The sequence below is a fragment of the Salvelinus fontinalis genome, chromosome 24 (genome assembly GCF_029448725.1).
Source record: "Salvelinus fontinalis isolate EN_2023a chromosome 24, ASM2944872v1, whole genome shotgun sequence".
Classification (NCBI taxonomy): domain Eukaryota; kingdom Metazoa; phylum Chordata; class Actinopteri; order Salmoniformes; family Salmonidae; genus Salvelinus; species Salvelinus fontinalis.
Genome location: NC_074688.1, coordinates 24,703,888 through 24,924,784, shown reverse-complemented (window position 1 = coordinate 24,924,784; position 220,897 = coordinate 24,703,888). Strand labels below are relative to the sequence as shown.

At 44.2% G+C, this 220,897-nt stretch overlaps 4 protein-coding genes and 1 long non-coding RNA gene across 17 annotated transcripts; 3 read left to right on the top strand and 2 right to left on the bottom strand.

Annotated features, from left to right (window-relative positions):
• The first annotated feature begins 60,722 nt into the window (after nt 1-60,722).
• On the top strand, nt 60,723-74,285 carry LOC129822211 (uncharacterized). The gene is made up of 4 exons (XR_008754464.1): nt 60,723-60,748; nt 60,903-60,949; nt 69,517-72,657; nt 72,946-74,285. It is a non-coding gene; the product is annotated as an uncharacterized LOC129822211 (long non-coding RNA).
• Nucleotides 74,286-97,583: 23,298 nt separating this feature from the next.
• On the top strand, nt 97,584-109,850 carry tada2a (transcriptional adaptor 2A). Its single transcript, XM_055880296.1, has 15 exons — nt 97,584-97,715; nt 98,672-98,778; nt 98,897-98,956; nt 99,096-99,187; nt 100,985-101,142; nt 101,683-101,771; nt 102,098-102,170; nt 102,300-102,363; nt 104,240-104,283; nt 106,836-106,946; nt 107,494-107,565; nt 107,827-107,959; nt 108,390-108,433; nt 108,806-108,885; nt 109,225-109,850. Exons 1-15 carry the CDS (start codon nt 97,691-97,693, stop codon nt 109,408-109,410), a joined length of 1,338 nt encoding a protein of 445 aa, XP_055736271.1. The 5' UTR covers nt 97,584-97,690; the 3' UTR covers nt 109,411-109,850.
• Nucleotides 109,851-122,595: 12,745 nt separating this feature from the next.
• On the top strand, nt 122,596-133,583 carry LOC129822209 (dual specificity protein phosphatase 14-like). The gene is made up of 2 exons (XM_055880295.1): nt 122,596-123,160; nt 131,423-133,583. Exon 2 carries the CDS (start codon nt 131,545-131,547, stop codon nt 132,175-132,177), a length of 633 nt encoding a protein of 210 aa, XP_055736270.1. The 5' UTR covers nt 122,596-123,160; nt 131,423-131,544; the 3' UTR covers nt 132,178-133,583.
• A 5,122-nt stretch (nt 133,584-138,705) lies between these two features.
• LOC129822207 (synergin gamma-like) lies at nt 138,706-186,296 on the bottom strand. 8 transcript variants are annotated; one of them, XM_055880287.1, is made up of 24 exons: nt 186,227-186,296; nt 171,798-171,838; nt 170,789-170,925; nt 169,862-169,989; nt 169,610-169,715; nt 169,332-169,446; nt 168,417-168,683; nt 167,011-167,289; nt 164,629-164,709; nt 164,285-164,481; nt 163,039-163,293; nt 162,703-162,830; nt 161,607-161,722; nt 161,273-161,338; nt 159,177-160,175; nt 151,153-151,725; nt 149,754-149,920; nt 149,475-149,528; nt 149,271-149,367; nt 147,859-148,007; nt 145,574-145,684; nt 145,236-145,274; nt 141,321-141,353; nt 138,706-140,015 (listed from the first exon to the last, which is right to left on the bottom strand). In XM_055880287.1, exons 1-24 carry the CDS (start codon nt 186,259-186,261, stop codon nt 139,884-139,886), a joined length of 4,305 nt encoding a protein of 1,434 aa, XP_055736262.1. In that variant the 5' UTR covers nt 186,262-186,296; the 3' UTR covers nt 138,706-139,883. The 8 variants fall into 8 exon arrangements, with proteins under 8 accessions (XP_055736262.1, XP_055736263.1, XP_055736264.1 ...); XM_055880288.1 differs by having other exon boundaries at nt 164,629-164,706; XM_055880289.1 differs by lacking the exon at nt 145,236-145,274.
• An 11,309-nt stretch (nt 186,297-197,605) lies between these two features.
• On the bottom strand, nt 197,606-220,193 carry LOC129822206 (hepatocyte nuclear factor 1-beta-A-like). Of its 6 annotated transcripts, none has more exons than XM_055880284.1 (10): nt 219,577-220,193; nt 216,383-216,582; nt 215,760-216,030; nt 215,149-215,384; nt 208,730-208,881; nt 205,886-206,012; nt 205,398-205,580; nt 205,041-205,159; nt 201,811-201,855; nt 197,606-199,901 (listed from the first exon to the last, which is right to left on the bottom strand). In XM_055880284.1, the coding sequence occupies exons 1-10, from the start codon at nt 219,939-219,941 to the stop codon at nt 199,881-199,883; spliced, it is 1,719 nt and encodes a 572-aa protein (XP_055736259.1). In that variant the 5' UTR covers nt 219,942-220,193; the 3' UTR covers nt 197,606-199,880. The 6 variants fall into 6 exon arrangements, with proteins under 6 accessions (XP_055736259.1, XP_055736256.1, XP_055736255.1 ...); XM_055880281.1 differs by having other exon boundaries at nt 215,137-215,384; nt 219,577-220,192; XM_055880280.1 differs by having other exon boundaries at nt 205,380-205,580; nt 219,577-220,192.
• Nucleotides 220,194-220,897: the final 704 nt, after the last annotated feature.

Genomic DNA, 220,897 nt, shown 5'->3' with positions numbered 1-220,897 from the left:
CTACAGCTGCATCATGATCCATCCTACTACAGCTGCATCATGATCCATCCTACTACAGCTGCATCATGTTCCATCCTACTACAGCTGCATCATGATCCGTGCTGCTTCAGCTGCATCATGATCCATCCTTCTACAGCTGCATCATGATCCATGCTGCTACAGCTGCATCAAGATCCATCCTTCTACAGCTGCATCATGATCCATGCTGCTACAGCTGCATCATGATCCATCCTACTACAGCTGCATCATGATCCATCCTACTACAGCTGCATCATGATCCATCCTACTACAGCTGCATCATGATCCATGCTACTACAGCTGCATCATGATCCATCCTACTACAGCTGCCTCATGATCCATGCTACTACAGCTGCATCATGATCCATCCTTCTCCAGCTGCATCATGATCCATCCTACTACAGCTGCATCATTATCCATCCTACTACAGCTGCATCATGATCCATGCTACTACAGCTGCATCATGATCCATCCTTCTACAGCTGCATCATGATCCATCCTACTACAGCTGCATCATGATCCATGCTACTACAGCTGCATCATGATCCATCCTACTACAGCTGCATCATGATCCATCCTACTACAGCTGCATCATAATCCATCCTACTACAGCTGCCTCATGATCCATCCTACTACAGCTGCATCATGATCCATCCTACTACAGCTGCATCAAGATCCATCCTACTACAGCTGCATCATGTTTTATTCACACCATAAACAATGAACAGTTACATACAGTACAGTACATTCTCTGCACATGCAAGAGAGTCCGTACCCCCCAGATATACAGTGGGGCAAAAAAGTATTTAGTCACCCACCAATTGTGCAAGTTCTCCCACTTAAAAAGATGAGAGAGGCCTGTAATTTTCATCATAGGTACACTTCAACTATGACAGACAAAATGAGAAAATAAATACAGAAAATCACATTGTAGAATTTTTTATGAATTTATTTGCAAATTATGGTGGAAAATAAGTATTTGGTCACCTACAAACAAGCAAGATTTCTGGCTCTCACAGACCTGTAACTTCTTCTTTAAGAGGCTCCTCTGTCCTCCACTCGTTACCTGTATTAATGGCACCTGTTTGAACTTGTTATCAGTATAAAAGACACCTGTCCACAACCTCAAACAGTCACACTCCAAACTCCACTATGGCCAAGACCAAAGAGCTGTCAAAGGACACCAGAAACAAAATTTTAGACCTGCACCAGGCTGGGAAGACTTAATCTGCAATAGGTAAGCAGCTTGGTTTGAAGAAATCAACTGTGGGAGCAATTATTAGGAAATGGAAGACATACAAGACCACTGATAATCTCCCTCGATCTGGGGCTCCACGCAAGATCTCCCCCCGTGGGGTCAAAATGATCACAAGAACGGTGAGCAAAAATCCCAGAACCACACGGGGGGACCTAGTGAATGACCTGCAGAGAGCTGGGACCCAAGTAACAAAGCCTACCATCAGTAACACACTACGCCGCCAGGGTCTCAAATCCTGCCGTGCCAGACGTGTCCCCCTGCTTAAGCCAGTACATGTCCAGGCCCGTCTGAAGTTTGCTAGAGAGCATTTGGATGATCCAGGGGAAGATTGGGAGAATGTCAGATGGTCAGATGAAACCAAAATAGAACTTTTTGGTAAAAACTCAACTCGTCGTGTTTGGAGGACAAAGAATGCTGAGTTGCATCCAAAGAACACCATACCCACTGTGATGCATGGGGGTGGAAACATCATGCTTTGGGGCTGTTTTTCTGCAAACGGACCAGGACGACTGATCCGTGTAAAGGACAGAATGAATGGGGCCATGTATCGTGAGATTTTGAGTGAAAACCTCCTTCCATCAGCAAGGGCATTGAAGATGAAACGTGGCTGGGTCTTTCAGCATGACAATGATCCCAAACACACCGCCCGGGCAACGAAGGAGTGGCTTCGTAAGAAGCATTTCAAGGTCCTGGAGTGGCCTAGCCAGTCTCCAGATCTCAACCCCATAGAAAATATTTGGAGGGAGTTGAAAGTCCGTGTTGCCCAAAACATCACTGCTCTAGAGGAGATCTGCATGGAGGAATGGGCCAAAATACCAGCAACAGTGTGTGAAAACCTTGTGAAGACTTACAGAAAACTTTTGACCTCTGTCATTGCCAACAAAGGGTATATAACAAAGTATTGAGATGAACATTTGTTATTGACCAAATACTTATTTTCCACCATAATTTGCAAATAAATTCATTAAAAATCCTACAATGTGATTTTCTGGAGAAAAAAAATTCTCATTTTGTCTGTCATAGTTGAAGTGTACCTATGATGAAAATTACAGGCCTCTCTCATCTTTTTAAGTGGGAAAACTTGTACAATTGGTGACTGACTAAATACTTTTTTGCCCCACTGTACATGATTGTTTGACAGGGAGATGGGAGAAGAAGTGGAGGGTGGGGATGATGTTTACACAGTACTGTACAAGCAGCATCATAACATAACATGACTGAGTAATGTTGTGTCTATTCCCCACTCGACTGCACACATCAATTCACAGTTGTCTGAAAGTGATATGCCCCCACTGTGTCCCTGTTCTGTTCACTCTACTAAGAAAGGCAGAAATGGCAATGAATATTGTTTGTTTCAATAGGCTGCCATTGAAACTAGCATTAGCCATTAACACTAAACTAACACTCTGTAATATACCTGGGTTGGTTGATGGAGATTTATTTGTGCATCCCAATTGGCGCCCTATTCCCTATGGAGTGCACTACTTTTGACCAGGGCCCTTATGGCTCTGGTCAAAAGTAGTGCACTGTATAGGGAATATGATACCATTTGGGATGCACCCATAGGCTGTGAGAATCCTATGGTTTTGAGGTCATGAGTAACGACAGTAACAATATTCTCCAGTCTGTACACAGTACTGTACTGTCTATCTATTTATATATATGGTCTGCTACAGCATGACTGCATGGGATGCCCTTGAAATGCTTCTCATCCTGCATTAGCTCTTGTGTCTGTAATCTGCGTGTTTGGGTTTAACCATTGTCACTCTAGAATCCACAACACCAGTGTTGTGCCTGCTGTGTAGGATAAATCTCTTTGGGTGGAAGTCAGTCGTTTTACAGTCAGTTAATCTAGACTCTGGGCTTTAGCCTTTAAGTGAATGCTCTGTAGTTCTGACCAGGGCTGGCTATAGCCTTTTGGGGGCCCACCACTTCGCAAAAAAAACATTATAGTGGCCCTCTTGACAGTGGAAAGAAAAGTACATGTTTAAAAGTTCATTTCCTGCAATTCTACACATTTTGCCATGGGTCGTAGTTAAAATGTTTCAGTTTTAAAGCAAGTTTCCTGAAATTCTGCACATTTTGCAATGGGGTGAAGAAGAAACTTTTATAACAAATTTCATGCAATTCTACTGATTTTGCAATGGGGCAGCAAGAACAAATGTGCAGTTTTACAGTTGATTTCCTGTGAATTTATCCATTTTGCCATGGGGTGGATAGACATTTTTCATGCAATTCTACACATTTTGTAAGGACTTATGACATGTTAATATGATATCTGAGTGAGAATGACTAGCAAGATCAATGGTGGCCCTCTGGAGGTCAGGGCCCCTGGACACATGCCCTGCGTGTCGGTATTCGGCCATGATTAATACAAGTTTAGATAGCTGGCTAGACTAACTACCAATCTAAAAAATGGCTAATTGAGTGACTGTCAGCGACTGACATAACAAGAGAAAACTGCTGATGCACAACCACATTTCAAAATTGCATCTTATGTATTCTACTATTCATTCTCTCAATAGTAAGTTGAGTGCCTGACTGAGTTCTCCCCCAATTGTTTTTTTTTTGGGGGGGGGGCCTTAAGTGACCACTTATGCCTGGAACTGCCCCTGTTCTGACCTCACAACCCATAATCTGGCATTATGGGGAAGGCAGAGCAGCATGAGGACACAGAGAACAAAGACACACAGCAGATATTTTACAACTCAAGATAAGCAGCAGCTAGCAGTAGCATGATATTGATGCATAGTGTTCACTCCAGACAAGATAGAACTATGTCCCATATGGCACCCTATATCCTACATAGTGTACTACATTTGACCAGGGCCCATAGTGCTCTGGTCAAAAGTAGTGCGCTACATAGGGAAATGTGATGCCATTTGGGATGCAACTTTGAGATGCTCTAAAGCCTCTATTGTAGCTGTCTGTAATGTGCAAAAATGTAAATTAAGAGCGGGAAGCATAAAGATAGCACACATAGAACAGATCTACCACTTTTTAGACTTGCTTTCAATAAAAATGACAGATCTATAACTCACATTTCTATGTGAATTCGGTCTCTCTCTCTCTCTCTCTCTCTCTCTCTCTCTCTCTCTCTCTCTCTCTCTCTCTCTCTCTCTCTCTCTCTCTCTCTCTCTCTCTCTCTCTCTCTCTCTCTCTCTCTCTCTCTCTCTCTCTCTCTCTCTCTCTCTCTCTCTCTCTCTCTCTCTCTGCACACAAACACTCACTGACACCACAAAGCCTGTTCTATGCTAATTACCAGTGTTTTCATCCTCTTTGAGTTTATTACACTCCTGCTGTCAAGAGGAGGTTAATCCTATTACAGCCACTTTCATCATAACCATAACATCTACAGTAGATTTCCCTGTCTCTCCACACTGCACCTAAACACACACACACCCACACATTTGTTTTACTATACTTGTGGGGACCAAACAATTGATTCCCATTCAAAATCCTATTTTCCTTAACCTAACTCTAACTCTAACCTTAACCGCAAATCCCTAACCCTAAAACTAAACCTAAACCCTAACCTTTACCCTAATTCTAACCCTAATTGTAACCTTAACCCTAAATCCTAAGCCTAAATAAGCTTTTTTCCTTGTAGAGACTGGTGAAATGTCCCAACTTGTCCAACTTTATTCACTATCCTTGTGAGGACTTCTGGTCCCCACAAGGATAGTGAAACCAAACCACACACACAACCGTCTGTGTGAAGTATTAGAGAGGAGCTATCTGTAACTAACCTATGACACTAATATGATATGATATCATAGTACAGTATACGTCTGGGACTCTCCGCCTACAGTCGGTAATCAAGCCAGCCAGTGGTGTGACATGTTCAGTATGCCACCAGTGGAACTGAGAGCTATCCAACCTGTTCTCCCACCCTGCCTGCCTCAATTACACTTTCAATTTCAACTGTCCCAAATGTTATAGTTGTTCTCCTGCAATGATAGGAAGAAGAGGTCAATCTCCGCGGGCACTTGAAATAGTTTCACATTTCTGTCAGTGATTACAAAAGGAACATTTGATTTTCATTTTGAAAAAAGGGAGGAAACCAGAAATACAGAGAAAATAGAAAATCTTGAGCAGATGGTCAGAGGAAGATTATCCACTGAACATGGCCTGCCTGGCTCTGAGCCCCTAATGGGAATACTGTCATTTAGAGCAGGGATGGGCAAACTTTGATGGGGGTGGGGGCCACAAAAAATCTGAACTAACAGTTTACGTACCCACATCCGCACTATTCTAACTTGCAACAGTATGCTGTGATCCCGACAGAGTTTTTTTTCCCAAGGGCCTTCAAAAAGGGAGCCAGTTGCCCATCCCTGATTTAGAGTAATCAGTAGAGGAACAGGCAATACTATGTTGATATACAATAGATGAACAGCCCACTTCACCATTGCCAATAATGAAGAGATGGCACAGTGCATGTTATGTCTGTTTGTCTGTGTGTGTGTTTGGAACCATGTGTGGGATGTATGTGTGGGCGTATGTGTTGGAGTGCTTAGACTGTTGTGTGTGTGTACGTGTGGGAGCGTGTGTATGGTAAGGGAGGTGGTATATCAGAAAAGAGTGATTTGATGTTTTGATCTATTGAAACATGCAGCACCACCCATACTTGCCTTAAACAGTTTTCCTATATCTGTGCTGAGGCTAAAATGTCACAGCTTCCCCCGTGAGCATCTGCTACAGGCACTGAACCCACCCAGGCCTGTATGAATCTGCCTCACATCTCACACTATCCCACAGTATCAGTCAGAAGCCGAAAACAAAGTAATCAAAAGAATAATAGTGTGGATTATGTATAATGTAGTTTTCCGGCGGATGACATATAAAAAGATCCATCTTAACTGTAAATATACAGTCATACAATGTGGGGAAGAAAAAAAGCTTAGGGGGGTGGGCTCTGCCATAGTTTTCATAAAAGGGTTCATTCAATGGTAAATACTGTATACTGCCCACTCTGCCACATAACCTGCCCTCCAGGGTCGCTGTGCTATATGAATCCGTCTCCTGCTCCCTCCACTGCCAGCTCTTCCTTCAGGGGGAAAGTCAGGTGGGTTTACCTGAGGAATGACCAGTTTTGGTTGGCCGGTGGGTGTTGATTTTGACCATCTGAAAGAGGGAGTGGACTGACTGACTGTGTGAGAAAAGAACACATCAGCTGGGAAAAGGAGGACTGGAGTGAGTGGTTGCCAGGGTGAGCATACTCTGTTCCACTAAACTGGCCTCTGATAGCTTGGTATTGATCAGCATTTTTCAGTTTTGCTTCTATAAATGTCTCGCTGTCTCTCCCAAAAACGGTTAAAGAGGATGCAATGACAGACTTTGATTTCCTTCTTGTGGTGAGAAACTCTAGAGAGAGTTTATTGTACGTAGCTTACTTCTGGGTGCAATCGCCAGTAGCTGTACTGTAGCACTGTTCAAATGCTCTATGCTACTCAACCATGTCACATTCTCATTACAGCGCGATGCTAGCTGACATTAGTAGAGAGAACATCAAAGCCAACCAACACCAAAGGGATCTCTTTCTCTCTCTCTCTCTGATAATGATCCTCGGTACACACATGACAACACCCAAATACATTACACTATCTCTCATGTAATTGACCTGCTGATAATGAGCAGTTGTATTTTAATGAATATATCGGCTAACGACCCTAATCTTAGTTTTTTGGGGGGCATTTTTTATGATTATGCAGATAAGACAGAACAGGTAGAAGGCAGAACACACACGGATCCCCTACAAAATCAAACCTACACCAACCCCCCCCCATGCTCTAACTGATACCCACCCCAAAACCAGACTTAAAATAAGCTTGATATACAATAACAACCCTAATCTAACACGAGGTGGCAGTGCATCCTGATTTGTGCATCTCAAATAGCCAGACGTTAATTGTCAGCTGCGCATGAGTAATTGAATTGAGCGGGCACACTTAAACAATGGGCTTTAATTGCATTACTCTGTTAGGCCATGACAACAATGGGTAGGCTGAAACCTGCCCCCTCAGAAGTGCTAATTGAATATGTAAATCAGTAATATTTGGCCTTAACGAGGGGGGAGAATGAATGTCCTGTAGTCAGACTACTCTGATCCATGTAAAGCAGGATTGGGAAGCTTTCTTTTCACTGGCATTTAGTGTGAGACTGAGGCTGAGCCCCATCCAGTTCCAGCTATCATCTGTGGGGACTTGATCTGATTGCCACATACATCGCCACATGTTCAAAGAGCATGATGATATTATGGGCTCCATTTTGAATAATTTTGTGTACTAATCCAAACTTCCCAGGTTTTACTGGCTCACATGTCTGAGTAATGTGTTACGCTGGGTGGAGAGAGTGAGAGAGTGGAGGACCATGGGTAGTAAGAGGTCACAGCTCTCCATAAATTCCCCATAGGAGTTCAACCTCTCTCTCTTCCTTCTCCCTCATTTTTCCCATTCTCCTTCTCCTTTCAGCGCTGCTTGGAGCCAGCACCACATACACATACACACACGTCACATGACCCACAAGTCACTGATGCTACATGGAGGTGACATTGACTGGTTGGGTTACCATCCAAAACATTATTACGTCCCAAATGGTACCCTGTTCCTTATGTAGTGCACTACTTTTGTAGGGAATATAGGAATATACAGTATATGGAATATGTTGCCATTTGGGACACCGCCATTGATTCTCAGTTTTAATATTCACCACTTTATTCATCATGCATGAAAACAGCAGTCTGGAACTGCTGTTTTTGGTCACACAAGGAGGAGCCATTTTCATTTGGCTTGAAAGGGCAATAAAGCACTGACTTACTCACTTGCTTCACCTAAACATACACTGAATGTACCCCTAAAAGCTTCTCTGATGAAAATGAACCTCAGCTAAGCAAGCCGATATAAACATTAAGAGAAGTACTATTCCTAGATCTTTTAGGCCAGTCCCACATGCATGTAAATTGTTCACAGCTTTTATAAACCACTCGTGTTCCACATATGGGTCTGGATCTGTTCTAGATTAAGATGCAGCCTCGTGTCTCTGGTGTAGTAGATACAGGATCTGCATCCCAAATGGCACCCTACTCCCTATAGTGTACTACCTTTGGCCAGAGCCTATAGGGAATATGGTGTGGGAGAGTCTTTGGCTTGTGGGATCCACCACCATTGTCTTGGTGGACTGCCTGTGTCACGCCCTGACTTTAGAGATCCCTGTTTATTCTCTATATTTTGGTTAGGTCAGGGTGTGACTAGGGTGGGTACTCTAGTTTTTGTATATCTATGTTTTCTTTTTCTTTGTTGGCCTAGTATGGTTCCCAATCAGAGGCAGCTGTCTATCGTTGTCTCTAATTGGGGATCATACTTAGGCAGCCCTTTTTCCCACCTTCAGTTGTGGGATCTTGTCTCTGTTTGGTTGCATGTATTTTGCACGACGAAGCTTTTCGTTCGTTGTGGTGTTTATTGTTTTTTTTCGCTGGTTCACATTTAAATAAAGTATGATGAAATCACGCTGCGCCTTGGTCTACCCTTAACGACGAACGTTACAGCCTGACTGAATCCTCCCTCCTTTCCACAGAGCTGTGATTACTGCTAATTCGCTGTACAGAAATAATACATGGTGAAGATCACTCTGTAATTAGCCCTGTGGAAAGATGGATGGAATTTTCCCTTTTCAAGAGAATACATTGGAAGTTGATAGTGCTTTTTATGGCACTTGCAGCTCTAGGCTTTCAGACACCTCCCGTAATCCTCAACGCCGTTTGGAAACTAAACATATTTGTCAGTTGAAATGTTAGTGTCCATGTCAGTCTGTGCCTTTGTTTATCAGCATTTAATTTGGAAGGCCATTAGAAACTAAAGAGAAGGGAAGATTGCATTCTGTGCTACGAAACAACAAAACTGCCATAGAGATGCGTCTCTGTGTCTCTGTGTCCCAGAAGCCTCTACAGAAACACAAATATACACCACTATATAGGAGTGCACTATATAGGAAATAGGTGTCATTTGGGAAGCAACCCCTGTGTTTATGGGTACAGGGTAGCGTAGTAGGTGCTAGAGGCTGGATCAGACAAGGCTGTGGGAGGACAGATGGGGGAGGGGGGGATGGATACGGGGACAGGGCGGTTAAGCAGCGGCTAGCGGTTCTCAGGGCTGATGGGCCACCAGGGAGCCCTCCATCACTAACATGGCTCCCCATCCTGTTGTGCCTCAGCTCTCCCTCCCTCCCTCCCTCCCTCCCTCCCTCCCTCCCTCCCTCAGTGTCTGTGTGTGTCAGGTTTCAAGCACATGGAGTGCATTATCTGTGTGCCGCTAACAGTGCGTCCACTACACACACACTCACCGTGCCCTCTCTGAGCCCTGAGCCCGGGCCTCCCAGCGCCTGGTCTGACGACCCCCTGGGTGTGAGGATGTCCCTCTCTGTTTTCTCTACAAACACAGTGTAGATTTAAGACTTGTTGTTGCAGGACATGGCAGGTTTACTACCGCTCAAACCCGTGTTGTAAAAATCAATTAACCGGTTAATAAGGAATGTTACTGGAATGTGGAGACACTCGTTAATAATGGTCAACTGTTGCATTTGGAGTAAACATCTCTAATTGAGTACAGTTGTGATGGATATTTTCATAAAATACTCTGACCCTGAGGTCAGTTCATTTGGCTAACCAAATGTCAAAAGACAAACAAAACCACAGCTGTGGACAAAAGGGATGAGCTCAAAACTCCTCGTTGGATTCGCTTGTCAGTTTTATGTCATAACAGGGAAATCCCTTCTGATTCCTGTCGCATATCAGCCATGTTCATCTCACTGTATCAACAGGGACTGAAGCACCACTCCCTCTCCTTGGCTCCTTCCCAAGGAGCCCTGTGGGCCCTGGTCAAATGTAGTGCACTATATAGGGAATAGGGTGCCATTTGGGACGAATGCCTTGACTCTAATGTAATTGAATAACTCTTCAATGTCCTCCCCCTTTTCCTGAAGAAGCTGCCGTCGCCACACTCAGTAAGCCAAGGGAGGAGAGCAAAGCACTGTAACATGTGGTCCACTCCTCAATTACTCTGTACATTAGTCATATATTGATTTAGGATTTTATTAGTGGAGGGAAAAATACGAAGGTGTATCCATTTATCAAGTTGGATTGTTCCCAACATTCTCACTCTTTAGCTAATGACTTCACTGTCCTTCGTTGTATACGCTCAACTTGATTCACACATTACATCTGCATAGACTCACACTTCATCAGCAGGAGAACAGTTAAACATTAAACAATGTTAAACTTAACAGGGAAAATCAGGGACTTTTCTGCTCTTGTCAGCCACCCTGAACTTGATGGACACCTATTATCTCACATCATTACATCAGTGACCCTCTTCCTCTGTATTCAAATTGCTTGGCATGAACCTCAGGTCCCTCACTATTCTTGGCTCTGGTCAAAAGTAGTGTACTATATTGGGAATATGGCTGGCTGACTGGCTTGTACCTGTAGCTGAAAAAGCAGAAAGGTGCCCTTCCACTTTAGCAGGGCATTATGAAGTGGTTGAGAAAGGAATATGAGAGCTCAGTCAGCTTACACAGGAGGTAACACCTGTTCCCCTGGTCTACAGCACTGAGAGAGGAGAGGGGTGGAGGGATGTGTGACTGTGAGAGAGAGGCCATTGTGTTCCAACCCAAAGCCTGCAGTGTAACGCTAGGTGTCCAATTTTATGCTGTAATCAGTGTGCAGCTGAACACAACCCGTCGCTGCCTTGAGAGTTAAACGAAGGGAGGAAGCGGTCTTATGAATGCTGTAAGGGGTTTTACTCCAGTAATGTGTAAAAAGCACCATGAAGCCATCTTGTCATTAACAGAAGGGAGAGGAGGGTAGAATTCATAAGTGTAAGAAGGGGGACTAGACCTCGGCAAGTGACAAAGTACTGCAATTATATCAGCATCCTGCACATGTCCGACTGTGTCACGATCGTCGTAACTTTGAATAGAGGACCAAGGCGCAGCGTGATAGAAAGACATCTTCTTCATCTTCATCCCCCCCCCAAAGGTGCGGACTCCGGCCGCAAAACCTGACACAGAAGGGAGGGGTCCGGGTGGGCCTTCCTACGGCGGCGGCTCGGGTGCGGGACGTGGCCCCCACTCCACCATAGTTAATACCCGCTTTGGTGGCTCTGGCAGATCCTGGCTGATTGGCGGCTCTGGTAGATCCTGGCTGGCTGGCGGCTCTGGCAGATCCTGGCTGGCTGGCGGCTCTGGCAGATCCTGGCTGGCTGGCGGCTCTGGCAGATCCTGGCTGGCTGGCGGCTCTGGCTGGTCATGGCTGGCTGACGGCTCTGGCTGGTCATGGCTGGCTGACGGCTCTGGCTGTTCATGGCTGGCGGACGGCTCTGGCTGATCCTGTCTGGCGGACGGATCTGGCTGATCCTGTCTGGCGGACGGCTCTGGCTGATCCTGTCTGGCGGACGGCTCTGGCTGCTCCTGTCTGGCGGACGGCTCTGGCTGCTCCTGTCTGGCGGACGGCTCTGGCTGATCCTGTCTGGCGGACGGCTCTGGCTGCTCCTGCCTGGCGGACGGCTCTGGCTGCTCCTGTCTGGCGGACGGCTCTGGCTGCTCCTGTCTGGCGGACGGCTCTGACTGCTCCTGTCTGGCGGACGGCTCTGACTGCTCCTGTCTGGCGGACGGCTCTGGCTGCTCCTGTCTGGCGGACGGCTCTGGCTGCTCCTGACTGGCGGACGGCTCTGGCTGCTCCTGACTGGCGGATGGCTCTAGCGGCTCGGGACAGGCGGGCAGCTCTGACGGCTCGGGACAGGCGGGCAGCTCTGACGGCTCGGGACAGACGGGCAGCTCTGACGGCTCGGGACAGACGGGCAGCTCTGACGGCTCGGGACAGACGGGCAGCTCTGACGGCTCGGGACAGACGGGCAGCTCTGACGTCTCGGGACAGACGGGCAGCTCTGACGGCTCGGGACAGACGGGCAGCTCTGACGGCTCGGGACAGACGGGCAGCTCTGACGGCTCGGGACAGACGGCAGCTCTGACGGCTCGGGACATACGGGCAGCTCTGACGCCTCGGGACAGACGGGCAGCTCTGACGGCTCGGGACAGACGGGCAGCTCTGACGGCTCTGGGCAGACGGATAGCGCAGGCGGCTCTGGACAGACGGGCAGTGCAGGCGGCACTGGGCAGACGGCAGACTCTGGCCGGCTGATGCGCACAGTAGGCCTGGTGCGTGGTACCGGAACTGGAGGTACCGGGCTAAGGACACGCACCTCAAGGCTAGTGCGGGGAGCAGCAACAGGACGCACAGGACTCTGGAGACGCACAGGAGGCTTGGTGCGTGGTGCCGGAACTGGTGGTACCGGGCTGGAGACACGCACCATAGGGCGAGTGCGTGGAGGAGGAACAGGGCTCTGGAGACACACTGGAAGCCTGGTGCGTGGTATTGGCACTGGTGGTACTGGGCTGGGACGGGGAGGTGGCGCCGGATATACCGGATCATGCACGTGTACTGGCTCCCTTGAGCACTGAGCCTGCCCAACCTTACCTGGTTGTATGCTCCCCGTAGCCCGACCAGTACGGAGAGGTGGAATAACCCGCACTGGGCTGTGTAGGCAAACCGGGGACACCATGCGTAAGGCTGGTGCCATGTATGCCGGCCCGAGGAGACGCACTGGAGACCAGACGCGTTGAGCCGGCTTCATGGCACCTGGCTCAATACTCAATCTAGCCCTGCCAGTGCGGGGAGGTGGAATAACCCGCACCGGGCTATGCACACGTACAGGAGACACCGTGCGCTCTACCGCATAACACGGTGTCTGCCCGTAGTCTCGCTCTCCACGGTAATATCGGGAAGTTGGCGCAGGTCTCCTACCTGACTTCGCCACACTACCCTTTAGCCCCCCCCCCCCCCCCCCCCCAATAATTTTTGGGGCTTGACTTACAGGCTTCCTACCGTGTCGTCATGCTGCCTCCATTCGCCGGTATCCCTCCGCACATTGCTCCATCGAATCCCAGGCGGGCTCCGGCACTCTCCTTGGGTCGATCGCCCACCTGTCGATCTCCTCCCAGGTAGTATAGCCCAGATCCTTCTCCTGCTTCCGTGCTAGCTCCTCAAAATGCCGCCTCTCTGCTTTTGCTGCCTCCAGTTCAGCTTTGGGGCGGCAATATTCTCCTGGTTCTTCGCTGTCCAGAATTTCCTCCCAATTCCTGTAATCCTGCGTTTGCTGCTGCTGCCTTGAATCACGCTGCTTGGTCCTGTTCAGGTGGGTAATTCTGTCACGATCGTCGTAACTTTGAATAGAGGACCAAGGCGCAGCATGATAGAAAGACATCTTCTTTTATTATGAAGACGAACAAACAAACAAAAACAACAAACAGACGACCTGTCACACCCTGACCTAACCAAAATATTACAGAAAACAAAGTTAACTAAGGCCAGGGCGTGACAGACTGTTCCTGTTTAGCTGCCTGCCTGGCTGTAATCATTGTCATGGTAGAGGAAGACAGTGTGGTGATCTGATCTCACCTGAGAGGCAAACTGATCAGACTTCTCCTATTCTGCACCCTGGAGCGGAGAGCTGTGTCTCTGACACATTTCTTCCGCCTGCCTAGACAGATCCCTGTCTCTCTCTCCGTCTCCTGCCTGCCTCTCTCCTCTCCTCCGCATCTCCGCTGTAAATGCATAATCATAGAGTGGCTTATGCAGAGCCCGCTCAAAATAGATAATGATGTGTAATTTCTGTCGTGATGGGCACCTCAGCAACAATGTACATAATGATGCCAGTGCCTACGGGGGAACGTGGGTGAGGCTGGCTGACTGGCTATCTTCATGCATGTTCTTTTCCGTAAAGCTGCCTTTTTAGCTCTTCCCTTCTCCTAATAACGTCTCCTCCTATGTCACAGTGAAGGGCTGTAGGTGTGGAGGAGGACAGAGCTAATAAGGTTGGCGTGGGACATCGGGACTTGAATGACGCAGACAATGTTATCTTTAGTCTGACACGCAGTGCTGTGGGTGAGGTCACCATATATTCTCTCTCTCCTCATTTTCTAACACTTTCTTCTGCAACAATGAGTCTGTGTATGACTTTTGCTTGCCATGTGAGATATGGGGACTTACATTTGTTTTTCATTTCTTGGATTGATGATTAAGAAGTGCTGCAAGCATACATCATGAGGTTTGTTTTGTCAAGTGCTGAAAAAGTTCCAGTATTTTTCCAGGACAGAAACAAACTACCATGTTGCTTTCATACCAATTGTAACTGTGTTGTTTATGGGCCAATAATAGTTACTTAATCCAAAGTTAGTAATACCAGGGTGTGCTATAACGTTGGTATCATCTTACAGCTAGTAAAACATAGTAGATTTTTAGGACCTCAAAGTGACAGTTAATGCCCACCACCCCATAACTATGGAGTGGAGAGACATGAGGGTCAGTGCAGGGCAGCAACCATCGAATTAAATCACCCTGCATATTTTTGGGAGGCAGTTGTTGTTAAATTTGATAGCTTTTCTTGGGTTAGTTGAACACAAGTTATAACAGACAAATCAAAGGGGATTAATCTAGCTATTATGCTTCCTGCACTATGCTTTTTCAGATACCTCATAGTATATATTTTAAAGGTCCCATGGTTTCATTGTATTTCGCACTCAGATATTCATATTCACAAAGCCAACTTGACAAGCAGTATTGTCTGAAAACTGTGCTATTTCAGCAATCAATATACAACCAGCAATACATTTCTATGCATTTCAATAGAAAAGGTTGGTGTCAGTAGAGAGAGATTGAGAGAAAGAGGAAGGGAACATGTTATGTACCGCTCTATTAACAGCTGCAGTCCCTGAGCCCTTTTCAATATAGCTACAGCTTTTCCTACTACCAAACCCACAGCTGAATTCAGTTGCATTTTTATTGATTTACAAAAGGCTGGATAAACTGTCAGGGAGGATCGTTATTATTGTGGAAGCTTCAATTACTCTGGGAGGAAATGCAATACCTTGACCTTTCATTTCTCACTGCCACCTCCCGTATGTTTCTCTCTCATGTCAACTTCCTGCTCGGTCTCTTTTCACACAGAGATAATCTATGTTCTCACTGTAATCACGATACAGGTAGCCTAGTGGTTAAGAGCTTTGGGCCAGTAACCGGGCCGACTAGGTGAAAAATCTGTCGGCGTGCTCCTGTAAGTCGCTTTAGATAAGACCGTCTGCTAAATGACTAAAATGTAAATACACCAGTCTCTCAGACATGGGCGCTCCATGATGATGAGACAAAGTTCTGAAGAATTTGAGAACGAGAGAGAAAGAGACAGACAGGGAGAGAGAAGAGAGAGAGAGAGTGGCTGGCTGAGGAAATAGACTTGTGTGGTCAAACAAAGAGAATGAGAATCCTCGAACGAGGTTAGAGAGAGGGAACATCGAGAGAAGTGCCCACATGTGCTCACTTACTGCTGGGTGATCGACTCAGTGAGGCAGTGAGAGATTGGACAATAATGGTGTAACGACCTTGAGTGGGCATAAATCTGAGGCAGCGAGGCCTCCTGCAGACAGCTGAGGATGAAGGAGCTGGGGTGGGGAGGTTGTGACCTGTCTTTATGAACCTGCTGGTGACAACTGGAATAAAGATGAATGAAGGCTACAGGAGGTGGTACCGTCCTCTGCCCCTCCCCCTATCCATCCTCTCCTCTGTCAGCGGCCCTACTACTCCCCTCACACAGATATTAAAGGAAAGGTACTACTCCCCCACACAGACACAATAGGAAAGGTACTACTCCCCCCACACAGATACAATAGGAAAGGTACTACTCAACCCACACAGATATAATAGGAAAGGTACTACTCCCCCCACACAGATACAATAGGAAAGGTACTACTCCCCCCACACAGATATAATAGGAAAGGTACTACTCCCCCCACACAGATACAATAGGAAAGGTATTACTCCCCCCACACAGATATAATAGGAATGTATTACTCCCCCCACACAGATATAATAGGAAAGGTACTACTCCACCCACACAGATATAATAGGAAAGGTACTACTCTCCCCACACAGATATAATAGGAAAGGTATTACTCCCCCCACACAGATATAATAGGAAATGTATTACTCCCCCACACAGATATAATAGGAAAGGTACTACTCCCCCCACACAGATATAATAGGAAAGGTATTACTCCCCCCCCCCCCCCCCCACACACAGATATTAAAGGAAATGTACTACTCCCCCCACACAGATACAATAGGACAGTTGATACTCCTCCCACACAAATACAATAGGACAGGTACTACTCCCCCCACACAGATACAATAGGACATGTGATACTATGCCCACACAAATACAATAGGACAAGGACTACTCCACCACACAGTAACAGTACAATCGAAGAGATATCAACAAGGCCTTCACTAGTTTTACAACAAACCAGGCAACCATCTATCATGGCAACCCAATCTAGACATGCTCTCAATGATTTCCAAATGTCACACACTCAAACCACTTGTAACACCAACAACCAGCAACCTCCACCCAGGAGGATCTTCTCGTGGTAAAACTCATGGATGATCTCTCTCTGTGTCTTAGCCCCACTGGACAAAAACAGCAAACAGCAAACTGGGACAGAGCGGAAGCGTTGTGAAAACAGGGCCTCTCTCTCACCACCCACAAAGCTTGCACAGTAAACAAGCATCCATGTTTGAACTGCAGGAGCCAGAGAGGAGAGGAGGAGCTTGTCTGCGTAGTAGACAAGTGCACTATGAGCCCTAGTCAAACGTAGTGCACTATAAAAGGAAAAGGGTGCCATTTGGGATGCATCCCACGTCTGTAACGTGAGCTCCCTATACAGCCCTGCAGCCTGTTAGCAGATTGAGTTCAGCCTGCAGATGGACACAGTGCTCCGTCAACACAGACCGCTTTCCTCCCACCAGGCAGACAGGCAGGGAGTGCCCTAACCTTTCACCCCAACAGGACGCCTCCATCCTGGGATGCTCTCCTGCCCCCAACCCCCTCTCCCCCTTCCTCCCCCTGCTGCTACCACACTGCTGTTTGGACAACATGAGGAACACCGGGAGAACGGCCATCTGTCTTCAAAATGTCCAGATCACACAGGAAATACCTAATGTCTTCATCAGCCGTCAGCTCGTCACAAGTTGCAGAACCCCCGCCCACCCACAGAACCTGCCTGGCTGGACACAATATTGATTATTCTGAGAGCTTCACGACATCTGTTAGATGTTGAATTAAATGTATGTATTGGCAGAGCGATGGGCTTGCATCCCAAATGGCACCAGAGGTCAAAAGTAGTGCACTATATAGGGAATATGGTGTCATTTGGGATGCAAAAATGGTCGCAGGGGTGAGTTAACCCCCTCTGCCCTGGCATGTTGATGAATAAATCCAAGTGGATGATGTCTAATGGGTCCCTGTAATCCTCAGGTGAAATGTTGAACATTGTCATTGTGAGGATGGGATGGGGCAGGCAGATAATGACATTGTGAGGATGGGATGGGGCAGGCAGATAATGACATTGTGAGGATGGGATGGGGCAGGCAGATAATGACATTGTGAGGATAGGATGGGGCAGGCAGATAATGCCACTGTGAGTCATAATCTAATCCCCACCTGTAATGAATGCACTGGGATCTCAGTAATCCAGGCTTTGCTGTGCAAAAGCAGGTTCATACACGCAAATTATGGGAAAACTACTGAACAGGCTTCCAATAAAGGACAAAACACACCGTGCCAATAAAGGACTAAGCAGCGTGCCATGTTAGAGATCACCTGCTGGGTGTCAACGAACAGTGGCCATTCAACATGTAGAATCGTCGGGAAATTAACAGAAAATGATGGCCGATGTTCTAGTCAGAGACGAAGGGACGGCCACCAGCAGCTTTTAACTGTTTGTTGAAACAGTGTGTTTGGTCTTTAAGCCCTCAATCTGACCCATATAGTCATTGTCGAACAGGTCCCACAGCACTCTTTGAATGATTTACAGTCTAAATGAATGATCAGTGATTCATGGACTGGCTATGCCATGGGAGAGAGTACTTTGATCATCTCTCTGTCGGTATTAGAGGGACTCTGGGATGACCGACTGCCTCACTGAATGGGGCATCACTTCACATGCACTTGGGAAAAGTGCTGAGTTCATGGAATAAAACCAGCCACAAACAGGAGAGACATTTTACTGTTAAGTTGCCGAAAGCAAGCTTTCACAAAACATCATGCAATAGTGGTAAACTACAATGTTTAACAAACTGCCTCATAAATATGGGAGGCCATGGCATCAGCATTTTTTTCTCCAAAATGATTTTGCTATACTAAAGTCATCAGCCAGCAGTGTTTGTTAATCATTTAAAGGTCCATGTTTTGTACAAGAAGGAGACAGCTTCCAATTGAACTGATACACAGATGCAGGCAGGCATAAAAGCACCGGTGAGGGTTGTCATTTCCTCATGAATAAAACACGGGTTCCATCAAATCAAATCAAATTTTATTTGTCACATACACATGGTTAGCAGATGTTAATGCGAGTGTAGCGAAATGCTTGTGCTTCTAGTTCCGACCATGCAGTAATATCTCACAAGTAATCTAACCTAACAATTCCACAACAACTACCATATACACACAAGTGTAAAGGAATGAATAAGAATATGTACATAAAAATATATGAATGAGTGATGGCCGAACGGCATAGGCAAGATGCAGTAGATGGTATAGAGTACAGTATATACATATGAGATGAGTAATGTAGGGTATGTAAACATTATATAAAGTGGCATTGTTTAAAGTGGCTAGTGATACACTTATTACATACATTTTTCCATTATTAAGTGGCTAGAGTTGAGTCAGTATGTTGGGAGCAGCCACTCAATGTTAGTGGTGGCTGTTAAACAGTCTGATGGCCTTGAGATAGAAGCTGTTTTTCAGTCTCTCTGTCCCCGCTTTGATGCACCTGTACGGACCTCGCCTTCTGGATGATAGCGGGGTGAACAGGCAGTGGCTCAGGTGGTTGTTGTCCTTGATGATCTTTTTGGCCTACCTGTGACATCGGGTGGTGTAGGTGTCTTGGAGGGTAGGTAGTTTGTCCCCGGTGATGCGTTGTGCAGACCTCACTACCCTCTGGAGAGCCTTACGGTTATGGGCGGAGCAGTTGCCGTACCAGGCGGTGATACATTCCGACAGGATGCTCTCGATTGTGCATCTGTAAAAGTTTGAGTGTTTTTGGTGACAAGCCGAATTTCTTCAGCCTCCTGCGCCTTCTTCACCACGCTGTCTGTGTGGGTGGACCATTTCAGTTTGTCCGTGATGTGTACGCCGAGGAACTTAAAACTTTCCACCTTCTCCACTACTGTCCCGTCGATGTGGACAGGGGGCTGCTCCCTCTGCTGTTTCCTGAAGTCCACGATCATCTCCTTTGTTTTGTTGACGATGAATATGAGGTTATATTCCTGACACTACACTCCGAGGGCCCTCACCTCCTCCCTGTAAGCCGTCTCGTCGTTGTTGGTAATCAAGCCTACCACTGTAGTGTCGTCTGCAAACTTGATGATTGAGTTGGAGGCCTGCATGGCACACAGTCATGGGTGAACAGGGAGTACAGGAGAGGGCTGAGAACGCACATTTGTGGGGCCCCAGTGTTGAGGATCAGCAGGGTGGAGATGTTGTTACCTACCCTCACCACCTGGGGGAGGCCCGTCAGGAAGTCCATGACCCAGTTGCACAGGGCGAGGTCGAGACCCAGGGTCTCAAGCTTAATGACGAGTTTGGAGGGTACTATGGTGTTAAATGCTGAGCTGTAGTCAATGAACAGCATTCTTACATAGGTATTCCTCTTGTCTAGATGGGTTAGGGCAGTGTGCAGGGTGATTGCGATTGCGTCGTCTGTGGACCTATTGGGGCGGTAAGCAAATTGGAGTGGTTCTAGGGTGTCAGGTAGGGTGGAGGTGATATGGTCCTTGACTAGTCTCTCAAAGCACTTCATGATGACGGAAGTGAGTGCTACGGGGCGGTAGTCGTTTAGCTCAGTTACCTTAGCTTTTTTGGGAACAGGAACAATGGTGGCCCTCTTGAAGCATGTGGGAACAGCAGAATGGGATAAGGGTTGATTGAATATGTCCGTAAACACACCAGCCAGCTGGTCTGCGCATGCGCTGAGGACGTGGCCGGGGATGCCGTCTGGGCCTGCAGCCATGCGAGGGTTAACATGTTTAAATGTTTTACTCACGTTGGCTGCAGGAGAGCCCGCAGGTTTTGGTAGCGGGCCATGTCAGTGGCACTGTATTGTACTCAAAGCGAGCAAAGAAGTTGTTTAGTTTGTCTGGGAGCAAGACATCGTGGTCCGCGACTGGGCTGTTTTTTCTTTTGTAGTCCGTGATTGACTGTAGACCCTGCCACATACCTCTTGTGTCTGAGCCGTTGAATTGCGACACTACTTTGTCTCTGTACTGACGCTTAGCTTGTTTGATTACACTGTTTGATTACACTGATACACTGTTTGTATTCGGTCAAGTTTCCGGTCACCTTGCCCTGATTAAAAGCAGTGGTTCGTGCTTTCAGTTTTGCACAAATGCTGCCATCAATCCACGGTTTCTGGTTGGGGAATGTTTTAATAGATGCTGTGGGTACAACATACCGATGCACTTGATAATAAACTCGCTTACCGAATCAGCGTATTCATCAATGTTGTTGTTCGACGCTATGCGGAACATATCCCAGTCCACATGATCGAAGTAATCTTGAAGCGTGGAATCCGAATGGTCGGACCAGCGTTGAACAGACCTGAGCACGGGTGCTTCCTGTTTTAGTTTCTGTCTATAGGCTGGGAGCAACAAAATGGAGTCGTGGTCAGCTTTTCCAAAAGGAGGGCGGGGGAGGGCTTTGTATGGGTTGCAGAAGTTAGAATAACAATGATCCAGGGTTTTGCCAGCCCGGGGTGCGCAATTGATATGCTGGGAAAATTTAGGGAGCCTTGTTTTCAGATTAGCCTTGTTAAAATCTCCAGCTACAATAAATGCAGCCTCAGGATATGTAATTTCCAGTTTACATAGAGTCAAATGAAGTTCTTTCAGGGCCGTCGATGTGTCTGCTTGGGGGGGAATATATACGTCTGTGATTATGATCGAAGAGAATTCTCTTGGTAGATAATGCGGTCGGCATTTGATTGTGAGGAATTCTAAGTCAGGTGATCAAAATGACTTGAGTTCCTGTATGTTGTTATGATCACACCACGTCTCGTTAATCATATGGCATACACTCCGCCCTTCTTCTTACCAGAGAGATGCTTGTTTCTGTCGGCGCGATGCGTGAAGAAACCAGGTTGCTGTACCGACTCCGATAGCCTGTCTCGAGTGAGCCATGTTTCCGTGAAACAAAGAACGTAACAGTCTCTGATGTCTCTCTGGAAGGCAACCCTTGCTCGGATTTCGTCTACCTTGTTGTCAAGAGACTGGACATTGGCGAGTAGTATGCTCGGGAGCGGTGCGCGATGTGCCCGTCTACGGAGCCTGACCAGAAGACCGCTCCGTCTGCCCCTTCTGCGGCGCCGTTGTTTTGGGTCACCGGCTGGGATCTGATCCATTGTCCTGGGTGACGGACCAAACAGAGGATCCGCTTCGGGAAAGTCGTATTCCTGGTCGTAATGTTGGTGACTTGATGTTGCTCTTATATCCAATAGTTCCTCTCGACTGTATGTAATAAAACCTAAAATTTCCTGGGGTAACAATGTAAGAAATAACACATAAAAAACAAAATACTGCATAGTTTCCTAGGAACGCGAAGCGAGGCGGCCATCTCTGTCGGCGCCGGAAGCCAGATATGCCCACAGAGAGGGTTACTTCATTATCCAACAGCATGGAACATTTAGTAGATAACAGTACTTACTGGACTGTGTGTGTGCATGCACATGCACTGTAGTAGCCCACACAGAGTTAGCATTAGTACACTTACCTCACCACACTGAAACAACAGTCTCGCAAAGTACATTATTATAACCAGGGGTCAGGGTTATGGTAAGGGTTGAGTTGAACGTAAGGCTAGGGTTAGGTTTAGGCCAAGACTAGGGTTAGGGTTAGTACTTTTATTTTACATTCTATCCAGCAGATGTCGGATATTAATTTGACCAGTATTGTTGTGGCAAAAATGATCCTGCCGCAATAGGATTTTAACATTTAGTCCAAAGTGTTGCTTGATTGGTGGTTAGGCTATTAGTTTGATTGAAGTAGGCTACATGAAAAGTGCAATACTGTTATTATAACCATGTGTTAGTGAAGGATTTTCAGTTCATTTATGTAAATCACGAAGCCGATCAGCATTTCCTGCGGCACAGGAATATTCTCTGCAACAAATGAGTGATTGAATTAAGATCGTACATCTGTACTCCTCTTTGGACTCGTAAGATGCTGGGGTTGCTCTCTTTGACCCAAGGTGCAGGAGCCAGGCCCTGGGTATCCCCGGCTCAATTTCACCACTGTTTATAACCCTCAGTAATGGCACAGACAACCCTGGCTCCTTTAAAACACTGGGCTTAACAAGCAACCTCAGCACTTCCTCCAAAATTGTTAACATACAGTATCAGCATTTTTTCACCACACGTCTTTCTTTCCTCCCCATTCTTTCCTCTGCTCTGAGAGTGGGTTGTGCCAGAGTTTACAACGAGCGACGCTGCTTGTGGTCTTGGCAGGCCCGCCAGGGCTTCCTGATGCCCAGGGAGGTCTGACAGGATGCTTAACAGGGGAGGTCAAACGATCACAGAGGGGCTGAGAATGAGGAACGAGATGAACCAGTGTCCTCGGTCTGCAGAGGTCTTTCATCAGGGAGGTAATATGTAACTGTCACCACCAGAGAACCAGGAAGTATAAGCTGCATCCAAAATGGCACCATATTCCCTATATAGCCAATGACTGGAACGAACTGCAAAAATCACTGAAGCTGGAGACTCATATCTCCCTCACTAGCTTTAAGTACCGCTGTCAGAGCAGCTCACAGATCACTGCACCTGTACATAGCCTATCTGTAAATAGCCCATCCAACTACCTCATCCACATACTGTTATCTATTTTATTTATTTTTGCTCCTTTGCACCCCAGTATCTCTACTATTACACTCATCTTCTGCACATCTATCACTCCAGTGTTTTATTGCTATATTGTAATTATTTCGCCACTATGGCCTATTTATTGCCTTACCTCTGTTATCCTACCTCATTTGCACACACTGTATATATACTTTTTCTATTGTATTATTGACTGTATGTTTGTTTATTCCATGTGTAACTCTGTGTTGTTGTTTGTGTTGCACTGCTTTGCTTTATCTTGGCCAGGTCGCAGTTGTAAATGAGAACTTGTTCTCAACTAACCTACCTGGTTAAATAAAGGTGAAAAAATAGCCTATAGGCCTCTGGTCAAAAGTAGTGCACTATGTACTGTAGGGAATAAGGTGCCCGTTGCAAGACATAGTGATCAAGTCAGGGTGTGAGGAGCCAAGCAGGGTATCATCAGAAAGAGCTGAGTATTCTGTTTGGGTGTTTTCCTTTGTAGTCTGTCCTTGTGGATTCTGTTTTTGTTGGGCAATATGGTAACTAATTACTACAACACCACATTTACATTGGAAAGCAACAGAGTATTTGAAGGTGCTGCTAGGTCTAGCTCTCTCTACGTGTCTAGTATCTGGCATGTACTGTATATGACCAATCCAACCGCTTCGGAGTATCAGCAGCTATAAGGTACAGTGGCTTGCGAAAGCATTCACCCCCCCAAATAACACAAAAAAACGGAAAACTTGAGCATGCATAACTATTCACCCCCCCAACGTCAATACTTTGTAGAGCCACCTTTCGCAGCAATTACAGCTGCAAGTCTCTTGGGGTATGTCTCTATAGACTTGGCACATCTAGCCACTGGGATTTTGGCCCATTCTTCAAGGCAAAACTGCTCCAGCTCCTTCAAGTTGGAAGGGTTCCGCTGGTGTACAGCAATCTTTAAGTCATACTACAGAATCTCAATTGGATTGAGGTCTGGGATTTGACTAGGCCATTCCAAGACAGTTAAATGTTTCCCCTTAGACCACTCAAGTGTTGCTTCATCAGTATGCTTAGGGTCATTGTCCTGCTGGAAGTTGAACCTCCGTCCTAGTCTCAATTCTTTGGAAGACTGAAGAATTTTCCTGTATTTAGCGCCATCCATCATTCCTTCAATTCCGACCAGTTTCCCAGTCCCTGCCGATGAAAAACATCCCCACAGCATGATGCTGCCACAACCATGCTTCACAGTGGGGATGGTATTCTTGGGGTGATGAGAGGTGTTGGGTTTGTGCCAGACATAGTGTTTTCCTTGATGGCCATAAAGCTAAATTTTAGTCTTATCTGACCAGAGTAGCTTCTTCCATATGTTTTGGGAGTCTCCCACATGCCTTTTGGCGAACTCCAAACGTGTTTGCTTATTCTTTTCGTTAAGCAATGGCTTTTTTCTGGCCACTCTTCCGTAAAGCCCAGGTCTGTGGAGTGTACAGCTTAAAGTGGTCCTATGGACAGATACTCCAATCTCCGCTGTGGAGCTTTGCAGCTCCTTCAGGGTTATCTTTGGTCTCTTTGTTGCCTCTCTGATTAATTCCCTCCTTGCCTGGTCCGTGAGTTTTGTTGGGCGGCCCTCTCTTGGCAGGTTTGTTGTGGTGCCATATTCTTTCCATTTTTTAATAATGGATTTAATGGTGCTCTGTGGGATGTTCAAAGTTTATGATATTTTTTAGAACTCAACCCTGATCTGTACTTCTCCACAACTTTGTCCCTGACCTGTTTGGAGAGCTCCTTGGTCTTCATGGTGCCGCTTGCTTGGTGGTGCCCCTTGCTTAGTGGTGTTGCAGACTCTGGGACCTTTCAGAACAGGTGTATATATACTGAGATCATGAGACACTTAGATTGCACACAGGTGGACTTTATTTAACTAATTATGTGACTTCTGAAAGTAATTGGTTGCACCAGATATAATTTAGGGGATTCATTGCAAAGGGGGTGAACACATATGCACGCACCACTTTCAGTTTTACATTTTTTTGAATTTTTTGAAACAAGTTCTTTTTAAATTTCCCTTCACCAATTTGGACTATTTAGATTGCACACAGATGGACTATATTTAACTAATTATGTGACTTCTGAAGGTAATTGCACACAGGTGGACTTTATTTAAATAATTATGTTCATTACATGAAATCCAAATAAAAATACATTTAAATTACAGGTTGTAATGCAACAAAATAGGAAAAACGCATGAATACATTAATACTTTTGCAAGGCACTGTATAGAGACAGGGGCACAACACTATGTCATCATGTGACATCTCTGTTTTGCTTGTCCATTGAAAAAATGGACACTGTACGTGGTGCTGTAGGGTGGCGTTGGTCGCTGGGCAGGCTGCCTCAGGAAGCATTTGGAGGAGAATATCTGCATCCCAAATGGCACCCTATTCCCTATATATTGTACTATTTTCAACCAGGGCCCTACGTAGTGTACTACTTTGACCAGGGCCCATAGGGCTTTGGTCAAAAGTAGTGCACTATATAGGGAATAAGGTGACATTTTGGACACAGCCTACTGTATGTGTCTGGAAAAGGCGTCTCTCGCTGCCAGATAACAGCATGGCTAATGAGCTCATAATAAACTCAGCCTGAGCCCATGCCAGCAGCCTTGGCAGGAGGAATTACTCAGTCAGAGTTTACAGTGTGTCCAGCGTCAGCCCTGCTACTGCTCCCCAAACAGACTGCTCAATTAAAACACAACAACTCTCTAACTGTAAACCTACATTCCGGGTGCATTCTGGTTGGTGTTCAAGAGGCCTAGTGGTTATTGTTCAAACCAAGGGCGCCTCGCCAGCTCGATGAGATAGTGTTGGGGTGTTAGACTTCACATACTGTATACTCACTTACTACAGTCTGTAAACCCCTCTGTGTGTGTGTGTGTGTGTGTGTGTGTGTGTGTGTGTGTGTGTGTGTGTGTGTGTGTGTGTGTGTGTGTGTGTGTGTGTGTGTGTGTGTGTGTGTGTGTGTGTGTGTGTGTGTGTGTGTGTGTGTGTAAGAAACAGAAAGCAATAGCCTCCTGGATGTGCGTGTGCCTCGCTGTGTGTCCCACTGTGTATTGAGTGAGATAAGAATGTTGTCCAGAACCTTGCCCCAACCAGGGGGACATGCAGGCAGGAAGTGTGTAAACTAATCTGAGACAGTGAGAACAGGAGTGAGTGATGGATTACAGGTTGTCTGTGATGGAAAGAGAGTGTTTGCTTCCCAAACCAAATTAAATCAAATTGTATTGGTCACATACACATATTTAGCAGATGTTATTGGCGGGGTAGCAAAATGTTTGTGTTCCTAGCTCCAACAGTGCAGTAATATCTAACAATTCACAACAATACACACATACTGTATCTAAAAGTAAAAGAATGAATTAAGAAATATACAGTGCCAGTCAAAAGTCTCATTTCAAACGTAGTAAATTGTTGGTTATCTGCACAAACCCAGCCTAAAGTATGACTCATCCATACACCAATTGGCTTAATAATTTATTTACTAACTAACTAAATAATCACAGAAATGCATAAACAAACAAACAGTAGATATTGGTTACTAACAATGATGGCTTGGTGGACAAAGGAAAGGGGGTGTAGACCGATAAAGGAGCGGGAAAGACAAAATGGCTTCACTACACAGTGGATAATAATATTCATTGAAATGCTAATCCTTTGCACATGAACGCTCGCTCATTCGGGAATAATTGCACATTTGTGGCCTGCTGGAGGTCATTTTGCAGGGCGCTGGCAGTGCACCTCCTTGCACAAAGGCGGAGGTAGCGGTCCTGCTGCTGGGTTGTTGCCCTCCTACGGCCTCCTCCACGTCTCCTGATGTACTGGCCTGTCTCCTGGTAGTGCCTCCATGCTCTTTACACTACGCTGACAGACACAGCAAACCTTTTTGTCACAGCTCGCATTGATGTGCCATCCTGGATGAACTGCACTACCTGAGCCACTTGCTACCACTAGAGTGAGAGCACGCTACCACTAGAGTGGTAGCTACCACTAGAGTGAGAGCACCGCCAGCATTCAAAAGTGACCAAAACATCAGCCAGGAAGCATAGGAACTGAGAAGTGGTCTGTGGTCACCACCTGCAGAATCACTCCTTTTTTGGGGGTGTCTTGCTAATTGCCTATAATTTCCACCTTTTGTCTATTCCATTTGCACAACAGCATGTGAAATGTATTGTCAATCAGTGTTGCTTCCTAATTGGACAGTTTGATTTCACAGAAGTGTGATTGACTTGGAGTTACATTGTGTTGTTTAAGTGTTCCCTTTATTTTTTTGAGCAGTGTATTTACACCTATATGTTGTTGTTGTCTTCTCTGTTGGAGTCGTTGGTCCGTCTGCTGGAGAGTCAGTTCATCAAAGAGTGGTTGTAGGTCTATCGGCAGCTCCTGATAGTGTCTGTTGTTTTGGATACGTCAGGCATCCATTGTTCTTAGAATATATGTTTCGGCGGTTGTCGGTATTCGCATCCCAGGTTTACATAATTTCTAGCTGCAGACTAGTTATTAGTATCTAAGATTTGCTTTTATTCTGTAGGGATCGATAGTCTCAGAGTTTTACCATAGTAGTTAATGTGTCACGTGATGTGGTTTTCTAGTCTTGGTACTCGACTATTTGCAATCACAGCTCACACTGTGGGTTTGCTTAAACTTGGTACTCAAACCTGTGCCACCTCAGCTTACACTGAGGTATGCGTGGTCTGAAGAGGATTTCCCCAGAAGGGGGTTTTATTTGTAAAAATAGAAAAGGCGGTTCCAGATCATGTCTGTGCTCATGGGGGTGTGGCCGGTGACTAGTTAAACTTTACAGGGAATACAATTCTCTCAAAATTAAAGGTTAACATTTACATTTTACATTTAAGTCATTTAGCAGACGCTCTTATCCAGAGCGACTTACAAATTGGTGCATTCACCTAATGGTTAACATCACATTACATAATTTCACAAATAGTTTAATCTATACTCATTCATTTTATACAAGAATTAGATGCAAACCCCATCATTGAGAAATGTACACATTCAGAGATATAGTTATGTGTGTTCCTGTCATTCATGAGGTCACAAAATGAAACACACTCAACATAACTGTCCCTTAAATGTCCACGGACCTTTCCCGCACTCTCAAGGTGGACATATTGTTAAAAACTCCCCTTTTGGGGATTTAGGAGTTTGGCCAAGGGAAATCCCTTGTTCACTCTGTGGTCTCTGTCTCTACATGAAAAGGGGGAGAGAGTCTCCGCCAGGAATTTATGACCTGAGATAACAGAACCTGGAGAGAGTGAGAGAGGGTGAAGCCACGATCTACACCCAGAAAGGGCCACGTCATGACAGTAGCCACCCTTTGCCTTGGTGACAGCTTTGCACACTCTTGGTATTCTCTCAACCAGCTCCACCTGGAAGGCTTTTCAAACAGTCTTGAAGGAGTTCCTGAGCACTTGTTGGCTGTTTTTCCTTCACTCTGCGGTCCAACTCATCCCAAACCATCTCAATTGGTTTGAGGTTGGGCGATTGTGGAGGCCAGGTCATCTAATTCAGCACTCCATCACTCTCCTTCTTGGTCAAATAGCCCTTACACAGCCTGGAGGTGTGTGGGTCATTGTCCTGTTGAAAAACAAATGATAGTCCCACTAAGCCCAAACCAGATGGGATGGCATATCTTTGCAGAATGCTGTGGTAGCCATGCTGGTTAAGTGTGCCTTGAATTCTAAATAAATCACTGACAGTGTTACCAGCAAAGCCCCCCCACATCATCACACCTCCCCCTCCATGCTTCACGGTGGGAACCACACATGCAGAGATCATTCATTCACCTACTCTGCGTCTTATAAAGACACCGCGACTGGAACCAAAAATCTCACATTTGGACTCATCAGACCAAAGGACAGATTTCCACCGGTCTAATGTCCATTGCTAGTGTTTCTTGGCCCAAGCATGTCTCTTCTTCTTATTGGTGTCCTTTAGTAGTGGTTTCTTTGCAGCAATTCGACCATGAAGGCCTGATTCACGCAGTCTCCTCTGAACAATTGATGTTGAGATGTCTGTGAATAATTTATTTGGGATGCAATTTCTGACGCTGGCAACTCCAATAAACTTATCCTCTGCAGCAGAGGTAATTCTGCGTCTTCCTTTCCTGTGGCGGTCCTCATGAGAGCCAGTTTCATCATAGCGCTTGATGATTTTTGCGCCAGGACTTGAACAAACTTTCAAAGTTCTTGACATTTTCAGGATTGACTGACCTTCATGTCTTAAAGTAATGATGGACTGTCATTTATCTTTGCTTAAAATGGAGTCGTGATCTGATTTGCCGAAGGGAGGCGGGGGAGGGCCTGGTAGGCATCCTGGAAGGGGGAGTAACAGTGGTCAAATGTTTTTCCAACGCGAGTACTCCAGTCAATGTGTTGATAGAACTTCGGGAGCGTTTTCCTCAAATTTGCTTGATTAAAATCCCCAGCTACAATAAACACGGCCTCAGGATATGTGATTTCCAGTTTACATAGAGTCAAGTCCAGGTGTAGTTCCTTGAGGGCCGTCGTGGTATCAACTTGAGTGGGAATATACACGGCTGTGACTATAACCGAATAGATATATCTTGGGAGGTAATATGGTTGGCATTTGATTGTGAGGTATTCTAGGTTGGGTGAACAAAAGGACTTGAGCTTCTGTATGTTCTCACAATCACACCATGAGTAGTTAATCATGAAACATACACCACCGCCTTTCTCTGCAGACAGAGTTCTTTAATCCTGTCTGCACGAATAAAGCCCAGGTCAAAAGTAGTATACAGTATAGGGAATAGGGTGCATTTTGGGACAAGACTGGGTCTCTATGAGGCAGTTGACTGAAACTGCCTGCTAGGTCTCCTGTCCTGTCCTGTCAGCAGCAGGTGCAGTGTCTTTAGATAAATGTGGCAGCCAGCAGTGGCACCTGTCTCTGTTGAGCAGCACAAGTAGCCATGACCTAGGCATCAGACCACCATGGTCTGGGAAACTGTTACTGCCCTGACCACAGGCAGGTTTCACTGAGTTAGGATGACCTGTTTGAACCAATGAACCACATCACACCAAGGCCAGTCAAACTCTCTGAAGCTGTCTCTCAAAACAACAACTCCATTAACCCTTTACACTCGTGGGAATCAGCCTATTAGATGGGGCTAAATTGAAATGTTTCTTAGAGAAGATATATGAAAAGCATATGCATAAGCATGGTAGCAATTGAAAGGGAACAGTTTGGAGATAATGCGGCACTTAGTAGACCAAAGGTGAGTAGACAACAGTTCACCTGACACAAGACTGAAACCAAACATTACACTGTTGATTTTGTGTGTTTTACATTTACTGTACTTTTTGCTACATTTGTTGATAGCGAAATCTGAAAATACTTTGGATACATTCAGTAACATGATAATACTATTCCTGAAAAATGTGGGATAGGTGCAACATAAGACAAAAAAATGACAAAGGTGAGAGGTCTAACTGGCGTCTCCAAGTGGCCATACACCTCTCCAAAGTGTGCACACATCCTAAGCAATTTTAATGCACCTTTATGACTCAAAGATTTTTCAACTATAAGGTACTTTCTTGAGCTTTCTTAGCTGTGCCGTTGAGGAACTAAAGCAAGCAAACTTGTAGTTATTTCATTTGGAAGACAACTCTGCTTCCCCACAATCACACAATTACTGTTGTTGCTTACGCAATCCAAAAATTGTCCATTATAAATCACAATCTGGGTCAGGTGGGTATAATTTGAAAGCTTGTTCTATTGCCAAAATGACTAGCTAAATTATACAATACAATCTTACAGTGTTAGGCTTTCACAAGGAAATTCAGAGAAACAGAAACGTTGACGATGTATATGACGTGAATCTTTTTATTTGGAAATGTGAATTGCACATTTGGACTCACAGGTGTTTGGCTTGCTTATATGATATCAAAGCAGTATTTATTATAATCATCAGCATCTAATCTTTCAAAATAAATTGAGTTAATTTACAGCATCTCACTCACTCAGACAAAAAAATGTGCACACGCTGCCCAATTACCGGGAGCGATTGGGGCAACTTCTTGTTGCGTGCGGTGCACAAATTCAGAATGGCTGTCAGTCAAAACCCATACAGCGCTGTTAAGCGCAGAAACAGAGCTCTGACATCATATATAGCACATTATTGTAAAGCCACTGCATTCCAATGTAGGCGCTTATAAATTCCCAAATCTGCCATTTTCAATCTGTATACCGGTACGAGTGTAAAGGGCTACAGATAGGTTGAGCTTGTTGACTAGAATAATGCCTATAGACATGCAGTACAGACAGATCAATGTTTTTTTCAGCAAAGTAAAGATTTCAATAGATTTTTTTTATTTTTTATTTTTTTGTAACCCCTTTTCTCCCCAATTTTCGTGGTATCCAATCGCTAGTAATTACTATCTTGTCTCATCGCTACAACTCCCGTACGGGCTCGGGAGAGACGAAGGTCGAAAGCCATGCGTCCTCCTAGGCACAACCCAAACAAGCCGCACTGCTTCTTTAACACAGCGTGCCTCCAACCCGGAAGCCAGCTGCACCAATGTGTCGGAGGAAACACCGTGCACCTGGCCCCCTTGGTTAGCGCGCACTGCGCCCAGCCCGCCACAGGAGTCGCTGGAGCGCGATGAGACAAGGGAATCCCTACCCGCCAAACCCTCCCTAACCCGGACGACGCTAGCCCAATTGTGCGTCGCCCCACGGACCTCCCGGTCGCGGCCGGCTGACAGAGCCTGGGGGCGAACCCAGAGACTCTGGTGGCGCAGTTAGCACTGCGATGCAGTGCCCTAGACCACTGCGCCACCCGGGAGGCCCCAGATTTCAATAGATTTAAGATTAAATATATGTCAATATTGTAACTGTTCTCATCCTCTTCGTCTGAGGAGTAGCAAGGATCGGACCAATACGCAGCGTGGTAAGTGTCCATTTTAATTTATTAAAACTGAACACTGAAAATACAAAATAACAAAGTGAATAATACCGAAAACCGAAACAGTCCTGAAATGTGAAACAAACACTACAACACACAATGAAAAACAGGCTACCTAAATTTGGCTCCCAATCAGAGACAACGACTGACACCTGACTCTGATTGAGAACCATACTAGGCCCAACACATAGAAATCTACGAACAGAACCAAACATAGAACAACAACATAGAATGCCCACCCCAACTCACGCCCTGACCAAACTAAAATAAAGACATAAAAAAGGAACTAAGGTCAGAACGTGACAAATATAAGGAGCACAGAACATTCTGGAGTAATTTGGTGGATGAAAATTAAAAGTCTTTGACTAATTCAAAGTAAAAGAGCTTCAAGCTATTGAACTCCAAACTTTTATTTTGGAGACAATTATTTCCTTGACAATTCAGAATATCAATATGCCAAATTATTCCTGGCAAAAAAACAAAGGGAAATCTTGCACATTTCATTTGGAAAATGTTTTGTAATTACAAATGTCTCAGAGATCATTCCAAGCCACACATTGTTTGGTGACTCTCCAAACTAGTTAAAAAAGCCAGATGAACTGACTGCGCCAATGTGGCCACAGCAACTCTTCTTCCTGTCTTGCCCCATCCACAGTGCATAAATGCTGGGAGACCATGTGCCTGATTGAGTGGGGGATGCAGTATATACCTTGTCTGCTCTGTATCCCAATTACACCCTATTCCCTATATAGTACACTACTTAGGGAATAGGGTGCAATTCAATTAACACTGACAAGAGAGATTCCACACAGGAAGTGAGTGATGGATTACAGGTTATTCCACACTCATAGAGGTCTGTTTCCGTGTCAAGAAGATCCTGGCCAAACATAGCCTCATGGACAATCGATTCCTCAATGTCGAAAAGGGCTTATTACAACAAAGAACACACTGAAATACAGATTGTAAGCTTCAGGCTGTAGTCTTAAAAGTGGTGTTGAAAAATATTGTTCCATTTCATATGCTCCATTTTGAAGTTTTATGTGTTTCTTGCTGGTATAATATTAGAGTATATGGTCCAAGCAGCAAAACATAAACTCTTCTATGATAGTTTAACAATTGTTTCTAAGACCTGCTGTAGGGACATAGAACACAGGAACAATGCTTTGAATAGGAAATATCAAGAATCATCACATTGAATACTAATAACGAAGAAAAAGTTTATATAACCCCAGAGAATTTGCATTAACAATTTAGCCATAATCCTCTCAGTATACATTAAAACCTGCTCATTAAATGTGTCATACAAGGTCTAAATGTGACAATACAGGCAGTATTCTAAGTTGACACTTGACATTAACCATCCAGTTGGCAAATAAGCCATCTGACCACCCTGCTGGGTTTTGGTTAAAAAGGAAAATACAATTTGCATGTTCAGAAGATGTATACCAATTTTGTGCGAAGTTGCCCCCCTCCAACTGCAGACAATGGATTGTTCATAATTAATTTGGGAGTTAATTAAATATGGTTTGGGCTAGTCTGGGAGGGAAGAAGGGAGAGGGACGATGGGTGGAAGTGGCATGGTGCCTGTCGCTAGCTGTGCTATGCTGTGCTTTCTGCCTGTCTGGCAGCAAGTGGGGGGTCTTAATGAGCTCTCTGCTTCAGAGAGATAACCCTGTTACAATTACCTCAATTAACAAGTCATTCCATACCTGCTGATGGGACTGATACACCAGTGACTGAGCTGGCTGGCTGGCTGGCTGACTGGCTGGTTGACTGGCTGAGCTGACAGCTGATTGGCTGGCTTTCTGACTGGCTGGCGGATTGGCCATTAGTTTCACTAATCAAATCAAATCACATTTTATTGGTCACAAACATACATTATTTAGCAGATGTTATTGCGGGTGTAGCAAAATGCTTGTGTTCCTACCATATATACATATGAGATGAGTAAAGATGTATGTAAAGATTATTTAAGTGACTAGTGTTCCATTATTAAAGTGGCCAGTGATTCCACGTCTATGTGTATAGGGCAGCAGCCTCTAAGGTGCAGGGTTGAGTAGCCGGGTGGTAGCCATCTATGAGTACTGTACCTCCTTCATGCAAGAATATCTCGCAATAAATTACACACACATTTCCAACACTGCAGACAATGCAGATCTCTGTTTTCCTCAGTCTTTCAACAGCATTAACACACATCTATGATGTCCCACATTAACAGTATTACCACAGCTGTAACACCAGTAGGATTTCAGTTGATGGAAGCATTGATTCACCATGTTGTGTTCGGTAATCTGATGTTGAAAATACACAATCAGTTTCATGAAGCCATCTGCTGGATTAGAGTGCACAACAACTGTCTTTTCAACCATTGCAATTGTTAATGACACACTGCCAAAAGAAACTATGGTTTGATAAAATGATTATCTGTATATAGACACAGTAGACAATGACACAGTAGACAAGGCTGTTTCACAACCCCACAGCTGTGTGTGCGTATGCGTGTGTGTGAGTTCATGGTGTGAACTGTCCATTAACTGTACTGATATACTCCTCAGGCTGTGTTCTAACATGCCTTTATGTGTATGTGGCTGGGGCTCTTAACCATCATAGTTTACAAAAAGAAAGCCTGCCACAGCGCGGTCACCAACGCCACCCTACCGGATGAGCTAAACAACTTTTTCTCACGATTCGAGCACAATGACCCTGAGCTGCCGAAGAGAGCCCCCGATGACAGGGTGGGCTACACACTCAGTCGCCACTGAGGACGTACAGTACCAGTCAAAAGTTTGGACACACCTACTCATTCAAGGGTTTTGCTTTATTTTTTACTATTTTATACATTATAGAATAGTAGTGAAGAGATCAAAACTGTGAAATAACACATATGGAATCATGTAGTAACCAAAAAAGTGTTAAATAAATCAAAATATATTTTGTATTTTATATTCTTCAAAGTAGCCACCCTTTGCCTTGATGACAGCTTTGCACACTCTTGGAATTCTCTCAACCATCTTCATGAGGAATGCTTTTCCAACAGTTTTGAAGTAGTTCCCACATATGCTGAGCACTTTTCCTTCACTCTGCAGTCCAACTAATCCCAAACCATCTCAATTGGGTTGAGGTCGGGTGATTTGTATTTGTATTTATTATGGATCCCCATTAGCTGCTGCCAAAGCAGATTTCACAACACACTTTGTGCCTTCAAGCCCCTACTCCACAACTACCACATATCTATATTACTAAATCCATGTGTATGTATAGTGCATATGTTATCGTATGTGTGTGTGTGTGTGTACGTGTGCGTGTGCGTGTGCGTGTGCGTGTGCGTGTGAGTGTGTCTGTGCCAATGTTTGTGTTGCTTCACAGTCCCCGAAGTTCCATAATGTGTTTTTTTATCTGTTTTTTAAATCTAATTTTACTGCTTGCGTCAGTTACTTGATGTAGAATAGAGTTCCATGTAGTCATGGCTCTATGTAGTACTGTGTGCCTCCCATAGTCTGTTCTGGACTTAGGGGACTGTGAAGAGAGCTCTTGTGGCATGTCTTGTGGGGTATGCATGGGCGTCCGAGCTGTGTGCCAATAATTTAGACAGACAGCTCGGTGCATTCAACATGTCAATACCTCTCATAAATAAAAGTAGTGATGAAGTTAATCTCTCCTCCAATTTGAGCCAGGAGAGATTGACATGCATTTTATTAATGTTACCTCTCTTTGTACATCCAAGGGCCAGCCATGCTGCCCTGTTCTGAAACAATTGCAATTTCTTTTTTTGTGGCACCTGACCACGCGACTGAACAGTAGTCAAGGTGCGACAAAACTAGGGCTTGTAGGACCTGCCTTATTGATAATGTTGTTAAGAAGACAGAGCACAAACAATTGGCTTTTCTTTAAAAAACAAGGACATTTCTAAGTGACCCCAAACTTTTGAACAGTAGTGTATGTGATCAACAGAGAAGTATATTTTCTGGTTGATTTAAATATTGACTGGCTATCATCAAGCTGCCCACTCAAGAAAAAACTTCAAACTGTAACGAGTCAACCTACCAGGGTAATTACAAACAGCACAGGAATTAAATCATCAACATGTATGGATCACATCTTTACTAATGCTGCAGAAATTTGTTTGAAAGCAGTATCCAGATCCATCGGATGTAGTAATCATAATATAGTAGCCATATCTCGGAAAGCCAAAGTTTTGTATAAGACGCCCCTCAGTCCTGAGACCGCCCCTCAGTCCTGAGTTACCCCTCAGTCCGGAGCTGCCCCTCAGTCCGGAGCTGCCCCTCAGTCCGGAGCTGCCCCTCAGTCCGGAACTGCCCCTCAGTCCAGAGGCGTCCCTCAGTCCTGAGTCCTGTGAGCCCATTTATTGGGGTTCCCAGGCCAAGGTCGGCGGCGAGGATCGCCGCTTGTAAGAGGCCACGGGGGTGGTTAAGGAGGCGGACAAAAACTGTGGTTAAGTGGGGTCCACGTCCCGCGCCAGAGCCGCCACCGCGGACAGACGCCCACCCAGACCCTCCCCTATAGGTTCAGGTTTTGCGGCCGGAGTCCGCACCTTTCGGGGGGGGGGGGGACTGTCACGTTCTGACCTTTATTTCCTTTGTTTTGTCTTTATTTATTATGGTCAGGGCGTGAGTTGGGGTGGGCAGCCTGTGTGTTTTTCTATGTTGGGGTTTTGAGTTCGGCCTGGTATGGTTCTCAATCAGAGGCAGCTGTCAATCGTTGTCCCTATTTGAAAATCATACTTAGGTAGCCTGGGTTTCACTTTTGGTTTGTGGGTGTTTGTTTCCGTGTGAGTGTTTGTTGCCACACGGTCCTGTTTCGGTTTCGTTCGTTTCACGTTTATTATATATTGTATCGTGTATTTTATTTTTATTTATTTTATTTTTTGGGGGGGGGGGGTGGATCAGCTTAATATTGCGGAAAGAATGTTGCTTCCAATGTAATTGTCTGCATCATTTCCAATCCCCCATATTTTTGGGGGTAAATATATATATCCATTCACGTATGCATACATATACACATATATACATACACATACCTACATAGACATACATACTTTTTTTAAAGAGTACACCTTTATTATTATTCCCCGCAAACCCTACCACCGATCCCCCAATTGGAGTAAACTGATAAACATTTCTGTTTTTACCTTCAATTTATACATCTTATACACATTTTACAGACACAGTCTACTTTATAATAGTTCTCTCTTGTTTGTTCTTAGTCCTTCCTCTATTTCTGTTGTCCATCCAGTTTGATTTCCACTTGTAACTGTGCTATTTCACAATAGCTCCGCACCTATACACATTTCACAGATCCCGTATGCCCTACATTGTTTATCTTGTTATTAGTCCCACCCTTCAGCTCCACTCAACCTTTCCCATCTATCTTCCAACATCATCCATTTCGGATTTTTATTTGCCATCTATTTTTCAACTGTGCTGTGATGCTTCACAAAAGATTTGAATCTTCCTATTCTCATAGCTTCCACGGATTGTAAATTAAAAATAAACATTTTTGCTAAAATAATTATTATATTATTGATTGATTGACTATGGCTTTTCAAATCCCCCAGTATTGCTATCTGTAGCGTTAGTTCTACGCAAATGTTGCAATTCTTCAACCATTCCTGGACCTGTGACCAAAAACGAGCTACATGGGGACAATACCAAAATAAATGGTCTAATGACTCTGCCTCCTCACAGCAGAATCTACAGAGCTGGGAAGATTGTATCCCCCATATATATAACATTCTATTAGTTGCAAGAATTTTGTACAATAATTTAAATTGAAAAATTCGAAGTTTTGAATCTGGCGTTGTTTTGCGTATCAATTCATAAACCATGTGCCATGGAATGGGTACATCGAAAATCTCTTCCCAACTATTTTGCAATTTATATGGCACAGCTGTAAGTTTTTTGGTCCTTAAATGAAATTGGTATATGTTTTTATTTATCACACTTTTCTTTAACCATTTATGTTCTTTAATATAAGGCCGACATACAAGTTCCTTACTTTTATCCCCTTCCACCTGCCTCTTCCATTTTTGTGGTAATGCTGCAATTAATTGGTTGTAATTTTGGGTAGAGCAGACATTTCCATATGTCTGTGTTAGCTGCATGTGTGACATTACTCCACCAGTCCTATTTATGATATCATTCACAAAAATTATACCTTTTTTAAACATTTCTTCGATAAATACAGTTTTTTTTATCAATTACACTGCTCAAAAAAATAAAGGGAACACTTAAACAACACAATGTAACTCCAAGTCAATTACAATTCTGTGAAATCAAACTGTCCACTTAGGAAGCAACACTGATTGACAATAAATTTCACATGCTGTTGTGCAAATGGAATAGACAACAGGTGGAAATTATAGGCAATTAGCAAGACACCCCCAAAAAAGGAGTGATTCTGCAGGTGGTGAACACAGACCACTTCTCAGTTCCTATGCTTCCTGGCTGATGTTTTGGTCACTTTTGAATGCTGGCGGTGCTCTCACTCTAGTGGTAGCATGAGACGGAGTCTACAACCGACACAAGTGGCTCAGGTAGTGCAGTTCATCCAGGATGGCACATCAATGCGAGCTGTGGCAAGAAGGTTTGCTGTGTCTGTCAGCGTAGTGTCCAGAGCATGGAGGCGCTACCAGGAGATAGGCCAGTACATCAGGAGACGTGGAGGAGGCCGTAGGAGGGCAACAACCCAGCAGCAGGACCGCTACCTCCGCCTTTGTGGAAGGAGGTGCACTGCCAGAGCCCTGCAAAATGACCTCCAGCAGGCCACAAATGTGCATGTGTCAGCATATGGTCTCACAAGGGGTCAGAGGATCTCATCTCGGTACCTATTGGCAGTCAGGCTACCTCTGGCGAGCACATGGAGGGCTGTGCGGCCCCACAAAGAAATGCCACCCCACACCATGACTGACCCATCGCCAAACCGGTCATGCTGGAGGATGTTGCAGGCAGCAGAACGTTCTCCACGGCGTCTCCAGACTCTGTCACATGTGCTCATGTGCTCAGTGTGAACCTGCTTTCATCTGTGAAGAGCACAGGGCGCCAGTGGCGAATTTGCCAATCTTGGTGTTCTCTGGCAAATGCCAAACGTCCTGCACGGTGTTGGGCTGTAAGCACAACCCCCACCTATGGACGTCGGGCCCTCATACCACCGTCATGGAGTCTGTTTCTGACCATTTGAGCAGACACATGCACATTTGTGGCCTGCTGGAGGTCATTTTGCAGGGCGCTGGCAGTGCACCTCCTTGCACAAAGGCGGAGGTAGCGGTCCTGCTGCTGGGTTGTTGCCCTCCTACGGCCTCCTCCACGTCTCCTGATGTACTGGCCTATCTCCTGGTAGCGCCTCCATGCTCTGGACACTACACTGACAGACACAGCAAACCTTCTTGCCACAGCTCGCATTGATGTGCCATCCTGGATGAACTGCACTACCTGAGCCACTTGTGTGGGTTGTAGACTCCGTCTCATGCTACCACTAGAGTGAGAGCACCGCCAGCATTCAAAAGTGACCAAAACATCAGCCAGGAAGCATAGGAACTGAGAAGTGGTCTGTGATCACCACCTGCAGAATCACTCCTTTTTTGGGGGTGTCTTGCTAATTGCCTATAATTTCCACCTTTTGTCTATTCCATTTGCACAACAGCATGTGAAATTTATTGTCAATCAGTGTTGCTTCCTAAGTGGACAGTTTGATTTCACAGAAGTGTGATTGACTTGGAGTTACATTGTGTTGTTTAAGTGTTCCCTTTATTTTTTTGAGCAGTGTACTATATTTGAATTTAACCACAAGATTTGTTGTACTATTTGTTCCGTCCTTTCAGGTGGATTAAACTGAAATTGCAACCAACTTTCTAAGGCTTGTTTAAAAAATAAAGATATTTTGGAGATTATTTCCTTTTCAAGCAACCGAAAGTAAGCAGGTGTAATCTGAATAAAGGGAAAAAGGCACTTCTTGAACATAGGATGAGACATTCGTACCAATCTACTAGAGAACCAGTTTGGATTTAAGTATAACTTTTGTATGACTGATGCCTTTAGTGAGAGGTCTAATGCTTTAATATTTAATAATTTCTGCCCTCCGAATTCATATTCGTTATATAAATAGGCCCTTTTAATTTTATCTGGCTTGCCGTTCCAAATAAAATTGAATATTTTTTGTTCATATAATTTAAAAAGCAGGTCACTAGGTGTAGGCAAAACCATAAGCAAATAGGTAAACTGTGATATGATTAATGAGTTAATCAGGGTGATTTTCCCACAAATAGACAGGTATTTTCCTTTCCATGGTAGCAAGATCTTATCTATTTTTGCTAACTTTCTATAAAAATTTATTGGAGTGAGATCATTTCTTTCTTTTGGGATTTGTATACCGAGTATGTCCACATCATCGTCAGACCATTTAATTGGTAAACTACATGGCAATGTAAAATGTGTATTTTTTAGTGATCCAATACGTAATATGGTACATTTATCATAATTTGGTTTTAATCCAGAGAGGATAGCAAATGTATCTAGATCCTCTAAGAGGCCGTGGAGAGATTCTAGTTGTGGTTTTAAAAGAAAACATGAATCATCAGCGTACAATGACACCTTAGTTTTTAGGCCCTGGATTTCTAATCCCTTAATATTAATGTTTGATCTAATTTTAACAGCTAACATTTCGATGGCAATAATAAATAGATATGCCGATAGTGGACAACCTTGTTTTACTCCTCTAGATAGTTTAAAACTTTCTGAGATGTAGCCATTATTTACTATTTTACACCTAGGGTTACTATACATAATTTTTACCCATTTTATAAGAGATTCCCCAAAATTGAAATATTCTAGGCATTTATATATAAACTCCAGTCGTACTTTATCAAAAGCCTTTTCAAAATCAGCTATGAAAACCAGGCCTGGTGTCCCCGATATTTCATAGTGTTCTATTGTTTCCAGTACTTGCCTTATATTGTCTCCAATGTATCGTCCATGTAAAAAACCTGTCTGATTAGGATGAATAATATCTGACAAAACTTTTTTTATTCTATGCGCCAAGCATTTTGCTAGGATTTTTGCATCACAACACTGAAGTGTAAGAGGTCTCCAATTTTTTAAATGGACTGGATCTTTATATATACCACTTGGGTCCTGTTTCAGTAATAATGATATCACACCTTCTTGTTGCGTGTCTGATAATCTATCATTTATATAGGAGTGGTTAAAACAAGCTAATAATGGTCCTTTGAGTATATCAAAAAAATGTTTGTATACTTCCACTGGTATGCCATCCAGTCCTGGAGTTTTCCCATCCTTAAAGGCCCCAATTGCATCAAGTAGTTCCTCCTCTGTAATTAGGCCTTCACATGAGTCTTTCTGTACAGATGTTAATTTTACATTTTTATTAGGGAAAAAATCCATACAATTAGTTTCAGTTAGTGGAGATGGAGGAGCCTGAAACGAAAATATATTCTTAAAGTACTTTACTTCCTCTTTCAAAATATCATTTGGTGAATCATGCGTGACTCCATCATTTGTAACAAGTTTTAATACGTTTTTTTTGGTAGCATTTCTATATTGAAGATTGAAAAATAATTTGGTGCATTTTTCCCCATATTCCATCCAGTTCGCTTTATTTTTGTAATATATTACACTGGATCTTTCTTGAATAAGTTCCTCCATTTCTTTTTGTTTTTCCTCTAACTTATTCTGTGCCTCTATGGTACCGTTTTTATTGTTATCTAACTGTACTGTTAGTCCTTCAATTTCCTTTGTTAATATGGACTCTTTTGATCGAAATTGCTTTTGTTTTATAGATGAGTACTGAATTGCATGGCCTCTAAAGGCACACTTAAAAGTGTCCCATACAATATGGGGATCTGCTGTACCTATGTTATGTCTAAAAAAGTCAGTTATAAATTCTTCTGTCCTAGTTCTAAACAATTTATCATCTAGTAGGCTTTGATTAAATTTCCAATATCCTCGCCCACGTGGAAATTCTGTAAGAGTAATATATATGCCAATTATGTGATGGTCCGACCGCATTCTGTCCCCTATCAAACACTTTTTAACTTTTGGTGCCAGAGCGAATGATATAAGAAAGTAGTCAAGGCGACTAGCTTGATTAAGCCTCCGCCATGTATATCTCACTAGGTCAGGGTATTTAAGTCTCCATATATCCACTAATTCCAATATATCCATGACATTCCTGATTTCCTTAAGTGCCTGAGGGTGATAGTTTGTAGTGTGATTTCCTTTCCGGTCCATAGAGGTATTTAAGACCGTATTAAAATCTCCCACTATAATAATAGAGTCTAGTGTTGCTTGTAGAGTTGATACATTCTTATATATATTGTCAAAGAAGCTTGGATCATCATTATTTGGACCGTATAGGTTAATAAGCCATATATGTTTATTGTCCAATAACATATTTAAAATAATCCATCTACCTTGAGGATCTGTTTGGACAAGTTGCACATTTGGATCAAAGTTATTATTAATTAAAACCATCACCCCTTTTGAATTTCTTTGCCCATGGGAGAAATATATTTTGCCCCCCCAGTTTTTTTATTGTATCGTGTATTGTTGTAGTGTTCAGTTTATGTCTTAAGATAAACATTATGGACACTTACCACGCTGCATATTGGTCCTCCGATCCTTCTCGCTTCTCCTCGTCAGAAGAGGAGGACGACAGCCGTTACACAGTGTGGCAGAGGTAAAAAAAAAACTTATTGTTGTCTATCAACAATGACAAGCCACCGGGGTCTGACAATCTGGATATAACATTTCTCTGGATAATAGCAGACGATATTGCCACTCCTATTTGTCACATCTTCAATTTAAGCCTACTAGAAAGTGTGTTCCCTTAGTCCTGGAGGGAAGCAAAAGTCATTCCGCAACACAAGAATAGTAAAGCCCCCTTTACTGGCTCAAATAGCCGACCAATCAGCCTGTTACCAACCCTTAATAAACTTCTGGGAAAAATTGTGTTTGACCAGATACAATGCTATTTCACAAAAAACAAATTGACAACAGACTTTCAGCACGCTTATAGGGAAGGACACTCAACAAGCACAGCACTTACATAGATGACTGATGATTGGCTGAGAGAAATTGATGATCAAATCAAATCAAATTGTATTTGTCACGTGCCAAATACAACAGTGTAACGCTCGTCGTTGGAATGAGAAGAGGAGGACCAATGCGCAGCGTGGTAAGTATCCATTTTAATAAGAATACTTGAACAATGAACAAAAACAATAAACTGACAAACGACGAGACAGTTCCGTGTGGTGAAACACAGACACAGAAAATAACCACCCAACAAAACACAAAGGAAAATAGGCTACCTAAATATGGCTCCCAATCAGAGACAACGACTGACACCTGCCTCTGATTGGGAACCATACTAGGCCAAACACAGAAATAGACAACCTAGACATACAACATAGAATGCCCACCCACGTCACACCCTGACCAAACAAAACATACAAACATACAAAGCAATCTATGGTCAGGGCGTGACAAACAGGTGTAGACCTTACAGTGAAATTCTTACTTACAAGCCCTTAACCAACAATGCACTTTTAGGAAAAATACCATTTAAAAAATAGATAATAATAAAAGTAACAAATAACTAAAGAGCAGCAGTAAAATAACAATAGTGAGGCTATATACAGGGGGTACCTGAGTCAATGTGCAGGGGCATCGGTTAGTCGAGTTTATTGAGGAAATATGTACATGCATAAATAATAACAGAGAGTAGCAGCAGCGTAAAAGAGGGGGGGATGCAAATAGTCTGGGTAACCATTTGATTAGATGTTCAGGAGTCTTATAGGTTGGTGGTAGAAGCTATTGAGAAGCCTCTTGGACCTAAACTTGGCGCTCCGGTACCACTTGCCGTGTGGTAGCAGAGAGAACGGTCTTGACTAGGGTGGCTGGAGTATTTGACCATTTTTAGGGCTTTTCTCTGACACCGCCTGGTATAAAGTTCCTGGATAGCAGGAAGATTGGCTCCAGTGATGTACTGGGCCGTATGCATTACCCTCTGTAGTGCCTTGCGGTCAGAAGCCAAGCAGTTGCCATACCAGGCAGTGATGCAACCAGTCAGGATGCTCTCGGTGGTGCAGCTGTAGAACCTTCTGAGGATCTGAGGACCCATGCCAAATCTGTTCAGTCTCTTGAGGGGGTACAGGTTTTGTTGTGCCCTCATCACGACTGCTTTGGTGTGTTTGGACCATGTTAGTTTGTTGGTGATGTGGACGCCAAGGAACTTCAAGCTCTCAACCTGCTCCACTACAGCCCGGTCGATGAGAATGGGGCCTTGCTAGGTCCTCCTTTTCCTGTAGTCCACAATCATCTCCTTTGTCTTGATCATGTTGAGGTAGAGGTTGTTGTCCTTGCACCACACGGTCAGGTCTCTGACCTTCTCCCTATCGGCTGTCTTGTCGTTGTCGATGATCAGGCCTACCACTGTTGTGTCAGTGGCAAACTTAATGATGGTGTTGGAGTCGTGCCTGGCCGTGCAGTCATGAGTGAACAGGGAGTACAGGAGGGGACTGAGCACGCACCCCTGAGGGGCCCCCGTGTTGAGGATCAGTGTGGCGGATGTGTTGTTACCTACCCTTATCACCTGGGGGGCGGCCCGTCAGGAAGTCCAGGATCCAGTTGCAGAGTGAGGTGTTTAGTCTCAGGGTCCTTAGCTTAGAGGTGAGCTTTGAGGGCACTATGGTGTAGAACGCTGAGCTGTAGTCAATGAATAGCATTCTCACATAGGTGTTCCTTTTGTCCAGGTGTGAAAGGGCAGTGTTGAGTGCAATAGAGATTGCATCATCTGTGGATCTGTTGGGGCGGTATGCAAATTGGAGTGGGTCAAGGGTTTCTGGGATAATGGTGTTGATGTGAGCCATGACCAGCCTTTCAAAGCACTTCATGGCTACTGCCTTGGCAGCAGCTAATGGGGATCCATAATAAATCCAAACACAAATACAGCGACTCTTCAACCTCAGGATGCTCCCCCCTATGGTTATTCACCCCCACTCCATCGACAGTCTTTACCATGCCTCCACCCCAATGGACATGTATTTATTAATTACTGATACAGTTGTTATGTTGTGCATAGTGCTATTTCTATTGTTGTTGTTTTTATCACCATTTTCATTATTTTATTTCATTTAGTCCTGCATGTTGGAGCTCGGAGCCTAAGATTTTCACTGTACCCTGCAATCACACATGCAACCCTGTACATGTGACTATTTAACACCCTGAATCTCTCTCTCTCTCTCTCTCGGCTGGCAGACACAGCTGTGGTGGCTCTAAAATAGTGGTCCCACTCACTGCCGACACATTAACACCACTTGCGACCCTTCACACCTTACCGATTCCATTTCACTGGCAGAGGAAAAACATAAGTATTGCACTATATAGTGCATAGGGCACCATTTTGGATTTTCATGCATGCATGAGCTGTGCTCCAGCTCAAATGATGTGGTTGGAGTCTGGACCATACCAGAGTAATGCGTATCAGACATTTATGTCACCCTATATTATTCCAGTTCATTATAAAATAATGAAACATTCTAGAATCAAGGAAGCAGCAGGAAAATAGTTTCTTAAGGCTATGCCAGTTTATTACCAATACAGTCCACAGAATAAGAAAAACTTCACACTAAGCCTGAGAGTCGTCTCATAGGCTGGAAATACCATTACAGTAAGTGACATAACAGTTGCTTTAACATGTCACTGTCCTATGGGCAAACACACCAACGGTCACACACATCTATAGGGCAGGTCGAACACACAAGGCTGTAACACATAACAGGGTACATACATCTGCATGCCTCTCCTGACTCCCTGTAATCAGCATCCTGACTACTAGAGATAAGGCCTGGCTGGTACTCCAGTCTGGGAGGCAGTGAGTGACAGGTTCCTGTGTCTGTCTGTCTCTGGCTGCTCCCTGCTATTGGACTGGAGTGGAGACAAGCCTGGCAGAGATGGAGGAGAGCACTATTACTCACACAATTTGTAATACAATATTGTTACTAGACTAATTAAAATGTTACTACACAAGTATACGAGCAACAATGTAACGTGAAGGAGGCAAAGTCATATTTGAGTGCACAGCCTAAGATTAATCTTGTGCTATAGGTACAGTTTACACATAAATCATTTATTTTGTATTTTTTGATTGTTTTCAACCCCTTTTTTCTCCCCAATTTCGTGATATCCAATTACGATCTTGTCTCATCGCTGCAACTCACCAACGGGCTCGGGAGAGGCGAAGGTCGAGTCATGTGTCCTCCAAAACATGACCCGCCAAACCGCACTTGTTAACACCCGCCCGCTTAACCCGGAAGCCAGCTGCACCAGTGTGTCGGACGAAACACTGTTCAACTGCCGACCGGATCGCTAGAGTGTGAATAGCCAAGTAAAGCCCCCCCGGCCAAACTCTCCCCTAACCCAGATGACGCTGGGCCAATTGTGCACCGCCCTATGGGACTCCCGGTCACTGCCGGTTGTGACACAGCCTGGGATCGAACCCGGTCTGTAGTGACGCCTCTAGCACTGCGAAGCAATGCCTTAGACCGCTGCGCCACTCGGGAGGCCCCACATAATTCATTTCTAACTGCGTTTGGAATATTTGCCCCAAGCACTATTTTTGTCAAAGTTAGGAAGCCCCTCTCCTCTCTTTCCTATACTATACAATACATTTGAACTGAGTCAGCTCATGTGTTAGTTCTGTATTGCATAAGGTATGTGAAAAAGCCCAGGCCATTGAAACGTGCAGTGATCTGGCCCAAAAAGGTGCACTTTATTGGGAATAGGGTTCCATTTAGGACTCAGCCAGGGCCTGGATGTTCTGCAGCCATGCAGTGTTCCATCTTTATGGGCCGTCAAACACAATCACACTGGAACATGTGTTTCTGATCTGCTCATGTTCAAGGCTGCAGCCAGTTAAAGCCCCTATACACAATTATTATTCTCTCCACTGTGTGCCACGGCAATCACAACCACATGCCTATCTCTGTCTGTCTCAACCCAAACGCCTCAACCAACCCCCATCAGTCCCTGCCTGCTCTGTTTACGATCCTGTCCCAAAGGAATTCTGTTCATACACTCAATGCCTTCATATTCATTACATTCTAAAGCAGTTATGGGCCTGCCTTGTTCATTGTCATATTAGATTTTATTGGGTTTATGTTTATGTATAAATTGTTCTGGTTATAAAGAATTCGTAGTCTTGCTGTGAGATTTTGTTACTAGCACTCGCTGCAGTTAATATACACTGCTCAGAAAAATAAAGGGAACACTTAAACAACACAATGTAACTCCAAGTCAATCACACTTCTGTGAAATCAAACTGTCCACTTAGGAAGCAACACTGATTGACAATACATTTCACATGCTGTTGTGCAAATGGAATAGACAACAGGTGGAAATTATAAGCAATTAGCAAGACACCCCCAATAAAGGAGTGGTTCTGCAGATGGTGACCACAGACCACTTCTCAGTTCCTATGCTTCCTGGCTGATATTTTGGTCACTTTTGAATGCTGGCGGTGCTCTCACTCTAGTGGTAGCATGAGACGGAGTCTACAACCCACACAAGTGGCTCAGGTAAAGCAGCTCATCCAGGATGGCACATCAATGCGAGCTGTGGCAAGAAGGTTTGCTGTGTCTGTCAGCGTAGTGTCCAGAGCATGGAGGCGCTACCAGGAGACAGGCCAGTACATCAGGAGACGTGGAGGAGGCCCAGCAGCAGGACCGCTACCTCCGCCTTTGTGCAAGGAGGAGCAGGAGGAGCACTGCCAGAGCCCTGCAAAATGACCTCCAGCAGGCCACAAATGTGCATGTGTCTGCTCAAACGGTCAGACACAGACTCCATGAGGGTGGTATGAGGGCCCGACATCCACAGGTGGGGGTTGTGCTTACAGCCCAACACCGTGCAGGACGTTTGGCATTTGCCAGAGAACACCAAGATTGGCAAATTCGCCACTGGCGCCCTGTGCTCTTCACAGATGAAAGCAGGTTCACACTGAGCACATGTGACAGACGTGACAGAGTCTGGAAACGCCGTGGAGAACGTTCTGCTGCCTGCAACATCCTCCAGCATGACCGGTTTGGCGGTGGGTCAGTCATGGTGTGGGGTGGCATTTCTTTGGGGGGCCGCACAGCCCTCCATGTGCTCGCCAGAGGTAGCCTGACTGCCATTAGGTACCGAGATGAGATCCTCAGACCCCTTGTGAGACCATATGCTGGTGCGGTTGGCCCTGGGTTCCTCCTAATGCAAGACAATGCTAGACCTCATGTGGCTGGAGTGTGTCAGCAGTTCCTGCAAGAGGATGGCATTGATGCTATGGATTGGCCCGCCCGTTGCCCAGACCTGAATCCCTTTTGAGCACATCTGGGACATCATGTCTCGCTCCATCCACCAACACCACGTTGCACCACAGACTGTCCAGGTGTTGGCGGATGCTTTAGTCCAGGTCTGGGAGGAGATCCCTCAGGAGACCATCCGCCACCTCATCAGGAGCATGCCCAGGCGTTGTAGGGAGGTCATACAGGCACGTGGAGGCCACACACACTACTGAGCCTCATTTTGACTTGTTTTAAGGACATTACATCAAAGTTGGATCAGCCTGTAGTGTGGTTTTCCACTTTAATTTTGAGTGTGACTCCAAATCCAGACCTCCATGGGTTGATAAATTTGATTTCCATTGATAATCTTTGTGTGATTTTGTTGTCAGCACATTCAACTATGTAAAGAAAAAAGTATTTAATAAGAATATTTCATTCATTCAGATCTAGGATGTGTTATTTTAGTGTTCCCTTTATTTTTTTGAGCAGTGTATATAGAGAGAGCTGTTATGTGATCTGCTATCCAATAGCTTTTACAGTGTTCATCTGTCAGATTGTGTTTTCCCGCCTTTTCTCCCTAAGGAGAATGAAGGGGAATAATTTGTTGCGGTTGGATGTGTCGATATTTTACGCTTTCAGATATGGAGTGTGAGACTGGGCATGTTGAATCTAAATCTGTTCAGGCTTCGTGAACTCCTCACGCAGCAAACATGACTCTCTTTCTCTTCCGCTCATCTGTTTATCCCCATATCGCCTCTTCCTCTCTCACAGATGCTCTGATTTTATCAGCACTAGTTCAGTATACACACTTCTCTCTCTGTCATTCTGTTCAAATCTCTATACAATATCTCCATGCAATTAACTTGTCAATCTTCAGCAATGTTGATCATAAACCACTGATAGTGCTGGTTTATCCCACCTCAGCAGTTCCCCGTTATCTGCTTGAATCTGTGAAGTCACCCCGGTCCCCTCTCTCTCCCTGTCTGGACTGAGGCGTCTGAGTCAGCGCGATGTCGGCTGTAATGCTCTGCCAGCGCTTGGATCAGCGCTTGGATTGAGGTGCTCTAATTTAGTGCTGGGCTCATTGACCACTGCTAACAGTCTGTTATTATCACTCTTTGTACTCCAGTGAACAGTCAGTTGGGGAATGCTCCCCTATCACCCCCCACCACACTACCTCCACCCTGGCAGCTGCCTAATCTCCTCCACTTTCCCAGGGTGCCCTCTACACACCTACACTGAGCCCACTGTTGCCACACACAACATGGAGAGTACTGCTGAGTGATTAGTGATTAGTGCATTTTGAGGTTGGTTCAGTTTCGGTTTGATTATTTAAAAATAATCACGTTTTTTAAAAAATATGTATATTTTTTACATTAAATGAACTATGCATTATGTGGGTTGAATGCTGTAACAACACAGAATGAAAACAATTAACAAAAGTCTCATTATCGTAGTGACTGCCTATTACTGCTCATCACTTATTACTGCAACATTTATACACATTACTTTACTTTGATAAAAATATGTGTTTCATTTGATGACTTTATTATTTCATTCCAAGTCATCATCTCATCTCTGTAGAGCTGCTGCCTATGCTGTCTGACAAAATCACTATTTTAGTAGTTCTTCAAAGTAAACAAGGCATACTTTTATGACTGCTGGATTCCAACTATCAATCATTTGGATCATGTATTTTCAGGCATGTGAAGCAACTGCTTTCTATCCCTCTCTGATTGAGCTGTCTCCCTTCTCTGTCTCTGTGTCTGCTCCGCACAGACCGTACAAGTTTAAGCAGGTGTGCAATGGATTATGGTCATTGTAGTTAATTACCATGTTTTCTGCACTAAACTACGTAGAATATTGAGGGAGAATATAACTCCCTTACAACATCGCACAGTTCAAGCTTGGCCTTATTTATCTTTACAGAAACTGCACATCGAGCTCAGAAAAATGTAAAATTAATGGAATTCAAATGATTGAACCAACTTTGGTCTGTTAGTTGTTTAAAAACTAAAAATAACAGACATTTTGGTTAATCGCTCAGCAGTAATGGAGAGTGCTGTGCCTGTGCTCCCTTGCTAGTGTTGCACATTTCTACTGTGTGGTAGAAAGTGATAGGGTGGACAGGTCATGACCCCTAACTGGTGGCCTATGGGAAGATGGGAGAGAGATTGGTCCTGCCCTTGTCAGCCTCACACTATGTGTGAGAGTCTGTCTGTGTACCAAATGCCACCCCATTCCCTTCATAGTGCAATACTTTTGACCAGAGTCTATATAGGAAATAGGGCTCTGTGTGCACTGTGCTGAGTGCCACCTCTAATCTGTGGTTACATTCCAGCTCTGACCCTGAGCTTTCATTGGTCACTTCTACTCCTCAACACTCTATATACTCACTTCAGAAGAGCATGTGGCAACTAAGAATATGTTCTCTCTCGTGACAGGTTGCATTCCGGGGAAGAGGGAAGACCTGGGTGATGACATGACTGACATTTTTCTCTGCTTGTTGCCTAAAGTCATCATTGTTGTTTTTTGCAAGGTTAGCCATATTTTCGAATGAGGACATTTAATCAAGCATGGGATACATTGTCACATTCCACTACAGCCATAACTTCAGGCAGGGCACAAAGTTATCTCTGCTCAGTGCAACAGTTTATTCCTTAGCTTATTCCATTCACCCATGCTGCCAAACATACCCTCGTAAAACTGACTATCCTACCAATCCTTGACTTCGGCGATTTAATTTACAAAATAGCCTCCAACACTCTACTCAGCAAACTGGATGCAGTCTATCACAGTGCAATCCGTTTTGTCACCAAAGCCCCATATACTACCCACCACTACGACCTGTATGCTCTCGTTGGCTGGCCCTCACTACATATTCGTCGCCAAACACACTGGCTACAGGTAATCTATAAGTCTTTGCTAGGTAAAGCCCAGCCTTATCTCAGCTCACTGGTCACCATAGCAACACCCACCCGTAGCACGCGCTCCAGCAGGTATATTTCACTGGTCATCCCCAAAGCCAACACTTCCTTTGGCCGCCTGTCCTTCCAGTTCTCTGCTGCCAATGACTGGAAAGAATTGCAAAAATCACTAAAACTGGAATCTTATATCTCCCTCTCTAACTTTAAGCATCAGCTGTCAGAGCAGCTTACCGATCACTGTACCTGTACACAGCCAATCTGTAAATAGCACACCCAACTACCTCATCCCCATATTATTACTTACCCTCAGTATCTCTACTTGCACATCATCATCTGCACATCTATCACTCCAGTGTTGATGCTAAATTGTAATTATTTAGCCTCTATGGCCTATTTATTGCCTTACCTCCCTACTCTTCTACATTTGCACACACTGTACATACATTTTTCTATTGTGTTATTGACTGTATGTTTGTTTATGTGTAACTCTGTGTTGTTGTTTTTGTCGCACTGCTTTGCTTTATCTTGGCCAGGCCGTGGTTGTAAATGAGAACTTGTTCTCAACTGGCCTACCTGGTTAAATAAAGGTTCACCAAAAAAATCACAACTCTTACATTGCCCCAAGTGACCATTTGCTGTTATTCCTATACAATCTGTCAGACCCCACCCTAGATAATACATCACCATTCTTCCCTCAGATTAGTGTTAGGGGGATATTGTATTAGAGAGTGCGCTGAGACCCGGGATGTGTATTCCCTTTATAGTGCACTATTTTTGACCAGGGCCCTGGTCAAGACTAATGCACTATAAAGACAATAGAATGCTATTTGGGACACAACCCCAGAGAGGGTCAATGGACTGGTGGGACCAGTCTGTCTGTGGGAGAACAGGAGTGTGGGAGTGATCAGGCCCTCCTCTACTGATGTGCTCTGACAGTGTTGTGGCAGAGCCGCTCTGCCGTGAGAGGTAGAGAGAAAACAACAGGGCCACTCACATTGGGTACTCTCTTTGTCTCTACGGCTGCAGTTGTAGCTTAACCTCCGTGGGGTGGACTGTGTATGTTTGTGTGTGTTGTGCACAAACGAAAGGAACGCATTTCTTCTTTCCAGAAACACACATTATCCACCAGTCCCTTCTAGACTCTCTTCACATTTGTCTCACTCCTCTCTCTCTGTGTTTCATTTAACCCAATGGCTCCTCAAAAACTATGGCTCATTGGATGCAGCCCCAGGGCAGCCCCTTGGCATTCCAGTCTGCTGGGCAGAGGCCCGACACGTGTTTTCTCAGAGCTTATGTGTGTGTGGAGGTGATCACCGTGTGGGAAACGTACACATTCCACACTCACTTGTTGACCTTCCTGAACTCTCACTGGACCGACTCACGCAGAATCTTCAGGGCTACCTTGGCCGCGGGGAGAGGATGTCCATCCAGCACTCAGGATTCAACATACGCTAGAGAGAACCCCCCCCCCCCCCCCCCCCCCCCCCCACACACACACATACTGTAGGGAAAATAAACATACAACACATCTGTGTGGGAGACCATAGGTTTAGTTGGCTCGCTGTGGATATACCGTCCCCATATAACAATGCCTGCAGTAACGTTACACTGTCTGTGTGCGTAGGAGGTTGACAGAGGACAGATCCCTAATGATATTAACATTGCACTGTAGTAGTTGTGCCTCAGGGAACTTCAGCCCCAATCTTTTATATCGTAAATGAATTAAAGGGCATGGCATTAAGGGGGCTTCAAACACCCTACCAGGCTTTGTTCAGGGGGTAATTAGTGACATCAAGTGACATATGTCATTAACTCAAGTGCTCATTAGACTATTAAGCACAGCTCACTTCCTCAGCAGCAGGAAATACCCTATGTCAGAATACCAGGATATTGACGGGAAGTTGAGCTGAAAGCAAACAAGTAAAACAGGAAGGTGGACTCCAGTAGAGACTCTCACTATTTTCAGACCTAAACATCAGGGTTGTATTCACAAAGAATCACAGAGGAGTGCTGGTCTAGGCTCAGTTTAGTTTTTTAGATCATAATAAATATGGTTATGGGGAACTGATCTTCTATCAGCACTCCTAATCTGAGATAAGTTAGTATGTATGAACTTATCAAAATATGAAATGCTAGTGCCACCCTGAGACCCTGTGTATTGTGTGACTGAGAGGTGCTCCTACATGTGATGGTCAGCTCCCTGCCATGCCCAGGGTCACTGTTGGAATGTCAGCCTCTTTACCTGCCGTTTTGACCACGTTTCTTTCGCAACATAAGACTTCTCTGACAGCTGAGATAACATGTGATTAACATGGTATGTGTCCGAAATGGCACCCTATTCCCTTTATAGTGCATTACTTTTAACCAGGGTCCATGGTCAAAAGTAGTGCACTGTATAGGGTGCCATTTGGGAAGCATACATGGCCTTTAGGATAAACTCTCCTCTTAATAAAGCACATGGTGGGTCAACGCATCAGTTCAAAGAGGTCTGTTGATGTTCAACCTTTGCATTTGTTTTTTCTTTATCACATACTGGGCCAAATGTAGGGCTTTCATTAAAACAACTAGCTAAAGGAAAACAGTGAGATTCATGCTGATTAACAAAGGGGTGTTTCACACACAGTCATTCAAGACTAATATTAAATCCCATAAGAAATCTTTGTGGCTCTGGAGCCCATCCATCAGATTGGCCTGGGGTCATGACATGCACATTACCGTCTCCTCCATCCGGCACCTCCCCCAGCCCCGAACAATCACCACCAGAGAGTAATGCAGAATCCCTATTCATCTTCATTCCCCCCAAGCCATGTCTGACGTCATACTATTACCCATGTTATTATGCTGCTGTTTGTTAATGAAATATTGACTCCTGTTCTTTAAATGTTAGATATTTGTTGTGATGTTTGATGTATTTTGATGGATGGCCTGCTTTATTACCATCATGTATCTTTCTGGAACTTTTGATCGTCTTTAACATGTGAATGATGTATTAGGAGTCAGATACAGTATCTATATGTGTTTTCACAATGAACACAAGCTGTATGTCTCAGGTGAAACTGATAAAAATGCATGGAAACAAAAGTGGAAATGAACACCCTTGGACACTGTTGCTGGTTGGTCATGAGGCATGAGGTAAAGTAGATTTTCTGAGATTTTGAGAGGTTGAGAGGTAGAAAGGTAGAGAGAGGTAGAGAGAGGTTGAGAGAGGTTGAGAGGTAGAGAGAGGTAGAGAGAGGTTGAGAGATAGAGAGAGGTAGAGAGAGATTGAGAGGTAGAGAGGTAGAGAGAGGTTGAGAGGTAGAGAGGTAGAGAGAGGTAGAGAGAGGTTGAGAGGTAGAGAGGTAGAGAGAGACAGAGACATACTGAACCCTCTCCTGCCTGCATACATGCAGCTAGTTAAGCAGCAGCTGTGTTAATTAGAGCGAATGGGCAGGTATCTTAATTAATCAGAGGTGAAAGCAGCCTTTACAGAGGGATTACACATTTACTGCCAACATATCATTAGCTTAATCCTAAATTAAAGAAATGAAGACAAAAAGGGTTTTGGAGATAACCTTACTGTTTCATCCATTAAACACAGGATACAGCATGTTGTGTTTGTAAACACAGGGACGATGGATCCATCTGTATGGCCACAGTGGGATGATCATTTTGATCCCCTCCACACTAATCAAAGTGTATAGGGGAAACTCAACATCCACTGAACACTATGACCTCCAATAGAGCTGGCCATTAGGTCACATTTCAGAAGAGGCTAGTGGGAGGAGCGATAGGAGGACAGGCTCATTGTAATGGCTGGAATGGAATTAATGGAACAGAGTCAAACATGTGGTTTCCATATGTTTGATACCATTCCATTGATTCCATTACAGCCATTACAATGAGCCCTATCCTCCTATTGCTCCTCCCACCAGCCTCCTCTGATGCATTTGCTTCTCATGGCTTATTATGAGTCTGGATTAGAGGGTAGGTAGGCTTTTCTAGGCACTATCAACCACTCCTCTTAGGATTGGTCCCAGGCTCTAATGTCTGTTAAACTGGTCTGATCTGATTGGTAGATGCCGTACTGATCAGAGACCCAAATATTGTTCGAGCTACAGTCTGATAGAATAGTTTGTATGTTTAAGATAATGACAAAAGTATTCCACCCTGCAACTATATAATTGTATGAAATGTGTTAAGAGTCATAATTCAATAATGTGTGTGACTAGGCCATTGTGTTACTATTTCGCAATATGAGCTGGGTATAGTTGAGACATTCAAGGCCAACTGAACTGTTAGAAATGGCTTGCAGAAGATAATGAGAAACTATGTGTTAGTATTGTGGAAAAATACACCCCACCTAAAGAGAGGTGGAGTTTCTACTGATGTGAGTTCATTTGTGTGTGTGTGTGCGTGCGTGTGTGTGTGTGTGTGTGTGTGTGTGTGTGTGTGTGTGTGTGTGTGTGTGTGTGTGTGTGTGTGTGTGTGTGTGTGTGTGTGTGTGTGTGTGTGTGTGTGTGTGTGTGTGTGTGTGTGTGTGTGTATATATATATATATATATATATATATATATAAAGACTGGCTCTGCATTTGAGGGCCAGAGTACTCTCTGAATAAAATATTGATCTATTGTAGAATCTGAGAGTTTGTCTAATTCTGTCACGTTCTGACCTTTATTTCCTTTGTTTTGTCTTTAGTTAGTTGGTCAGGGCGTGAGTTGGGGTGGGCAGTCTATGTTCTGTGTTTCTATGTTTAGGTTTGTCATTTGGCCTGATATGGAACTCAATCAGAGGCAGGTGTTTTGCATTGTCTCTGATTGGGAACCATATTTAGGTAGCCTGTTTTGTGTTGGGTTTTGTGGGTGATTGTTCCTGTTCGTGTGTTCCTGGTTTCTCTGTGTTTCCCTAGTTTCGGGACTGTAGCTTCGTTGGTTTTCGTTCTGTTTATTGTTTTTGTTCGTAATTGAAAAAGTATTCTAATAAATATGGATACATACCACGCTGCGCTTTGGTCCCCCTCTCCTTCCACCGACGAAAGGCGTTACAAATTCTCTATTAACCGGAGATTTACGACCTCTGGGGAAATAGAGAAAGCTTGAGTGATAGTTGAGTTCAACCATTGGGATAAAAATTGTAGACCACTGTGCCACTCTCTGCCTGGCTGGTGCATTAATGCAGTGGTGAGGTTGTAACGCCATGCCATGCTCATCATCATTACGGGACTGTATTGCTGTGAGGGACTGTAAAAGCAGAAAAGCATAATGGACCAGACATGATCAAAGAGAGGAGAGATAATGAGATCATTGTTAGTGCTATCCGGCTTCCTTGGGACGTCCCTACCCTAAACCCTACCCTAATCTTAACCATAACTCTTACCTTAACCATTTGAAATGTCAACTTCAATGGAGTGGGGATGTCCAAAGGTACCGGATAGCAAGGACCATGAGATCATGGCAATGGGAAAGACTATTAATGATTGAACACATCATCCCTCTCTCTCAGCTGAATTGATACAAAACATTACCATTCATACAGAAATTGTTCCAGGTACTTAACAAATCCAGTATTCAGTGCAGTGCTGTACACACTTCAAATATGGTTTCAGGACACTTGGTTTTGATCTTCTAATTGTTTAGTTTTTTCAGCTGCCCTAATGCAGCTCCATATCTAATCTCTCATTTGGTGGGTAATGACGAGGACATGACCCAGGTGTCTTTTGCTGCCATCCCATCCATGTCCTAAAGCTTCAGCTCCAATTCAAAAGTGTATGCACCCATCCATTTCATTTTAGCCCACTTTACTTTTTCAAATGACTTCTTCTTGTTACAGGACATCTCCATGTGAGCGATGCTTTAAATGTGCACTTTTCTCTGAGGAGAGGCTTGGGCATGTGGCAGATGCCCTCCTTTCTTCATGGGGCCCTCATTTAAATCATAGCAGCTGGGGAGTGCAGGGGTGAGGGGAGACAGTAGGGAGGGATGGGGAGTGAAGGAGGGGAATGTGGAGTGATGGGGGGTGGAGGAGAGGAATGGGGAGTGGGGGGCATCTGTTTGGCTAGTGCATAATCTGGCACACTTCTATACACTGGAACCCCAAGGCTCTGCATCCTTTGATCCACAAAGGGGCCTGCAGGCTGGGGCAGGGGTGTGCCTGGTCTGTCCGGCCTTTCCCCAGGGCTCGGAGGCAGGGAGTGGGAGCCACAGGGTAAGGGCGGGGGGCCATGGATGGAGAGATGGCAAGTTGTCTGCCCACAGACAGTGATGCTGCCGCGGGGGGTGTACAGAAGCACACGCGTCAGTCTGTGTGATGCTCCCTTTATTCCCTTTGTTAGCCCACGCTGCACTCTCTAGATGTGATTTTATATGCCACCACACATGGTAACCCTGGCATGAGTAACGGAGAACTGCAGTGGCAATTTCATTTATTTTCTGAATAGGTTGACGCATGGTGAGTGCGTGCTCTCCTGAGGCAGACAGTAGGCTAGACTACATGTCAGGTTCCTGCAGCTTGTCTTTGTTGTTTGTCCGTTGTATCAGCATTTAAACAGGCCTAGAATGATTCAGGCATCTCACAAATAGTTGTATGAGTTCCAGTGCGCAGGAGCAATACTTCATGATCACAGAGAAAAACCATTGTAAACAATTGAGTAACAACATGCCACTTTTTAATTTAAGAATGCTCTCTAAAAGGTATTTAGTCTGTCACTGAATGATAAATTGATCATGTGTTCTGAGAGGGTCATTCAACACACTGAGGTCTATCAGAAAGTGGGTATCCCAGTGAAATTGAAAGTGCAATTGTCCTTTTTATTGTGCTCAATCTGTTGGGAGCCTTTTCTTGGTGATGGTATAGGATGGCTCTCAGCACTCCCGTCCTGTTGCAGCTGGTAAGACGCTGAAGCGGTCTTGCCCCCCAGATTTGCATTTTTTTGTACCAGAGGGTCTGTTAAAGTGGTAGAGGGGCTCAGGGACCCACTTGTCAGTGTGGGTCCCCTTGGTCTCAGTGCTGCCTCAGGGGGAAAGAAAAGGAACCTCTCATCCTTGAGGGGCCTTTGTTTTGCCTTGACGGCTACACTGCACTCATCGTAATGGGATTATGGCTCCTACTGGAGTAGATTTTATATATATATATATATATATATATATATATATATATATATATATATATAAAAGAGAGAGAGAAGAGAGACAGAAGAGAGGAGACGAGAGAGAGAGAAGTGAACCTTGAGAGAAGTGCCCCCATGTGTGAGAGGGAGGGAGAGAGAGAGAGTTGTAGTTCACCGGTCTCTGACTGGTGAGATAACTTGTGCACCATCAGAAAATGACTGGTGCAGGATCATCACCTTGTGGTAAGAAAGAGAATGGCCCGAAAGAACGTCAGGGACAACCAGGCTCGGTGGTCTCCCATTCCTATTATTTACATTCTTTGTTCATGAAAACTAAAAGACACCAAGTTTCCCACTGCTTTTCCATTATGATCAAGCGGAATGCCATGGTTTGACAAGGCAGTGTAGCTTGTGGACAATGCTCTCAATCAGTCTAAATTATACATTTAAGCCAGCCTTCTGACCATAAGTAAGAGTTACTGTATAAACAAGCCCATACATTCTGCAGTGAGCAATCTAATTACGTAACCACGTCCATGGTAAGTATCTGCTCCTGTTCTTAAGTATCTATTCTTGGACACTCCTCGGGATTCAGAGTATGAAAGGGAAGTCTTGTAAATCTTTTGATCAACAGGCTCATGATCTCAAGCTTTGTTTAACCGGAGAAAAGGAACATGAACAACATTTGGATAGATAATAATGATGTTTAACTGAGTCAGTGTGAACTGAAAGGGCATCCATGCAATAACTAGTGGAGTTTTACTCAAGGGCACTATCCTACGGTAAGGAAACTGTGGTTACATACCATCTTCATTTTCAGCATTTGTAACACTTTATTTGGATAGTCTCAAGTAGATGATTTGTAGACGTTCAGTAGATGTTCAATAACTGTCAACAACATTTCTACTAACTACCCACTAATCCTAGCCCTAACCCTAACCTTCACCCTTAGCCTAACCAATTGTGACCTCAGCATTTCTTGAATAATTAATTCAACCGAACACTTATCTTATGGCCAAATTCAAAACAGGTAAATTTTATTTATAAATATACACTTTTCAGCTTTAGAAACAAATTACAAATTAGTATGGAGTTCAGACTACAGTAGTGGCATTGATGACGTAGGTCACAGTGACACTTTCATAGTGACACCCTTTTGCATCCGCCAAAAAACAATGGCGCATGAGAGTGTTCTTGAAGAAATGGTAAAGTTTTGACTTTGAAGTATTATGCTTATTTTGGTCACTAAATTAATGAAAAATTAGGCAGAATAGGTTAACCTACTAGATTGTACATTATTGGAACACAGGTGTACATTATGGTGCCTCTAGAGCTCATCCTCTCAAACCTAAATCTACCGTAATGGCGGAAAAACATAGTTGAATAAACCACTAATAAGCAGCTTGATAATAACATGACTATGTTTAGTATAGTGCACTGCAAACATTAGTTTAGTCATTACAATCAATAATGACTAAAATATACTAGGCATATTTGTTTTTAGAAGGATGTCTTAAGGACAACAACAGCAAAAGTAGGAAGTGGTGCCGAACGTGAATTATTTTAATTTGCCCAGTGTGACTATAATATAACAGTTGAAAAACACTGTGAGTGGTGAAATATGCTGTGAAACCAACCGCTTCAGACTCCAGAATGATACTATGATGTTATTGGTCAGTTGTATTACTACCTTTTTGTTAGATTGGAAGCATAGCTATTTACTCCTTCGATCTTTCTTTTAAAAAACACCAGGTATTGTCTATATATAATTATGGATACATTGTGGCATATTACAGGACCCTACCCAGTGTGTGAACAATGCAGAGGCCTATTCATATGTAGTAGTTTATGAAACTGACACCTACCATTACTCACGAGATGCACTGGTATGTTTGTTTTACTTTGATTTATCATATACTTACTGAAAGAAGCTCGTAAAATACTTTCTTTGAATGACCGTAATGTCAGGACACTAACTAAATATTTAACTAAAGATGGTTATTTTTTATAGGTTTCATTGCAATGTGAGGATGACCAATTTGGTTTCAATGCGGTCGTGGTTACAGAAGAGGTGTCTTTTCCTTTATGGAGATGTACTCCATTTCTAAGCCATAACAGGTGAGTTGTCTGTACATTATATTTTAATTACCAGATAACTAAAAGATGTATGAGGTTTGTTCAACTTGGAGGGAAACAGCGATGAGCAGGTAGGACTATGTTTTCCTGCTTTTATAAGCACTTTGAAATGAAAGGTAATTATTTTATTTTTTAGACCAAACAACCTTGCAGAAGCAGACAGAGGTCTGTCTGGAAGTAATGGTGAGTTTACCAATTTTTATCAGGAAACAGTTATGTAGCATATATCAAACCAATATTTGGCAAGACATGGATTCTTATAAAGCACATTTCTTCACCTGGAACTGCATTATGAATTCATGATAAAAATTACTATGATATTCCTCTAATCTAATTCATGATACAAATTACTATGATATTCCTCTAATCTAATTCATAGGTACACTACTGACGATGTGCTCCCCAAATTTCACCAGTCTCACTGTTCATGAACTCTTGGAAGTGCTTGCACAAAGGATAGTAACATCTCATCCTGTGTTCTTGGAATCTGAATATCTGGACTAGTCCAGTGACTGCTGAGAAAGATCAGCTGACAACAGGGGAAAGTCCTTGTGGCGGCACGGAGAGACGGCTGACAGGAGGGAATAGACCCCACTGGGGCAGTCATGGGGTAGCTTCCCATTTCTGTAGTTTCCCATACTTCGCAGTATGTTGGAAACACCCGCTTTTAGCTACAGAAAGTCAACATACGAGAATACCCCTAGAGTCTGCGAGAGCGGGGGCGGAAGATGACTCATCGGCTGACAACATGGTAACGACTGGACCGGAAACGACTACGAGTAATGAGAGCACAGCACAAGAGATCACCACAGCAACTGTCACAAGTTCCGCTGCAACAGCAGGCCACAAACAGATGCAGGTATGTGTCTGTGGTTGGAGGAAAGTTACATCACACCATGGGTTGAGGATCCACCAGGGGAAGAAGGGGTGTCTGGGTAAAGAGAGACAGAGGCCTCGCATTGATCACTTTCTGCGAAAGCGATCAAATCAGTCGAATGAAGCACAGCAACTGGACGCAAACCATAGTTTGCAGTGCATCAGTACCACTGTCATGGAGGACATAAACTCAAGCACCGAAGTAACAACTGAGGTGGAACCAACAACAGGAGTGGAACTCACCCAGCCTCCCAGACCTGCAGTCGAGAGGAGACTACCAGGGCACAGACCGTATGTGAAGTGGCCTGGCGCCAGTGACAAGAAGTTGTGGGAAGCAGTGAATACTGACCTTACCTTGACCCTCGAGAAACTTCGAGGCACAGTGGAGAAGAAGTTGGAGAGGATGGGGGACATCATCTATGAGTACGGGGCAGAAAGCTTTGGAGTGCAAGAGGCAAAAGGCGGGACAAAGGTTCCAACCCCACCAGTTTCCAGGAGGCAACAAGAAATCAAGCGCCTCGTTCAAGAAAGGAGACAGCTTAAGAAACAGTGGAAGAAGGCCTCGGAAGTGGAAAAGGAGGGCATAGAGGCACTTCAGGCTGACATTAAAACCCGGTTGGCATCCCTCCGTAGAGCAGAGAACCTACGGAAACGCAGAAGGAAGAAAGAACAAACTAGAACTCGATTCTATAAAGATCCCTTCAAGTTCCTTAAAAGTCTCTTCACGAAGGAAAAAAGTGGAGCTCTAAAAACAACAAAGAAAGACCTAGAGGAGCACCTGATAACAACAAACTTTGACTCAAAGCGACATGAACATCTGGCCATCCCATCAGATATCCCACCCATTGAACCCCCGGAACATCATATTGAGACCAGCCCTCCGACATGGAAAGAGGTGGAAAACACAGTTCGACGGGCAAGAACAGCATCAGCCCCGGGGCCAAATGGAGTCCCGTACAAAGTGTATAAGAACGCACCAGACGTCCTGAGGGTCCTCTGGAGGCTTATGAGAACAGCTTGGCAGAAGAAGATAATACCCAAAGTGTGGCGTAGGGCAGGCGGGGTCCTGATCCCTAAGGAGAAGGATGCAGTGAACATCAGCCAATTCCGCCCAATCTCCTTACTGAATGTCGAGGGTAAAATCTTCTTTAGGGTCATTGCCCAGAGGATGTCCGAGTACCTGCAAAGGAATGCGTACGTCGATACATCTGTACAGAAGGCAGGAATATCAGGGTTCTCTGGCTGCTTGGAACACTCCAGCATGATCTGGCACCAGATCCAAATGGCCAAGGTGGAGAAAAGGGACCTCCACGTAGTCTTCCTCGACCTCGCCAATGCATTTGGCTCTGTGCCCCATGAACTCCTGTGGTCTGCCTTCAGATTTTTCCACATACCGGACACCATCACAACGCTGGTGAAGTCGTACTTCAAGGATCTGCAGTTCTGCTTCACCACCTCAGAGTTCACCACCTCATGGCAGTGCCTGAATGTAGGTATAATGGCGGGATGTACCATTTCTCCGTTGGCATTCATAATGGCAATGGAGGTTATCATCAGATCCTCAAAATGGGTTGCTGGTGGACAGCGAGTCGACTCTGGTTTCCGCCTCCCTCCACTCAGAGCCTACATGGACGACATTACAACATTGACCACCACTGTCCCATGCACCAGGAGACTGCTCAGAAAACTCGAGGAGAACATCAGCTGGGCCCGTATGAAGATTAAACCATCCAAGTCACGCAGCATCTCGATTGTGAAGGGAGTACTCTCTGACCTGAAATTCTTCATCGGAGATGACCAAATCCCAACAGTGTCTGAGCAGCCGGTAAAAAGCCTTGGAAGGTGGTATGATGCAAGCCTGAAGGACAAAGACCAGGTGCAACAGCTGCGCAAAGACATCAGTAGTAGCCTACAGTCCATCGACAACACCCAGCTACCTGGAAAGTTAAAGGCCTGGTGTCTGCAGTTTGGTCTCCTACCCCGGGTGTTGTGGCCCCTAGCAGTGTATGAGGTTCCAATCTCAACAGTGGAGAAGATGGAAAGAGGAGTCACAGGCTACTTAAAGAAGTGGCTCGGAGTTCCACGATGCCTTACCACCATAGGCCTCTATGGAGATGGTGTCCTCAAGCTGCCCCTCACCAGTCTAACAGAGGAATTCAAGTGTGCAAAAACCAGGCTCCAGATGACACTGAATGAATCTCGAGACCCAGTGGTGAGCAACAACGCGCCGACCTTGGCAACTGGGCGCAAATGGAGGCCAGGAAAAGCAGTCCAGGAGGCAACAGCAGCCCTCAGACATGCTGACATTGTGGGTCATGTTCAGCAAGGGAGAGGAGGCCTTGGGCTAACTAGCCGTGCTGCTTGGAGTAAGGCCACTGCACCAGAGCGGCGGAAGATGGTAGTGCAGGAAGTACGCCATCAGGAGGAGGCTGCAAGGTGGGCCAAGGCAGTCTCTCTTGCCAAACAGGGACAGTGGACTCGATGGGACAGTGTGGAGAAGAGGAAGATCAGCTGGAAGGATCTGTGGGCCATGGAAGCGAGGCGGTTGAGCTTTTCCATCAGAGCAACATATGACGTCCTTCCAACACCAGTTAATCTTCACCAATGGTATGGTGAAGATCCGGACTGTGCCCTCTGTTCCATGCCAGCCAACCTCAGGCACATTCTCACAGGGTGTAAAACAAGCCTCACCCAAGGACGCTACACTTGGCGTCACAACCAAGTCCTTAAAAACCTTGCGTCCGCCCTGGAGGACAAGCGAGCTGCCACCAACTCCCTACCACCCCCAGCAGCATCACACCCCTTACGGACGACCTTTGTCCGCGAAGGGGCTAAACCACCGAAGAGCGGCTCTACACCATTAGAGCGAGACCAGCTGCGCTTGGCCCGCGACTGGAAAATGCTAGCTGACATTGGCCGGCAACTTGTGTTTCCTCCGGAGATCGCAACCACCACCCTAAGACCTGACATGGTGCTCTGGTCCCATTCGCTCAAGAAGGTCTTCATCATTGAGCTCACAGTACCCTGGGAGGACTCAGTAGATGAGGCTTATGAGCGGAAACATCTGCGCTATGCCAATCTAGCTGCCGAAGCACGGCATCATGGCTGGAACACAGAAGTCCGACCAGTGGAGGTGGGCTGCAGAGGTTTTGTGGCGACATCTACAACCAGACTGCTTAGAGACCTGGGAATTAAGGGCCAGAGCCAGCGTTCGGCAACCAAAGCTGTATCAGAGGCGGCAGAAGGCAGCAGTCAATGGCTCTGGATGAAGAGGAAAGACCCCAGCTGGGCCCCGAAGTGAGAGGGCCAGGAGGTATGCGGTCAACAATGCTTGACTCAGGGAGGAAGACGCCCCTGCCATGCATAGTCCCATGGGATGTTGGCTATCAACAACAACGCAACTCCTATGACTAATTGGGAATGGGACGCAAGCGTAGGATTGATCACCCTGTCGCTGGCCGCCTTTGGGGAGGGTGTATAGTGTGAAAGGCCGAAACACCCTAGGAACCAAAGGTACACTACTGACGATGTGCTCCCCAAATTTCACCAGTCTCACTGTTCATGAACTCTTGGAAGTGCTTGCACAAAGGATAGTAACATCTCATCCTGTGTTCTTGGAATCTGAATATCTGGACTAGTCCAGTGACTGCTGAGAAAGATCAGCTGACAACAGGGGAAAGTCCTTGTGGCGGCACGGAGAGACGGCTGACAGGAGGGAATAGACCCCACTGGGGCAGTCATGGGGTAGCTTCCCATTTCTGTAGTTTCCCATACTTCGCAGTATGTTGGAAACACCCGCTTTTAGCTACAGAAAGTCAACATACGAGAATACCCCTAGAGTCTGCGAGAGCGGGGGCGGAAGATGACTCATCGGCTGACAACATGGTAACGACTGGACCGGAAACGACTACGAGTAATGAGAGCACAGCACAAGAGATCACCACAGCAACTGTCACAAGTTCCGCTGCAACAGCAGGCCACAAACAGATGCAGGTATGTGTCTGTGGTTGGAGGAAAGTTACATCACACCATGGGTTGAGGATCCACCAGGGGAAGAAGGGGTGTCTGGGTAAAGAGAGACAGAGGCCTCGCATTGATCACTTTCTGCGAAAGCGATCAAATCAGTCGAATGAAGCACAGCAACTGGACGCAAACCATAGTTTGCAGTGCATCAGTACCACTGTCATGGAGGACATAAACTCAAGCACCGAAGTAACAACTGAGGTGGAACCAACAACAGGAGTGGAACTCACCCAGCCTCCCAGACCTGCAGTCGAGAGGAGACTACCAGGGCACAGACCGTATGTGAAGTGGCCTGGCGCCAGTGACAAGAAGTTGTGGGAAGCAGTGAATACTGACCTTACCTTGACCCTCGAGAAACTTCGAGGCACAGTGGAGAAGAAGTTGGAGAGGATGGGGGACATCATCTATGAGTACGGGGCAGAAAGCTTTGGAGTGCAAGAGGCAAAAGGCGGGACAAAGGTTCCAACCCCACCAGTTTCCAGGAGGCAACAAGAAATCAAGCGCCTCGTTCAAGAAAGGAGACAGCTTAAGAAACAGTGGAAGAAGGCCTCGGAAGTGGAAAAGGAGGGCATAGAGGCACTTCAGGCTGACATTAAAACCCGGTTGGCATCCCTCCATAGAGCAGAGAACCTACGGAAACGCAGAAGGAAGAAAGAACAAACTAGAACTCGATTCTATAAAGATCCCTTCAAGTTCCTTAAAAGTCTCTTCACGAAGGAAAAAAGTGGAGCTCTAAAAACAACAAAGAAAGACCTAGAGGAGCACCTGATAACAACAAACTTTGACTCAAAGCGACATGAACATCTGGCCATCCCATCAGATATCCCACCCATTGAACCCCCGGAACATCATATTGAGACCAGCCCTCCGACATGGAAAGAGGTGGAAAACACAGTTCGACGGGCAAGAACAGCATCAGCCCCGGGGCCAAATGGAGTCCCGTACAAAGTGTATAAGAACGCACCAGACGTCCTGAGGGTCCTCTGGAGGCTTATGAGAACAGCTTGGCAGAAGAAGATAATACCCAAAGTGTGGCGTAGGGCAGGCGGGGTCCTGATCCCTAAGGAGAAGGATGCAGTGAACATCAGCCAATTCCGCCCAATCTCCTTACTGAATGTCGAGGGTAAAATCTTCTTTAGGGTCATTGCCCAGAGGATGTCCGAGTACCTGCAAAGGAATGCGTACGTCGATACATCTGTACAGAAGGCAGGAATATCAGGGTTCTCTGGCTGCTTGGAACACTCCAGCATGATCTGGCACCAGATCCAAATGGCCAAGGTGGAGAAAAGGGACCTCCACGTAGTCTTCCTCGACCTCGCCAATGCATTTGGCTCTGTGCCCCATGAACTCCTGTGGTCTGCCTTCAGATTTTTCCACATACCGGACACCATCACAACGCTGGTGAAGTCGTACTTCAAGGATCTGCAGTTCTGCTTCACCACCTCAGAGTTCACCACCTCATGGCAGTGCCTGAATGTAGGTATAATGGCGGGATGTACCATTTCTCCGTTGGCATTCATAATGGCAATGGAGGTTATCATCAGATCCTCAAAATGGGTTGCTGGTGGACAGCGAGTCGACTCTGGTTTCCGCCTCCCTCCACTCAGAGCCTACATGGACGACATTACAACATTGACCACCACTGTCCCATGCACCAGGAGACTGCTCAGAAAACTCGAGGAGAACATCAGCTGGGCCCGTATGAAGATTAAACCATCCAAGTCACGCAGCATCTCGATTGTGAAGGGAGTACTCTCTGACCTGAAATTCTTCATCGGAGATGACCAAATCCCAACAGTGTCTGAGCAGCCGGTAAAAAGCCTTGGAAGGTGGTATGATGCAAGCCTGAAGGACAAAGACCAGGTGCAACAGCTGCGCAAAGACATCAGTAGTAGCCTACAGTCCATCGACAACACCCAGCTACCTGGAAAGTTAAAGGCCTGGTGTCTGCAGTTTGGTCTCCTACCCCGGGTGTTGTGGCCCCTAGCAGTGTATGAGGTTCCAATCTCAACAGTGGAGAAGATGGAAAGAGGAGTCACAGGCTACTTAAAGAAGTGGCTCGGAGTTCCACGATGCCTTACCACCATAGGCCTCTATGGAGATGGTGTCCTCAAGCTGCCCCTCACCAGTCTAACAGAGGAATTCAAGTGTGCAAAAACCAGGCTCCAGATGACACTGAATGAATCTCGAGACCCAGTGGTGAGCAACAACGCGCCGACCTTGGCAACTGGGCGCAAATGGAGGCCAGGAAAAGCAGTCCAGGAGGCAACAGCAGCCCTCAGACATGCTGACATTGTGGGTCATGTTCAGCAAGGGAGAGGAGGCCTTGGGCTAACTAGCCGTGCTGCTTGGAGTAAGGCCACTGCACCAGAGCGGCGGAAGATGGTAGTGCAGGAAGTACGCCATCAGGAGGAGGCTGCAAGGTGGGCCAAGGCAGTCTCTCTTGCCAAACAGGGACAGTGGACTCGATGGGACAGTGTGGAGAAGAGGAAGATCAGCTGGAAGGATCTGTGGGCCATGGAAGCGAGGCGGTTGAGCTTTTCCATCAGAGCAACATATGACGTCCTTCCAACACCAGTTAATCTTCACCAATGGTATGGTGAAGATCCGGACTGTGCCCTCTGTTCCATGCCAGCCAACCTCAGGCACATTCTCACAGGGTGTAAAACAAGCCTCACCCAAGGACGCTACACTTGGCGTCACAACCAAGTCCTTAAAAACCTTGCGTCCGCCCTGGAGGACAAGCGAGCTGCCACCAACTCCCTACCACCCCCAGCAGCATCACACCCCTTACGGACGACCTTTGTCCGCGAAGGGGCTAAACCACCGAAGAGCGGCTCTACACCATTAGAGCGAGACCAGCTGCGCTTGGCCCGCGACTGGAAAATGCTAGCTGACATTGGCCGGCAACTTGTGTTTCCTCCGGAGATCGCAACCACCACCCTAAGACCTGACATGGTGCTCTGGTCCCATTCGCTCAAGAAGGTCTTCATCATTGAGCTCACAGTACCCTGGGAGGACTCAGTAGATGAGGCTTATGAGCGGAAACATCTGCGCTATGCCAATCTAGCTGCCGAAGCACGGCATCATGGCTGGAACACAGAAGTCCGACCAGTGGAGGTGGGCTGCAGAGGTTTTGTGGCGACATCTACAACCAGACTGCTTAGAGACCTGGGAATTAAGGGCCAGAGCCAGCGTTCGGCAACCAAAGCTGTATCAGAGGCGGCAGAAGGCAGCAGTCAATGGCTCTGGATGAAGAGGAAAGACCCCAGCTGGGCCCCGAAGTGAGAGGGCCAGGAGGTATGCGGTCAACAATGCTTGACTCAGGGAGGAAGACGCCCCTGCCATGCATAGTCCCATGGGATGTTGGCTATCAACAACAACGCAACTCCTATGACTAATTGGGAATGGGACGCAAGCGTAGGATTGATCACCCTGTCGCTGGCCGCCTTTGGGGAGGGTGTATAGTGTGAAAGGCCGAAACACCCTAGGAACCAAAGGTACACTACTGACGATGTGCTCCCCAAATTTCACCAGTCTCACTGTTCATGAACTCTTGGAAGTGCTTGCACAAAGGATAGTAACATCTCATCCTGTGTTCTTGGAATCTATGATACAAATTACTATGATATTCCTCTAATCTAATTCATGATACAAATTACTATGATATTCCTCTAATCTAATTCATGATACAAATTACCATGATATTCCTCTAATCTAATTCATGATACAAATTACTATGATATTCCTCTAATCTAATTCATGATACAAATTACTATGATATTCCTCTAATTTAATTCATGAGAAGGTTTCTGCTTGATCATTGAGATTTGATCTTCCCTCATATTCAGGAGAAATGTTGGATCTGGTGGCAGTAAATGAACAATCTTTTCCAAACTTCACTCCAAGACGATCTGACCATGTGCATCTAACTCATATATATCCTAGTGTGAACAACTACCTCACTCAAGGTATGGGGCATGGGAACTTCAATAAGCACATACAGTACAGCCACAAGAATAGCTGTGTACTTAACAATCTTTGTCAGAATTATGTGACGCAATATACAGTACCAGTCAAGTTTGGACACACCTACTCATTCAACGGTTTTTCTTTATTTTACTATGTTCTACACTGTAGAATAGTAGTGAAGACATCAAAACTATGAATAACACATGGAATCATGTAGTAACCAAAAAAGAGTTAAACATATCAAAATATATTTGAGATTTGAGGTTCTTCAAAGCAGCCACCCTTTGCCATGATGACAGCTTTACACACTCTTGGCATTCTCTCAACCGGCATTTTTTATTTATTTAATTGAACCTTTATTTTACTAGGCAAGTCAGTTAAGAACAAATTCTTATATACAATGACGGCCTACGAAAGGGAAAAACGCCTCCTGTGGGGACGGGTGCTGGGATTAAAAATAAAAAATAAATAAAATATAAATATAGGACAAAACACACATAATGACAAGAGAGACAACACAACACTACATAAATAGGGACCTAAGACAACAACATAGCAAGGCAGCAACACATGAGAACACAGCATGGTAGCAACACAACATGGTAGCAGCACAAAACATGGTACAAACATTATTGGGCACAGACAACAGCACAAGGGAAAGAAGGTAGAGACAACAATACATCACACAAAGCAGCCACAACTGTCAGTAAGCGTGTCTATGATTGAGTCTTTGAATGAAGAGATTGAGATAAAACTGTCCAGTTTGAGTGTAGGTTGCTGGTAGTCACCTGGTTCATGAGGTAGTCACCTGGAATTAATTTCAATTAACAGGTGTGTCTTGTTAAAAGTTAATTTGTGGAATTTCTTTCCTTCTTAATGCATTTGAGACAATCAGTTGTGTTGTGACAAGGTAGGGGTGGTATACAGAAGATAGCCCTATTTGGTAAAAGACCAAATCCATATTATGGCAAGAACAGTTCAAATAAGCAAAGAGAAACAACAGTCCATCATTACTTTAAGACATGAAGGTCAGTCAAACTCGAAAATTTCAACAACTTTAAAAGTTCCTTAGAGTGGAGTCACAAAAACCATCAATAGCTATGATGAAACTGGCTCTCATGAGGACCGCCACAAGAAAGGAAGACCCAGAGATAGTTCTGCTGCAGAGGATAAGTTCATTAGAGTTACCAGCCTCAGAAATTGCAGCCAAAATATATGCTTCACAGAGTTCAAGTGACAGACACATCTCAACATCAACAGTTCAGAGGAGACTGCGTGAATCAGGCCTTCGTGGTCGAATTGCCGCAAAGAAACCACTACTAAAGGACACCAATAAGAAGAACAGACTTGCTTGGGCCAAGAAGCACGAGCAATGGACATCAGACCGGTGGAAATGGAAATCTGTCCTTTGGTCTGATGAGTCCAAATTTGAGATTTTTGGTTCCAACCGCCGTGTCTTTGTGAGACGCAGAGTAGGTGAACGGATGATCTCCGCATGTGTGGTTCCCACTGAGAAGCAAGGAGGAGGGGGTGTTATGGTGTGAGGGTGCTTTGCTGGTGACACTGTATGATTTATTTAGAATTCAAGGCATACCTAACCAGCATGGCTACCACAGCATTTTGCAGCAATACGTCCTCCCATCTGGTTTGGGCTTAGTGGGACTATCATTTGTTTTTCAACAGGACAATGGCCCAACACACCTCCAGGCTGTGTAAGGGCTATTCGACCAAGAAGGAGAGTGATGGAGTGCTGCATCAGATGACCTGGCCTCCACAATCAACTGACCTCAACCCAATTGAGATGGTTTGGGATGAGTTGGACCGCAGAGTCAGCCAACAAGTGCTCAGCATATGTGGGAACTCCTTCAAGACTGTTGGAAAACCATTACAGGAGAAGCTGGTTGAGAGAATGCCAAGAGTGTGCAAAGCTGACATCAAAGGCAAAGGGTGGCTACTTTGAAGAATCTCAAATATAAAACGTATTGATTTGTTTATAACCCTTTTTTGGTTAGTACATGATTCCATATGCGACAAACACCATCCAGTCAGCGGCAGTTCTGTGGGCAAAAACAGCTTGTTAATGAGAGAGGTCAAAGGAGACTGGCAAGACTCGTATTAAGCTAACAGGCGGGCCACAAACAGACAAATAACGGAGTAGTACAACAGTGGTAAGCAGAATGGCATCTCAGAACACACAACTTGTTGATCCTTGTCACGGATGGGCTATTGCAGCAGACGACCACACCGGGATTCACTCCTATCAGCTAAAAACAAGAAGAAGCAGCTCCAGTGGACAAGCGATCACCAACGCTGGACAATAGAGGAGTGGGAAAACATCGCCTGGTCCAACGAATCTCGGTTCCTGTTGCGTCATGCTGATGACAGTCCGGATTTGGCATAAGCAGCATGAGTCCATGGACCCATCCTGCCTGGTACAGGCTGGTGGTGGTGGTGTACTGGTGTGGGGAATGTTTTCCTGCACACGTTAGGGCCTTTGATACCAATTGAGCAACAACGTTTCCAACATCTTGTATAATCCATGCCCCGAAGAATTCAGGCTGTTTTGGAGGCAAAGGGGGTCTGACCCGGTACTAGATGGGTGTACCTAATAAACTGAGTGTATTTAGCTATGCTTTTCATCTTCAGGTGTTGGAGCTGCCCAGACTGCAGTACAAATAACTAAAGCAGACGTATGTCATGGTAAATGTGGAGCATTTGATCAAGCATGATCGACCAAAAAAAATGTGTTTTTTTGCCCAATGTCTGCACTATTTCCTGTGCATTCTTCTTAAATGTAGTTAACAGAGTTTATATGAGAAGATATTATGCTGTACCAGACTTGTGTTTGATCATCAAGCTTTTCATCTCCCCTCCAGAAATACTGGATCTGGTGGCAGTAGAAGAACAATCTTTTCCAAACTTCACTCCAAGACCTTCTCACCATGTGCATCTACCTCATACACATCCTACTGTGAACAACAATCTCACTCAAGGTCAAGGGCATGGCTCACTACAACAAGGTACATACAGCCACAACAATATCTATGCCCTAAATAAACTATCATTGAACTATAATTGTTACTACGAATGACGCCTGAAATATCTAAACATATAGTAAACCAAATAACTTAATCATTTGTGCTGTTATACAATCCAATACACAGAAGCCAAATGGTCCACTGAGCAATCAGTCCAAATTATGTCAAGCAATATATGTAGTTAAACTCTGCATTTTCATTAGTTTTGACGGTGTCCAGAGAACAAATAACTAAAGCCAACCTGCTATGTCTGGTTGCATGTCTTGGTAGATATGGAGCCCTCTTGACTGATCGAACGTTGGTATGAAGAACCGAACACGGTGGACGATAACAAACAGGATCGAGAAGAATACTGAGTTAAAGTGGCGTGATGTTGTCGGAGCAACAGCATAACTGAACATCACAGACAGCAAAATTATGTTCATCAGCAAAGGGGGTCATGAAGTGGTGGTTGTCACACAACAGCGTGCTAAGTGCTGATGTCACGCAAGACATCACGTTAAACGTTTGACCATAACATACACATACTGTAACCTTCCTATTTGTTTTGCTTCCTGCTCCTGTGTTGTTTGTATTGTACAGTTTGTAACGTTCCTGTAAATAATTATTAAAACCTATTTTAAGTTAATTAAGAACAAAAATGTGAATGTTTTGTCCCTCTGGTTCCTAGGGATAGCTGTCAGTAGATCTGTAAAGTAATTTGATCATTTTACTCACCACCCCTAATAACTCTTGCCAAACATGATGTTTATTCATAAGTAAGCAGTTAACAGCATATACAGTTGAAGTCGGAAGTTTACATACACTTGAGACATATACATTTAAACTAAATTTTTCACAATTCCTGGCATATAATCCTAGTAACAATTCCTTGTCTTAGGTCAGTTAGGATCACCACTTCATTTTAAGAATGTGAAATGTCAGAATAATAGTAGAGAGAATTATTTATTTCAGCTTTTATTTCTTTCATCACATTCCCAGTGGGTCAGAAGTTTACATACACTCAATTAGTATTTGGTAGCATTGCCTTTAAATTGTTTAACTTGGGTCAAACGTTTCGGGTAGCCTTCCACAAACTTCCCACAATAAGTTAAGTGAATTTTGGCCCATTCCTCCTGACAGAGCTGGTGTAACTGAGTCAGGTTTGTAGGCCTCCTTGCTCGCACACACTTTTTCAGTTCTGCCCACAAATTATCTATAGGGTTGAGGTCAGGGCTTTGTGATGGCCACTCCAATACCTTAACTTTGTTGTCCTTAAGCCATTTTGCCACAACTTTTGAAGTATGCTAGGGGTCAGTGCTTTTTCCTTGCTAAGCGGCCTTTCAGGTTATGTCGATATAGGACTCGTTTTACTGTGGATATAGATACTTTTGTACCTGTTTCCTCCAGCATCTTTACAAGGTCCTTTGCTGGTGTTCTGGGATTGATTTGCACTTTTCACACCAAAGTACGTTCATCTCTAGGAGACAGAACGCGTCTCCTTCCTGAGCGGTATGGCGGCTGCGTGGCCCCATGGTCTTTATACTTAGTAATGCGTACTATTGTTTGTACAGATGAACGTGGTACCTTCAGGCGTTTGGAAATTGCTCCCATGGAAGAACCAGACTTGTCTACCATTTTTTTCGGATGTCTTGGATGATTTCTTTTGATTTTCCCATGATGTCAATGTAAAGGTTGTCAATGTCGTTCTCCTCCTCAGACGAGCACATATGTGGGAACTCCTTCAAGACTGTTGGAAAACCATTACAGGAGAAGCTGGTTGAGAGAATGCCAAGAGTGTGCAAAGCTGACATCAAAGGCAAAGGGTGGCTACTTTGAAGAATCTCAAATATAAAACGTATTGATTTGTTTATAACCCTTTTTTGGTTAGTACATGATTCCATATGCGACAAACACCATCCAGTCAGCGGCAGTTCTGTGGGCAAAAACAGCTTGTTAATGAGAGAGGTCAAAGGAGACTGGCAAGACTCGTATTAAGCTAACAGGCGGGCCACAAACAGACAAATAACGGAGTAGTACAACAGTGGTAAGCAGAATGGCATCTCAGAACACACAACTTGTTGATCCTTGTCACGGATGGGCTATTGCAGCAGACGACCACACCGGGATTCACTCCTATCAGCTAAAAACAAGAAGAAGCAGCTCCAGTGGACAAGCGATCACCAACGCTGGACAATAGAGGAGTGGGAAAACATCGCCTGGTCCAACGAATCTCGGTTCCTGTTGCGTCATGCTGATGACAGTCCGGATTTGGCATAAGCAGCATGAGTCCATGGACCCATCCTGCCTGGTACAGGCTGGTGGTGGTGGTGTACTGGTGTGGGGAATGTTTTCCTGCACACGTTAGGGCCTTTGATACCAATTGAGCAACAACGTTTCCAACATCTTGTATAATCCATGCCCCGAAGAATTCAGGCTGTTTTGGAGGCAAAGGGGGTCTGACCCGGTACTAGATGGGTGTACCTAATAAACTGAGTGTATTTAGCTATGCTTTTCATCTTCAGGTGTTGGAGCTGCCCAGACTGCAGTACAAATAACTAAAGCAGACGTATGTCATGGTAAATGTGGAGCATTTGATCAAGCATGATCGACCAAAAAAAATGTGTTTTTTTGCCCAATGTCTGCACTATTTCCTGTGCATTCTTCTTAAATGTAGTTAACAGAGTTTATATGAGAAGATATTATGCTGTACCAGACTTGTGTTTGATCATCAAGCTTTTCATCTCCCCTCCAGAAATACTGGATCTGGTGGCAGTAGAAGAACAATCTTTTCCAAACTTCACTCCAAGACCTTCTCACCATGTGCATCTACCTCATACACATCCTACTGTGAACAACAATCTCACTCAAGGTCAAGGGCATGGCTCACTACAACAAGGTACATACAGCCACAACAATATCTATGCCCTAAATAAACTATCATTGAACTATAATTGTTACTACGAATGACGCCTGAAATATCTAAACATATAGTAAACCAAATAACTTAATCATTTGTGCTGTTATACAATCCAATACACAGAAGCCAAATGGTCCACTGAGCAATCAGTCCAAATTATGTCAAGCAATATATGTAGTTAAACTCTGCATTTTCATTAGTTTTGACGGTGTCCAGAGAACAAATAACTAAAGCCAACCTGCTATGTCTGGTTGCATGTCTTGGTAGATATGGAGCCCTCTTGACTGATCGAACGTTGGTATGAAGAACCGAACACGGTGGACGATAACAAACAGGATCGAGAAGAATACTGAGTTAAAGTGGCGTGATGTTGTCGGAGCAACAGCATAACTGAACATCACAGACAGCAAAATTATGTTCATCAGCAAAGGGGGTCATGAAGTGGTGGTTGTCACACAACAGCGTGCTAAGTGCTGATGTCACGCAAGACATCACGTTAAACGTTTGACCATAACATACACATACTGTAACCTTCCTATTTGTTTTGCTTCCTGCTCCTGTGTTGTTTGTATTGTACAGTTTGTAACGTTCCTGTAAATAATTATTAAAACCTATTTTAAGTTAATTAAGAACAAAAATGTGAATGTTTTGTCCCTCTGGTTCCTAGGGATAGCTGTCAGTAGATCTGTAAAGTAATTTGATCATTTTACTCACCACCCCTAATAACTCTTGCCAAACATGATGTTTATTCATAAGTAAGCAGTTAACAGCATATACAGTTGAAGTCGGAAGTTTACATACACTTGAGACATATACATTTAAACTAAATTTTTCACAATTCCTGGCATATAATCCTAGTAACAATTCCTTGTCTTAGGTCAGTTAGGATCACCACTTCATTTTAAGAATGTGAAATGTCAGAATAATAGTAGAGAGAATTATTTATTTCAGCTTTTATTTCTTTCATCACATTCCCAGTGGGTCAGAAGTTTACATACACTCAATTAGTATTTGGTAGCATTGCCTTTAAATTGTTTAACTTGGGTCAAACGTTTCGGGTAGCCTTCCACAAACTTCCCACAATAAGTTAAGTGAATTTTGGCCCATTCCTCCTGACAGAGCTGGTGTAACTGAGTCAGGTTTGTAGGCCTCCTTGCTCGCACACACTTTTTCAGTTCTGCCCACAAATTATCTATAGGGTTGAGGTCAGGGCTTTGTGATGGCCACTCCAATACCTTAACTTTGTTGTCCTTAAGCCATTTTGCCACAACTTTTGAAGTATGCTAGGGGTCAGTGCTTTTTCCTTGCTAAGCGGCCTTTCAGGTTATGTCGATATAGGACTCGTTTTACTGTGGATATAGATACTTTTGTACCTGTTTCCTCCAGCATCTTTACAAGGTCCTTTGCTGGTGTTCTGGGATTGATTTGCACTTTTCACACCAAAGTACGTTCATCTCTAGGAGACAGAACGCGTCTCCTTCCTGAGCGGTATGGCGGCTGCGTGGCCCCATGGTCTTTATACTTAGTAATGCGTACTATTGTTTGTACAGATGAACGTGGTACCTTCAGGCGTTTGGAAATTGCTCCCATGGAAGAACCAGACTTGTCTACCATTTTTTTCGGATGTCTTGGATGATTTCTTTTGATTTTCCCATGATGTCAATGTAAAGGTTGTCAATGTCGTTCTCCTCCTCAGACGAGGAGGAGCATGGATCGGACCAAGATGCGGAGTAGGAGGTATTCATGATTTTAATGGCAAACCAACAAACACTACAAATTAACAAAACCACAAACGTGACTAACCTGCAACAGTCCTGTGTGGCCCAAACGCTAACACAGGAAACAAACACCCACAAAACACCAGTGAAACCCTGGCTGCCTTAGTATGACTCTCAATCAGAGACAAACGATACACACCTGTCTCTAATTGAGAATCATACCAGGCCGAACACAAAACCCCACATAGAAATAGAAAACAGACTGCCCACCCAAAACTCATGCCCTGACCAAACTAAAACAAATACATAACAAAGGAAAACAGGTCAGGAACGTGACAGAACCCCCCCCTTAAGGTGCGAACTCCGAGCGCACCAGCACAAAGTCTAGGGGAGGGTCTGGGTGGGCGTCTGTCCACGGTGGCGGCTCTGGCGCTGGGCGAGGTCCCCACCCCACCATAGTCACTCCCCGCTTCCGTATCCCCCTCCCAATGACCACCCTCCAACTAAACCCACCTAAATGAAGGGGCAGCATCGGGATAAGGGGCAGCACCGGGATAAGGGACGGCAGCTCCGGGCTGAGGGACTCTGGCAGGTCCTGGCTGAGGGACTCTGGCAGGTCCTGGCTGAGGGACTCTGGCAGGTCCTGGCTGAGGGACTCTGGCAGGTCCTGGCTGAGGGACTCTGGCAGGTCCTGGCTGAGGGGCTCTGGCAGGTCCTGGCTGAGGGGCTCTGGCAGGTCCTGGCTGAGGGGCTCTGGCAGGTCCTGGCTGAGGGGCTCTGGCTGGTCCTGGCTGGACGGCTCTGGCTGGTCCTGGCTGGACGGCTCTGGCTGGTCCTGGCTGGACGGCTCTGGCTGGTCCTGGCTGGACGGCTCTGGCTGGTCCTGGCTGGACGGCTCTGGCTGGTCCTGGCTGGACGGCCCTGAAGGCTCGGGACAGACGGGCAGCGCTGGGCAGGCAGACAGTTCAGACCACGCTGGGCAGGCAGGCAGTTCAGACAGCGCTGGGAAGGCAGACAGTTCGGGCAGCGCTGAGCAGGCAAGCAGCGCAGGCGGCGTTGGGCAGACGGCCGACTCTGACCTGCTGAGGCGCACAGTAGGCCTGGTGCGTGGTGCCGGAACTGGAGGTACCGGGCTGAGGGCACGCACCTCAGGGCGAGTGCGGGGAGGAGGAACAGGGCTCTGGTGATGCACTGGAAGCCTGGTGCGTGGTGTAGGCACTGGTGGTACTGGGCTGGGGCGGGAAGGTGGCGCCGGATATACCGGACCGTGAAGGAGGACACGCGCTCTTGAGCACCGAGCCTCTCCAACCTTACCAGGTTGAATGGTCCCCGTAGCCCTGCCAGTGCGGCGAGGTGGAATAGCCCGCACTGGGCTATGCAGGCGAACCGGGGACACCACCTGTAAGGCTGGTGCCATGTACGCCGGCCCGAGGAGACGTACTGGAGGCCAGATACGTTGGGCCGGCTTCATGACATCCGGCTCCATGCCCAACCTAGCCCTCCCAGTGCGGCAAGGTGGAATAGCCCGCACTGGGCTAAGCACGCGTACTGGGGACACCGTGCGCTTTACCGCATAACACGGTGTCTGACCAGTACGACGCCCTCTCACTCCACGGTAAGCCCGGGGAGTTGGCTCAGGTAACCAACCCGGCTTCGCCACACTCCCCTTTAGCCTCCCCCCAAGAAATTTTTGGGTGAGCCTCTCGGGCTTCCAGCCTCTCTTACGTGCTGCCTCCTCATACCAGCGCTCCTGGGCTGTGGCTGCCTCCTTCTCCTCCCGAGAGCGGCGATTCTCTCCCACCTTAGCCCAGGGTCCTTCTCCGTTAAATATTTGTTCCCATGTCCATTCCTCTTCTCTCCATTGCTTTTGTTCTTGCCGTTCTTCTCCAATCCGCTTGGTCCTGGTTTGGTGGGTGTTTCTGTAAAGGTTGTCAATGTCGTTCTCCTCCTCAGACGAGGAGGAGCATGGATCGGACCAAGATGCGGAGTAGGAGGTATTCATGATTTTAATGGCAAACCAACAAACACTACAAATTAACAAAACCACAAACGTGACTAACCTGCAACAGTCCTCTGTGGCCCAAACGCTAACACAGGAAACAAACACCCACAAAACACCAGTGAAACCCTGGCTGCCTTAGTATGACTCTCAATCAGAGACAAACGATACACACCTGTCTCTAATTGAGAATCATACCAGGCCGAACACAAAACCCCACATAGAAATAGAAAACATAGACTGCCCACCCAAAACTCACGCCCTGACCAAACTAAAACAAATACATAACAAAGGAAAACAGGTCAGGAACGTGACAGTCAAGCAAAGAGGCACTGAGTTGGAAGGTAGGCCTTGAAATACATCCACAGGTACACCTCCAGTTGACTCAAATTATATCAATTAGCCTATCAGAAGCTTCTAAAGCCATGACTTGGAATTTTCCAAGCTGTTTAAAGGCCCAGTCAACTTGGTGAATGTAAACTTCTGACCCACTGGAATTGTGATTCAGTGAATTATAAGTGAAATAATCTGTTTGTAAACAATTGTTGGAAAAATGATTGTGCACAAAGTAGATGTCCTAACCGATTTGCCAAAACTGTATTTTGTTAACAAGAAATTTGTGGAGTGGTTGAAAAATGAGTTTTAATGACTCCAACCTAAGTGTATGTAAACTTCCGACTTCAACTGTAGCTATTCTGGGTACCAGTCTGTTTAGCTATCATTCCACTCTTTGCAACTAACATATGGCATATGACACTGAATACAAGAAGTAGAATGTATTATACGTCAGACGATTGTGAAATCACAGACTCAGGCATAATGCAATGTCAGTGTGGGCCTAGAGTACAGCTTCAGTTGGAAAGGAGGGGAGCCTCTCACGCTAAACCTGGGTCTTTATTTAGCTTTTGAGTGAGTTTGAGCGTGAGCATGTTCGTTAGACCACCACTGTGCTGTACATTTTCTCATTTGACTTCAAGAGTGGCGAGAACAAGAATGGTCACATAAGGCTTGACAAGTAGTTTACCGCCAAGGTTGGAGTTGGAGTTAGTTATGTATGTTAATTAACTTAATATGAATAGTTTCCCATGGCTTCATATTGACATTATAACAAATACATGGAGTCTTACAAACCTCATCAAGTCAAATTAAACAATTAATGATGATCAGCAAAATGTTAATGGTTCCACAGTTCTGCTCTGCTCCCACAATCATAGTCTATACAACCCAGTTTCTTTAAATTAACAAAGTATGCCTAAAACCTGTGTTTCTCAATAATGATGACCATGGTGTTTTACTTCTGAACAAGTTTCATTTCCTCTTGTAAAATAACTAGCTACAGATTTAACTGAATCATGACACGAATGGGAACTAAGCAGCATCGCACAGATGTTATAAAACCAGAACATATTTTTGAAAATAGTTTATTAGTGCAGTATTACTTATGCAGGCCTTTGAACATCCTGTAAGTGCCTTCCGGGTTTTTAATTATCGATCTTTGAAGGAGGACACTAAAACAAGCTTTAGTTGGAAGAATACTTTTTCAAAAGCTCCGTGACAGCATATTAAGCCTTTATTTGACTTCGGAATTGGACAATGAACAACATTTGGCACAGTAAGTAACTTATACAAGGATTCATGTCAATGAGACTAAGTTTTCAGACGGTAACAACCCCACGGTAAGGAAACTGATTTATTGCATGGTTTCAATCAGTTTCAATCGTTTTCATCTTAAATATTCAAAATACTGAAATGGCTTCCAAAAATATACAGTTTATTCTATAGTTACTAAATACTAATACAAAGAGTTAAGATTAAGTAAATGAGGCACAGTGGCGCCAAACAGTCACAGTACTAACATAGGTTGGTGGGCGGTACCTTTCGAAATCCACAACGACTGCAAACATGGCGATAAAACATTTTCATGCCGAAAAGGTAGTGTTTCGTGTTTAAAACTCTAAAAATATTTATTTCTCTATACATATAGAAATGAAGAATGTTGATCTACATTAAACATAGGCTATGTGCATACATGCATGTAGATTTTTGGCAAGATAGAGGTCAACAACGTATTGTGTGTGCTATGCTACTCAACAAGTGCAATATAATTACGTAACTGTATAGAATTTTTGCTATAATTTCATAAGATATTTGGTCATTTTGCACAATAGTGTAGACGGGAGGTTTGACAAAATGTTAGACTATAGGGATCATTCGTACCTCAGGGCATGGCACAGGAAACAGCCTCGGAGACTACAGTCAAAGTCAGTTTTGGCGAGGGTAGCACATGCAGACCTACTACAATATCCATTGAGTTCCAAATGAGTAAACTACAACAATTTAACTATATGATAAAGAAAATTAACTTCTTCACTTTATTATGTTTCATTCAGTACAGTGGTTATTAACGTTACGAATGCATTTTGTGATGTTGCAGACCCAGAGTAAGGCTCAGTGTGAGGACAATCCAGGCGTCGGCCCATCTGAGGTTGAGAATTGTGATGATTGGCATCCTCACCAACCTCTAACGGTATTGGTTTCAACTACTAAACTACTGAACTGTCCAACTGCTTATCACTGAAATTCAAATGTTACAATAACAAATTAATTGAATGTGTAAATCAATAGGCTTATATTTTCTGTATCATCAAATAGCTGGCTATGACTATTTTTCTAGATCTCACAACAATGTGAAGAAAACCCCTTTGCTTTCAATACAGAGGTGTATTATGAAAATCGGTACTTTCCCCGGAGGAGGTGTACTCCATTTAACATCCCAGACATGTGAGTTGTCTGTGTATTTTTTTAATGACTGGAATGAACCAAAAATGTCTAAATTAATTAATGTTTTATACCTAGGTCTACTTTTTTTCTTTTTAGAATTCAGAACAACCATATGGAGTCAACCATGCTTGAAAACAGCAGTGAGTAAACCTAGTGGAATTAAAATAGCCTACTAGAAAGTATTCTGTCTACTTGTATGTCTTAAAAATATTTTGATTTCAAAATCTTACCAATTGCCTGTGTGAACATTGTATGATATCATATTACATACTGTTATCACTTTACCTTTAATTTCTTCTAATCTACTCACAACAGCAGTGGTCCCATTTCAGACTGGGGTGGCTGCTGTGAATATACCTCCTCATCTAGGCTTCATCGCAATAGGACCATCTCCAGACTGTGTCCAGGCAGCTCTACCACATACCGAAGGCTCTTCCTCACAGCATTCACCTCAACACCAGCTACTTTGATGATGGTAGGGTTTCACTATAGTGAGGGGCACAAACGCACACAGATCAGCAACATTACTGAACACAAGAATCCCCAAGTGTGTATTCACAGCTACCGCTAAATGAAATGATACCACTCAGAAAGCACACCATCATGTTACGACAGACCTATCATAGATCTAAAATTGAGATAAAACTGTGGTGGTGTTTACTATACGCATGGAGTCACTCTCAGTCAGACATAAACAGCTGTCATGTCATACCCCGTTCTGTCCTGTTGCTGCAGCAGTCAAAACACATCAGGGATAAAGAGCTCCATTATCCCTGGAAGAAGAGATGAAGTGAAGGAAAAGGCTGCTTTTTACTGTATTTTCTGCTAATAATATGTATAAAACTGTCACACCCTGATCTGTTTCATCTGTCTTTGTGATTGTCTCCATCCCCTCCAGGTGTTGCCCATCTTCCCCGTGTATTTATACCTGTGTTCTCTGTCTGTTGCCAGTTCGTCTTGTTTGTCAAGCCTGCCAGCGTTTTTCGTCTCATCTACTGCTTCTCAGTCTCTCTTTTTCTCGCCCTCCTGGTTTTGACCCTTGTCTGTCCCATCTCCGAGCCCGCCTGCCTGACCACTCTGCCTGCCCCCGACCCAGAGCCTGCCTGCCGTCCTGTACCTTTCCTCCACTACTCTGGTTATCGAACCCTGCCTGCCTTGACCTGTCGTTTGCCTGCCCTGTGGCTGTAATAAACATTGTTACTTCGACCGTCTGTATCTGCGTCTTACCTTGGTTCCTGATAAAAACACCAAGAGTGCTTTGGTGGTGGGTCATTCCTACATTGCGGTGCCTTTTGGACCACATGCATTTTGTGAAAAAAAGTATATATTTTTCATTTGTTTTGAATTTGATCAGAAAAAAACATGTTTGACTTTCAGAAAAAGCTCAGGCACTTAAATCCTAATAAATATGTGAATGTTGTTCACACATGGACCATGGAATATTTCCACCCTGTTAGGGACAAACACATAACTGTCTGAAAGTGCTAACAATGCATGTATATACATAGATTTAGATGTTCTAAGACATCAAATGTCCCTTACTTTATTACTTTATTACTTTAATTTACTTCAAATAATTATATATTTAAAAAAAAATGTATTTAACTAGCAACTAAATCAATGATTATTGAGAGAAACGTGTGTTATTTTCAGAAACCAGCGCTTCATATGCACCACATTTTTCCTAATAAGAGTTTATAACAACAGAATTTGGTCAACATTTTTGCATTTGTAATTGATCCCTTCTATCTCTACAAGTTACCACAGAGATATACATAACAGTTGATGGAATTGTTCAATTATGATTTTAAAACACTGACCTAACAGGGTGGAATGAAGCATAACAGGGTGGAAAGCAATAACAGGGTGTAACTAACACCAGTAATGAACAAAATATTTAAACAATTAAAGATATTTTATGAACTTTGAAATCTGTGAAATGGTAAAAAAATATATATAATAATATATATAATAATAATTTACTTTACTCCCTTGTCTTTTAAAAACATTGTCAACCTAAGTTTGTTAAACAACAGAAAAACAGATTATTAAAACACGAGTATTGCATTAGAACAACATAGCAAGTTGTAAAACAATTGGATTGGATTTGAAAATCATTGTTAGTTCAAGTTTAATAACACTAATCAGGCATTTTATGATAAGCAGCCCTACTCATTTTGCTCTTAATAATTCTGGGCTCACGGTTCACGCTTAATAAAATGGTTATTCAAAAAGTTTATAAAATATGTTATACATATAAGGATACATGAACCTTTAATAAGTAGGAGCTTCTAGAGTTGATATTGGAGCCTCAGCAGCTTCAGCAGCTTCTAGAGTTGATATTGGAGACTCAATAGCTTCTAAAGTTGCTTATTTTAAGTCAAAGCAGGGACAGGCCATGACCCCTCATCTCTTTTGGCAGGAACAGGCTATGTCTCTGTACTTAATGTGACCTGGCAACACACTTATCACTTGATGCATCTTCATTGTGCCTTTCACTGCAGTTTTTGGATGACAAAAGCACACGGCTGTAAAAGCTGCTAGCCATGAATTGGAGATTCTCGTGGGTTTTACATTGGCACGTCTCACGGTCAGCTTCCGTTGGTGCCACAACCCAAAATGGCCTAAAGGGATAGGCGGAAATCCCAGGGGGGACGGGGGGGACACGACCCCCCCATCTTGGGAAAAAGATGATTTGTCCCCCCCAATATATCACTGTAAACATAACTATGTAATTTCAATAATATTAATAATACGCAATGAAAGCACTTGTGCTGATTATAGACACTTAATAGCGCATTTAAATTTCAAAAGATTGCGACCCCCTCCCGCCCTTTGCCTCACAATGGTTTGATCCACTGCCAGTTCTTTAGCTGGCAAGGTAAAAAAGGGTTCGTATCTACTGTCCGAAAGGGACATGTACGTAACTGACGTGAGGTTAATTCAGTCAATCCATAGCAGGTCCATAGCAATGTTATTTATTTATTTTTATGTTGGCAGGGTTCACACACTAGTTGAATTTGCAGAGCTAGCGCGCAAACTAAAGCAAACATTAACTATCAAGCTAGCTAGTACCTATTCCATTTATGTGGCGTCGTCAAAGATGGAATCTTTGCTATCGTCAGTTTATTCCAAGATCAGCATGCAGCTGTAGTGCTTCGACGTCCCTGTGATAAGGTTAGCAATAAACTGAAGTCCAAACTGAACAGAACAGAACTACACTCTCTTCTACCATTGTCTTAAATATATATAATGGTCTCGTTGCAAAAGATAAATTGTCGCTAGTGAACTTTTTTTATTTTATTTTATTTCACCTTTATTTAACCAGGCAGCAAAGATTATAGCAAACACACAGAAACGGAATTGGTGCTCGCTAGCTTTACAAATTCAGCTATTGTTGGAAGCCAGCCAATATGAAACAAACTATTTAAATTACAAAAGGTTGCAGCATGTGTTGTGTAAATGTGTGTGTGTGCAGCTAGGCCAGCCAGCCAGCCAGGTAGAAAAATGGCAGAAAAAAGTAAGAAGACGGACATCAGAGTATTTGTCAGTACACCAAAACGCATAGTAAGAACTCTAGTATCCTAATATCTCAAAGACTAGTTGATAAAATGTTCATAAGAAAGAAGTAAAATGCTAATGGAAATGTTTCACAATGATGTCATTAGGCAGAGCAGGCAACAGATGGCACACAGACAGCAGAGCTGGGGACAGATATGCAGGGGCAGACAGGGAGTCTCAGGTAAGTTTGTTGAGTCTTTGTTTGGCAACATTATGAAAGGTTCTCAATTTTTTTGACTTGTAAAATAGGGACATAATTGGAAAATGCCATGGATACCCCCACTCTCAACTTAAACTGGTGACTAAACTAAGATTTGTTTACGGCAATGGTATTGCTGTTGTGATTAATTGTGTAGTTTTGGGTACCGGTAGTTAGGAGTACGGCAAACACCTTATTTATTTTCTAGGAGACAGACTGAGTCAGTTAGGGTGGTGAAAGGGAAAGAGCCAGGGAGAGAGACTTCAGAGGACAGTGTCACAGCCACGGCAGGACCAAGTGTCACCCTTGTTGCCAGCAGCACCAGTATAGGGGACAGTGGCACAGCATTGTCCAGTTACCACAGTGATGGCACAAAACCATATCAGCCACACCCACAATTTATAGAACCGCAAACTCTTGCCAACAGAGTGTTGACGTTTCAAGAGAGATGGTTTCGCGATTTCCCCTGGCTACATTATAATCCATCAATAAAAGGAGTGTTGTGTTTTCACTGTAGCCAAGGGTTTTCAAGCCAGACATATTTTGGCCAAAGAGCTGATGCTGCCTTCGTTAGTGCAGGATTTAGGAACTGGAGAAAAGGCATTGAAAAATTCACAGCACATCAAAATTGACAAACCCACCGCCACTTTGTAATTCTAACAGCACACCAGCTAAATCCAATCAGTGTCCAGTTATGTCCAGCGCGTGGGGTAAACAGCAGGATGACGCAAGGCATTGCTTGATGAAAATTGTTAGTTCGGTGCGGCATGTAGTAAGACAGGGACAAGCCTTTAGAGGCCACACGGATGACAGTGGGAATCTATACCAGATTTTGAAACTTAGGGCAGAAGAGGATGATCCCATTTTACTGAAGTGGTTAACAGAGCGTACCACAATGTACACAGGCCCCAAAGCACAGAATGAAATTCTGAACATCATGGCCAATAGTCATTCGAGGCATTGCAGCTGAGATTAGGTCTCTTCCGATTGTACAATTTTCATTAATTGTTGATGGTACTCAAGATGTCTCTGGTGCTGAACAGGAGAGTGTCTGTCTGCGTTATGTTGACCATGACCTTGTCCCTCACAAGGAGTTTATTGGGCTATACAGGGTGTCGGAGACAACAGGCGAGGGCATTGCGAAAGTGCCAACTGATCTGTTGTTGAGGAAACCCTCAAACATATGCTCGGTTCTTTTGTTCAGTAGTGTGTATAGCAGTGGTTCTCAACCTTTTTGGGGTACTGGAACCCCTGCATATTTTGAGGCAAGGCAGGCAAGGTTTTGAGCGGTCCTCAGGGACCTCCACCCCTTTTATATTATATGTAAACTTACTGGAAACCTTGTGGTACTGACTACATTCATTACACTTTTTTTATTTCACGGACCCCTTGCAATTAGTCCATGGACCCCTATTTGAGAACCCATGGTGTAATTGATAGTTGTTCTTTTGTTTAGTAGTTTTTAGTACACTTACAAATGATTTATTTCATGTTATTTTATTTAAAATTGCATACTTTGTGCGACATACTTGTCCATAGCTGCTGTTTGAAGAGTTGAGACACTGACTGAAGGATATTTTGGTTGATTTATTTGGGTTTTTCATTGAAGTAGTTATTTTGCTTTTAGAACTGTACTTATTTTAAGCTTTTTGTTCTTGCAAAGATATTGTAGACTCAGGCCAGGTGGACATATTTAATGACTATATAAATGTATCAGAAAAAGTCAAATTAAAAGGTCAATTCAATACGGAGACCAACTTTGTGATGGTTCTCAATGGAGATTCTTTTAGATGTGATCACACCATGTTCATTGTATTTATGAAAACTACACCCATACAGTGTACAGTACCATTGTCACCTACTGACCTTTCTTGATATTGCTGGTTGTAAGTACGAATACCTGCATACATACTGGACTGGTAAGGAGCACTGCTATAACTATTATTAGTAGTAGAATTATAATGATTTAAACATTTGAACAAGTTGGGAAAACCCTTCAGTTAACTACTGTACCTATCAATTATCCAGTTGTAGGAATTATGGTTCCTCAATATACATTTAACAACGTATGCTATGTGTTACAGCACTACTTTTGGTGTCCCCCTCAGGAATTGCTCTTGAGAAAATGTAATGTAATTGTCCCCTCCAAGGTTGATCTCAGATTTTCGCCCCTGCCTAAAGGTGTAGAGGAAAGAGTAGGAGATCGAGTCTTGACTTTCTGATAGGAACTTCCTGTGTAGATTTTTCATTGTCTGTCAGCATCCTTTTTTTGCATCTTTTTTTTGTTTCGCGTAACAGTTTGTTTCCTCCCTGTAGTCATGCGACTCACATCATCCCTTCTTGGATTCAGCAGTTGCCCAGATTCTCTTCGTCCACACAAAGGTACAAATATATCCATCCAATCCTGCCCTCTCCTTTGAAAAACCTAGAGTAGTCTGGGCGAGCCTTTGCATTCGGTACTACTTCACTATGTTCCCAATAGTTACTCTTGCAATCATCTGCCTCTCCTTTTCTTTTCGGGTGTTGCGATATTTAGTTCTAATATTTTCAACCAATGATGAGTGCAACAGAAGGGTTCTTCTAATGGTTGGATGGACAGGAGGATGTTTCAGCATGGCATTCACTTTTCAACGAGAAGATTTGGAATTACCATTAATGCGTTGGAATCGCTTGTATTTTTCCTTTCTCCAACGTGGCTTTAAGTTTATTGATCTCTTTCGTCAGCCTTTTATTTCTATTGTTGGTCTTTCTTTGACCTTGATGTTACATGTAAGGGATTAAAAAAAAACGTTAACTGTAATCCGGTACATTACCAGCAAAAATATTGCAATCAGATTACAGATACTTTTGAAAAACTAGACTAGATTACTTTTAAATTCCGAAAGGTTTGCAAAAACAATCTTGACACTTCTCTGTTTTCTCATTGACATTCAAATCAGCATTGAAAAAAGGCGCACGTTTAAATTGGTTCCACCTGAGCAAGTCTGACCACAAATCAGAGAACTCTATGATGACACTCCAAATATGGTTGATGGATCGCGGGAGAATAGCAAGAATGGGCTTTTGTAGGCTACAGTCCAAGCAATGTCTTCCAATGGTATGACTGCTGTCGGCATCCAAAGATTATCCAACTTGAACAAAAGCTTGGAGATAAGGATGACAACAGTGTAGTCTACGGCGATACGGATATCACTTATTATTGATATCTACATAGCGCATTGGTGTGAATCACACTGCTGCTCTCTCATTTAGCTATTTGCGCATTACGGATTGTGGTTGTTGTGGATGGCTGTTCACAAATCTGAATGTGTATTTGAACCCAATAATGGTTGAATTCAAGAAGTTTAAGCTGCCTATAAATCATTGTTTTTGAAACCAGTTGACAGTCAGTGAAAATGCGCGCTTGCAACAGCTGAACAGTACGGATCCCATCCAATGGAATAAAAGTGGGGCTTTTTTTGCCCAAACCATAGTCCTAACGGACACATGTTCAAACTCGCACACTTTAGATAGACTTAAAAGGGGGCAATCTGTGGTTGCTACATCCATTTTTTGGATGTATAAATGATATATGCACTACCTGTCAAAAGTTTTGGAACACCTACTCATTCAAGGGTTTTTCTTTATCTTTAATATTTTCTACGTTTTATAATAATAGTGAAGACATAACTATAAAATAACACATATGGAATCATGTAGTACCAAAAAAGTGTTGAACAAATATATTTAATATTTGAGATTCTTCAAAGTAGCCCCCCTTTGCCTTGATGTCAATGATAGTCCCACTAAGCCCAAACCAGATGGCATATCTTTGCAGAATGCTGTGGTAGCCATGCTGGTTAAGTGTGCCTTGAATTCTAAATAAATCACTGATAGTGTCACCATTAAAGCACCCCCACACCATAACACCTCCTCCTCCATGCTTTACGGTGGGAAATACACATGCGGAGACCATCCGTTCACCCACACTGCGTCTTACAAAGACACGTCTTACAAAGACCAAAAATCTCCAATTTGGACTTCAGACGAAAGGACAAATTTCCACCATTCTAATGTCCATTGCTCATGTTTCTTGGCCCAAGCAAGTCTCTTCTTCTTATTGGTGTCCTTTAGTAGTGGTTTCTTTGCAGCAATTCGACCATGACGGCCTGATTGACACAATCTCCTCTGAACAGTTGATGTTGAGATGTGTCTGTCACTTGAACTCTGTGAAGCATTTATTTTGGTTGCAATTTCTGAGGTTGGTAATTCTAATGAACTTATCCTCTGCAGCAGAGGTAACTCTGGGTCTTCCATTCCTGTGGCGGTCCTCATGAGAGCCAGTTTCATCATAGCGCTTGATGGTTTCTGCAACTGCACTTGAAGAAACTTTCAAAGGTCTTGAAATGTTCCGTATTGACTGACCTTCATGTCTTAAAGTAATGATGTACTGTTGTTTCTCTTTGCTTATTTGAACTGTTCTTGCCATAATATGGGCTTGGTCTTTTACCAAATAAGGCTATCTTCTGTATACCCCCCTTCTTGTAACAACACAACTGATTGGCTCGAACGAATTAAGAAGGAAAGAAATTCCACAAATTAACTTTTAACAAGACACACCTGTTAATTGAAATGCATTCCAGGTGACTACATCATGAAGCTGGTTGAGAGAATGCCAAGACTGTGCAAAGCTGTCATCAAGGCAAAAAGATGGCTATTTGAAGAATCTCAAATATAAAATATATTGTTTAACACCTGTCATGCCCTGACCATAGTTTGCTTTGTATGTTTTATGTTTTGTTTGGTCAGGGTGTGATCTGAGTGGGCATTCTATGTTGTTTGTCTGGTTTGTCTATTTCTATGTGTTTGGCCTGATATGGTTCTCAATCAGAGACAGGTGTTTTGCGTTGTCTCTGATTGGGAACCATATTTAGGTAGCCTGTTGTGGGTTATTGTCTATGTTGTGTTGCATGTTTGCACAGTGTTTATATAGCGGTCACGTTCGTCTTATTCGTTTTGTTGTTTTTGTTTAAGTGTTCTTCGTTAAACTTAGAAGAATGTATTCAAACCACGCTGCGCTTTGGTCCGCTTCTTACGACGATCGTGACAACACCTTTTTGGTTTCTACATGATTCCATATGAGTTATTTCATAGTTTTGATCACTTCACTTTCTACAATGTAGAAAACAGTAAAAATATAGAAAAACCTTTGAATGGGTAGGTGTTCTAAAACTTTTGTTCTAAAACTATGTATACACACGGTAGTGTATATATATATATTATATATATATATATATATATATATATATAATATATATATATATATATATTATATATATAGCAAAAAAAGAAACGTCCTCACTGTCAACTGCGTTTATTTTCAGCAAACTTAACATTTGTAAATAGTTACATTTACATTTTAGTCATTTAGCAGACAGTCTTATCCAGAGCGACTTACAGTAGAGTGCATACATTTTATTACATTTTTTTTACATACATTTTACATACTGAGACAAGGATATCCCTACCGGCCAAACCCTCCCTAACCCGGACGACGCTATGCCAATTGTGCGTCGCCCCACGGACCTCCCGGTTGCGGCCGGCTGCGACAGAGCCTGGGCGCGAACCCAGAGACTCTGGTTGCGCAGCTAGCACTGCGATGCAGTGCCTTAGACCACTGCTCCACCCGGGAGGTAGTTGTATGAACATAACAAAATTCAACAACTGAGACACAAACTGAACAAGTTCCACAGACATGTGACTAACAGAAATTGAATAATGTGTCCCTGAACAAAGGGGGGTGTCAAAATCAAAAGTAACAGTTAGTATCTGGTGTGGCCACCAGCTGCAGTAAGTTACTGCAGTGCATCTCCACCTCATGGACTGCACCAGGTTTGCCAGTTCACGCTGTGAGATGTTACCCCACTCTTCCACCAAGGCACCTGCAAGTTCCCGGACATTTCTGGGGGGAATGGCCCTAGCCCTCACCCTCCGATCCAACAGGTCCCAGACGTGCTCAATGGGATTGAGATCCAGGCTCTTTGCTGACAATGGCAGAACACTGACATTCCTGTCTTGCAGGAAATCACGCACAGAACGAGCAGTACGGCTGGTGGCATTGTCATGCTGGAGGGTCATGTCAGGATAAGCCTGCAGGAAGGGTACCACATGAGGGAGGAGGATGTCTTCCCTGTAACACACAGTGTTGAGATTGCCTGCAATGACAAGCTCAGTCCGATGATGCTGTGACACACTGCCCCAGACCATGACGGACCCTCCACCTCCAAATTGATCTCGCTCCAGAGTACAGGCCTTGGTGTAATGCTCATTTCTTCGACGATAAACGCGAATCCGACCATCACCCCTGGTGAGACAAAACCGCAACTTGTCAGTGAAGAGCACTTTTTGCCAGTCCTGTCTGGTCCAGCGACGGTGGGTTTGTGCCCATAGGCAACGTTGTTGCCGGTGATGTCTGGTGAGGACCTGCCTTACAACAGGCCTACAAGCCCTCAGTCCAGCCTCTCTCAGCCTATTGTGAACAGTCTGAGCACTGATGGAGGGATTGTGCGTTCCTGGTATAACTCGGGCAGTTGTTGTTGACATCCTGTATCTGTCCCGCAGGTGTGATGTTCGGATGTACAGATCCTGTGCAGGTGTTGTTACACGTGGTCTGCCACTGCGAGGACGATCAGCTGTCCATCCTGTCTCCCTGTAGCACTGTCTTAGGCATCTCACAGTACAGACATTGTAATTTTTTGCCCTGGCCACATCTGCAGTCCTCATGCTTCCTTGCAGCATGCCTAAGGCACGTTGACGCAGATGAGCAGGGACCCTGGGCATTTTTCTTTTGGTGTTTTTCAGAGTCAGTAGAAAGGCCTCTTTAGTGTCCTAAGTTTTCATAACTGTGACCTTAATTGCCTACCATCTGTAAGCTGTTAGTGCCTTAACGACCGTTCCACATGTGCATGTTCATTAATTGTTTATGGTTCATTGAACAAGCATGGAAACAGTGTTTAAACCCTTTACAATGAAGATCTGTGAAGTTATTTAGATTTTTACGAATTATCTTTGAAAGACAGGGTCCTGGAAAAGGGACATTTCATTTTTTGCTGAGTTTATATACACTACCGTTTGGGGCCACTTAGAAATGTCCTTGTTTTTGAAAAAAAAGCACATTTTTTGTCCATTAAAATAACATCAAATTGATCAGAAATACAGTGTAGACATTGTTAATGTTGTAAATGACTATTGTAGCTGGAAACGGCAGATGTTTTATGGAATATCTACATAGGCGTACAGAGGCCCATTATCAGCAACCATCACTCCTGTGTTCTAATGGCAAGTTGTGTTAGCTAATTCATGTTTATCATTTTAAAAAGGCTAATTGATCATTAGAAAACCCTTTTGCAATTATGTTACCACAGCTGAAAACTAATGTTCTGATTAAAGAAGCTGAAAAGCAGAACAACAGTTAAAGAAGCAATAAAACTGGCCTTCTTTAGACTAATTGAGTATCTGGATCATCAGCATTTGTGTGTTTGATTACAGGCTCAAAATGGCCAGAAACAAAGAACTTTGTCCCTGAAACTCATCAGTCTATTCTTGTTCTGAGAAATGAAGGCTATTCCATGTGAGAAATTACCAAGAAACTGAAGATCTCGTACACTGTGTACTACTCCCTTCACAGAACAGCGCAAACTGGCTCTAACCAGAATAGAAAGAGGAGTGGGAGGCCCCGGTGCTCAACTGAGCAAGAGGACAAGTACATTAGAGTGTCTAGTTAGAGAAACAGATGCCTCACAAGTCCTCAACTGGCAGCTTCATTAAATAGTACCCGCAAAACACCAGTCTCAACAGTGAAGAGGCAACTACGGGATGCTGGCCTTCTAAACAGACTTGCAAAGAAAATGTCATATCTCTGACTCAGATATATATATATATATATATATATATATATATATAGATATATAGATATATAGATATATAGATATATAGATATATATATATAGATATATATATATATATATATTGCAATTATGGATATATATAGATATATATATATCTATATATATAGATATATATCTCTAGATATATATATATATATATACCATCTATATATATATCTATATATTATATAATATTATATATATATATATATATATATCTATATATCTATATATCTATATATATATCTATATGGTTTTGGTCTCTATATATATATATATAGATATAGATAGATATATATATAGATATATATCTATATATCTATATATATATCTATATGGTTTTGGTCTCTATATATATATATATAGATATAGATAGATATATATATATAGATATATATATATAGATATATATATATATATAGATATATAGATATATATATATATCTATATATATATCTATATATATCTATATATATATATCTATATATATATATATATATCTATATATATATCTCTATATATATCTATATATATCTATATATATATATATATATATGCCTAGTCATTGTAATGTAATTGGAAACAAATATGTATCTAAATATGCTGTACATAAAATAGAAATGTATCATGTAAATGGTGATATATATATATCATCACACACACAAAGGAGGCTGCTGAGGGGAGGGAGGCTCACAATAATGGCTGAAATAGAGTGAAAGGAATGGTATCAACCACATGTAAAACATGTTTGATGTGTTCGATGCCATTCCATTATTTCGTTCTAGCCATTACTATGAGCCCGTCCTCCCCAATTAAGGTGCCATCAGCTGCCTGTGATACACACATATTGTTGCTAATTACATTACACATTATACATTACAATTAAATGTGATATATACAATTACATATCACATTTAAGTCAATGTAAATGGACCTAGTGTAATTAGAAACAAATATGTATCTAACTATACTGTACATAATATAAATGCATTATGTAAATGAAAATACATATTTACATAAGTAATTCCTTTTCTATCTTTTCTGACAAAATGTCCACCCTGTTAGGTGCCTACAGTGCATTTGGAAAGTATCCCGACCCCTTGACTTTTTCCACATTTTGTTAGGTTACAGCCTTATTCTAAAATTGATTAAATCGTTTTTTTCCCTCAATCTACACACAATACCCCATAATGACAAAGCAAAAACAGATGTTTTAGAAATGTTTGCAAATGTATTTGCAAATGCAAAGATATGACATTTACATTAGTATTCAGACTCCGTACTTTTTTGAAGCACCTTTGGCAGTGATTGCAGCCTCGAGTCTTCCTGGGTATGATGCTACAAGCTTGGCACACCTGTACTTGGGGAGTTTCTCCCATTCTCCTCTGCAGATTCTCTCAAGCTGTCATGTTGGATGGTGAGCATCGCTACACAGCTATTTCCGGGTCTCTCCAGAAATGTTCAATCGGGTTCAAGTCTGGGCTCTGGCTGGGCCACTCAAGGACATTCAGAGACTTGTCCCAAAGCCACTCCTTCGTTGTTGTGACTGTGTGCTTAGGGTCGTTGTCCTGTTGGAAGGGCAACCTTCACCCCAGTCTGAGGTCCTGAGCACTCAAGAGCAGGTTTTCAGCAAGGATCCCTCTGAACTTTGCTCCGTTAATCTTTCCCTCGATCCTGACTAGTTTCCCAGTACCTGCCGCTGAAAAAAATCAAATAAAATCAAATGCTATTGGTCACATACACATGGTTAGCAGATGTTATTGCGAGTGCAGCGAAATGTTTGTGCTTCTAGTGCAGCAATATCTAACAATTCCACAACAAATACCTAATGGAATAAGGAATGGAATAAGAATATATAAATATGGATAGCAATAACAGAGCGGCATAGGCTAAGACGCAATAGATGGTATAGAATACAGTATATACATATGAGATGAGTAATACAAGATATGTAAACATTATTAAAGTGGCATTATTAAAATGACTAGTGTTCCATTTATTAAAGTGGCCAATGATTTCAAGTCTGTATGTAGGCAGCAGCCTCTTTGTGCTAGTGATGGCTGTTTAATAGTCCGATTGCCTTGAGGTAGAAGCTGTTTTTCAGCTCTCGGTCCCAGCTTTAATGAACCTATACTGACCTCGCCTTCTGGATGGTAGTGGGGTGAACAGGCAGTGGCTAGGGTGGTTGTTGTCCTTGAGGATCTTTTTGACCTTCCCGTGACATCGGGTGCTGTAGGTGTCCTGGAGGGAAGGTAGTTTGCCCCCGGTGATGTGTTGTGCAGACCACACCAGCCTCGGTTGTGGGTGGTGCAGTACCAGGCAGTGATACAACCCGACAGGATGCTCTCAATTGTGTATCGGTTAAAGTTTGTGAGGTTTTTAGGTGACAAGCCAAATTTCTTCAGCCTAGGTTGAAGAGGCGCTATTGCGCCTTCTTCACCACACTGTCTGTATGGGTAGACCATTTCAGTTTGTCAGTGATGTGTACGCCGAGGGACTTAAAACTTTCCACCTTCTCCACTGCTGTCCCGTCGATGTGGATAGGGGGCTGCTCCCTCTGCTGTTTCCTGTAGTCCACAATCATCTCCTTTGTTTTGTTGACGTTGAATGAGAGGTTATTTTCCTGACACCACACTCCGAAAGCCCTCACTTCCTCCCTGTAGGCTGTCTCGTCATTGTTGGTAATCAAGCTTACTACTGTTGTGTCGTCTGCAAAACATCCCCACAGCATGATGCTGCCACCACACTTCACCGTAGGGATGGTGCCAGGTTTCCTCCAGACATGACGCTTGGCATTCAGGCCAAAGAGAGAATTGTAACTTTTATGTCAAACATATTTTGCCTAGTTAAATAAAGGTCAAATTCAAAAAATATATATTTTGAAATTCAAAAAATGTATAACATGTTCATCTAATGTAGCCTAACAGGGTGGAAATTTAAGAGTGAGACATACTGACTAACATCATGAAACATTAAAATATAGATTAAAACCGGGTGTTGATACTTACTTAGGTATGCACTGTTGTTTTTTCGCCCCAAAAATAATTGACACTTCCTGAATGTGATATCATTGTGGGAAGGGGCTGTTTTTTAAAGGACTATTACTGCAAAATAACAGGGTGGAAAGTGAAATCAGGGACACACAGGAAAAAAACTATAAATACAATAATAATGAGAGAAAAACATATTGGTGACAGATATTTTAAGTAGGACTATAAAATAATGAATAAATATTTGGAATATTTTATTATTTAATTGCTTATATTTATCGTTGATGAATTAGCAACCGGGGACATGTCAAAAACGCCAACATCCACTGAAAACAAAATGGTCAAAATGCATAAAATTCCCTTTGAGATCCATATCTTTGTATTTTTATTTCAAAGGACATGTAACTTAATTTTACACGAAATAAGATGTATTATTTCCTGGCGACAGAAAATGCACAGCATAACACTAATGACCCTGGTAGTCCCACTGGTTGCAGATACATGAGTTAGCCTTCAAAATGTTTTTATTTTGAGCATGAACGGTGCAGCATTTGCGCGAATGCTGTGCATTGATCTAGCCATATTATCCCCTCGGTCATACCGACAGTGTTTGCGTATTGGTACATCAAAAGTAACGTTACATCAACTTGCAGCGCGTTCGGATTTATCGAACAAATGCATAAAATTGTATGCGTAGACGGCTTTACAGAAATGGTAGCAGAAGATGAATGTTGAAGTTTTGTTGCACACATCTCAAAATGTACCATTTTTTTTTTTTTGTACCAAAGCGTACCATTTTTCTCAAAACAGTGTAGGTGTGTTCCATGTGTAGAATCAACAAAGTTGCGCCAACGCTGCGTTTTCAGACACGCTTAGTCTAACGCGAAGCAATACACATTGGCAACAAACAACAAATCAAGGCTTCAGCTGTTTGGTTGATCTTATGGACCACTTGGCATCTTTTGGAAGTAAGTGTTGACTAAAATGCACAGTTAAAAACAGCGTACAAACACGGCTTAAATAGTTTGCACGAAATATCGGTATCCATCTAACTAGCTTATTGCTCAGCTCGTCGTGCTACATAGCTAGCTAACGTTAGCTAGGTAGAAGGCAACGCAGCTCAGCTAGCGAGATTTCTAACAATTAGCTTAGAGTTAGCCATTTAGCTAGCTTAACTATATGTATCATTTTCTTTCATGTAGCTGATCCATTCAACCAGCTAACTAATCCATCACTTAATTGTCTCCTAGTTTTCGACTTGAAGTACCTAGCTAGCTACATTATCTAGCTAACGTTAACTGTGTTATTAGCTACTGCTAAATGTATGATGCTGGCTTTAAATCTGAACAATAACACACTTTAACAGAGGATTTACAGTATCTAAAGTCTGTACGTATTCTTACCAGTACAACTGGCAAGTTTTGCTACATAACGCTGACTTATTTTCAGATGACCCTTTTTTAAAATTATTATTCATAGGACATGCATTTAATTCTAATCAGGAGAACAAGATATACATAATTCAGAAAATCTGAGCATTAAGCCAACACATTTCTCTCAGTAGAACATCGTCCTTGCAGCGATCACATCTTCCGTTCAGGTTGCAGTATAAATACAAACGAGGAATATCCCAGGTCTCCTTCCGGACAGCCGGCCACCAACGACACACACTTATTATATGGAATCCAAGCGCCTAAATACAATCCTTATGTGCCTCGATGAGATCTGTCCAACTTTCTTCACCCTTCTCAATGATGCAAACATCTCTGACTTTCTTCGTCTCAGGGCACACACAACAGAGTTTGTGGTTTCTTCCCTGTGCCCTCGATGGCCCGACGCTGGCAGCATACACTGAGGACATTATTCAGGTTACCTAGCTAGTTGTTACCCTTCATGCGCGTGGATGCCGATTTATGTCTTTCAGATGACCCTTCTGACAAGCCCCCATGTCGAGGTTGCTCATCTAACCTGGTGGAACCCTATATAAAATGTGCAGAGTGTGGACCCTCACCTTTCCTTCTCTGTCTCCAGGTGAGGGGCGCACATTGCTTCCTCGGGCATGCGCATAAAACTGTTGATACATTTTGCCTAGCCTGATAACTTTGCATCACTACTGACACTTGAATTGTTTTATCCAAATATGTTTCAGTGTTTTACCAGAGGGTTTGAGTTCAAGAAACATGAGAGTAATCACAAGTATGAAATCATGGTAAGACATTGGTAATTGTGCTGTCCATTCTGATTAACATATATAATACTGACTCTTCAGTTATCCATTATTTACCAAAAGTATGCTTCTGGCAAACTATTGTGATCATGCTCAATACCATGCCTCCTCCCTCACACAGACATCAGACTTCCCTGTGCTAGAACCTAGCTGGACAGCACAGGAGGAGATGGCCCTTCTGGAAGCAGTCATGGACTGTGGCTTTGGGAACTGGTAAGTAAACACACACACTCTCTGACTCTCTTGCTCAAGTGTCATATACAGTTGAATTCGGAAGTTTACATACACCTTAGCCAAATACATTTAAACTCAGTTTGTAACAATTCCTGACACTTAATCCTAGTAAAAATTCCCTGTCTTAGGTCAGTTAGGATCACGAGAGAGAATGATTTATTTGAGCTTTTATTTCTTTCATCACATTCCCAGTGGGTCAGAAATGTACATGCACTCAATTAGTATTTGGTAGCATTGCCTTTAAATTGTTTAACTTGGGTCAAATGTTTCGGGTAGCCTTCCACAAGCTTCCCACAATAAATTGCGTGAATCTTGGCCCATTCCTCCTGACAGAGCTGGTGTAACCAATTCAGGTTTGTAGGCCTCCTTGCTCGCACACGCTTTTTCAGTTCTGCCCACAAATTTACTATGGGATTGAGGTCAGGGATTTGTGATGGCTACTCCAAAACCTTGACTTTATTGTCCTTATGCCATATTGCCACAACTTTGGAAGTATGCTTGGGGTCATTGTTCATTTGGAAGGCCCATTTGCGACCAAGCTTTAACTTCCTGACTGATGTCTTGAGATGTTGCTTCAATATATCCGCATAATTTTCCTGCCTCATGATGCCATCTATTTTGTGAAGTGCACCAGTCCCTCCTGCAGCAAAGCACCCCCACAACATGATGCTGCCACCCCCATGCTTCACGGTTGGGATGGTGTTCTTTGGCTTGCAAGCGGCCCCCTTTTTCCTCCAAACATAACGATGGTCATAATGGCCAAACAGTTCTATTTTTGTTTCATCAGACCAGAGGAGGACATTTCTCCAAAAAGTATGATCTTTGTCCCCATGTGCAGTTCCAAACCGTAGTCTGGCTTTTTTATGGCGGTTTTGGAGCAGTGTTTTCTTCCTTGCTGAGCGGCCTTTCAGGTTATGTCGATATAGGACTCTTTTTACTGTGGATATAGATACTTTTGTACCTGTTTCCTCCAGCATCTTCACAAGGTCCTTTGCTGGTGTTCTGGGATTGATTTGCACTTTTCGCATTAAAGTACGTTCCTCTCTAGGAGACAGAACGCGTCTCCTTCCTGAGCGGCATGAAGGCTGCGTGGTTCCATGGTGTTTATACTTGCGTACTATTGTTTGTACAGATGAACGTGGTACTTTCAAGGGTTTGGAAATTGCTCCAAAGGATGAACCAGACTTGTGGAGGTCTACAATTGTTTTTCTGGAGTCTTGGCTGTTTTCTGTTGATTTTCCCATAATGTCAAGCAAAGAGGCACTGAGTTTGAAGGTAGGCCTTGAAATACATCCCCAGGTACACATCCAATTGACTCAAATTATGTCATTTAGCCTATCAGAAGCTTCTAAAGCCATGACATAATTTTCTGGAATTTTCCAAGCTGTTTAAAGGCACAGTCAACTTAGTGTATGTAAACTTCTGACCCACTGGAATTGTGATAAAGTGAATTATAAGTGAAATAATCTGTCTGTGAACAATTGTTGGAAAAATTTCTTCATGCACAAAGTAGATGTCCTAACCGACTTGCCAAAACTATAGTTTGTTAACAAGACATTTGTGGAGTGGTTAAAAAAGGAGTTTTAATGACTCCAGTCTAAGTGTATGTAAACGTCCTACTTCAACTGTATTACAAACTTGCAGACTAGGTGCCATTTGCAGTCTGTGATTTGTTTCGTAGCATCCCTCACTTGTACTGTCTGCCAATATCAATATAAACATGTTCAAGTTGATAACAAAAACATAACTGTCACGTTCCTGTTTGACTCTGCACAGGCAGGATGTGGCGTATCAGATGCGCACCAAAAACAAGGAGGAGTGTGAGGCCCACTACATGAAGAACTTCATCAACAATCCCCTGTTCTCCTCCACCCTGCTCAACCTCAGACAGATAGAGGAGGCCCGTACTGCAGACACAGCCATTCCCTTCAAACGTCAGTATACACACAACACACCTACTCCTCTGGATTTCTCCCTTCATAGTAATAACGAGAGTTTGTTTGTCACACATGTTATAGTATAATTATGAAGCCATACAACAAATACAATTTAGGATAGGCTTTTGTGTATGACCTCAACTAACCTGTACCCCTGCACATTGACTCGGTACTGGTACCCCTTGTATATAGCCTCATTATTGTTATTTTGTGAAACTTTTAATTTTTTCACTTTAGTTTATTTAGTAAATATTTTCTTAACTCTATTTCTTGAAATGCATTGTTGGTTAAGGCCATGTAAGTAAGCGTTTCACGGTAAGGTCTACCTACACCTGTTGTATTCAGCACACATTTGATTTGATATCCAGCTGATAAAGGCAGGGAGGAATACATGGCTTTTTTCATTTATTATCTGATATGCAACTACATTGTTCTTCATTTATGCTTTCTTTCTTACACAGTAATAACTTGATTACTGTACTGTCATGAGGGCCTTTTCAGATCACTAGGTAAAAATACTGTTGGTTTTCCTCCCAGCCACTGACGACCCCCCCAGGCCCACGTTTGACTCCCTGTTGTCTCGAGACATGGCTGGATACATGCCTGCCAGAGCAGACTTCATGGAGGTGAGAGGAACTAGGGTCTTAAAGCGTCCATGGCTTTAGTAGTTCCAATCTCACGAGCCGTAGTCGGACATAGACATTCCATTTTTCTGTTCTGCATGTTCAAAGAACATATCCCCATGTCGTAATGAGTATGTTCTCATACTCCTGGCATATTATGATTGGAATCAAAGGAAGTACTTAAAGATCACCAAGACAGAACCCTTGCCACACATGCATGAATGAAGATATTAGTTCTCCTAATGGCCGCCTCACTGCAGTCTTATTGAACTCTGACTCATCTCCTTGTACCTCTGTGATTGTCTCCTGCTATTTGTCATCCTGTCTAGGAATTTGACAACTATGCTGAGTGGGATCTGAAAGACATTGATTTTGTGGATGATGACTCAGACATACTACATGGTGAGTTGAAAGGGCTATCATTGTATTTGAATTGAGAGAAAAGTCCAACCCCGCTTATGTTTATTGTACATGTACTGTTTTTTAATATCATCACTTCCTTGTCTGACATATTTGTCTGGTTCTTTCTAGCGCTGAAGATTGCTGTTGTTGACATATACCATTCAAGGTTAAAGGAGAGAGGAAGAAGAAAGAAGTAAGTTGAAATGTTTTGCATTTAACTATAAAGATGTAATGGACTTATTCAGCTCAAAATGCTTAGAAGCTTTGCCCTTCATCATATGCCTGTAATACTCTGCAAATGTTGCCACGATAACGTTTGAATTGCTTTCCAAAATCAGAAATGTGATACCTACACAAGTAACATAACACTCTACACTAGCCTGTTAAGATAAACACTGGTTCAGAATCACTGGTTGCTTTTAATGCTGAAAGGCTTAAACATTACACAACTCAAATTTTAGTATTGTTTGACCTGGCCACCTTTTTAGATGAATTTGAGATGTTCATGGATTGTCACATTCCGTCCACTGCCCCGTTCAGTGTGTGTCAGTACTGGTCTTGGCCACGGTGGTCAGTCCATTCATGTGGGAATACATCCATCATTAAATCAGACTTAACGAGTTGCTGCTCCCCTAACACTGTGGAATGGCATGTTAGCTGGCCAGAGCTCCCAGGACCATGCATGTATGTTTGTGTCCCAAATGACATCCTATTCCCTACATAGTGCATTACTTTTGGTGGGCCCTGGTCAAAAGTAGTGCACTATATAGGGAATAGGGTGCCATTTGGGATGCAAACACTGCTAGCCTCCCCACTGCCCCTCAAGCCTTCCACCCCCAGCTGGTGACATTTTTATTTTATTTAACCTTTATTTAACTAGGCAAGTCAGTTAATAACAAATTCTTATTTACAATGACAGCCTACCCCAGCTAAACCCTAACCTGGACGACGCTGGGCCAATTGGGCGCTGCCCTATGGAACTCAATCACAGCTGGTTGAATTGAATCAGGGTCTGTAGTGACGCCTCTAGCACTGAGATGCAATGCAAAGATGCAAACACGGAACCCAAACCGGCTGCGCGCGTGCACTATCGTGCATACATTTATTTTGCCCCCCACACGCAATCGCGACATGCAGGTTAAAATATCAGAACAAACTCTGAACCAATGACATTAATTTGGGGACAGGTAGAAAATAATTAAACATGTATGGCAATTTAGCTAGTTAGCTTGCACTTGCTAGCTAATTTGTCCTATTTAGCTAGCTTGCTGTTGCTAGCTAATTTGTCCTGGGATATAAACATTGAGTTCTTATTTTAACTGAAATGCACAAGGTCCTCTACTCCAACAATTAATCCACACATAAAACAGCCAACCGAATCGTTTCTAGTCATCTCTCCTCCTTCCAGGCTTTTTCATCTTTGAACTTATATGGTGATTGGCATCTACACATTCATAGTATTACCACGACAACCTGCAAAACATTAAGTCTTTCAATCACCCACGTGGGTATAACCAATAACCAAGAAGATGGCACGTGGGTACCTGCTTCTATAAACCAATGAGGAGATGGGAGAGGCAGGACTTGCAGCGCAATCTGCGTCAGAAATAGGAATGACTTCTATTTTAGCCCTTGGCAACGCAGACGCTCGTTGGCGCGCGCAATAATTGAATAATATGGATTTCTACATTTATTTTGCGACGCTCGCATACGCGACCGGTCTGGTCAGCATGTTAGACCGCTGCGCCACTTGGGAGTGGTCTAATGGCAAAGGTCCAAGGCAGTGACCTGCAGGCCACAGAGTTCAGACGCAGTAGGCCTCACTGTCAGGTCCTGTTTAACATCACAGGAAGGCTACTTGTTGCAAAGCTGTTCTATATCACAATCACAACTTCAAGATATGTGGTTCAGGTTCAACAGCTATATGGTACCATCACTCATTCAATTAATGTCAGTCTAAACCCACTGCTGTTTTCACTCACTCTACCAGCCTGAGAGTTGGCTGGTATTTACCAATGGACGGTGTCCATATTTTTGGCTTTGGTGTCTTAATGTTGTGTGTCTTCCAGGATAATCCGGGACCATGGACTGATCAATCTGCGGAAGTTCCAGAGTAAGTTTTCTCCTAACAGATTAGAGCTGGGTTGCAGAACCACCAGGAGACCAGGCATTAATATAACACCCAGACTGAATATGCATTATGTATCCATGGTTGCAATAATGATCAACAGTAACCTGTGACCCCGGAGGCACTGCCAGTGCTCTTATTTAAGATGGATGCTGAGACCAGTGCGACGTGTGCCAGAGTGCCACAGCATAATTATTGCTCCACTATGAATAGATGCCTATGAAATGAACACTGCAGGTCTAATGACCAACTGCATTGGAGCTTTATGAGCTCTTATTGATCCCCTCTCCATGGGCAGCGTTTCATCTAGCTTGGTAATATAATCAATGTTCATGTCCCACTTTTTATTCATGGGAGATGGGAAGGCAAGAGACTCCCTGAATAGATGTATCCAATCAGTCCTCTTTTTCCTTTACTGCCCAGTGCAGTGCTATCTCCAGGTCATGCCCTGGGAAATTGGCTGTAGTTTTATGGGTGGAAGAGGACACCCTTATGTTTTATTTATTATTTACCAGCATCCAGTCACTACCGCCCACCACCTCCCCCTCTCTCCTCTTATCTCTAGTCTTTCAAGACAAGAGAACCCAGAGTTGCCGTGGAGCTGCAGCCTGGTTGTCATGGAGACTGTCAAAGTGTGTGTGTGTCACGGTAATAGAAGCCGTTTCCAAGCCTGGGTGACTCAGTGTCGTGCCTGGTCTGATCATGCTGTTGCTCCAGGCAGTTTGACCAACAGTCTCACTCCCCTTATAGACATCAGTAACTCAGGACCACCAGCCCATTCCTGTTATGGAGTGTTTCAAATCTTTGACTTCGCTCAGCAGGACATTGACTCTACTTGTGTGTGTGTGTTGCTGCTATCTACACGTTCCTATCACTGTACGGCCTCCAAATGCTCAGCTGCCAATGAGGAACTCAGCTGCCAGCTTGAAGACAGACACATATGTGCGGGCCACCAGCCTTGAGCTGCTGTCATACTACTACCCCACATTCACTGTTTGCAACGCCACCAGAGTCCACTCAATATATACCATAGGTATACAGGTAGATTCTTACGGCACAAAGTATGAAGTGTCTTTGACTAAATGAGTAATATACTGCCGTTTGGGACACAAACACTGTAGCAATGATTTGAAAGGAGAGCAGCAGCAGCCCTTGATGGGGGGTGAGTAGGGTGGTATGGGGTGACCTGCCCATCGGGGGAGCTTTTACATCGGCCATGGCAGGGTATCTCATTGATGCAAGGGGGTCAGTCAATGTGCGATGTCTGGACATTTCCTCCTCTGGTGTTCCTCAAAAGCCTCTAATCTAACAATATTGAATGTGATACAGATCTCCAATACAGATCACTGCTGTCATATTCTCTACAACATGGCTGCCAGCCCCTCTTCCTGGAGATCTACCAAGTTTACAGTCCAACTCTAATTTACCAACTGATTCTAGTTATTAACTGCTCACCAAGACCTTAACTGGCTGAGTCAGGTATGTAGGGTTGGACTGAACCTACAGGATGTTAGATCTCCAGGAAGAGGGTTCGACTGAACCTACAGGACGGTAGATCTCCAGGAAGAGGGTTCGACTGAACCTACAGGACGGTAGATCTCCAGGAAGAGGTTTAAACTGAACCTACAGGACGGTAGATCTCCAGGAAGAGGGTTCGACTGAACCTACAGGACGGTAGATCTCCAGGAAGATGGTTCGACTGAACCTACAGGACGGTAGATCTCCAGGAAGAGGGTTCGACTGAACCTACAGGACGGTAGATCTCCAGGAAGAGGGTTCGACTGAACCTACAGGACGGTAGATCTCCAGGAAGAGGTTTAAACTGAACCTACAGGACGGTAGATCTCCAGGAAGAGGGTTCGACTGAACCTACAGGACGGTAGATCTCCAGGAAGATGGTTCGACTGAACCTACAGGACGGTAGATCTCCAGGAAGAGGGTTCGACTGAACCTACAGGACGGTAGATCTCCAGGAAGAGGGTTCGACTGAACCTACAGGACGGTAGATCTCCAGGAAGAGGGTTCGACTGAACCTACAGGACGGTAGATCTCCAGGAAGAGGTTTAAACTGAACCTACAGGACGGTAGATCTCCAGGAAGAGGGTTCGACTGAACCTACAGGACGGTAGATCTCCAGGAAGATGGTTCGACTGAACCTACAGGACGGTAGATCTCCAGGAAGAGGGTTCGACTGAACCTACAGGACAGTAGATCTCCAGGAAGAAGGTTAGACTGAACCTACAGGACGGTAGATCTCCAGGAAGAGGGTTCGACTGAACCTACAGGACGGTAGATCTCCAGGAAGAGGTTTAAACTGAACCTACAGGACGGTAGATCTCCAGGAACAGGGTTAGCCTGAAGCTACAGGACAGTACATCTCCAGGAAGAGGGTTGGACTGAACCTACAGGACGGTAGATCTCCAGGGAGAGGGTTAGCCTGAAGCTACAGGACGGTAGATCTCCAGGAAGAGGGTTGGGCAGCCCTGCTCTACAATAACAGCTACATATCACATGACCATTGTGTTTTTGTCTTCCAGTTCTAGAGCGTCGCTACCCTAAGGAGGTACAGGATCTGTATGATGCTATGAGACGTTTTGCCAGGGTGGTGGGCCCCATCGAACACGACAAGTTCATAGAGAGTCATGCATGTGAGTTTAACATTATGATATTGTACATGCACACACAGTAGACATTTTGATGTTAACACCAATAGAATTGTTTCTTCCAACCCCTCCACCTCCGGTCTACACAGAGAGCAGTCGCACATGCAGTGTTCCCCTGTGTTTAATATTGTGGGTAACACTAAGGTCAACGGCGTGGTAATGAGCCTGTCAGATTATCTCCTGTCCGTACGCAGCATGACTGGATGTGTGAACTCCCTTTGAGTGAGAGGCGTGTGTCTGTGCATTTCTGTTTGTATCTGGGGATGAGACATCTCGTTCTGATTAAAGTGCTGGGGCTTCAGAATAGCATGGCGCTACTCCATTGTTGTGTCAGAGAGAACAGCTGTAGAGCCTGCCTGGGCTACAACTCTGGTCTGATCAGCTCTGATGTTGGGAAGCACAGATCTGAGGGGTAAAGAGTTTCTCACTCTCTGCCTTTCTGTTCGTCCGCCTGTCTGTCTGTCCACCTGTCTGCAGTAGAGACCGGTGAGTGTGGACAGGCCTCATTGACCTCGTCCTCCTTGTCTTTCAGTGGAGTTTGAGCTGAGGAGAGAGATCGGCAGGCTACAGGAGTACAGGAGAGCAGGCATCCAGTCTTTCTGCAGTGAGTCCAGTCTACCCATCTAACCCCATCACCCCTACTGCCAGATAGTCCCCCTCAGATGTTGTATCCCAAATGGCACCCTATTCCCTATTTATTGCACTACTTTTGACCAGGGCCCATACAGCTCTAAAAACTAGGACAATTTGTAGGAAAATTATGCATTTTTGACAGAGCCTCATTAGTAACTCCCTTGTGTCAACCAGGGCCCAGGGCTGACTGACTGCCCCAGTAACCCCCTACCTCCTCTGTGTCCCCCTGCAGGTGCCAAGGTGTATGAGCGTGTGAAGCAGGTGAGGGAGGATGAGCGGAGGAAGAGGACCATGCTAGTTGATGTGCTGCAGTACATTCAGGACGGACGGGCCTGCCAGCAGTGGCTCAGCAAACAGGCTGCCATGTAATCCTTCCTCCTTACTCTTGTCCATTCCTCTGGACCCTGTGGTTGTACATTCATGTACAAGTCAAACACTAGCCCACCTGATTCCACTAATCAAGGGCTTGATAAGTTGACTAGTTGAATTAGGGGTGCTAGCTCCGGACTATAACTGAGATACCACCCGCCTACTGTAGTTTATTACTGTGTGCTTGGCTCTAACGGCAACAAGTGTAGTGCTTGATTGTTTATTTTTTTTATGTAGAGCTATTCTTGTTGTTTATCTTAAGCTCAGCTCTTAGGTATTCTCCAAGTTCTGCTATTTATTCTTCATGAAGAAAAAGAACAAAACTGCTAGTGTGTGTGATGATTCATTCTCTCTCTGGACGAGGATCCCAGAGAGTGAGAATGGTGTGTGTGCTGCTTGTAGTGATGCTATTATCTCACTTCACAGTGACGCTGGTATCACCCCTGTTGTCACCACCATCACCACAACAGGTAAGGACTCTTCATCTCCCACTCCCTCCCTTCTCCGACTTTTCTTGTCATGGCAACAAGTGGAGTCACGTTAATGCATTCTCAGAGATGCTCACTCAGAAATATGCTCGACAAACAGGACCGATATGTGTTTTTGTCTCAAGCTTTATCTTTCCGTTGTCATTCCGTAACCTCCAGTGCACAAGTAGGACACATCTATGTAGACTCTGTCATTTCCATCCATTTACACTAATTTGCCTATTGTAAATATTTGTCTTTATTTTCCAACAAAACGGATTACCTGGATTCATCAACCTATCAGTTTGTCATTTAAAACAACAGAACAGTCAGGTTTTACGTCTGTTTAAATGTGTGTGATTAATTGTTCCACAGCAACAGGCAGGAGATGCGCCCCTCCTCTCAACCTGACTGGCCTGCCAGGGACAGAGAAGCTCAACGACAGGGAGAAAGAGGTACAAATAGAATTGCATATGAAATCCATTCTATTACATATGAATTCTAGGATCTCTATGGATGTAAGGCTCTCAGCCCCACCAGGTAAGTACATGAATTCCCTACATAGTGCACTACTTTTAGTAGTACACTCTAACCTGAGTTGTGACTAACCTGATTCACCTTATTGGCCAGCTAGATTAGGGTTGGCGCAAAAATCAACATTATATTAGCTCTCCAGGAACAGGGTTGGGGAATACAGTGGAATTTGGGACGCAGTCATAAACAGCGAGTTGGGGTCATGGTGGCTGGTATTGTGTTGATGTAACATGGTGTCTCTGTCCTGTGGCTGTCTGCAGTTGTGCCAGGTGGTGCGTCTGGTGCCAGGTGCCTACCTGGAGTACAAGCAGGCTCTACTGAACGAGTGCAGGCGGCAGGGTGGTCTACGGCTGGCACAGGCCCGGGCACTCATCAAGATCGACGTCAACAAGACACGCAAGATCTACGACTTCCTGATCAAGGAGGGCTACATCAACAAGGCCTAGGCCAGCCTGAGAGACAGGGTGTGTCCTAAATGGGACCATTTTCCCTATATAGTGCACTACTTTTGACCAGAGCCGGGTGCAATTTGGGACCCATCCAGAGTCAGGACTGTTCCAGCAGGGATCATGGCTGGACTGGACACTAACTGATACATTTTATACTCATGTTGTTTTGGTGAAATGATGTTGTCACGTGCTGTGAGAACTAAGTTTTAATGGCCCTCCTTTGTTTGAATGTTTGTTTTCCTATCGTGTCTCTACATTTGTCATCAACTTCAGGTCCTACATTTTGCATCAGTCTTGCCTTGTATATGTTCTAACTTCTAACCAAACTGACATACCTTCCTATTTGTACAGTACTTTATTGTCAGTGACACAGCAGCAGATAAGAAGATGACAGTGTATTTATTTCTCCTCTAATAAAATGTTTTATGTAAGAAGTATTACAGTATATGGTGTAGTATTTTACTTATTATTGTGTAATAATAGTTACCTGTTTATTAATGCTATTACATGATAACCAACTTTCCATCATAGCATCAGTGCTGAGTTGCTTTATGTAAGCAGGTCCTGTTAGTGACACCTCTCCCAGACTCCCAGTTTGACAATGGGCTCCATCTCTGATTTGATTCCTTCTCTGCCAGGAGTGGGTCTGGGGGTCGTATACATAAAGCGTTTCAGACCCCCTCCCCCATCCATGTAATCTTATTCTTTAAGATGTAAAATGCGAAACTGTTCCTCGTATCAGCGCTCTTACTTTGAGATGTTAAATGAATATACGTTTTGGTGTGACGAGGGAGCGCTATGTGACTAATGCTAACCACCTAGATCCAGTCAGCCAGCCCAGTGGCCTCTCCCTCCTCTCTACTCTGATGGCATTATCAGATCAGTGGCGTCACGTCAGAGCAGCGCTTACAATCTGATTACTGCCCCAGATCCCCCCCCCCCTTTGATGATAAGGAGGAGGCTGCTTCCTGAAATGGAGGCCTTGGGCCTGGAAATGTGCTCCGCTTACAGGGATGAAGAAGCCACAAAGTCTGTTTTGCAGCCTAATGTTATTTCTCTTGTGAGGTTGTAGGTGTATGTGAGAGTTTAAAAAAAGGTGTCAGCATTTAATTAACTTTCTTTCCGCTGCAGGGCATGTTGGTGTAAGCGCTGCCTCGCAGGTACAATGACTGGGCTCTCGATCAATGTGACTGCGGGACCACGTGAGCCCTTATCTGCCTTCCAAGTGGGCCCAGGTTAAAAATAGTGCACTATATAGGGAACAGGGTGTCATTTGGGACATACACACTCTGCCACCCGCCTACCTCCTGGTGAAAAGATCTAGGAGTGTGAAACAGGAAAGCGAGACTGTATCCCAAATGGTACATTATTCTCTATAAAGTGCACAACTTTTTTTTTTATTTTTTTTATTTATCCCCTTTTCTCCCCAATTTTCGTGGTATCCAATTGCTAGTAATTACTATCTTGTCTCATCGCTACAACTCCCGTACGGGCTCGGGAGAGACGAAGGTCGAAAGCCATGCGTCCTCCGAGGCACAACCCAACCAAGCCGCACTGCTTCTTTAACACAGCGCGCCTCCAACCCGGAAGCCAGCCACACCAATGTGTCGGAGGAAACACCATGTACCTGGCCCCCTTGGCTAGCGCGCACTGCGCCCAGCCCGCCGCCACAGGAGTCGCTGGAGCGCGATGAGACAAGGAAATCCCTACCGGCCAAACCCTCCCTATCCCGGACGACGCTAGCCCAATTGTGCGTCGCCCCACGGACCTCCCGGTCGCGGCCGGCTGCGACAGAGCCTGGGGGCGAACCCAGAGACTTTGGTGGCGCAGTTAGCACTGCGATGCAGTGCCCTAGACCACTGCGCCACCCGGGAGGCCCCCATAAAGTGCACTACTTTTGACCAGAGCCCATAGGCCAGGCCTAGTCACAAGTAGTGCACTATAAAGTGAATAGGGTGTCGTTTGGGGCGTAGACAGTCGGCTGTCAGGTGTCATGGGAGGAAATCGGGATGAGGTTCTGTGGGTGAGAGAAAACATTTATCAGGCAGTAAGAAGCTCTGGGACATTCATTTTGAAACCAGGGTCTCATGGCCAGGTAAACAAGTTCATTTGTTGGGTTGTCTGGAGTTCTCTGGATTTATTGCAGCAGTTGAGTTAGATGAGTGCGGTATACCAGGGTTTCCCAAACTCGATCCTGTGGCCCACCGTGTGCACTACACAACTGATTCAAATAACCAACTCATCATCAAGCTTTAATTATTTGAATACGCTGTGTAGTGCTGGGGGGGTGGGAACGAAATGTGCCCACAGGGGAGGCCCCAGGACCAAGTTTGGGAAACCCTGCGGTATACAACGGCTGGATGTTTTTTGGAATAAGCGTGACATGGAAATAATAAATAAAAAACTCATCAGTAAGTTTGGTTGTTCAAATTACAACAAAAGCTGTTGACAACGAGCTGCTGCTCGTCTTGGCGGGAGTGTAAAACCAAGCAGACTGGGCCCAGCTACAGTGTAAAACCAAGCAGACTGGGCCCAGCTACAGTGTAAAACCAAGCAGGCTGGGCCCAGCTACAGTGTAAAACCAAGCAGGCTGGGCCCAGCTACAGTGTAAAACCAAGCAGGCTGGGCCCAGCTACAGTGTAAAACCAAGCAGGCTGGGCCCAGCTACAGTATAAAACCAAGCAGGCTGGGTTTAGCTACAGTTTAAAACTAAGCTGGCTGGGTTTAGCTACAGTGTAAAACCAAGCTGGCTGGGTTTAGCTACAGTGTAAAACCAAGCTGGCAGGGTTTAGCTACAGTGTAAAACCAAGCTGACAGGGTTTAGCTACAGTGTAAAACCAAGCTGGCTGGGTTTAGCTACAGTGTAAAACCAAGCTGGCTGGGTTTAGCTACAGTGTAAAACCAAGCTGGCTGGGTTTAGCTACAGTGTAAAACCAAGCTGGCTGGGTTTAGCTACAGTGTAAAACCAAGCTGGCTGGGTTTAGCTACAGTGTAAAACCAAGCTGGCAGGGTTTATTTACAGTATGAAACCAAGCTGGCTGGGTTTAGCTACAGTATAAAACCAAGCTGGCTGGGTTTAGCTACAGTATAAAACCAAAAAGTCTGGGCTCAGCTACAGTGTAAAACCAAGCTGGCAGGGTTTAGCTACAGTATAAAACCAAGCTGGCTGGGTTTAGCTACAGTATAAAACCAAAAAGTCTGGGCTCAGCTACAGTGTAAAACCAAGCTGGCTGAGTTTAGCTACAGTGTAAAACCAAGCTGGCTGGGTTTAGCTACAGTGTAAAACCAAGCTGGCAGGGTTTAGCTACAGTATAAAAACAAGCTGACAGGGTTTAGCTACAGTGTAAAACCAAGCTGGCTGGGTTTAGCTACAGTGTAAAACCAAGCTGACAGGGTTTAGCTACAGTATAAAACCAAGCTGGCTGGCCTCAGCTACAGTGTAAAACCAAGCTGACAGGGTTTAGCTACAGTGTAAAACCAAGCTGGCTGGGTTTAGCTACAGTGTAAAACCAAGCTGGCAGGGTTTAGCTACAGTATAAAACCAAGCTGACAGGGTTTAGCTACAGTATAAAACCAAGCTGACAGGGTTTAGCTACAGTGTAAAACCAAGCTGGCTGGGTTTAGCTACAGTGTAAAACCAAGCTGGCTGGGTTTAGCTACAGTGTAAAACCAAGCTGGCAGGGTTTAGCTACAGTATAAAGCCAAGCTGACAGGGTTTAGCTACAGTGTAAAACCAAGCTGGCAGGGTTTAGCTACAGTATAAAACCAAGCTGACAGGGTTTAGCTACAGTGTAAAACCAAGCTGGCTGGGTTTAGCTACAGTGTAAAACCAAGCTGGCTGGGTTTAGCTACAGTGTAAAACCAAGCTGGTAGGGTTTAGCTACAGTATAAAACCAAGCTGGCTGGGTTTAGCTACAGTGTAAAACCAAGCTGGCAGGGGCAGCAGACAGATGGAGCAGATGTTAGTGTCAGTGCTCTGTGTGTGGAGATCTGCCATTTCTCTCTTCAACCACACACTGTCTGTTCATATGCACTCACCATCCCTCCCTTCCCCCGTCCATCCCTCCCTACAAAGGTGAAGTGGTACTGACTTCCTTTGGGGGAAACTCTACTCTGTACATCCGTTGAAGATAAAGTGCTTGTGATAGCTCCACTTTCTGCATTTTGCATTAAGCACAGAATGCAAGTGGAACGTGTTTTCCCCAGCACAGTACTGTTGTTTTTCATTTTTGCAGCTGTTAATATATACAATAGCATGTGGACACCCCTTCAAATTTGGGGATTTGGCTATTTCAACCACACCCGTTGCTGACAGGTATATAAAATCGAGCACACAGCCATGCAATCTCCATAGACAAACATTAGCTGTAGAATGGCCTTACTGAAGAGCTCAGTGATTTTCAACGTGCCACCGTCATAGGATTCCAACTTTCCAACAAGTCAGTTCGTCACATTTCGGCCCAGCTGAAGCTGCCCGGTCAACTGTGAGTGCTGTTATTGTGAAGTGGATACGTCTAGGAGGAACAACGGCTCAGCTGCGAAGTGGTAGACCACACAAGCTCACAGAACAGTACCATTGAGTGCTGAAGCGCATAGCGCGTAAGAATTGTATGACCTCGGTTGCAGCACTCACTACCGAGTTCCAAACTGCCTCTGGAAGCAACGTCAGCACAAGAACTGTTCATCAGGAGTTTCATGAAATGGATTTCCATGGCCGAGCACAAGCCTAAGATCACCATGAACAACTTTGTGGCAACAGTTTGGGGAAGGCCCTTTCCTCTTTCAGCATGTCAATTCCCCCATGCACAAAGCGAGGTCCATACATGATTTGTCAAGATCGGTGTGGAAGAACTTCACTGGCCTGCACAGAGCCCTGACTTCAACCCCATCGAACACCGTTGGGATTAATTGGAACGCCAACTGCGAGCCAGGCCTAATCGCCCAACATCCCAAGCTCAATAATGCTCCAATGGCTGAATGGAAGCAAGTCCCGGTAGCAATGTTCTAACATCTAGTGGAAAGCCTTCTCAGATGGTGTTGGCTGTTATATCAGCAAAGGGTGGACCAACTCCATATTAATGCCCATTGCTTTGGAATGAGATGTTCGACAATCAGGTGTCCACATACTTTTGATCATGTAGTGTATGAGATGGATTGGATTGGATGGCATCAGTGCCCTTGTTCTAGTATTCTCAACTACTAGATTAATCAGTTAAATTCTGTCTGCCTATGTTCAGTCATCAAGAAAATATATAACAGCTTGCAATACATCTGACAAGTATTTAGATGAATAGCACTCACAGCTCTGTTGTGTACACATACACAGTAAGCACAAGACACTGTAAGATAAGATCAAATCAAATGTATTTATATAGCCCTTCGTACATCAGCTGATATCTCTAAGTGCTGTACAGAAACTCAGCCTAAAACCCCAAACAGCAAGCAATGCAGGTGTAGAAGCACGGTGGCTAGGAAAAATTCCCTAGAAAGGCCAAAACCTAGGAAGAAACCTAGAGAGGAACTAGGCTATGAGGGGTGGCCAGTCCTCTTCTGGCTGTGCCGGGTGGAGATTATAACAGAACATGGCCAAGATGTTCAAATGTTCATAAATGACCAGCATGGTCAAATAATAATAATCACAGTAGTTGTCGAGGGTGCAGCAAGTCAGCACCTCAGGAGTAAATGTCAGTTGGCTTTTCAAAGCCGATCATTAAGAGTATCTCTACCGCTCCTGCGGTCTCTAGAGAGTTGAAAACAGCAGGTCTGGGACAGGTAGCACGTCCGGTGAACAGGTCAGGGTTCCATAGCCGCAGGCAGAACAGTTGAAACTGGAGCAGCAGCACGGCCAGGTGGACTGGGGACAGCAAGGAGTCATCATGGCAGATTGTCCTGAGGCATGGTACTAGGGCTCAGGTCCTCCGAGAGAGAGAAAGAAAGAAAGAGAAAGCGAGAGAGAATTAGAGAGAGCATATTTAAATTCACACAGGACACAGGATAAGATAGGAGAAGTACTCCAGATATAACAAACTGACCCTAGCCCCCCGACACAAACTACTGCAGCATAAATAATGGAGGCTGAGACAGGAGGGGTCAGGAGACACTGTGGCCCAATCCGATGATACCCCCGGACAGGGCCAAACAGGAAGGATATAACCCCACCCACTTTGCCAAAGCACAGCCCCCACACCACTAGAGGGATATCTTCAACCACCAACTTACCATCCTGAGACAAGGCCGAGTATAGCCCACAAAGATCTCCGCTACGGCACAACCCAAGGGGGGGCGCCAACCCAGACAGGAAGATCACGTCAATGACTCAACCCACTCAAGTGACGCACGCCTCCTAGGGACGGCATGAAAGAGCACCAGTAAGCCAGTGACTCAGCCCCTGTAATAGGGTTAGAGGCAGAGAATCCCAGTGGAGAGAGGGGAACCGGCCAGGCAGAGACAGCAAGGGCGGTTCGTTGCTCCAGAGCCTTTCCGTTCACCTTCACACTCCTGGGCCAGACTACACTCAATCATATGACCTACTGAAGAGATAAGTCTTCAGTAAAGACTTAAAGGTTGAGACCGAGTCTGCGTCTCTCACATGGGTAGGCAGACCATTCCATAAAAATGGAGATCTATAGGAGAAAGCCCTGCCTCCAGCTGTTTGCGTAGAAATTCTAGGGACAATTAGGAGGCCTGCGTCTTGTGACCGTAGCGTACGTGTAGGTATGTACGGCAGGACCAACTCGGAAAGATAGGTAGGAGCAAGCCCATGTAACGCTTGGTAGGTTAGCAGTAAAACCTTGAAATCAGCCCTTGCCTTAACAGGAAGAACAGGAAGATAAATTGACTCTTCAGGGATCATGCACAGGAAGTAATGTTTATTTGCTGATATTTTGCAGAGGCATTGTTCAGTGCCTGTCAGGTCTCACCTCACATGATCTCGTTCTGTGCAGTTCTCAGTGTTGAAGTGAGGAAGCATTTTACAAAGCCCTAAGTATTGTGTAAACTCTGAAGAGACCTTGGATAAAAACACAGCTCTCCTAAAGAAATGGGCATCTTGGTTTTAAAGCATCCCTCGTCTTCGTCAGTATCGATTTTCAACTTTGCTTTGAACTGCAGTGTTATTCGGTGAAAAGGGAAGAAAGATATTTCCTTCCAGTTGGTTGAATAAACAAGCACTCTTGGCTTTTTTTCTGGTCAGTGGAGTCCTAGGCTGTGTGCCAAATGACACACCATTCCATATATAGTATACTATTTTTAATCAGGACCAATAGGGTCCTAAATCCTATATAGTATCCTACTATTTAGTGAATAGAGTGCCATTTGGGACATTCAGTGCATTCGGGAAGTATTCAGACCCCTTCCCTTTAAAAAAAAAAAAAATGCTCATCAATCTATACACAATACCCCATAATGACGAAGTGAAAACAGATTTTTAGAATTTTTGAAAATGTATTGAAAATAAAAAAGAGAAATACCTTATTTACATAAGTATTCAGACACTTAGCAATGAGACTCGAAATTGAGGTCAGGTGCATCCTGTTTCCATTGATCATCCTTGAGATGTTTCTACAACATGACTGGAGTCCACCTGTGGTAAATTCAGTTGATTTGACATGAATTGGAAAGGCACACACCTGTCTATGTAAGGTCCCACAGTTGACAGTGCATGTCAGAGCATAAACCAAGCCATGAGGTCGAAGGAATTGTCCTCAGTGCTCCGAGACAGGATTGTGTCGAGGCACAGACCTGGGGAAGGGTACCAAAAAATGTCTGCAGCAATGAAGGTCCCCAAGAACACAGTGTCCTCCATCATTCTTAAATGGAAGAAGTTTGGAACCACCAAGATTCTTCCTAGAGCTGGCCGCCCGGCCAAACTGAGCAATCTGGGGAGAAGGGCCTTGGTCAGTGAGATGACCAAGAGGCCAATTGTCACTCTGACTGAGCTCCAGTTCCTGTGGAGATAGAATAACCTTCCAGGACAACCATCTACGCAGCACTCCACCAATCCAGGCCTTTATGGTAGAGTGGACAGACGGAAGCCACTCCTCAGTAAAAGGCACATGACAGCCCGCTTGGGGTTTGCCAAAAGGCACCTAAAGGACTCTCAGACCATGAGAAACAACATTCTTTGGTCTGATGAAAACAATATTGAACTCTTTGGTATGAATGCCAAGCGTCACATCTGGAGGAAACCTGGCACCATCCCTACGATGAAGCATGGTGGTGGCAGCATGCTGTGGGGATGTTTTTCAGCGGCAGGAACTGGGAGACTAGTCAGGATCGAGGGAAAGATGAATAGAGCAAAGTACAGAGAGATCCTTGATGAAAACCTGCTCCAGAGCACTCAGAACCTCAGACTGGGGCGAAGGTTCACCTTCCAACAGGACAACAGGACAAGTGGCCCAGCCAGAGCCTGGACTTGAACCTGATCGAACATCTCTGGAGAGACCTGAAAATAGATGTGCAGGACGCTTCCCATCCAACCTGACAGAGTTTGAGAGGATCTGCAGAGAATAATGGGAGAAACTCCCCGAATACAGGTGTGCCAAGCTTATAGCATCATATCCAAGAAGACTTGAGGCTGTAATCGCTGCTAAAGTTGCTTCAACAAAGTACTGAGTAAAGGGTCTGTATACTTATGTAAATGTGATGTTTTTGCTTTGTCATTATAGGGTATTGTGTGTAGATTGATGAGGGAAAAAATACATTTTAGAATAAGGCTGTAATGTAATAAAATGTGTAATAAGTCAAGGGGTCTGAATAGTTTCCGAATGCACTGTAACCCTGCTTCTGTTCCTGCTGAAAGGAAAACCTCCCTGCTCCCTTCTGCCTGGACCCTTTCCGCCATTATTACTAGGCAGTGATTAACACAGAGGTGAACATGTCTGCCATTGTCAAAATGCTGGGTTCCCTTGGCAACCAGGTCTCAGGCATTCTAGAGTTGAAGTCTAAAAAGAGGATTGGCTCGGGGAAGGAGGAGCAATGAGGGGAGCTGTGTCGACAGCCACACACTCGTATATGCACAGCCACAAACACACTCTCTCTCTTGCCCTGTTGCTCACGCTCATCTGCTGGGCAAAAGAGTCGTGACTAACCAGAGCAGAACTCAGAATTGGAGTCTGCTGTAGCACTGCCCACCCACTTCCACCCCCCCCCCCCCTTCTCCCCACATCCCTGTACGTGTTTCTCCTCACTGACTGAGTCTCTGTAACCAAAGCCGAAGAGCAAGCAGCTGCATTCCATTAAACACATAACACAATGTTTTTACACTCAATGTGGCACGCTTATTGAAGACATTTACTCCCAAGCATATTAATTATCAATCAGTCAAATCCTTATCCTATTAGGACAAAGAGCAACAACGAAGCTTGCAACCTCCCTCCTTTAGAGCTCTTTGATGCTCTGGCATCTCAGGTTCTGCATGGTTTTCTTTGCAGTAGCTAGCAGCAGCTAAATGTCTTGTTTGATGTGGGAGTAGTCCTGGTCACAGTGACAGGGAGACACCATGCTGAGCCCAGACTCTCCTGCTCTGTTGCCAATGCAAACACTTACGATCCCAGGTCTATTTACTGCGGTTACAGCTGGAGCGATGCAGGGAGGGAGGCGCCTGCGGGATCAATGGCAGCAGCCAGGGCTTAATTTAGCCTGCCAGCCAAGTCCAGCACATCTACTCTCCATCACTGACCACAAAACACTTTCCACACGCCTCGTCTTACCACCTCCCTGCCAAGGAAGAGAATGCGTTAATGGCAGTCCCAAAATAAATGACAGAACAATCCGCAAGTTTCTCTTCCCTTGAGATAGTGTTGCAGCAAGGCTATGTGACAGAGCAGAGGATCAGGGTGGATCAGACTGTATTTTCTCAGATATAGTATTATCAGAGTATCGGGTGCTGTCTGAACTTTGTCCTACTAAACCGTCTTTACACAGGCCTTTAATTCCACTATAGAGACTGTACTGTACCGACGTTAAATTCTGTGGAAAGATGCCATGCTGTCTAGAGACATGCCCACCTAAACCATTGAAGCTCCCCCCCATACCCAAAGCCAGTCTCATCTCACTCTAACCCATCTGGAAGTCTCTCTTTCTGGGAAAGCCACTCAGCTGAAGTGGCCTCCTGGTGTGGAGGGTTCTGGGAGAGAGCAGTACACTCTTAGAAAAGAAAGGTGCTATGTAGAACCTAAAAGGGTTCCTTGGCTGTCCCCATAGGAGAACCCTTTGAAGAACCCTTTTTGGTTCTAGGTAGAACCTTTTTGGGTTCCAAGTAGAACCATTTCAACAGATGTTTCTACATGGAACCCAAAAGGGTTCTACCTGTAAACAAAACAGGTGCTCCTATGGGGACAGCCAAATAACGCTTTTTTCTAAGAGTGTACTAACGTCTCTTAAGGAGCAGATCTCTCTCAGCTCCTGCCAATGCTTCTGGAATAACACTTCTATTTCTTCTGTAGCGCTCTCTCTCAATGGGACACTAAAATGGGTTAGCTATCACGTCCAAAATTCTTCCTAAATGATTAAATTTAACCTGGCTATCGTGCCATGTTTTAATGTTCTTAATTTATTAGTGGGATTCAAGGTTCTCTATAGGAGCCATTGATAAGCCATAGAGAAACAAACTGCATTGTTATCTGGTAGTTATACCTCACCAGTCTTCATTATTTATGTGATTACATACTACAATGTTATGTGAAAAGATGCCTGTGTGTGAAATGTTTGACACTCCAGCAGGTGTGACAGACGTCACTGTGCATGCTTAACAGCTTTGCTTCCACAAGTCTGCTACAAACAAACTCTGTTATATACAGTAGGCAGCCGTAGTCAAGTCATTGTGGCCCTGGTGCAACCTGAACCCTACGACTCATCTGAGCACCTCTCTGAGTAGCGGGCAGTGGTACCGCTCACCCATTTGGACCAGACAGCTCCATTGAAATTAGTTTGCAGGTGCTTGTTGTTTTGGGGTGACAGTGAGTGTACATTCTTAGCCTCCATTGCAGAAGGCTCTGGAACCATATTAAACCACCTCACCATCTCACCGCAATGCTTGTGACACATCTGACATTTCTGTCTCAATCGAGTCTCTCTTCCCCTCTCTGCAGCCTCCAGCACTCATACATGCTTTCCTCTGTGCCTGATATAGTGCACTAAATAAGGAATAGGGTTCCATTAGGGACGCATCACCTGTCACTCTCCCTCTATCTTTTTTCAGTGTTGTCCTCCCCCTCTGTCCAAACACTCCTTATTAAATCTTACTGCTGGCTTGTATCTCCTTCATTCTATTGGCAGACATTACTATTTGCTCTGCTATCCCAATTTTCTCCTTTCCCAATGCATTTCTCTTGTGATTCTTTGATACGCACTGACATGTAGCATGAGTTAATATCAGTCTCCTGCACCTCGTCATGTCCTGTTCAATGAAATATGACATGACAATATAGAAAGAGGAACAATGTATGACTACCTTTCCGCTCCCTGTGTGTCCCAAATTGCACCCTATTCCTTATATAGTGCAATACTTTTGACCAGGGGCCATAGGGAATAGGGCACCATATGGGACGCACAAAGCTTTTCCCTACCCCCTCATCCCTCCCCCTTGTTTCTTTGCCATCCTGCCCATCCAATCTAGCCAGGCAGCCAGCTCTAAATTACCAGTGTTGTGTTGTGTTGTTGCTACAGTCAGGTAGACCACTGTTTGTTTCACAGTTGATTGACTTTGGTGATTATCAGCATTGAAGGTAATTAGGAGTGACTCAGAGCAGGGACCATGCTTGGGTTTATGGCTAGGATAAAACCCCTCTCAGGATCTCTTTAAATAACATTAACTTTGTCTGCATCCCAAATGGCACCCTATTCCATACATAGTGCACTACTTCACCAATAAGGCTCTGGTCAAAAGTAGTGCACTTTTATAGGAATTACGGTACCACATGGGACGCATACTTTGGCATGCAGCAGCCCTGATATAGGCGGTGTATGGATGTAGTGAAGACAGTGTATATCGCAATGGTTTTATGGATAGCCCTACAGGGGCAGCTTTTCTGCCTGGTCTCTGAGCTGTGCCATGGGTCATGTATGGTCATCTCACCCAGCCAGCAGACTGCCTCAGCACAGCTCACAGCTTGGGCTGCCTCCGTCTGCTCCGCTCTACAAGGAAATCAAACAGATTACTCAAAGGATAGGGCCTATAGTAACAGGCCTATGGAGTCCAGTCTTTGTGAAATAAATGTACCTCATTGCTTGCAGTTATTGTGTGTTTGTTGTTACATTTCCTGAATCACATAATTCAAATGTAATGGTAAGAATGAAAGGATGCCCAAAGGTAGAAAAAGGTCAAGTGGTACACTGTAGTGCATGGAGTTCTCCATCCTGTGTTCTATCTCTGAGCCTTTCCTTCAATCCCCTAATGAGACCAGCCAGACCTTCACAAGGGCTTGGTAACTGTTCAACAGAACTGGGATGTCTATGGTTGTGTGCATTCCAAATGGCACTCGTTTCCTAATGTAGTGCACTACTTTTGACCAGGGCCCACAAGACTCTGATCAAAAGTAGTGCACTATATAGGGAATAGAGTGCCATTTGGGATATAACATAGACATCACAGATCTGATTCCTGCTAAAGGTATCAGGTTTTCCTCTGACCTTTTCTCTCTTTGTTTTCTTTGACTCCTTCAAACTCCGACCATGAGGGCCACTGGCTGTTCTGACAAACAACAAACACTGGCATTGTGGCATTGTGTCTTGGTTTGGAAAGTTTCAAGTTCAAGTATGCTTCCTTGCAGTTATATTAGTAGACATTGGTCAAATATGGCAGCCACAGGCATGAAAGAGTATGGCAGAACATTTTATTGCTTTCGGTTGCTCTTAACGCATGGCCCTACTTTGACCTGTGGCTGTGACATTTTTTAAAAGATGCAGTTGTTCCTGTCTATGTTTTCAAAGAGAACTTCCTTTTGGAGAGATGTCGCATGTGACCAGCTATGTGATGCAATGTAGGGGAAGTTCTGTAGACTACCTAGTAGCAAGTCAGATTTCACCACCATTTCATGAAAAATAATGTATGGTACTACCAACCTATTGTACCCTATCCATTGCAGGTTACACTGCACTAGATTATCTCTGCCTGCATCAAAGGCAATCATCTGGAACTAGCCAGCCATTTTGTTTTTCCTAAAGCTGATCAGACTGAGTGAGGTCATTTGCCCCATCTCAATGAAGACATTTCTGATGGAAAAATTGATGTTTTTGCAATAGACAAGAATAACATTTCAGCATTATGCCCACAACCAAAGCATGTATTTCAGTGGTCCAAACTCAACGTTTCCTTACTGTAGCCTAATTCACAATCATGCCTCCGAGTCCGAGATCAGTTTGGGAGTGTAAACCTCTCTTTCTAGCTGTCTGACAGCTTCTTCTACTGCGTTGTTTAGAGGGGAGGCGCTTCAATCTACCACCTAGGTTTTTGCTTCAGTATCGAATGTTTTCCTGCGCGACACCGTTGCTGCGCGACACCGTTGGAGAGCTGGCGGAAAAAATTTCATTCGCATGGAGTTCTCTCTTTGCTCACTTTGACATTTTAGTGATATTGTTACATAATTATTCATTAATATTCTATTTTATTTCCCACAAGGCTACGACTGTGTGAATTCTCTGCTTTACCTAATGTTCAGAGTTTTAATCATCTGCAACCGCATGCCTGGAGTGGTGTGTTAGCAACGCGCTTGGAAAATCACCGCCTCAGGCAAAGTAAAGTGGTTTGGTAAGTTGGTTTTATACTCTATGCTAGCCTACAGATCAAATATCTAGATTTTGTTTTATTCTTGTGAAGATAATATTTTATGTAAAACTCACATATTATACAAAGCATAGCCTATGCATGTCTTTCTGAATGATTTTTCTACAATATCTTATAGGAAGCAGAGAAGGTAGGATATACTGCTTATCAAAGCCTGACAGTAGCCTATTAGTCAAGAGACCAAAACACGTTATCAAGCCTATATCGCTCTATATATATTCGCAATTCATTTGCATAATTTGTAGTTATTTTATCATACCCTGCTCATTTGGTGTGTGACTAAAAGGGGAATAATGTGTTTGCCCTACAATCAAATAGACTACTGTGTGTTTTACAAGACATTACAGAATTCACAAGTCCTTGTATTCTTGTTGTCTACTGGAATACTGTTCAACACATGGCATACACGCACACCTATTCACTTTGCGCACACACACGAGTGTAACACACACACACACACACACACACACACACACACACACACACACACACACACACACACACACACACACTGTAACAGGTTGAGGTTTCCACTCTCTATGAAAGTAGCAGGGATGAAAAGGAGATGACTACTCAATTAAACAACCTTCCATATGAAATAAAGTATCATCTTTTCCGTGTATCTCCAACCTCTTTTTTAATACTGTACAATGCCATAGTCTGATCATCACAGGTAATACTATACCTGTGACATAAAAATAGTAGGAGATTGTACAAAACTCAATCACTCACTCACCCCCTCACTCACTCACTCACTCACTCACTCACTCACTCACTCACTCACTCACTCACTCACTCACTCACTCACTCACCCCCATTGTGCCAGCTGGCCATAGGGCAGCAACAAAGGCTCTCCATGTTAGTAAATGCATTATAAATACAGTGATACCTATCATATAATTTATACTGTGTATTCTGCCACAACAACCAACGGATGTGTTCATTCTTTGTGCCTGTATCGACTAGAGAGAGAGGGATCAAATGATATACATTGAACAAATCAAACAGCTTAGGCAAAAAAACAACAACATTTAAACATAGCCTTATCTTATGGTCACTCCTCCATAATGTCCTGTCATTAAATGAGCTGGTGCTGCAGGTGGCTGGGATCAACATCTCTACCTGGGAGAGAGAGGGACTTTAAACCCCCAGGGCTGGACTCCCTGTGTAGCCAGTTACACGGCAACTTCCACAGACAGGCGACAAATTGGTGGTGTGAATGAGCAGCACCCAGTCGCTGGTGTCACAGGGAGGTGGTACTCTGCTCAGACAGGTGCCAGGACAGCCTAACCCTGGTCCCTGGTGTCACAGGGAGGTGGTACTCTGCTCAGACAGGTGCCAGGACAGCCTAACCCTGGTCCCTGGTGTCACAGGGAGGTGGTACTCTGCTCAGACAGGTGCCAGGACAGCCTAGACCCTGGTCCCTGGTGTCACAGGGAGGTGGTACTCTGCTCAGACAGGTGCCAGGACAGCCTAACCCTGGTCCCTGGTGTCACAGGGAGGTGGTACTCTGCTCAGACAGGTGCCAGGACAGCCTAACCCTGGTCCCTGGTGTCACAGGGAGGTGGTACTCTTTTCAGACAGGTGCCAGGACAGCCTAACCCTGGTCCCTGGTGTCACAGGGAGGTGGTACTCTGCTCAGACAGGTGCCAGGACAGCCTAACCCTGGTCCCTGGTGTCACAGGGAGGTGGTACTCTTTTCAGACAGGTGCCAGGACAGCCTAGACCCTGGTCCCTGGTGTCACAGGGAGGTGGTACTCTTTTCAGACAGGTGCCAGGACAGCCTAGACCCTGGTCCCTGGTGTCACAGGGAGGTGGTACTCTTTTCAGACAGGTGCCAGGACAGCCTAGACCCTGGTCCCTGGTGTCACAGGGAGGTGGTACTCTGCTCAGACAGGTGCCAGGACAGCCTAACCCTGGTCCCTGGTGTCACAGGGAGGTGGTACTCTGCTCAGACAGGTGCCAGGACAGCCTAACCCTGACCTCAAGTGTGAGGTGTCATCTCTGATATACTGGAAAACATACATAACCAACCAGACCAGATTCTCATCTAGCACTTCAAGTTAGGCTGAAGAGGTTCACTAATCTATGGCTGACCCGGTAAAACAACACATTTCTATGCATCTATCTGGTGTAAGTAACAATATATCATCTTTAAAAAAATATCAGAATCAGCTAAACGTATAGGTGCAGAGAACTTTATTGTACATAGAAGGCTCTGGGTAGGTGTTTCTCACAGCTCCCATTTAGCGATAGAATAAAGATAGAATAAAGAGTAACTGTGTGGGAACACTGTCAAAGAGGGTGAATTAATATGGATTGCATTGTGGGAAAACAGCACACTGCTGCTTACATCCCTCTCTGTTCCATTCAGACAGCCACTTGTTGATTCAGGAATTTTCAGTGTTTTCAAACATGTCTTGTCCGGCGGGTGTGATTGTCATTGAGCTGCTAAGCTAGCTGCACATGCCCAGTTCAGATCTGGTTTCGAATGTCCACATTTGGTGTGGGAGAAGAGCCAATTTGAGGCTCCATTTTCTCTGCAATGTCGCTCACATTCCCCATTCGTGCTGTCGGAGGTGGAACCAGACCGGCGCGGAATCTCCCCATGCAGAGCGAGAGAGTCGAGATGTGCATCAGATAATCTGTGATGGGCCCTGTGTTGACAGGCCCTGAAACGCACACTGAGTGATGGGTTGTGTGCTTGCGCTTGCAATGCAGATGTAGGAGAGCCAAGTAAAGTCAAGCACCAGCCACATGGCAGGCCTCAGGTGTGGTGAGAACGGGCCCTGAAAGCAGATGGACAGATGGATATTAGTGTTAACACTGTGGAAGGTGCTAACCACTTTTATAAGCGTCCTGTAAATGTGTCTCAAGCTGCTCCCTCTCTCAGCTTTATTTTCCGCTGACATATTTATTCTGGAGAATTAAACGGCAGAGCAGATTCGATTGACAGAGAGACATCTCTTTGCCAACATATAGTAGGTCAATCTCTGTGATAGCCCCTGCATAGTCTCCTTCCCTCCTCTTCTCCACTCCCTGCTTCCTCAGCCCCTCTGCCCAGGCCAAACCAGATATAAATAGCCATGTGGATGGAGGGAGAGAATGTCAGCAAAGCCAGTGCCATGGCACATCAGCACTTTGGAAGAGCCAGGCAGGAGTTTTGTGCTTATTTCCTGTTTTTTCATTCCCTCCATTGCCCTGCTGTTTTGGCCAGCAGGTACTGCCTCACGCTGGTCACATGAGCTCTGTTTATACCTAGTTCTAACATGCAGCCTTTGTCCTGATCTTCAAGTGTTGATGATTAAAAGACGCATTTCGATCTGACTGTGATGAGATCTTAAGGACGCATGTTAACCGCAGGTATAAACAGGGCTTAGGTCACTGCAGCAAAACATTTTGCCTTTATCCTGACTATGGACTAAACGTAGCCTTAAAAAAGACGCACAAAATGAATCTCAGAATCTCAGGCCATTTGGTGTATGTGGTATGTCCCAGGGGAGTCATGTACCCCCAAAATCTGAGGGCACATAACGTAAGGGGGGGGGGGGGGTTGGATAATTTTGCTTTTTCAAACACCTGAAACAGCTTTTTCCTGCAATCTAGAGCCATACTCATTATCATACTATGTCAAAAATGTATTTTTCTGCATATCTAAGCATACCTCTTGAGCTGTTTGTATCCTCCTGGCTGGTGCTTATTATGCTTCTGTCCATCTCTTCTAAAATCTGGTAAAAGATTGAAAGGAATGTGAGTCTTATTCAGTACATTCAGTAATTGCTTCAAAAGTCTACCAGCCTTGCCAGCAGGCATGCCAGACAAGATAGCTAGACAAGCTAGCTACTCTAACTTGATTGACAGCCTGAAAGGTTGGGAGATTGGCAACCTATCTGGGTTAGCTAAAGCCAACTTCATAAAATTGCTCGGTGGATAGAAGTATTACAGAGAAACAACATTTCTTTGGTTCATAAAGATTAAATAAATAAAAAGAAGAGGACAAATCTGAGGCGACACGTGCCTCTGTGCCCCCTATGGGCATGACGCCTCTGGCATATCCTGTCCACTTTCTCCCATTAAATGTAATTTTGAATCAGTCACTATCTGTCTATACACAGTCATAAACTGCTCCTAGTATCGCTGTCACTACAGGTATTTTTGGTTTATCACCAGCGGCAACAGTGAGAAAGATTGTGGTCAGCTGCACCTAAGTGTTCCATGGCAACCACTGCATGTGGGAACAGTCAAGGTGCAGACCAGAGTGAATGGTAGCTCGGGAATAAGGGATTCGGTGACCGGGCTGAGAAGATAGATTTCTTTGCAGTTAGCATCGGAGGGGAATAGGATAGCAGGATGTGTATTAGTCCTGGGGAGGGAGGGAAGGCCGGGGGATAAGGGAGACAAACAACCTGCTCAAACTGGGCCATATAGGTTCATTGATGGGAATGCATCCTCAGCCTCAGTCCCCAGGCAGAATGACATTTCTGTGCTGTGCACTAAAGCAGAAGGATATTCATGTTACTACCATTAAAACGAAGCTCTCTGTTAGACAGCAGGCGCTATCTGTCCTGGTTAGTGGCATTATGATATGTGTGTGTCATACAGAGAGAGCCTCAGAGAACAACCACATTGAGGTGGAGGGTAACATTAGGTGTGCAGGTGCTTTCAGCACAGACGGCAGATTTAATTCCTATTTAATGTGTTTGATTTGATCCGTGTGGCTTGTTAACCAGACTGTGGCAGAGAGGGAGAGAGACAGCTCCCCCGGCTAGTGTGCAAGGTGTGGATGGAATGACGCACGACGGGTGCAACAGTGTGTGAAGTAGTGCCTTAAGCTCTGTGCTCCCTCCAGATAACTAACTTCAATTTAAATGCAGATGGATGAAGGGTCCTACTCATCAGAGACTGGAGCGACGTGATCTGTATGTAGGAGATCTGGAGGAGCTGGTGTTGTGTATCTGCCTCCAGAAGACTAATGTCCATATGGTAGATGGAGGCAGGGGCAGAGAGAGACAGACATAGGGAGATATGGAGGGTCAGAGAGAAACGGGGTGAGTCAGAGAAAGACAGAGAGAGGCGGAGAGAAACAAAGGAAGGAAGAGGGAGGCCAACGGAGTCAGAGGGAGACAGGAAGAGAGGGATGGAGTCAGAGGGAGACAGGAAGACATAGGGAGACAGGAAGACAGAGGGAGACAGAGGGAGACAGGAAGACATAGGGAGACAGGAAGACAGAGGGAGACAGAGGGAGACAGGAAGACATAGGGAGACAGGAAGAGAGGGATGGAGTCAGAGGGAGACAGGAAGAGAGGGATGGAGTCAGAGGGAGACAGGAAGAGAGGGATGGAGTCAGAGGGAGACAGGAAGAGAGGGATGGAGTCAGAGGGAGACAGGAAGAGATAGGGAGTCAGAGGGAGACAGGGAGTCAGAGGGAGACAGGGAGTCAGAGGGAGACAGGGAGTCAGAGGGAGACAGGGAGTCAGAGGGAGACAGGGAGTCAGAGGGAGACAGGGAGTCAGAGGGAGACAGGGAGTCAGAGGGAGACAGGGAGTCAGAGGGAGACAGGGAGTCAGAGGGAGACATGAAGACATAGGGAGACTTTATTTTCTATTTTTATTTTATCTGTATTTAACTAGGCAAGTCAGTTAAGAACAAATTCTTATTTACAATGACGGCCTACCAAAAGGCAAAAAGCATCCTGTGGGGACGGGGGCCTGGGATTGATTTTTTTTAAATAAATACAATATAAATATAGGACAAAACACACATCACAACAAGAGAGACAACACAACTCTACATAAAGAGAGACCTTCAACAACAACATAGCAAGGCAGCAACACATGACAACACAGCATGGTAGCAACACAACATGGCAACACAACATGGTAGCAGCACAAAACATGGTACAACATTATTGGGTACAGTCAACAGCACGAAGGTAGAGAGACAACAATACATCACACAAAGCAGCCACAACTGTCAGTAAGAGTGTCCATGATTGAGTCTTTGAATGAAGAGATTGAGATAAAACTGTCCAGTTTGAGTGTTTGTTGCAGCTCGTTCCAGTCGCTAGCTGCAGCGAACTGAAAAGAGGAGTGACCCAGGGATGTGTGTTCTTTGGGGACCTTTAACAGAGTGTGACTGGCAGAACGGGTGTTGTATGTGGAGGATGAGGGCTGCAGTAGATATCTCAGATAGGGGGGAGTGAGGCCGAAGAGGGTTTTATAAATAAGCATCAACCAGTGGGTCTTGCGACAGGTATACAGAGATGACCAGTTTACAAAGGAGTATAGGGGGCAGTGATGTGTCCTATAAGGAGCATTGGTGGTAAATCTGATGGCCGAATGGTAAAGAACATCTAGCTGCTCGAGAGCACCCTTACCTGCCAATCTATAAATGATGTCTGTAATCTAGCATGGGTAGGATGGTCATCTGAATCAGGGTTAGTTTGGCAGCTGGGGTGAAAGAGGAGCGATTACGATAGAGGGAACCAAGTCTAGATTTAACTTTAGCCTGCAGCTTTGATATGTGCTGAGAGAAGGACAGTGCACCATCTAGCCATACTCCCAAGTAGTTGTATGAGGTGACTACCTCAAGCTCTAAACCCTCAGAGGTAGTAATAACACCTGTGTACACCATAGGGAGACAGAGGGAGACAGAGGGAGACAGAGGGAGACAGAGGGAGACAGAGGGAGACAGAGGGAGACAGAGGGAGACAGAGGGAGACAGAGAGGCCGAAGGAGACAGGAAGACATAGGGAGACAGAAGGAGATCAGGAGAGACAGGAAGACAGGGAGAGACAGGGGGGAGACAGGAAGACATAGAGAGGGGGAGACATAGGGAGACAGGGAGAGACAGGGAGAGACAGTGGAAGACATAGGGAGACAGAGGAAGACAGGGAGAAACAGAGAGAGACAGGGAGAGAAAGGGGAAGACAGGGAGGGACAGGAAGACATAGGGAGATAGAGGAGGACAGGAAGAGACAGGGAGAGACAGGGGGAGACAGACTCAGCATGCTGTGGGTCCAAGGAGGGTGCTTAGGTGGGGTGGGGAGGGACAGCAGGAGTGACGCATTACCCAGATTGGCACCGTAAGACAGTAGCTTCAGTAACAGTTCTTACTGTGCAGGGGAACAGTGTTGTCTCTCTCTGGAGCTCCAGTGCAGTGAAGGGAGGAAGTCACATTGAGCAGGTTGGCACATTTCAGACAACCATTCTGGTTCCACTTACTGGAAGCCACTGTGTGACCTGTTACAGGAATAAGTCCCCAGCCCAGTGTATTTTTTTTGTTTGCTGTGTTGTTCAGTTTGTTCTTGTTAGCCTCTCCTGTGCTGTGATGAGGCATCTGGCTCTCTGGCTCCCATCCATAAATGCCTTCGAGGCGTTTTACAATCACTGACCCACCACCATACCTTCCCTGAGGGGGTAAAAAGACCCTGGCTGGTACTGGCACTGCAGGCCACACACCCATCTCTCACTACTGGAAAAGCGATGGATGACTTGGCGCAACATTTGCCATACACAGAACTGTCCGGTCACAGCACAAGGTCATCCAAAAAGATCAATATACCAAATTTGATGAGTCATTGCAAATAGCTTTAATGGCACCATCCGATGTAATTGTGTAGGTAACTTCCAAAATAATGGAAACACTTGAATAAATGAGGGATACCAAGTATATTGAAAGCAGGTGCTTCCACACGTGTGGTACCTGAGTTAACTAAGAAATTAACATCCTATCATGCTAAGGGGTCATGTATAAAACATGCTGGGCAGGCCATTATTTTGATTACCATGGATATGCCCCCATAGGATGACAATGCCCCCATTCACAGGGCACAAATGGTCACTGAATGGTTTGAGGAGCATAAAAATGTCAACCATATGCCATGGCCGTCTCAGTCACCAGTTCTCAACCCAATTGAACACTTATGAGAGATTCTGGAGTGGCGCCTGAGACAGCGTTTTTCCATCATCAACAAAACACCAAGTCATGAATGGTGTCGCATCCCTCCAATAGAGTTCCAGACACTTGTAGAATCTATGCCAAAGTGCATTGAAGCTGTTCTGGCTCATGGTGGCCCAACGCCCTCTTAAGACACTTTATGTTGGCGTTTCCTTTATTTTGACAGTTACCTGTATGTTTGCCAGTTGAATGAAAGCATTTTTTTTATATATATAAATGGATACCCAATTTGGTCTGAAATTGGGATGTGTGCCTTTGTTGTTTCAGGTGAATCTCCTGCTGTCTGATTCTGCTGTTCCAACATGACCTCAGGCTGCTGAAGACATTTCTGTTATTCATCCTCCTGCTCTCTCTGTACCACTCTCCTGTCACTCTTACTCTATTCTCCAATGGGTTCTCGCAGTCAAGGCAGCTTTTTCCACCACCACCACCACCACCACAGCTCGGTGGTGCCTACGGCCGTGCCAAGGCTTCTCACAGAGAACAGCAGTCTGCTAGGGGGCATCGCCCAGATCACCCCCAACCTCTTCCTGAGCCGGGGCAATGTGGCGTCCAACCGCAGCCTACTGCTGTCCAAGGGCATCACCTGCGTGGTCAACGCCACTATCGAGCTGCCCAACTTCAACTGGCCCCACGTGGAGTATGTAAAGGTACCACTGGCGGACATGCCCCACTCCCCCCTCTCCCTGTACTTTGACAGCATAGCTGATAAGATCCACAGTGTGGGGAGAAAGCGGGGGGCCGTGCTGGTGCATTGTGCTGCAGGGGTGAGCCGCTCAGCCTCCCTGTGCCTGGCCTACCTGATGAAGTACCACCGTGTTTCTCTGGCCGAGGCCCACGCTTGGGTCAAGTCCCGCCGGCCAGTCATCCGGCCCAACGGGGGATTCTGGCGTCAGCTCATCGACTACGAGAGGAAGCTGTTTGGCAGGAACTCTGTGAAAATGGTACAGACACCCTACGGGCTGATACCTGACGTCTACGAGCGGGAGCGCAGGAATCTGGCACCCTACTGGGGCCTGTAGAGGAGGGCTGGGGCCTCGCCAATTGGGAGGGAAGGAGACGGAGATTAGAGTGAGCAGGGCGGATGACCGACTCTGTTGCATCCCAGTCCTTCTCCCCTCCAGTCCTCCAGGGCTGCCAGCTCATGCATGTTCCCCCAGCCAGAGATGCAGAGTGATATGAAGCGTGTGACTGTCTGTCTATGTGAAGCTTAATTAATTGGGATGGAGGGAGTCTTAGTAATCAGTCACTACACTGCAGACTGGTTACTGGTGGGTGATGCTACACTACACTGCATCAACCCCCGTCTGTCTGTCTCTGAGAGGGAGCAAGTCTAGAATCCTCAGGACCAAAGCAGTAACAGAACCACGACCAAGCCAGACCCCAGATCAGCTGAAATGGCCAGACCCAGACTGTGACTTTGGAGTCTAGCTTGACTCCCCAGACTCCAAAGAACAGGAGCATTCTGGGAAGGTGTAGGTGGTGCTTTAGACTCAGCAATTCTGACAGGCAGCGGTGTGACTCACTGAAGTCCAGTCCCGACGTAAAGTCATGTGATAGTTTTGTGCCAGTTTTGCTGTTGTCTTTAATGTGAGAACTAGCAGCAGTCCTGTTCTCAGTTTAAAACTGTACAGAAATGTTTTGACAAATTGAATTATGCTCTTGGGAGATATTTGAAATCAAGAAAAGAAAATATATGGTGCCCAATGAATATTTAAAGCTGTTAGTGTATACACATTTTTAATCAAGACATCTAAGGTTTAGTGTGTACACTTAAAGGTCCCTATTTACTATGGGGATGATATTGCAGAATATACTGTACTGGTACTAATATTGTACAATATTATGCTGTTTTAGAATGTCACCACCCTTTGTTAAGAGGAAGACAGTACTGTGTTAGGGGCTTGGGAGAAACACTTTCTATTTCCCTCTTTTTGCCAGATATTGATGTTTAAGTGAAAAGAGGTTCTAGAAAGAATACAACCAGATAGTCCTGGGCTTAACTGGTGTACTGTCATTGATAAACCTTTCTCTTTTTTGGGGTTTGGAAGAAGTCTATACTCTATACACGCAAAGCTTTTAAATAAAATACTAATATTACTGTAGCAAGTGAACAATGCCCTTGTCACAGGCGTAACCAGAAAGCAGCGTTTACATGAATTTAGTGCTCTATTCAATCTATCACTGAAGCGTTACAGATTGTGCAATAGAAATATAAAGGTAATTTCCGATTATGCAGCGTTTACCGTGAATGCAGTCTCTGCGAACATTGCCTTAAAATTTGTATTACGCTGTAACTCTGAAATTCCGCGATACGGATTGAATAGAGCCCTTAGTTTCATACCCTAAGGCATTGAATGATTAACAAGCTAATGTAACTGTTTGTGTTCGAAATTTATGACAAAATGAAATAAATTACTGATATGCATTATTGTCAGTTTATACTTTGCCTTGTAAATATGGAATAGTACTGAAGCAGAGTAACATAATGGATCCAGATACAGCGTGACTGCACTAGTGTATATGTAACAGTATAACTTTAAACCGTCCCCTCGCCCCGACACGGGCGCGAACCAGGGACCTTCTGCACACATCAACAACGGTTGCCCACGAAGCATCGTTACCCATCGCTCCACAAAGGCCGCGGCCCTTGCAGAGCAAGGGGCAACACTACTTAAATCTCAGAGCAAGTGACGTAACTGATTGAAATGCTACTAGCGCGTACCCGCTAACTAGCTAGCCATTTCACATCCGTTACACTCACCCCCCTTTCAACCTCCTCCTTTTTCCGCAGCAACCAGTGATCCGGGTCAACAGCATCAATGTAACAGTATAACTTTACCGCGTCCCCTCGCCCCGACACGGGCGCGAACCAGGGAACCTCTGCACACATCAACAACGGTTGCCCACGAAGCATCGTTACCCATCGCTCCACAAAGGCCGCGGCCCTTGCAGAGCAAGGGGAAACCCTACTTAATGTCTCAGAGCAAGTGACGTAACTGATTGAAATGCTACTAGCGCGTACCCGCTAACTAGCTAGCCATTTCACATCCGTTACATATATACAAAATATAATATATACACTGAGTATACCAAACATTAGGAACTAATATTGAGTTGCCTTTTGCCCTCAGAACAGCCTCAATTCGTCGGGGCTGGACTCTACAAGGTGTCGAAAGCGTTCCACAGGGATGCTGGCCCATGTTGACTCCAATGCTTCCCATAGTTGTGTCAAATTGGCTGGATGTCCTTTGGGTGGTGGATCATTCTTGACACATGGGAAACCCAGCAGCGTTTCAGTTCATGACACAAACTGGTACGCCTGGCACCTACTACCATACCCCGTTCAAAGGCACTTCATTCTTTTGTCTTGCCCATTCAACCTCTGAATGGAACACATACACAATCAATGTCTCAATAGTCTCAAGGCTTAAAAGTCCTTCTTTAACCTCTCCCCCCTTCATTTACACTGATTGAAGTGGATTTAAGGGATCATAACTTTCACCTGGATTCACCAAATCAGTCTATGTCATGGAAAGAGCAGGTGTTCCTAATGTTCTGTATATGGAATGTTTCGGTAAGAATTTGGGGGAGATTTTCAAGTCCCTCACTCAAGCACCTGATTCCTTTTTTGTTTTAGCTGGGCTGAAGCGTGTTTTGGGTACTCTTATTTTTTTATTTGATTGATAATGGTCAATATTTATCCTTGGTGTTGGTAAAGTCATCGTCAGTTTGAGAGCTAATCAGTTAATTGTAACTGACCATGTAGATACTCATTGTAATATTCATAGTGATACTCACGTTCATTTGTAAGAAACACTGTTTGTCAGGTTTATTATTCAGACCAGTGGCAAATAAAGACATAGTGAGGTTAACAGGACAATCAGTTTAGAATAATTGCAGCATTTTTCACTTTTGATAGATCCTGTTAAAGTCCTGCTATCCAGCCGTGCCAACAGTGAGGTTGGAATGATTATAACGTGGCTCTCTATAGCAACAAGAATTTGCTGTAAAACATGATTGAATTTCATAGCTAATTTCAAAATACACATTCCTACAACGTGTGCTCTGTGTTTCTGTGACTTTAAACGTCTTTAATAGAGAGGTTGATATAAAAGTACTCTGTACACCGGCTCCTTCAACAGAAGACCATGGGTGCATCCCAAATGGCACCCTTTTCCCTATATAGTGCACTTTGTTTGACCAGAGTCCGATGGTGTCTGTTCGCAAGTAGTGCTCTAGAAAGAGAATAGGGTGTCATTTGATTTGGGATGCAAACTACTGATGTTACTCACAACCATTTGCCCCAGAGAAGTCTTCAGATGTCACAGAAACGTTTTATTAATTTTCATTTGGCATGTCCACAGAGAACCAGACAGACAGTGATGGGGACTGTCTTGTGGCCCATTCTACTGAGGGATCTCCAGAATGGCCTACACAATAAACACCATTAACCACACAGACACTGGCTCCATCAGATGACAGGCCAGGCATGATGAAGATGCAGGAGGGATGGGCCCAAATTATACATTTCTGTACCAGCTTGCTTTCTCCAATGGAATGACGCTCTGTGTGTGTATGTCTCTCTGATTCTCAGGGAATAGTTAGCTATCCTAGAGTAAACACATCTTTCATTAGCAGCAGCAGAATATGACTATTAATCAGGAAACCAGTAAGCAGAGCAATCTACGTCACCCTGAACATCAAAGGCAGTAGACTGGGCAACAGTGCCATAGTGCAGGCCATGCGGAACAAACTGCTGTGATGAACTTGGATGAGATGTCATTAGGCTGTAGGAAGGAGATGTGACTGGCAAATGAGCTCACAACAACCTGCCTGCCTGCAGATTATTATGCTCCGCAGAGCTTGGAAGGTTGCACCCATACCAAATTTGTCTCTTAGAAGATCCTCCATTTTAAATTACAATATGATTAAATGCAAATGATGTGAACAAGCAAATAATATTTCTCATGACACTAACATAGCAGTAATAGTAGTAATGTTATGTTATGTTGCATCGCCACTCTGTAAAAAAGGAAAGCGTTCCTATTCCATCAGCCTTGAACTTAAATTGATGCCCTGAACACTACAGATGTAGAATCTTAATTTGAGCCAGTTTGTTACAGCAGGAAAATAATCATGCAGCAACAGGAAATGTGAATGAATTAATTATGTGCATTATAATTAATGGATATTTTTTGTAGAGGTTGATACATTTTACATTAGGGAAAATCAAGTCTCAAATGTTAGTGTAAATGATAAACACTAGAAGCCTTTTTAAACCTTGATTTCACTACAAGTTTGCATTTCCTGCTGTGCAAGTAAATTCTCAAAATAGTGATCAAATTAAGATCCTACATCTGTATAACAGGTGCGGTTCGATTTTGTCTTTTAATTCATTTTAATTAAAGCATCTCATACTGTTTTTTTCCTGGTATATATCATGCTTTTCTATTTAATAACCAGGTACAGACGAGAGCATAGCCACAATATTCGGACAAATAATATTCACGCTTGTCACACCATTGATGGCATAAGAGAAGACTGCCTAAAAGGGACATGATTTTCAAAAGCAGCAATCAATCCTCACACAGGGGGTCACTTTGTATGACAATACCTTGACAGCGAATTAAAACTACAGTAACCTTGGTAACCATCACCAATGGCAACGGTGCTGTTAGTGATGAATATTAACACTGAATCAATGCCTGGGCACAGTAATCAATTGCTGTGGCAAGCGGTCATTGTGGAGGAAAAAATGGTGGAAGAGGAAGAGAGAGAGAAAGAGTGTATTGTATGAATGATAGACTGAGGTCATGTCCATTTGAAATGGAAACTCAAAAAAAAATGGAGACAGAATGTGATGGGTGAGGAATAGCCCAAGTATCATCAAAGCACTGTGAGAAATACAATTTGATTTGATATATTTGTCCATTACGAAACACTCTGTGTTCATTCCAAAAACATTTGGTACAACGACAATCATGGATGTTTCGGGAACCGATCACAGAATTCTTGCTCCTTCTCCATAGTCATATAGTTAAAGATTGAAGTTCAATCGAGAGAGAGAGACTGACTAAGTAATTCAATTTAAGCAGGGTTGGATAAAGTCATTCTTTATCAGTCAGCGTTTGACTGTGATTCTAGCCTCTCTTCGAGACTGCCTTTCACTCATCTATCCATTCCCTTTTAGAATGAACACCGAGGAGCTCTAAATCCATGGCCCTACCTCACTGGGTTGTCTGGATCCGTTTATAGAAACGACATAGATGCTGAATACTGCTATCTATTTGAAAGAAAAAATTTATAATGAATGATTAATACATAGTAAGGAATTCTAATAGTTCCATCTTGTCATTGTTAAACTGAGCAATTGAAAGTGTCTATAGGAGATATGACAGTGCTTTCTTCAAATACCCATATTTGAGCAGACTTGGTCAACTGAACAGGGGTTTCAAATCATTCATTTCAAAGTACAAGATCTTGGACACTCAAGTGAAAATCTTCACAGATCTCGAGCCCTTTAAGCCTCAAGCCTTTGAACATCTGCAAAACTACAGCTTAGTCTGAAATATCACCCAGATTAGGCTGTGAACACTAGCTTTTATGGCCAATAGGATTATAAACACAAAAACATTATCTAGGGACATCAAAGTAATAAAAATCCTCACTAGAGAATTAAGGGTAAAGGCAATTATTTATATCAGGTGACTGACAATGGGCAGAAAATATGAAAGAGCCTGCGGCTGAAGAATAGCAGTCAATACAGTAGGGTAGCACTCCCATCTCTCAAGACCCATTCTCCGGAGGTGATCCTCTGAGGCACAGCCCTGCAGACAATACTAGGCATGAAGAAGACAGAACATGGGGAGAGACGGGTGGATATGCATTTCAAATTTACACAGTCTTATTATTCAATAATTGATTTGTAATTTTCTGTAATCCGGCAGCTCACAGTGAGTAGAGGACACGACAGAGAGAGGAATTCATTTTCAGCAGGATGTTCAATTAGGGAATGGTGAGAGATAAAATGTATGTTGGAGAACACACACACACCTGTCCTGGACAGAATGATAATGAGACTGGTTCCATGCATGGTGCCACTATAGGCATCTTTTTCATTTGATTGTTTTAGCACGCTGTCCTCCAGCAATGGCCCGGCAGGCTTGTCTGAGGATAATGTATTTCATTTGGTCACAAAGTGATAGAGATGAAGTCTCTCTGGTCTGAGAAAAAGCATGCTACTGAGTGAAATAGAAAAGGTGAGAATCTCAATCCATTTGGCATTTTAGGAGAAGTACTGCTTATATATTGCTGCAATAGACTCTGAACATAATTGGTCCAGATTAAACGACTGGTGCTATTGGGACAATAGAATGCCTTCAGGATTCATGTTGACATTCAAACCAACCTTCTCAATTATATCACAAAAGATTAAAAACAAAAAACAATTCGGCAGAATTGTGTAATACTCTGTAAATTGATTAGTATGGTAATAGGCTTCCAGGTAATACATTAATTGATTACTTGATCAATGACCATGAAAAGTATTGAATTTATGCATCAATGTATTATTTATGTAAATATCATCACTTCACATTACAGTTAGTCATTGTAATTACAATATTATGATACTGTAATCCACACAAAGTGCGGCTGCAATAGTAGTCCATAATCACAGTTGACTTCATTCAAGAATTAGATCTGCAAAAACATCCCCATTATCAGTGCAAGTATATATATACACTGGCACAGCAAGACAGAAAAACAAAACCTACAGCCAACAATCTTTAAGAGTTAAGACTCCCTTTCAAGTCCCAGTGTCACAAAAATGTTCAAACAGCACATTAACATTAATTTAGAAATAGCAGTCCCTATGCAACAATACAAAGACATTAAAAAGAAGTTAATGTCACACAATACTTAAAATGGTAAATATAAATTAAAATGTTAACAGCCATGGACTATGCTTTTAGAGACCCGACCGTCAAAGTGATTCAGTACCAGCAGTGTAATGATACAAGTGACATCAAGGGAAACAACAGATAGCTTTACATCTCAGTTTGTCTCCAAGTTCCTTCAGCCTTCAATGTCAGTATATTGCAGTTTTAATAGTTTGTTATGGACTTGTTGAGAACAGAAAGAGTGCATTACAGAAAGTGTTGAGAGACCCACAACCCTATTCATATAACTGTTCATATTTTCTCCTGCTGACATAGGGACTAGACCTCCATTGGGTTAACATAGCACAAGATTGGTTAATTATCTGAATACTGTTTGCCGAAATAAATCAAGCCTGCCAGAGAGGTCACATAAACATCAATGCTTAAAGGCATCCTATAACTTATATTGCATTATACTGTATATGAGACCAGACAAAGGAAAAAAGTAACAATGACACCATTAATAAAGTACAATTTTACAATACATTATGATACAGAATAGGCTTTACTGTGTCAAGCCTTGAATTTGTACAAACTAGCAGATTTGCACTTCTTCACCACTGCAAAGAGCATGGAGACTACCTCAGAGAGAGAAGGAAAAGGAGAGAATAGAAGGCTAATAAATAAAGAGAATTCCAGTGACTTGTGAGGTCTCTCTCGCTCTGTGTTCTCTGCGCTCGCAGCCCAAGGTGAGAGGCTGTGCGGTGTGCAGGGAGAACCCGGCTGCTGCACCTCGCCGGTGTTGATTACCCGGTGCCCGTTGCCATGGCAACGATGTCTGGCGCTCAGAGTAGGTCGGGCAGAATGAGGCCCGGCGGTTTGGGCTCCACGCAGTTAATCCAAAAATTGGCACAGCTGGCGTGGTACTGGTGGCCCCCGTACAGCAGTTTGAAGTTGTCTGTCTCTGAGTTGAAAGCCTGGCGGAAGGGTCAAATAAAGGCGAAATGGGGGTGATGGTTAGGACAACAAGGTTCAACTGAATAGTTAATAAACAGATGAACCTGGCAGGAGCTCTGGCTAACAAAAAGAAAGCAGTGGTAAAGATAAATCAACAGGAACTAAATAATTCATCTATGAGAGTAACGCTAGAAGCAGGGATTTGTGGGCAGCTTAACCTGCATATCTCCACTGTGGCACACAAACAAGAGGTCAACAAAAACTGACCCTTTGAAAATATGACTCATGTTTGGCACAATGCTCTGTCTACTGATCAATAAGAGTGTTGCTCAATCTCCTGACAGTTAGTTGAATCTATCGAGATAGCTGAATGGCACTCCCACATAACATCTGAATATAGCCGTTGAGAAAATAAACTTAGTGAACTGAGAGGGGCAGAGTGCTGTTATGTGAGCTTGCATTTAGTTAGCTGACCCCAGCAGTAGCAGCAGGTTGGTGATAAGGAGGAGATGCTAATGTTGGTGTTGTGCAGTTTAAGAGTTTGCATCCCTGATGACATATCTGAGCTAAAGCATGAAAGAGAATGTGGTGAATCATATCCTCCCACAGACAGACTGCATATACAACAACCTGGGAACACACACACACCATATAGTATACTCATACCTGTCCACATGCTCACAAACCATTTACAGTACATTTACTATGCTGCGCACACCTGTTGCCTTTCTCACATACACCGACACACACTCAGGTTTCACAATGTATTCTCGTTCCATCTGCCTCATCCAACTTCTTTCCTCCAAACTTTATTTAGCCCGCCTGCCAAAGCCTGGACTGTTGGAGAGGGAGTGAAAAAAAGAAAACAGAACACAAAGGCATAACCCTTTGTCTCCTCCTCGTCTCTCTTCTTCAATCCCACCCCCTCTCCCTCACCTCCACCTCCCCAGTCCTTGCCTGCATAACCGGGAGTATGTGCAATTTACCCATCAAACATGATTGTGCCAACAGATATGTAATGTGGGAGAGACATAACAGAAGTAGAAAGTGCTGCAGAGAGGATATACTTGGAAGAGTTAGACCATTGGATGGTAGAATAAAACCAAAATGAAAGGTCAGCATGATTAATCCTAGGTGTTAATTCTAACTGTAATCTAAAGGTTAATGACCCTCCATTAGGAAACCAAGAGGACAGTGGTGCTCATGGTGCTACAGGGCTCCAGACGAGAAACACCACCTGTTAATGCAAGGGGCATCATGCATAAAGGTGGAGGCTACAGTCTACTGCTGCTTAAGAGGCGGAAATAAGTGAAGCATACCCTTACCCTTAACCTCTTGTCATGGTCTTTAGCCAGTGCCTGTAAGTAGCACAAGAGGTGTCAGCATTTTCCTGGTTTCATGCATTGTCCTGAGTAAGCAAAGTGAAACTGTACAGTAACTGAGGATCAGTCCGTCAGTATGAACGGAACGTTGGTACACCAAAGGAACTGAAAGAGCAACCCGTCTCAGGAACATTCCAAGAGCCCCAAAGTGAAAGAATCTAAAGTACCACCCTACGATCATCCATCTCATTTTCCAATAAACATCAAACAGGGATGGGCATTCCAGACTCTGCAATAGATTTGAGAGAAATACTGTGCAGTCTGCAAACCCATTGAATTAGACGCCCACTGCCAAGTAAACTTCATTTAATGTTATTGGCCTTTTCCAGAGAAAGTCATAACCAAATTAAACTGAAAAATCACTTCAAATCATCGAGATATTTCAGAATCTGACATTTATGAATAATAATGCATAAATTATTATTCGGAAAAATAACTTTTGGGAATAATTGCACTCATTAGCATTTATCATTGGGAGAAAATAGCAATACTTCATTAAACTCAAACTATCACAGAGTTTTATAGCTTGTTGCAGTCTCCAAGTTTATTCTTAATGTATTTATTTAACCTTTATTTAACTAGGCAAGTCAGTTAAGAACAAATTCTTATTTACAATGACGGGCTATGGGACTCCCAATCACGGCCGGATATGATAGAACCTGGATTCGACGCCTCTTGCACTGAGATGCAGTGCCTTAGACCGCTGCGCCACACGGGAGCCCAAGTAACAAACTATGTTTAGATCCAGATGCTATCTGTTGCTTAGCCTGATAGCAGATACACTACATGTTCAAAAGTATGTGGACACCTACTCATCAAACATCTCATTCCAAAATCATGGGCATTAATATTAAGTTGGTCCCCCCTTTGCTGCTATAACAGCCTCCACTCTTCTGGGAAGGCTTTCCACTAGATGTTGGAACATTTCTGCAGGGACTTGCTTCCATCCAGCCACAAGAGTATTAGTGAGGTCGTGCACTGATGTTGGGCGATTAGGCCTGGCTCGCAGTCGGCATTCCAACTCATCCCAAAGGTGTTCGATGTGGTTGAGGTTAGGGCTCTGTGCAGGCCAGTCAAGTTCTTCCACATCGATCTCGACAAACCATTTCTGTATGGACCTCGCTTTGTGCTCGGGGGCATTGTCATGCTGGAACAGGAAAGGGCCTTCCCCGAACTGTTGCCACAAAGTTGGAAGCACAGAATTGTCTAGAATGTCATTGTATGGTATAGCGTTAAGATTCCCTTCACTGGAACTAAGGAGCCCGAACCATGAAAAACAGCCCCAGACCATTATTCCTCACCCACCAAACTTTACAGTTGGCACTACGCATTGGGGCAGGTAGCGTTCTCCTGGCATCCGCCAAATCCAGATTAGTCCGTCGGACAGCCAAACGGTAAAGCATGATTCATCACTCCAGAGAACGCGTTTCCACTCCTCCAGAGTCCACTCCAGCCGACGCTTGGCATTGTGCATGGTGATCTTAGGCTTGTGTGCAGCTGCTTGGCCATGGAAACCTATTTCATGAAGGTCCTGACGAACAGTTCTTGTGCTGACGTTGCTTCCAGAGGCAGTTTGGAACTCAGTAGTGATTGTTGCAACCGAGGACAGACGATTTTTACGCGCTACGAGCTTCAGCACTAGGCGTTCCCATTCTGTGAGCTTGTGTGGCGCCTACCACTTCACGGCCTAGCCGTTGTTACTCCTAGATGTTTCTACCTCACAATAACGGCACTTACAGTTGACGGTGCCACATTAAAAGTCTCCGAGTTCTTCAGTAAGGTCATTCTACTGCCAATGTTTGTCTATGGAGATTGCATGGATGTGTGCTCGATTTTATACACCTGTCAGCAACGTGTGTGGCTGAAATAGCCAAATCCACTCATTTGAAGGGGTGTCCACATGCTTTTGTATATATAGTGTATTTATGTGCTTTAGCCAACCCCCTTGTCATTCGTTGTCATTCCATACATGTTTGACATGACATCCAACATGACTTAGCTAAAACCCAGACTGATCTGCTAACAGGCTACATGTGTTGCTGTTGCCCATCCCTGACTCAACATATGAGGATGATTGGATAAGGAACATGGAGACAGGCCTCCATTGGATAAGATAAAACCCAGACCCGAGTCAGCAGTATCAAAGACCAACAACCTAGCTCCAGTCTCTCAATGGTGCCCAACATAATATTATGCCAGTGATGCCATCACCACCACATGCCTACCTCTAGTTGGTAGACAAACAGAACCTACCTGTACTCTGAAGGACAATAGTATTATCGGCTTCTGTATTAAAATGCTTTCTGTGATTTCATTATTCTCAGAGGGGATGCTATTTTCTGTTTGGCTTTTATGCTTTCTTACAAATGCTCCTCTAGGCAAAAACGTAATTAAAAGGTGAGTTATTAATCTGATGTCAGGGGAATACAAAAAAACAACAACTATTATTTAGCCTGACTCACTCCACACGAGAGAGCGAGAAAAGCACAGAGTGTGAGAGAGAGGTAAGATAAGAGAAATTGCATTACTTACAGACAGACAGACAGACAGACAGACATACCCTAACCCTCAGCAGATTTCTTAGCACCTGTGCTCCCAGCTCCTGCCTGGTCTGATGCGTGAGGCTGAGCCACATCTGCTGTCTAAACTCAGTCCAGACTCCAGAGTCACATCCCTCTCAGCCATCCTCCCTCTGCCTAACCTCATCAATCTATCTGGCTAAATGATGCAGTGGAACAACGCAAGAAACAATCAAAGCAATCTTGCCCTGCAGACCGTACAGTCAAACTATATTAGAAATGGTCCCCAATTTGACACCTTGTTACTGATGATCAGGTTTTGACAAGTGGAAAAGAAAGTGTCACAATAAACACATTTTAAGCCATAGTAGAACTCAAATGATGAGATGAGTAGTTAGAACACACAGATATGGATGTGTATGGCATAGACTTGCTGTTAGTAGCTGGTAAGAGGTGAAGTGAAAGGTGGCCGTCAGATGAAGGCATCAGCGCTACAAGCCTGATAAAGTTGAAAAGTTGAATGCTTCACTGACCCTCCAGAAACCTTCCCACAATTCCCTCAGCCCAACCAGAGGTGCCAAAAGTACAACTTTACTCTTATCACGTCCTGTCTGTCTCCAACTCTATTTTTACCTCCCTCTTTTTCTCCTTCTCTCCCTTCCAGCAGAGTTATCATCTTAACAGTTATCATCATCTCTAATAAGGTTCAGAAATTAAGATGACCTGAAATTATTGTGGAGGGGAATTTGGTGTAATAGGATAGCCTGGTCATTTCTAACGCATCTGTGCATGAACACAGTGCTGCATCTGTGCATGAACACAGTGCTGCATCTGTGCATGAACACAGTGCTGCATCTGTGAATGAACACAGTGCTGCATCTGTGCATGAACACAGTGCTGCATCTGTGCATGAACACAGTGCTGCATCTGTGAATGAACACAGTGCTGCATCTGTGAATGAACACAGTGCTGCATCTGTGCATGAACACAGTGCTGCATCTGTGCATGAACACAGTGCTGCATCTGTGCATGAACACAGTGCTGCATCTGTGCATGAACACAGTGCTGCATCTGTGCATGAACACAGTGCTACAGCTGTCGGCACTGGTAACGTCTCAAATGGCACTCTATTCTCTAAACAGTGCACTACTTTTGACCAGGGCCCATAGGGAATATGGTGCCATTTGGGATGCAGACAGTGTGAAGGGAGGGAGCTGTGAGAAGAAGAATGTGCTGTCATTTTGGCACCCCATCGCCTGTCTTTCAGTGGAGAATTTGGCCCCCAGGCCCCCAATAGGAGAGTGAAGTGAGATTCAGTTGACAGTTCACTGCATCATACTCTTTTAAACAGACGTCCAATAGTTGTCTCTTCTTTGCTCTGCAAAATGTTCAAAGTCAAAGAAACGATCATTTAATTATTATGCGTCAACCACTAGTTTAAAAACAACTTTCAAATGGCATTATGATTCATGGTTTATTCAGCTTGAGAAATGTGTTAGAACATATTTGTAATCAAATGCTTCAACAGTTATTGGGTCCATCTGTTGAGGGATTGAGGGTGTGTTGGTTGGCAATCGTGATTGTGTGTTGACTGAGAATTAGTGTATGTTTACAGTATATGTGTTGACTTGACACAAGTGTGTGTCTGTACATGAGTGTGTGTGTGTGTGTGCAGACCTTGCTGCGTGAGTCCACGTTGAGTAGGCACACCCCACAGGCCAGCTCCTTGGCGTTCTTGATGCCGTGTCTCAGGATACAGGAGGAGAAGTCCAGCGAGCTCTCATCAGGCTGTACAGAGAAACACACAGATGCACACGCACACACATTTTAAATACTTTATTTGAATCCACAAATCAAATTACATCCAAGAAGTATTCAAAACATTTCAAAGGTCTTTGTATGCATGGACACTTGAGGACAGCTGAATAACAGAGCAGTACCTAGTAAATTGTTTTGCTTTAGGCAGGCCTGCAATCTGGAGGTCACGTACTGTAAGCCTATGTTTGTGATTGAGACACACACACAGGTTGGTGTCAAATTGGTCACCTGATCATAGGACTCCGCTGTGGGGCACACTATGTTGCTATGCCTCACATCAAGAACCATTTGCTACTTCACAAAATACTGCATGAAATGAGGGACCCGGTTTATAATACCTGGATACAGACCACTGTACACATGGATTGTGTGTTGTAGATATGTGGTAGTAGAGTGGTGGCCTGAGGGCACACACTTCATGTGTTGTGAAATCTGTTGTGAATGTATTATATATATATTTTTAAATTGCATAACTGCCTTCATTTTGCTGGACCCCAGGAAGAGGAGCTGCTGCCTTGGCAGAACACTGCTCTAAGAAATACACATTTCTCTATTCATTTATTTCATTAACCAGCTTAATAAACTAAAGTAGAAATATGTCTTTAATCTGGGAAATGAAAGTAAATACAGTCCATTAGTCTGTTGGCAGCAGAGCTGTGTGAACAGTTGAGTGTGCCCAGACAGCTCCTCTCTCTCTCTCTCTGAGGGCAGAGGCTGCAGAATCAGAAAGCAGCTGCGGGTCTACGGTCTGAGATAACTCCGATTACTACTCACTCACTCCATCTCCCTCTGCCTCTATCCCTCTCCCTCTCTGCTTCACTAATTCTCTCTCTTTCTGTACTGACATTATTTCGAGTCAGAAGATGGCCGGTCTGTTTTATCTGCTGGCATTTGAAAAGCAATGTTCTTTGTGAGGCTGACTGAGGCAGTGAACTGTCAACTGAATCTCACTGCCTCTGTTCTCCACACATCACTACAGCCTACAACAGACTGCTCTATACTCCCCATCCCCACAGCTACACACACTAACAGATACCACGATTAGGCTTGGTTTAGTACACTGTCACACAATCAAGGTTTCATTGATAATCCTACTTGGCATGAGTCATTGATAATCCACTCAACATTTCATCAGGAATATTTTCTAGACAAAACAGTTGGTTACAATCAAGTGTCAATTTCTCAGGTCTATGTGTAGGCTAACCCACTGCATTGGAGGAAGGGAAGTCTATGTGTAGCCTAACCCACTGCATTGGAGGAAGGGAAGTCTATGTGTAGCCTAACCCACTGCATTGGAGGAAGGGAGGTCTATGTGTAGGCTAACCCACTGCATTGGAGGAAGGGAGGTCTATGTGTAGGCTAACCCACTGCATTGGAGGAAGGGAGGTCTATGTTTAGGCTAACCCACTGCATTGGAGGAAGGGAGGTCTATGTGTAGGCTAACCCACTGCATTGGAGGAAGGGAGGTCTATGTGTAGGCTAACCCACTGCATTGGAGGAAGGGAGGTCTATGTGTAGGCTAACCCGCTGCATTGGAGGAAGGGAGGTCTATGTGTAGGCTAACCCACTGCATTGGAGGAAGGGAGGTCTATGTGTAGGCTAACCCACTGCATTGGAGGAAGGGAGGTCTATGTGTAGGCTAACCCACTGCATTGGAGGAAGGGAGGTCTATGTGTAGGCTAACCCACTGCATTGGAGGAAGGGAAGTCTATGTGTAGGCTAACCCACTGCATTGGAGGAAGGGAGGTCTATGTGTAGGCTAACCCACTGCATTGGAGGAAGGGAGGTCTATGTGTAGCCTAACCCACTGCATTGGAGGAAGGGAGGTCTATGTGTAGGCTAACCCACTGCATTGGAGGAAGGGAAGTCTATGTGTAGGCTAACCCACTGCATTGGAGGAAGGGAGGTCTATGTGTAGGCTAACCCACTGCATTGGAGGAAGGGAGGTCTATGTGTAGGCTAACCCACTGCATTGGAGGAAGGGAGGTCTATGTGTAGGCTAACCCACTGCATTGGAGGAAGGGAGGTCTATGTGTAGGCTAACCCACTGCATTGGAGGAAGGGAGGTCTATGTGTAGGCTAACTCACTGCATTGGAGGAAGGGAGGTATATGTGTGCGTGTGTATGTTGACTGTGTTTCTTACCGCCAGGTTGGCCAGGGACATGAAGCCCATGAGGTTGTTCCAGACGCGGCTGATGTCCTTCAGCAGCTGCTGCAGCTTCTCAGAACACACGGCTGTGGCCTTGATACCCAGCTCCACACGCTTGGTCACGCGGTACACCTCCACCACACCTGCCACATAAACACACTTCGACGTTAACACACAACCTTAACACACCTGCTCCCAGTTCTCTACCACAGCCAGCTCCAACATAAGCCAAGGTTGGACAGTGAGAAATACAACAAGAACAATAAAAAACGCTTCATAGAAAAAAAGCTAACAGGTCTACAGTCCCCTATGTTGAAACCTCCTCTGAAGTTGGATCATTAGACCAAGCTGGGATACTTTTGGCAGTGCCACGAGAAATACCTGGAGGATAACAGCAGCAAACATATTAAGACTCCTTATGTAAAATAGCCCTCTGAAGCTGGATCAACCTGACATAATGTTGGCTGTAACACTACACTACGCTCTCTCTAAGGGTTAACGTGGAACGGTGATTGACAGAGTTGTTGTTCTCCGTTGAGAGGGGGACAGCTCAGAGGTTTATAATGGTGTGTTTTTGGAAGAAGACTCACAGCAGTGGTGGTACACTGTGTTCTGTTCTCAGCCTCTCACAATGGTATGTGTGCCTGTACCAATCTCACAGCTCATTAAAAAGAGACACCACTGTCTGCCTGTGTGCGTACCAAATGACACCCTATTCGCTACATAGTGCACTACCTTTGACCAGAGCCCTATGGGAACTGGTCAAAATGAATAAGGTGCCATTTGGGACGCATCCACAGTCAGGCCGAGCAAAGATAAGCCCCCACAAGGATCCACAGTCTGTCAGGCCAGCGAAGATAAGCCCCCACAAGGATCCACAGTCTGTCAGGCCAGCGAAGATAAGCCCCCACAAGGATCCACAGTCTGTCAGGCCAGCGAAGATAAGCCCCCACGAGGATCCACAGTCTGTCAGGCCAGCGAAGATAAGCCCCCACAAGGATCCACAGTCTGTCAGGCCAGCGAAGATAAGCCCCCACAAGGATCCACAGTCTGTCAGGCCAGCGAAGATAAGCCCCCACAAGGATCCACAGTCTGTCAGGCCAGCGAAGATAAGCCCCCACAAGGATCAACAGTCTGTCAGGCCAGCGAAGATAAGCCCCCACAAGGATCCACAGTCTGTCAGGCCAGCGAAGATAAGCCCCCACAAGGATCCACAGGCAACTCTGTAGTGCTGGACAAATCTGTCAGAGGGGATCAGGCATAGTTTGGGGTTCTAGCTGAAGACTGTTGGGCCTTTTTAAAGCTCAGGACCTCCCTGTCAGTGTTGTGAGTTTGTCAGTGTGGTGTGTGTGTGTGTCAGTGTGGTGTGTGTGTGTGCGTGTCAGTGTCGTGTGTGTGTGTCTCACCCAGCAGGTACTCCATGCCCTGAGCAGACTGGATGACCTCAGTGCAAACAGTAGAGCTGCTGATACTGTTCAGGGTGTTGTTGGCTTTAGTGATGACCTGAGGACAGAGACGGACAGCAGAGTGGGTTAGGGTTACACACACCCACAAACACATGTGCGGATATAGCAAAAAAGGAGGGGGAACAGTCCTGTACAATATCTTACCTGTAGAGCACTCACCAGACACCTCTGCCACTCATATGCATAGCGCTCACTCTCCTGAAACAACATGCTATAGTTGTTAGAATGAGTTCAGATATATGAGAAGACATTTATACATTTCCATAAAAAAATACAAAAAAACAAACTTATTAAGGCCAAAGCCTCTGTGGTTTGCTCCTGAAATAAATGTCTACTGAATTTGTAAACCCTCCACAGAGCATCTGGATAATTGGCAAATGTAGTTAACATGTCTGGGATAGCGTGACTGTGTGTGGGTCTCACCTCCACCTCCCCAGTCAGGTCCTTGTACTTGTCTCTGATGACGGGCAGGGCAGGCTTCTTCTCACTCAGGGTGCTGGAGCGGTCTCTGAAGGGCTGTTCCGGGGCCGGGGAGGGGGGCGAGCGCCCAATCTCCTTCTCCCCCAAACTGTGGCTACGCTTGTGGGAGCCTGAGGCAAGGACAAGAGGAGAGAGTGTCTTGATCGTACATATATAGTATATACAGGCAATGTCTGGCATACATACAGTACATACAAATGCCCTTTTAAATGGTCACTTATACCAACCCAGAGATGTTGGCTAATTCCAGATATGCACCTGTTTGTTTACTATGGCATAATTGTGACTTTTTACCCGAGCTCATATTCTGTTGTGGCTCATTACTTCCGGACAAGGACACAGACGACAAACACTTCATTTACAACAAATGATAATTATGTACAAAACAGCGCCACGGCAACCAACGCAAGTATGAATAATTCATAAGGGCTCACTCGCTCACACACACAGAAAAAATGGATAGATACATACACACAAACACGAAAATAGACAGGCACACGAAAAAAGACACACAAACACACAGTCACATGCTGAGCCCAAACTATTCAACATGGGCTCTCTCTGTCTGTCTGTCTGTCTGTCTGTCTGTCTGTCTGTCTGTCTGTCTGTCTGTGTGTGTGTCTGTGTGTGTGTGTGTGTGTGTGTGTGTGTGTGTGTGTGTGTGTGTGTGTGTGTGTGTGTGTGTGTGTGTGTGTGTGAGAGAGAGAGAGAGAACCGGGTAATAACCTCCTGCAGAGACATGCATCATCTTCCCCACAATATGACAGCACTAATACATTCCCCCACTACCACACACCGATCAGATAACCATTCAATAAGGACAGGGGAATAACAACTGAAAACTAATTACGTTTAACACTGGGAGAGAAATCAATGAGGCAAATTAGCTTTCATCACTTTGGAGGTAGGAAAAGCTAATGAGCTATGCATGAAACATAACACCGGAAAACGACAGTAAAAAATGAACACCCAAAGAGTGAATACAGTTAATTTCGTATAGGCACGGATTTCTGGGCTGTGTTGTTAATTCATCTCATCTGCCTGTGTTGTGTACCAAGGATGTGCACAACACTGCCATCTATTGTCTGACAGTGGAACTGCACTGAGCTGCCGGAGGGGCCACAGATGCTCCAATATGAGGTGATGAAAGTCCTGACATCAGGGCCAGCTGATCTGATTCACACCACTACATCAGAACTAGAAGGCATGGTGTAACTGGATGCAATTTACATTTTGAAACCAGCATCTACTGACTGAGGATCAGAAAATGAATGTGTATCTACTTATCAGTTGACTTCTGAAAATAAATCAAGAGAGAGAGAGTACAGGTCAGATGACTCACCTTGTACAGAGAGGTCAAAGGTGGCGAGTTCGCTCTTGATCATCTCTTCACTGGACTTGACCTTGGTCTGAGAGCTGGCCTTCAGAAAGTCTGACTTCCCAAACTTGGCCTTGTCCCCCTGAAAGGCCCCGAACTCATCTGAGGCCTCGTTCAGGTTCCCCTCGGAGCCCGGCTCGGCCGCGGGGGAGTCTGACTTCTCCGACACCGTGCTGGCAAAGTCCCCAAAGTCATCATCCTCATCCCCACCCAAACCTACCGGCTCACAAGATCCAAAGTCAGCAAAGGCCTCAAACTTGCTGTCGGTCGACACACTATCCTCTGTTGAGAAGGTGGTGATCTTCGTCTGGCAGGTGTGTGTGATGGGGATGTTTTCTGTGCTGCCGAACGGCGTCTCCTTCCTGTGGACTATGTCTGAGGAAGGGAAAGAGGAGGAAACACCAACACCGTCCAGGACCAGATGCTTCTTGGCCTGACCCTGAGCAGACAGGCATTCCTCTCTTTCTGACCAATCATAGCTGGCCAGCCTGCTGACTGCTGACGTTCCGAAGGGGTCAAACTTCATGTCGTCTCCTTCTGTAATGACAACACAAAATACACACTGGTGGCTCTAAGTGGGAAAAGCATAGGGTGCTGAAATGATAGCAACCAGTCAGTCAGCCATGATAAAGTGACAAGGCATCTGGCGAAGCTTTGATATGTTATACGAAACATACTTACTGTGGAAGCCATATTCTGTTTCTGATGCTGAATTTGTGTTGACTTACAACAAGCAGCTTTACTTTGGTCAGAGTAACACCCCATCTTCCCTACATTGTGACAGTGAGATCATATGCACTGCATTTAATCTAGTGCTGCACTATAGTGTGTGTAAGGGTTCACTTACTAGGTTGTGATCACCAGCTTAAAGGAGGGATAAAAAGCTGAAATTGACTGTGTTCTAAAAATGTCTATTTCCTATTGGTGACATAGATGACAGAAAATATAGGGGTACAACATAATTCGCTCACATACAGATACTTTATTTATTTATTTATTTTACCGTTATTTTACCAGGTAAGTTGACTGAGAACACGTTCTCATTTGCAGCAACGACCTGGGGAATAGTTACAGGGGAGAGGAGGGGGATGAATGAGCCAATTGTAAACTGGGGATTATTAGGTGACCATGATGGTTTGAGGGCCATATTGGGAATTTAGCCAGGACACCGGGGTTAACACCCCTACTCTTACGATAAGTGCCATGGGATCTTTAATGACCTCAGAGAGTCAGGACACCCGTTTAACGTCCCATCCGAAAGACGGCACCCTACACAGGGCAGTGTCCCCAATCACTGCCCTGGGGCATTGGGTTATTTTTTAGACCAGAGGAAAGAGTGCCTCCTACTGGCCCTCCAACACCACTTCCAGCAGCATCTGGTCTCCCATCCAGGGACTGACCAGGACCAACCCTGCTTAGCTTCAGAAGCAAGCCAGCAGTGGTATGCAGGGTGGTATGCGGCTGGCAACAGACTCACTTGATCTGTACAGTAGTGGCCAAAAGTTTTGAGAATGACACAAATATTTATTTTCACAAAGTTTGCTGCTTCAGTGTCTTTAGATATTTTTGTCAGATGTTACTATGGAATACTGAAGTATAATTATAAGCATTTCATAAGTGTCAAAGGCTTTTATTGACAATTACATGAAGTTGATGCAAAGAGTCAATATTTGCAGTGTTGACCCTTCTTTATCAAGACCTCTGCAATCCACCATGGCATGCTGTCAATTAACTTCTGGGCCACATCCTGACTGATGGCAGCCCATTCTTGCATAATCAATACTTGGAGTTTATCAGAATTTGTGGTTTTCTTTGTCCACCCGTCTCTTGAGGATTGACCACAAGTTCTCAATGGGATTAAGGTCTGGGGAGTTTCCTGGCCATGGACACAAAATATCGATGTTTTGTTCCCCGAGACACTTAGTTATCACTTTTGCCTTATGGCAAGGTGCTCCATCATGCTGGAAAAGGCATTGTTCGTCACCAAACTGTTCCTGGATGGTTGGGAGAAGTTGCTCTCGGAGGATGTGTTGGTACCATTCTTTATTCATGGCTGTGTTCTTAGGCAAAATTGTGAGTGAGCTCACTCCCTTGGCTGAGAAGCAATCCCACACATGAATGGTCTCAGGATGCTTTACTATTGGCATGACACAGGACTGATGGTAGCGCTCACCTTGTCTTCTCCGGACAAGCTTTTTTCCGGATGCCCCAGAAAATCGGAAAGGGGATTCATCAGAGAAAATTACTTTACCCCAGTCCTCAGTAGTCCAATCCCTGTACCTTTTGTAGAATATCAGTCTGTCCCTGATGTTTTTCCTGGAGAGAAGTGGCTTCTTTGCTGCCCTTCTTGACACCAGGCCATCCTCCAAAAGTCTTTGCCTCACTGTGCGTGCAGATGCACTCACACCTGCCTGCTGCCATTCCTGAGCAAGCTCTGTACTGGTGGTGCCCCGATCCCGCAGCTGAATCAACTTTAGGAGACGGTCCTGGCGCTTGCTGGACTTTCTTGGACGCCCTGAAGCCTTCTTCACAGCAATTGAACCGCTCTCTTTGAAGTTCTTGATGATCTGATAAATGGTTGATTTAGGTGCAATCTTACTGGCAGCAATATCCTTGCCTGTGAAGCCCTTTTGTGCAAAGCAATGATGACGCCACGTGTTTCCTTCCAGGTAACCATGGTTGACAGAGGAAGAACAATGATTCCAAGCACCGCCCTCCTTTTGAAGCTTCCAGTCTGTTATTCGAACTCAATCAGCATGACAGAGTGATCTCCAGCCTTGTCCTCGTCAACACTCACACCTGTGTTAACGAGAGAATCACTGACATGATGTGAGCTGGTCCTTTTGTGGCAGGACTGAAATGCAGTGGAAATGTTTTTAGGGGATTCAGTTTCAATTAATTGCAATTCATCTGATCACTCTACATAACATTCTGGAGTATATGCAAATTGCAATCATACAAACTGAGGCAGCAGACTGAAAATTAATATTTTCTATGTCATTCTCAAAACTTTTGGCCACGACTGTAGTTGTGACAGTGGAATATTTGTTTTGATAATACCAATAGGTTTAGGCTAAAGTGATACTTCGGTATTTTGGCAACGAGGCACTTTATCTACTTACCCAGAATCAGATGAACTTGTGGATACCATTTTTATGTTTCTGTGTCCAGTTTGAAGGATGTTAGAGGTAGTTTGGTGAGCCAATGCTGACTAGCGTTAGCACAATGACTGGAAGTCCATGGGTATCTGATAGCATGCAGATACCCATAGACCCCCAGTCATTGCGCTAACGCTAATTAGCAATTGCACTAGCACTAGTTAGCAACTTCCTTCAAACCGTATGCCTAGACATAAAAATGGTATTCACAAGTTCATCTGACTCTGGGGAAGTAGATAAAAGGCATCATTGCCAAACTCCCGAAGTATCCCTTTAATTGCTACTGAAAAGGAGAACATAGCATTGACCTCTATTCATTTGATGTGTCACATGTAAATTAACCAAGGGTTGAGTTAGCTGTCCTCTGATACAAATGAAATAGATGCCCTGAGAGGGTTGGCTGCTGGGGCTGCTGCTGAGGTAGATTGGAGATCAGACAGTTCTGAGGCAGATAAGACAGGACAGGACATGAGGCCCTGCTGTAGAACACCTCTCTATGGTTTTCTCTAGGTGTGTGACAATACTGTAGTACAAACTATTAGGAACAGACAGTTCTGCTAACATGACGATACAAAATGATATCCATTTCATGAGATTGCCATGGCAACGTCAGTCGTTGAGTGGAGCAGCTCTGTGTCTGTATTGATTATCTACCCCACAAACTGTGTTGTACAAGCAGAACACTGTTCAATTCGTAACATATCAAGCAGGAATCATATAATTACTGGCAACACAAACAAGCACACATTCTTACAAGTGCTCACAGTCACACACTCAGAGATACACACTCCTTCTAAGATACAGTATAACCTGCAGGCACGTGTGGACCCCAGTCAGCGTAGCCTAATGCGTGACACAACCCTTGCACACAAAAAAGCAATTTGTGAAATTGACAAGGAACTAGTGTAGTAGTAAGCCTAGTGTAGCTAGATCATAATCTGCCCTCAGGATAGGGAAAAGAGAAAATAAGACGGTACGCATTTCAGCAATACCAATAGTAATATTTATTACGACAACATGGGTAAAGAGAGAAAGATCACAAAATACTCTGAGAGAGGTCTATTGTTACAAGAGGTTTGTCAAACTAACACTTGTAAAAGTATATTTGAATCATTTAGAATACTACGGCATGCAGAGTCAGAAAAGAAGAAAAGCAAACGGTAAAAGAAAGAAAAGCCCCAGAAGAATATAGATGCAGAATGAGAAGGCACATTCACAGACTAAAATTAGTAAATCTCGGTAGAAGACGACACACTGTAGTTGTACTAATAGGGTGGAAAGCAACAGGTTGATTGATAGAAAGATAATTGAATACAGAACACTTGAAAAGCCAAGGTGATTTAAAGGACAAGTTCAAGGCAGGAGAGTAATTAACCCTTTGAGGACCTGAATGCTTCTCTACTGTTCTCGCCATGATAGTAACTCAAATGTCAACAGCAGACTTTTGAGATAAAATAAATAAGGGTTTTGTCATTTTCAAATCACAACTGTTTTTGTCTTACTACAATTACATAACGTCAACATCATATACATAGGATATATTTCAATGGTCTAATACATTCTATTGCTGAGAATTTGGAGGAGAGGTATGGATCTCCAAATCCATTATTTAGCACATGTAAACTTGTCAAGTGATCCAGCTACATTTCTCTCCATTTGTGTTTTTTGCATGATTCTTTGTAAAACCATTCTGCTCAAGCTCTCAAAGGGTTAAATAAAACAAGTGGACTATCCTACCACAAGACCTTAGAGAGGGTCTTCATCTTGTCCAATCACATGTGACAAAATAGATTTAAAGAGACAGTATCATTTTTCTCTCGCTACCTGTTAGTTCTAGGCTCCTCTGTACAAGCTCTTAATAGTGGCCATTCAATAACTAACAGCAAGATAGGGTTTCTCAAGACAACAATCAATCTCTGATTCTGAACCAATCTAAAATATTTTCCATAACTTGCCTATCCTCATATATACATTTCATCTTCAAATAGTTTACACAACACATTGTTTAAAATAATATCAGGAAGTCTATCTAGTCTGAAAATAAATACGAATTTTCCTGTAATAAAAATACACTATTAAATCTGTATACATTGTCTTTTTTTCTTTCCTTTAATAAAAACAACTGGTAATACTGTTATGCAGAAAAATGTAATCCTATAATATGTTCTTGTCAATTTCACAAATTGAACAGACAGGCACACTGCAGCAAAAAAAGCAAGGCAGGGAGGGTATCACTAACTTCAGTGTGTTCTCAGAGAGCCTGTTCATGGACCCACACATTACAAAACATACCTGAATATCAAAGACAAATGAAAAGGCTTCCTTTTGAGCAGCTCTGACCCAAAGGAGCACCGGTTGGGAAAAATAGATACTGTCTCTTTAAGGTTGGTTACATTTTCTCCAGGCTTGAACAGGGTTTCACACTCCAAGGCCTGCTACTGTACGCTTTCTCAGCGATGAGATTTGATTGGTGCTGTACAAGAACAGCAATACTGATTGGTTGAACGTGGGTCAGAATAAAAGGAGAAGCAATTAACAGGTTCTGGGGAATGTTTTCAATACTCCACTACACTATCTTCATCATATTAATGGCAACCATTTTGCTGCAGCTCAGGGATCAGTTGCCATTGGTTATCGTCTTACTCTCTCCTTCGAGAGTAGCCTAACCATTTCAGTTCAACTGAAAGTTGATTTATTCCGATGTGCAATAAAACTGAAACAAATAAATTGGCATCATTACATTGATCATTTCCGATTTAGAATAACTCAAATGGTCAATTCCTAGATGGAATTTGATTGAGATGCCCCTTGCCCAAACTGCTAAAACCAATGAACTGATATGTTGGCTAGTGTTGAAATATTATAGTCTATATAAGGACATCTCACTGCAAACTGGGTGCTAAAAGGAGTGTGCTGCTCACACACAGAGGCTGTAAGGAGAGACCTTGTACTTGAAGGAATATATTTTTTATTTTATTTATTTTTATTTTACCGTTATTTTACCAGGTAAGTTGACTGAGAACACGTTCTCATTTGCAGCAACGACCTGGGGAATAGTTACAGGGGAGAGGAGGGGGATGAATGAGCCAATTGTAAACTGGGGATTATTAGGTGACCATGATGGTTTGAGGGCCAGATTGGGAATTTAGCCAGGACACCGGGGTTAACACCCCTACTCTTACGATAAGTGCCATGGGATCTTTAATGACCTCAGAGAGTCAGGACACCCGTTTAACGTCCCATCCGAAAGACGGCACCCTACACAGGGCAGTGTCCCCAATCACTGCCCTGGGGCATTGGGATATTTTTTAGACCAGAGGAAAGAGTGCCTCCTACTGGCCCTCCAACACCACTTCCAGCAGCATCTGGTCTCCCATCCAGGGACTGACCAAGACCAACCCTGCTTAGCTTCAGAAGCAAGCCTGCAGTGGTATGCAGGGTGGTATGCTGCTGAGGAGAGACATGACATGGAAGATGAGATGCTTGGTAAATGAATTATGATCATGGGAAGGGAGAGGAGAGGGTGCTGATATGGACAATGCCTGGACATTAAGGCTAATTAGATTCCATGAGAGTGTTTCCATTTAGAGGTTCAGGGCAGGGCAGACCCTGAGAGCAGTGCCTTTGTGCCTCTACTCTCTGCTATGCCAACCTCTGACCTCTTTGTAGTGATGTGGGCTGTGAGACCACTTAGGTTTAGGGAGTTGGAACAAAAGCACTATGGGAGATTGATACCCAATACTGGGAGTGCCAAGGAATACTATACAGGTACTCTCACACATCGTAGGAAAACTCACTCGTACACATACAAAACACAATCAACCAATCCCACTCACACATACCAACACACAATGAGCAATCAAAACAATTTACTCAATGCAATATTATAAACTGTAGAGGTTGAGGTGATTTCTGCCATTCATAAATACGTTCTGCCTTTTCATAAATACTTTCTTTTCACATAATAAGTATGTCCACTATCAGGGAACATCTTTACACATTTTTCTTGTACGCCTCTTATTATCATCATGCTTGATTTGATAGCTGAGCATTAAGCGTCAACATAATATAATCAATCTGAGGAAGAATTTGGCTTGCTGTGAGTAAAATGAAAGCCGATTGCAGCATACAGGAACTGGCCATTCTGAAAGTGATGAGAATAAATAACATCTCCTGGTACAAAGTCCCATCACCATTACATGTCCCTGTGTTCATCTGCATTCAGCTATTTTAGTCACATCCCTCAACACGTCAACACACACACAATCACGACTGGGGAGACAAAAGGTGCATTGAGGTGATGAGCGATGTGGGCTATAACAGCACAGACAGGGAATGAAGGCCAGTGGTAGCCTAGAGCAGACTGACTACATCACATCAACCTGACTGTCTCTCATCAACTCTATATGAATGGAACTAAGAGGAGGCGGAGAGGACTTTGCTTTTTGTCTGTGCTACAAATGCTAAACAAATTAACAATAAATAAATTCATCTAAAGTACCTTAATATGTTTAATAAATAATAAATAAATATTAAGTGAATAAATACGCTGAAATGAATACCAGGTAATGATGGGTTTGGGAATGAATGACTGGTGGGTGTGATGAGATGATATGATAATAGTGTGTGGCGTTTGACTGTCTCATCATGATTCAGCAGTGATGTGGATGAGCTAGCTCACTGCTTTGCCCTCTAGTCTAACTCCTGGTTTAGTGGGAGCTAAGGGGCACTGAGGGGGGTGGAGACAGAGGGGCCACCTCCAGGCCTACGATTGGTTCTTTATGTGTGACTATGCGGGGCCTCACCAGAGGAGGCGCACTAGTTCCTCACCTGCGGCAGGGGTATGGTGGGTCGAGAGGCCTGGCAGATCCAGAGAGCTGTCTGACATCACGTGCTTCAGGTCTCCGCCCATGTCTGACAGCTTCATGTCCAGCTGCACTGACAGAGCGTCCTCAGAGTCCTCCTTGCCCACGCTGCTGCCCCCGATGGATGGGAGGTCTAGGGACTTGACTGAAGCTGAGTCCTCCTTGCCTCCTTGTTTGAAGGCTGCCACCTTATCCACCAGGCTCTTCTCCGAGGCCCCCAGCGCTGTGCAAAACTTGGACGACTGGAAGTCGGTGAAGTCATCTGCTTCGCTCCTGAGGGAAGAGAACGAGCCGCCGGCGCTGTGCTTGTTGTCGTCATATGCCAGGCCTCCTTCCTGAGACAGCTGCTTGAACACGTCATACTTGTCAGAGCCCTGCTGGGGGCGCTGTGGAGCGGTGATGGTCTCTCCTCTCCCCCGTGCCCTCCCCTCTCCAGACCTCAACCCCTCACCCTTGGCCTCCCCCCCAGAGCTGCCGAAAGCCATGAAGTCTGCAAAGTCATCATGAGACGCTGCCACACCCCCTCCCACATCAGGGCCAATAGGAGCAGCCTCAGAAGAGGAGGTGGGGCCAAAAAGGGAAAAGTCACCAAAGTCCTCGGCCCCGCCCCCGGGGGGCTTGGCCCTGCCTGGTGGGAGCACTAGAGAGGGGGGCACAGAGGGGAAGGGACTGGGCTTGATCTCAGCAGGGGTGGGGACTGAGGGAGCCATAGAGGAGAAGAGATCCAGGTCAGCCATGTTGAGAGGGCTTTTAGGCTGAGAGAGAGAGACTGCTGGTTGTTGTTGTTGATGTAGCTGGTGTTGTAGTTGCGGTAGAGACTGAGAGTTAGGGAAAGCAGGAGGGAAGGCTGGCTGAAACATCTTGGCCTGGTCTGGAGGTTCTAGTGGAGAGATGCTGTCGGCGGTTTTAAAGTCTGTGAAGCCATCATCCACACTGACAGACTTGAAATCGGCAAATCCTTCCCCTGCGAAACAAACAGAACAATTGAAAGGCATTGCAAAAGCATTTAATACAGCAGCCAGACAGAGAGGACATTGGCATAACACAAAGTAACATCAGTCGCCTCAGTTCCGGATTTTTTTCTAATTTCACAATCCTACAAGAAAGAGAGGGGATTAGTTACAGCTCTGTCACATAGCGGAGGCTCGTGGTGAATTTCAAGCTGTGGAGAGAACTGCGCTGGGCTGTAGTCCGAGACACTGCTATGAGAGAACAGCAGCAGCAGACAGCAGTGCACAAACCAGGCTGGGCTGTCTACAGAGACACACCACCACCACAAGAACTTGCCATCTGTCAGTCCCTAACTGGAACAGCACATGATTAAGCTGCGACTTCAGAGGAAAGAACTCCCTTACTACAATCTACAAAGACCTCCTCAGTAGTGCCATGTTTTTAAAACCATAATCATGACAGGAGGGCTATAAGAAAACCCACAAAGGAAAAGTGGGTAGAGAGAGTTGTTGTTTTAGGGGCTGTTCACACCACTGCAATGACAGAAGCATGAAATGGTGTTCACACCACTGCTGTTTTGTGGGAAAGATTTAACTAATGGGCTCACTATGGAGAGTGAGCCTGGCAGGCAACACACAGGAAAGGTCACTGCAATCAGACTCAGGCAGGACTTACTGGAGTCGTGGGAACTGCTGTCCCCATCGGAAACTGTCCTAGTGAAACAGGGAACAGCAGGAAACAGACCGACATCAGGGATACTGCTGAATGTACTGAGTACTCTGGAAATGTGTGCAACATAAAAGCATACAGACCACTCAGATATTATACAAACAGCATTCTTCTTGGTACACAGTCTCTCTCCAACCTATTTCTGTCTACCTCCAAAAACAAGTCAGTCATCCAAAGTATTTTCTCCTCCAAGGCTACTGTGACTTTGTGTTTGAAGGTCTGTCAGTTTCTTCCTCTAGCCATCTGTTGAGTACAGGGACCATCTCAGAGCCCAGTCCCACTACGCACTCTCTGTCAAAAGGCCTGGAAGCTGTGGGGTTTGGCTTGGGAACTGCATAAGCGTGACCCAGCACAGAGCCAGGGAGGGAGAGCTCTACTTACCTACTGGTTTCCTGTCACCTGGTGGCTCCAGCTGTCGGAACACACTGTATTTGTCTCCGTCAAAATCTGGGTCAAACGAGATAAACAAAACAGGTACGCTTTCAACTGAATGATAAATGACAGCATATTTGGCAGGCAGGCAAATGTACTGTACTACAATACCACTCAAATACTATTAGGCAAGTATTCTACGATAAACATCATCAGAAATGTCTTCTATTTTCTACACATCTGTTAGTTGTGGTGGAGGATGTGTATCAGTAGTGATTAGTTGTTGAGGTGTGTGTGTGTGTGTGTGTGTGTGCGCGTGTTGTAGGGCCAGTTGAGTGTGTACCTGCGGCAGGCTGAGTGGGCTCTGGAGGCTCCTCCACAGAGAGCTGCTTGAAGACAGCATACTTATCAGAGGATGACGAGGAGGAGCCAGAGACCGGAGTCAGAATGGCAGGAGCACTGCAGACAGACAACACACCATGCTCAGTCCACAGGGGAGTCTGGGAATAGGGTGCGATTGGGGACACACTCTGGGGGTCAATGCTGCGCCCATCTCCTCTACCTTAATCCCCTTAAGCTGCCTGAGCTGATTGGACACATACAATGGTGAAATTCCACTGCAGTTGTACACCATACTGGACTGTAGATAAGACCCGGGAATCAAAAGCCTGGAGGGAATGAGGGATCTCTCCTGAAGCCTTCCACTGAACATCATCTCAGAGCCACTGTACTGCTGCTGTCAGAGTACACCTGTCTATCCTGACTGGCTGAAGATTCAGCATGGGGCTTCCTTTAAATTAGAAAGGGATCTGAAACCGGGGGATTGGAGATACGCAGGAGGAAACAATGAGAGACAGACTCCCCACGCAGGGTTTGAAAAGTAATATAAAGCAACTCTACTGTCCATTGATATGGATTCATTAAGAGATGGCGAGGTGCAATTGTTATGCTGGAAAAACTACTACAAGCAACTAAGTGACCATGTACTTGTTACCCACAACACCTGTATAACATGTAGCATTCAGCTTTACTTCCATACAGAATGTGTAATCTGATTTAAAGTAATACCAAACACTGATCCAGCCACTGAAGGAAGGAAGGAAGGAAGGAAGGAAGGAAGGAAGGCAGTCAGTCAGTCACTCACTCCAGTCAGTCAGTCACTCCAGTCAGTCAGTAAGTCACTCCAGTCAGTCAGTCAGTCACTCCAGTCAGTCAGTCACTCCAGTCAGTCAGTAAGTCACTCCAGTCAGTCAGTCAGTCACTCCAGTCAGTCAGTCAGTCACTCCAGTCAGTCAGTCACTCCAGTCAGTCAGTCACGCCAGTCAGTCAGTCACTCCAGTCAGTCAGTAAGTCACTCCAGTCAGTCAGTCAGTCACTCCAGTCAGTCAGTCAGTCACTCCAGTCAGTCAGTCACTCCAGTCAGTCAGTCAGCACTGTACCTGTTCTGGTGCAGAGAGGATGTGGTGGTGGGGAAGGTTTCCCCCTGGAATTCAGTGAAGGACTGATCCCCTCCTCCTGCCCTGGGGGCCTCCTGGAAGTCCTGGAAGTCATCATCGTCTGCTTTCCCCTAAACACACCACCAAGACGATGGACACATGAGTGACCAAAGTAAACAGCACAGAATGAAGGCACACACTACTCTAAGTCGCTTTGGATAAAAGCGTCTACTAAATGGCATAAATTAAACATACTATTATACATAATGTGAAATGAAACCACATGTATCTGTATGTACTATGGAGAGGCTTGGTTGGCCCATTGGCTGGATGTGTTACCTGTGGGAAGTTGGTGATGAAGTTGGTGGGTGGTTGGGCGGAGGGTAAAGGAGCAGCAGGAGGAGCCCTGCCCATGACTGCTGGTGCTGGTGTAGGCATGGCCATGGACACAGGGACAGGGGGCTGAGTCATCATGGGCTGCTGGTGTTGGTGCTGGATGACAGGGGCCATAGCCATGGCCAGGGCAGGCAGGTTGGGCACCGGGGGAGAGGGGAACTGGCTCAGGATCTCCACATTCATGGCTGGAAGACCACTCTACAGGGGCGGGATCAACAGGGATCAGTGGTCAGGTTCAGATGAGGCTGTGTCTCCAGAATAATGGACTGTTAGTGTGAAATCACTGAAAGTCCAAGTTGAGTGACTGCTTAATGCGTTAATGTGGATTTTCATATGTTAGACATTTAGAAAGTTACTTAAACGGGGGCATTAAACATCGCAAAGGCACCGTCATCATATATTGAACAGACAATACTGTCAGTATGAGTGCATCGTTATTATAAAGCAGTGATGCTGGAACATTGTGATTTATCTTTCATCCTTCCCAATCATCTATTAACATTCTATTCCATCCAGCAGGAGCCAGACAGATGTTTTGCTGAAATAAATAATTAATTAAAGTCAAGTTCCATTTTAACAGCCTCCACTGGCGCCGGCTTCTCAAACCTTTTCATCACTCTACAAAGGATGCAGCTCATGGCGGCACTCCCTCAAGGCTCTTACATTTACATAACTAAATAAGTGTTATTATTCTTGCTGTGGCAGTGGCATGCAGAGTGAGTTGTGAGGTGCCTGGGATTGTCAGTCTCCCAGGGGTGCTGGTGAGAGGCAGGGCCGGGCCAGGCCGGGGGAGATAAGAGGTCTGCTGTCACACTAGGCTGGGAGGAGATTCAGTCACCTTCACCTGGCTGCCTGAGCTCAGTCACACCACCACCACCACCCTCCCAGATCATAGATTCAGCACAGTCACTCACTATCAGTCTCCTTTTGCACACGTCATAGCATGTCTCAACTGCACACGTCATAGCATGTCTCAACTGCACACGTCATAGCATGCAGTAAGCCTAACTACTGAAGTGAAGTAAGGTGCAATGAAACATAATATTAGGGACTGTCCTTTACTTCACATGAAGAAAAGATCACAGTGAAGGATGGTCTTATGTCCCCACTGACAGAAAAAACCCTCAAATCTTTCTGTTGTTAATAACTCAGACCCTTTAAAAAAACATAAGGTGATGCAAATGCCTACCTGTGCCACACCAATCAGAGCCAGGACTGTGTAGAGCTCCTCCTTGGTCAGCATGCCAGGCGTGGTGCGATTGGCTGAGGCCCAGATCTGGCCCAGTGCTTCCCTGGGCAGGCCTGATGACATCAGGATGGGGTAGAGCTTGGCTGTGTCGATGCCCCCCGGAGTCATGGTGAACTGCAGGACCTTTTTGAACATCTCTGGAAGGGAGAAAGAGAAGGCATAGCAACAGGTCAAACATATTACAGAAAGACTGTGTAGAACTTGGAAGTTTTCTCTGATTGAGTAGATACGATAGACCATAATACATCATTGGTAGAAACCTGTTCCAAAACGTAGGCGTTTACCTGGGATGAGGCTGTCGTTGTAGAGCCAGCCTGGTACCATGGGCTGGATGTGCTCTTGTTGAGGGTAACCACCAACACCTGCTGTCAGCAACACAGGGACAGTTAGGTTAGGAGCTGAAGCAGAGACTTAGGGCTGGGTGTACGACCTGCTCTGCTCAGCATCTCACCAGACCAGAGCCTGCCTGTATAGTATTCTCCACCTGTCTAGAGATCTGAGTAGAAGTGTAACGCTGCTCTGCACTGATTCACTAAGGATGCATCCCAAATGGCACCCTAGTGCATTACCTTTGACCAGAGCCCATATGGATCTGGTCAAAAGTAGTGCACTATAACGGGAATCGGGTGCCATTTGGGATGCCACATCCTAAACTTCCTGGTGCTTCATACAACTATTCATCTGTCCTTGAACCAGAACCAACTACTCCAACAGCTCCTGAGAGGGAAGATAGGGTTGGATTTGGGTTGTCAAACAAATAAATGAGCCTCTCTTTTCAATTCATACTAACATTGATCTAAATCTTCTGTGCAACCATGAGGTAATTTTTTCATTACTGTACTAGGGTGGAGTTAGTGTTACAGCAGGTGTAAAAGCAGCTCCTAAAATACACTTAACAAGGTGCATTTGGAGAGGAAGATGCCTCAATGGAAGCCTCAGACTAGTACGTTGAAATGACAAATGTTGACTCAAGCAGCAAATCCTCTCATCAGACCTCTATGATGAGTAACCTCCACATTTCCCTGGGACAGACAGCGAGCAACTGAGGAGAAAGACAAACAGAGCAAATAGATAGTAGCAGAGTTTCAGAGCAGCAGAGTGGCTGAGTGGCAGAGTGGCTGAGTGGGAGAAAGGCTGAGCGGCAGAAAGGCTGAGTGGCAAAGCAGCAGAAAGGCAGAGCGTCAGAGCAGCAGAAAGGCAGGGCGTCAGAGCAGCAGAAAGGCAGGGCGTCAGAGCAGCAGAAAGGCAGGGCGTCAGAGCAGCAGAAAGGCAGGGCGTCAGAGCAGCAGAAAGGCAGGGCGTCAGAGCAGCAGAAAGGCAGAGCGTCAGAGCAGCAGAAAGGCAGGGCGTCAGAGCAGCAGAAAGGCAGGGCGTCAGAGCAGCAGAAAGGCAGAGCGTCAGAGCAGCAGAAAGGCAGGGCGTCAGAGCAGCAGAAAGGCAGGGCGTCAGAGCAGCAGAAAGGCAGGGCGTCAGAGCAGCAGAAAGGCAGGGCGTCAGAGCAGCAGAAAGGCAGGGCGTCAGAGCAGCAGAAAGGCAGGGCGTCAGAGCAGCAGAAAGGCAGGGCGTCAGAGCAGCAGAAAGGCAGGGCGTCAGAGCAGCAGAAAGGCAGGGCGTCAGAGCAGCAGAAAGGCAGGGCGTCAGAGCAGCAGAAAGGCAGGGCGTCAGAGCAGCAGAAAGGCAGGGCGTCAGAGCAGCAGAAAGGCAGGGCGTCAGAGCAGCAGAAAGGCAGGGCGTCAGAGCAGCAGAAAGGCAGGGCGTCAGAGCAGCAGAAAGGCAGGGCGGCTGAGTGGCAGAGCGGCAGAAAGGCTGAGCTGCAGAAAGGCTGAGTGGCAGGGTGGCTGAGTGGCAGGGCAGCAGAAACGCAGGGCGGCTGAGCAGCAGAAACGCAGGGCGGCTGAGCAGCAGAAACGCAGGGCGGCTGAGTGGCAGAGCAGCAGAAACGCAGGGCGGCTGAGTGGCAGAGCAGCAGAAACGCAGAGCGGCTGAGTGGCAGAGCAGCAGAAACGCAGGGCGGCTGAGCAGCAGAAACGCAGGGCGGCTGAGTGGCAGAGCAGCAGAAACGCAGAGTGGCTGAGTGGCAGAGCAGCAGAAACGCAGAGCGGCTAAGTGGCAGAGCAGCAGAAAGGCAGAGTGGCTGAGTGGCAGAGCGGCATGCAGAATCCGACTGAGGCACCAGCTCTAGACCCACGGGACTCCAGTAGGTACGGGTCAATCCAAGCGTAGCATCTCATCCGTGTTAAACCCAAGCAGTCAGCAGCATGCGTCAGTCTCTCTCTAACGGTGTCAAATGACACCTATTCCCTACAGAGCTCTATTTAGGGAATAGGGGCCAGGCAGAAAGATTCCTCAGCTATATAGGAGAGTCCCGAAGCAGTTACCCAACAAAACAGGATGAATGACATCAAGAACTTTTAGGGTTGGTTAGTATGATTTCCATTACAGATAGGACAATCAAGAGAAGCATCAGGGGTATAGACAGTAAAATCGCATTATCTGAAGTCTTATTAGTCAACGTTGAAGTGTTTGCTGCAAAATAAGAGAGGAATCGGGGGCATTCGACCATTAGCTTGAAAAAACAGGCCCCATGCTCCGCGCTGATTGTGTGTTAATTCTGCAGTGATCGAAGGCAGAGAAAGAGACTGTTAATAAATTGTTTCTTTTCTCACCACTGTCACTACTGGTTTGGGGAGGAGGGGGGTCGGCTGTTGGTGAGGGGGCTGTGGGCCCCGGTGCTGGTGCCTCTGGTTGTGGTGTTTCTATAGTGAAAGCAGAACTCAGGTCCCCAGGAGCCTCAGCCCAGTTCCGGGCCTTGGTGCAGGAATGAAACTGGGCTGAGACTGTAGCTCGGTTAGGGGCCAGGGTCCTCTGGGACTTAAAGCTAACCTGGGCCTTCTTTTCAGCCGTTAAATCACACGAGGAGAACAGTTTCTCTTCCAGGGACGGGCCTAGAGAGGTGGGTGAGGAGGAACACAGCTGATTGATATCACAACCATTCATAATGCCTGTTTCTTAGTTCTATTGGCCCTTCCTCAGTAATGAGGGTAGAGCGAATTTGGATTTAACAGGAACTGTCCATCATTACTTTACAGCTGCCAGTCAGTGTGCAAATCTCAACTCAGGGACACTTTAAGAGTGTAGAAATGTAGTGCTTCAGCAGCTTCACACATTACATGACAAATATGTTCAACTTTTGCACCTAGGTGGAGCTACTGGCTACTTATTGAATGCTACTGATAGACTAGGCTATCACTTTCCAGGTCGGTGGCACTGGCAGCATATCAAAGAGCTAGAGCAGAGGTGTCAAACTCATTTTGCCCCAGAGGCCGCATTCGGTCTTCAGCGAGGTCCGGAGGGCCGCACTGAAAATTGGTTGGAATTTTCGATGGTCCGTGTCTATTTAGCTATCATTCATGGGATTATAAGCGAGCTGGAAACAGTCAAGAAACTGTAGGAATATAGGTCCATTATCATTTCTGCAGTTTCTATATGGTTTTAGTCATTTAAAAATGACCACCCGCGGACAGGATTGGACCCCCTCGCAGGCCGGATCCAGCCGTATGTTTGACACCCCTGTGCTAGAGCAGGTTTGCGCCATCTAATTGGCTCATGACAGATGGGAGACAAGTACCAGCTCTGTCTCCTGTCCTCCTGATGTGTTTACTGTCTGTCAGAGTTTTCCATCTCTTCCTCACTATAACTGGCTTATCAGGGCCTCTGCCAGCCAGAGTGAGCAGTGACAGTCACGTGTTACTGGGAGTATTCTACTAAATGTTAGTACTGATTTTAATGGAGGCAGAACTGGTTGTTGGGTACAGCACTCACACGGTTTACTTTGTAGTGTGCGTTATCTTAAAGGCTGAAGCGATCTGACCATCTGTCGTGCCGTCTGTATGCTTACACACAGTAAACTGACTACAAACCGAGTCTGACGCTAGAGAGTCTTCAACACCACGATGCGGTACGGCTTATTGTCGCATCAGCAGCACTGGTCACAATTTCCAAACTGTGTTATTGGTTGCTTATGAACACTAAACACTGACTTAAGAGGTTGATGTGAACAAAAAACAGTTACCTTGAAATGCAGATGGGGAGCTGGAGTTGACAGTAGAGTGTTGGGTGGCAGTAAGAATGGACATAGAGGCAGGGAGGGACTGGGGGAAGGGGGCAGAGGAGGGTCTCTGACCAGGACCTGGGTCTAAAGAATGGGGATGGGCCTGGGAGGAGGGGGGGAAGGAGGAAGAGGCATCTAAGGGACCCTGCATAAAGTCACTAAACTCGTCATCGGGGAAAGCAGGGGGGAGGGAGTGAGAGGTGACAGAAGAGTGGGATGGCGATGAGTCTGTAAAAATTGAGAAATAATGATAATGGCAGAACAAGACAACACAGGCTACGATGACAGGAGGTGTACACGGTGCACAGTGCTATAGTAGTGAAACAAAGGCTAGTTTGTGCAGGATCAGAAAATGTATCACGCATTTTTAAGAAAATTATTTTTGAATATGTTTATCATATGAAATAATAAATATGATAATGTCCATAGTTAGTATGAACTAAGGATGTCAGATCAGTTAATACTAAATAAATAAGGTGGTTAGTTTGATGTTTGCTAATAGACAACTTTCTGTAACGCACAAGGTAATGACAGTGAGACACAGTAGGTCAAGTTGAAGATTTAAAACAAAGTGAAACGTGACAGAAAAACAGAAGATTATGTTGGTCTCCTAAGTATGAAATAATCTTTGTGAGAGACAGAGGCAGATACAGACTGCTCTGTCCATTGCAACAGCTGCTGTCACATAGTCTGGCTGTCACCAGCCTGTCTGTCTCATCTGTCTGTCTGTGTGCCTACACCCCAGAGGCAGCCTTATCATTCTCAGGGGAGGCTGTTCAGTCAGGCAGCAGGGGAGTGGAGCTGTGTCCTGACTCCTGGAGGACAGATAAGGAGGAAACACAGAGTGAAGGACAATGACTGTACTGATGGGTGTACCTGGCTTCTTGGGGTGTGAGGATGGCGTGGGGTGCATCTTGGCGTCTCTGCTGAACCCGTCCAGGTTGCCTTTGATGGCCTCCAGCGCGTCGTCCCGACTCGCCCCCATCTGTCCCTGTGAATGGGACAAAGCAGGGCTCAGGAGGGGAATGTGCCTAGACTGACAGCATGGATGCGTCCTACATTGCACCCCATGTGTCTTTATCACACTGTGGGAACTAGGACCGAACGAGGGCAGTACTGAGGCAGTAGCCAGGCATGATGATGATGTGGCTCACCTTGGGTTTGACGCTGCTCAGCAGCCTCAGCTTCTGTTTCTGCTCCTCAAACTGCCTCCTCTTCCTGTCCTCCTCCAGCATCCGCTGCTGCTGCTCCAGACGCTTCCTACACAACAACACATAGAGAGCATACAGCTAACACACACTGATCACATAGACAGACAGAACAACATGTAGAGAAAAACAGAGAGGGGAAAGAGAGAGAGAGCGAGTAAGGGAGAGCAAGACAGACAGAGACAGAAAGGCTCTTACTGGTGTTCCTCGGCCATCTGTTTCTGCATGTCGGCAGTGTACTGGGGCCCGGGGCCCCTCATGCTCATGAACTGTGGCTGGCCCATGAACTGCATCCCAGGGGCCTGCATTCCCATGGCCATCCCACCCTGCATAGAACGAACGAACACACACACACACACACACACACACACACACACACACACACACACACACACACACACACACAAAGCGGAGGTCTCGTTAGCAATCATAACATTCCTTTCATTCAATATTATCCCAGCAGTAGCAGGAAACCAATGCATTTCTAAAGTGGTTGTCATACAGCAATCACTGCATAACTACAACCACTTAGACTGGGAATAATGTGTGCTATTAACACTATGCAATGCAGAGATGTCCTAACATGGCAGCAGTGAATGGAGGAAAAGTTGTCATTTGATAAAAGAAATAGCAAAGAGACAGAGATAAAGGCAGAGGATTTGGTAAGGATGAAGCAATGCCCTGCAAATGGCTCCTTCTTCTAAATGTCTAGCCTGAATGAGAGAGGTAGCTTGAGGCAGTCTGCTCTCTTATAAAGAGCAGCATTACAGGAGAGATGGTCTTGCCCTTCTTCTTTTGGCTTATTTAAAACCTCAGAGAACCACATTGCCAGTAATGTAAAACAGAGTACCTTTCACTCTAGAGTAGGGGGGTCAAACTCATTCCACGGAGGGCCGAGTATCTGCAGGTTTTTGTTTTTTTCTTTCAATTAAGACCTAGACAACCAGGTGAGGGGAGTTCTTTCCTAATTAGTGAACTTAATTAATCAATCAAGTACAAGGGAGGAGTGAAAACCCGCAGACACTCGGCCCTCAGTTGAATGAGTTTCGTGCTCTAGAGTAATGAGAGGAATATGTTGTGGCCATTGCCTTCAAATACACACACTCGTACACACACACAACCCACCTGCATAGGCATGGCACCAGGAGGCATCTGGCCTCCGAAGTTCATTCCCATCATTCCTTGCATGTTGGGCTGCATTTGGACTTGAACCATACCAGGGAATCCCTGTTGTTGCTGCTGTTGCTGCATGGGCATCATACCTGGACAAAAACACACAACAAATGTCCAGTCAATCATAAGCTCTGCACTGGCTATACTGACAAAGGGTTGTTGCAAACCGTAAAGATAACCTGTAGTCATTAAAGTGTGAACATGTACTATATAAGTAGAGTTGGCCCAACTGGACTGGAGTGTGCTATTGGAACTCCCCCAGACATAGGCTAGATGAGCATTGTGCAGTGAATTATTATTGCAAGCACATTTCCTGGACAGTGAAGAGTAAACAGAAGCTCAGCAACAACCCAATCTGTTTTGCCTGTGTGAGTGGAGTGCTGTGACAGCTCAGAGTAAAACAGAGGAGTACTGGGGAATAGAACTAGAGTGTGTTTGTTTGCGCAGATGCTCTGGCTGACAGTCCTCCTGGAGCCTCCACATGATTTACCATATAACCCCCCAACCAGGCTGAATAATGGGTTATGGCTCATCCAAACAAAGTGCTGCATGCATTCTGATGCGTATTTGCTGAAACATCTAACGACCCCCAACACAGCCACAAGGGTGTGTTTGTTTACCTAATAAACTATCAGGAACAGATAGGACATAAGCCTAGGCCCTATGTATTGTATTTGACTGATGTTGTTGTTGATAGTGCACAATGCACATCTGAACTGACTTCACTCTGATAGATAAACATCAATATGAGTTATTGGTTAGGTCTATTTATTGAATTCAAAAACTTCTCAAGAAACCAGGGCACATAGGAGAGTGAAGTGCCCGGGGAGATTTAGAAAAGTAGCGCTGACTGACAGGACGCGACACAAATGGCACACTATTCCCTATTTAGTGCACAACTGGTCAAAAGTACTGCACTAAATAGGGAGCCATTTGGATTGTAGAGTGTAGGATGACTCACCTCGTGGCGGTCCCAGGCCCCCTCCAACAGGATAAATAAAACTGCAGGAGAGAAGGAAAAACACAGGTCAATAACACAGCTAGAGACAAGCCTAAAGGGAAGACTACTGGAGAACATCTAGGCTGAAATCATTCAACTGTCACTCATATAGGTTCAGAGATGTTAGAAATCAAACTGGATGGACAACAGAAATAGAGGAAGGACTGAAAACAAACTAAATATAACTATTGTAAAATGGATTGTGTCTGTAAAATGTGTATAATATGTATAAACTGAAGGTAGTGTTATTGTTTATTAGTTTACTCCAATTGGGGGAGGGGTGGTAGGGTTTGCGGGAATAATAAATATATATTCCCAAAAAATTGTTTGTATGTTTATGTGTGTGTATATATATATACACTGCTCAAAAAAATAAAGGGAACACTAAAATAACACATCCTAGATCTGAATGAATGAAATATTCTTATTAAAAACTTTTTTCTTTACATAGTTGAATGTGCTGACAACAAAATCACACAAAAATTATCAATGGAAATAAAACTTATCAACCCATGGAGGTCTGGATTTGGAGTCACACTCAAAATTGAAGTGGAAAACCACACTACAGGCTGATCCAACTTTGATGTAATGTCCTTAAAACAAGTCAAAATGAGGCTCAGTAGTGTGTGTGGCCTCCACGCGCCTGTATGACCTCCCTACAATGCCTGGGCATGCTCCTGATGAGGTGGCGGATGGTCTCCTGAGGGATCTCCTCCCAGACCTGGACTAAAGCATCCGCCAACTCCTGGACAATCTGTGGTGCAACGTGGCGTTGGTGGATGGAGCGAGACATGATGTCCCAGATGTGCTCAATTGGATTCATGTCTGGGGAATGGGCGGGCCAGTCCATAGCATCAATGCCTTCCTCTTCCAGGAACTGCTGACACACTCCAGCCACATGAGGTCTAGCATTGTCTTGCATTAGGAGGAACCCAGGGCCAACCGCACCAGCATATGGTCTCACAAGGGGTCTGAGGATCTCATCTCGGTACCTAATGGCAGTCAGGCTACCTCTGGCGAGCACATGGAGGGCTGTGCGGCCCCCCAAAGAAATGCCACCCCACACCATGACTGACCCACCGCCAAACCGGTCATGCTGGAGGATGTTGCAGGCAGCAGAACGTTCTCCATGGCGTCTCCAGACTCTGTCACATGACAGTGTGAACCTGCTTTCATCTGTGAAGAGCACAGGGCGCCAGTGGCGAATGCACGGTGTTGGGCTGTAAGCACAACCCCCACCTGTGGACGTCGGGCCCTCATACCACCCTCATGGAGTCTGTGTCTGACCGTTTGAGCAGACACATGCACATTTGTGGCCTGCTGGAGGTCATTTTGCAGGGCTCTGGCAGTGCTCCTCCTGCTCCTCCTTGCACAAAAGCGGAGGTAGCGGTCCTGCTGCTGGGTTGTTGCCCTCCTACGGCCTCCTCCACGTCTCCTGATGTACTGGCCTGTCTCCTGGTAGCGCCTCCATGCTCTGGACACTACGCTGACAGACACAGCAAACCTTCTTGCCACAGCTCGCATTGATGTGCCATCCTGGATGAGCTGCACTACCTGAGCCACTTGTGTGGGTTGTAGACTCCGTCTCATGCTACCACTAGAGTGAAAGCACCGCCAGCATTCAAAAGTGACCAAAACATCAGCCAGGAAGCATAGGAACTGAGAAGTGGTCTGTGGTCACCACCTGCAGAACCACTCCTTTATTGGGGGTGTCTTGCTAATTGCCTATAATTTCCAACTGTTGTCTATTCCATTTGCACAACAGCATGTGAAATTTATTGTTACTCAGTGTTGCTTCCTAAGTGGACAGTTTGATTTCACAGAAGTGTGATTGACTTGGAGTTACATTGTGTTGTTTAAGTGTTCCCTTTATTTTTTTGAGCAGTGTATATTATTATTATTATTATTATTATTATTATTATATATATACACATACATATAGTTGGAAGTCGGAAGTTTACATGCAGGTTGGAGTCATTAAAACTCGTTTTTCAACCACTCTACAAATTTCTAGTTAACAAACTATAGTTTTGGCAAGTCGGTTAGGACATCTACTTTGTGCATGACACAAGTAATTTGTCCAACAATTGTTTACAGACAGATTATTTCACTTATAATTCACTGTATCACAATTCCAGTGGGTCAGAAGGTTACATACACTTAGTTGACTGTGCCTTTAAACAGCTTGGAAAACTCCAGAAAATTATGTCATGGCTTTAGAAGCTTCTGCTAGGCTAACTGACATAATTTGAGTCAATTGGAGGTGTACCTGTGGATGTATTTCAAGGCCTACCTTCAAACTCAGTGCCTCTTTGCTTGACATTATGGGAAAATCAAAAGAAATCAGCCAAGACATCAGAAAAAAATGGTAGACCTCCACAAGTCTGGTTCATCCTTGGGAGAAATTTCCAAACGCCTGAAGGTACCACGTTCATCTGTACAAACAATAGTACGCAAGTATAAACACCATGGGACCACGCAGCCGTCATACCCCTCAGGAAGGAGACACGTTCTGTCTCCTAGAGATGAACGTGCTTTGATGCGAAAAGTTCAAATCAATCCCAGAACAACAGCAAAGGACCTTGTGAAGATGCTGGAGGATACAGGTACAAAAGTATCTATATCCACAGTAAAACGAGTCCTATATTGACATAACCTGAAAGGCCGCTCAGCAAGGAAAAAGCCACTGTTCCAAAACCGCCGTAAAAAAACAGACCACGGTTTGCAACTGCACATGGGGACAAAGATCGTACTTTTTGGAGAAATGTCCTCTGGTCTGATGAAACAAAAATAGAACTGTTTGGCCATAATCACCACCGTTATGTTTGGAGGAAAAAGGGGGATGCTTGCAAGCCGAAGAACACCATCCCTACCGTGAAGCACGGGGGTGGCAGCATCATGTTGTGGGGGTGCTTTGCTGCAGGAGGGACTGGTGCACTTCACAAAATAGATGGCATTTTGGGGGAAAATGATGTGGATATATTGAAGCAACATCTCAAGACATCAGTCAGGAAGTTATAGCTTGGTTGTAAATGGGTCTTCCAAATGGACAATGACCCAAAGCATACTTCCAAAGTTGTGGCAAAACGGCTTAAGGATAACAAAGTCAATCCCTCAATCCCATAGAAAATTTGTGGGCAGAACTGAAAAAGCGTGTGCGAGCAAGGAGGCCTTACAAACCTGACTCAGCTACACCAGCTCTGTCAGGAGGAATGAGCCAAAATTCACCCAACTTATTGTGGGAAGCTTGTGGAAGGCTACCCAAAACGTTTAACCAAAGTTAAATAATTTATAAGGCAATGCTACCAAATACTAATTGAGTGTATGTAAACTTCTGACCCACTGGGAATGTGATGAAATAAAAGCTGAAATAAATCATTCTCTCTACTATTATTTTGACATTTCACATTCTTAAAATGAAGTGGTGATCCTAACAGACCTAAGACAGGGAATTTTTACTTGGATTAAATGTCAGGAATTGTGAAAAACTGAGTTTAAATGTATTTGGCTAAGATGTATGTAAACGCCCGACTTCAACTGTATATATATATGTATCTATCTGGATATATATATATTTACCCCCAAAAATATATGGGGGAATGGAAGCAACAATCTATCCCCAACATTAAAGCTGATCCACCCCCTAAAAAACGATAAATAAACAAAAACTGTCTCTCATAATAGACTATGGCATAAAGATAGGAAAGATTGAACTATTCATCGAACATCATTTAGCAAATGGATCATTATCAGTTCACACGCCAATCATTTGTCAGACTTTGGGCAATGTGACACAATAGCTATCATTTTAACAATGGAGTCATCATTCACGTCACAAAGCGTTACAAAAACTGGAGATTGGATATGATTTCCTTACAATGGCACCGTGACCATTGTAAGGAAGTAAAATAATAAACATGCAACTGTATGGTGATGTAGCAGCACCTAGCCTCCCTTTCTCTGTTCCGTCTTTTTATTCCGGGCACTTTTCTGTTCGGCTAGGCAGCCTGGACTTGAATTCAGGGTGGCCTTTACTGTTCTAGCTCACCGCTTTCCAGGGAATGCATGAATGAATATTGCATTGATCGCGAGGACTAAACTTGACAAGCAGGAAGAAAAATGTATCAAATAACACTTTGCTGTTGCACAGAACAACATTTATCGATCAGGGAATGAGCTCCTCTGACAACAGCCATTACGGAATACTTCTCCTAGTGTATCCGTGCTCTAATTTGCCATAATGGTTAAGTAATAACAGCCAGACATATGGTTTTAATGGGATGCACATCAGTGGTTGTTTCATGTGCGGTAATTGATGGTGAATATGTCTAGATCATGATGCGGCAGGGAAATTGAAAAGACAGGAATCTATAGAAACTTTTTTATCTATAGAAACACAAAATGTAGGCTAGATTCTGAGAGCAGACAGTGTAAGAGAATGAGGCAGAGGGATAAAGAGTGAACAAGGACATCTTGGCACTATGACGCAGTCTGCTTCTTATCTGACGCCTACTCTCACTGGCTCTGTGGTCACACTGATGCTGGAGGAGAAAAGAGATGGATGAGGATACAAGCAGACAGCACTAGCCTACCTGCGCCCATCATAACACCTGAGACTACCAATACCCAGCTAAGCCCACTAGCCCAGTCCATCCTACAGAGCAGTACACCGGACAAGGAGGCTTCACTTCACAACTGCCATTTCAGGCAAATCCATTAATCCATCCAAATGGCACTTGCTAGCTCGGCTCTTTTCTCCATCTTGTCAAAAATAATCCTTTCCCAATGATACCAAAGTGTCGTGAGATAGAAAACTTAGTTTTTCTATTTTATAATCCCAAAATCATAAAATGATCATTCGAAAAAAGGTAATATTCCTTTGTTTACAAATGCAATAACAATACAAGGATGCTTTCCCTTGACCTGGGCTTGATGTGGAGTGAAAGATTCTGGCTCACATCTGTTCTCCCTCAGATTTAGCCTGTAGTTTTACAGAGCTTTAATAGCAGTGCTATGCTACGCAACCACAGCAAATGAAACCCCTTGGAATAACAGTGCAGATTAACCCAGAGTGAGATCAGCAGTGCCAGTGATGCGAGCTGTGGGCTCTGTATAGGCCAGCGCAATGTACAAGGCCTGTGTTCATTGATACAACATCGTAGGACTAATTTATGGCTTGAGCCATGCCACCAGGTGCTTCTACCACAGTAACTAGCATACCAGATCCTTGTCTATCATTAGGCCTAATGTGCTTACTCCTTTTCACTCTGGTAACATATTTCAACAAAAGCACTGATCATTCTGCCTCCCGGGTGGCGCAGTGGTCTAGGGCACTGCATCGCAGTCCTAGCTGCGCCACCAGAGACTCTGGGTTTGCGCCCAGGCTCTGTCGCAGCCGGCCGCGACCGGGAGGTCCGTGGGGCGACGCACAATTGGCATAGCGTCGTCCGGGTTAGGGAGGGTTTGGCCGGTAGGGATATCCTTGTCTCATCGCACACCAGCGACTCCTGTGGTGGGCCGGTCGCAGTGTGCGCTAATCAAGGGAGCCAGGTGCACGGTGTTTCCTCCGACACATTGGTGCGACTAGCTTCCGGGTTGGAGGCGCGCTGTGTTAAGAAGCAGTGCGGCTTGGTTGGGTTGTGTTTCGGAGGACGCATGGCTTTCGACCTTCGTCTCTCCCGAGCCCGTACGGGAGTTGTAGCGATGAGACAAGATAGTAATTACTAACAATTGGATACCACGAAATTGGGGAGAAAAGGGGGTAAAAAGCACTGATCATTCAACATTAATGAACACCTCATATGAGCCTTAAATTATGTAGTACATCTATCTATTGCAATGTGCACTCACTGCACTGTAACCTAATGTAAACCACCAGTCTTTCATACTTTGAATTCTCTTGGCATTTTGGACACAATTAATGAATAATGTGCATACTGAAAGTTCTGGAAGCACCAGTTGGCCTATTAGCTAGGTTGTTGTCCTACATCTTAGTCATGTACCCTCCCAAAATCAGATTAAACAGCTCGGATTTAGAACATTAATATGATACTTAACTATGAACCTTTAAATAACAATTTAACCTGTCTTGAGCAATTCATCCAAGTACAATTTCTCAGTCTCACTCATCCAACCACTTTGAATGAAGATTAAATCTACATATAGCTGAGGTTTTCCCACAAGCTCAACAGAACTCAAAAAGTTAGCTAATACCTGTTGCTATAGTACAACTCTCCTATCGCAACTCCTATAGGCCTAGTGGTGTGCTAGTCAAATCAAACTTTATTTGCCACATGCGCCGAATACAACAAATGTAGACTTTACCGTGAAATGCTTACTTACAAGCCTTTAACCAACAGTGCAGTTCAAGAAGAAGACAATATTTACCTAGTAGGCTAAAATAAAAAGTAACAATAAAAAGTAACAATAACGAGGCTATATATACAGGGGTACAGGCTAGTTGAGGTAAGCTGTACATGTAGGTGGGGGCGAAGTGACTATGCAGCATAGGTAACAAACAAACAGTGAGTAGCAACAGTGTACAAGGGGGGGAGGTCAATGTAAATTGTCCGGTGGCGATTTTTATGAGTTGTTCAGCAGTCTAATGGCTTGGGGGTAGAAGCTGTTGAGGAGCCTTTTGGTCCTAGACTTGGTTGACAATTTTATGGGCTTTCCTCTGACACTGCCTATTATATAGGGGTCCTGGATGGCAGGAAGCTTGGCCCCAGTGATGTACTGGGCCGTTCGCACTCCCCTCTAGCGCCTTACAGTCAGATGCCGAGCAGTTGTCATACCAGGCGGTGATGCAACCGGTCAGGATGCTCTCGATGGTGCAGCTGTAGAACCTTTTGAGGATCTGGGGGCCGATGCCAAATCTTTTCAGTCTCCTGAGGGGGAAATGACTATATTTGGACCATAATGATGTGGACACCAAGGAACTTGAAACTCTCGACCCGCTCCACTACAGCCCCGTCGATGTTAATGGGGGCCTGTTCGGCCCGTCTGTTCCTGTAGTCTACGATCAGCTCCGTTGTCTTGCTCACATTGAGGGAGACGTTGTTGTCCTGGCACCATACTGCCAGTTCTCTGACCTCCTCCCTATAGGCCGTTTCATCGTTGTCGGTGATCAGGCCTACCACTGTTGTGTCATCAGAAAACGTAATGATGGTGTTGGAGCCGTGTTTGGCCACGCAGTCGTGAGTGAACAGGGAATACAGGAGGGGACTAAGTACACAACCCTGAGGGGCCCCAGTGTTAAGGATCAGCGTGGCAGACGTGTTGTTGCCTACTCTTACCACCTGGGGGCAGCCAGTCAGGAAGTCCAGGATCCAGATGCAGAGGGAGGTATTGAGTCCCAGAGTCCTTAGCTTAGTGATGAGCTTCGTGGGCACTATGGTGTTGAACGCTGAGCTGTAGTCGATGACCAGCATTCTCACATAGCTGTTCCTTTTGTCCAGGTGAGAAAGGGCAGTGTTGAGTGCCATTGAGATTGCGTCATCTGTGGATCTGTTGGGGCGGTATGCGAATTGGAGTGGGTCTAGGGTGTCCGGGAGGATGCTGTTGATGTGAGCCATGACCAGCCTTTCAAATCACTTCATGGCTACCGACGTGAGTGCCACGGGGCGGCAACCATTCAGGCAGGTTACCTTTGCTTCCTTGGGCACAGGGACTATGGTGGTCTGCTTGAAACATGTAGGTATTACAGACTCTATCAGTGGACCCTTGACAGTTGGTCCACGCATGCTTTGAGTACACGTCCTGGTAATCCGTCTTGCCCAGTGGCTTTGTGAATGTTGACCTGTTTAAAGGTTTTGTTCACATCGGCTACCGAGAGCATTATCAGACAGTCATCCAGGACAGATAGTGCTCTCGTGCATGCTTCAGTGTTGCTTGCCTCGAAGTGAGCATAAAAGGCATTTAGCCTGTCTGGTAGGCTCGTGTCACTGGGCAGCTCTGGGTTTCCCTTTGTAGTCTGTAATAGTTTTCAAGCCCTGTCACATCCGACGAGCGTCAGAGCTGGTGTAGTAGGATTCAATCTTAATCCTGTATTGACACTTTGCTTGTTTGATGGTTCGTCTGAGGGCATAGCGGGATTCCTTATAAGCGTCCGGATTAGTCTCCCGCTCCTTGAAAGCGGCAGCTCTAGACTTTAGCTTGATGCAGATGTTGCCTGTAATCCATGGCTTCTGGTTGGGAAATGTATTGACGTCATCGATGCACTTATTGATGAAGCCGATGACTGAGGTGGTGTATTCCTCAATGCCATTGGATGAATCCCGGAACATATTCCAGTCTGTTTTCTAACAATTGCTAGCAAAACAGTCCTGTAGCTACGAATAATACAGATAAGAACTCTCTTGGTAGATAGTGTGGTCGACAACGTAACATAAGGTACACTACCTCAGGCGAGCAATACCACAAGACTTTCCTTATTATTATGAAATCACGCTCCAGCTGTTATTGACAAAAAGATACACCCTCCTACCCCTCGTCTTACCAGAGGTAGCGTCTCTGTTCTGCCGGTGCATGGAAAATCCCGCCAGCTCTATATTGTCTGCTTCTTTGTTCAGCCACGTCTCCGCGAAACATAAGATGTTACAGTTTTTAATGTTCCGTTGGTAGGATAATCTTTTTTTATTTTTTATTTTATTTTATTATTTTTTTATCCCATTTTCTCCCCAATTTTCGTGGTATCCAATCGCTAGTAATTACTACCTTGTCTCATCGCTACAACTCCCGTACGGGCTCGGGAGAGACGAAGGTCGAAAGCCATGCGTCCTCCGAAGCACAACCCAACCAGCCGTACTGCTTCTTAACACAGCGCGCCTCCAACCCGGAAGCCAGCCGCACCAATGTGTCGGAGGAAACACCGTGTACCTGGCCCCCTTGGCTGGCGCGCACTGCGCCCGGCCCGCCACAGGAGTCGCTGGAGCGCGATGAGACAAGGATATCCCTACCGGCCAAACCCTCCCTACCCCGGACGACGCTATGCCAATTGTGCGTCGCCCCACGGACCTCCCGGTCGCGGCCGGCTGCGACAGAGCCTGGGCGCGAACCCAGAGACTCTGGTGGCGCAGTTAGCACTGCGATGCAGTGCCCTAGACCACTGCGCCATCCGGGAGGCCTGGTAGGATAATCTTAATAGTAGGTCATCAATTTTATTTTCTAACGAGTTCACGTTAGCAAGGAGAATGGAAGGCATTGGGAGCTTATTCGCTTGCCTCAGGCTTCTCAGAAGGATCCCCGATCTGCGTCTCCATTCCCGGCGTCTTTTCTTCACGAAAAAGGCGTGGATCTGGGCCCGTTCCAGTGAAAGCATGATATCCTCCTCATCGGACTTGTTAAAGGAAAAAGTTTCTTCCAGTCCGCAGTGAGAAATCGCTTTTCTGATGTCCAGAAGCTATTTTCGGTCATAAGAGACGGTAGCAGCAACATTATGTACACAATAAGTAAAAAAATAAGTTACACAAAACACCAAAAAAATAACAAAATTGCACAATTGGTTGGGAGAATGTAAAACGTCAGCCATGTTCTTCGGCGCCATCTTTTATTTTCTTAGTCCCATGATTTGTCAGACTTTCTGGTCAAAAGTAGTGCACTGCATAGATAATAGGGTTCCATTTGGGACATAACATCAGTGCTATGCCAGACAGCAGGGCCAGTAAAGAGTAGACTCATGCCTCTGGCTCCTGTTGACAGCCTGGTATCAGGATGGGTTTCATTATTTCCAGGCTTGCTGCCAGCACATCGCCTGCCTGCTCCTCTTCACTGGCTCAGTGTACCACATTCTGTCATCAAGTAGCATGCCCACACCACACACTATCACAGTCACACACAACACAGCAGAGCTATGCACAGCTAGCCCCGGTCACGTTCGCTGATCTGAGACCACTCTTCTTAAACTGCACTGTTGGTTAAGGGCTTGTAAGTAAGAATTTCATGGTAAAGTCAACACTTGTTGTATTCGGCGCATGTGACAAATAAAGTTTGATTTGATTTTATAGACTCCTGACTAATAGGGAAGGGGGAGAGGCCTGAATAATACCTATAGAACCAGAGAAACAGTCTTCTCTACAGATCTTAGATTTTAATATGGATGAGTTCAGCTGCTCAGCACTTCACCTATATCTGACCCCCACCAATGGTCTTAAAGTACACCAATGCCAGGACAAGAAATGTCTCCAGAACATTTGTTAGCCAGAGACAAACATCACCTGTTATTTCCTATGAGACCATATGTGAGATAGGCTACTCTGGCCAGCCTAATCTGTAAACCTAATCTTAAACTATTTGGTTTCCTCAGCTGCAGTATCTGTATCACCTGGCTGGTCGGGTTCAGAGGCATGTAGCAGGCAGACATTCATTATTCACACTGCTCAGCTCAGGCCCAAGCTGCTGATGAAAAAGTCATGAGGCTAGCCTTTTCATCTCCACTGTAGGACGAGCTGCTGCTTCACTAATATCAACAGGCTCATGCAGGAGTCAGCAGGACTCAAGATTTAACTAAATATTTACCATTTATCATAGACCCCTACACCAATCACTAATAACTGAGAGGAGATTTAAAACCAAGGCTTTATTTAAATTCAACAGCTCAGGTTTAACACTTGAACTGCCTGGCCTTTCAGCCTAGAAGTACGCAGGTGATTCGCTGATCCACCTCTACGCAGAAAACACCATTCTGTATACATCTGGCCCTTCTTTGGACACTCTGTTAACAAACCTCCAAACGAGCTTCAATGCCATACAACACTCCTTCCGTGGCCTCCAACTGCTCTTAAATGCTAGTAAAACTAAGTACATGGTCTTCAACCGATTGCTGCCCACACCTGCCCGCCCGACCAGCATCACTACTCTGGCCGGTTCTGACTTAGAATATGTGGACAACTACAAATACCTAGGTGTCTGTTTAGACTGTAAACTCTCCTTCCAGACTCACATTAAGCATCTCCAATCCAAAATTAAATCTAGAATCAGCGTCCTATTTTGCAACAAAGCCTCCTTCACTCATGCTGCCAAACATACCCTCGTAAAACTGACTATCCTACCGATCCTTGACTTCGCGATGTCATTTACAAAATAGCCCCCCACACTCTACTCAGCAAACTGGAAGTAGTCTATCACAGTGCCATCCGTTTTGTCACCAAAGCCCGATATACTACCCACCACTGCGACCTGTATAGTCTCGTTGGCTGGTCCTCACTACATATTAGTCGCCAAACCCACTGGCTCCAGGTAATCTATAAGTCTTTGCTAGGTAAAGCCCCACCTTATCTCAGCTCACTGGCCACCATAGCAACACCCACCCGTAGCACGCGCTCCAGCAGGTACTGGTACTCTAGGTACCCCCAAGGTACCTTCAGGTACTCCACTGGTTATCCCCAAAGCCAACACTTCCTTTGGCCGCCTTTCCTTCCAGTTCTCTGCTGCCAATGACTGAAACGAATTGCAGAAATCACTGAAGCCTTATATCTCCCTCTCTAACTTTAAGCATCAGCTGTCAGAGCAGCTTACCGATCACTGTACTTGTACACAACCAATCTGTAAATAGCACACCCAACTACCTCATCCCCATATTGTTATTTATCATCTTGCTCATTTGCACCCCAGAATCTCAACTTGCACATCATCATCTGCACATCTATCACTCCAGTGTTAACGCTAAATTGTAATTATTTCACCTCTATGGCCTATTTATTGCCTTACCTCCCAACTCGTCTACATTTGCACACACCGTACATAGATTTTTCTATTGTGTTATTGACTGTACGTTTGTTTATGTGTAACTCTGTGTTGTTGTCTTTGTCGCACTGCTTTGCTTTATCTTAGCCAGGTCGCAGTTGTAAATGAGAACTTGATCTCAACTGGCCTACCTGGTTAAATAAAGGTGAAATAAAAACAATATACAAAAAACACGCTAGAGAACGTAACTGGGCATCCCTTTTAGCATACTCATCAGATTCATATCAACCCGCAAGGTGCGCAAACACCTAGACTTGATAAATAGCACATAAACAATTGTAAAGCATGAATTGCATGAATAAATATTGGTGAAAATATATGACCAAATATAACAATAAAAAAAACGTAGGCCTAAAGTAAAAAAAGTAATTTGACACTTCCAGCCAATGCCACATTAACATTTTAAAAGTCTAATAAATACATTTCATATATGCTATCGGAAGAATAATAATTTGATTGTGCTTTTAAAGGTCTTAGGTAACATTAGAAAACTAAAAAACAATTATTTCAAAGAACAAAATAGCATTTTCATTAGTTTGTTATTCTAGACTATAAGTAAGTCCATCACAAAGAAGTCTATTATAATTTTGTTTTGGTAGGTCTAAAGAAACATTGCAGAAATAAGAAAAAGTATTTAAAAGGAAACAGAATGGCATATTTTACATGTATTATGTTACTAGTCTTTGCTTAGTTGCCAGAGCAATGTTGCCACGCGAGTGGTCATGTGCTGAACGCATGGACAACACAAATATTCTTGGAAAAAGTGACATTTGAAAATAGAGCTGCACCTCTTGAATTGAGAGTTATTTGACAAAGGTAAGTTTCATAGAAACTGCAGAATATGTCTTTCTGATACTATATAGAAAGCAAAAAAATGTAGACGCATGTGACTCTGAAGATGCACCCATCTCTTTATTGTACAATTTGACAACTGATAATATTATCACTCAGACTATTGACAATAGTCTCTTGTCTATAGGCTAACTCTTATTATGCGTGAAATTAGTTTTGGTATAGTTTAGGTGTAGTTTCGATGGGCCGGCTACGCGGGCTGACTGGCATCGTTTGTTTCCCCTTGCTCGTCAACTTGGATAGTCAAGGACAAGTTTTGCATTATTCTAAAGGCCTAGTGCAGCACATAGCATGTTTTCGTTTCCCTTACAATAAATGTGATTAATAATATAGTTAAATAAATAAATCAGTACTGTAACAGCTTATTTTTAGCAAAGTAAAACATCAAAATAAAATTATATTAACCTGCTGTGCCCGGTCAAATTATTTGCCATAAACATGAGCGCCAACGCTGATAAATAGGCATAACACAAACTCATCATTACAATATTGTCTTTCTAAATTAAATCAACCTCTTCACCCTCCTTATCATTCAGTTAGGCCTAATGTTAATTCAATTGTGAAGTAATTATCACCCATTCATCCAGTAAGGAGAGAGAGACGCATTAGCGCCTGGGTGGGTACCAACATTCTACAGTGCATTGTCTCGGCGTGTTAAGTTGGGAATAGGTGTGAGAAAACAGTTAAAAACATTTAGGAAAAGTTAGGACAGCCTCAATACCTTGCTTTTTGGGGGGAGGCAATTTTTGTTGGTACAAAATCAAATGTCAATGTTTGTTGGCCTATGGTTGTTCTAGTGTTAAGACATGACTGATAGAGCTGACTGACCTACAATAGATTTATTATAATAAGATCAGACCAGAAGCAAAGATCAGATAAGCAACGTTTTTAGTCTGAGCATAGAGGATTTATCTTTCATGGGGAGATCTAGGCTATAAGCAGGTGTGAGGAGATCATGATAAAGCCTAGATTTGGCCACTGAAAGTATAATACCATGGCAGCTTGCACGTCATGATGCCATCCCACATCTGATCAGACATCAACTTTATCCAGGAAGATTCACCATGGCAGCACAGGTTAGCTGCTTTAGTGCTTGAACATTTAGGGGATAACATCTTATGGGATTTGACCTCGTTTTTTTACGAGTTCCCAGTTGTCTTGAAAGCACCATCACCATTGAAGGAGGTTGGGAAGAATGTGTGGATGCTCTGATGTAACGTTAGCTGCTACCTTATTAGCTCGGGCTATGTGTTATCTCGCTAGCTTGTCAGCTGAATCCAACAATCTGAAAATGACAGTGTGTTTAGGTATCGAATCATCTTAACACAGGTATGGATTGGCAGGCTGTTTGCACAAACTAGTTAGCGTTACAGTAACGTTAGCTAGCAAACAACATCTGACAACTCAGCTGACCTGGCTACTAGCTAACGTTAGCTGGATGGCTAGTTAGAAAACTACATTACCGTACTGCAAATACGCCTTATATCAGCTATAACACATTGTTAATTTTATTGGCTATTATTATTCGACAGCCAGCAAAAATGTGACACAGTACAGCTACCGTTAGCACTTCACCAAAGCTACATTCCTATGATAGTTAGCTAATTTAGGTAAGGTAACATTATTAGCTGTCTTGCTAGCCTGTCTCGCCTACCAGAAACGCTCATTCTTCACTCGCTATTCCGTGTGTAAATAGCATTTTCGAACAATTTAAACCGCAACGGTCAAGTGCAGAATACCGTCAGACAAATAATTGACTCGTTTCTTATATTTTTTTACACACATAAAAGAAGTACCTGCCACCTCCCCCAGATCCTGGCCGTAACGCCATCTTGATAACAGTGGTCTGTGACAAACAAAATCGTCGGCAGTGACGGTGTGTGACGGATCTTCCGGGTCACCGTTTTTTCTTCTCCACAAGATGTCGCTGTTGTAATTCTGTCAAACTCAAAATGTTTAGCCTTGCATCCATGGAACATGATGCCAAGGCTCTTGGCAGGTTTACAGTAAGTATGTCAATTGTGTACCTGTCTTCATTATATGGAGAAGATGCTTCTCATATCATGAAAGGTCTTGTAGAAACAATTCAAATCCCGAGACAACCCTTTTCAAATAGTCCCGCATTTCTCAGTTATTTTAGATTTGAGATAAATTAATTTCACTAAGTCACTGTTGATGATTAATTGTCCTAGGTCTGTTCTGTATCACTGACATTATAACGCTATCCTGGGCTGGATTGGATTAAACCTGCCTCTGCAAGGTTTGCAATATGTGTGTTTTACATAAATACTGTCAGTTCAACACATGCATCAATCACGGTGTTTTTTCAGTTGCTCAAACACTGATTTTATTTGATTACATGGGAAAGTTCTCTTCATGGGTAGGCCTACTGCAACATGAGTTCAATTGACTTGACCCCTCAGTCTTACTAATTGATAAGATTACATTTCCCTAATACAGATGTAGGATCTTAATTTGATCAACCTGTTGCAGGAGAACTTTCCTGCCATGGAGAACATTTTAAACATTTAGTGTATTTGAGGTTTGAAAAGGCTTCTGAAGTTTGTAATTTCCACTTTGACATTTCATACTTTATTTTCCCTTACGAAATGTTTTATCAACCCCTACAAAAAATGTTCATTAAATATAATCCACATAATAATGAACATTTCCTGTTGCTGCATTATTATTTTTTTGATGTAGCAAACTGGCTCAAATTAATATCCTACATCTGTATAACTGTTATCAGCATGTCAAATAAACAGATATTCTTTACAGATTGTTGTATTTCATGGCACCTGCATTTGTCCCATGAAGGATTTGTCTAGCATTTATACAGGATGAATGAGGTATTGAGGCTATTTTGTGGCCCCTCACATAAATGTTTTCAGTAAGCATCTTCATTGTTGCACCAGGTAGAGTTACAAGTTGTTGTGAAAGATTTACAGTTTAATGAGGGTAGGGTGAGACATAGGATGACAGGCCCCTCTGCTATCCATCACCCGGTCTGCCTCACACCCAGCCTCTGCCCCGGATCTATTCAATAGACACGTTCACAGTCATATCCACAACAGAAAGAGCAAAGCCACCAGCTAGGATTGACTGCATTTATATCATTTTTACTCTGAATGCATCTGATGCTTTCAGTAGTTCACAGTTCAGGGTAGATCCTGATTGTGTAGAATAATACCCAAATATGCAAAGAAAGATATTGCATATTTATACCTTTGTGTGTACCAGTGTGCATCCACATTGGTATACTGTACTTTCTGACAGAAACTACCATTGCCAGGATACAAATTTCTACAGGTAAATGACTGCACTACAAATATAAACAAATGACTTAACCCCTCAGTCCACATTGAATCCATATTAGTACACTGACACATGGCTAATGACACAAATTTAACTGATACTTGGTGAAATACATTCTTTGAAATAAAATACTAACTACTCTTTACTAAACTCTCATTACAGAAACACTTATTAGCAGTTGTCCTATCCTGTGATTTGTTGTATTGTGAAGTGCTGATTTATACAATATCTTTTGAAGTAATTTAACTTTGTTTGCTACTTTTTGCTCCTTGTGAATCTCCTCAGCAGCTCCTCATCAGTCTCCTCAGTCCCTCCTACACAGCTCTTTGAATCCATTCACAGGCCTTGAAGAGAGCATGGGTCTCCTACCCTGCTGGGAGCACAGAGTTTAGCTGGAGGCCAGCAGAGTCAGGCAGGTCCCCCTACTGTGGAGCTGCCTAGGCAGGCTGTGGGCAGGCAGACCCAAAGAAGTAGCCCTGTGAGAGAGGTGGGAATTAACCAAGGCCCACTCTGGGCATCCCACCATTCTCCATAAATCATTAACCTCTTCAGCACCAGGCCAGTGACAGCATCAGCATGACAACTGCAATCTGTCAGGATCCTTCTGTACTGTATATGATCTGTCTCTGACAGGAGAAGACAAGATGAGACACATCTCATTTACTATCCATTTAGGAACAATGGGCCAAAAAGAGCCCTCATTCTTATTCTGCCTTATTCCTCTGATGGCCTGCTAGTAAGATTGATTCCCTCAGGCTGTGAAAGGACTCCCTATTCGACTCATGTATCCTTTAACAATGTAATGTATCACATCTGATGGTTTATGGCCTACTGGATAAGATAATTTGTTGATATTTGTAGGGCAGTAATTTACTTGGAGCAATTTGTATCCTGGGAATGGTTGTTTCTGTCAGAAAGTTTAGTATAAGCTACTGTGACAATAACTCTCAGAAGTATAGCACTTACGTAGCTCTATTGACTGTTTGTTTCTCCACTTCAGTTGTGTTGTCTCCTGTGTTTATGATACACAACTGTCAGGCTCTCAACTAAACTATGGCTTGTAATAGATAGACCATCTTCCAGGAGGATTTGTCCCACTTTTTCCATGTTAATTGATCCCTTTGTGTTGACCTGGACAACTACTTTTTCATTCAGTATGGTATAAGGGGTTATATACACTGCTCAAAAAAATAAAGGGAACACTTAAACAACACAATGTAACTCCAAGTCAAACACACTTCTGTGAAATCAAACTGTCCACTTAGGAAGCAACACTGATTGACAATAAATTTCACATGCTGTTGTGCAAATGGAATAGACAAAAGATGGAAATTATAGGCAATTAGCAAGACACCCCCCAAAACAGGAGTGATTCTGCAGGTGGTGACCACAGACCACTTCTCAGTTCCTATGCTCAGGAACTGAGAAGTGGTCTGTGGTCACCACCTGCAGAATCACTCCTGTTTTGGGGGGTGTCTTGCTAATTGCCTATAATTTCCATCTTTTGTCTATTCCATTTGCACAACAGCATGTGAAATTTATTGTCAATCAGTGTTGCTTCCTAAGTGGACAGTTTGATTTCACAGAAGTGTGATTGACTTGGAGTTACATTGTGTTGTTTAAGTGTTCCCTTTATTTTTTTGAGCAGTGTACTTGCGCGCTGAAGGCAATAAAGTAATTCCACAACAATGACTGAGCAGGTTACATCTACTTACAGTACTAGACATTTTTACTTGACATAGGAATTTCTGTCAGGTTAATTGCTAAGAAAAATTACTGCATATTAATTATATGCCGAGGAAAAAAGGGGATAAAATGGTTTAAAAATATCACAAAGCAAAAAGTTTTCATATGTAATCTGAACCTACAACAACAAAGAATTGCATTGAAATGCGTCTGTAAGAAAGAACCAAAGGCCTCCTATACTGTCTATACTTGTCAAACTGCATCACTGTAGGTGGTAGTGAGGGCGATGTACGGGGAAGGGCTGTGATTGTTCTAATTCAGGCCTGTCTGAGAACAGAAGCACAACAGAGGAGCTCTCTCTCTCAGTCAGATCAAGGGCCTTGATGGAAGACGCCTCCATCAAAGCTGCTGTATACATGTGTATGTATTTCTCCATGGAGGGCCGGCCGGTGGGCCTGAACTCTGTTCGCTGTGGCCAATTAGCCCTGGTGGAGAGTGGCCTCCTGACCCATGACCCCTGCTGGGCAGTCTTATCCATTAACCTCTTGGGCCCCTGCTGGAGTTGATGTAGTACCCATTCTTTTGGGACTGCTAAACACACGGCCACATTCGCCCTGCCGCTTCCACTTTCCGTCCTTTTGTCCAATCCCTCTGTTCCCCACGTGTCCATCTCGCTCCTTGCGTTGACCTCTGGGTCCCCACTGGAAATGAAGATTCACTCCTCTCTCTTGGCAATACACCAGCAAACAAATGTAAACTCTCCGGGTGATGAAACCTATCCTTACATGTTCTACTCTCTTATTACAATTTAGCCATGTTGTAATTGGTATCTGCATGGCTTTTCTCTTTCCGGCTTAACTTTCTCCTCTACCTCCCTTTATCACCAACTCTACATCTTCCCTTTTCTGTCTTCTTTCTTTTTCACATTGTAGTCAATGACATGAATGATGACAACACCATGTCGGTGATTAACTTGAGCTCTCTGGCTAGAGATTCCATAACAGAGACAGACTGGATGACAAATGGGGACAGAAGTTGGGGAAGAGACTGTAGGTCAATTTGTTTAACAATGGTTGATAGATCAACATCACACCAAATACTATTGAAATAAAAACAATGATGTAAGACTAGAATAAATGCACAAGTAGAATCACTAGAATCTATGTTCAGATATTACAAGCTGCCTAGCATTTAGATTGCCCACCAATTTTAGTTAGGATATAATATTTAAAGATAGACAGTCAAATATTTCCTCTCACAGAGCCAAAATGCAAACGTTGCCAAAATGATGCAATAAAACACAAAATGACAATGTACAACATTACATATTCAGTCCAATGCTATTGTCAATATGTGCTCACATGAGCAAAACATAATCTGTGATTTCAATTGTAAATCAGATGAGCCCCAGAAAAATTTAACTATTTATTGAATTATAATTTTATTGAAATAGTTGTGTTAGCCAATAGGCTATTGGGTGACTTTAGTGCTGTGTAATATAGCATTGTAAACTGCCTTTTCCAAAAGGATGCAAATGAGTATAGTTCTCTTTCTTCTATAACCTGTGTTTCTTTCAGTGAAAAGTAGTAAAAGAGCAGTAGTCAGATCTTTAGTGGCTCCCTGGGCCTAAAATCAAAGGGCTCATTGATAACCAAACAAAGCAACATCATTGGATTACAAGGGTTTCCCCAGCATGACTCCTGCTCTTAGAACTATGGAGGACATTCTCTTTCAGGGTCTTTCAGTTCTCTTTAAACTCAGGATAGAATAGCTCAGACAGAGTATTACTAGAGTAATTTTCCGTCACATTACATGAACTCTTACAAGAAATATCCAATTACCCTCCTGTATATTGCTGTCCCTCATTGTGTATTCAGGTTTTCTTGGACAGCACACAATATATTACATTGTAACACTTCGTAAAATAACATGCTCACTGACTCACAGATTAATTTATCAAAGTTGTCCCCTTCCAGAGAACAAAAAAACATGGGGGCTAATCTTGAACGTTGTTTTTTGTATGGCTGAGATGAGATCCTGTCATAAACAAATAATATGCAAAGCACTCACTGGTGTCAGTGGGGGAGAGCCGACCTTGAGAGTTGGACACTATAAACTGGATGAATGTTATACTAGAACCATACCATATTACTCCACAGAGGATGCAGTTTAAGTTCAGACTTGAGACACTGTATGTTTGCTGTGGTTTTGAGAGAATGGTGTAGTGTTGTACAGGTGAATTAGTTTTGTCTAACTCTGACTCCCACTATAACTGTTTTCAAAACAGTTTCTACATATGAATATTTCCATCCTCCCCATGTGTCATCCTCCCCATTTTCAACTTTTGTGATAAAGTTTGCATGAAGGAAAGACCCTTGGGTATTCAAGCAAAGAAACGATAAACTAACCTGTTAATGATTCACTCATTTGAAGTGCAATACATTTCCAAATAATTTCTTTCTCAACCATAGCAAGTAAAATGTATTATTACTTTGATAAGGAAATAGTGTATACCAATTGGTTTTATATTTGTAAGTATAATCAAGTAACGATCAAGTTATCAGGGGCCTTGTTTTTTTTTTAATGGCTCAATTACAAGCAAATCTGCACTGCACATATGACAGTTTTTGAAATGAGGCCCCCTGGAATGTCAGGATATTACAGTATGTGCAAGTCAAACATTTTCACATTCAAATACACACACAAATTGCTCAACAGTAGTCAGGTCCTGATTCTCTTACCTGGAGACCTGAAGGCAATAAAGGATCTATAAATAATCATACATTTTCTTCAAAATATCCACATGCAGTAGAAGTCGGAACTTTACACACACACACTTAGGTTGGAGTCATTAAAACTTGTTTTTCAACCACCACACATTTCTTGTTAACAAACTATAGTTTTGGCGAGTCGGTTAGGACATCTACTTTGTGCATGACACAAGTCATTTTTCCAACAATTGTTTACAGACAGATTATTTCACTTATAATTCATTGTATCACAATTCCAGGGGTCAGAAGTTTACATACACTAAGTTGACTGTGCCTTTAAACAGCTTGGAAAACTCCAGAAAATGATGTCATGGCTTTAGAAGCTTCTGCTAGGCTAATTGACATAATTTGAGTCAATTGGAGGTGTACCTGTGGATGTATTTCAAGGCCTACCTTCAAACTCAGTACCTCTTTGCTTGACATTATGGGAAAATCAAAAGAAATCAGCCAAGACCTCAGAAAAGAAATTGTAGACCTCCACAAGTCTGGTTCATCCTTGGGAGCAACTTCCAAACACCTGAAGGTACCACGTTGATCTGTACAAACAATAGTACGCAGGTATAAACACCATGGGACCACGCAGCCGTCATACCGCTCAGGAAGGAGACACGTTCTGTCTCCTAGAGATGAATGTACTTTGGTGCGAAACGTGCAAATCAATCACAGAGCAACAGCAAAGGACCTTGTGAAGATGCTGGAGGAAATAGGTACAAAAGTATCTATATCCACAGTAAAACGAGTCCTATATCGACATAACCTGAGAGGCCGCTCAGCAAGGAAAAAGCCACTGCTCCAAAACTGCCATAAAAAAACAGACTACGCTCCCGGGTGGCGCAGTGGTCTAGGGCACTGCATCGCAGTGCTAGCTGTGCCACCAGAGTCTCTGGGTTCGTGGCCAGGCTCTGTCGCAGCTGGCCGCGACCGGGAGGTCCGTGGGGCGACGCACAATTGGCCTAGCGTCGTCCGGGTTAGGGAGGGTTTGGCCGGTAGTGATATCCTTGTCTCATCGCGCTCCAGCGACTCCTGTGGCGGGCCGGGCGCAGTGCGCGCTAACCAAGGGGGCCAGGTGCACAGTGTTTCCTCCGACACATTGGTGTGGCTGGCTTCCGGGTTGGAGTTGTGCTGTGTTAAGAAGCAGTGCGGCTTGGTTGGGTTGTGCTTCGGAGGACGCGTGGCTTTCGACCTTCGTCTCTCCCGAGCCCGTACGGGAGTTGTAGCGATGAGACACGATAGTAATTACTAGCGATTGGATACCACGAAAATTGGGGCACCTGTTTGAACTTGTTATCAGTATAAAAGACACCTGTCCACAACTTCAAACTGTCACACTCCAAACTCCACTATGGCCAAGACCAAAGAGCTGTCAAAGGACACCATAAACAAAATTGTAGACCTGCACCAGGCTGGGAAGACTGAATCTGCAATAGGTAAGCAGCTTGGTTTGAAGAAATCAACTGTGGGAGCAATTATTAGGAAAATGGAAGACATACAAGACCACTGATAATCTCCCTCGATCTGGGGCTCCACGCAAGATCTCACCCCGTGGGGTCAAAATGATCACAAGAACGGTGAGCAAAAATCCCAGAACCACACGGGGGGACCTAGTGAATGACCTGCAGAGAGCTGGGACCAAAGTAACAAAGCCTACCAACAGTAACACACTACGCCGCCAGGGACTCAAATCCTGCAGTGCCAGATGTGTCCCCCTGCTTAAGCCAGTACATGTCCAGGTCCGTCTGAAGTTTGCTAGAGAGCATTTGGATGATCCAGAAGAAGATTGGGAGAATGTCATATGGTCAGATGAAACCAAAATAGAACTTTTTGGTAAAAACTCAACTCGTCGTGTTTGGAGGACAAAGAATGCTGAGTTGCATCCAAAGAACACCATACCCACTGTGAAGCATGGGGGTGGAAACATCATGCTTTGGGGATGTTTTTCTGCAAAGGGACCAGGACGACTGATCCGTGTAAAGGATAGAATGAATGGGGCCATGTATTGTGAGATTTTGAGTGAAAACCTCCTTCCATCAGCAAGGGCATTGAAGATGAAACGTGGCTGGGTCTTTCAGCATGACAATGATCCCAAACACACCGCCCGGGCAACGAAGGAGTGGCTTCGTAAGAAGCATTTCAAGGTCCTGGAGTGGCCTAGCCAGTCTCCAGATCTCAACCCCATAGAAAATCTTTGGAGGGAGTTGAAAGTCCGTGTTGCCCAGCAACAGCGCCAAAACATCACTGCTCTAGAGGAGATCTGCATGGAGGAATGGGCCAGAATACCAGCAACAGTGTGTGAAAACCTTGTGAAGACTTACAGAAAACGTTTGACCTCTGTCATTGCCAACAAAAGGAAAATAACAAAGTATTGAGATAAACTTTTGTTATTGACCAAATACTTATTTTCCACCATAATTTGCAAATAAATAAATTAAAAATCCTACAATGTGATTTTCAGGATTTTTTTTTCTCATTTTGTCTGTCATAGTTAAAGTGTACCTATGATGAAAAATACAGGCCTCTCTCATCTTTTTAAGTGGGAGAACTTGCACAATTGGTGGCTGACTAAATACTTTTTTGCCCCACTGTACATATGTAAACTTCTGACCCACTGGGAATGTGAAAGAAAAAAAGCTGAAATAAATCATTCTCTCTACTATTATTCTGACATTTCACATTCTTAAAATAAAGTGGTGATCCTAACTGAACTAAGACAGGGAATTTTTACTGGGATTAAATGGCAGGAATTGTGAAAAACTGAGTTTAAATGTATTTGGCTAAGGTGTATGTAAACTTCCGACTTCAACTGTATATACCCACCACCCCTCCACTGTCCTCTTCTGTAGACAGCATAGGTCATCAATTGATATGGGACTAAATGTATACTTATGACTTAGCAGCAGAGGAAGGTCAGAGGCAGAGCTATAGAGATATACTGTATAGTTCTGGACAGAGACACCCAAGAGGGCCCTGGGCAGCCTCTCACATAGCCTCTCACATGGCCTCTCACATGGCCTCTCACATAGCCTCTCACATAGCCTCTCACATGGCCTCTCACATGGCCTCTCACATGGCCTCTCACATGGCCTCTCACATGGCCTCTCACATAGCCTCTCACATCGCCTCTCACATGGCCTCTCACATAGCCTCTCACATGGCCTCTCACATGGCCTCTCACATGGCCTCTAACATGGCCTCTCACATGGCCTCTCACATGGCCTCTCACATGGCCTCTCACATAGCCTCTCACATGGCCTCTCACATACAGTAGCCTCTCACATGGCCTCTCACATAGCCTCTCACATGGCCTCTCACATAGCCTCTCACATGGCCTCTCACATAGCCTCTCACATGGCCTCTCACATAGCCTCTCACATGGCCTCTCACATGGCCTCTCACATAGCCTTTCACATGGCCTCTCACATGGCCTCTCACATAGCCTTTCACATGGCCTCTCACATAGCCTCTCACATAGCAACACAATCATGCTTAACCTCAGCTGAGCAATGTGAGAGACGGTGTCCAGGGTCCGTGTATGAATTACACGTCATTCATGTTGTTAGCGGTGGCATCCCCTCTGTGTGCCCTCTAAAGACCTAGCCCATCCATAATAACAATGTGAGACTCCCAATATGGTGCTTACCGAGACACCAGACTGGGCCTTTCAAGTTGTTCTTTCTGAGGGATATTTCAGTTGTTATTCCAGACAAGTAGGAGATGTCTTCAACTGACTCCCTGTATTGTTGGTCTGTCTGTCGCACAGGGAAGGAATTAAAAGAATTCTCTGCTGTGACAATATTATGGTTTAATATGGGGACGTTTTCATGTCTTTGCTCAGATCATAAGAAATGTACTGATGAGGCTTAGAGCACACCATGGTAGGTGCACTTTAGATTTACAAACTTCAAAGGCGCTGTCGTCTTATCACATAGAAATACAACAGATCTTTGTAGAGGGCGCTGTCGTCTTATCACATAGAAATACAACAGATCTTTGTAGATGGCGCTGTCGTCTTATCACATCTAAATACTACAGATCTTTGTAGAGGACGCTGTCGTCTTATCACATCTAAATACTACAGATCTTTGTAGAGGGCGCTGTCGTCTTATCACATCTAAATACTACAGATCTTTGTAGAGGGTGCTGGCGTCTTATCACATCTAAACACTACAGATCTTTGTAGAGGGCGCTGTCGTCTTATCACATCTAAATACTACAGATCTTTGTAGAGGGTGCTGGCGTCTTATCACATCTAAACACTACAGATCTTTGTAGAGGGTGCTGGCGTCTTATCACATCTAAACACTACAGATCTTTGTAGAGGGCGCTGTCGTCTTATCACATCTAAATATTACAGATCTTTGTAGAGGGCGCTGTCGTCTTATCACATCTAAATATTACAGATCTTTGTAGAGGGCGCTGTCGTCTTATCACATCTAAATATTACAGATCTTTGTAGAGGGCGCTGTCGTCTTATCACATCTAAATACTACAGATCTTTGTAGAGGGTGCTGTCGTCTTATCACATCTAAATATTACAGATCTTTGTAGAGGGCGCTGTCGTCTTATCACATCTAAATATTACAGATCTTTGTAGAGGGCCATAAACATAGAAATTAACCAACAGGGCTCACTGCTTCAAGGGTTATGTGCATTGTGTTACACATTGCTCCAACTGGCAAGGGACACACATACACACACACACACGCACACACACACACACACACATGCACACACACACACAGGGACAATGTGACAATGTGTACTCCTGGGAATTCAGTGTGTCGATCAGATATCTTGAATAAACATGATTTGCAAAGGCATGAGGTGTGTGGGGTCATCTGGTCGATAGGAATACATTCCTTTCACACTTCTCATAAGGAAACGGTCAGGTGAAAAGGTAACACTAGGGAAGGCTAATGTTGTCAAATGCCATGAAAGTTTTGGCTAAGGTTAGGGTGATAACCATTTCCCTCAAGGTCTCTCATGAGTCATGACTGAGTATACATTTAGCAAGGGAGGAATAATCAATGTATTGCAAAATCTGTCAACCACTCTTCCCACTGGGCAAGAACTGGTCTAATCAACGTTGTTTCCACATCATTTTAACAAAAAAATGAAATGTGATGACATTGAATCATTGTGGAAAACTGATTGGATTAGAAAAAAGTAATCAATTTAAGGTAATTTAGTCTTTTTTCACACAACTTTTAACCTAAATCCAATGACATCTGTGAAATTGTTTGTTGATTTCACGTTGAATTCAGTTTAGTTGACAACTCAACCAAATGTAAATCAAAACTAGATGTTGAACTGATGTCTGTGTCCAGTGGGTTATTACATCATCAAAAAATATAACCTTTCTGTAAATACACACGAAAACAGAAAACACTGACCAACACTGATTCATTCATTTTGAAAAAAAGCTTTACTTGAATATCGACATTTTCTCAGAAAGTATAAATAGTGATTTTAAAAGATTGATTTCCATTAATACAAAAATAATACATCAAAGAGAAAATCACTTTGTCTGTCATCTACAGTTGAAAGCTGCCCTGCATGCCCTCTGGTTAGATGGCAGTGGGTATGTTTAGAACAGATTGAAACAAGGTAGTACACAATAATAACAAGGTAGTGACCTATTGAAAGGGAGTCTGTATGTGCCTACACCAGAATATGGAGGTGGAGAGGGTATGACTTCCATTTAGAAAATATTATATAAAAATAATTATTCAGAAAACAAACAGACAGTCAAATGCAGGCTACACAAATACTCATGATAAAATCCTGATTGTTTGTAACCTGTGGTTCTTTTTCTGGACCCCCTGGTGGATTGGGATTGCAAAAGTAACTAATATTGTTTGTGTGGCTGGCTGTCCAACTCTCCATAACATTCCTTAACCTCTGTGGAATCCAGCCTGATTACAACGGTTGCTGTCACAACAAGAGATGCTTTCATCTTCCACCCCTTCACAAATTACAAGACCCATATCACTGTTTTGCTTGCAAATACTTGTAAATATTGTCATTATCACAGGGGGGAGTCCCTGTTATGATTTATGACGGAGAATATATGTTTTTAAAACGCTCCAATTCCATATGTGTCTTTAAATGAGGAAATGTTGGGAATGAGGAAGTGGAAGGAGAGGGGATGGAGCCTGGGAAGGCTAAAGTCCCATTCCTAAAGTTCACCTGAACCCTATGAGCAAACATCAGTCAGAGAGAGGTCTCCCAGGAAGGCAGGCAGGCAGGCAAGGGATTGGGACTATGTGTGCATCCTAAATGGCACCCTATTCCTATTTTGTGCAAAACTTTTTTTACCAAAAATAGTGGATTATATAGGGAATAGGGTTTTGGGACAAAGCTATAACTAGGTTTGAAGGCATACAGTGAATATTTGAGTCAAGCTTCTCCACAAGGCAGACTTTGTTTATGATGTCATGGCACGCTGACTCTCTCTTCAGAACGAAACATGGGAAATGGGTGAAAGAAAACACCCAAAGTGTCCAACTGAATTTCTGGCTACTGTATATACAGGGTCTACTGTACATGTATATAAAAACAAAATAAAACTTTGGTGTAAGGTTTTGTGTCGTGTTGCGGGCAGCTCTGACAACAGAAACAACATGAGGGTCACTAAGTTCATAGAGTAAGGATGCGTCTCATAAATTCCTCTGTCTAAGTGTGGAGTACTCTACACGTTTCAGTCTTCTGAGGCTTCATATGCACTTCATATGCACATTGCATAGTCCTTAAAATTTCTAAAGATTGTCATATCTTTCAATCACAGTTTAAAAATGGAACCAAATAAAAAATACCAATATATTGTCTATTATATTTCCCCCGTGTTGGGAAATAACAAATGTTGAAATCCTTTAGACAAATAAACAAAGTTCTAATTATTGGCACTATTGACTCTTCAGTACAGAAAATCACATTATGAAAAACCAACATGGAAGACTCCTTCAAACAGAACAGGTATATATGTATATGAAATATCTATCTACAAAAACCTATACAGTTGCTCAGGACAAGGTTAATATGATTGTCATCCAGTAGTTCTGATAGTTGTCCATGGACGTTGATAATATACAGTATAGTGGGGATCGGATTATTCAGATCTGCCATTATGAGTGGGCACTTGGCTAGATGGAATCACTCAGTCCCCCATACACTCCTTCCCCACCACAGCCCAACATAGCTGTGCCGACTGAGGCTGATTGTGTCCTCTCAACTCAGCATCCATATGTCTTTATCTTTCCACATCAGATCACAGTATCATGTTAGTTCTTCATGGACATCCACTCCACCAGTCTTATTCTTACATACCACAGCGTGTCAGGCATAATGTGAAGATCCATTTGTTTTGTTAGAGAAATGAATACTGTTTTCACAAAATTGGTTGCAGTGAAAAATCATACATCCTTGTTGATCCTCTGTATGTCAGAGGAAATTCAGTTTCTCCTCCCTTCATTTAGGTGTCTATTAATGCAAACCTGCAGTGTTCGTTTCTCTCCCCATCTCTCACTCCTCCCGCCCTCCACCGCCGCCACTCTGGATTTATTGACTGACTCATTGTCCAGTGCGCTGTTGACAGTTATTAGGAGTTGTCACAGTTACCACAGTGAGAGGATGGAAAAATGTGCTCCTGTTGCTATGCACCAAGGAAGTCAGGTGCGTACTCTCACCAGGCTTGAAGAGGACACTGCAAAAAGAGAGAGCGAGAGAAAGGGGAAACAAACGTCAGAGTGAGTACATCACACAAATAAATAAAGAAAATCTATTCAAAAACACAAAAAACATTTTCTGGTGAGGATGTTTATAATATGTGGTGTCATGATAATAGGTCCCATTTCTAAAGTCCCCTGGGTATCAGATTCAGATTGGATGTAAACGGCCTACCTACGCCACACCTGACCAAATACATTCCACATTCTTCTTCCGCTTCACTCTGAAAAGCCTTGTTTACATTCAAATGGCCTTTTGGAGATTGTTTGTGTAATTTATTTTTTCCTTTCTCTCAAGGGGTGGAGGCAGTTGACCAGCAAACAGCCCTACCTGATAAAGGTGGACAGCTGCTCAGACCACAGTCTTTAGACACTGTGCTCTAAGTGGAGGTGAGTTTAACATGGGGTGGGAGGGGAGGGGGGTCCTCAGCAAATACGAGAGTTATAAAGCCTCAGCATGTTGGTCATGTCATGAGAAGAGCCTACTGGTCTCTCTGCACCACCCAGTCCAAATAAAGGCCTGATAAGAGGAGAGGCAGCCTGGAAGAGCCTGCTAACTAATAGCTGTCTAAACACTGTCTGGTTTAAATGCTGGTCCACCTATAAAGCTACACGTATACCATGATACCATCAAAGCATAGCTCAAAACTAGAAACCAATATGTTGAGGTTAATTTGCATTGCTCTGAAAAAACATTACTGATGGCCGTCTTAGGTCTCGTTACTCAACACATTACACAGGGTCAATGTAGAACAATTGGTCCTACATATATCAAACCAAAGGCAGCCAGTCAGTATCTAGTTAAACCACTCTATCAAGGGGACAGGTAGGTTTCAAGCCAATCGGAGCATCTGCCACATCTCAGCCCATCAACCCAATGAGCAGTGACAGTGCTGTGGCCGAACGACGTTGAGTGCTCTGTCTCAGGCAGCGTGGGAAATTGAGCGTGTGAAAGCAAAGCACCGAGGAAGGCATTTCAGGCTAGAGCGATCACTGAGACCAGGGAGAAGTAGGAAAGAGGAAGAACTGTAATTACAAAAAAAGACACCCCCCCCCATAATAGACCCCCCCTCTCCACAATAGCAGGTAAGTAAGTAGCAGGACACAAGCCTCCTGAACTTTGATTACCAGTGGGGTTCATTTCCTGATCAGGGGACTAGGTCTGGCCAGGGATCGACCAGCCTTCTCTCTCCTCAATGGAGAGGAAAGCGAAAGGAGGCATCGTTAATCAATTTAAGTTCAGGATGAGGGCACAGGTGATTGATTGGTTCAGCCTTTCAAAGGAAATAGGAATTCTGAGGAGTATCCACACACCCGACTCCTTGGTCCAATGATTGAGATTTGTGGTCCACATGCTCTGACAAAATCAGAGTGAACTGAGTACTAGCGTCAAACCCAGCATCAAAGGCAGAGCCAGGCAAAAACATTAGCTGTGAAACCGTTAAGTAAATAAATAAAAGTTGCATTAATCCAAATCTCATTGGTCTGATCTCATATTGCCATTCATTGACTTTACATGCATAAGAAGGGTAGTGTGTCTTGATTATGTGAGTTAAGGTTCCTGTATCAGTCTGTATAAACATTAATTTATGCCTATAAAGTTATGAAAAGCACACACATTTACTACACAAAATATGGTATATTGCACACAAATATTCATTCGAATGTTCTTGGCTTTGGGACAACAACACATCCCATTTGGACGAATCACTGAGCCAGTCCAGTTGAACTAAGTTAGCCTGGTCCCAGATCAGTTTGTGCTCTTGCCAACTCCATTGCTGTCATTTTCAAGACTAACATAGTTGGCATGATGGCACAAACAGACTGGCACTCAGGCTAAAACTAAGGGATTTTATTAAGTGACCGTACTAAGAAAATAGTATTTACCCAGGAGAGACCCCCCAGTTGCACCATCTTGTTTACGGTAGAATCCTAATGTAAGAGGGATTAAACAAGTCAACACACAATCACAACTCACACACCTAGTGTGCGTTCCAAAAGGAACCCTATTCCCAAAATATTGCACAACTTTTGCCATGAGCCCTATGGGCACTGGTCAAAAGTAGTGCACTAAATAGGGAATAAGGTGCACTTTCAGACAGCCCTATTGTATCTATCCTATTCTATCAGCCTACTGTATCTATCCTAGTCTATCAGCCTACTGTATCTATCCTAGTCTCTCAACCTACTGTATCTATCCTATTCTATCAGCCTACTGTATCTATCCTATTCTATCAGCCTACCGTATCTATCCTATTCTATCAGCCTACCATATCTATCCTTGTCTATCAGCCTGCTGTATCTATCCTATTCTATCAGCCTACTGTATCTATCCTATTCTATCAGCCTACTGTATCTATCCTATTCTATCAGCCTACTGTATCTATCCTATTCTATCAGCCTACTGTATCTATCCTAGTCTCTCAACCTACTGTATCTATCCTAGTTTATCAGCCTACCGTATCTATCCTAGTCTATCAGCCTACTGTATCTATCCTAGTCTATCAACCTACCGTATCTATCCTAGTCTATCAGTCTACTGTATCTATCCTATTCTATCAGCCTACTGTATCTATCCTAGTCTATCAGCCTACTGTATCTATCCTAGTCTCTCAACCTACCGTATCTATCCTAGTCTATCAACCTACCGTATCTATCCTAGTCTATCAGCCTACTGTATCTATCCTATTCTATCAGCCTACTGTATCTATCCTAGTCTATCAGCCTACTGTATCTATCCTATTCTATCAGCCTACCGTATCTATCCTAGTCTATCAGCCTACTGTATCTATCCTAGTCTATCAACCTACCGTATCTATCCTAGTCTATCAGCCTACCGTGTCTATCAGCCTACTGTATCTATCCTAGTCTATCAGCCTACTGTATCTATCCTATTCTATCAGCCTACTGTATCTATCCTATTCTATCAGCCTATTGTATTTTTCTTTTATTTTTATATTACCTTAATTTAACTAGGCAAGTCAGTTAAGAACAAATTCTTATTTTCAATGATGGCCTTGGAACAGTGGGTTAACTGCCATGTTCAAGGGCCGAACGACAGATTTGTACCTTGTCAGCTCAGGAATTCGATATTGCAACCTTTCGGTTACGATTCCAACACTCTAACCACTAGGCTACGCTGCCGCCGCAGTCCTAGTCTATCAGCCTACTGTATCTATCCTAGTCTATCAGCCTAACGTATCTATCCTAGTCTATCAGCCTACTGTATCTATCCTAGTCTATCAGCCTACTGTATCTATCCTAGTCTATCAGCCTACTGTATCTATCCTAGTCTATCAGCCTACTGTATCTATCCTATTCTATCAGCCTACTGTATCTATCCTAGTTTATCAGCCTACTGTATCTATCCTAGTTTATCAGCCTACTGTATCTATCCTAGTCTATCAGCCTACTGTATCTATCCTAGTCTGTCAGCCTACTGTATCTATCCTAGTCTATCAGCCTACTGTATCTATCCTAGTCTATCAGCCTACTGTATCTATCCTAGTTTATCAGCCTACCGTATCTATCCTAGTCTATCAGCCTGCTGTATCTATCCTAGTATATCAGCCTACTGTATCTATCCTAGTCTATCAGCCTACTGTATCTATCCTAGTCTATCAGCCTACTGTATCTATCCTAGTCTATCAGCCTACTGTATCTATCCTATTCTATCAGCCTACTGTATCTATCCTAGTCTATCAACCTACCGTATCTATCCTAGTCTATCAGCCTACTGTATCTATCCTAGTCTATCAGCCTACTGTATCTATCCTATTCGATCAGCGTACTGTATCTATCCTAGTCTATCAGCCTACTGTATCTATCCTAGTCTATCAGCCTACTGTATCTATCCTAGTCTATCAACCTACCGTATCTATCCTAGTCTATCAGCCTACTGTATCTATCCTAATCTATCAGCCTACCGTATCTATCCTAGTCTATCAGCCTACTGTATCTATCCTAGTCTATCAGCCTACCGTATCTATCCTAGTCTATCAGCCTACTGTATCTATCCTAGTCTATCAGGCTACTGTATCTATCCTAGTCTATCAGGCTACCGTATCTATCCTAGTTTATCAGCCTACCGTATCTATCCTAGTCTATCAGCCTGCTGTATCTATCCTAGTCTATCAGCCTACTGTATCTATCCTAGTCTATCAGCCTACTGTATCTATCCTAGTCTATCAGCCTACTGTATCTATCCTATTCTATCAACCTACCGTATCTATCCTAGTCTATCAGCCTACCGTGTCTATCAGCCTACTGTATCTATCCTAGTCTATCAGCCTACTGTATCTATCCTATTCTATCAGCCTACTGTATCTATCCTAGTCTATCAGCCTACTGTATCTATCCTATTCTATCAGCCTACTGTATCTATCCTATTCTATCAGTCTACTGTATCTATCCTAGTCTATCAGCCTACTGTATCTATCCTAGTCTATCAGCCTACAGTATCTATCCTAGTCTGTCAGCCTACTGTATCTATCCTAGTCTGTCAGCCTACTGTATCTATCCTAGTTTATCAGCCTACTGTATCTATCCTAGTCTGTCAGCCTACTGTATCTATCCTAGTCTATCAGCCTACCGTATCTATCCTAGTCTATCAGCCTACCATATCTATCCTAGTCTATCAGCCTACTGTTAGTGAGTGCTCAGTTTGGGGAGAGGGTTGTGTGTCGGTTGTGAGGAAGATTTGGTGTGTTAGTAGAAAAAGAAATGGATCAATCAAATCTCTAATGGGAGGCTTGCACAAGATACAGTACAAAGCCTCAGCAAGCTGGGAATTCATTTTAAAGCTTTCCAACTTACATTTACAACAAACTATCTTAGTTTAAATGCAGTTTATGACCGCAATTTATGCAAACATCTCCCAGAGAGCAGCAAAAGGAATTATTACTAACATTATACATGCACATGCTCTAATACACAGAGAGGTCAAATATCGCAGATGTACAGACACCGAGGACAGACACTGAGGACAGACAGAGAGGACAGACACTGAGGACAGACAGAGAGGGGAGACTGTATTGACTGAGTCAGGGCCAGGGCCGTGGGGGAGGGGCCTGATTGTGGCCTGTGTTAGGTGAGACTGAGTCATGTTATTGACTGACCTGTTTGCTGGATGACATGGAGCTAAGAGTACTGAGGCTGTTGGCGTCTGTCACCACCATGGCTGAGGGAAACCGTGACTGGTGGGAATACTGCGGTGGCTCCTGCTTATGAGGGTACACTGTCAAAGACAAAGACATAGAGAGAACGTCTCAATGTTAATTTTACCCCAATAGATTCACCTTTATCTCTTGTCAACTCCTTATGGAATTGTCACGCTAAACATGACGTGTCAATGAGTGAAAAGGTGTTGGCAAGACAGCCGACAAATATCTGGGACAAGGCTATATTGGCATTATATCTCATCTATGACATGGCATTAGCAACCGTTTAGTGCTTACTAAGAGGCAGGTACTGACTGTGTGAATGAGTCACGGTGGCCATGAAGGGCTGCTGGTTCATGTGGCTGGGGGACTGCTGCATCAGGCCATGCTGGTGGGGACTGTGGAGCTGCTGGGAGAATTGCACCGGCTGCAGCGCTGCAAGGCTCCCCGCCACGCTGTTGATCACCGGCACTGACTGGGACTGCGACGTGTTCAGACCTACAACCACATAGAACTTAAGTTATTTGGCTCATATCAAAAGCATGACAATACAAGCATGACTATATTCGCAATGTAGTGCATTACTTTTGACCACTATGGGGGCCTGGTTAAAAGCATTGCACTATATAGTGATTCAGGTGCCAATTGGAGCTCAACCATTGTGTACATGCGAACATAGAGGTCATGTGAGAATTATTGCATAAAGAGAGGAGAATAAATGGGCAGTTATTACATTAAGAGAATCATTTGTGGAGACATGGGGAATACAGAGCACTGGCTGGTTGGTTGATTGGTTGACTCACTCTGTGCGATGGTCATGACTCCAGAGAGAGGCATGATGAGGTTCTGTGACTGCTGGTGTGTGTGGTGGGAGTTGTGGATGTTGGTCAGCGTGCTCACAGGTGGCAGGCCTCCACCTGACGCAGACATCTAGAGAGAGAGACACACTAAGAAACTTAGTGATACCATTCTGGACCAAGAATGAAGTCATGTACTGACAATATCCTAAACCTAACATGCTAACTGAATATAAGGATGGTTAAATCAGGGTATAGAGTAAAGCATGGCGATCACTTTAGAAGTGAAACCAGATGTTCTCAGCAATGCAGCTCACACAGATAAATGTTGAGTTAGTTCTGCTGCTTTTGTCTAACACTGTGCTCCAGTCATCTACACCGAGCAAATAATGAGGAGAAAATAAATGCAAAATAATCCAATAATGAAGCGTAAAAGCACAGATTGAAAGTAGTAGTGTGTATGCATGTGTGTGTGTGCGCGTGTGGGTGTGTGTGTTCATGCACGCAACTGTTTTCACATTTCCTGCCAGCTGCTCTGAGAGGAGGGGATGGTCAGACAGTGGATTCGTCTCAAATGACACTATATTCCCTATATAGTCCACTACTTTTGACCAGAGCCCTATGGGCTTTGGTTAAAAGTAGTGCACTATATAGAGATTAGGGTTCCATTTGGGACTTAGTGTCACGCTCGTCCTCCTCCTCGTCTGAGGATGAGCATGGATCAGACCAATATGCAGCGTGGTTTGAATACATACTTGTTGTTTATTAAACGAAGACGGAAAAACACTTAAACAAACTACAAAACAATACACGACGTTAACAGACCTGAACTTGTGAACATATAACATGAATGCACGAACAGGTCTGTTAACGTCGTTTATTGTTTTGTAGTTTGTTTAAGTGTTTTTCCGTCTTCGTTTAATAAACAACAAGTATGTATTCAAACCACGCTGCATATTGGTCTGATCCATGCTCCATGCCAGCCGTGACCTGCCAGTGCCGTCAGCCAGCCGTGACCTGCCAGTGCCGTCAGGCAGCCGTGACCTGCCAGAGCCGTCAGCCAGCCGTGACCTGCCTCAGTCCGGTGCTGCCCCTCGTGCTGCCCCTCAGTCCGGTGCTGCCCCTCAGTCCGGTGCTGCCCCTCAGTCCGGAGCTGCCCCTCAGTCCGGAGCTGCCCCTCAGTCCGGTGCTGCCCCTCAGTCCGGTGCTGCCCCTCAGTCCGGTGCTGCCCCTCAGTCCGGTGTTGCCCCTTAGTCCGGTGCTGCCCCTTAATCCAGTGGGGTTAATATGGTGGGGAGCCATTAGGAGGAGGCCACGGAAGCGGGGATTAACTATGGTGGGGTGGGGACCACGTCCAGAGCCAGAGCTGCCACCGTGGACAGATGCCCACCCAAACCCTCCCCTATAGGTTCAGGTTTTGCGGCTGGAGTCCGCACCTTGGTGGGGGGGGGGGGGGGGGGGGGGGGGGGGGGGGGGGCTGGGGTGTACTGTCACGTTCCTGACCTTATTTCCTTTGTTTCGTCTTTGTTTAGTTGGTCAGGACGTGAGCTGAGTGGGCATTCTATGTTATGTGTTTCTATGTTGGGTTCATGTTCAATTAGCCTGATATGGTTCTCAATCAGGGGCAGGTGTTTTACGTTTCCTCTGATTGAGAACCATATTAAGGTAGGCTGTTCTCACTGCTTGTTTGTGGGTGATTGTTCCTGTGTCAGTGTTTGTGCCACACGGGACTGTTTTCGTTCGTTTCGTTCATTTCATTCGTGTGTTCCTTCCTGTTCGTGCGTTCATGTTATATGTTCACAAGTTCAGGTCTGTTAACGTTGTTTATTGTTTTGTAGTTTATCAAGTGTTTTTTCGTGTTCGTCTTTCTTTAATAAAACAAGTATGTATTCAAACCACGCTGCATATTGGTCCGATCCATGCTGATCCTCAGACGAGGAGGAGGACGAGCGTGACACTTAGACAGTCATCTGTACGGTACCCATAGATAACAACCTGTCTGCTCTGACCTTTTCCACAGTATACTGACCTGCCCTCCCTACGAAAATCTAACTTCCTACTGACAGGAGATAATGATAAATGCACTATGAATCATAAGGGATATTCTCACTAAATAAAGATTGTGATGTTCAACTTTGTTGGATTTAAACAACACAAATCTGGTTAGTGCCATAATATCAATATTATTCTGATCCTAAGAATACGATATCATTGTTTTTTGGGACCAGCGTTCAAGAGTTAGAAATGTCTGCATGTACGGTACTGCCCAAGTTTCGCTTTCACCAATCAAATATTGGAATAGGACAGAGGGCTGAGTTTCTCCCCTCTAGCTCCCTTTTCTGAAGGTAGAAAAAACATTGAGCATAATCGAGTGCTGTCGTCATTTCCCTGGCAGAGCAAGCAGTGTTGAGCGCTCCACCCTCCACTTCTCTTTACAGGGCATTTAATCAATAAGCTCAGAATGTTTCTTTGTCAAGTTTATTGGCTCAGCTCTGGACCTGCCCAGTTCACTATGGTGGTGAAGGCTGTACTGTATGTTAGGCCTCAGCCATGGCCTGCCACCTGTCTCCACTTTCCACTGAGAGCAGCACAATGTTCTAACTGTTGTTCCCTACAAACTGTTCCATGGGAGTCTGGCTCAGGGACCTGCTTTATATGCCTATGGCTGCGTTCCAAATGTCACCCCATTGCCTTATATAATGCACTACTTTTGACCAGGGCCCATAGGACTCTGGTCAAAAGTAATGCAGTACAGAAGGAATAGGGTGCCATTTGGAAAGCACCTCATGTTAAACGCAGCCCTGGTCCTTATCTAATCAGAGACTAGGAGGGCCCAGGTGTGCTACTCACCATCTTGGCGTCAGGTGACAGCAGACTGTGGCTGGGGTCCAAGCCTCCCGGAGACACCTGCTGTAACACCGACTGGCTGGTCGCCATGCTGCCGTGGTGACTGATGGTCGTTGAGGAGCTGACCTCACCGGGTCCCTGTTGGCTGTACCGCACTGGAGGGAGGGAGGGAGGTAGGGAGGGAAGGAGGGAGGGAGGGAGATGGATGGTGGGGAAGAGAGAGAGGGAGGGAGAGAAGGAGACGGAGAGAAAGAGTGAGAGAAATTGAGAGATTGTTAGATTGAGAGTTTGTTTCTTGACCTAACAACATCTGTGTCACACAGGATAACAGTATATAGGGCAGAGATTTACGGTAGCAGGCCTCTCAGTATGACTAAGTGTGCTGTGTCCAAGCAGTCACTCCAACCCACCAGACTCACCTGCTCTTTGACTCAGACAGGGAGAGCAGAGCAAACAAACACACTGACCCCTCCACTGGTGCTATCAACCCAGCTCAGCCAAGGCCATTCAGTGTTTACAATACACCGTACACCAGCCCCCCATAACCCCAGTCCTAGACTTTATGAACTCATGCACCATCTTTTTATTCAGGGGAACCCATTTACAATGGTACCCGGAGGACAACAATACAATAAACAAAACATCATCAATAAAAACAAAATAAACTACAAATTAGAGAATCAACACTACAGCTTCAAACATCACAAATACAATCCAAACAGTTGCAATTCTCATTAAATTCATTCAACATTCAAGTCCTAAACTGCCCTAGAGGCACCAGAGTCAAAATGTAGGGAGTTTTGTAGGCTATATCAAAAAATGGGGAGCACTAAAACTGAAAGCAGATGTACCTAGATCGGTGCGTACTAGAGGAACCTTGAAAGGTACCCATCCCTGTGAACGGGTTTGGTGTCTCGTGTTTTTTATTTTAACAGTGAAGTGAGCTAGGTTGGAAGCTTGTGTAGTAGATCTTTAAACAAAAAGGGTGTAATGAACTTTAATGAGGACCAGTCAACCTTTTGATACAGGATGCAGTAATGCGTGTTAAAACTGTCATGTGATAAAGCAAAGGGCACTATGGTAGATGGCCTCCAAAAGTTGAAGAGTAGTGGCTGTTGCATTCTGATAAATGGTGTCACCATAGTCAAGAACTGTCAGGAAAGTTGACTACAATCTGCTTCCTGCTGTTAAGGGAGAGGTTTGATCTGTTTCTTTAAAAGAAGCTTACTTTACACCTCGGCTTCTTAACTAGCTCATCTGTATGTTTTTAAATGTCAAATTATTGTCAATCCAAAAGGCCATATATTTATAGGCGGGAACCTGCTCGATGAACGAACCAGCCAATGCATAAATGTGTAAGCCATCTGAAGTACTTCTATGAGAATTAGAAAGTAACAAACATTTAGTTTTTCCTGCATTAAGTACAAATTTGAAACCATCAAGGGCTTTGTGCAAGGCAACAAAATCAGATTGCAGCTCCAACATAGCTTAGTCAGCTGTAGGGGCAATAGCGTACATAACAGCGTCATCTGCATACAGATCAATGTTACAGGTTTTTCAGATAGACCAATATTATTTATATAAATAGTAAAGAGGACAGGTCCCAAAATCGACCCATGACGGACACCTTTAGTAATATCGAGATACCTTGACATCATCAGAAAGCACACATTGTGTTCTGTCTGGCAGATAGTTCCCAAACCACTTGCAAGACACCTAGTCGAGGCCCATTTCAGACAACCTTTAAATAAGTAGGGGATGGTCGACAGTATCAAAGGCCTTGGATAGGTCTATAAATATGGCAGCACAGTGATTCCTACCCAGCATGGAAAGGATCTCTCTGTGCCCAGGTAAAGGTATGGAAGTGAAGAAATGCCTTCTATGTACAGTATGTCATCAATAGGGAACCCTGTTATGTTCTCACCTATCCTTCCACTCTCCAAACACTTAGTCACTGAATTCTGTGACATCACTGAATGACCCATCTCTTAATCCCATGTCTAGACCCCTTGTTGTCTCCCACCTCCATTCTCCACCGGGGGCCAAAGGAATGCTGCTCTCCTCCTGTCAAATGGATGTTTGCCAATCCTGGCCCCCTTTGATACCAACAGAGCAAACATTACACAATTACAACCAATGTCAAACACATTCTTATCCTGTAGTCTCAGTCTCACACAGAGTCTCCCTCCCTCCCCCCTGCAGAGCAGAGCAGTGGGCTGTGACACTGGGCCAGTCCCAAATGGCACCCTATTTCCTATAAAGTGCACTGTTTTAGACCAGGGCCCATAGTAGTGCACTATGTAGGGAATAGGGTGCCATTTAGGACAGTGTTTACTCTCAGATCCCAGATCTTCCCTGGGCCCTCTGTCCCTGACCCACGCATGTCACACTGAGCGCCCTGGCTGCCACTGTCCCAGATAGTCACAGACAGTCACAGACCGGGGACACCAAGCATCATATGTCTGCCATAAAATAATGGAAGATCGTATCTCACCCAAAATAAAATGTATCCTTAGCAAAAACATGATCTACTGCCTGGGGAATACAACTAAATCAGACCAAAGAATTGATCATTTTCATCTTGACTGTATTTCATCCACTAACAACTAACATGTTGTCTAGTCTGTCCAGGCAGACCACAAGAGAACCACAGACAGACCTCATATTGTCCTGAACAACACACTAGCAACCCCACAGCACTCCACTGTGTCTTATTAACACTGCTACAGGACAATAATGCACTCCATTGGGCCCTTAACCACCATAGCCTCACAATGGCAGAGGACTCCTAAACAGGCATTTATCTCCAAGCTGGGCAACCTGTAAAGTGTCATGGGAGTGAGGTGCTATTCAAGCCAGTTTTGTCTCCCTGTGTCAGGCAGTAATTCTGGCTGCAGAGAACCCTAATCCCATTAAGGAAGGCTTCCGTCGTCTAGTTGGTGTGAGGCTATTGGTAATTTGGAAGGAGGAGAAGGGCTCCATTTCTGGGACACCAGTGGGGCGGCCAGCAGTGTTATTGGGATATTATAAAGATGCTGTCAATATAGCTTGAGATTAAGAAATCTTTCTTCCTCAGGATAACATTATATTGCAGAAAAAAAGCAACTAAAAATTGAAACAACTACTGTACTTTTGGCTGCAAGACATTTGACCAGTTTCAGACTGTGTCCCACATCTGCTCTTATTTACATTCTAAAAAAGTTAGCTATCTCCCCTCTATCACTCTCTAAATTGTCATCTTAAATATTGTTTGAGCTAAATCAACCCCAATACCCAAGCACTCTGGGTATTGGACCAGGGGAGACTAGAAGTAGATCAGGGGGAGGGGGAGAACCCTGTGAAGGGGAGTGATAGTGTAGGCAGCAGGGAGTTGCAGAAGGTTTAAAAGGCTTCAGTGCTCTGTGTGACCCATGTAATATCAAAGCCTCTCTCCTCATCCCCAGGCACTGGTAATTGTAGCTCCAGTGCATATGAGAGACCTCCCGGGTCTCTGCAGGACGTAGCAGGCCTTTGTACCTCTCTGACCAGGCTGGGGCTCCCAGTGGACAGAGCAGGGCCAGGCATAGGGCAGGCCTTGCCTCTCTATCCCTCGGCCAGGCCAACTCCCACATAGCTTGGGGTGACACAAGGCATTGAGGCAACACAACCTGCTCACTGTTTTTCCCTCCTATAATATATGGTGTTTAACTCTGTTGTTAAATCAAATCACACTGTTTTCAGAGGATTACCAAATGAACGGAATGTGCCCATCACACCAGTCTACCAGGTGTTGAACCAGACTCCCCTCACTGCCGTCTTAATCTTACAGCTAAAACCTTTCCAGTGTGTCAGATTAGGTGGGAGATTCATGAATCAGCAGGCTTTGCCGTGTGGGAGGAGGGAATAGTCTTCAGAAAAATGAGATATCAGCAGGTTATCAGGCGTTCAACTCAATCTCTTAGCAAATTCTGGTGAAAAAGATGCTACTGTTGCTGAATTATCTGTGCTGATTGGCCCGTCAATGTTTCTATCTCAGCTTCGATGCAGATCAACATAAAGGGAAGTCCTACTTAGAACCCTAAACAGAAGCAACAAAAAAGAAAAGCCTCCCACCTCTATACTTTGTTGAGAGATGTATGAAACTTGCTCCCCATGCTCAGCTTTCAGATTCACCCTCAAAGTGGCCGAAACGTTAATCTTTTAACTTAAAATAAAACAATTACTTTTTAACACCGAGGGTTACGCCTTTTCCTTTTCAATGATAATCACATTTTTAGGTTGCACCTCGACTCACGTTGGTTGAGCACCCTCCACTTCTTTCAAAAAAATGAACGTGACAACTATAAACATCACAACAGTATGGTCACGACATCCTTTTCTCATTAAGTATGGTAAAACACACAGACACACACGTATTGGCATCTGTTTGTATTAGAACAGGGTTGAATTCCAATTGCCTGTTCTCATCTTTTCTATAAAAGCACAGGTTGTATGGTTAAGTGAATGATCCAAGGGGAAACTACGGCCCTAAAAGTATCATGGCTTCAGACACAATGGATCATTCAGCTGATGAAACAGTTCGATTAGACCAACAGTGTGTGTGCATCACCTATTTACATATTGAGACGTGACTAGTAACAGAAGATATCTATACATTTGTTTTGTTTGGTCTTTTGCCAAACACTGACGGTAGAATAACCTCGTCTGTCCCCAAAAAATACTATTTGACTTTGTATCCCGTTTTGGCCAATCAAGTTACCTCACCTTTATCAACAGAGGTAAGAGAATCAATGAAAACTCCAGGAGTAAAAGGTTTTCTTTGATGTGACACTTTAGTGATCTCCCACACATAACTATTGTAGTGGTGATAGCTGAAGGAGGGGGTTACCCACACACACCTCTCTATAGGCTGGAGCACAAGGGGTCATCAGTCCTGTCTGGCCAGAAAATAGCCAATACCCCAGAGGACAGCTCCTGCTGCTCTGGTCTGCAGAACGCCCAGCCTCCCAAGGAACAACATACTGACGCCCCATAAAGGTAAGGAGGGCTTTAAAACAGGCCCTCCCCAAGGCCCAGCTAAGATAAAATAACCTAGGTTACAGTCACTGCAGTCTTCTAATACACCACAGACAATAGGGACCCCTGCCAGGCTGGGGGATAGAGAGTCAGAGGAGCCACTTATCGAAGGCCTGGGAGATGTAGTAGCCAAGGATTTTAATTGTCCATCAAGCATGCATAATACAGACCGTGGCCTAGCAACACGATGAGGCAACCTGCTGGGGTGCTATTGTCAGGCCAGGGGCTGACAGTGAAAAACAGCTGATGCTGTCGGCAGGACACCGGCAGGACACCTTGTAAGCAAGCAACCGAGAACTAGGGGGAGCAAAGTACCTTCTGCTTCTGACCCTTACCCTCTCCCTCTCTACAACCAGCCCCTTCTCCCTCACCTCCACACAAGCCTACCACTGAACCTACCTCCTTACTTTGCAACCTGAGGTCAATGCTTGGTCAGGGTTGCTGTGAGAAACCACAAGCAAACAGAGCATGGGCCAATGGGCCCAGTATAACCAAAGGTAAAAGAGCAACCCGAGGCAAACGGCTTGTTTTGCTAGAGAGTTTACCTCGTGTTCTAACATGAAAGAACAACACGAGGCTTTGATTGAGTTTCTCCAATCATTGCTTTTATGGTGGTGAGCGATGGCACTGAGGATAATGCTATGCCAAGATATCAGCTCCATTTTATGTCTTATAGAGGCCGAGGTAGACGGATAAATTGCACTGAGTGCAAGCATCATTATGATATCAAATGGTCAGTTCATTGGATTTCCCATTTACAACTTCAGGAACTTTGTTGATTCCCCAAAAAGTCACAAGCAACCGACCGACCGACATGCTTTTATGAATGTGGAAGTAGTGGTTGTAGTTTCAGCTACAGCTGAATCCCTCCGTGACCCTGCCCTGACCCTGGCCTGTCACAGGACTGCTGCTCTTTGTGCCACTCTCCTGCTCCTGCATGCCTGCCTGCTGACTTTGGAGTGGAGATTGCAGGTACAATGTGGATTGTTCTCAGTGTGTTTTTAAAGATCATAATAACAATGACATTTGCTCAACTCCCTAAGTCACTCTTATTGATCACTTGCCCTCTCTCTTCTCTCTCCCTGATGTCATCAACCGTTTTTCTTGCCACTTTTCACTCTCGCTTGGGGATGGAAATAAAATCATCCAAATCTTTTGCCAACCATTGTTCTTTAACTGTCAAAGGCATGTCCCTGATCAAGATGCCATAGTGATTACATGCACTCAGATCATGGCTGAGACAGGTACAGCAAGATGAAAGACCACATTTGAATGATTCCATTGTTGTGTAGTATTATATTAGATATAATAGCAGAATAATGTACTGTGGTATGCATGTGGTGTGGAGACGCTACCTTGCATCTTACTAGGGGGGGATGCGCTGATCTGGGAGCTGTGGTGGTGTGGGGAGCTGTGGCTGTGAGACAGGAGAGGGTTCATGCTGTGGGTGGGTATGGGGTAGGCGTCCATTGCCAGCTTCTGACGGAAGGCCTCCTCCTTACGACGGTTGGCAAACCAGTTATAGACCCGTACCTCAGTGACCAGGTTAGAGCCCAGCCCATGAGCTTTAGACGGGGACACCCCTCTCTGAAGACACTCAGCCCTATAGGAGGAGAGATTGAAATAGTATCAATGGAATACAATGGAAAAGAACAAAGGGAAAACAATGATAGTTGCATTGGAATGATAGTTGGATAGTGTAAACAAAGAGAGACATTAAAACCTGTCAAAATCATTCTAAGCTAAGGCCATGTGCTGCAGTAATGATGGCGTTAGTATCAAATAAGATGTGCCAAACATTAAATTATTCAATGAGAGAACAAAATTGTATCCCAAATAGAACCCTATTCCCTATATAGTGCACTACTTTTGACGAGAGCCATATTGGCACCAGTGCACTAAATAGGGAATAGGGTGGCATTTGGGACAAAAACAAAAAGGTGCCCCTTTCTCATTCTCCAAAGCCTCCTCCCCTCACCTGTTGCACTCCTCCACCAGCGCCTCCCGCTCCTCTTTGCTGGGGTTCTTCTGTCTTTCATAGGCCTGGTAGAGGATCTGTTGGGACGCAGGGCCCCATTTAAAACGGTTCCGTCTCATTTTCTTGCAGGAGGGTTCAGAGCCCACCTCCTCCCCTTGTTGCCCCATACCCTGACCAGGAGGGTTGAACTCTGGGAAGAAAAACAGCACCTGATCCTGACTGCCTTTGTCAGTCATATTGCTGTCAGAACCTTGCACTGCCTGGTTGAATTCTGAAAAATAAGAACAAGGTACATTGATACATCTCATGTCACATAAAACATTGTATTGGGGGGAATGGAGACAAAATAAACCAATAACACAATAAGAAGAAATAAGACATAATTGAATAAGGGACAATTGCTCCATACAGTATGTAGCCTAGGCCATAATGATAAATCAGACACATTTGAGGCATAGGCTTACTGCAATATGTTTCTGACCATATGCATAGCCGAGATATGACATTTATGTTCATGCACATTGTGTTGTGGATGGCCATTAGAATTATGACGCCCAGGCCAACACACCTCTGTGCCTCTAACTGTATCGAAGGCTGTGTGAGAAACTCAAATATTAACTTACGTCTGAGAACTTCCCGCTGTTTCCTGACATACCAGGTGTAGAGCGCCGCTCGCTTCTGAGTTTTCATGGGCGTGCCTTTGTTGAGGTGCTGTGATAGGTGAGACTGATTTAGCCCCGTTACATCCACCACCTCACGTTGTGGTATGTTGTGCTGTTGCATGTAGCCTTTGATCATGCGGGCGGCACGCCAGGGGTCCTCACTGCAGTTACATAAAACACATACAACAATATTAACTTCACCTTGCTAAATATATGTTATTCGCTCAATTAGAACCCTAATAGTGTGATGTGTATAATGGCATATAGGTTGTGGTGCTACGTTAGCAATCACACTAACAGCACTACTTATCTAATGTGTTATTCATCGGCCAAATAAGTTCCTAACCTATCTACAGCACCTGCCTCCAGCACCTAGCTGCAGCACCTAGCTACATGACCTAGCTACAACACCTAGCTACAGCACCTATCTACAGCACCTATCTACAGCACCTATCTACAGCACCTATCTACAGCACCTACCTACAGCATCTAGCTACAGGACCTAGCTACAGCACCTATCTACAGCACCTAGCTACAGCATCTAGCTACAGGACCTATCTACAGCATCTAGCTACAGGACCTAGCTACAGCACCTATCTACAGCACCTAGCTACAGCACCTAGCTACAGCACCTAACTACAGCACCTAACTACAGCACCTAGCTACAGCACCTAGCTGCAGCACAAGCATTTATTTAACTTTGTTTATTTATTTGCCTGATGCTATCCATGTTATCCCCAAGTTTTGGGGGGGTTGGGACAATTGTTAAGTACCCTAATAAATGACTGTTAATCATTATAAAATAATGTACTTTTTACTCCATACATTTTCCCTTATACCCAAAAGTACTCTCGAATGCATTTTGAATGCTTAGCAGGACAGGGAAATGGTCCAATTCACGCAATTATAAAGAGAACATCCATGGTCATCCCTATACTGCCTCTGATCTGGAGGACTCACTAAACACACATACTTTGTTTGTAAATGATGTCTGAGTGTTGGAGTGTGCCCCTGGCTATCCATAAAAATAAAAATAAATAATAAGGTTTGCTTAATAAGAAATTTGAAACAATTTATACTTGTACTTTTACTCTTAAGTATATTTGAGCAATTATATTTACTTTTGATACTTACGTATATTTACAACCAAATACTTTAAGATGTTTACTCAAGTAGTATTTTACTGGGTGACTTTCACTTTTACTTGAGTCATTTTTTATTAAGGTATCTTTACTGTTACTCAAGTATGACAATTGGGTACTTGGTTTCATAATACATTCAATAACCTGAAAATACTCAGAATCAGGCCTATTTTCAATTCAGTGTTTTGACTGTAGCTAAGAGGCAAAACTGAGAAATTAGAAAATCTAAATCCTAGACCTTGGCCTATAACTGATCCACAGTTTTTGAAACGTCAATATTTCATAGCGAATGTGAGATATCAAGGATATAGGATACAGAAATATATTACAAATGTTACCAAATTAGGCTATCAAATAATCTAAACTCCACGAATTGGATAGGCCTAGAGTACATTGGTTTAGAAGTGCAGAATTTTATGTCAGCTGAGTCTGACACACACTGACGTTATAGCCTACATTTTCCTATTTGGACAATATGCCCATAGGCCTAATTAAATTCAGACTAAATAATCCCAGAATCGAGTATGAATCATATAAAATAAATAAGTAATTTGGTAGAATAAAATCATGTTGTTTGGTTAAATGTAGGAAATTGATAATACATTGATAAGAAATTAAAGAAATTGATCAGTTCAAGGCTTCCATCCAAAATTGCATTCAATTATCGAAGAATACATTTGCCCATGGGGTAAAATCATCTGAATTATTCCAATTCTTCAATTATATCAATAATAAACACAATTGAATTGCACCCATCGATGACAACGCAATAGGACGCTTTATGTCGATAAAGAAAATGTATTTCAAACGATTTAAAAGGCCTAGCCTATATGCGCAGCGTGCTCTAAAATATTACAGTAAAACTACACTTACTTAGCCTATACCATCACAGTCATCTCAGATTAAGTACGGACTTCACATGGGTAATTGTTGCAAATCTACACACAACTGTTTGTTTTGGAGAATTAAGTCTGCGGGTTTATACGTTGGTTTAGATGTTGGTTTATAACATTCGACAATGAATAACCAGATCTCCATTCACTCTAATCATACGACACTGTGTATCTTTCAGTTGATGATTTATAGAATACAATTAATAATAACTTAACTACACGTGGGTTAGTTTTGATTTTCTGCTGGCCAGTTGATCATGTTACTAGCGTAATGAATGAACATTTATAAAGGGCTTTTAGAAGATAAATTAAGACAATAACAACATTTACAAAGAGTAAGGCCTTTATATACTACATTCATAAAACAAAACAATATTTGCTTTAAGAAGTGTTGCAATATTTCGCCAGAACATTATTATTATTATTATTATTATTATTAGAGCCTATATCTAGTGCAACATTGAATCCTACGTAATAAACAAATACGTTGATGTGAATTAACTTTCTCTTCTTGCATTGCCAGATATAATCTAAGTGAGAGAGATCGAGTAAGTTAAATATAAACAGTTCTCGTTAAGTTTATATTTTGCTAAGGGAAAAAAATAATAACCCGTGTGGATAATTAGTAACTAAAACGCGTAAAGTGCTATTGGCGCGTTATTTTCATTTGTTAACACAAGGAACATTGAGACCTATTGCCAAGCGCTTGACATGTAAATTAAAATGAGTTTTTACACTAATTTTGTCACATTCTAAAATACAGACACAATGCAGATACACTTCTGAGTATTGCGGTCAGGCAAGTAGGCTATAGTTTTCATGGGCCACACGTCTGAAAATGATTTCTGGAAGAAATAACTTTAACAGGCAGATAACCCTAATTGTTGTCCTAATTTGCCCTAATTGTTGTTCTAATTTGCCCTAATTGTTGTCCTAATTTGCTAGACAATGTTAAATATAAAACGCTTTAAATGCACTGAAATGACTCCTACATCTAAAATAAGTAGCCAAATAAATAATACAATATAATTTTGGTTATGCGCCTATACCCTACACATTCATTCGGTAATGAACATCCCTAAATGTGTGAAATTAAACATTTAAACTTCTATTCGCTTACGCTAATATTCGGTCAACTTCTTCCCTCTGTTCCGCTGCTTCCTCGGTGTTAAGTGACTGGAGTTCTTTCAGTATCGGTGGGGTATCGAAATCGTCCCCGTCCTCGGACCCCTCATCTCCCGACAGTTTGCCCTTACTGTGCCCATTGGTCAACGTAAGAAATACCGGCTTCGAATCATTTCCGTTGATTTTAGAACTTGGCGGAGACATCTGTAAATTCTCCATCTTAACTCCAAAGCCATTCGGGCTAGGGTCCATATCGTCCAACGCTTGGATCAGAACATCTTTGGTAACTCCGGAATCTAACAAGGCGCTCAAGAGCTCCTGTTGGAGAGATGTCAACTTGGACACCATTTTCGAGAACATTAAAAAAAGTTAGATTCTGAACTAAAAGGGAAAGGAAGGTTGGGGAGAAGAAAGATCTAGAAAGTACAAAAAAATGTCCGTTCTCCCCTCCCTCTCCTGCTCCAGTGTTTATGTGAATTCCCTACTCCTGACACCTGCTCGGAGAATCTGGTTCACTTCCCAGTTGAGAAGAGTGATATAATTTGCCATGATGCTTTCGGAGGGCAAGGAATATAAAACATGGTAATTTGTGGGCTGGCTGACGGGGCCTTTATGCAAATCATAAGAAGAAGGCTGCACTGACTAACTGAAGCAGGTAGACCTGACAGTGTTTACACTGCAGAGCTGTTGCTTTTATTGGCTCTGCTTATCAGCAGCAAAACTTTCATGAACTTCGGACTGTTGTATAAAGACTTTGGTGAAAGAGGAGGGATGGTATACTTGTGATAATAATACTAATAATACTAATAATAATACATTGTAATTATAATAATATTGTATAGTCAATATAAGATATTATTAATTATAGCATTTATCTTATCAACTTTGTTTATTTTAGTGGTTCTCTTTAAATTCAACAGAAAAAAATGCAACGTGACAAATTCTAAATTATTCACCTACTGTATAAAAGGTCTGTCAGTCTTGGGCTTGTGTTTTTGTTTTCTACATCTTTCTCGTACACTTTATAGTTTCTAATAATATCTGACCCTTTAAACCCCTATTACAGTGAGTTTTTTTTCATATATATCAGAATAAACATTAGAGGAGGAGTAGCCCTTCCGTGAACAGATCAGCGCTGTGATCATGGACATAGTTCAAACGCTCCAGAAGCACAATGGCACGCTGGGGGACGCACGAGATTCACGGGGCGAACAAGCAGGTGCTGCTGATTATCATAGTGGGCCTACATCATGGGGCAGGTTCGCTGACCTGTAGGACGGGGAGAGCTTAACAAAGTAAGTAGGCTACTAGGGAAG

Bases quoted from the DNA above. Each gene is read 5' to 3' on its own strand.
- tada2a (XM_055880296.1), top strand. From the start codon at position 97,691: ATGGACCACTTGGCATCTTTTGGAA. The intron at 99,188-100,984 runs GTAAGTAAACAC...GACTCTGCACAG, and splicing joins GACTGTGGCTTTGGGAACTG to GCAGGATGTGGCGTATCAGA. The intron at 102,171-102,299 runs GTGAGTTGAAAG...GGTTCTTTCTAG, and splicing joins TGACTCAGACATACTACATG to CGCTGAAGATTGCTGTTGTT.
- LOC129822209 (XM_055880295.1), top strand. From the start codon at position 131,545: ATGGGTTCTCGCAGTCAAGGCAGCTTTTTCCACCACCACCACCACCAC.
- LOC129822207 (XM_055880287.1), bottom strand. From the start codon at position 186,261: ATGGCGTTACGGCCAGGATCTGGGGGAGGTGGCAG. The intron at 169,990-170,788 runs GTGGGTTGTGTG...CGTTCTATGCAG, and splicing joins CTGGTGCCATGCCTATGCAG to GGTGGGATGGCCATGGGAAT. The intron at 140,016-141,320 runs GTAAGGGTATGC...CCCTTCCGCCAG, and splicing joins ACCATGACAAGAGGTTAAGG to GCTTTCAACTCAGAGACAGA.
- LOC129822206 (XM_055880279.1), bottom strand. From the start codon at position 219,941: ATGTTCTCGAAAATGGTGTCCAAGTTGACATCTCTCCAACAGGAGCTC. The intron at 216,031-216,382 runs GTAAGTTAATAT...CTTATTTTTCAG, and splicing joins ACAGCGGGAAGTTCTCAGAC to AATTCAACCAGGCAGTGCAA. The intron at 205,581-205,885 runs GTGAGTCAACCA...ATGTGGTTGTAG, and splicing joins AGTCATGACCATCGCACAGA to GTCTGAACACGTCGCAGTCC.